The sequence below is a fragment of the Tinamus guttatus genome, unplaced genomic scaffold (assembly GCF_059628265.1).
Source record: "Tinamus guttatus ecotype Peru unplaced genomic scaffold, ASM5962826v1 Tinamus_guttatus_pri_ptg000423l, whole genome shotgun sequence".
NCBI classification, from domain to species: Eukaryota; Metazoa; Chordata; class Aves; order Tinamiformes; family Tinamidae; genus Tinamus; species Tinamus guttatus.
The window spans coordinates 1680493-1940681 of NW_028288957.1; the positions used below are offsets into that span (position 1 = coordinate 1680493).

Consider the following 260189-nt stretch of genomic DNA (forward strand, 5'->3'; position numbering starts at 1 on the left):
GAAGGATTTGCCTAGACTTTTTGCTTGAAAAGAGCTGAGACACAGCATGGCATTTAGAGTCTCCCTCCCTCTCAGTGTGGGTCAGGAAACCTGATCACAGATTAACTCAGCAGTCATAATTTGTCTCTATTTTCAACTGCTTCCCACTCCTGGGCAGCGTAATGTTCCCCTGAAAGCATCACCTCTACAAAACCCAACCTTAGCCCAGAAAGATGCTTTGGCTGTGCTATTTGTTAGAACTAAGTTGTTTCATATCCTAAATAATAAGACAACATGCACGTTTTGAGGAGCTTAAACTGTATGAACCTAACCACAAAATAACCAAAGGTAAAGCACTAAAACTTGATCGCATGAACCCAATTAAAACATGCTGTAATTTTTTGCCTTTATTTTAGGTCAATAAACTTTTGCCCCTTCCACCCAGACACAAGATGCTGTCAAAGCTTTGAAATTACTTCCTCTGCTCTGCAGCTTTGCCCAAACATCACAGCCATATAGAAGCTGTGCAGACCTGACCGGACAGCAGCCTTGAAAACTCGTGCTACGTAAGGTCATTCCTATCAGCCATCCAGCCCTCATCCCACCAGGCAGCGAGAGAAACCCATAGGGAAAACGGGATTTTGCCTCCCCAACCACTTGTTTTCGTTGAGCAGTGATAACTCAAATCTTGGTGAGCCATCTCCTTCCCAAAGGGCATGTCATCTCTTTCCTAAATAAACTTCATTTTTATCAAAACACAACTAACTGTCACCTGCCCAGTTCTGTAACTAGCACATGCTTCCTGTTTTCCCTGAAGTAGTTTCTTACTAGCTTTTTCACTTTGGATTTCTAGAGCTCTCCTTGGTGTCAAACAGGGTGAGAGCATTTGTCTGCCAAGAGCTTGGATAGGGAGAAAAGGAGAGGAGAGCAAAACCTGCAGCTGCAGTAATAAAAGGGCAGATGGATGTCTTCTCTGAATCAGCACGACAGGTTAGTCATCAGAGATGATGAAGGAACTTCACAAGAGTAGCCCTTTGCAGCTTGTTTTTGCAGTCTTGTTTTTTCAAGACTATGTGAAAGTTTTTGCACACACTGAGCCAAGAGGATCTGTGAAGGAAACGGAATCCCCCTGACTTGAAGGACAGTTTTGCAGCCACCTATTCCAAAGAGACTATGAGACAACTATTTTCCCCAGGTCCTCAAGTGTCTCAGCCAGTGATAGACTGACTTAAGCAATACCCTTGTTCCAGCCTGTGCCAGGCATGGATTTTCACCTGGCCAACCTCAGTTCCCAAGCTTTCCCACCCAAAGGTGGGCTCACAGGTTTCTCATGTACCCTCCTCAAGCCCACATAAGTGCTAAGATGTATCTTGGAACAAAGGCTCCTCATGTGGAGTTTGCTAAAATAGCCATCCACTAAATAGGATTTTTCCCCTCTTCAAAGTCCAGTGCATGCCAGATGACCTTCTGTAACGAATACTGCTGCTACAGCACTGACAAGCTGAAATATCTGCCCAAAGAAACTATGACCTGATGCGACACTGTCCAAACCTTTGGCACGTGCACAAAGCTGCAAAGCCGCCTTCACACCGAAGCTCACTTGGGTGTTCGTCTCGTGTCCACTGCACCAGTGCCTGCCGTGCTTCCGCAAGGGGAGCACCTCCAAACTGGACCACCAGATTTCCGCAGGAACTCATCATTGAACTTGCTAGAAAAATCAGCTCCTACCTCAGGCCTCTGATTTCCAAGCTGGAATCAGTGGAAGCAGGCCCAGAGCCAAACCATCTGCTCTGACTCGCAGCATTAGGTTGGCAAGAGGTGAACTTCCAGCTAAGCCTCTGCTTTCCCGATGCCCAAATTTTCACACCCACTCGCTGTGTCTTGCTGCGTCATTTCTGCCCTTGTCTTCCAGCCTGCACAGCCAGGGGCCAATCCATCTTTGCAGCTGGGATCTGTAAGGAAACAGCCAAGTTGGTTTTTGCTCCTAATATGAATTTGCCATCAAACAACAGGCATATTTCACACAGAACAAGTGTAGAACCAGGACCATTATATTCTGTTTATTTTGGAACCTACAAAGCAGATAAAATCAGTTTGATTTTAATATTTCCCTCTCCTCCTCCTTTTCTTTTTTAAACCTAGGCAACATAGGAGGCCTTTCACTCCACCATCCTCTTCCTCTTGCTAATGTACCTTGGGCAATGGCTTTCTGTCAACCTGGTAGTGCTACTCACTTTTTTTTAATCTTATATCTAGTTAAGACAAAAGAAAAAGCCCCCTACAAGTACCACAAGATATGTTTTGGTTATGTATGTGACTAAATTTAAACCATTCCATACATTCAACTATCATCAAGTTCGGAGGTTTTTTTGAAGAAAATTCTCCTAAGACCGGGGAGATTTAAGAGGAATAAGTGCATATTGGGAGTTAACTGCTGAAACCTTCACAACTGATCAGGAATATCCAGAAAAACTCCCAACTGAGCCCACCCCCACATTCCTCTGTCACCATTTCAGATTCCGTCTGGAAAAAACAACTCTGCTGGCTGTGATGCAGAGAGGGCAGCTCCTGCTCGGCCCTCCCAGGAGATCAAGGCTGCAAAGACACCACAGATCTACAGCAGGGCCGCGGAGGAAGCGAAGGAGGCCAAAGCGCCAAGCGAGAAATACAGCCTGCCCCTTCCTGCGCCCGTAACGCAGCCTTGCGGGGCGAGCGACTCCAACTACTCAGCAGCCTCCTCTGTGAAACTGGACCAACAAATGCATTTTATTTTCCAGCAGATGCACTGCAGCTGTAAAGGCCTGAGTTGTTCAAATCCCCTTCTAAGACTAAGTTAAAGCACCGGAGAGCTACGCTGAACAGAGCTTAAATACATAAGCTGGTTTGGTATTTATACACCTCTATATAATAAAACAACATTGTGCAGATAGCAAAGCACTCATTTGGAAGAATAAAAAAGCTCTTTAAAGCTTCACCTTGCAAGTGTGATGCTTGCTTTTCTGAAGAGGAATAAAGCAGTGATGCATCCCATTACCTCATCCAGAAAGCATAAGGATTTAGGTACAGATTTGGCACTGGGTGATATAGGCATTGCCAGCTGTTCCCAAAAACAACTGCCCCATTTTGCACCATCTTACCCATGTCAGAATTTGATACAGACTGAAGAAATACATGAACCATGAGAGTTTGGGTCCTGTAACTTCTCAAGCTTTTGCATTTGCCCACAGCCTGTGTTCTAGCTCTGACATGCTCAACTTTCCTGCCTCTCCCAAACAGTTGCTCATTGTTGCTTGTGTAAATAGTCCCATTAAAATATATATCAATGGGAACACTGCGCAGAGTGACCACGCACAAGACAGCACTGAATTGGTACTCACACCATACGGCTTGGCTTGCTTTTGCAACACAAGGTATCTGGGACAGCATCCTCAAGAGCAAGGTGCAATTTAGTGACCACAGCAGAAATAAAAGAAAAAAAAGAGCAGAGAATATTGACCTTAACCAAGCACTGTCATTTGGACAAGCAGCTAACTCTGCTCGTGCTCTATAAAACTGCTTCACAGATTTGACAGTGCTTGAATAGTTAGCTCTAAAGACAGCCCTAATAACTGGGCTTCATTACATGCAGAAAGAAAAGCAGATAAAATACACATTCTGTTCACATGACATCACGAGGAAGAGTAGGCTGCTACAATTTAAAATCCAAGGGGAAAACTGGTAAGCATGTAAATAACTTCTGGCTTCCCCACAACAACCACCTTGGCGTCTTCTGAGACTTCAATTGTATTTTGGTTCAAAACAGTCAGTACAACTCAATACATAAGCAAATACCTCTTCCAAACACAAGGCTAAATCCAATCCATCTATACGTGTCACCTGTTCTTGTGATAATTATGTTTTAAGAGCACCGCGTGAAGAAGGATCATATGAAAATGAAGTAAAAAAAGCATATAAAAAACAAACACACTTCCACTTAGCTGAAGTATTTATTCCCATGCCTGAAACATTTGTTCTGCTAATAAACTACTCTTTCTCTGCACATGGTAGGACAGGAAAGAGCTAAACAACAAAACACAATGATTAAGATAACTTGAAAACAGACAAAATAGCTTCTCCTATTCTACTACCACACACAATATTCCACCTCCATCTTCCTTTCCACTCAAATTCCTCTGGATCCCTGAAGGGACCCAGAATAGGGAATTCAATCTGTCCAGCCCCTTAGCAGCATCCTTGGCCAAGATTTTCTAAAGTGACTGATGCTCTTGTGTTCCTAAGCTTTTCGTAGTCACCGCCTCTCATCTTCAAAATGATGGTCACAAGTCCTTACCTTGTTTTCTCTTTAAACCTAATCCTCTCTTTGATGTTTCACAGCAAGCATCCCACACTTGAAGCAAGGATCAGATCACTTCTAAATATCCTGGCCATTTAATTTTAGGTTTGTCCTTTGACTGTCTTCAAGGTTTTTGAGCTTCAAAAGCAGTCTTCAGAAGAAAGGACCTTCAAAGATAGATTCTTCTCACTTCAGGCTTAGTACAGCTGTTTACACCCCAGCAAAGAGGCTGCCAAGTGCTGTGCAAATGGCTGCACTTAGCCTAGAGAAAACATCCGTCCCAGCCAAAGCAAGCTGAGAAGCAGGTCCCTGCATCACAAAGAGGGAGCCTCCACGAGCTGGCTGACGCCACCACCTCTGTTAGACTCTGTTCCTTTGGAGCTCATCCCAACACAGACTATGTTCATTTCCCACCATCACACTAAAGAAACCGCCACTAGTTTCAGCTTATATTTGGCCCCAAAATATCATGTTGAAAATGCAAGGGATTTCCCATCAGAGTACAGCATACTCTAATGATTATTAGTATCAGCGTAACAAGTCAATGTTTATTTCCTGAAGAAAGCATTTACTGACCTGTATACCCTACACATGTCCATGTAAGGCAAATGTACATGCCAAGGGCATAAGCCAGGCTTTTAAATTTTAAAGGAGGACTCTCCTCTGAAATTAATGGTGGAGCTGGATGAACTTCCATCCTCAGCTGGTGGCTTTGTGATTTGCCAAGCCACCCCAGACGACTCGGACACCAGTGACAGAGCCCTGTTAGTTGCAGAGCTCCCCGAGTGACGTTCTCGCTTTCCGCGCTCATTAATGGCAGCTGCTTTGAAAACTTCATCTCTGATCTCAGGCCATTTAGAGCAAACACAACAGAAAGGGACCTTCCTACCCAGTTCCTAAAGCTGTATTTCTGATACTACTTCCCTCCATTAGGGAGGCCAAAACAGCTGCAGTGTTGCAGGACGAGCAGGCCCCAGTTGGGATCAGTACTTGAGGAGATCCCTCTCCCAAATGCACCTGCAGTGAGTCCAAGCCAGCTCTGCCTGCCGTGGCTTTGGCCGTACGCTGTGTTTTGCCACCCCGTTCATACCCCCATGGCCTTCGCCATTCAGCAAGCAGCTCCAGCAGGAATGCTGGAGACCAGCACACGCAGGAGCAGTTTGGCCTCCTGGAGGCATAAATCAAGAGCCACAGGAAAACTCATCGCTTCCAGGAGCGCTGGCTCTAGCTTCCTTTTCTTGGTAGGTGCAGAAACCTGAGCTTTTTCTTCCTCTCCCTCTTAATTTCCAAGCAAAATTTTCAGTAAACAGGAAAAAAATACTAACTCATGCTGCTCTCTGGCCCACTATTTGCGAGGCTGCTGAACCCCAGCCACCCAAGACCAAATGGAGAGAAATCATTGTAACCAAATCAAAGCATGTATGTCCCACATCCCCTCCCAGGAGGGGTAAGTATGGAGTTTGGCATAAGGGGACAATTATAGCAGGGAACATAACACATCATCTTCATGTGACTAGTGATAGCAACTGTTTTCATTGAACCAGTAAGTGCATTCAGGCAGTGTCACTGCACCCAGCGTATTCTAAGAAAAACAGGTTTCAGGAGCCCGTTGCCTTCCAGCCCTGTAAGGCAGGAATACGCTTATGCTTAATTATCACCAGGAGATGAAAGATATATTTAGATTCCTTGTGTAAACAGAACCAGACATGGGGAAAGTTATTCTTGCAGCAGCACTTGCCAGCACATTTTGTGCCCTTGCAAGGGCTCAGCCTCTGATTTGTATCAACTCCAGATGATCTTTTTTTTTTTTCTTCCTCTTCTTCAACACAGCTCCCTGTAAATGCTAGGAAGTGCAAGCAAGCTCACCCTTCCACATGGGAAATGGCCACAGCTGTGACCCTGAGGATTCCTGCTGGCATGGACACACGTGCACCTGCACACACACTCTGACTGGGAAACGCAGGCTTATTCCGTGTACTGAACAAAAAATCAACAGGTACAAGGCTTTTCAAAGGCCACAAAGCCCTTACAAGTGGCAAACTTGGCCCCTGCAGCAGACAAACACCCAGTTCTATTGTTTTGGGTAGCTTCTGTGAAAATGTATATAAAACTCCAAACAAAGAATCATAAGGGTTGGAAGGGACCTCCAGAGGTCATCTAGTCCAACCCCCCTGCACACGCAGGGTCACCTAGAGCACGTGACACAGGACTGCGTCCAAGCGGGTTTTGAAGATCTCCAGAGAAGGAGACTCCACAACCTCTCTGGGCAGCCTGTTCCAGGGCTCTGTCACCCTCACTGTCAAGAAAATTTTCCTTAAGTTCCTGTGGAACTTTGATGCTTCAGTTTGTGGCCATTACCTCTAGTTCTGTGGGTGGCCACCACTGAAAAGAGGCCAGCACCATCCTCCTCACTGCCTCCCTTGAGGTACTTATAGACACTGCTCAGGTCCCCTCTCAGCCTTCTCTTCTCCAGGCTGAACAGGCCCAGCTCCCTCAGCCTCTCCTCATAGGGCAGATGTTCCAGGCCCCTGATCATCCTTGTAGCCCTGCGCTGGACTCTCTCCAGCAGCTCCACATCCCTCTTATACTGTGGAACCCAGAACTGGACACAATACTCCAGATGCGACCTCACCAGGGCTGAGTAGAGGGGCAGGATCACCTCCCTCGACCTGCTGGAGACGCTCTTCTTAACCCAGGATCCCATTGGCCTTCTTGGCCACGAGGGCACACTGCTGCCTCATGGTCAACTTGTCCACCATGACACCCAGGTCCCTCTCTGCAGAGCTGCTCTCCAGAAGGTCAGTCCCCAGCCTGTCCTGGTGTCTGGGGTTATTCCTCCCCAGGTGCGGGACCTTGTACTTGGCCTTGTTGAATTGCATGAGGTTTTTCACCACCCAGTTGTCCAGTCTGTCCAGGTCCCTCTGGATGGCAGCGCAGCCCTCTGGGGTATCAGCTACTCCTCCCAGTTTGGTATCATCAGCAAACTTGCTGAGGGAGCACTCTGTGCCTCCATCCATGTCATAACACAAGTAAGAAAGCTCTACATTGCCACCTGACTGAGCAACACACATCAGACAATGCTAGGAATACACAAGCCTGAAGAGGGGTGCTCAGGAAACGTACGTGGCTTTGGATCTGCACCCTTCCGGTGACTTCCAGACACGCAGAATCATGTTTTCATCCTTGGTCATAAGCTATACCCTGGAAGGGAATAACCATGACAACTTAAAAACAAGAAAAAAACGTACAGCCTTAGAGCATGTGGGTTCCTCCTCCTGCTCAGCCGTGGGAGCCGCAGCAGGGGAGCTCCTGCCCATCAAAGCTCTCTGCCAACTTTGGAGTATTTTCTGCTGCTCACAGAAGCAAACAGCCTTTTAAAACACTGGCAACTAAACATACATTTTCATTGGCTTGTTTGGATTCAAATCCCATGTCTTACCAGCTTCGGGCTTTCTAAAGATAGACATTCATCCCTTTGAGTTCTGATGCAACAAACAGTGTTCATTTAGCTACATGGCTTAGGGTCTAAGCTACAGACCCCAAGTGATAGATCTAGTTAGGCAGCTGTCAGCAGCATCACAACAAGCTGCAGCTTCAGACCCTCTTGAACCTTCGACACCAGAGCAGAGACCTGATGCCGATCGCCTTCGTCTTCCCAACAAACCGCAAGAATGCGACAGGGACCGCACTTTGCTTCGAGGGAGCCATAGTGCAATGTACCTGACTTTTGGCTTGCTGCCAGAAAACAGCTGAATCTTCCTTGAACGAGCCTTAAAATAAACCCATAAGCTACACCTGTTGTTTAATCTTTGGAGAGAAAATATTTCCCGTCATCTTCTTCCCTCTTGTATTCTTCTTCCCTTTCACAGAGGAAACAGTCGTGAAGGGCATTAGAAACCCATTGCTGGGGGCCAGAATGTACCTCCGCACTCCAATCCCTTGCAGCTAGGATAAAAATGGGAAAAGCAGATCCCTAGCCATGGGATGGGAAGTATAAACAAACTTCTTCTGGGCTTTTCATTAAACAATGTCTTTTTACAGGCTGATAGATTACCACCAGTTTGTTTTAAAATAATCATTGTGCTTGAAGTTGCTGGTAATTTAAGGCTAGATAAAACATCCATTTAAGAATGTTTATTTGTTCCAAACTGTTTACATTCAGGGAATGAATTAGTTCCTGCAGCAAGTGGGTAACGAGAGCCCGAGAGTCGTGGTGAGAGCATCGATACAGCCTTCTGAGCTGCTCTTCCAAGCAGGAAAACCTTTGCCCTTTCCAAAAACTTTCCAAGCATTTTAAGTACGCAACAACACCAAGAAATTATTGCCCCTAACAGACATAGCTAGCCTACAAATAGCCTGAAAAACCCTAGAAGTTCAAGTTATTCATAGGGATGAAGCAGAGCAAGAGCAGCAATGTCAGCACCCTGCCAGAGCTCTAAAGGAAATAGAAGAGACTCGAGCTGTTTCTGGGAGGATGCCACAACGTCACTCTGGCATGGATTAAAAACATAAATCAAAGCTATAAACTTAGTAGGAAGTCATACTCATTTCTATAAATGGAGAAAAAGAATATCTCTATATAACTGCTTGAAACACAACCTCAAGTGTACCCTGTATTACAGGGACATTCGTTTGCACCAGTTCCTTATGATCGTTTTTGAAGAACAAAGTGAAGTCCACAGGCTGTCAGGGCTAATCAAGAGCCACGTGCTAGATGAAGAAATATGGAGAGATCTCTCACAAGAGGAAAACATGCTCATCAACGGCTAGTTACAAAGCAGCGTGTGCTTTAATACAGCTAAGGCTCTAACTTGCCTACTCCAAGCTAAAGTTCACACTAAGCTTTGAAGCCAGTAGCAAACCAAATATTTATGAGTCAAAGTAGATCCTCCTCAGAGCCAGGCTTGTTTGTTGACATTGGAGCTGAGCAAAATAAGTCCAACAAAAAACCATGACAAAGCAAAACTCAGATGGGTTTGAATTCCTAACCCCAAGCCATAGCCAAGACCAAGTCCCTTAATTCCTAACTCCAAACCACAGTCCCCCAAGTCCCAGGCAGGACACGCATGTGACCATCCGTGACAACATGGCCATATCTAAATACACCCCTCTAGTTCTCCTGTTGGTGTTTTTAGTTAAACTGTGATTGGTTCAGTGTTTCACACATCCTGGATTTCATGATTTATGACTTTCTCTCAGTCAGTTTTCTGCAGCACTTGCAGAGAGACAAAAATAACTTCCTTACAACAGTCAACCTCAAAAGCAATCAATAGTATTCCTGGGTCCAACAGTGTCGAGGATCCAAGCAAATTACATCCAGCTTCCCAATAACAATTCTTAAGGAAACCTACTGAGTTCTGCAGCTGTTCTGCAACATACACACAAAAAATTCTTTAGTCTCTCCACTTCCTCATCCTGCTGTCATTGCTTCGACTTCCTCTCTATTTTCCTGAGCTTATTAAACCAGACTGAATTTTTCATCCTTGGGAAGCCCTGCTTTTATTTTAAGGATGTTTTGCGGTGTAGACGTGATTACATGGGCGGGCAATGATCAGACCTGCTTGCTGCCCTGCTGCCAGGGCACTGCTTTCCTTCCTCTGGGGTAGAATCAGCACCTGACTTGCCTCAGGTTGGTCCTGTCAAATGCCCCACATCATTAAGAAAAACTAGCTGAAGTTTTGTGCTAGCTAAACTAAAAAAACCCTAAAACTAGCTAAAATGCTGTGGGTAACATCCCTCTCCTGAAAGATCAGTACCCCAAGCCATTTGTAGGAGCACGATTAAGCCCTCGCATAACATACTCTTTATAAAAGGTTCAATATTTTCAGAACATCCAGGGGACTTTCTGATGCAAACACTGCAGAGTATGGGTGTAACCACAGGAAAAAGCAATTACAGGCGGAGGAAGCAATAACACAGCACATACTCCCTGCAATTTTATTCAGACAGATAAGATCTGATGGGTCGAGGTGAGTAAATGCACTAAGCTAAAGCGTACACCCTCCTCCCCTACACACAAAAAGTATTAGAATTGCTGTGTTGAAGCCATGAATCAAGAGCTGTGGATTCAACATGATATTTCTAGCTAGCACATGGAGTATGAGCAAACTGATAAGTAAATGGAGATGCTTAAGAATTGTAAGTGTCCATTTCCTTTCAGTACCAAGCGTGCATCAGTCATTCTGACACTAAAGCAGGTCTATAGTGTTGCAACTGTCCCTCTGGAAATAGTTGTTGCTTATTCTCCCAGGAACTGGGCCACATATTAGGAGAAGCCTAAGCTAAAAAAAGACCTTAACCAGTAAAAAAAAAAAAAAAAAAAAAAGAAAAGAAAAAAGGCCAGATCACTCCATAAACTCTCCTTTAAAGCTTAGCAGCATCAGGATCCATTACATATTACTGTCAATTCAATTTTACTAGGCCAGATCCTCAGCCACTGCCAAGTACAATTGCACCGACTTCAAAGAACGCTGACAGGCCGTCATCATGCGAGCATCTGTCTCAAAACATTTTGTTTTCTTGTTTGGGGGCAAAGGAGCATACATGGCACAAGGAATATACTGCTTCGTAGGCCTTGTGGGGAATTTGAACTGACATGCAAGTGAGAAGTCTGCATTAGGGCGCTAATTGCATGCTTAAAGCAGAAGGTAGCTCGCTCTCTAATTACGCAGAAAGCATCAATCAATTTTTTTCTGGGACAGTGGCCGTCGCCAAGTCCCTTTTTGCTCCTGCTGAATCATTACCTTTGAACACTCGGAAAGCTTCGCTGCATTTCGCTCGCAGGAATCACTTCTCCCAACAGTGCTGCCTGTGACCTGCACAAGAGCCTTGCAAGCTCATAAAGCAGTGAGCAAAGCCCTTCAAGCCACACTCAGCCCTCCGTATGTCACTCCGACCTGGCTCCCGCTGTTCATTAAATACCAGGCACTAAGACCTGCTGAGCACCTTCTGCTGAGTTGAACACAGGATTAGGACTTTTGTCAGCTCTCGGGATTTCGTTCTGAGCTAAACTCTATTTTGAGATCCTCATTAGCACAGAACTCTCTACTATGAAAGTGGCAATTCTTTTGTAAAGGATAAGCACGGAGATAGTAATACAAGCACTGATAAAAGCTTTTCCTGCTAGAAAAGGGAATTCTGCCAGAAGTGGCTTCTCTGAGGAAAATCATCTATTCACGCAGACCTGATTATCTGGAAAATCAAACAGGTATTTCTGCTGGCAAGGATCAGCCCCAGGGCTTATGCCTACCCAAGTCAATCACTTCTTCCATGGGATTTGTAGTTTTGGCCCCTTAAACTCAGTGTCTCCTTGGAATTCCTGCTTGGAATGCCTGCAACTCCACAGTTCTCCCAGCTGATCTATGGAGTATCACTGAAGAACACAGTAGTTGTTACCCTATAGACTGAACATACTAAGTCCTTTACGATCAGCTAAATTAATTCAGGATGTGGTATTCTGGGAGGCTATTCCTTTTTCTAAGCTAAAACGGGAAGAACAGAGATTAAATCTCACATGTTAGTCACATGCAAAATTTTCACAAGCCACAAGTAAAGTGTTTCTGCCCCCATGAGACAGATCGCAAACTAAAGGAAACAGGCCCCAGGTCTGTGGCACAGCAGTCACACAGAGCTGGATTACTAATGGATGCCCATTGTTATCTTGCAGAGCCTTGAACACTAGAGCTTAATTATCATGTTAAAACTCCACCAGGTGGACTTCATTAATGCCTTGGGCTAAGATATGACCATTTGCCTTCAGCTTATTGGGCCAGAGTGGTCAACATGAAGCTTTCCACTGACTGCTGTGGGATTTGGATGACCAGAAAGAGCCCTCTTGAACCTGGACAATGAAGAAAATCAACTCACTAAGTAACAGAGACTTGCTTCTATTCTTACAGAAATCACAGTTATTGTGCTGCCTGGCAAAGGTCATTTGTCACCTAAAAATTATGGACGTGCTTTGTCAGCATTTGCACTTCACCATTAGCATATCTCAAGGGTGGGAGGAAGAACACAGTGATGACTATGAAGTGTGACATACACAGAGGAAGGAATCCTTTGAGCTACTTCAAAATTGCACTTAGGTAACTCTGAAGTGTATTAAAATATAGTAATATGAAAATCTATTTTTAATATACAAAATGACAAGGGAATCAACTAAGTGTTACCCAGCTGAGATTACAGCTGTGCCTGATACTCAGCTAAGGCTGAGGGAGAGCCCATCACACTCTGCATAGGCAGAAAAAGAAAGTGCAACTTTATGTTGAGGTAGATATGGGTGTAGGATAAGCAGCCAGCCAGCAGTCTGGACAAGCAGCAGCCAGGGATAGGACAGGGACTATAGGACAGGGATTAGAGCTGAGCGGATTCTTTGTCTCCTCCTGGGTGGTCTGGTTATAGGGCTAGGGGTAAAAAACAGATCACTGCATGGGACATGAGGGAAAAGGGACACGAAGAATAAGGGTCTAAACAGAGTTCTAGATCCAACACTGAAGAGAGAACTAAAGGACAGGTTCAGACCTAAGGACCTCTAAAACTAGAGATTGGACAAAGTAAGCAAAGAAAAAAAAAAAAACAGATAAGGAAAGGAGAGCAAGGAGGAAAAATCATTTAGGAAAGAAAAATGCCCTGCTTAGGTTTGAGGAACTAACAAAAAGCAGCAGGAAAGTAAAATTGCTAGCTGGGATCTTAGACCGCAGCCGTCCCCTCACACAGAGGAAGGGCAAGGCTGCCCAGGGTGGGCCGTGTCAGCAGCACCAAGCTCCTGCTCCCACCCCGATTACGCTCTCCCAGACACATCCCCTGCCGATCCCTTCCACGTGTGCGACTCCCACACTGCCATGTGTCCCGCAGCCTCTGGGAACCGTGGGTTAGTTTATGCGAAAGCCTCAGGGAAGAGAGGAAAGCTCGAGCAGCAGCCCAGTGTGATAGAGGGAACATGAGGCTGTCTCCAGATGACCCACTCCACCCGCTCGCATTCCCTCATATCCAAGCAGCAGTATATCCATTACAGCGCCAATTAGCTGCTGCCGAGTGGCTCAGCAGATTAAGCACTAGCCTTTAAAGCTGAGAGGCCAAAACCACATAGGAAAAGCAGAGCCAGGAAGGTGGGGCTGCATCTGCCCTCTAACGCCCAGGCCTGCCCCCTTCCCACCTGGGGCCTGCCAGGAAGACGAGCCCCACGGAGCTGTGGCCTACAGACCTCCTTGAGATATGGTGGGGACCCAGGGGAGTTAAAGCATCAGGGAAAACGTCTGCCTCAGCTTTATTACAGGACAGTTCTCAGCCCCAGAACTCCTGGACTCCATTTAGAGTCATTCTTGAGTTCAAGGAGATACTTTCAAGTATGCACAGCAGCTGCTCTATATACAAACACACTTCCATTTTGCATTTGAATTTACATCATATGCCTCTATTGCAACAGTATCATAGAATCATAGAATGCTTAGGGTTGGAAGGGACCTCTAGAGATCATCTAGTCCAACCCCCCTGCACACGCAGGGTCACCTAGAGCACGTGGCACAGGACTGCGTCCAAGTGGGGTTTGAAGATCTCCAGAGAAGGAGACTCCACAACCTCTCTGGGCAGCCTGTTCCAGTGCTCTGTCACCCTCACTGTAAAGAAATTTTTCCTTAAGTTCCTATGGAATTTTTGATGTTTCAGTTTCCGGCCATTTCCTCTAGTCCTATCAGTGGCCACCACTGAAAAGAGACCATCCCCGTCCTCTGCACTCCCTCCCTTGAGGTATTTATATACACTGATTAGATCCCCTCTCAGCCTTCTCTTCTCCAGGCTGAACAGGCCCAGTTCCCTCAGCCTCTCCTAGTTATAATGGTGCTAATTTCCTTTAGCTATTAAAAAGATACCACAAGGTTAAGCACTCCACACCAAGCCAAACTTAACTAAAAGAGGCTTGAGATGGACTGGTTTAGTTATGACATCTGAACTTGAAAATTATGACTTGCATTGCCTTAGCATGGCCTACACCATAATTGACATGCCTATGGCCTGTGCCAACATGGTATAACTGAAACTATTGCCAAATAAACTTCTGGGGATAACTATGTTTAATATTTTGCTAAGCTTACGTAGATGAGAATAAATGCCAAGTAAACAAACAAAAAAATCCACTAATGAGAAACTTTTGTCAGTTCTTATACTTGAAGCTGCCACTGAGGTAATAAGATGCTAACATCAGTCCAAGGTTCTCGCCTGGCAGGTTTATCTCCAAAAGGTACATGGAAGCCTGAAGGCAGCCTTCAAAACGCCCCACAGAAGTTTCTACATGCATCTGCAGAAGAAGGTAAGGCTGGAGTTGGGCATTAGGGCTGAGACTCAACCAAGGAAATGAAAATTTAGCAGCCCTTCAATCACTGCCTCCTTCCTGTTGTGATCCCTGCGCCTGGTCTCTGACACACTTGGAAACAATCGGGTAAAGACCTGGTTTAAGCAGTAGTTTCATAAGCAGGCTTGTTATTCTCTCAAGAAATTGAGCTCACATGGAAAAAAAATATAAAAACCTTTTTAACTTGGAACATGCAGGAGCTCAGAGGTATATTCATGTGGCTTAAGTGTACTCCTTCCGCAGTTTTGCTTTTAATCCATGATAAGTCGAGAATAATTGGCAAAGCTGCAGCAGGAATGCTGGATGTGTCACCAAGTGTGCGCTGCCTCCCTGCCTCTCAATAAAACACTCAAGTTGTATGTGGTGACATGTGGTTACTCCTATAGACATCACTTCCTTGTGCAAGACTGCTGGCAGCACCGACTCAGGAGACTGGCACATGGCAACAGAGCAGGAGATGAGATGCTTTGGTCATGTCCTTCCTAACAACTGCTGAAGAGTCCAAAGAGGCTAAAACAAAAAGGAAGACTGAGCAAAGGTGTGAGGCTGCTTAGAGAAAGAGTTTGGGAAATCACACTGAGGAGAAAAACAGGTCTGCTGAGCAAAAATTAGAAAAAATGCACAGGGCCCAGTGCTAGCAAGGTCCTACTTCTGCTCCTGGAATTAGATAGGGTGCCTGAGAACAGCTTTGTTTTTTTGTCTCAGCAGGAACCACTGCAAGCCATAAGCACAAGGCATAAGGTTTGTGCGACTTTGAACTTTGATTACTGTCTCAAGGCTCCATGTCCAACTTCTGTGGGACAACCCATGGAAAATAGTCCCTTCCAAGACTGTTCTTTCACTCTGTGTACTGAGTATCCTAAAGGAAATCTACTTACCCATACTTGTTTTCCAGTTTTCTACTGTTTAATTCTCATCCTTGTTCCTGATCAGATAAATCATCCTTTATCCCTTCTTGCAAGGCACCAGTCTCACAAGGTTATAAAAACATCCCTGGAAATTCTAATAATTCTTCATTGAACCCACCAAACATGAGCCTATGACTCCAATTCGTGCTTGTGTATATTAGTTATCTGTTTAACACCTGATTATTCTGTACTTGAGCATTTCCCACTTCCAGGAAGCTTCTTGCACTCAATATCCCCCATCGACCTTCCATTCAGCATAGGGCACAATCTCACTGAAGTCAATTCAGGAACCTAATTCATTTGTCAAATTCTTGCTCTTCTGAATTCCAATACTTTCTTCAGGATCTTTTTTTAAAGTTTTTAAATCTTTAGATATTCAGGTGAAAGTCAAGGCACTGGCAGTTGTTTTTGAAAACAGATGAAAGCCTCACAGAAAATCAAAGAGCAAGGGGGGGAATGGCAGCACAGCAGCATTGGTTGTTTCTGGCAACTGCGAGATTTAGGCTTTGAAACAACATGTTCTGAAGTGGCTCTCCTGCGAAGACCAGTATTTACACAGCCTCTTAGCTGAGGAGATCTGAGCACCGGGAAGTTTCCTTTGATGCACATGAAAGCTGCCAGATGCACTGCACTTGCCAGAAACCCTTGCCCTGCTCTGTTGACCTCCGGTGCTCTTCTCAAGTGACTTACTTTCTTCAAAATGGTCACTGCAGAAATTCAGTTCCTTGGTGAGATTTTCAGCAGGAAGTCACAATACAGGACTACTGACTGTAAAAGGTAAAACACAAACCATTTCTCAGCAATTGCTGATGCTCAAAAGAGGAGCGACACCACACAGTAGCAGGTGACAGACTTGCTGAGTAATGGACTAACATGCTTGCATGGAGAAAGATCACCTCAGAAAGACACCTCCCTGGCTTTGGCCTATAATCCATGCCCATAGTATGCATTCTGCGTGTCCCAGCAGCTATTTCCTGGCCATACTGTTGTTGTCAACACTTCCTGACAGCCGGTGGAGATTCACAAACAGCAACAGAGTTGCTCTGTGGCAGGGCTTGCCATGGTACCACACGAGGCCGTGGTGACTGGAAAGGCGGGAAGAGGAGCATTGCCATGTTGCTGGGAAACACGCTACTCAAAGGCCAACTTCTGTGCACAGTTTCCTACTTTCCTGGGGGCACAGATACCAACCTGACAGGCAGTTTTCACAGCACATGAATAGCCTGCTGGACAGGCCTCAGCAGCCCCACCAGGACAGCTGTTATTTTGCTCACAAAAAAAGCATATTAGCAAGGCGCACATGGACTGTGGTAGTGCTCTGTCCTATCTGTTCTGTAGAAGATGAGAGCTGATCTACCACTGAAGTAGCTTTTTTTTTTTCCTCCTTTTCCTTTAGCTCAGCCATGTTCAGACATGTTGCTGCTCCTAAGGAGCATTTTGATAATTCACTCTTGACCCTCTGTGCTCAGAAACTTAAGTTTTTCTTGCACCACCTTAGGACATGGTCACAAGCACTGAGGACAGCACATCGGGCTGTTGTGGATGAAGATACAGGATTTGTCACCTCTACATCAGACTGCTGATTCTCCTCATCTGATCACTACATCCCCCTTAACAGGTGCTTCAGAGAAATAAGCTGTCCACCTTGAGAATCCACATCTGCATTCCCAGAAGCGATGACTGCAACCTTTTCCATTTGCATCCCATCCAGTTCATTTGCACCGGGGAGGGTCTCCTAAACTGCGTAAACATGCAGCCCTTTAACTCCTGCTGTGCAGTGAACATGTGCTTTCATTGAACTGTCAACATTAAAACCTTCCTGCTCTTCCTGCTGCTCACAATAAACAGACCACATCAGTTTTCAAATTCACATTTCCGGCACGCGCTCTCCGGCGCTGGTTTGCATTTCATCTAGTCTGCTATGACTCTTCAAACCTTTGCAGCTCTGTCAGGTCCTGCCAACGCACTGCAAAATTCTCTCTGATTAAATTGGATGCCGCTTCCAAACCTTGCACCCTTGCAGCTGACCCTTTCTGTCTATTAATTCAATGGCACAAGAAAAAGCTGTTTGGCTTCTGGCCCTAATGGCGATGCTTACGTCAAAGAAAAGGGGTTTTGAATTTGCACAGAGAGAGAGGAAATGCAAGATACACAGAAGGGCAAATCAGATGTGTGAAAAGGCATTACTTATAGGCAGGAAAACAATAACCAGGCTCAACAGTCTGCTCTCTCATTCCAAAAAAGGGCAATAAGCTTTTGCCCAAGAATATACAAGTGAATAAAGTGATTTTTAAGGGTTCTATTTTCAAGTTGCTATAACACTATCCTTTAGTTATAACACTAACACGATCCTTTAAAAAAAAAAAAGCATAAGATAGCTAAAGAGCTCAAATGAGTCTTTGTCTGATATAAACTTTATCAAATCTGAGCAAGGGCTCTCACATGATTCCCATAGGAAGTGCTCCAGACTTCCTAAGTGAAATCCAGAAAAATGACAGAAAACACATATGTAGGAACATAATATATTACAGTTCCTTGTCCATCTGTATGCCTTCCTTATACCTTGTGTCCCCCAAATTTGCTACTGTACTTGAGCAAAATACCTTCCTTTTCCATCCACTCCAGTGTTATCAGTTAATTTAAATGTTATACATGTTTCCACAGAACACCATTACATTTTTTTCATGATCCATTTTACTTTTTAATAGTCTTTCTTGCTCATCTGCTTATAAAATACCTAAAAATGCTCTCTCTTTCTACCCTTGCTTTTGCAGGGGTACATCTCAATTTTCTCTATATCAGTTTTGGAAATCTGATGGAATTTATCCAGAAATGATGCTACTGCATCAACCAGGCTATGCCAAAATTCTCACCAGCTCAGCTCCCTAATCTGGTAAAGAGAACTAAACCTAGCAACTTGGACAGCAACATTTGCCATAGCCTCAACCCATTCAAACCCAAGCACTATATCCGCAGCTGCTGCAATATCTGGTAAGATCAGATAAGTAAGATGAGGTCTTGATTTTTTTTTCAAGCTTTCATTCTATAACTTTCACAGATTTCTGCCTTTGAGTGGATTTCTCTACTACACAAGATATAGGAGATGTGACTAAACAAATCCTATGAGCAAGAGTGTGTATATTTATAGTACACAAGCACCAATAATTGCACTACTTCCTCCTCAATTGGAGAACCCACCCATAGGCTTTTATATAGCAAGAGCACACCACCCTTGTTAGCTCATATAAACCCTACTATACACCAATCATATGTTCAAGAGCTTGAAACAAGGAGTATTTCTCCAGTGTTAGGAAAACACCATAAGTTTTCAAATCACTTAAATGCTCATCCTGTGATTGACTGCTATATAAGTCAGACAAACATGTGGCTCCTCTGTTAGCTAACAGACAGCAGAAAAGCAGCTTTTTTCTATCACCAGCCTCCCAGGCACATCACAGCCAAGAAACTTTTCCAGTGAGTCACATTTTCGCAAGCATCACATTCCTTGTGTTGTGCTTGGAAATGAAGTCAAAACACTGATGACCTCTGGCAGACTCATGTCCCTCCCACCCACACCCTTTGAGCAGTCCAGGGAGCTGAGGCTAATCCAGGAACCAGCTGCAGAACTATTAAAGTTCTTCCACAGAGGGCAAGTATTGGCTTACATGTCCCACAGCTGCATTTTTGGCCTTGCCTCCCACTTAGAACACGTTCCTGACTCGGTAGAGGTTCTTTCCATCTCGCCTTCCTTGCCGTGAAGCGGCAGAATATTTAGAATCTCTGTGTCTTAAAGCAACCCAGGATATTTATTGCAGGCTGCTATGTAATTACCAGCGCTCTTTAATCTGGCCATGAGCAGCTCCACTCACAACTTGGAGATCCCGATTTGTTCTCTGACCACAGTGAGCCTCATGACCCTCAAGGTGTCCTGCACTAAGATGTGTTCTAGTTCTAATATTTCACTTCCAGCAACAGCCAGCAAGGCTGTTGGAGAGGAAAGCAATAGTTTAAAACCACTCAGAGGATAATGGACACTCTTGAAACGCCTCGAAACTGCAGCCTATACCCAAGTTACCTGCTCAAGTTGAGTACTCAAAGCACCAGCACTGAATATCCATCTCCTTCATCCCCTGGCAAGTTCTGAAGCAAGTTTTGAATATTTTTCATCTGCTTGGATTGGGACGTGAGAACCTTGAAAAGGAACCACACTTGCATTGAAACCTGAACAGGGTTAAGTGTTTTTAATTCACAAAGTTCTTTGTACTGATTTAAAATGCAAGTTAAATATAATTTGTTTAAGACTGTTAAGCTGCAATATTTTCCTAAGCATTTTGTCAAAAAAAAAAAAGTCAAATTTGGCAATTTAGTGCAGCTTCCCCTTTCCATAAGGAATTAATTCAGCTTTAAAAGATCATATCATAATAAACTTGGTTCATGGAACTAATTCAACAAGACCTAGCTGAGCTACCCAAAGCGCAGATGCAGAGGACTCATCTCCTTTTAGCCATCTGCAAGAGGCCTCTCTCGATTTTCTTCTTCATATTAAAACAAAACATCAGAGCTCCTGTTTGCTTCCAAGAAATTAGCGAGAATAAATGAGTGAAGGTTACAGAGCTTCCAGATCCAATGTTCTCTTTCCTCCAGAAAGCAGAAACGTGATTCCCGTGCCATTTTTCATCCTGCTAACAAAAGCAGGCTCCGGTACCTTCATGACTGCGACAAAAACTGCAAGCTGAATAACTGAGCTGAGGCTCGGCTGCCAGGATGTGCTGGGGAAGGGTCCAGATAAAGATGGAAAACTGCCCTTATTCCCAGGAAGATGCAACCGCTCTCTTGCCATTCCGGAAAGTTGAGAGTCAGTGATTCCTAGGCAAAAAGGAGGGGAAAAAAAGCAGCTTTTGCCAGAAAAGTGACAGACACAGGCTGTGGGAACATCCCCTCCTCCGCTGCACAGGCCTGTTATTTACGGTATGTTTTGGAGTCCTTGGTCCAGTCCAGATTTAAATGACTCACAACACGGAGGCTGCCGCTATTTTCCTTGGGGATTTGCACCACGCTGGTAGTTTTCTCCCTGTTAGAGGTTTTGATCCTGCCACGGGAACATCTTTCCTTGCTCAGGTTCATCTGAATGATTTTAATGCTTCCCACAATATCCACCAGCTCAGCTCTTGGCAGATCCTGCCCTTTTCCAAAGCCGTTCCACATGCCTCCCTACCCATCTTGTGGTCAGGTTTACTTTCTCCCCATCAGTTAAGTTCTTTGGAGGTGTCTTTATTCATCTCCACAAGGTTATTCCCTTCCTGCCCCCAGATAGTCCTTTCCTTTTACTGAGGTCACTTCCATCCCATCCAGTCACTTCTTGGGACACGGCAATGGAGTAATTTCAACCAGTTTTGCCCTAGTCTTGAGGGCGCCAGCTGAACTAAGATCCAGCTGAACTGTCGCACTTGGATTATTTGACTAGTTTTGATCCAATACTTTTTTCCTGGACAATTCCAGTATAATATTTCCCTGGCTCTCCTACATCAAATTCTCAGCTACCTTTTTTTTTTTTTTTTTTTTTTTTTTGCTTTTTTCCCCTGACAGCATCAAATACAAATTAACATTTGGATACACAGATGTGGTAGTTTCAGAAATAGAGCAGTAGTCATTTCTCATCAACTAGAAAGACGAGAGATGGACTGCTGGAATACATAGGAGTACAAAGCTGCAAGCATTTTCCTTTCCTTATTTTCCTAGTACATCTGGAAAGGACAGAACAGGACAGCATTTTCCTATTCCTGTACAAGTCCATGCTCTTCCTGCAGTTGTTCTGGCCACTGAATCGGTGGGCCTTTACCAGCAATCTGTTCTGCACATTACGCATAGTCTAAATACATTTGCACCTGCTCGAGGCAGATGGGCTGTTAACTGCTTAGCCTCTCCATTACTGCTGCACAACAGGTTGCATCCTGTTGAAACTGTATTAACTGATAAACACCCTCTCAACATACCTGGAACAAACTGGGAACACGGCCAGGGAGGTCTGCTCTGGGTTTCGCAGGAGATGGGTCTGAGAGGTCTCTCACCTTGCTGTGCCATTGCTGCCCTGGCTAACAAGAAGAAAAGTTCTTCTCCTTGTATCCCATAGGGCAAAGGACCCTTGGAAACACCAAGATCAACAAGAAAGGAGCCGCAAGTGTTGGGGTGTTATCTCTCCAGGAAGAAACACAGGTGATAGGGAAGCAAAGCATCCAAAACACTTTTAACCACGACAGAGACAGAAATGAGAGCCTCAAGCTTAGTCCTGAGCATTATATCATCTTATCAAGTTCCCCATTTCTCAAACCCTTCCTCCTGAGCTGCTGTCAGAGAGCAGATACAGGCTTGCCCCCAAAACAGCCAAGTTAATGACTTGTCCAGGGCTTTCCCGTATCTTGGGCTAGTTCACATCATCTTTCCTTTTGTTACGTTGATATTCTGACATCTAAAAAGCAGCCTCATTTCCTTAGGGGATAAAGTAGGAAACCAACGCCCCGGTGCCAGCAGCAGCAACTCCCTCCACAACCAAAGAGTGACGTCAAGCCAACTATTAATGTTTTTTAATATTATTTAGAGAAGCATTGACCCAAGACATGACTGTTTCCTGGCACAGCATTTACCTTGACATTTTCTATCATCTAGATCAACAGTGCATACAAAAAAAGGATCTCATTAAAACAGGATTTCTGACACTGAGCTCACCAATCCTAGGAGTTTAGCTCCCCACAAAGTCTGTACAGTGATCATTAATAGTTTTCTAGGGCACACGATCCCTATTCAACTCTTTCTGCTTTCAGTCCTCCAGGATTGACCGGCAGGCTGAAATAACCGCATGAAAAACTGCAGTTTTTACAACAGTAACATATAGTCTGTTTTGAACAACACCTATTGACCGAAGTGGAGAAATACCTGATATTTCTGGAACAAGTTAAGCAAAACAAGTCCCTCCACCCACCTCTTCACAGGCTAAAATAGGACACTTTATTGCATGGATTCCTCTTGCCCATACCTAGGAATACACCTTGATGCATTAACATGCATTAAGTGCTTGGGTCCAACAGCTCTTAGCTGAGCCCTCAGGAGATAGTCAAGGACAGGCTGCTGTCTACCAGCCTTGGGAGAATACCCTGAAATGCCTCTCCAGTGTCTTCACTGTGGATTCATTTATTCATCAGCACATACTTTGTAAAACTCGTTTGCATCAAGAGGAACTAAAGCCATTTCCAGCGACTCTCATTTAGCTCATCTGTGCATTTTAAGAACAAAAAGCTCAATGAAAACCTGTGCAGCAAATCCATCCCTAGAAATTCATAAGGATTCTCTAGGATTTTAGGATCTAGACATATAACATGCTTCCTTAGTGCATTGTTTATTCAACCACTAAGACTGTTTAAGAATTGTGAGCTGCTTGTATCATCCAGTTTACTGAACTAGCCAAGTCCTCTTGCTATAAAACCCTCTTCGTTTCCCAGGTACTTCTCAGACAACATGTCTGTGACTATTAAACTGCAGCAGATATTTAAGTTCTTTGCTACCATCCTCATCGAGACCAAAGACTCCTTTTCCATTGCATGTTTGGAAAACATGCCTGATGTCAGCCAGGATTAGTACACATTTATTGAAGTACAAAATATAAAATAACATTAGTAGAACAACAGTGACTGCTGAGAATTGTGATCTTGCCTCAGTAGTCTGTGGAACAAAAAGGTCTCTGCTTCACAGCCCCACATGGTAACAATGCAAGGGCTAAGGAGACAAATCTCTAATATCAATACAGTTTTGATTGTATACATGGTACAGTAGAAAAAAGAATAAAGAGTAATGTGCTTATTTTTCTTTCCTTTTTCCTAGCTGACGCAGTTAGGAAAGAGAAATAAATCTTATATGCAAGATACTTCCAGGGGAGAAATACTCTGCAAGTTATACAGCTAGATAAGCCAGCGCTTCACTTAAGAAAAGGACAAACAAATTTGCCCTCACATTACCAGCTGATTTACAGTTGTGCAGCAGCAGGGACTCATTTCTGAATCCCAGGTCAGATGGCCATCATTTCCCCTTCCTCCAACAGCATCATCTCTCATTTTTGTTTAATCAAATAACAAATAACCAGAATTCATCAAAATAAATGCACATCCCTAAGTATCACTGTTACTTGCTTACTAATATTAGACTGCTGACCTCACCCAAAGCAGCAAGTTTTGCATTGACAATTTACTCCCCCTACTGTAAGAAGAGGTTTCACATCTAAACTTCTTCAGGTCCCTTTGAAACTTTTGGAGAAATATAGAAGAAAAAAAGAAAAAAAATGCATGGAGTCAAAAACATTACTTTTACATTACAACACCAGAGAGATGAAGTTTGCTTCTTGCACTCACCCAGCTTGAGCTCAGCCTTCTGCACAGAGCAGCTTCCATTGTTATATCAAGAATATTTCTGTCAAGCTCTCAGCTGACACGTGGTTACGGTACACTGGGGTCTATCCTCCAATGATGATCATTTCCTAGGAATAAAAGGCCTTCGGTCCTTCATGTCCCTAGGTTAACTCTGCGAAGGAGTAAAAGTCTTTGGCCTCATGATAAAAATCTCGTCAAGCACAATCCCACCCCATCTTCCAGGATTTTGGTCTTTTTGTCCAAGTGACCAAATAATTTAACATATCCTGCTCTGCAAGAGTGTATTTTCTTTGAATAAAACTTCCTTCCTGTCCTTAGCTTGATTTTTCTGCTTCATTTTTAATGCTTGCAGGTATCCTGTGTGCTTCAGAGACATTCATCAGCCAAGACTAAGCTTTTGCTTTGAAACTGGTAGAACAAGTTCAGGAGCTGGATGTACATGCAGTCCAACTTGTCCCATAGCTTTCCATAATTTCCTGGTGAAGGGAGCTTTAAACCCCAGAACTTTTGAACCACAGTGAGTACAGTACTCATTGCTTTCACTCCTTTGCCTTTAACATTAAAAGGGCTTTCCTGCAAAGCAGAGCCCAAGAAGAATCATAAGGCACTACCAAAATAATTGAAAGAGTGCAATGAGGATTTCTTAAGGAGGGCATTTAGGAGCAACCTGATGCATTTCCTCTCAAATCGGTTCTTCCCAAGCAGCAGACAGCATCAGTTCCCTGCCGGCGCGAGGACGGAGCCGAGGAAGCCATCAGCAGCCTGGCCACATGACAGAGCCCAGGGCATCGACAGCCCCTGCGCGGAAGCGCCCGCCGTGGGAAGCCGGCAGGGAGCAGATGTTGCCGCAGGCTCGAGGCCCCCGGGCTGGCGCCGGAGGGTCCCGCCTGCTCCGCGGGGGAGCGGAACCGCGGGATAAACAGCAAGGCCCTGGTGACACGGCGTGGATCCCACTGAGACTCATGCCTTCCGTGCACGTGGGCTGCAGGACGCGGGACAGAACAGCACGGCGCCCCCGTGCCTTGCCACAGCCCGTCCTCCCCGTGCGTTTCTGTCACTCCCTGACTCTCATCTCCAGGCCAGGGTCACAAGAGCCGTGAAGCAAAGTCTTCCGACAAGGCCAAGCGCGTTGCTGTAAGCAAGGCCTCCAGCAGAGATGGGCAGCAGCAGTACCCTTGCCAGAGGGAGGCAGGCAGGAATCACCAAGGCAATTCCATGCCAAGCACCAGCTCTGCCTCCACACCTCTGCTATCCAGGCTTACAGCAGGGATGTGAAGCCTCCTGCAGCTTCTGACTTGCACAAGAGACTCAGTCAGAGCATTCCAATTCCCCCCCAACCCCTTATTTTTTCCATTCCTATCGAGTCAGATAGAAAGGAAGATGTCATTCATTTGTGAGTTAAGAGTATTGAATGAATGTGAGAGAAAAAGGCTTTGAATAATTTATCTTATGACCTGAGGATAGCAAAAAAAAAAAAAAAAATGCAAGGGGCAGGCTGTCATCTGCATGCTGACAAGAATTTTAATGCAAGTGGAAGTTTGACTGCTTTCAGCTAACTTATCTGGCTCATTCCTCACCCATCCTTTAGGGCTGCAACTAAGCGATGAAAACACTCAACCCCTAGGCCTTAGTTTGTGTGTTTTGGGCTTCACAAGAGCTGCTGTGGCACCTTAACAGTTTCCTTGCTGACAAGTTTTTGAACCACTGCTGGCTCACTGCATATAATACTCACTGTTCTGGCATAAACTGAAAATCAAAAGAATATTTCTAGTTATCTAATGAAAATATAAGGAGGCAGCTCAGCCCCCCTACTTGATCTCACTATAAAGAAATTCAGAGAAATAATACCTGATTGCTCCTTGAACACAACTAGCTCCGCTAAGACAACAGGTGCTTGACATCAAATTGCTACAGTGTCACTGTCACACCCTCTGCGAGCCATTTGGCTACCAGAAATAAAATTCAGAGCACTAAAAAAAAAAAAAAAAAAAAAAAAAAAAGAAGGAGTGAACTTAAGAGCCAAAAATTGCACTGGGGCCCCTTGTTGCAATTGTCTATAAATAAGCTGGACATCATCCTTGGCTCCTTGCTCTAGGAAAAGCAGATTGTGACAAGGATGGCAGTGGTGTGAGAATCATGGGGGAGGAGAGAGGTAACAGATGGGGCCCAAGACTGAGATTTAACTCTTGGTTGCAAACGAGGTTACAGTTTCAAGGCAGCTCTCTCTCTTCCCCTTCTAGACATATATGTGCATACAGACAGTATTTCAAAGCAAACAGCATTGCAGCTTGTGTTTGAAGGATACACACACAGTTGTTACAGGGAATAACATACTGCTTTCAAGCAGCTGTATCCTACCTTTTCTACTGAAGTTATTGAATAACCTCCGGCCGTGCAGCTGGATAAAGAAACTACATCTGCAAGCAGTGCCCTGAAGGAAGCAGTTTTCTAGTAAGCACAAAAGGTGTTGTGAGCAGGCGACTGCCCTCCTGCATAGCAGCTGCTTGAAATCCAGCACTGAGCTCCTTACGGACTCCCTTTGGCCACAGCCAAGTCAGACCCCTGCAGTATTCCTGGGCACTTGGTGCAATGAGATCCCACTGTGTGCCCAACACTAGGCAGCAACACTGAGCCCATCTCAGCAAGCTGTTTTATTCAACCTTCCCTCAGTTTCCCAGCTCCCTTCAAAATCTTCCACTGTGATAAGGCACCTGTGAACAATGCATTTTATGTGGGATAGTCAGGGTTTTCTGTGTTATTTTCATGTTCCATGCATCAGAAGCCCACTAGGTGTTCATCAACAAGAGAATAAAGTCTCCTTTACTAGACAGTTGTTTGGGATAAAAAGGTGGTAACAGCAGCCTTAGGCTTAAACTTGAACCGCAATGATTGCTTTTTCAAGAGGCTGTCCAAGCAAACAGTGCAAGCACTGTAGGTCAAAATGAAGTGTGCATTTTTCACAGCCATGTAGATAGGAAAAGGTCATGTTAAATTCAGCTGATTTAATGGCATTGGATATGTCAAAGTGCTGGCATTAGGAGAGGGTGCCTATCCATGAGACAAGGCCCTGCTTTTCTGGCTTTTCCCCTTCAGATTAGCATCTTACATTTCCAAGGCTGCTCTGTCAAGTTGCCTCCATTTAATCAAATACTGTTTCAAAGACAATTTCAGTTCAACCAGTGCCAAAACCCTGTGTTAAGGCTTCTGAATCGATTTAAAACAGCCACTTGCACTTACCTGGTCAGCCAGGAGAGCAGTTAAGTTCATGAGGGTCAACCAAGGCCTGGTCTCAAGATGAGTAACTCAAAAGTTCTGGGTAACTTCCAAAGCCTCCTGCATCAGAGCTTGAAAAGTGACAGGTAACATGATGAGAAGGACCAAGAAGCTTGGGCTAGGTCTTAGCAGCCCTTACAAACTAAGGAAGCACTAACCTCTCAGCTTGCTTTTATAGACAGAAGACAGAGGCAGTATCGTAGACACCTAGGTCACTCTGTGCATGTAAAGCAGTAGCAGAAATAGAGCCCAGATATCTATTTTCCCTTCCATATTCTAGACAAATGCATCCTAATTGCAATCATACTGCAATAAATGACTTGCTGCAGGTCATTCCCTGTCTTCCAGGGCTGCCTCATTATCACTCCAAAAATATAATATAGCTACAGGGACATGATTCCAAGCCTTAGATTTTCTTCTCTAGAAAAAGACTCTAGACTTCTCTATCTTCCCCAGCTAGTTATTTCCGTTACTCTCAGGCTTATGCTGTGGATTCTTCTCTTTAAAGATTTTTCCCTCTACTGAAGCTCCCCTTTCCATAGCTAGCACTCAGCTTCCCCTTTCTTCTGCTGCTTTTCTCATCCCAGGAAGACAGGTGACTTTGCATCACCTACTATTTCAACCAAACATTGGAAAAAAAACAATTTATGTGATCCAGGAGGGGTATCTAGCTTCCAGATTATGTTGTCTCCATTTCAGAAGCAGCCAAATACCTCACAGGAGGTGTTGCTGTGCATGGGGCTGTTCATCCATGCCCACTGCTCTGCACCGCTCAAAGGTCACTTTGTCTCTTCATGGTGGACACCGTTTTTTGTCACCCTTTGGTATTGCCCACCTGGCTGTCAGCCTCTCTTCTCTTCAATATCCTACTTTGCTGCAAAGCAGAGCCCACACTTCGACCTCTGCCAGAGGAATCTCTTTTTACCCCTGTGGCTAAACTATCAATTAAGGCATGTACCAACTAGGCAGAGATGAAGGAATTCCTACAAAACCAGCACAGCTGGGCAGCTACAACACTGCAGGTTCTTCCTCAAGAGAGGCATTTGGCCTCCCAGCTTTCATGTCCCAGCACGAGCAAGGAATCGTCAGGAACATATTCAAGGGTGCAAGCACAGCAAGCTGCAAGAAGGGAGTAAATCAAAGCAGGCTTAGTTGAATAATGAGAAAGTTCCTGCATGACAGTAAAATAAATGCTCTATCAACCTCAATTGATTCAGTACTTAAGTGTTTAAGAAACTGCCAAGCCAAGTTCAGCTTTGAAGTTCAGAATCATCTTTGAGACAACCTCTCTACCACAGCGCAAGGTGCTAAAATCCATCCAGGGACCTGAATGCATCACCCCACCTTTTGTTTTGCATTACCTTGCAATTAGCAGAGGCTATGGACTCAAGCTGTCAATGTAGCTTGCCAGCAAGCTTGCTTAGAACATGATGTTCTGATGTATAGAACATGATGATGAACACTTCCACAGCAACAGTATAGCTTAAAGAACAGGATTTGCACCTGATGATAGGAGCATTTACTTAGGCTTTCTATTCTGAAGAATTTCTCAACAGACCAAGGATAATAGGCCTCAACGCATCCATAAAAAGCAGACCTTAAAAACAGGACTTCAAGCTTAGACTCAGTTCTCTTTAATAATAAAAGTGAGAAAGGCAATAATTGAAATCACAACAGCAGTGTCAGTCTCCCTGACAAACAAATCCTGTGCTCTCTGCATTCACTTGTTTTAACACATTTTTCAAAAAGCCATAAATAGATGTCTGTAGCTGTAGAGAAGAGTGCTATTCATTTGATGACAGCAGGTTCCTAAACACAGTGAGACAGTTTTACCACCAGCAATATGGGTATGGACCTTCAAGGAATATCTTAATTACACAAGTCCTTCTGCACTTTTTGCAGGGCACAAGCACTTGAATACAAACAGTTCAAGAGTCAGGAAGGAGAAAAAAATCCAAAAAAAAAAATCCTTCTCTATTATCTAGTAGACACAAAACCCTGTCAATTCCGCTGACAGATGATTTGCTTGGAGGGAAATGGGGGGAGGAAGTCAGTGCTGCCACGAGGGTGACGCTGGAGAGGCAATCTCTGCTCCAGCCATCTACCCCTCAGGCAGCAAGGAGAGAGATTAGCAATTAATGAACACCCCAAGGCGACTGCCAGCCCCTTAGCTTGTTGTTGCAGGGGGCCTTTTCTCTGCAGGGCCAGGCATGCTGCAGTATGATTGAGCTCGTGCCTGTTCGAGTTATTTATTTTCCATTTAGACACAACACAAATGTCCCTTTCTTTGGCCAAGGGCCTGGAGCAGAAAAAAGAAGAAATCACAGGACTGGCTGGTGCAAGACCAAGGCAGCCTGACGTCTGTGTCACAGTAGGGGCTCAGTGCAGCCAGCAAACAGTTCAAGAAAAACAGCTAGGAAAGTCACAGCAGTAAATATAGTACTGCAGGGCCTGGCTTAGCCTGAGCAAGGATTTAAGATGAAGCTTTCTCTAAGAGAGTTATGTTCTGAAGTATAGAAGATAGAATGAAAAAAAAATGTCAAAGAAAATGAGTCAGGCAAGAAAAAATGTTTCTACAAATACATTAACAAGGAGGGCCAAGGAGAATCTCCATCTTTTACTGAATGCAGCAGGGAATATTGTCACCAAGGATAAGGACATGGCTGAGGTCCTTAATTCCTTCTTTGCTTCAGTCTTTAACACACAGATCAGTTATCCTGAAGGTACTTGCCCACCTGAGCTGGAAGACACCTATGGAGAGCAGGAGAGCTACTCCACTTGGACATCCACAAGTCTAGGGGGCCAGATGGGATCCACCCAAGGGTGCTGAGGGACCCAGCAGAAGTGCTGGCCAAGCCACACTCCATGTCAGCCATCCTGGTCAACAGGTCCCAGACAACTGGAAATTGGCCAACATGAACCCCATCTACAAGGGTCCAATGGAAGATCCTGGAAACTACAGGCCTGTCAGCCTGACCTTGGTATCAGGGAAAGCTATGAAGCAGATCAGCTTGAGGGCAATCACCCAGCATGTGTGACAACCTGGGATCAGGCCCAGCCAATATGGGATCATGAAAAGCAGGTCCTGCCAGACCAACCTGATCTCCTTCCATGACTAGGTGACTGCCTGGTGGATGAGGGAGAGGCCATGGCCAGGGTCTGCTTTGACATCAGTAAGGCCTTTGACAGTCTCCCACTGCTTCTCCCACAGAAGCTGGCAGCTCGTGGCTTAGACAGGTGGACTCTTCACTGGGTGAAGACCTAACTGGATGGCCAGGCCCAAAGAGTGGTGGTGAATGAGTTAAATCCACCTGGCAACCAATCACAAGCAGTGTTCCCCAGGGTCAGTGTTGGGCTGGCCCTCTTGAATATCTTTATCAAGGACCTGGATGAGGTGATTGACTGCACCCTCAGCAAACATTCAGTTGACACCAGGATAGAAGGAAGAGTAGATACGCTTGAGGATAGGAATGTGGTTAACATGAGCCAGAACATAGTTTGTCTTTAAGCTTCACCTATTACAGTCTAAACGTGCTTGTACAGAACATGATACAATTCTATGCATATATCTTTGACATAGGTTAGTTATGTCATTTGCCCTATTAAGGTTAGCTCTAAATTACACAGAATTCGCTCATGCTGCTCAGGAAAACGGTCAGTGGAAACTGCTTCCTGTAAGCCAGGTTTTTTACACAACATCTTTAAATAAAGTACTTCAAGATGGGGATGTCACTTTCTTTTAGAGGGGCAGCCTTTTGCTGCAGCTGGTAACTCCCCACTAGGATTTTTTCAAGGTTCCCATTTCTGACAGGTTGTTCATTGTAATACACTGCTCTTCTATGCGGTGTTTCCCACTTGAGCAGATGGATTTATTTCAGCCTAAAGGAGACACTCACCTTATTCACAGCAAAACAACTAGAGGAATTAAATAGCAATTTCAGTGCTGTTCAAAACACCTTTTTTTCTAGCTTCTTCTCGACCCATCAGATCACATTCGACATGACCCAACCATGATGCAGGGTCTCTGGCAAACTGAAGAATGGGCAAATATGACCAAAATGAACAGTCACAGTGAAAGGTCTACATGGCCATTGCTGTGGAGGCTTGATGCAAGCAGGATGCTATATAGTCTCTTCCCGGGTATTCCTTACAGGAATACAGGAGGAAAGGAAGTGGGACAAATCAATCACGGCTCCCTCAAAGAAGTCTCCAAAGCCTTTTCTGACACAGGAACACCATCCCTCTGCCTGGGGATTAGAAGAATTTCACAGGTGGTCCTGCAGAAGCCAAACATCCCTCGCACTGAGGGACTGGCCAGCCAGTAGCCACATGGTCTAATCATTTACGTGCTAGTCCAAAGGGATTCCAAGTGCAAACTTGCTATGGAGTTCTGATTTCAAGTACTAGTGTACCTACCTCATCACTACTGATTTAAGACTAGCTTTAACATCCAAAGGGGCCCAAAAAGGGATATAATGTAAACACACACATGGCTCGGCTCTTCTGCTAACACCTAACCCTTGTCCAAATATCAGCAGTATCAGTTAAGTAATGACAGACCTGCCACTCTTAAGGGGTCAGGATTTCAGCTCTGAAAAACAGGTCCCAAATCCAAATGCATGCATCATTTGACCTAGCCAGGGGTGTAAAAGATAACAGGCATTTGTCCTATGAGAAAGGTAATGAAATTCACAGGAGACACTCGCAGCAAGGATATGGGAATGAGAACTGAATTGGCAGAGTAATTCCTATTCCAACTAACACAAGAAATAAAAACAGCCCACCTTGTTTTGTTCCCCACAAAAAGCAGTCTCAGAGAGACACTTGACTTGCTTTACCACCTTGCATATTCTCCTTTTTTTACCCTAACTACTCCTAAAAAAAATTAGACTATAACAAGCAAAGCAAGTATTCCACAGTCCATCTTCTGCCACCAGGCAGCCCATCATCTGGCATTAATCTCAGTCCTCAGCCCAAGAAAACAAAGTGGCAGGCACAACAGCATCAGGACATCTCTTTCAGACTGACAGCTGGTGCTGTCAAGACGAATTACTGCCAAGGGTGTGGGGACCTTCTGGCAAACCCTTCTAAGCTGAGAGCTGCAGCATCACTGCCCACCTGCCAGCCTTCATGCAGGGAAAAGAAACCTGTCCCTGGTTGTGTCATCCTCTTTCCTCCCCATATCCATCTCTGCTGTCAGCAGGAAACAACGTGACACTATTTTGCAGCGCTTACCTGGGAGCCTGCTCCAAATCCTGCTCCAAACCTCTCCAGAAAACAGGTACTGCTTTCAATGGCTATTTTCATGACCTTGAGATTTTTTTTCTTTTCACCTAAGAGATAGAAAGATCAAAATTCCCTATAGCTCTCTTACTTAAAAGAAGCTACAAATTCATATATTCAGGAGCACCTGAAAGATAAGGATTAAGCATTGAAAGTTTGACTGTAGAAGTGCAAACCCAGGGCTGAGCAGGAAGCACAAGGTATGGAAAGCCACCACTGACCCTACTGCCTTGTTACTGAGGTCCTTCATCTCCCTCCAAGTAGCTGGCATGACTGCAGTGGGAATCTTTAGGAATCAAAATCTTGGAAAGGGACCTTACCTAAACAATTCTTGGGCTGTCAGCATCATCTTCAACATGAGCTCTGTCTCCAGTAAAGAGCAATCTAAATACACATATTCCAGCTGCCTTTTTCCCAAGGAACTCCTGGCTGATGTTTCCTCATGTCTAGTGCCCTTGGGGAATCCCTGCCCAAATGAACTGGCCCCTAACCAAGTTTCAACAGAAAGCAATCAAAATAGCCATCCCATTCCCAAGCTAGGCTGTGCTGACCACAAGATCATGCTGTTCTGCCAGCATAGCTGTCAGGCTACAGCATCAGCTCTGCTTTTTCCTAATTGACTTCCATATCATTTTTTCTTCCAAGACAGATGAAGCCCAAGGAAATATTTGCTAATTTTCCAAGCCTGCTAAGCAGCATACATAAATAACTACCAAGGCAGATAAATGCTCATGGACACAAACCCTTCATGGGCTAGTTCCTGTCCTACAAGCAGCCCCGTGTTACTGCACAAGCAGCTAAAATAGAAGTTTTAAGGGATATTGACCCATGATGGGGGTCTCTGCATTCCAGTACCTCAGGAATATGAAGACCTCCCTTGACCACCCAACACATCAGACAGCTCAAGATGTGGTTATGGGAACACACAATTTCAGTACTTCACCAATTAATAAAAGAATGGCTGGTGGGATCCTATAATACTATTAAGGGATTATATAGAATGATTCAAGTTGCACCTCATCATACACAGCTTTTAAAACTGAAAAGTATTTTTGGACAGCCCCCCTAGCTATCTGGTCAACTAAGTTATCCTTCTACCTACCTCCAGGGAGTGCATTTTAAGTAAGTTTTTGACATATACCCGTTTAAACAGATTCCAGGGCATAAAGGTCATTTTACAGATATCCCTCTGAGTGCAGGAAAAAAGTTAATGCCAGGTTCTGCATCAGGGAGGACAAACTTCCTACACTGCCAGGCATGTCCTGATGCTGCATTTTCATTCAAGGAATAAGGGGAGCATCCCAGTTCACTTGTCATTTCATAGCAGAGTAAAAAGTTTTCCAAGGCAAGAGCCACATCTGTACAGTTTTATCAAGCTCTGAAGTCACGATAGACCTCAGTGCAAGGCAAATGTTTGTAGAGCATATGGACCAATTAATGAATATACCAATTAGCTCAACTGTATCAATACCATGCATCTACATTGTGGGTAAGAAGCTAGAAAAGGAGGTTGTCAGCTGAAGATAGTCAATAAACAGTAACAAGAAAATGGCATCACAGCACATGTTAAGAGAAGAAAACTTAGGATCCCTGAGTACAAGGTGGAAGGAAAAGAAATGCAAATATCAAGGAAAGTTTGCCGATTGCACAAAGCGACAATGATGTAGAGCAATGGAGAGCTCTTGGCAGCAGGCACCTCTGGCCGAAGCAGCACCATCAGGAAGGCTCTCGCCGAAAGGCAGCTCAGCTCACTGTTGTGACCACACCATACTGAGGCCTTCATGCCATTTTTGCCTTCTCTTGCAGCAAAAATCCCGCTCTGGGACATTGCCATCTTGTGGGTGCTGCTGGTATGAAGCAGAAAGCAGAAGGATTCGTGACAATAGTTTAGGATTTCTCCTAAAGTGAGGGGCCTGGTTCACAAATTGCTGTTTACAGAGCTATTAAAAATCATGCCCCATGAGAGCCAAACCACAGATAAGAAAAATACCCAAAACAAATCAAGTCTGATTAACATACATCTTTAAAAAAAAGACTCAATTGAGAAGTTCAAACCCTGGGCTATCTTCACAAGGGAAAAAACAACCCCTCTTCTAAAGCACATGTGTATCCTGTGATGTGTGCCTAGTGAATAGGCCTTTTACTGCTCTGCAAGACCTTCTTCCATCTCTAAAACCAGTGCTTCTGACCAAGCGCCTGCAAATTTGTGCATAGCCTGGCAGTTCCAAGGGCAATAATTAGCCTTTTACTTGCTCAGTAGTATCAACTGCAGATTAATAAAACAAGATAATTGCCTTTATTACGTTTCAGGATTCAATAGCACTGAATTGACTGTCAAAGCAAGCAGTAAAGGAAAAAAAAAAATTCTAACCTCCAACAGAGCCTATTGATTCCTGGTGTTTGTCCTCCTTGGATTTTCAGTAGCAGAGTGTAACATGGGAAACCCTGATATACTTTACCTAGTTTTTCCCTTGTATAACAAGCTGAGCAAGAACAGGAACCTTTTTATCGGAACACAAGATAAATGCTTTGAACTGGCCAAATTGGTTCTAAGAAATATTCACATATTGTGTGCACCCACTGCTGAAGTTTATTCCAAAGTTAAACTTTAGAGAATCGTGTTTAAACTGAACTATTTCCTTAGTGGAGAGTATTGCCACTTCGCCAAAGGGTGGAGTATGGAAGACCTTACAAGACCTATTTACCATCAGAAATCTGTATTTGAAAATATTTCCATTCAATCTGTTTACTGAACAGTAATCACACACTGAGAAAAACTGCCAGTAAGACTCTGTATAGTAGCTATTTTCATCTAAAGTGTTAGTTATTTCTCATATTAGCCACACAGAGACTGAGCTTGACAAATAAGGGCTCTGGACAATGCTGGCTTACACCTTACTCTACATAGGTGGCAATTACTGACTTGCAGTTACTGCCAGAATTGATTAAGGGAATCTGTGGGAATATGGAAAACTGCACTAAGTTACTTTACTCTTTGGCTCCCCTGTAATTGTGCATTTAATAACAGCTCCATCTTTCATCACCTTATGAGTTACCGGTACAGTTCCCTGAGGACAAATTCTACAACAGATTTAACTGGATCACTGTATGTTACCAGCTTTTATTTACATTTATTATCACATCATTCATTTTCACCTTGCCTCTGCCGTCTTTCCCCCCAAGATTTCCAAGCATCAAGCTGCTGAGTAACCAAGGGCTGTCACGGTACCAAAATCAGACCAAAATATTAACCTGGCTCTGCAGCAGCAGGAGTGGCAGCCACCTCCAGGTTCAGGTCAGTTGTGCTTTAAGGAGAACTTAAAACCTGCCTGGGCTCTCCCAAACCTGCCAACGCTGCTTTAAGTCACTGGGCAAAGGTGAGGGAAAAGGGAAGGGTAAAGGCAGCCTGTCAGGATAATTCCCACCAAGCAGTTTTAGTTGAGAGCTCCCCAGCATGCTTCATGTATTCAACACTTTCCTAAAAGCTTGTATATATACTGTAAACTACCCTGTAAAAAGGAAAGTAGAACTGTGTGGACACTGATGGAATGCCTCCAAAGCCTCCAAGTCCACCCACAACCTAAAAAGTTCTTAAAGCTGCTATATTGTATCACGATTCAAAGCTAAGTCAGTGTAATCTCCCTCAGTTCAAATGTACAAGACTTTCTCCACAGCAATACAGGGGCAGCTGTGGGTACCCTGGGAGACCACAGACAACAGGCAGAGCATCACAGTCCAACTCCAAGTCACTGGTCCAAATTCAGAGCACATTAGAAGAGCAGGGAAAGCCCTACCAGCTGCCGTCTCCCCTGCACACTGTATTGAGGGCACTTGGTGATCTTCTGCCAGATCTGAGCAGACAACCGAAAACACCAGCATTGATCACATACGACCCAGGACATTCCTTAGCCCTTGCACATGGCTGCAAAGCTGTACCTCAGCAGCACGAGCAGGTGGCACCAGCTCCTTCTGGCACCTGCTTCTTCACCATCACATTCAGGCCTGAGCATCAGCCTGGCAAGAGCGGTCAGGTCTTTCCACCAGGCACCTAGAGCTGTCTTTCATGTAGAAGGGTCAGCAAGCTGCAACACTGGACTCGCTCTCCCAAGTAGGAGTCTAAGACTGGCCATGGACTAAATAGCTACTAAACACCTACATTTCTGCAGCCTGAAACGCCTATAAGTAAATATTTGTGCTCCATGGTTATTTGCAGATGTGTATATCCAATTGTACATTCAAGTGCACTGGGCACATAAGTCCAATAAAACATGCAGCTATTGGCAATACAAGAAGGCCAAGCCTCCACGTGCATGGATAGCTAAGGCACATACCTATTTCATATTCCAAAAAACAATGTACCCTTATGTGAGGCACCCTGATCACCTTCTATCCTGCACTAGCTTTTGTGACTGACAGCACTGAACTACACATCTGAAAACAGAAGTAGCAGCTTACACTGCAGTCATCCTTTTAACTGCTCAGCACATTCTATTCCATGCAGACTTGAATGTGTGAAAGGTCTTACACAAATTTAAGAACCAGAATTCTATTGCTACTTCTTAAGCTATCCAGAAGTGTACAGTGAAGACAGCAGGTCTCTTTCCCTCTTGGCCAGCTCTTGATAATGTAACTTTCTTAATCCATTAGGGTTCCTCCTGCCTTCCCCATCACATAAAGATATAGCAAGATGGCTTTCCTGATGCTTTCTCCTACTAAAAGCCTTCTCCCTTTTCCCTCAGTTAGCATTTACTTCAAGCCCACACTCAGCATCTCACATGCACTTCAACTGCTGCAAAACCCCCTTATACTTCCAGCTTCTGTGAAATTCTCCATCTTCTCAATTCTCACCCTCACTCACACTACAGGACATGGGCAGACCCATGAGATGCCCTCACTTTGAGCCCAAGCTCTTAAACTGAGCCTGGCTGCCAAAACACAACCCAGCTCAGCATTGTCTTCTCACCAACCTCCTCTCCCTGCAACAAAAGTAATTTTAAAATTCTTATGATATTTTACATTTTGTGACTACCACTCTGTCCACCCAATTTAAGAAAAGACAAAACATCTGCACACATCTCCTATATTTCATACCAGTGCTTGTCTGAAGTCATTTCATTACCATTTGCAAAACTCTTCAAATTACACCACTTGGAATTTATTCTATGATAGATTATCCTGCATCAAAGTTAACACAAATACACTGGAAGTTCTCAAACCTGTACTCATATAGCTTCTTCCCACTGCCAGGGTCAAAATAATAAAGTTAACAGTCACATCGCAACCATCCAAGCTCTGCTTCCACTTCCAGAGGTGGAACACACACAAAACACATCAGGACATTTAAGAATTCAAACAATACAGTCACCAACATTTAAGTTAAATCAAATGTCTTTAATAGGATACCAGCTGTCCCCATCACATTGCCATCAGTTCAAGACAGTAAAAGGCCTAGGAGACACCCAGACACAGGCAAGGGGAATGGCTATCCCAAGCTTCCCAGGAAATGTGTTGATTAAGGATCACTTCCCAAGTTAGCTGCCTCTCACACTGGAGCCACTTGCCATGGGAGGCCATCTGCCCTAACACATTTCTAACCACGGAGAAAAAGGGATGATACAGTAAGAAGAAACCACCACAGATTGTCAGCAGGAAATGATTCTAGCAGGAAAGCTTTCAAACAAAGTAGCTTCTAACTTCGGTTCTGTTTCACTTGGAGGAAAAAGTTTTCTATCATTATTTTCAGCTTTTTTTCTACCAGACAGAAACCCCTGTGTTTGGTATTAATGACCTATTTGGAAACTACAGTATCAGTGCCCAAAGGGACAGGACAGGAGACAGGGGCCAAGAGTCATCTAGAATGAGTCACCCATATAATCTATTTCCAGATTCAGTGGTGAATTAGATTTCCTTGATGTTAAATGAAACTCTGAAGTCCAAAAATATATTCCAAGCAACAATAAACATGCTTTAATCAGTTTTAACAAATTTCCTTTTCAAAATTACTTAATGCTCATAATATCAGCTTATACCAGCTACCACCCAATTAGGAAATGGACTATTAAATGCAGAACATCAGGGTTAGACAACCGATATCATGGCAGCACATCAACCATTAACTGATACCAAAACCTTCAGATACTGCATTGCAATTAATATTCAAGAGTGATTAAAGGCCACGGCACTCAAGAACTGGGCCAGCCGTGCCTTTTGCAGTACTCTGCATCAGCAGCTTTTACAGTGTTGAGGCAGACAAGACAGAGGCCTCACCTTGAAGAAATGGCTTTTCAACTACTGCCCATATGAAAGCATGGGCCAGAGACCACGCTTAGACAGGTCCTGCAAGGATTGATTTTAGGCACAGGACAGAAACATCAAAACACAGCCAGGAAGCAGCAGTTAGTAGGTTAAAACTAAAAATACATTTTGTTTTACTGATTCTTCTTAGTCCCTTAAAAGGCCTTAGCAAGAATATTCAACATGATGATCAAGGCATCTTCTGCTAATCTGCAAGTTTCTTTTCTATTACACTAGTTCTGTTCTACTGAAAATTTTAATTCTCAGCTCATTTTTTCTTAATATCATTACAGACTCGGTTACAGGTCACTAAACTTCCAGAGCTCTAGGAAAAGAACTCACTACTCAGCTTGCATCCTTCTGTTATCTCTGATTCTGAAGCAGAATCAATGCCTATTACAGTAACAGTATGATTTTAAAACACTAACGCAGATAATGATTAGGTCATTGCTGTACAGCCTCAAACAGTGTTAGCTGAGCTAAGCAGTTCCCCGAGTTGTTCTCCATAATGCTTGTTATATCCATTTTAAAGGGATTACTGCTCCACTTGGGGTGCATTTACATTTAAATAATACTTCTCTTGAAGATAGTAGGATGCAGCTGAATCATCAGCTGTAATGATGGAAATGCAGCAGAGGAATACAATCTAATAAAAGTGGATTTCCTTTATCCCAGAAAAGTTTTGAGAAAAAAAGCACCATCCCATCAGCAACATGACAGACCAAGTATTACTACTTTGAGCAGTTGCTGTAGACATGTGCAGCCCACCTGCAGAACCTTGAATTGTGTCATTTGAAGGAAATGACATATTTTATGTTCACTTCACCTTTACAAGCCAGTTATATGGTCTGCCAGAAAAAAAAGACTGGTAAAACATCTTTCAAAGCTCTTTTCAAAAGTCAAGATGACACCTAATGAGTGGTTGTCTGAAAGCAAACCACTTCCAAGTGTCTTATCATTAACCCAAACTAGTCCATACATCGTAGCTCCCAAGTGCAAAACAAGCATGCTCTTTTTCCTGCTAGGCACATATTCTGTGGCAAAACAGATATTTAGATGCTCATTAAACAGGAAAAAGGATACTTTTCCTTCTTTCTCCATCTTCTCTGTGGAAATGATATCATGAAGGTGATGTGACCTGAACACCTGCAAGCTGCAGCTTACTCTACTGGTAAAAAGAGCCAACTTACAAGCCTTGCTGTGACAAAAAAAAAAAAAAAAAAAAACACACACACACACACAACACCTTTCCCTTGTCCCCCTTCCCTCCCTCCCTCCGATATGAACCAGTCTCCCCTCACAGGTCTGAGATTCACATTCAGCTCCAATCGGAGCCATCTTATCTTCTCCATCCTTCTCCCCTAATACCCAGACAGAGGGGTTTGCTGTGGAAGAGGAGGATTGTGAAAAACTCATTTTAAGTAACATGCTCCAGAGACATCCCTGGGTGGGAGCTGATGAGTACATGACTACAGGCCATACAAGTCAGGCGTGCCTCTTAAAGGTTATAGTCCAGCTCAGCCCCTCCTGCCCTCCCTTCTCACAAGGCTGGATTTTTCCTCAGGTACAGGTCCAGTGCAGGGCCACAAGGATGATCAGGGGCCTGGAACATCTGCCCTATGAGGAGAGGCTGAGGGAGCTGGGCCTGTTCAGCCTGGAGAAGAGAAGGCTGAGAGGGGACCTGAGCAGTGTATATAAGTACCTCAAGGGAGGGAGTGCAGAGGACAGTGCTGGTCTCTTTTCAGCGGTGGCCACTGACAGAACCAGAGGTAATGGCCACGAACTGAAACACCAAAAGTTCCACAGGAACTTAAGGAAAAAATTCTTGACAGTGAAGGTGAGAGTGCTGGAACAAGCTGCCCAGGGAGGTTGTGGAGTCTCTGTCTCTGGAGATCTTCAAAACCCACCTGGATGCAGTCCTGTGCCACGTGCTCTAGGTGACCCTGCGTGTGCAGGGGGTTGGACTAGATGATCTCTAGAGGTCCCTTCCAACTTTAAGCAAGCTATGATTCTACAACACAGCTGGGAAGAAAGCCTGGACAACCGCAACTGCCAAAGGAATCCCAAGAGGTTCCACTCACCACTTGATGCCCTGTATGGTTTTGTTGAGTTTTTCTTTACATATTTAAGAATTACAACCTAAGATCTTTTAGAGGTACTGAACACAGAGGTCACCTGCATTTTGTGTCTATTTGACAAGTACAACAGCAAAAACTTACAGCTTATTCATTTCTTATTTGAGATTTGCACAGAACCATGGGGCTGGTCTAGTAATACTATTAGTAAAAATATGCCCTATCCTTTTCCAAATCTGAAGACACATATTGAAAATGTAAATAAAAATTTGGCATATTAGACTGCAAATCAGTCAAGATCAAACTTACATTGCAATAGCAGCAACAGTAAACAGTAATAGTGCATGTACAATCCTGCAAAACTCAGACATCAAATATATTTGTAACCCTTTGTGCTGGCTTTCTACAAGGATCAATATTTTTGTTCTTCACGTAGGCTGCAGTCAGGTTATAACAGGCTGAGCATCCCCAGGAAGCAGCATTTGAAAGGGCTGGTCAGATAGGGCACTTATATGACAAGCAGAGTGTGAGATGACCATGCACTAAGCCCCATTCTCTGACCACCAAAGGGCCAATAGGTTTCAGGAAGCAGTAAGTAGCCCTTAGGAGGCAGCTTGCAAGGAATCAGCTCCTCATTTGCTCTATCTCCTTGTTGAATATTAATGTTTTTCCAGTGCCTTATAGCAGAGTCAGGAACTATTTTAACAATGAAATAGAAGACCACCACAAATGTCATTTTTTCTAGGCCTAATAACAGTCTCAGTAACAAACCTGGAATTGAAGACCATGGCTATTTCCAAGCAGACCTATATCTTTAAAGGAAGATCACTAAGAGTAAACAAGAGGACCCACCAAAAATATTTTAGCCCCTTTCTATAATCATTATTCCTGCTCCAGCCATAGTTTCATTTACAGACCACTGGAAAAAAACTGGATCTTAAAAAATACCATTTCAAACCCCAGCCATGTTCAGCTGATGATTATCTGATCCTTTTCTGGGTTCTGGGAACACTTCAAGTTTCAATTAATCAAGTGAAAAGCTATTACCTGTGCCAGCAGGTTCTGTATTTGAGAGTAATGACCATAATCTGCATTCAATTTAGAAAACGAACATTAGCAGCACACTCAGGTAATGAGCAGAAAACCTGAAGGGATGAAATGCAAAACCAGAAGAGACTTTTTTCCCCCCTCGCTAAACATTTCTAATGAGTTAATAAAGGCATGATATTTGCTATAGTGAGACAAACAGAAACTGAAGTTAAAGAAAACATTAACCTCTGAAGCTGCAACCTACTGAAACATGATTTCTTTCAAAGACATGTTTAGCAACTCAACTGGGTAAACAGTCTTTCTTGAGGAGCTGGAAGAAATGACCACAAAAGATTTTTACCTTGCTGCTAAGAAGTGCATGGCTCACAGCTGATTCTTCACCATAGTACAGCTTATTCATTATAACAGCAGAACAGTAACATTTACAACCCTTTACATGTGATTTGAACTATCACACACACACTAGTTCTACTTGCATTTACCACTTACTGTCCATCCAAATAAGTTTTTTAGCCAGTTGATTGACCCCAAGAAAACATGAGCAGGATACAAAATAAATGGCAAGTGTTCTGTACCAAGGTACTTGTAGTTATTCCAATTATTACTTATGGCTTCCCTGTATCCATACTAATTTTCACATGGCCTGGGCCATCTGACCACTTTGCTTAAATCATTACAGGTTTCCTACAGATATTCAATCCTACAGAAATCTCCCCAGAAAATACACCTGAAGACTTTGACTGTTCTTGATTCTTCTACCAGAAAGCTTATAGACTTACCTTTCAGTGTCAGCTTCTGGGTCATCTGTTAGAAAATCAGCTCCAGACACCACAAACTGCAGATATCAGCATCAACACTTTACCCTCTATACACAAAGTTGCTCCATACTTTACCCAAGTCTGACAGGGGCTGCTGATTCAGCTGATTTTGATTTAGTAAAAGTTTTGAAAAATTCTTTTGGCTTTGCCTGCAATCCAAGCAACCTGTTCCCTCTCTCACCAAAACCCCACTGTCCAGCCTAGGAGTGGATACGGATTACCTGAGAATGAGGTTAGCTCAGGACTGCTTTTCACATAACTTAACCTGCAGAGGTTATCTAGGACTCCAATTGCACACAGGAATAAGCACTCACTGCACTAATCTGCCAACTGTTACAGTAATCCAAGGCAATTGTTACTTAGCACTTAAGTCATTTACTCACCAAGAAACCAAATGTTTTACATTTGTCCTGATGGTTAGAAGCCCAGTTCAATCTTCTATGTTCCTCCTTACCCACGAGGACAGCTGGCCTCTTAGTAGAGCATTTTGGTCAGATTTAGGAAACCAAATAATAAAAAATTTCTTAGCTGATCCAATTATCTTAACAGAGGACCTTGCACAAATTGAAGCCTCCTTTTGCAGGCCACAGATTGCTCAGTGTTTCAGCTACCTAACTTAACAGCACTGTTTTCCTGTCTTTCCAGATGCCTGACAACAGATCAACTGGTGGTTCTGATTTCAGTTTTCAGTATTAGCAACTGCAATTAGAAAAGCAACTGTAAGGGGGGGGCAGGGGAGAAAGGGGAGATGGATCCTGTAAGAGACAGGATACACTTATGAGCTCTCATTATAATTTTTAGACCTAAGATTCTAGCAAAAATTTGCATCAACTCTTTTCCCCCTGTAAGATCAGCAAAATTTTGCTGTCACCCTTAGATGGAATGAAGTGTTCTGACAGAAAGGGCTATGAAACAAAATCTTCACCTAAAAGAATTAGATCTCAGTATAGTTAACATTTATTTAAACCAGCTTCCATCTAGCCCCTTTCATTCAAAGGTGAGAAAAGGACAGGGAAAAGGAGATTACAGTGTCTTTGCTGTCGACAGCTCAGGGTGAGCTGCTATTCTAATTTCTTCAAGGGGATTCCTCATGCAGTTCTCCCTCACATATGCCTAGATGTTTTTAAGGTCTCCTCCCATCCCTTTAAGTCTCATCCCTTCCTTTCATCAGTTTATCCTCTGTAAGCAGCAGGTCAGGGCAATTTCTAGGCCTTTACACGCTCACTGCTAAGCACATTAATGTGTAATACACGCTGAAGAAATGAACACAAGGGGCAAACTCAGACATGAAAAAGTCATTTTCATAATCACCAGCTACTACACATCTTTTAAATGAAAGCACAACAGTAATGATAGCCTCAAGTAACTGCCTGATGGGTTCTTGAAAGCTCAGCTCTGATGTTGGTAGCTTATTTGCCATTATCGCAGCTGTTGTGACAATTTGACAAGAAGTATTTAAATTGCCAACAGGGCAAGAAAAGTAAATCTATTTTGCCTCAATGCATCAAATTCCTTCTATAACCAGGACAAAGATGAAGAGACCTTCCAACTACTTACCTTGACTGGCTTGAAAATGCTTTCATGTTGCAGCTCACCAGGAGCTTCCTATTTCAACTATAAAAACCAACAGCCTTTTCCATGCTTTTCTGTCCACTAGAGCATTTCAAAGACCATCCAGACCTACACATGGCTTATTCCAAGTCAGGGCTTATCACAAGCTCAAACTGAGAGAATTAACTATGAACTTCACAAACAAAACATGCCAGGAAGACACCCAGGGAATCATTACCATTGCTCCTTTGAAAACAGTTCTTTCTCAAGCTTCTTCACCTCAATTACAGCATTTCCACAAAGCAGATAACCAATCCTCTAAGTAAAGATAAGACAGCAACTGATCGTAGCTACCATAAACATGTCCATATCTGAATGGATGTATCATTTACATATATCATCAATATAATCCCTTTGACTAAGTTGGTATCAATGTCCACTTTCATGTTATGCATCCCAGCAGTCTGCACAAAAGTACTAGGTCACTTTTCTGTTCATTTTTTCTGCCTATTTTTCAGGATCCAGCTGCTCAGACAGGGCAGGTTACAAGGCATTTGGAAGAATGGCTGTTAATGTGTAAAAAGTTTTTCAGTTAAACAAACAGATCCAGACCTTCCTTTAACTATAACAAGGCTGCTCATTATAATATACTGAAATTTTAACACACTTGGTAAAATAGCTGAGGATGCAGTGACACCAAATACATCAATATTTTTAAAACTACAGTTCAATAAATGGCTACTCAGGATTTCACATCACAAATCCATGGCGGAAAAAAATCTTTTTTCTTGTATTCTTTACTGTTAGAGGTCTCCAATATCAGCTTCTCTCCAAAGCCATTAAAGTTATATGTACTCATTTTAAGCTATAAGTATAAGCATCTGGCTTAATGCTGCTCAGAAACTTGCTCATTTTCTACATGGTTTGGGGGGAAAAAGCGTTCTAGAAGCACCTATTTTACTTTCTTACTAGCAAGATCACTTACGAGAAAACGTAGAGCTGAATCATGTCCTTTGTATAGGGCAACTGGATAGAAGCAGCAGCAGCTGTGGAAACAAGCTGAAAGAAATGGAGGTATCTGCCCATTTAGAAAGCTTTTCTGAATTAGTTTCACATCCAGATCAGCTTCAAACTCTCCTCAGCTTTCCTGCCTGCCATTGACTTTTACTATGAAAAAAAGAAACAGAATAAAGTAGGAAAATTGTTACCATTCGCTTTTGAGTTTCATCCTCTTCGAAAGCTCTCAACTACATCCACATTTTGTGAATGCTTTCCACTTTTGGTTATAGCTCTCTCCCAGGGGTTACATTTGAGAGGCTTATTCACTTTCACCATATTCAAGCACAAGCATTTAGACGCTACTGAAAGGAGGTTGAAACAGATAAGCTCACTTCAGCCTACTGTGAACATGGAGAGTGTATTCCACAACACTGCATAGCAAATGCTCCACTCAGCAGGCCTAGATAAAGTAGGGCCTGTCAGGTATCTGACATTGCTAAGCCTGGAAGAACACTTCACTGAGCTATACAAGCAGTAATATTGTACTCCCTCAAATATAGTCAAGATTCTTCTTTGGAAGAACCAAATAACTTCATTATTTATGTGGAAATTAAGAAACCTTAGCAAGTTTGATTTCTCCACCATCTATGGTGAACTTGGACTTTTTGCCATTTCTGCCCTTGATATCACAGCGGAAACACATTGGGAGCTTTCCAGGCAAGACAGTCACTATCAGGCACTGCTCCAAGCAACTCAACTACAGCAGCACAACAGAGAGAGCTTCCCACACAGCAGGTTAAAACAGCACAAAGCAGCATCACATTCTATATTGCTTAAGTTCCAAAGATGGCAGCTAAGACAGCAAAATGCAAACCATTTACTTGATCTTCTCCAAACAAGGACACCATATAAAATACCAGTACAATGATTTAAATTTGTTACCTTCCTGTATGGCAATATCCTTATGCATTAGAGTATCACAAAAGAAAAAAGTGCTACACACAGATTCTGAAGGCAGGTGGGTCTGACACTAGAAAAAGGAGATGACCAAGTCCCACCCTCTCATTCCCTGAATATTTTTTTTTATATCCAGACTGTGTAAGCAATGCATGAGACACCTGTCTTCCCTCCCCACTTAAAGAGGCTTATCTACAGCAAGAGTGGTAAGGATACCCTTTAGCTGAACAATTTCATCCTCTCTAGACATGGAAAGGATGTAAACCTGTCCTCCAGAGTGTGCTTAGGGACATAATCATTTGAGAAGGTTGCTGAGACATCAAGGTCAAACTGCAAAGACATAACATATAACTTTATATTCATATATAACTATATATGAAAATAACTATATATATACACAAAAAAATTTAAGTGTGCAAGTACCTATATACAATATACAGTATACATGCACAAACAGCCTCCATTTCATAACAGAGGTAGTCATTTCTGCATAACCTTTACTTGGCCTTTTCTATTTGCTACACACCATTTTTCTGCTGAGTTGCCATCTAACCTGTTACTGCTCATTGTATAATAGCAGTTAAGCACACACTCCTACGTGAACAGGAGCCACCTGCACTTTATCCTATTAGCTTGCATTAGCTGTCTTAATCACTGGATATGATCTCCTGGCAGCTGGGCTGAAGTTATAACCCTCCTGTCTGATGGGGGATTAGTCCAAGCAGTGTCATACTCCCTTTAGCACAACAGGCACCAGGCCAGCAGACCACAGCTATGTCACAGGGGACAACAATACCACAGAAAATCTCATCTTGGACAACTCCCCTTTCTCTACCCGCCGCAGTGGAGAAGTGTCACCACCACTTACAAACCAAACAAGCCCATCTATACTCCTAGCATCTGTGCTTGTCCTCACAACTTCCCACGTGCCAGGAACAAAATTCTAAAACGCACAGAAAACATCCACCCAGGTATCACCTTGCTACAACTGAACTGATGCTCCAAGGACTCAAGTCAATCCTTTTGCTGGCAACAAGCCCGATACCCAAGTATTCAGAGCAGAAACTACTCCATCATTTAGCCTTCAACAACCTTTAAGTGAGCAAATACAACATTAATCTCCTATCGAACTGCAACCCCAAAATAGGACATCAATAACTTACAACTAATAAATACTCATCTCTCCTTCTAAGTTTGTATCCACTGAACAGACAGACAAGCTCATACTTTAAACAGAGCAAAAAAGTCTTGCACTAGGTGCCCAGACCAGATCCTCTGACCCTAATGTCTACCCCAGTTTCAAATAAGACTATTTGTGCAGACCACCTCTTCTCTCCTATCCTCCTATCCTCCAATCTTTTCTTTCCTAGAAGCATCAAGCTTTCTATCCACCTGAACAACGGAAAAGCCAATATCAGAGATTTTCTGCTCCACTCTCATGTGTTGTTCAAGAGAAAGTATTATAGCCTACAGGAAGAATTTAGTACAAGTCACCCAACCACAAAAAACACTACACAAGTCAAGGAACATATCTAACCAGAGGAAGAAAAAAAGAAAAAAAAAAAAAAAAAAAAAAAAAAAAAAGGAACCCACAGTATTAAGCTAATCACAGACAAAGTAGTAGCAAATTGATCAGTGCCAGGAGGCTATTCGGCAACCAAGAGACACCAAAATCTTCCCAGCTACCACGTGAAGCTTTTCATCCAAAACATGAAACTTAGGCCATTGACTTCAAAGGCCTTATTTGCTCCTTTGCCAGGTTTCATTTACCTGGGGAGGTAGTACAAAACTGTAAACTAACACAGTACACTTACACTTCAAGAATGACCCTCTGTAAAAGAGCAAAAAGAGCATCCCCTGCTCTTAAAAGCAATGACCTCGAACTCCTCTTGCTGCCCACGCAGGCAAGGAGACTGCCACAACAGGCAGCCCTTCAGGTTTGGAGACAAGCTCCTCAAACCAGGGAAGTCACTCTGACTACACTAAGGTCTGGGTAAAACTCTTGTGGGCCTTCAGACAAGACTTCTCAGAGACCCTTTGATGGGGACTAAGAGGGATACGAACCTTCCGAACACAGCGCTGGAAGGAAACTCCAACACTGGAACACTGGCTATTCCTTCTCACCCAAAAGGCAGCATGAGGTACTGTCATGTCTGTTAGCAATCCAGCTTTTCTCTCTGCCACTAGTAGGAATACCAGGCATATATGCTGCTACTTCGTATGTAAGCTTGAGGGGAAGTAAAGAGAATGTTTACAGGGGCTTTTATTTTAGTTTTATCAGCAAAGCATTGAAGCCAGCAGAAACCAGCAGCAGGCAATTAAACACCAATTAAACACCAATTCTTCATCCACAAAAACATGCAAAGGCCAACAACCCCACTGAGAGCCTCTACCAGATGTAGAAAGTATCCTGGGTTCCTTGAATACTTCCCACCCCTGGCCGTTACCTCAGAAGAGTCACACAAGCAGGGTGAAACTCATCCTTTTGGTGACATATCCAATGAATAAGTGGCACAGAGGTCAAACAACATCACTGCATGCACGCACACATAATGACCTACCTCAAACAGAGGTACAAGCCGAGAGCTCTGCAAGTAACTTCACTGTAGACAAGCAGCAAGCAAGGGGTCCTCATCACTGTGCAAGGTCTGTGTCCTTGGGCAACCACGGAGCTGAGCATAAATATGCCAGGAAGAAGCTAAGATGGTTTACAGAACAAAAACAGTCTTCTCATTCATTATCAGGAGGTCGGGGCGAGGGGGGGAACACCACACACACATCTCCAAGCTGTTTTTACACTGGTGAGTCCCCAGGTAATGTCAGAAAAAGACAAAGAAAATATGAACTTGCTCAGGAAGCTCCATGCTCAAGTTTTAGTGTCAGACCTGACAGTTATCCTGGTTATTAGTTGAAAACTTCATCTGGTACATTATTTTAGAACATAGTTCAGTAGTGCTCAATAAACTGGTCCTTGCCTGCCAGTACTTCCCATCTCTCTGCTGCTCATTTACTTGGACTGTGGAAATAACTCACCCCATCTGGAGCTACTCGGACTGGGTTCCTGCTCTCCTTCCAAGCCCCCTTCGCAACTGCTACCCAGAACAGTGGATCCCAAGTGCAACTTTCCAAACCCCTGGCTTCTCCCACAAAATTCTCTCAGTCCCAATACACTCAGAACACCCAGCTAAATTTACTAACAAAGGATAACCTTGAAACACTCTGTGCTTTGAAACACTCCCAGCTTTGGGAGCTGGGCCTGTTCAGCTTGGAGAAGCCTGTGAGGGGACGTGGTCAGTGTATACAAATACCTCAAGAGAGGGAGTGAAGAGGATGGGGCCGGCATCTTTTCAGTGGTGGCCACTGATAGGACTAGAGGTAATGGCCACAAACTGAAGCACCAAAAGTTTCACAGGAACTTAAGGAAAAATTTCTTAACAGTGAGGGTGACAGAGCACTGGAACAGGCTGCCCAGAGAGGTTGTGGAGTCTCCTTCTCTGGAGATCTTCAAAACCCGCTTGGACGCAGTCCTGTGCCACGTGCTCTAGGTGACCCTGCGTGTGCAGGGCGGTTGGGCTAGGTGACCTCTAGAGGTCCCTTCCAACCTTAAGCATTCTGTGATTCTAAACTCAGTAGTCTCATGAGGGGAAGCAGGGGAGCTGCCAGGGGCTACAGTATCACACACAGCTCAAGTTTCTGCGCACATTGCAGACTGAGGTGGTCACAGGGTCTGCTCACAGACACAATATTTCTAAGTAGCCTATGAAGCAGTCAAACTCTGCCTCTGGAAAACTGTAAAGCAACATGAGGCAGACAACCTGCAGACTCCATTTTTTAGCTTTTGGAGGCAGCCTTCATATTCAGCACCATCTGCCTTGCTGGAAGACTCCATCTTCTCAGGTTCTTGAGCTAAGGCTGTGTCTCAAGACTTACACTGCAGAAGTTGAATCAATGCTCTTGCACCCTGTCATTAGCTGCAGTACTTAGCAGGTCACAGACTTAAACACAGGGGCAACCCAGCCCTCAGGGCAGCACAAGCTCCCGCCTCCTCAGCTCAGGTCTCCAGCCAGGATGGCCCCTTGACCTCTGCCAATCAGCTGCAGCCTCAAAGCTTCCAGAAGCTTCTTGAAGGACAGAGCCAGAGCTGAGGGAAAGGACGAGGGGCAAAACTGTGGCTGACACCACAGTGAGGTGCTGGGATAGGGGTCACTGCTTGGAAGCCACAAGCACCTGTGTGAAGAGACTGAAAAAACTCTTTGAGCAGCTCCCAAGAAAAAGCCCCCAGACACTGCCCCAAAACAGCACAGAGAAAAAACATGAAATAAAATATGAAAATCAAAATCAGCCGGCAAAACCCTGGAAAGGGAAAACCCTCCCACAGCTTCGCAAATAGCCTAGAGCTGAAAGCAGACAGGCACCCTGAGCATTACCCTGCCACAGCCCCAAGCACCCACAGCTCAGCACAGGGCTGCCCGCCCAGAGACAGCTCTGCTGGCGCAACAGAGTCACCAGGCCTGGCCTCTTCTACCAGGGTGAAGGATCCAACAGTTCTTCCATCTTACAGGGAATAGGAGGGGAGTGCCAGGAGTCACTCTCATTTCTTTCTATCCTTCTGCTACAAGACTCAGGCAGCTTCAATCTGTGAGTCACCAAGAGCTCCAACCTGTTCCTTGGGGAAATTGAGATACACCAGGTTTCCCTAATACAGGGATAAGGGCTCAGGCCCCAGAGCTCGCTCCTTGCTTCCTTCCCACCACCAGCCCTCTGCATCAGTCTCAGAGAAAGGACAGGGCTGTGCTGGAGCTCTAAGGGGCTCCCCATGTTATGAGAAACCCTAGAAGAGAATGCACTCAAGGACATGTTTTCACTGCAGTTGCCATAAAATACAGACAAAACAGCAAATGTTCCTGGGACATCGTGAGAGGATATAGACAAAACAGCAAAAGCTCAGTTGAAGATGAAGATACTGTCCATGGAAAACTGTCTGGAACTGGGCAGTAGGACCAAAACAGGGCCTCTGAGCCAGAATGGGGCCATATATGGAAGCGAGTTCCAGGTTGTCATCAAGTAGACACAGCAAGACAACCGCCAGGGGTCTCAAAAGACCACAAGAAACCACCAAAGGGACAGAGGGCACACATGCATGAGGGTGGGGTATATTATAATTAGTTTTAGGAAATAAAAACTCTAGGACTGATCAAACATTCATTAATGCATATGTAGATAATTCAAAAATAAAAGCTTTAGTAAACACACCTTAGGGTGTGCACCATAGGTGAAGCTATCCCCCATGCACCCAGCACTGCAATAAAGCAAATGCCTGCTTCTTAATACTACATCAGTGTTAAGAGGTTTTTTCCTGCAGGTTTTTGGTGACACCCACAAGCAGGCCCCCAGCACCTTGTCTCCCCTAAGCCACCCTCACCCCCTTACTTGACTTTGAGGGGAAACCCAGGTTCCCACCTCCCCTTCTAAAGGGGCTCAGAAGGAATGGCCAGCTGCTCCCCAAGGGTGTGGGGGGCATCAGCAGCACTAGGCACTGAATGAAACCTTACCTTAAAGACTTGAAAGCACACCAAGCATCTCTTCAAGTAATCCTTTTTAACAACTTACAAGCTCTGTCAGAAGTGCCCCAAGTATGACAGCCAACTCTATTGGAGAGAGGGAAAAAAAACCCCACACACCACACAACACAGCTAAAGGGAGTTTAATGGTTCTAGAAGACCAGGTTGGATATGAATCCAAATGGCCCAATTTGAAGTATCACTCTAGCATTTATTAAATGCATCAAGCAAAAGGGATACAATCCAGCATCTGATAGTGAAACATTCAAGAGGATTTACTTGATGGTGCATGGGATTTTTTCCCCTCAGCAGAGGGATTCAGCAATCACCTGAACTCCTAATACAAGCATGCAGTTAATTTAACCATAGAACCTGCAGCATATGATGTACATGGACTCGGTATAATGAACTAGAGACCTTTATTAAGCTTCAGATAAAACTTACATACTGCACTGGATATAATTCCTTGTTTGCAAAAAGAACTTAATCATGCACCAGACATGCAGTTTTCTTCATTTTCTTGCTTTGTTCCTTATCTGTTAAGATGCTCTGTACTGCCATCCTCGAGGTTAATTAACAAGACACCTAGACTGCCATCCTTAAGGCTGATTACCTGCTAGCAAGGCATCCTATATTGCTGTTCTTGAGGCAGGCCTCCACACAAACCAATGCAGTTGCTATTACTGGCCTGTAATTTACTCACTAGAACAACCCTAGGTATCCACCATCCCTGTGAAGGAACAGGTGGGTTCAAGTCAGCTTAAACCCTTTAGCCTTCTTCAGAATCCCCTGTTAATGGTTCAGGTTTTAAACCATGTTGGGCTGAGCCACGTATGTACTCACCTCATGCTCATCTAACTAGTCTCTGCAAGGCATGGTCATTCTTCTCATGAACTCAGAAAGCAACATTGACATCCATTGATCCATTCCAATACATTTGCTCACCTACCCACCCCAAAAATCATCTTCTGGGGATCTCAGTGTTAAGATTACATCAGCCCTCTCTGCAACAGCTGTGATTAAGGAGTTGCACACTTCAAGGGCTGGGTTTCAGGGGTACCTCTGCCTTTGCTCATCTCCTCTGATCTTTATGGTATTGTAGAGGTTATTCAATCATTACCTTCCATACCTCAGCTCAGACAAATATTGTGTCATATTTAGTGCTGCAGAATTCATTAATAGTGCTTTAGCTACATGAAAGATCTATTACCTGTGCAGAGTGAGGGGAACAATGTATGAGAAACTAGCACAGAAATCAGATTCTCAAGCTTTGCAAACCACTACATTTTTCCCCACCTTATTTGTACTTTCTTCCATCATAAGGAATGTCGGTGGATCACATAAGCCCTCACAGGTCAGCTGACAAGTCACTGTTAACCCACAGCTAAGGGAATCAACTGCAGTACAAGACACCATAGAGGCCTCAAAGTCACCAGCCCCCTCAAAAATATTTTAAAAATATTTCAAAAATCTTTGCTATAAAAATACTCTAGTATACAGTTAATAACATAAAGAAGCCTTATAGCTTTTCTTTTCATCATGACATACACAGAAATATTATTCCACATAGACTTATTTCTTTTGATAAAAAAAGTTTTTAAAAAGTAAAAAACAAAAACAACAACAACAAAAAAAAACAGCTACTTACTAGAAGTGTAGAAAAAAAATACCACCACAGCCAGAAACAGTCTACTCACTTAAGGCATACCCAATAGCCTTAATAAAGATACAAAACAAAAACAAAAAACAAAACAAACAAAATTAATAAGCTACTAAAAATAAAGGCTTAGTCTAAAGCAAGCAAAGATTAAGAACTAAAACATACTACTGCATTTTCCAAACATAGTAGGCAAAGCTCATAACACCACAGCTCATTAGCCTGAAAAAAAATAAATAACTTAAGTTTAAAAAGCATCCCAAACAAAGCATACAAAAATTGCACAGAAAAAATAAAGCTTAAACTAAAGCTACCATAGCAACATAACAGACATGTAAGAGAAAAAGCAAGAACTAAACAGAGAGAAAATGAATTTTTAAACAAGACTCACACAATAAGAAAACAGACAACCATTAATGAATAACAATAAAACAAACAAAACAAGAAAGGCTTCAATACAATAAATTGAAAAAGAAAGCTAAAAGCCCTCACATCCACAGCACCACTGCACCCAGAAAACAGGCCTCTCCTCCCACCAAGGCTCAGCTTTTATACTACCCTAGAGGCAATGGGCAGAGCGGGGTGTGGGAGCAGGTTCCAGGTGCAGCCGCTCAAGGCAATTGAGGCCTCCTGGGGTGCTTGACAGGGCAGACAGGAGAGAAAAGCTTTGAAACACCTACTAAACAGCAGAATAGGTTTAGAGCATTCTGAAGAAACACCAAAATAATATGAAGGAAAAGAGAATGTATGAAGAACTTTGGGGTTTTTTTGTTTTGTTTTGTATTATGAGAACTAGAAACGCCACATCCTCCTTGAGCCGCTCCCGCCTCTTTCCCGCCCTTTGGCCCTTTTGGTAATAGTCGAAGTGGCCGCCAGGCGGCGCCGCCGTGCGCGGGCGGGCGGCGCTCAGGGGCGGCAGGAGCGCGCGGTGCCGGAACCGAAGCCGCGAGCGGAGCCGGGAGCAGAACCAGAAGGGGAGCAGGAGCAGCAGGAACGGGGTCGTGAGGGAACTGCGGCTCTGCCGGAAGGGAGCAGGCACGAAGGACTGGACGGATGGACGAGGGCGCCGAGCGGAGGCCGGAGGCAGCGCCGGAGCTGCCGGGAGTGGGAGTCACAGGAGTCGCGTCGGCGCCGGAGCTGCCGCCTGGTGCGGGGCCCTTCACGGCAGCGGCAGCCGGATCGAGGCGGGCAGGAGCAGCCGGTGCCCCCGGGTCCCGCCGGGGCGGCCCGAGCCCCGCGCGGGGACGGCGAGTGCAGCGGGGCCGGGGCTGGGGCCGGGCGGCGGCGGCCCAGGCCGGGCAGCGCTCGCGGCTCCGGGCAGCGGCACCGAGCGCGGTCCCGGCCGGGCCGGGGCTCAGCCCTGTCCCCGCTCGCGCCCCGCGGCCGTCGCGGAGCCCCGCGCAGCGCTGGAGCCTCCTGAGCGCTGGAGCCGGTGAGTAACGAGCGAGGGGGCTCGGGGCAGGGGGAACCGGGTGTGTGGGGGGCGCCGCGGGGCTCGTGTGCGTTGAGCCTGGCGTGTGGGGGATCCATGAGCGCTAATGAATGATTGAATATTGCTGCAGAACCTGTAAGAAATTGTTGAGCAGGGGTTGAAAACATTGAGCCTTATGTATGTAGAATCCATAGGTCTTAATGTTCCTTCAAAACTGTAAGCATTTTTTGTAACTGTAAGCTAATATTTTTTTTCTTATTTGATTAATCTGTCTAGATTGTCTTATAAATTGCATAAACCAAATTAGTTTATTGAAAGTATAATGTATTGGGTGATGGTTTCCCTGTGTCACCTCCCTGCTGCCTGCTTGTCCTGACTGAGCATTGTTGTGAATATTGAATGTATGATGACTAATGATTCAGTGGAAATATAGGCTGAACATTGAATAAACTGCTGCACTGACCAGATGCTGTCGTCTGCTGGTGTCTCTCTCCCACTCCACTGCTGTGCCTGCCATGTTCCCCCTTGCCAAGGCTGTAAATCAATCAATCACTGCCACAACTTGCATCTTACTGTCGTATTTAATTAGTTCATTTAATTTACTTCATTCACATTGAAATAATGAGCTCATTAACACTTAACCAATTAAGTGAATAATTGGTTCATTAACAGTCCCTCCCTTGTAACTAACGAGTCTGGTAGTTGCACAAACACTGGACAAGGGGCGCCCAAAGCGCCTTTCGCTGCATGTTCCAAGTCAGACATGAAGGTTCTGCCTGGTGCACGGGGCTTCCCTGCCCTCACGGTGCCCATGACGGGACCCTCCTCCCTTCTGGTGAGGGTCCACGTGCCCAACCAGCCCCCCATCTGGCGCAGGCACCCACCTGCCCCTCGCCCTCCCACCCCCACACTAAGGGAACTGCCCCTCACCCTGCTCATGTCTTACACCCCTGTTTAAGACCATCTAAGGATAAGCCTATCTCAGTCTATCTAAATGTAAGTCTAACCAAACCTTTCTAAGTCAGGCTTGTATTTAAGTCAACCTAAGCCTATGTCTGTGTAAACCTACACTTGCCTAAGTCTGTTTAAGTGTGTCTGAATCTAACTAGGCCTATCTAAGGATTGACCTGTCTAAGTCTGTCTAAGGATTGGCCTGTCTAAGTCTGTCTAAATCTAAGCCTAAAAAATCCTGTCTAAGGCTTTCTAAAATAAGCCTGTCTAAATGTAAATGTACCTAAGCCTGCCTTAGTCTCTCTAAGGCTAAGCCCATCTGTTTATGTAAATTTATGTTTAATTAAACCAACATCTGTCTAAGCCTAAACCTGTCTAAGTCAGGCTAAGGCTTAGACTGTCTTATTCCATCTAAGAGAGCCTAATTCTCTCTAAGGCTAAGCCTGTCTAATCCTGCCTAAGTCTGTCTAAGTCTAAACCTGTCTGAGTCTCTCTAAGGCTTAGCCTGTCTTATGTCAGTCTATGTCTAAGCCTGTCTAAGCCTCCCCACAGCTAAGCCTGTCTAAGTCTGTCTAAATTTAAGTCTCATTAAGCCTACATCAGTATTAGTCTAAGCTTGTCCAAGTCTGTCCAGATTTAAGTCTAATGAAGCCTACATCTCTGTAAAGCTAAGCCTGTCTAAGTCTGCCTAAATCCGTCTAAATCTTAGTCTAACTAGGTCAGTCAAAGTCTCTCTAAGGTTAAGCATGTCTAAGCCTGTCTAAAGCTTAGCATGTTAAATCTTAGCCTAACTAAGCTAAGTTGGCCTCAGGCTAAACCTGTCTAAGCCCGTCTAATGCTAAGCCTGTCTAAATCTGTTAAGTAGACTTAAATTTAGACAGACTTGGACAAGCTTAGACTTATACGAGCGTAGGTTTAATGAGACAAACTTAGTCAGACTTAGACAGGCTTAGCCTTTTATGAGACGCAGGCTTAGTTAGACTTACACCGTGACAAATTTAAAGTCTACTTAAGTCTACGTCTCTCTAGGGATATACTTGCCTAAGTCTGTCTAAGGCTAAGCCTGCCTAACTAATCCTACGTCTGTCTAATGCTAAGCCTAACTAAGTCTGTCTAAATGTAAGTATAACTAAGGCTGTCTGAGCCCATCTAAATCTAAGCCTGTGTAAGCCTGTCTAACACTAAGTTTAACGAAGTCTGTCTAATTGTGTCTAAGGCTAGGCCTGTCTAAGTCTAAGTTTGTCAAAATGTAAGTGTAACTAAGCCTATCTAAGTCTGTGTAAGTCTAAGCCTGTTGAAGTCTGTCTAAATTTAAGTCTAACTAAGACAATGTCTTTCTAAGGCCAAGCCTGTCTAAGTCGGTATCAGGCTAGGCCTCTCTAAGTGTGTCTAAGTCTGTCTAAATCTAACTTAGGCCCAAGTCTGTCGCAGGATTACCTAAGTTGATCTAAATCTAAGTCTAAAAAATCCTACGTAAGTCTTTCTAAGCCTAAGCCTGTCTGAACTCGTGTAAGGCTAGGCTTGTCTAAGTCCGTCGAAGGCTATGGCCTGTCTAAGACCATTGAAGGCTAGGCCTGCCTAAGCCTGTGTAAATTTAGACTCTTAACTAAACCTGTCTTAAGTCTGTCTAAGGATAAGCCTGTTTAAGTCTGTCTAAATTTAAGTTTAACTAAACCTACATCTATCTAAGGCTAAAATTGTCTCAGTCTGTCTGAATTTAGGTCTACTTAAGCCAATGTCTCTCTAAGGCTAAGTCAGTCTAGTCTACAACTGTCTATGTCTGTCTAACACTAAGCCTGTATAAGGCAGTCTAAATTTAAGTCTACCTAAGCCTGTGTCTGTTCAAGGCTTAGCCTGTCTAATTCTGTCTAGGCTAAGCCTGTGTCCGTCTGTCAAATGTAAGTCTTAACTAAGTCTGCCTAAGTCTGTGTAAAGGCTAAGTCTAAACCTGTCTAAGTCTGTCTAAGTGTGTCTAAATCTAACTAGACTTGTCTAAGTCTGTCTAAGGAGTAGCCTAAGTCTGTCTAAAGCTAAGTCTAAAAAATCCTGTCTAAGTCTTTCTCAGCCTAAGCCTATCTAAATTCGTGTAAGGCTAAGCCTGTCTAAACCCGTTTAAGGATAAGTCTAACTAAGCCTGTCTAAGGTTAAGCCTGTCTCAGGCTGTCTAAATCTAAGTCTAAGACTACATCTGTCCAAGGCTTAGCCCATCTAATTCTGTCTAAGGCTAAGCCTGACTGAGTTTTTCTAAATCTATGTCTGTCTAAATGTGTCTATATTTGAGTTTTAACTGAGCCTACGTCTGTCTAAGGCTACACGTCTCAGTCTAAGCCCATGCCTGTCTGTCTAAGGCTAGCCTAAGTATATCTAAGACTAAGCCTGTCTACATCTATGTAAATCTCAGTCTATCTACGCCTCTCTAAGTCTGCCTAAGGTTACACCTGTCTCTGTCTGTCTAAATCTAAGTCTAACTATGTCTGTCTAAGGCTAAGCCTCTGTAAGTCTATCTAAGTCTAGGCACGTCTGTGTCTGTCTAAATCTAAGTCTAAGGATAAACCTGTCTAAGGCTAAGCCTCCCTAAGACTGTCTAAGGCTATGTCTAACTAAGCCTAATTCTGCCTAAGACTGTGTAAGTGTGTCTAACATTGTCTAAATGTAAGCCTATCTAAGTCTTTGTAAGACTAAGCCTACTATATCTGTCTGAATTTAAGTATAACTAAATGTATTCTTGTCTAAAGCTAAGCCTGTTTAAATTTTTCAAAGGCTAAGCTTGTCTAAGTCTGTCTAAATTTAAGTTTAATTAAGCCAGTCTAAACTTAAGTATAACTAAGACTGTCTAAGTCTTTCTGGAACTAAGTCTGTCTAAGGCTAAGCCAGTCTAAGCATCTGCAGTGGGACTGGTGATGGCCGCATCGGGACAGGGCTAGGAGCCGGCAGCAGCACTCAGCCTCTCCTGGGGAAAGGCCACCTCATTCCTGCCACGACCCCGATGCTGGCGTGCCCGGGGCTGGCTCTAACTGCAGAGGGAAGGGCGACTGCACAGACCTGGCCACGGGCAGGCGCTCCTGGAGGAGGCTGTGGAGCACCAGCCCTTGGTGAGGGCAGCGCGGGGGAGACAGCGCCGGCAGCACAAAGCGCGCAGCGGCTCTGCCGAGCTCTCCACAGGCGGGACGAAAGGATGCTCAGCACTTGGGGCACTGGAAAGGAGGAAGGCAGGAACGAACACCACCGTCCCGCCAGAGAACAGCCAAAGCGAACAGAAAAAATGCCTCTCACCTCCTCCTGCAGCACTCGCTCTCCACACTCCCCCAGGAATGGGAGCATCCACTATCCAGCGGCCCTCACACACACGGGCTGGGCACACATCAAGCTCTCCACGATGGCGCTCATGAAGTCTGTGGCCTGGCCTGAGGGAAACGTTTGCAAGCACCCTGGGGAGAAACCAGGAACGCGAGGGACCATGTCGTAGGTTGCTCACGTCCTCACAGCAGCACTCGCAAACTCACACGCTCACACACACACACAGACACATCACAGCGTCCGCTCCTTTGGCCATGGACCCACAGATGTGTCTCCAGCCTCCTGTTCTGTGGTCCTGTTAAACGTCTCCATGTAACCGTTTGCTAAAGCACAAGTCCCTGCAGGGAGACGCGCTTGAGCCCCACACAGGGCTCCCACCCCACTTTTTGGTCCCAGTCACCTTTGCGATGTTGACAGGGTCTCCAGCAGAGACTTGATGTTATCAGCATCCAGCCACTCACACAGCTACCTGATAATCCCTGGACTGCCAAGATGGTGTCTGCTAGTGTCTTCTCTTTCCCAATCCATTGGGGGGCTGCAATGTTCCCATTTGACAATGTCATAAAACAATCACTGTCACAACTTGCATATTCACATCATATTTAATAGTGCATCCACAGTAAACAAGTAGTTCATCATCAGCCCATCCATAGCAACTGGAGCCCAAGAGCCCTACAAACACTGGACAAAGGGGGCCCCCAAAGCGCCTTTCACTGTGTATGCCAAGCCAGATGCAAAGGTTCAGCCTGGTGCACGGGGGCTTCCCTGCCATTGTGGCACCCATAAAGGGACCCCCACCTCCCATGAGGGTCCACGTGCCCAACCACCCCTCTCCCACCACCCAGCCCAGCCAATCACCCCCCCTCGCCCTCCCACCACCCACACTAAGGGGTCCACCCCATCCTCTGCTTTGGGGACTAAAGAGCAGAGCACTCTCCACTCCCAAGCTGCACAAACGCAGGACTTGGGTCTCTGGTCTCCAACCCCCAAATTCAGCGCTTAAACTCGTCTTTTGAGCACTGAAACGCAGGACTTGGTCTCCGTTTTTGAGCTCTGCAACCAGGCTCTGGGACCTCTTCCGGAGCACCAGAAATGCAGCACTTACAGCTTCCCTTTTGGAGATCAGAAAGGCAGGATTTAACCTCCGTTTCTGACCCTCCATCACAGCCACGTTTTGAGATTCCCAAAACACAGCCCTTGGGCACCATTTCTGAGCGCCAAAGATGCCCAAGGAGCATGCTGGGGAAAGCCCAGAGACACAAGGCTTTGAAGTGGAAGGGAGATCCTGTAATTTGGGGTCTGAAATAAGAGGACTGGGGGCTCTTACAGGTCAGATGGAACCGCTATCTTTCAACCTCAAAACGTGGCTGAATGGCTGTTTTCTGAGACCCCAAAGCAGCTCCCCGAGCCCATGTGACAGCCCCAGAAACGCAGCACACGGGCAGGGAGGCAAAGACACCCCCAGGCCGCTCCTTCAGCCCCTCTTCTCACCACCCAGCGGTGCCCCAGCCCTCCCCAAGCCCGTGCGTGCTGCGGGCAGGGGCGGGAAGGGGGTCGGGCCCCTTATTTCTCGGCGCCGGCAACGACCGTCCTGCAGCCCCGGGACGCCTCCCGCCCGGCTCCCGCCCCGCGAGCCGCCGCTCCCGGGCGGGCGGTCAGAGCCCCCTGGTTCGGTTCGGTTCGGCTCCGGCCGCTGCCCGCCGCTTACCCGGGCGGCAGGGCCAGAGCCCGGGCGGGAGCAGCCGCGCACGCGCCGCGAAGGGACCCCGGCCCCGCCCCGGCCCGCCCCCGGGGCTCCGCCCCTCGCGCCGCCATTGGCTGTGACTCGGCTCAGGCCACGCCCCCTATGCTCCGGCCACGCCCACGGCAGCCCTGAGCAGTGGTCTCATTAGCATCTCATTAGCATACTATTATTCTGCCGAGGGAATCCAAGTGCCTCCGGGGTCTCCAGACAACAAAATCAACAGCTCTGCCCTGCCGTTTGGTGCCGTCCTGGTTGTCCTTGACTCCAGCCCCACAGTCAGCCCTGCCCCTGCAGCCCCGAGCCCCGCCTCTCCACATGGACCAGTTTTAATCCCTCAGCCGTTTGCCAGGCACAAAACCAGGCTAAGAATGGATCTTCTGAATAGCTGGTTGCAGCCTCATCGGCATCTCATTAGCACCTCAGGCCTCGTGACAGGGAAATAGCAACTTGTCTCTTAACACTAAGGAGCTTCAGGACACCCTAAGGTGTCACCGTTGTTGTCCCGTCACCTCAACACTCGCAGCAGCTTGTGCTGTCCCTGGCCCCAGGGGACAGGGTTGAAAGAATGGGAGGAGTCAGGGAGGGGCAGGGCTGCTCCCTTAGATGATTGGCTGGAGCACAGCGGTGCTCTGTGATGCAACCAGGCCGCGGCCAATGGAACGGCTTATGCAAAACACCTCCATTCCTGCGGCAGCGATGTGGGGCAGCAGGGGGGGCGGGGGAGGAGCAAGCAGGGTGGGGCTAGGGACAGCAGGAGATGCCGGGAGGGCGGAGCTCTGGGGCAACAGGAGGCGTGGCCGACTGCGAGGGCGGGGCCCTGGAGGGCAGAGCAGAGGCGCCCCCTATCGGCACCCGCATGGTCCACCCTTGGCTCCAGCGTCAGGGTGTCGGGGCTCAGGACGGTTGTGTTGGGCGTGCTGGACCCTTGGGCAGCGCCAGCTTAGGCTGCCAGAGATCCTTAGAGATCCTGGCCGTGTTGGTGTTACCAGCCATGAATAATGAGATGCTAATGAGAGGATAATGAGATGCTAAGGAGACTACTGATCCCAACTGTTTGCTGTGACTAATAGCTCAAGTGCAAACCTGATGCGGAGGGGCAGAGGCATGGCCACGGAGTGTGGGGGCAGGGCTAAATGTGGGCGGGGCCAGGGCCAAACCAATGAGATCAGGGAGGGCCAGGGCCTGAGACAGGTCCCAGCCGGCGACGATGGGAGGGGAGGAGCCTCGGGGGGCGGGGCTTGTGCATTTCAGAGTTCAAGACCAGGCTCTGGGGGCTCAGAAAGAGAGGCTACATCCTGTGTATTTGCTGCTTAGAACCAGGTTCCATGCACTGGTTTCAGAGCTCAGAAACAGAGACCAAGTCATCTGTTTTTAGCCCCAAAAGAGAGGTCAGGGGGCTGGGTGTCCCCTTAGTGCAGGGAGTGGGGGGGGGGCAAGGGGCAGGCAGGTGGTAGGGCAGGTGGATCCTCAACCAGAGCGGGGAGAAAGTCCATTTGTGGACGCCGTGATGGCAGGGAAGCCCCCATGCACCAGGCTGAACCTTCACGTCTGACTCAGAACATGCAGCAAAAGGTGCTTTGGGGCCCCCTTGTCCAGTATTTTTGCAACTACCAGACTCATGAGTTACTAGGGAGGGACTGTTAATGAACCAGTTAACTGTTGAGGTAATCATTCAGTGTGAATGAACCCATTAAAGATGACAGTAAGGTGCAAGTTGTGGCAGTGATTGATTTCCAGCCTTGGCAAGGGGGAACATGGCAGGCACAGCAGTGGAGTGGGAGAGACACAACAGCCGTAGACGACAGCATCTGGTCAGTGCAGCAGTTTATTCAATGTTCAGCCAGCGCTTCCAGCTCAGGGCTATTGCAGCATTAGCCAACAGGCAGTCACCACACACTCCATATTCATAAGGCAAATGCTCTATCAGGACAAGCAGGCAGGAAACCCAGCAGTCACCATCACCAATACATTCAACTCCCAGTAACGAAGTTTTTGTTTAATCACATATACAGAATTAACAAGATGAACAGATAAGTCTCATCAATCAGATGATAAACAAGTCCTTGTAATCTTATCTTACAGTTACACACAAAAGTTATGCTACAGTTACACAAACACAGCGCTGGAATCACCATGAAGTCGCTCTGGATCCCCCACACACCAGGCTCAACGCACACGAGCCCCGCGGCGCCCCCCACACACCCGGTTCCCCCTGCCCCGACCCCCTCGCTCGTTACTCACCGGCTCCAGCGCTCAGGAGGCTCCAGCGCTGCGCGGGGCTCCGCGACGGCCGCGGGGCGCGAGCGGGGACAGGGCTGAGCCCCGGCCCGGCCGGGACCGCGCTCGGTGCCGCTGCCCGGAGCCGCGAGCGCTGCCCGGCCGGGGCCGCCGCCGCCCGGCCCCAGCCCCGGCCCCGCTGCACTCGCCGTCCCCGCGCGGGGCTCGGGCCGCCCCGGCGGGACCCGGGGGGCACCGGCTGCTCCCGACCGACTTGCTATCACTCTCGCGGCGGGCGGACCCACATCGGTGCCTCGGGCCGAACGGCAGCTCCAGCGTCCAGTGGCCCCGGCGCTGCCTCCGGTCCTGCTCAGCATCTCCGTCCGTGCCGATCCCGCAGCTCGCGGCTCCCCCTCGGCAAAGTCGCCCCTCTGTCACTACCGACTCCTGCTACCGCCCACCGCCCACATCTCGCACCGGCTCCTTTTGCCTCTGCGGCCCCGGTCCCGGTTCAGGCGCCGCCCGCACCTGCCGCCCCTGAGCGCCGCCCGCCCGCGCGCGGCGGCGCCGCCTGGCGGCCGCTGCGGCCACTGCCAGGAGGGGCAAAGGCGGGAAGGCAAGGGCCGAAGGGGGCAAAAAACAAGGAAAAACCTGGGAAAGGCAAAGGGCAGCAAGATAAAAAAAAAGGGGGGAACAGAAGGAGAGCACCAAAGGCCTCACGGAAGGAGATAAGTGCAGGAAAGAGAGACAGAGAGAGGAAGAAAGCAGATAGGGGCAGCCTGGGAGCAGCGCGATAACCTGACGTCACCTCTCACCCAGAAAGCTGACAGCTGCCATTTGCATTGCCCAGCACATCCCCCCCACAGCAGCTCCCACCACACTGAAGAGCTGCTCCACGTGCGGGGGGCAGTCTCAAGCCTAGGGCAGTGCAGGCACAGGCTCATCCCCAGCCACAAATGCTGCTCCGCTCACCCATGGCCATGCATCCAGATGGACCTGAGACACAGAAGCCATTGGGTGGCCAGCCACAGGGACACAGCCCCAGTGCAGAACTCACTCACTAGGTGACTGTAGACCTCATCCTGCTGCTCAGCCGCACTCAGCCCTTCGCTCGCGGCAACGCGCTGCTGCACCGACGCAAGGAACGGGGCACACCAATGCAGAGCCACCTCACACACCTGGAAAAGAGCATCAGGAAGACAGATGCTCGTAGGGCTGCTCAGGACACTAAGCTGGGGTTTCAGAGGACATAACACATCAGTGCAATCCAGCAGCAGGGAAGCTGCTGTCACATCTGCCAGCCAGCTAAAATGTGCTATGTTAATGTTAGTGCTAACTGGTCCGCTTCTGACACATAGGTAAAATTACTCGGTGTGTGAATGCTGAGTTTTACCAAGGCCAGGGCAGCATCTGGATTTCATTGCCACCGGAACTGACAGGAGGAGCACCTGAGAGACTTGGATGTGATGCGAAGTGGAGGTACTATCATGTAACATTCCAGTTTGATCCACAGCTCAGGATTCCCAATTAACATCACGGCAGGTAAAATTAGACTTTTGCTCCACAGCGCTTTCTAGTATTCATTGCTTGAAGGCTTTTTAACAGCAGTTACTCATGCAAAATACACTCCTCTCCTTCTCTTCATACTGAGTTATTAACATTGCTTTCAAATGCTAGGGAAAGGGCGCAGAATGCTCTTCATTTCTTTCAACGGACACACATTCAGCCACAGTAATCACACAGCCGCTATCCTCCTGGCTGCAGGCCAGGCTGCACAAGTCCCATCTTCCGCCCAAGTTAACAATTCCTGGAGCAACCTTTTGCCAGATTTACTATTAAACAGCACATGGAAGTGGCGGAAAGCTGTTCTGAAACGGTATCTGATAAAGCTCTAGCCTGCTGGGGATTTATAGTAGCATCTCAAGCATCTCACAGTTTCATATATGAACTGAGCAAAGGTTTATTAGGAGATAAGGGTGTATCCTACAGGAGGCGGAGCACAAGACAATAGCTTCAAAGGTCAACCTCCCTGATTAATCAGTTACGAATATTAGATGTTGTCACGACAAGGTCACAGGATTGCCTGCAATTTTGTCACAGGCAAGGTTTTATGGATGTCTGTCACGCATTCTCATCTGACAAACAAATAAATCTTGGCTTTTTAGGGCTCAGAAGGCATGGCCTGCAATGATAGTAAAGTAACAAAACTTTTATTGAGGTTGATGATCTCTTAGGAAGAAGATCAATAGATTTGCCCTGCAGTTCAGTGGGAGCTAGTGTCACGCCCCACACATGAGGTCTGGGTACATCTCTGTTGTGTTCCTGTTGTATCATTACAGCTACTCCTCCCAGTTTTGTGTCATCAGCAAACTTGCTGAGGCAGCACTCTGTGCCTTCATCCAGGTCATGGATGAATAAATTGAACAGGACTAGACCAAGGACTGACCCCTGGGGGACCCTGCTAGCTACAGGCCTCCAACTAGACTCTGCATCGCTGATCACCACCCTGTGAGCTCTGCCATCCAGCCAGTTCCTAATCCACCTCACTGTGCACTCAGCTAGCCCACACTTCCAGAGCTTGCAAAGGAGGATGTTGTGAGGAAAAAATAGTAATGCAAATAGTAATGCAAATATGAACAGTGGCTTTTTCTTTAGATAAGCTAAGTGTGCCATTTTGGCCAACAGGACTCAGTGTGCATTGACTCACTCAAAAATCATCTAGAGGATCATTTGTAGACCTGTGTGCAAAATTATATATATGTATCTATAAAGTCCTATCAGATTTCCAAGCTACTGCAAATATCTGTAAGAACAAAACAAAATAATTTGTAATCTCTGTTTTCTTTTGTGTTCTTTTTTTAGCATCAGAGTGCCACTGTTCTTGAAAGCTGACAGCCTTCTCTGAGTGAATCCTGTGCCAATGCTCCAGATTTTGCTAGCCAGCTTGCTTTGGACAAGCCCAGACCTGATACTAGAAAAGATCTGCTGAGGTTTCTGGAGATAAGCTTCCTGAACAAAATAACCCTCTTTTAGTACCTATTTGTGCAAATGAGCTCCTTGTCAAGCATTGCCAAGACTATGCTGTAATCTTCACTGGCCATTAGGATGCTGAAAACCCTTGTATAAACATACTACAGAACTAAGTACATTTCTATTAGCAATAAAAGAAGGACTAAGAGAGCCTAGAAGCCAAAAGCCTAGTAGGCTGGTTGCTGCTGCTGAGACACGTATCTATCCTATGTATGCACCTACCTCAGAAAGCCGGAATGCTGATGTTCTCAACCCCACTGCTCTTGCAGAGCAGTGCTCATTGAGCAATGAAAAGTCCTCCTAAGATAATGAGAGCATAGAACACATTCCTTTAATTGGAAAATGTCTGTAATGGGCTTTTCTGCATCCCTCTGCCAGCGAGAGGGATTTTGATTGCGTGGATTACTGTTCTTAGACTACTCCTCGGGACTTGGCAGAGTCCTTTGGCAGGGTGGTACCTTGGACGCCAGCAAAGTGACAGAAATCCAGTGGAACTAAGCCCAGGAGTTCCTCCAAGCTGTCCCAGAGCCCAGCAGACATTGTGGTTACTGGATGGCTACAGCCATCCTGCTAAATAAAACAAGCACACAGAACGCGCCAGTAGACTGCCCCACTGACCATCAGCGTGACTTAACGGCTAGCACAACCCCTGGAGGCTGTGGCCGTGTCCAGGCCCAACTGCATGTGCCAGAGACCAATTCTACTAGACAGTAGAGACAGGGCTGCATCAGGTTTGTCTCCCTTTGAGAAAGGGTTTTCTTAGCCCTTAAGTAACCCTGTAGACCCTCATAGCACACACCAGATCATAACTTACATGCCCTCAGCGTTATCCTATGAAAACACCACTGAGATGGGGGCCAGCTTTGCATCATTTCAGGTACTTTGAACTGAGAATAAAACATACAAAAATTGTAACTGACTCAGAGCCATGGCATGTTACACGGGTCCGGGAGGAGACCCTGGGCCAAGTGCTGCCTGGCAAAACCACAGCCAATCCTTTAACCCTGCCAGAGAGGGAGGCCTGTCAGAGCTGTGTTAGTTTTGAGAGCTTGGGGGTGACCACCTCAGGACAAGCTGCACCGTGCCCCGTACGTCATGCCCCATCCATCAGGTCCTGTTAGGCATACATATAGCTGCCCTCCGTGGTCACTGGGACCCTCAGGTAGTTTGGGATGCTATACCGTACACCCAAGTCACTCCAGGTGACACATTTTGCTTGGGTTGGACCCCGTGGAGGTGTTGCCCTGCTGCTCGTTTATAACATGTTCTGCTGAAAGAACAAAGAGGTGAAAGTGCTTGCCACGTGCTGGCCCTGCCTTCTCCGACGGAGCTGCATTCGGCACAGCAGAGCGGAGGTGGGAGGCTCCTCCCGGCCACAGGGAGGGAGCAAACCTGACCTCCTCACGCTCGGCTTCGCAGCATGGGCACCGACACCGACACCGCTGGGACAGCCTTTCTCCTCAGGCTCGCCGAGCGGCTGGGACTGCGCACGACGTCTTGCCGCGCAAGGGCCTTCTCCCCCTTCCAGCCCTGCCACCTCCTCGGCGCTGACCACGGCTTGCTGGTAAGTGCGGCAGCAGCGGCACGGCACGCTCGCTAGCGGGACACATTTAATAATTCTTTTCACAGGAGGCAGCTTACAAATCCATAGTAAATCGGCTGCCAATTAACATAGGAAATTGCCTGAGGGGCATTATCCTCATTTACTCAAACGCTTTTAATTTCCAAGAATGCTCCCACGAAAGAAGAACCTGTCGCCCTGGAACGACAGTACAAGGCTGTGCTGCCCACTCTGTACTCTCATGTGCCGTCGGTGGGCAGTATAAATCCCTTCAAAAGCATTGATTTTAAAAAAGAAAGGGAAAAAAAAAGGTATACTTAGTACAAAGCGCAATTTCCATTTGTGTAAAATGTATAACACTTATTTTACCATTTCAGCTAGCAGCAGATTTCAAGACTACGCTTTGTTTGTCACCAGCGTAAATAAGGAAATAGCATAAAAATAAATTTAAAATATAGCTTTAAAATAACTCAAAAAATAGTCTGGGTTTTTTTTTTTAAAGGTTTTGATCTGCTGCCCTTAGAAAACTTTGCTGAAATTTGCTCAGGATTTTAAAACACTTTCTCCCTAAGTAATTTCAACTCTCTCTTGAGATAAAATACTTAAAATAATTGGTTGGATTTTCAAAAATCAACTGAAATATACTGCTGATATTTTCCATTTGAAATTTTAGTACTGCTCTATAAGACATTTTTGTTGTTGTTTTTTTTCTTTTTGAAAGCAGCAAACTCTCTTCAGTGCCCAGAGCTTTGCAGGAAGATTGGCAGCAATATATATCATTTTCCTCTTTTATAGGTACAAAATACCTTAACTATTTTTTAGAAAACAAACAGGTTTACTAAAATAGCTAGAAAGATTCTAAATACGATATTGCTGTGGCTCAAGTAGACTTAGATCAGTGTGACTTTACTGCATCTTTTTTAAAACCATTGTGTATGAAGAGAAAATAAGACTTTGGACTTCCCCAGTCTGAATACACAGAATACACAGAAAAGTAAGCACCACAAGGATTTAGTACTCCTTGGATTGAAACAGTGGGCAAAGAGATTTGCTGGTATTTTATATTAAAGCATGTTTTGGTTAAATCTCGAGATTCAGTATTCTGAAGTTTTCCACATGCGCTATTTTGTCTTCTGGTGTGATATTATTATGAGAGATTACCGTTACTTAGCGTCTGCTTTGAAAGACGGTAAAGGAAAGGGCTCTTACTTCAAGAAAGTTTTAGTAAGAATAAAATGGTTACAACTTAAAGAGGAGTAAGGAACCACACTGAAAACTAAAGTACCATTCCCCTTTGCCTCTTAAGGGCCTGAAATGCCAACCATCGCAAACAGGATCACCACAGAAATGAGTCTGAATATTTGCAAGCTGTGTGCTTAATTTACAAGGTTCATGTTGGATCGCATCACCTGAAGCAAAATTATTCAGCATGTCCAGATTACAAAGTTTGAAAATGTTTCTTATTCGTTTATCCTATTGAGTCAGGAAATTAAGAAATTGAAATATTAAATTAAGGGATGCTAAGAAATTACTGAAGCAATTTATAAGACTGAACATCGCCGAAGAAAAGTTTTATTCTATTAGGCTTTAACTGAAATCAGTGCTGAAATCATTGGCAGTAAAAATACTTTAAGAAGATCTGGGAAAAAAATGCAGTGTGTAAAATTTCCAGAGTTCTTCAATTTTATATTCAAGCAATACAAAAATAAGATATTTTACTCATAGGTGATGTGATTTGAAACAGCTGGTTTATCACATTATCAAATACTTCTGAATCCTGCAAAGCATTCTGACTAGGTACCACATTCAAAACAGAAATTCTACACATTTTCACTGAATCTGCTGGCCATTTTCATTCTAAAGTCTAAATATACAATTTGCAATGAATTCTAGGCAATGAATTCTTCATTTCTGGAGTTTTTAATTTGCATACATATTGATTTGATTAACATTTCTCATGGTTCTTGCTCTGTCCTGCATATGTTGACTTACATATTTCATGACAATATCCAATATTAAACTGAATAAATAATTTTTAAACAAGAACTAGGGTAATATTAAGACAACAACAACATTTCAGGAACAGTGACAAACAGCTAACCATTTTACTGTCTTTAAAGGAGCATGCTCCCATCTTGCTATGAACAGACGGGCATACAGTCCACTGAAGATGAAGTTAATTTACCAATTAAGTTATGATTAGATTTTGCAACTGTCTGCACGGAGCATTTTAGAAGCTAGATACATAAATCTATACCACAGGATTAGACACCTCCATAGGAGGCAGGTCTCTCAGTGGCTAGTTAATACAGCAGTCTGAAAGAGATCTCAAGACCCTGATTGCACAAATCTGTGGGAGAAAAATACTGTTCTTTCAGATTGCCCATGTTTAAGGCACTCATTCCTGGAGGCATTTGCCTGAGAAAGCACATGGTGCTAGAAAGAGCATTTGCTGATCGTGACCCCCGGTAGGTTCAAAATTGTAAAGTCATCTGAACAAATGTTAGAGTGGAGGAACGCCAGGTCCTTTTGGCTTTTGCAGATTTTGACCTGACTTTTCAGTGAGTCACCTGTTATATCTGTGATTTCAAAAAAGCCTATAGAGTTTATTTACAAAACTTCTCTCTCCAAGGCAGCCCTCCAGAAAGAGGATGCTGTCAAGCTAAGACCCACTGCAAAAGGCACCCACTTGCTTGTAACTGGAGAACGGGGACCCTTCTAGCTCCCTAATATGACACGAACAAGAGAGCAGAGCCAGCTCTGCAGCCGCTCAAAGGCCTTTTAAGGTTTGAGCCCAAACAGCTTGTGTGAAAGAAGCCAAGAGGGACGCCTGCAAGGATGCCCACAGCATGGATACATGGCACAGATGAAGGGAGAGGACTCTGGAATGCTAGACTTCCTGTATGGCATTTACACAAATGTGGCCACACTGCACTTTGATAGGTCTTTCTCACCACTTTTTTTTTATCCCTATTTTCCATTTGCAGAGGAAAAATGGCAGAAGATCAGTCACACATAAGCATTCAGATGTCCGACTCCAGCACAAACGGTAACCCAGGCGGACAGCAGCCCCCTCCAGACTCAGCCAGCAAAGGAGGGAGCACATTAACTTTCCACAACATCTGCTACCACGTGAAGATGAAGAACGGCTTCCTGTGTTGTAGAAAAACAGTTGATAAGGAGGTTTTGAGAGATATCAAGTAGGTATTTATACTTCTCTTTAGAGTATACATGTTTTGTTTCTGTTCTTGACAAGTAAGACTACTGAAGTCAGTGAGCCACTCAGAACAACGTACAGAATTTGGTCAATTTTTAGAAAAAATATATACATATGGTTGCTGCAAATTAGCTGCCAGCTCCCTGATAGGCTCTTCTGGTGTGCACTGAAGGTTTCTGATGAGGTCCCCTGTGGTTGGTCCATAAAATGGCACTGAAGAGCACTAGGTGCTACAGTGAAAAATATACACAAATAAACGCGCTTCCTAAAGATCTGCAAAATCAAACTGACTGATGCTTTTTCTTGGCTAAAGAATATTATTGTACAGATCCTGTGAAACTTCTTACACGTGAATCAAGTTCAGAAAAAGTATTAAGGCCAGCTTCTTTAAATGCAGTCCATAGTATATTCTGCCTATAGTGAGCTGCTAAGAGAATAAAATTTTCCAATTGACTGTTTCACATCTAGAGATACTTTGGGGAAAAAGCCTGCACACAGGGCATCAGTCAGATTTACTACTTGCAAAAGGAATAGGATACAGCAGTTGGTTCTTCAAATAATCTTATCTAGGCTACCAGACGTAGCAGTAAGAGAAGATAGATAAATAAATAAATAAACTTTGTCTTACAGTGGCATTATGAGACCAGGACTGAACGCAATTTTGGGACCCACTGGCAGTGGGAAGTCTTCGTAAGTATTCTCTTTGCTCTGCAGACAAATTACGCCAAACAGGAGATGAACCTGTTCATATTCAGCAGGAATGAACAGGACCTTCAGGGCAAGAATGTGGTTTCACTTATATCTGTGCAAATCTTATTGATTTCTGCAAAATACATTCAAAAAGCAACTAACCTAAATGGCAAATGAGTTGTTTTGTTTTTAATAAATGGTGTTCTGATACGCTGACTTTATACATTGCTCTAGGTAAATCAGAAAGTGTGTGTTACTAAAAGAGTCCTGGAGTCACAGTCATTACTTCTTAACTGAGTTAGCAAAGGTTATGGAGCAAATACTCATAAAAAAAAGTTCATTAGTGACCTCGTCACAGGAAAAGCTTCAGACAGAATCAGTGCTTTACTGGATACTTAAAGCTGCATTTGCGAAAGGAACTTTACTCTTTCATGTCTAATAGCTGAGCTTATGCTGTGTCCATAAGGCATTAATGGCATCCCTCTCCTTTTCTCGGGATTTTTAACATGTAATGGTTGTATGTAGCTCCTTATTTCATGGACTGGGTTTGGTGTTCAGGGCCCTCAACTCTTACTGCCTAATTTTAGAAACTGATTGACTTTTCTTCTAGTCTACTTGATATTTTGGCTGCAAGAAAAGATCCTGATGGGCTTTCAGGAGACATTTTGATAAATGGAGCTCCTCAGCCTGCCAACTTTAAATGCACCTCTGGATACGTAGTACAGGTATGTAATTTGATGTCTTCATGGTTTTTATTATCCCTTGATAACTGCAGTTGTAGGAGATAACAACTACTGTCGTAGCATTACAAGTAACTTGCCTTTATCAAAGAACCAAGGCCTGTGCATCTCTACATACACCTACCTTCATAAGGAAAGAGATTCCCTTTTGTATTTGCACCTCTATCCTTACTATCCTACAATAAACTGGAGGGGACCCTATGGATCCCTCTTAGAGGGATCCCCTCTTAAGAGGGGATCCTATGGGCCCCTCTTAGCAAAACCATCTCCCTATTCTTCACCTGTGGGACCAGGGGTCGGCTATCAACGTGCACGGAGTATTTTCCAGGCGTGACGCTTTCTCGTCACATACAGCTCGTGTCAGCTTGCCTGGGCATCATGCCACTCACTCTTGCTCTGGAAAATCTTTTTCTTTTCAAAAAAGAAGGGAGGGGATAGAGGAGAGAGAAGCGTGAAGGATAAAAGAAGGGAAACAACATCCTTCTCAGTGGATGAACACCAAGTATCTCCTTTTTGCTTTGGAAGGACGACGTGGTGATGGGAACGTTGACTGTAAGAGAAAATTTGAAGTTCTCGGCAGCACTCCGCTTGCCAAAGTCAGTGAAGGAACAGGAGAAGAACGAGCGAGTTAACCGGATCATCAAGGAGCTGGGCTTGAGCAAAGTGGCAGATTCCAAGGTAACAGCATGTGAACCTGCTGCTTAGCATGTGAACAAACAGTAAATGGTGCATGTAAATGGCTCAATGTGGCATGTATATAATGCAGAATTAAAGAGACTTTCAGTAGTTCAGGGATACATAAAACCTATATCACTGTCTATCCTTATGGACTCTGCTGTTAGCTCCATCACTACATTTTACATTTAGGACTACTTTAGAAAGTCACCCGTGGTTGGAAAAAGGAGAACAACTCAGGTGATATTAATGCTAAGGAGTGACCTCTACACGTGACAGCGCCAACTGAGACTAACACCTCTAAGTGAATCTGAGAGTGGGGTCAGAATCTCTCAGAACTCTTCCTGTTGGTAGGATGCTGCTCACTGAAGTAGTTTTACATCAGATCAAATGGCACAAGTTTCTTGTTCTATGTCAGGTTGGTACCCAGTTCACCCGTGGCGTGTCTGGAGGAGAGAGGAAGAGGACAAATATTGGGATGGAGCTTATTACAGATCCTCCTATCTTGTTTTTGGATGAGCCAACTACCGGCCTCGATGCCAGTACCGCTAACGCTGTCCTGCTGCTCCTCAAAAGGTGTTTGCCTCCGAATCAGCTTCCTATTTTCACCATTCAACTCTGCTAAATTTCAGTGGCATTTTACTTAAATTACTGTTAGACTGAAAAAACACAGACCAATGAGCCAAGACTGCACAGGCAGTAGAAAAAAAGGCTTTATGAATCACTCACCTCAAAGCAGTTACTCACATTATTACACCTAGTGTCTTGCTGGAAGCAGAAGCACACCAGGACTGTAAGTGATAGCTGGGTTCTTGGTTACCTCCATTATTGTAGGTGGCTAAAAAGAGATTAAAATGCCTCTTGTACAGCCTGGTAAGGAGATGGATTCTAATACTGAGGGTAGTTAACACACAACTAGCTTTTCCCTCCATCACAAAATCTCAGGACTCTTTGGCATAACAAGTACAAACACTCTCTACTTGCAAGTTTTCTATCATTTTGCATTTCTTACAATCGAAGAGGGCTTAAATACCTCCCTCTCCGTGTCTGCCTTCTCTGCGTTTTCCAAGTTTTTGAATACAACCTTTTTCAAATTCCAACAAGATTCACAGCTAGAGTAAGCTTTCATGCAGACATTAAATATACAACTTAAATATTTGCTCTGCTTTTTTTTTTCTTTCTCCCTTCCCTCCATCTTACACTAGCCTGTGCAACATAAGGCTTAATTGAACTTGTAAATTCTCCACTAAACTCTGAAAGGATTTGCAAAGCTGACCTCTCTGTTATTCTTCACTTCTACATCCAGGATGGCCAAACAAGGAAGAACAATCATCTTTTCCATTCACCAGCCTCGATACTCCATATTCCGACTGTTTGATAACCTTACCCTGTTGGCAGCAGGGAGGATGCTGTATCACGGGCCAGCTCAGAATGCCATGGAGTACTTCAGATCCCTTGGTAAGTTTTCATGGGTAACACGGGTCACAGCAGTGACAAGAGAAAAGATGATGTTTGGTATGCAGTAATTTGAAACTGTGCCTACAGCACCTGATCAGAATTGAATATAGTGTTAGCAAAGCTGAGATTTTAACAAGCTAAGTCAATGCCATCGCTGCAGGGTACGAGTGCGAGGCGTACAACAACCCTGCTGATTTCTTTCTGGACGTCATTAATGGCGACTCAACTGCTCTGGCAATGAGCGAGACGGATAAAGCTAATGCAGGTATGAATCACCGCGAGGATGTAATTCTCACAACACGTGTTTTGCCAGAACATATCCAGTGCAACACAGGTATCCCCTACAGGTATCCCACACACCAAGTGGCTGTGTTGTATGTATGTGCATTAAACAGTTATCTGTATGCATGCAAGTAGTATCTAGTGCTGAGCCATGAAAAGTAAGTTACTGTTTGTACCATCTGCTTTACAAAAAAAAAAAAGTTATTTTAGGGATAAAATAAAATAAAATAAACCCTCCACCCTAAATCCTTGTTTTTTGTATATGGAAAAGTTATGGTAATCTGAAATTATTGCTGAATTTACATACATCATTACTACATAAAATATTCCTAAATATGCGGTAATAGTTTGTTCACATAATGAGCTGAGTAATTAATTATCGCTATCTCTTCATGAACTGATCCATATATTTTTCTATCATGGTCAGATTACTGGATGTTAAAGATTATTTTACTGACTTGAGTAAAGAACACTAGGGAATTTAAGGAACTGTTGTATTTTGACTCCTTTCATCCTTATTGCAAATCAACTAAACGCCAATGTAAGCACAAATGATACATCAGGACAATGATTTTGGTTAGAGACAAAATATGACTTAGCTGTGCTTTCTGTATTTTACATAAGGAAATGGCTCATCTACTATGAAATTAAGCCAGCTGTCTGCCAGTTTTAATTGTAATCGGCACACAAGTGTTTACCAGTTCAGCCTGTTGTGAAGCCACTGTCTATGGGCAGGTTGCACATACAAAGAATTTCTCTCTTGCTTTTTGCTCTTACTTATATAGTCTTTTGAATCACATGTTATGAGAGTGTAATGAACCACTTGAACTAAAGATGCATTATAATTCTTTTTATACATTAGTAACTCTGATGTAGCTCTTTCAGCATAACCCTTCAAGAATATTCCTGTGGACTCAGTGAAGTCAAACATTTATCTTTTCAGCAGACAACTCTGAAGAACGCATAGATTGTGGTAAATCTTTGGCAGAGAAGTTAGCAGAACAATACTCCAACTCCACCTACTACCAAGAAACAAAAGCGACACTAGAGAGTATTTCTTTGGGAAATCAGAAGAAAACCAAAGCAATTTTCAGGCAAATTACCTATGCCAATTCCTTCTGTCATCAGCTGAAATGGGTGACCAGGCGCGCATTTAAAAACCTGATTGGACACCCTGAAGCCTCCATAGCTCAGGTAACACGGTTTAGTCCATCAGTTTGTGATACACGGTGAGTTTACTCCACTCCTGTACCAGACAAGCCACTTGGGACAGTTTTGCCTCTTGGTATTTTAACTAAAACTAACATTTGAACTAAGAGAGTTAGAAACTATCCTCGATGGTCCCAGTCGAGCAGCACGATAACGGCTCTGTGATTTTTTACCACTTAGCTATATCAGGAGCCAAGGTCTTTTTCAGTGGTAGATTCTGCTCCTGTGTTCCTTCCTCCCCACTCACAAGCAGGAGATGATCATGCAAGAACTTGTACACGTTTGCCGAGGAACATCCTCCAGACTATCATTTCATTGTGCAGGCTTTGCAATGTGGCCTCAAAACTTTCCTGCGAAGGAAAGTTAACAGACTACACTTGCCCGTTTAACCTTCAGTACCCAATTAAGTGTGGCACTCGGCTCAAGTACATAGATATTTTCACAGTCTTGCAATGTGCCTGTTGTTTCTTCCCTTGGCTGTTCATAACGATTATGATATGTCTGGAAAATAGATGTCACACAAAACACCGCAGGTTCTACCCTATTTGCTAAGAAGATAAGCAGGTTATAAATGTTTGGCGCTGTTACTGCTGCTTTCTCAGAAAAATCAACAAAATGATTGTGACTTTCTTTAAAGTTTCATGTTGCCTTCAAAAATAAAGAAGGCCTGCCTGGCTTCTAAAGAATCACTAATCCCTACGAATCCCTGATTCATGGGCCAAATTCTGTTGTCTTAACAGCAGCAAAACTCCCACTGGAATTTTGAGCAACTCTGGGGAAGGCAACAAAAAGATAAGTGGTATAAATTTTCCACGTCGAGATTTATGTAGTAAATGAACAAAATGGTCCGCATGGAGAGGAAATGAGTGCAGAATCCCTCAAGTTCAAAGGCTTTGTGTAGATGTGTCTATATATTGGTATTATGGAGATCCATAATAATTGCTTTGTAAAAGCTTGACCTTGTGACAAGAATTATATTCTCAAGGATCTTACAATCCCCCAAGGTTAACGGTCCTGACTTTTTTCTCACAATCTTTTCTATCTGCTCGCCCTAATTACGGAGGGATTTTACAGGCATTCTTGAAGTGGCGCACAGTTCATTAAGCCTCGTTTGTTAATCTGCTCCAAATTGGTCTTGATAGGATCCTTGCTTTCCACTACAATTGGCTTAGGGGCGGAATTACCCCTGACACTTGGTCTTTTCGGCAAGATCTTAGTGATTTAGTACCATGGATCAAGTGGTTCGTGGTGTTAAGACTCGGGCTTAAACCTGACAGAACTGCCTGATACCATTGATTTTCTGAGGTTTTTGTCATTCATGCTTAGCCTTAGAAATTTGTGATGTACAGATTGCAGTCATTTAAATTATAAGCTCCAAGCTGCTGACATTTTTGCTATTTCAACTGTGATAGAGGCTGCAGCTATCAGTACACCTATTTTTTCATTCAGGTATCCTGGCTCATATTAAACACAATCCCATGGATACCACTTGCAATAGCATCCAGCACTCAGCATGATGACATGTGAAGATAACCCTTCACCACGCACTCAGGAAAGCTTGCTCTCATTTTTAGGTGCCAAGCTCAAAGTAGCATTTAGGCGGGTTCATAGTGAAACCCACAGCAAGAACTGCACTGAAGTTTCCCTCCTTTCTGAATTTCCTTCTGGTACCTTGCCTACGCTTGCTGCAGAACTTGCTGGCTGCTGCCATGGGCAAGAATCCTGAATATATTTCCTGTTAATCTGTACTCACCATATGAATATTTCAAAATAATTATTGAAGCTCTGAAATGTAAAAGCAATGAAGATGACTTTTTTTTTTCTTTTTTTTTTTAATTTAGCTCTGTATTGCAGTTTTCCTGGGACTTGTCATAGGTGCCATTTTCTTTGGAGTAAAAGATGACTACACTGGTATACAAAACAGGTTAGCCAGTTTAGGTACTTGATATCTAAAGATTTGATGAAATGTTCTCATTATGGTGATAAGACACTGAAAAAAATGCGAAAGCCAAGAAGAAACCATTAAGCTCTTTATCACTACCCCTTTAAAGCAAACGCCTCTCTTCAAATTAGGAAATATGGTCCAGCCAATTTAATGGTGAATATTTCATTGTACCTATTGGAACTTCTCTGCGGAGTTGAGATACCAGGATCCAGCCCTGACCTCTTATGTTTTAATTCAGACAAGCAGTCAAAGTGAAGTGAGCTGTGCTACATGTGTAGGATGGTATTTTTCAGTGCCCGTCAGATCACTAAAAATGTTGAACAGCACAAATCATACTCAAAATGCTTACTTCAGCATTGCATCATTTTCACTTAGTTTCTGCAAGTCTCCCCCAAGATAAAAAGATTAAAGATAAACATATATAAACCTGACTACTTAAACTTGGGTAGCTAAAGCTTTGATCTTGCAACTGCTTCTACAGTGGCCAAAAGGTAGTAAGCCCAAAGGTGTGTATAAAGCTGGAGTTTTAAGTGCTTCTGTACTAAATATGCTTTTGATGCCTTTTGAGTTCATAGCCTTACAAATGGGTTTGCAGCTAAGAAAGCTCCAGGTTCTCAAAGTTAAAACACTACGTAGTATTTAGTTAAAAATGAGCCAATTTTAAATTGGATATGGTTGGTTCAGTCAATAAATGCCATATTGTAAAAGCTACTGATTAAATCACATTTTTAATTCAGGTTACTGTTTTGGTTTTTGTAGAGTTGGTGCACTGTTCTTTCTGACCACCGACCAGTGTTTCACCAGCATTTCAGCTATTGAACTCTTCATTGTGGAAAAAAAGATATTTATGTAAGTAAAACATCCAAAAGGGTGAACATTATCCACTGTTAGATTTAATCTGGATGCTTGTCTTCTTCCTGCTGCATTTAAGTATGCCTAATGCAGAGCTTTCAAATTCTTTCATTGGTACTGCTCACTGCAAATGTATTATTTCAGCCTCTTAGTGGATTGTTTGCATATCCACTCAAAAATGGTATCTATGACTGAGAGTAGCTCAGAGCTTTGACTTATTAACATATATAGGAAAAAAAACCCTGAAAACACAATTAAGTATTGATTAGTAACTTTGCGACTTGACACTGAAGTTAGTTAATAGTGTCTAAATTGATTCTTTAAAGTGGTACAGATTACACTATATAGAAAACTAATTTAATAAATTAACTCTATTTTGATTATAAAAAAATTTACTGAAAATCATGTGCATGGCTATGTTCATTTGCACCTAAAAATACTACCGTATTATAGTATTTCAATGAATATTTCCATTACATCCTAGGCATAAAGGACCTCTCTATTTTTTCAAATTTAAGCTGGCTTGGTGACAGTAATTTTACTGATTTTTTTTAATGATTAAATTTGTAATATGCTGCATATATCTGTGTTCCAGACATGAATATATCAGTGGGTACTACAGAATATCTGTATATTTCCTCTCAAAGCTGATGGCTGATTTAATACCCATAAGGACATTACCAAGTATCATCTTCACCTGTATAACTTATTTCATGCTAGGTAAGTATTGTCTTCTTAAGTGCCATTAACCTTCCCCCATAAGAACAGTACTGAAATAAATCAAATCCCCAATGCGCTCACACATGTACAAATATGTGTGTGTATGTTTGTGTGCACGAATGGGATATATACATATATATATATATATATATATATATATGTATTTTCTCCACACTCCCTGATCAGTGTGGCAGTGGTTATTGTGCTTGCTGGGTGGGAGTCTCAGTTGCTTTTAACATATTATCCAAATCACAGAATAGATGCACTTTTGAAGTATGGGGGACAACTATAATTTCTCTTGGAACGAGTGTTCCAAGTCTCTCGGCACTCAGGGGTCTCGATGGCATAGCCTACGTTGCCCAAATGAACATGTATGCAGGATGCACCATTTATTTTTGGTTATGGTACAGTTTTTGCCAGGTCATACTGAAAACCTCCTTTTTTTCTCATCTTTAAGGTTTGAAACCAAAAGTAGAAGCCTTCTTTATAATGATGTTTACCCTTATGATGGTGTCCTATACAGCCACTTCTATGGCACTAGCCATTGCAACAGGACATAGCACGGTCTCTTTGGCAAACCTACTGATGACCATTACATTTGTTTTTATGATGGTGAGTAGCATTTTTTTTGCATTTTTTCTAATCAGAAATCCTAGCAGTTACAGAGTTCAGCTCCAATCTGAGGTCTGACTTCTGCCCAAAAGACCGTGGTGTTGAGTATGTTATACTCTGATTTGTTCCCCCAAAGAACTTGAACCTGGGTTTGCAGGCCTAGGTGTGATTGGGAAGGAGAATGACTTCTGTGCTGCGTTCTCAGTGAGTGGCAAACCTGAGAACTCCCCTTGAGCTTTACCAAAACCAAATTTGGGTAGCTGAGAATATGACCATGCTCCTGCATTCTGAGACCGTTACTTTACCCGTTCTCTTCAGACACAGACAACATCCTTAGCACTTAAGGGAGAGACTAACACAAGAGTTAGAGACTAATACATGTAACAGCATATATCTTTTTTTAATCTACCTCTTCTTACCTTGTTTTCACTGCCGCTAGCTTTTCTCTGGGTTGCTGGTGAATCTAACAAGCATCATGTCCTGGCTGTCCTGGCTCAAATATTTTAGCATTCCTCAATATGGAATGACAGTAAGTGCTCTATTTTCCTGTGTACTGAGTTGAAAAAGATTTGTTAGAAAGGAAAGTCTTCACTTACTTACATTAAACAAAAGTTTAGTGGATTAATGAGAAGGATAATTTAATTAGATATAGCAACCTTCAAATTTAGTGACATAGTTTGAAAGGAAAAAAAAGGCTTCTCATGAGTTAGCATCCACTGCTGATTAAAAAGCTAATTTCTGTAACATAAAAACAATTCATATGAGGGAGTCATGCCAAGGTAAATAACTAGTGTCTTCTTCTGCCCACCAAAACAAAAGTTGATAAAAATGCCTCAGAATAAGGAACAGTACCATCATACAAAAAAAGTGGTTTGTTTTCTTTGCCATCAATTGCACAAAAGCATATCACCTTACAATTTTTCTTGTATTTTTTGATAGTTCAAGTTATGATGATGTCTCATAGAACAATTTGGGCTTGAATGTTCCTGTATAGCATAATCTAATCTATTATAATCTAATCTACTGCTAAAGCATAAAGACACTCATGCATTGTGTGGACTGCATATATTCTCCTCTTAGAAGAAAATGAGCAATGCTTCTGCGTTAAAAAATGTGGATTTGTCCAAGATAATAAGTAGTAATGCCATCACATTTTTAGGATATATTTGGTTGGTATTATCTCATTTTATTGATTTATGATTCCTTTCCTACTAACGTCTGTTGCCACTGTTTATTTTATTTTAAAAGGCTTTACAAATTAATGAATTGACTGGTCTGAACTTTTGCAACAGCAGTAGCACCACAAATGTGAGTGCTAATTGTCCACAGATGAGCCAGACGTAAGTACTTTGGTCTATTAAAATGAATCCCTTCACAAATGACCTACCAAACCTTTGAGTATTAGTCTGTGAAATATTCACTGATCACCAGCAAATTCTGTTAAAAGTTTTTATATTTTAAAATAGTATTTTACTGGATCTTTGCATTCTGTCTGCAAAGAGCAGGTTACATAGTTATTATCAATTATTATTATTCATAACAATTTAGAAATATTTTTATTACATATTTCACATTTTTAACTGTTTTCTGAAACCTCCCCTGTTCGCCGCGGCAATCACAAAGCCTTGTAAAATTAATTTCAACTCACACTACAGCTTCTAGGGAACTTCCTAACTACCTAAAATGAATCACCTTTATAAATCTGTTTGCATTGCTCTGCAGGTGGTGTACAGGAGAGGAGTATTTGAAAAATCAAGGCATTGATGCAAGTACTTGGGGTCTGTGGCAGAATCATCTGGCTCTGGCATGCATGACAGTAATATTCCTTATAATTTCATACGTGAAATTACACTTGATGAAGAAGTTTTCGTAAAAACAGACCTAATAATGTAATTCACAGTGTTCGATAAACTGACTTATTTTGAGAGACTTTCCTTTGTACTTTTGTTTCTGATTTCATAATTCAAAATGTATGACTCTAGTATAGCATTAAATGCTTAGTACTAAGGTACTTTGCTGAAATATCCAGCATTCCTCAATTGGCTTGACTGCTATAAAAAGTGTACTACACTCTTGATTTCTTCAAGACTAATCATCATAGTCTTTCTGCATATTCTAGTTACAGATTTAAGAACCAAAACTGACACTTGATGGCTTAGCCTGGGAAAAAATGGTCCCATAATTTTATTAGCACCTACATTTACTAACAAGTGATTCATCCCAAGTAGGAGGAGATCAGCAGTGACACGGACAGTGCTGAGACCCCTAGACCTGCACCTAGGCAGTACAGAGCAGCACTGGCACAAGGAGGCATCAACAGGACCCAGTGGTGGCGTTCCTCCTCTCTGCCCTTCTGCTCTCTACTGTTGTCCTGCTCAGATGTCCATACAAGTCCATTTCAAGGACTCCAGTAATCTGGAGATCATCAAACAGCTAGTAGTTAGCCCCAAACCTAAATTATCTACAATGTGAAAATGCATAATAAAAGGTGCCTCTCAAGCGTTAGGTCTTCTTCCTACCTTTCTTCAGGAAGCTAGAGGTTTCCATGTTTGGATAGACTCCTACATTACTAAAGATGATAGACTACCTGCAAGAATAACTAGTATTGACAAGTCACAAACAAACCACAGCTCCTGTCCTGCAGTTGGCAGTGACAGAGATGTCCTCTGTTTCCCAGGTCCCGTCTTTTTTCTATTCAGGGAACTATAACTACTTTTAGGTGTGTTTGACTGATGTCACCAAGTTTTTCTTGCCAAGACAGAGTACTGGAAATACTGCCTGTTAAATAAAAGTCGCGTTGCACTTTTTTTCATCTGCCAATTTGTATAATCCATTGTATTTGTTCTTTCTTGAAGTTTTCACTTATTCTGAGTAATTGCAACTAATCTTTTTTTTTTTCTGGATGCTCTGTTATTGCCGCTATAGGGCATTATTGTTTTTTAAAGCTGACTGACCTTATATACAGATTTAATTGAGATGGTGTTATTTATAACAATTTATTCATTACAATAACTCTTTCATGATAGCCTAAATTTTCCCCTCTGAAGCTGAGATTAGCTGTCAATGAGTTACATCCCTCTTCACTTGTAACCCTTCACATATACCTTTGCACTTTTAGTATTTATCTAGCTGCCCTATTCAAGTCACAGCTCTATTTCCTGTATTAAAATTAGCTGGATTTTAAAGACGTGTTACTCCGTGACCTTCTCGGCAATTGCTGTATTCTAAAGCAAGTACTTAAGGGGGAATATTGCAGACCATCTGGCTGTTATTCACAAACTCAAAATACCATGCCACAAGAATATGGCTATAGTGCACGTTCAACGAGCCTCATGCCAAGTGCCAGAGAGACCTTCCTTAACAGTGTGTTGCTTTTCTTACCGTGCTGGACGCCTGCACATATTCCACCCCTTCTGGGTGCTGCTACTGCACCACGAAGACGAATCCTCTGCCATTTTTAATACCCCAAGCTCCGGCGATTGAGGCATGAGAGCAGGACAAAGCACAGCATCTGCACAACAGACGCGGTAAAGCCCCAACGGCGCAGCGAGCAGCACACCATGTGCTGAGAGACCTCCGCACTTTGTCACCGAGTCCCCTTACGCTTAGCAACTCACTTGGCTCTCCCTGGCTTACTGACTGCAGCAAAACGGTTTCTGGGGCACTTTGAGATTTAGTAAGTAACCAGCGACCCTCTCAGAGACCCTTCGTGGGGTCCCTGCCCTCCCGCGGCGCGAGGGGAGCCCTAAACGACAAACAGAAACGCGGCGCCACACGAGCACATTCCCACCCCGCCCGGCGGCCGTTAGCCAGGAGCGCCGTTAGCGCCGTTAGCGCCGCACGCACCGCCCACGGCCCCGGCAGCCAATCAACTGCCGCACTGCTCCCCGCGCCCCGCCCCCGACCGCCGCGTCGCCCGCCCTACCGCGACGGCCGTTGGCGGGGCGGGGCCAACAGAGGCGTCCGCAGGTGCCGGCGCTGTGAGGCGCGCGCAGGTGGAAACACCCCCCGCTGTTTTTAATCCATGTTTAATCATCATTCCCCAGATTTTCCTCCCTCCCATTCCCGAGTGAGTCTGCTAATTCATACCCTAATGTGCTGCATGTTAACAATCTTCTGCAGCGACACAGAAGCAGCTGTGCAGGTGTTGAGCTGCTGGAACCCAGCACAAGCACCTATGCCGCAAGTAAGACTATCTGGAAGCCATGGTGACTTCTCCCAAAATGTGCTACAGAATCAAAGTGAAGCGTGGCATTTTATGTTGATACAGGAGTTCTGATACAGATGAAAAAAACTGAGGCGCAATACCTTTTTGTGTAGCCTTGTCACAACCATACACCAACATTCTGCACAGTTCAAAAAAGCACTGGATGAACTAACACTGAAACACAAACACATAGCTAGAGCCTTGGGAAGTCACACAGATACAACAGCAAAGCCTCACTTAGATCTGTAATTTGCCTTTTTTACTAGTTATATGCATTTACAGTCTCTTGCCTTGAAAGGACAGGACACCATGCACAGGGCCCGACTTACAGCAAAGACTTATTTGTTGCTGTACATAGTCCCCAGCTTGAACTAAGGTTCACCAATTCCCATCTGCCCTGGTGGTAACTTAGGTCATGAAAGAATAAATTCAGGCAAGTAGGTACTTGGGATGGGAAGGAGAGCCGTGAGATGAGTGCCTAAACCAAGCACAAAATACTAAAAAGAAGGAAGCAAGGAATAGTTAAGAGTAGTTAATGGTCCTAGAGTTGGACCTATCAATAACCTCTTTGAAATAAGCACTCAACTCCAATACTAGGGACTATACCCTCCCTTTTGCACAGCTGGGATCCAAACCTGGTTATCGCCACTTTCCAGATGAATTCTTTTAATGTCAGGCTTTGGGGGATAAAAAAAAAAAAGAAATCCAGCATCATCCTGTTTTTCTGGACCATACTCCTTTAAGTCTTGCAAGACTGACCCTTGAAAATCTCACAGGTCAGATCTGAGACAGTCACCAAGAGCTTGACATGCTGCAAGGTCACTTGGCTCTCTCCAAGCTCAGCATCAGGGAAGGAGCCCAACTTGTTCTGGGTAGCGTCAGTCGCACTGGCAGTGCAAACCCTTCTTGTGGCAACACACATAGAGCTCCTAGCAGCACAGAGAGCACTCACCCTCTCAGCTGAATCCAAAAGAAGCACTGCTAGCATAATTTCAGATATCCATCAGGCACTTCCCAAGCATTGCTGAATTCGATTTTTTTCCTATGCTCCCAGTAACTGTGGCTGCAAGATTTCATAGCAAAAAAAAAAAAAAAAATCATAGCATGTATAACTGATCACATATTTGTGAATCTGAAGACTGGTTTAAAAATTCTAAATTTAAGGCCAACATATAAGATTTCAAAAAACCAATGACTGTCAAGTTTATGTACAGATATACAAGGTACATGTTCTTAGGTACAGTTCTACAGGTTTAAGTACAAATGTATAGGTGCTCTTATGAAGAAAAGTCTGAAGGGATTTTTAGGAAAAAAAATAACAAACATGAAACTTAAGGATTGCATACAGGAAGAGAATAACATAAAATATAGCCCTGAAATTGCAAAAATCCTTGAAAACTTGAGGAAATAATTGCTAGCCCATTTGTATTGCTGTAGTTATTTGAATACAGTAGGTTTTCATGAAATAGGTTATGACTCTGATAATTTGAATATCAGTATACCTGAATCTCCAATTACAATTATTTTCTGTTCATTTTTAATCAAATTTTGATAAAATAACTTAAGGTCCTGCAAAATACAAATTTATTGTTCTTATTAATTATCAGGAAATGGTTGCCTTAATTACAAAACCATACAGCCAGACATTCTCGACTAAAAACGAGAATCAAATAAAATCATAACTTTGTATTGCTCAAGCATTTTACTAGTTCTTGAAATATTCTGATTTTACTGTACACCAAAATGAAGAGACTTTCAAATTAACTAAATATACAAATAATGAATCTTGGTTATGTTTTACAGTGTGATTTTGAGAGCAGTTCTTAATGCAATCACGTGACAAATCTTCGAAAATGTTCAAGCAAGTGATTTGTTCTACATCCACTGTTTTTACTGTATGAAGACATCGCAGTAAGCAGCATATGACTAGAAGATTTTGTTAGGGATAGATTTAAGAACTCAAAGCATTCTAACTTGTTCCTATTCAAACCTGGAATCTGAGATAAACACAGTCACTCTTTATGGTACTTTCTGTGCTTAGATGAGGTGTTCTGCTGTTCAGTAGCATGATTGGTGGAGTAGAAATAGTACTTGTGATACCCATTTGAGGCTTTTGCCACATGAGACATAGAACAGATCAGCAAAATGAAAATCAAGTTTCTCAACATGACAGTTCCAGTTGTACTTCCTGGCTGAGCAAGTTTGAATTTAGAGAGAGTTGTTATTTATATATTTAACAGAGAGACTTTTATTTTATAAACTAGATTAACACCCCAATATATTTATCCTTTCTAAATTACTCCTCAAGATTCTTTTCAAAATGATTTTCTTTCTTTTTAGGTGCCTGGATATTTTGGCTGGAAGGGAAGATTCATATGGGCCCTGTGACAGACAGACCTCCCAAACCTGCCAGCTTTAAATGCATCTCTGCATATATGGGACAGATAAATACAGCCTTTGTTATTTAAATTCTATTCTAATGGACACATTCCAAAATAAAATTGAGACATTCCATGTGGATCCACGTTGAGATGTCCAAGACGAATTTTACTGTGATAAAACCCCTGTATGTTGGTTTCTATATTAACATGGATATGTTAATGATTGATATTAATTCCTGTCAGAAATTGCTGATCTATGGGAAGCCAATATGACTTCAGATTCTTGGCAACAATGAAATAAAAGGCACATCAAATAAAGGAGTTTCTTTAATTCTTCATGACCAAGAAAAACTTAAATTAGTTAATCTACCCTATGCGGACTTGCTACATGACTGACCTGGGAAGTTAATATAAATTAAAATGCAAGTCTGCAATTACAATGTAACACTTCACATTTTTTATTATGAAAAGGAAAATAAAGCGGATAAGAATGATGTTGTGATGAGGACACTTACAGCAAGAGTCAATTTAAAATACTCAGCAGCACTTTATTTAGAAAACTCTATGCTTACAGAGGAGAAAAAAATAACAATTATCATCTTGGAACAAGTTTGAAAGAGGCAGGTTCCAAGGTAATGATGTGACAAGACAGGTAACCTGCAAAAGCTCAATTACAATGAAGGTATAGGTGTAGACCTCAAACATCTGAGCGCAGTAACTCTTATTAGCATATATGAGACTCGAGGAAAAATCTTTAGAAGTGTTTCCACTTTGAAATATGACCTCAGAGTCAAATTGAGTGCATTCACTTGGTAATTTATATCTTTATTTTTCACTCCAGAGACTCAACAGAGAAACATACTGCAGTGCAGACTTGACTATCGAACAGTGACCTCTTCTCTTTTTATCCAGCCTTCTACGTACCTTGATAAAAAGCAGGTAAGACTCCAAGATTGCTTAAAGCTGATCATTTCCAAGACAGCACATTCTTTGGGAAGGTTCTGTGCAGTCCACCCAAACTGACAGAGGTTGCCAATGCCAAGCTTTCCACATTCAAAATAAAAGTGGAAATTCCAGGCCTGCTTGTGGAGGAGAGATGAGAATTCTTTCTTTCTTCATTCCCGTGGAGGGGCACACAGAGGTCAACTGTATCACTCAATGCAAACAAGGAGATAAAAATTTGTGTAAGTAATTGAATTTAGAGGTGACTAAAAACTCAAACTGAGAGCTTAAAAAAGACACAGCAATTATAAGCAGAAAGGAAACGAGCGTGGAATCCTTTCAGTTAAATGGCTTTGTATATTTGTGTGTTTCTGTATGTTGATATTATGGAGATCCGTAATAATTGCTTTGTAAAAGCTTGACCTTGTGACAAGAATTATATTCTCAAGGATCTTACAATCCCCCAAGGTTAACAGTCCTGACTTTTTTCTCACAATCTTTTCTATCTGCTCGCCCTCATTACAGAGGGATTTTACAGGCATTCTTGAAGTGGCGCACAGTTCATTAAGCCTCGTTTGTTAATCTGCTCCAAATTGGTCTTGATAGGATCCTTGCTTTCCACTACAATTGGCTTAGGGGTGGAATTATCCCTGACGCTTGGTCCTTTCGGCAAGATCTTAGTGATTTAGTACCATGGATCAAGTGGTTCGTGGTGTTAAGACTCGGGCATCGCTCGGGCTTAAACCTGACAGAACTGCCCGATACCACTGATTTTCTGAGATTTTTGTCATTCGTACTTAGCCTTAAAGATTTGTGATGTACCCAATTTAATCATTCTGATTAAATCACTAACTCCACTGGAAATGTGTTTGTGTGTATGGAAATTCTCATTTTTGTTTGCTTACATTTAACAATAATTGACTATATCAGGAATCTGGGAAACTTATTGTCTAACCAACTTTAAAACAATTAATAATCAACTGCAATACGGAGGTTGCTACTAATCAAAGAAATACTTTAATTTCAACACACTACTTTGAAGAAACTTTATGATTACAATATTTTTACAAACTACTCATTTCAATATATAAAAAAGCAATATTACAGTTCCCTGTAAGGTACACCTCACTGGATTTAATGTATCATTTTATAACTTTAATAGAATGTATTTCTTACTTATTTAGCTTTTTTGTTTGTTTTTTTTTTTTTTTAAAGGAATTCTCCTTTTATCCTATCTAGATTTGTCTCACTACTAGATATCAAAAAAATGGAAAAGATTTCTGAACATAACACAAATCCATCTCCCTCCCCAGATTCCTCCCCCTCTTGCTGCTTGCTGGGTATTAACTGATACACACCTAGTTAATTAGCTAAAAACCTTGCCATATTGGTTAGAAACAAAGCACATCTTTTCAGGAAACTGAATTCAGCATCACTGAACATGGGAAGAAAAGGCAATTTCTTACTGAGAAAACTACATGATTCCTTCGCTGCTTTCTTTGGGGCAGTCCAAAATGGAACTTCAATCATCAGGCTCTTACAGGCGACTTGCTCCTTAGCTGAAACAAAAAGGGGAGAAGCATCAGAAATTTTAGGCAAATTATCTCTCCTTGAGCTTCTAAAAACATGCCTAAATCAAGCCCACGTCAGCAGTGGCCTCTGGTGGCTAATGATTTCAGTGGTGTAGAAGGTTGTCTGTACAGTGCCCTGGTGTTTTCTTTTTCCTTGATCTCCAGGCTTGTCTCATCTTTCAACATACAACCACGTGTAATTCTGGGAATGGTGAACTCAGTATTCCAGGTGTAACTGTTTTTTTTTTTTTTCCTCGTTTGAATATTCCTAACACTAATTTGGGGGAGAAAGAGAAGAAAAGATTAGTGTGGCATTAAGGTGGACACAACTCTAAAAGCTTCTTCGGGAAATTTCAAAACAGTATAACTATGTGCTTACCAGCAGAAGAAACTCCTAATTTCGAGTTTAAACACTGCTGAAAGGAGCTTTTTGACATCTTCTCCTGGAGAAACACTTGGGGAATCTGAGGTTAAAGAGGGATTTCTCTATCTCCAATTGCTAAAGTTTTTGCTTGCACTGAACATTCCGCATAGGAGGGGAACCAACCTTTCCTCCCAGCACTGCCCAAATGACACAATCATTTTGCAGATTTTTTTTGCATAGGACTAAATTCTTTATTCTCCTTTCTTTTTTTCTTGTTTCAGATGTACTGACAAAGAATATGCAAGACATGCAAAGCGACTGCCTGGGCAATGTGGAAGAATAATGTGACTCATTTCCATGACACTCATTTTCCTTAAAATTGCCCATCTCAAACTGCGCTTCTTGAAGAAATCTTCCTAAGTCAACATCATTCAGATACCCACAGTATTAAATAAAACAAGAAAAAAAAAGCTTCCCACTACAAAATAAATTGTTAAAGCACTAGAGCTGCATTAGAGAAGACTCTTATTATCTCCCCAATTCACTGGTTGAGAAAACACAGTGAGGCCCCCCTAGACCTTTTCTCTTTGAACAGCGAAGCAGTAGCTCAGCCAGTCCTCTCTGCTCCTTCCCTTTTTGCATTATTATTTGCTTTTAGAGGAAGGTAAACTAAGATGGGAAGTACACATCTAAATAAAATGTGAGATTCTTAGTATTTTATGTTAAATAACTCAACTGCATTGCAAGATGTTGGTTTATACATTATGTAAAATGTTTATTAAGAAGTAAAGTGCTCGGTTTTACAGACCAATAAATTCTTGATCATTGTAGAAGACCTGCATAATAAACAGCTTCCTAAGAAGACCAAAGACTTTACATTCTTTCCTATACAGATAATCTTACCTTAATAATAAGTGACAAGAGATATTAGAAAATCCAGAAAAAAAAACCATAATAAAAAATATTCAAAACATTTGTCAAACTGCCATGCACTTACTGCAAGGCCCTTTGTCAGCACACACGGGTACCCCATGAAAACTTAATAGCACTTCAAGATGAAGTTTGTTATCAAGTAACGACACGTTACAGAAATACACCTGAACAGAGCTATACAAGCAAACAGTTTGGTTTTCATAATACACACATACTACAAAAGAAAAAGCAGCACTCTGATTGAGTTTACATGCCAAAAGATACATTTTTAAAGGAAATGCATTTTAAAACATAGTGCTAGATTTTGTTTTTTTCCAAGGCAGTCCTGCCTCACCAACAAATAACTGCTACAGCATTTGCTCTCCCAGTTCCAGCTGCCATAAACACCAGCAGCAGTTTTCCCACATGCTTGAGAAGCCACAGGCACAAAACACAGTTTCTTAGTGGCATTTCAGTTGAGTGCTAGAAAGCTCAGGCTGGCTTATCTGAACAAAGCTCCTGATCTTAACTACATGGTCTATTTAAATATTATGCTGGCATCTAGACTATTGCTGACCCTATAAGCCCAACATCCATTACATGCTACACGAGTATAATTTGTTAACAGGCATCAAAGTGTAAATTGTGACTCATGGTACCTACCAATATCTGGGATATGAATGCTAAGACAAGATTTTGTAAATTCATTTTGGCTATATTTGCTATTTTCCTGGCACACCAGGGGGCCCTGCATAGACCTAGTAATCTTCTATGTTTAAATCAGAAATGCTAGTTTAACAAAGCCAAGCTTTAGCCAAAGAGGCTTCTGGAGCCCCAAAATTTCTGTCAAGGCAGAAGACAGCTTAGTCTGAGTGCCTCTCATTTCACACACACCCCTAACTATTGCGTTGCTGGCTGCTCTGTGGTAGCAATGGGCCATTTTGTAAAAGTCTTTGAATTTTATCCTAATGCAGGATAGAGAAAAGAGGGAGGAGGGGGAAGAAAAACCTTTCCAAGAATCAGGGTTTGTTTTCTTGTTTGTCTCTGTTCTTGATCCACAGCCTACTAAGAGTCCAGTGTCCGCATCACACTTTCTTCTGCTCCATCTGGCGTTTAGAAGGTTTCTGAAAATTTGGGTCTTGCTAACTAGGAAAAAGCATTATGAAATCTATTCAATTTTATCAATTTCAAGAGCTCTAATTAGAAGGAAAGTATTCTGAGTTACCCTAGACACAGGCAATGCTGTTGTAAGACCATGGGCAACGTTGCCCAAGTAACCCCACCACAAGAGTAAGGCATGTTAACCTCTGGAAACAATTGCTGTGCTGAGCTAAGAGCACCAGTAGAAAATACTACTGCTAATACTAAACATGGGCAATTCTCTCTGTGTTTTCTACTAACAGCTAAAGTGTGTATTTGATGATGTAGCTTTCAATTTTTCTTTAAACCACTGACAAATATTTAACACAAGACTGCTATCTTCAAAGAAAAACACAATTGAGAACCTATCCCCCAAGCCAATCTGCCACTATCAAAACACGCTGCTACACTGAACTATAAACACTATGTCTTGATGCTTTCTGTAAAAATTATATGTGTTTTCAGGCTTACATCTCCCTACAAACACAAAAGATCTTCTGCAGTCTCAGAAAACACAGCACGTGAAATACTAAAACAAAATATCAGTGGTTACACTAAAAACACCTTGCCAAAGTGAATCAGTGTTGCACCCCAGGAAAAAAAGCATACGTAGAAATATATCTAATAATGTCACAAGCACATTTGTTCAAAGTAAACACAAGCTAAATATGCCAGAAAAATTATTAGTACTTGACAGAAAATATTTCAATATATTTTCCCAACTGTCAGCAACTTTTCCCTGTCCCTCTCCCTTCAAACTGAAGGAAGGCGTTTTTCAACCACACGTGCTTTTAAGGAATATATTTTCCGCAAAATGATTGTATTTATCTAATAAAATGTGAAATATTAATTCCAGGCATACTTAGATCATGAAAACACGGCATTAAAAAATAGGCATGGTGCAACAGAGTTGACAGTGATAACATTAGTTGGGCAAAGAGACTATTCTTGAATGTTACTTTTAAAAGACTAATGAAATAAAGAATATGTACCAGAAAAGTATCAGGTGTGCCCTTCTATTTTAGAGTTCAATTTTCCAGCGGAAGCATGAAACTCATGTTCCTTCCCTGGAGTGCTCTGAACATGGTAAGTACCTGTAAATTCTGCCTATAGTTTGGTGCCCTCAGGAAATTGTTCCCTGAAGCCTATGTAGAGAAACATAATTCTGTGCAGAGAGAATTTCAAACACCCCTAGTTTCCACTCCTTCCATTCTCCATGTTCATTTCCAAGGCTAACCAATCTCACCTATGGCAACTTTAACCTGAGATATGGCTTATGGAGCTTTGAAAATTCCTGAAAAAGAAAATACGAATTTTTATCCATCACTGACATTTTCCTTTAATAGTTAGATGAGGGTGATCACCTCACTCTGGGCAACAGCTAACTAGTGTATTTGCTGGCTTAATACTGACCTGGAGCACACAGAATAAACTACAAGATTCATCTTACGCATGGATGCTATTCCCTCCGTTTCCCCCGCCTCCATCAATACCATCTGACTGGGAGGAAGACGGCCGGGAGCTCCTCGAACGAGGCTGCCCGTTGAGTCCAAGTGGCGTTCCCAAACGATGGCTCATTTGGGAGGCTGTATCATCCGATTCCCAGCGCTCCAGCTCCTCTCGTACGAGCCGCTCCATTTGTTCCCTGTGGATTTCATTGTCTCGACCCAGTCTTTCATCCTATACAGGGAGGAGATGCAAGCTAGAAAGGCAGTTTCCAAACCTCTGGCTAATCAAAATATCTTATAAGTATGGAAACCCCTAATATCTCTCAGACTTTTCCACACGCTGCTGCAGAATCACAAATAGTGCAGTCAGCCCCAGTTCAAAGATCAAGCAGGAATGTTGCCTGCATATGGAATAAGGATGAGATACACCCTATCTGTGACAGGCCAGCTGACAGTCCAACCTAGGCATGTCACCTTATTCACCCTTGTCTGCCCTATGCTTGCTGTCCTTGCCCCATCAGAAGACTGATCGTCTGCTATAACAACTCCTCTCACTTATGGCCTCTTCCCAAAGGGTCCTCAGGAAAGAGATGTGGGAAGGGAAGTAAAAGAGGACAGATAACTCTGGTGACAGAAGAAACCCACTCCTACCTTGTCACATACAACCCTGGAAGCAATTCCAGAAAAGACAAGAGCTTAATTGTGAGTACATGCAAGAAGTTCTACATCAACTGGGAAGAGCCCACAGTGTACAGCTCTCTCGCATGAGCTCTCTTGGATCACACTTCTCCATTAACACAAAGGAGAAACTGCGTAGCCAAAGCACCCACCTCCTCCTGACCACAGCTCCACTCGATCCTTCCAAGCAAAGCAGCAGCAAAGCACTAACTATAGGCACGCCAGGCAGCTCGTTGCCAGCAAGTGATGAGTCAACAGCATATGGGTTTCTTACCTCTGTCACTCCATCCAAAAGTCTCCCCAACACATCTCTCCTTTTCAGTTTGGCTCTCTCCATTGCTTCAAGCTTTACAATAACAGCATCGATCTTGGAGACGATGCTGCCTATGGAATGCTCCATGCGATCGACCCGCCTCATGAGCCTGAGAACGAGCACAAGCTTCACTGTTTCTGACACTGCGAAGTCAACGTCACTCTAGTGCGTTAAGGTCAAGAAAAGGCGTGGGGGTGAGATGGCATTTTGACTCGGGCCTCTGACTTGATAAAATGACTTCTACTGGCCAGGAAGGGAAAAGGTAAGCAAGAACAAGAAAAGAACACTGGGACAAAGACAGAATGAAAAGTGCATGTGCTATTCTGTTTCCTCTGATTTGGGAGCCTCTCCAGAAGTTATTGGTTCTCCTTACCACTCTTCGTCATTCAGTATAATTATGGAGATTTCAAGTATGGATATCTACCACTTTAGCCAAAACACTCAATCATGAGTAATACCAATCAATTAAGAGCAGCAAGTGAAGTTCTCGCTGAACGTACAGTAAACTCAAGATCTTACTGATGAAAAAAGCAAAACAGTCTTCTGCCATTACTGCAACCCAACCATCTTCTCTGTCTTCTCAATGACTAGGTTTTAAAATCAGCAGACTTTTTGATTTCCTTACTGATTCTTTAGTTGAGCTTTTCTAGAGCATTTGAAATTTGGGTAGTAATCTTGACAGCTGTTAAAAACAGCAACCCGAGAATCTTAAAAATGTACATGTGCCTTTTCGAATAATTTGACAAATATTCAGAGTTCTAGGAGAGACTTCTAAACATCTGAAAGAAAAAGAGAACAGAAAAACCCACCATACAAATACACTCACCAACAAGGCAAAACTTACACTTGAAACTCTTCGTAGGAAACCCCGCTGGAGCTGCTGCCCCTCCTCCTAGAACTGTGTCCACTGTCTTCATCCTCATCCTCCTCAGAGTCGTCCAAGCTCCGGGGAAAGCTGCGGCTGCTCAGAGGACGTGGCAGAGAGCTCCTATCCAGATCGAGATCCTCCTTCATGAAAATATAAGCCACAGACAGGCAAGATATAAAAGACTCATTCGTACAGAGGGCACAGAGGGTACCAAGGCTGAAGACACCATGTCCTCCATGGTCTCCTCTTGCCTTTCTGCTCGGCTGGGGCTGAGAAAAGATATGAACTGGAGCAAGCAAACCAGCAGGGAGAACAGACAGGCGATGGGGCGGCTGGTACCCCATGCCTCATGGTGAGCTCACCCTCTCTTTCTCCAGGTCATCTCTCATCTGCTGATGTTCGTGCTCTGTCAATTCCTGGTCCCCATCCTGGTCATATTTGGTAAATATAGCTTCAATCTCTGCATCAGTGTGACCCTTTCTGAAAAGGCCATAAATATAGATCCCTTACTACTTCCAGTTTTTCAGCTGCTGAACAAACTTCAAGTATTAGAAAAACAATTCAGATTACATTTCATCCTCAAGCAAAAGAGGCAACTGAATGCACGACTGCCTATAAATTCTCACCACTGTGAATTCAAAACACTGACTGCAAGAAAAAGACCAGCCCTCACCTCTACTTTATCCTCCCTTCTTTTCTTTAGTTTTTCTTAACAGCATCGCTTTCTTCCGGACTGCACCCTGCTCCTTCCCAACACCCTCAATGTTTGCCTATAAACATCTCTTTGCTTACATGAGCCTCCCATCAAACACAAGAAAAGCAAATGCAGAAACAAAAAGCACTCCTCTGCATTGGCTTCACAGCCATTAGCATATACTTTTGCCCCACTAAAGAGGCCAGAGACACTTGAACCAAAGACTGCATCACAAGTCTCTGGAGGCACTATTCAAGATGAATACCAGCTCCCTTACCCTTTCAGGTCTTGTCGGAGTTCATCAAAATTTAATTTCCCACCACCTTGTCTCAGGCTTTCTGAGATGTCATCAACAGTAGTCTTCTTCAGTTTGAGTTTGATCATGGCTTTGTTGTAGCCCTGAAAGATAAAGTGAAACTCTAATGTTTTATTTTCATGAAATTTTGAACTTTATTTCTAATGACTGAAAGTTTTTTTTAAGAATAAAAAAACTAGTGCACACTTCCATTCAGTGTGTTCCAGAAGTTCTGCAAGAAACCACCTTTTCCTCCAGTTTATTTCAGTATTTAAATGAACAATGCAAATACCCTGGCAGCTAAAGTTAAGGTTTTTATTAGCCAATTTGCATTACTAATCAGTAGAAAAATGATGGTTGGTCCTACTAAGTCACTTTCAGCAGTTACTGACAGCAGTCAAGTGACAGCATTAAATACGTATTACAAGTTATTGTGGTCATTTTGCATATCTCCGATATTTCAGTTTGAGAAATGACTTTTTAATAAACTGATTTTAATTAAAGACTGGTTATTAAAACAGTTTAAGTTCTAAACACTGAATTACTGGTGATTTAGGTACTTCTGCACGTGGTACAGCACTGTACCCACGCCAGCAGGTGCACATCTGGTTCCTAAACTGGGAATCGGGTCAAGTTCTTCACTGTATTAGACAATCTTATGGGTAGCTGCCCTTGGAAGATCTCAGAGCAAGACTTGACTCATCTTGTTGCACAGAATGAGGTATGACTGAAATAAGAACTCGGAATTCCATCACTCAGTGTTGGTGCAGTTTCATCAGTTTGGTATTTCAGCATCAACCTGGATAGGAATATTCTGTCCTGTATTCAGTAGGTTGATCCTTTGGTGCAAAGCAAAGTTGCAATGCAAACTTTTCATGCTGTTAATCTGTGTTCAGCTCTGAATGTTATGGACTCATTTGGCAGCATTTATGGAGCATTCTATGGAGTAAGTTCGGATGTGAGGAACGAGACAAAGGAAGCATGACTTTCACCTTTCTGATAAGGTCAGACAGTTCCATTTCTGCCTTCTGGTGTGCCATATCTGATTTGACTTCGGAATATGCATCGTTGATAATGGCCAAAAACATGTTCTGTTCATAAGAGAAATAAATAGTTCACTTAAAGAAAAAAAATACATATATTTATCACCATAATTCTGAGTCCCACTACTCCCATGACGTTCATGAAGAGACCTGCACACACTTTTGCTTCTTAGAGAGGGCCAGGAGAAGATAGTGGTGTTTTTAGTTAGCAGTAACATCAAACAACAGAGATATTGAAAACATGAGGGCCTGCAGTACCAAAACTTTTCAAGACTACATGAACGTAACTGGGAGATTACACCCCAAAGAAAGTTCATGTTCACACAGCAGCTGCAACAAACTGTTCTACCTGTGAGGCCCAACTATTTCTATTTTGCAAGTGTGACCTCATCCAAGTAACACACCTGCATTATCCACAGAAATACCCGAGGATGCATGTTAATTATTTGTTCTGTAGTAACCAGCACACACACAAGATGCTTATCTGCCTACAGATCTGCTTGAGGTTCAGACTAGAGATGAAGAAAACAGATGAAAATAGGCTACTTGGCATCAGTGCCACAAATTCTGGCAGGTGCTTGCTTGTTCAGACAGAAAGAGGAAAAGAAATGAGCCTTACTGCTGCTGTTCCCAGTGTTTAATTCCTAGGCCTATACTGTCATTCCCAGGAGCGTCCTGCTGAACATGGAACAAACACCACCAGCAAGTCAGAGAGGAATTAGTTGAGGTGCTACCATATCTAACACACCCTTCTGTAGAAAGACTGTGTTAGTAGTGATTCACTATGAATTAAATATATATATTTATATGTATATGTATATTTATCTCCTTCTGGAAAACAAATCTGAACAGAAAAAAAAGAAAGAGATAACTTTATTAGCATCCATTATTTTGCTTTCAGCCACCCATGAGTGAATGCTGAGGACACTCCTTTCTGCCTGTCTTCTCTAGCTTTGTTTCAGCTATGTCTCAGATGGGTTTTAAGGAACCCACACCAACGTTTCAATCTGCACAGGTTTACAAGGACACAGCCTGTAGTGAGTATTTCAGAAAATCTGTTGTGTCTTTACAATCTAATTAGCAGTCTCCTGCTGCCTATCAGAAAGAAATACCTATACAAACACACAAATCTATTTTTATTTTTATTTCCTTTCACTGATCACTAGCCTCCACTTCTCTGGATTTTTTAAGTGATTCAGGGCAAGTTTAGAACTTGAAAACATGAAAAAAATGAAAATATGAATTCAATACCAGTATTAATAGAGGACACGCAAAAACTGCAGGTACCCAGGTACCAAAAAAAAAAAAAAAAAAAAAAAAAAAAAAAAAGAGAGATGCAAAAGTGGTAATTTGCCTAAAACTAATGTCCCGCCCGCATAAACAAAATAAACAAAGATGTACATACCAAAAGAATGAAGAACATAAAGAACACAAATGTAGTGAAATAAATTGGTCCCAAAATTCGATTAGCTTCTTCAACCTCTGTGAAGTTAAAGTCTCCCAAAATGATGCGGAACTGAGTAAATCTTAAAAAACAAAATACATCCAGAAGTTGAGAAAAATGCGTTTGGAGTTGTGCAGTTTTCAGACTGTTTTAGTTTTAACGGTCTGGCTGATGGGCAGCAGAGAGGTTTGCACTATTTTCATACTGATCAGGCATTGTGATTATTTTCTCTTTTTAGCCTGTCTTTGGAAACAGTTCTTAAACAAATGATTTATAAGAAGCCTCTCCAGAATTCATTGCTACTGCGCCATATCAACAGTGAGATCCCTGGAGCTTATCTGTTTAGAAAATTGTTACAGGATTTGTTTAGTCTCTCAATGAAGCAGCCAAATCCATTTATCAACGCCCTGAGATTTTTTTTTTGTATTTATTACTGTACTTACATGCAGTCCTGGAAAGTGCTAAAGTCATCAATTTGAGCGCCAAAGACGAGATAAGCCAACTGAGCATATGCTAAAAAAATAATAAAAAACATAATAGCAAAGCCAATGACATCTTTGACACAGCGAGACATGGTAGTGGACAACTGACTCATCGTTCTGTTGAAGTTCACAAATTTAAAAAGCTGTTAAAAGAAAAAAAAAAGGAAAGAAAAAGAGCAACTGTGAAAAGAAGGAAGACAACTATTTATTACAACAGCTTTGCACATGAAGTATCTTTCTGAATTTGATTGGAAACAACAAGTCAGTCAATCTATGTCTAGAAATATCACTTCCCAAATTCGCTGAGGCTTGTCATGGGAAGAAAATTCTGTCCATTCTCTTTATTACATAGCAATGTTACTCATATGCTACAAAAAGGCTATTTATTTATCTGAAGGGCAAAAGGAATTTTAAATTACATTAATTACATTATGTATGTACATCACATATTACAATTACATAAATTACAGATATTTTGAATACATAAAACGTGCACAGTTAAACCAGGCTGGGCAAACACAGCATCTAGTAAGTACTGACTTAACAACTCCATAATAATAAAGCTATTTCTTCATATATCTGCAATGACAAAGCACTACTGTTGATTCTATTTTCTAGATTTGAACAAAGACCATCCAAATCAGTGACAAAATAACCTCGTTTTTCATGTGCTCTGCTCTGACTTGCTCCCATAGCCAATTTTACAAGGAATGTGATAAACTCATGGAAATAAACACACGAAATTCAAAACAATTCAAAAGTTTCCATTCTAATGCGAGAGTAAGGATATATGCCTTGGAGTTACCTTAATCCAGACAAAAAACACAGTGACTGCAGCAATATTGTTGAACTGTATTTGCCAGTATGCCAAAGGTTCAAAATTTGGGAATGAGTTTTGCTCTTCCAGCAGCTTTTTCAGGAGCATATCTACAGTTGCTGTCCTATAGATGTTAATTCCTATAGCTACCACGGAGAGCTGTGTAAAAAAAAAAAAAAAAAAAAAAAAAAAAAAAAAAACACAAACACAAGACAGGAGATTTACAAGTACAGTTTTACTGGTTTTAGCCAGGTATGTAAGACAGATAAATACATAAATATGATACAGGACAGTTCTGACATTTGCTAGAACTCTACAATTACGAGACACTACTCTTCAAACTTGCTATTAACTAGTCAGTATTTTAACATCAAATAAAATTTGTTAGCTGTTCTTTGCAAGTATATTCAGAACTATGCCCCATGTCTCCAAATGCCAGCTACTTTATCAATGCCTGCTGCAATGGCTTATGTCACATACACAGAAAGAAAACATGTTGGGGGTTTGCTTATCTCCCATATAGACACTGCCTAGGAAACTAACTGGGAAAAAGTATACCGAACAAATACCGATAACATTTCATTTTCAAAAGGATAGACTGAACTTGCCCTACTCAAACTAAACAGTTCAATAGCCTTTAAGTATCCTCCCTGAAGTAATGACAAAAGGACAAACTAGGTGATGGGCCTATCATTTAAACCCACAATTTTATCTCTATTATAAACATTACCTACCACAATGATCAGGATATCAAGACAATTCCAGACACTCCTGAAGTAGTGCAGTTTATGAATGTGAATTTCTAAGATCTCTTCCACAATATAATAAAGAATAAAAACACAAAATGCCATTTCACAGGCTGCTAAGAAAAAATCAAAAGTGGAGATGTAGTGAATCAACTTCACTGGCTGAAACTGCCAAGATGTGACAAGGCCTCCAGTTGCCGGAAACTCCACTAACAACCTGTCAAAAACAAAAACAGAAAACCATTTCATTGAAAAAATGTCCTTGAAATGCACTACTGAACACACTTAAGACACTTTTTTTGATTTTGGAGACAAGAAAAAGCCCATATACGATTCAAGTTAGACATTATGCAAAAGAGTGCAAACTCACATCTTGCTCACTTAGAATTTGACTAAATCTAAGACATTTCAAGAACACTGAGAAAACAAAAGAAAGATCTGTCTACATCTCCATCTCTCACATGCTATCTAAATGAAAGACTGACGTTGCTACCTAGTGATTCAGGTCATTAGAGAAGTCACCTGCAAATGCTTGGGGCATCAGGAGAACCTCAACTGCCTCCAGATGGCAAGTGCAGCTACTATGTGGAGTCTCACCCCTTTGGCAAGGAAACCTGCCACAAAGCACCACCAGAAACACACCAGTGAGAAGACAGAAAGGAAAAAGTGCTATCCAGATCAGAGAGGATATAGTTCTACTCCCAGAGACATCCAAAACAGAGTGTAAAAGCCATGTGCAAGGCACTGAACTAGTTTGGCACAAGTTCTCCTTTAAGTAACGTATACACTTACCTATGCCCTCAAAACAAAGACTGTGCTGTTGCACACTGTCAATGGTTTGGCACGTACCTAACAACACAAAACAGGTTGATGTTCGCATTGTATACGGAGAAATCAATGAAAGCTGCTCTTGTACCCCTGTCCAGCCAGAGGTTCTTCTTAAGGCTAGCAATCTGCACAGCTGTCACTTCTCTGGTCCTTGAGAGGTCTTGGTAATAACCAGCTCCACTGTACGTTGCAATTAAGCCCCAGTGGCTGCTCCCGTTCAAATCCTTCTCATTGGTATATGTCCAACTAATGGAGTAGTGAGACAGAGCAAATTAGTCTTCCTGCTTTCTACTTATCATTAACCATGCCCCCGCCCTCAAACCGACATTTAGCACATGGTAATTACATCTTTCTGAAACAAAAATTCCATATATCCAGGGCAGGGAAACGCACACCAGCTTATGTATCTACAGGAGTACTACATACGCTGTTCCATTTCGAAGGCCAAAAGGAGCAGTGTCTTCATTAGCTACTGAATAGACATCATAGCAGTCTTTGATTTCATCCTTTAAGTCTTCAGGTATCGAACAGGAGCCATTTCTCACTTTCAGCTGCCGAATGCGAGGCACCCCTAGGAGCAGGTTCTCATAATAAATGAAGCTCTTGTTTTCAGCCATGGTCTTGTTGTTATACCACACCTCCCAGTAAAGACCATCCAGCAATGGTCCTTCGGTGTACTGGAAAGTAAGAGATAATTCGAGTTGTGTGTTGCCAGCACGAATTGAAATTGGTAATTCTTCTCATGTTAAGGTGGAGTATTTGCCTTAGCATTACCTACCCTTCAAAGACATTCACTAACCTTGCCCTACACTGCCCCAACTGGCATTATCTAGATCCTAAACTTGGATGTATTAAAGGCCGGTTTTACTCTAGTGCTTTGATATTGTCCACACACACAGAGATTTTTATGGAAAAGCCCACTGTTACAAAAAAAATATTGCAAATTTAAGTTCACAGATCCAGACAGGAAACATGACAACAGTGAAACATCATTTTCTTTACACAGTACCTTCCAGAAGTCATCCATGGTGGACAAAGTTTTGAAATCAGTTTTCTCCATTTTGGATACGGGTGTTTCCAGGAAGAGCTGCGACATTACCCTGGTATAATAGTACATACTGGAACTCACTGTCCCGTAAGTCACTGCACAAGGTTAGGTATAAGGTGAGAGGCAGGAGACAGTAAAAAAAAAAAAAAAAAAAAAAAAAAAATCACAGTAAGCAGTGTTTATTTTCAAGAAGTGATTATAACATAAAATCAACAAAGAATAGATCAATCAGTTCAAAACACCAAATTCTCCCTTCCCAAGTTCTAGCTGTTATTAATACTTCCACAATATTATTAATACTTCTACAAAAGTGAACTTCAAGAAACACAAAGGTGGGATGTAGCAGCCTAAACAGAGGAAGCCAGATCCATTTCAGCTGTCCTGTGATATCCAAGGCATGTGTACAGAGCCAGCATGGAAGATAAGAATCAGGCCCAACCTGAGCAGAAAATGATGGCCAAACAGGACATCCCAGGGCCTCAAAAATGACACTAGACACTTCAGTGGTTAGACAACTAAACTTCATTTGAGACATGCACTGCTTCTAACAGACTCTCTTCATAGAAAATAACAGCTACATATTACTTTTCATCTTCAAAGAGGGCCAAATATTTGGCTTATCCACAGAGGATGAAGTGATGTACAAAGCCAAGACGTCTTGAGAGAGCTTTTGGCACAGGTGCTTTTACTGCCTGTAATTACTTAAAAAAGCCTCAAGGCTGAAACTCTGAGAAGTCAGATTCTGTGATAACTCTGAAGATGACCAGTCATGTGTAGATTGTACCGTTTTTCATCACTTTCGACACTTTGATAAAAGTGTTTATTACAAGGAACAAAAAAAAAAGTTTTCTTTAGCAACCAAAGAACAAGAACGATCTGTAAAAAAAAATCTGCTGGGGCGCAGGCAATGTGTGACTTGACTGTGAAATATCTGGATTGTCTCTTAAATATGCTCTTTCAAAAATATATACACCCATTAAATTGTCTTGTTTCGACTATAAACATAAAAAAACCCAAGAGCTTATAAAGAAATCAAATTGCATAATGGCTTCAAGTTCCCAAGACCAGAGAAAGCTGAGGTTTGCAATCTGCTTCCCCTGTAACTCATCAGTAAACTCCTAAACTGGATGGAACTGTTGTCTCATGCGCTCATGGATATATGTAGCACCCAGAACTACAGTATTCCTATGCTTCCTATGGTACCATAGGCAACAGATGAAACAGTTAAATCACACAAATCCTCAGCCATAATTCATACCCAACAGTTTAGTGAGACTGTAGATGTGTTAAAAACATTCATTACCATGCAAACTCAGATTTGCAAATATTTCTACATAGCTAGTATTATCCTTGGTTTTCCAGCCACTAAAGAACTTGGACTTTCAATGCTCTGTACATAAACTCAGTGATACATTTGAAACCGGTGATTATGTTTAATTTTTTTGGTCCTAAATGGTTAACTCCTACTCTAACAAAACACACTTCCATTTAGTAATGTCATAATTTGCATTCTGATGCAAATTTAGTAATGTCATTTTTACATAAATCATGCTTCAACCCTAGGATCTTAAAATGCTCCCTAAAAAGCAAATAACAGGCATATTATTATCCCTCTTGAAGATTCAAAAAGTATTAAGGCACAGAAAGTTTAATATTTCCAATCTCAAGCAAGAGTGATTGGAACAGTAATTCCAAGTATTTGCCTCCATGCCTACCCATTATTTTTTCTCCTCCATCACTGAAGCAGCCTTAATTCTGAATTACACATGGCACAGAGGCAGTACAGAATTGTAAGAATCAACACTGAATGGTACTTACAGACACATAAGACTACAAGAAAAATCAGGTATGTGATCAGCTCCCGCAAAACGCTTTTCAGGTACCGCTCTCTGCTAGTGTTGTTTTCTTCCATGAGTCTTGTGCTCCACAGACCTTTCAAGAAAAACAGATAAAATGATATAAATACAGTGTCTGATAATAGACATGCTAGTTACATAATTAATCAAGAAATCTCTTGCTTGGGCAGCTAGTTGTCAACTCAAACCATGTCATGTCTCCTGTAGGATCTTCTACAGATTTTGAACTGATCTAAGTTACTGTAAAAACAGCTTCTTTGGCTTGTCTCTCTTAGAGGTCCCAAGAGGCTGCTGTCACCTCACGTATATCATTTTTATTTAGTAACAGCTCAGCAGAACTCTTGCAGAATTTGTTATATATTTGCCAAGAATGTTGTCATTTAAAAATCATATGGCAGGAAAATAAATCATATACACCAAGACACACTTTTGACAGCCAACCGTCAAGAAATGCAATGCAGTGAGTTTGAAAATATGCGTATGAAAGCATTCACTTTCTACCTGAAGGAAGGATAGGATGGTAAAACATAGTTTTAAAACAAGCACAGAAAACAAAAACATCACCCTCCTCTCCCCAAGAGGAGGAACATGTCCAAAAAAGAGACAGTAGGGAATCCTAGTGAGGTCTGCTACATCAATTTCTTTACCTACACACAAAGAATTATCATGGAAATGCTGGTAGTACTCTTAATAAGCAGCTGTCATGTAGCTGCCAAACTGGGCAACTGTATTAACTAAACTATTTGGGGATGTCACCAGCTTCATGGCATTATATTTGGTAGTCTCAAGATGTCCATGTAAGAAAACTTACTGAACTTGGGTTATCCTTCCCAAGAGGTTAGCAGTGAAGAAAAAGTGGTTTGTAAAAGGAGTCACCAAAAGAAACAACAATCTGAGAATAGAAAGCAGTTAGTAACCATCATACTCATTTCCTGTGTTTAATACAGGAGAGAGAAAAGCTGGGAACAGCTGCTGAACTTCAGTCCAGAACTGCTGCCTTCCAGCAACTACTCTTTATTTAAGAATAAATAAAGCAAGTCAATATAACCTTAGTTTACAGGGGTGGAAAGATGGCAGAAATATGCGCACGCATGTGGTATATGTGTGTGTGTAGTATATGTGTATACAAATTGTATTTACAACCGTGCATATGTAAATACCACTCTTGTAAATCATTGCCAAGCTTCCACCCTTTTCCTTTTCGAGTATTTTAAATGGCCAGCCCTTGAAAACATCCTTTATGTTGCCAGTGGATGGAAATGAAGTAACCTCAAAATCGCTAGGAAAAAGATCTTGGGTCCATCAAACGTACCACAGAAATTTGAAGTCAAATGGAAAAGCAACAAGGGATAGTCAAAACAGATTATGGGGCTGAGACTGCAGGGAAAGTTCAGTGCCAGCCATTGCTGCAAAGACTAAGAAAGACAGATGGCAAAGCTGCCTGCTGCAGAGCTTCATTAATGAAGAGGGAGGAATAAGTGAGGTCTTCCATCTACCTGTAAGCTGAAGTGCAAGAAAAGATTAACATGCCAGATAAATTATAAAGGTTTTTTAACTCCTGCAGTTCAAGATATGATCTAGCTGGACAGTCACCAAGGAAAGTTCTCCAGCATAAATACAGCAAATACTAAAAGTCTTTGCATTAATATTTGTCTGTTCATTCTCTTTTGTTAATTATACCTTTCACTAACCTCTATCATTAATATGTGATACCTGCTCCAAAAGAAAAAACAGCTTTGAAAAAATTCTCTTAAGATTAAGCCTGAAAACTCAGAGATAAAAGACTGCAGCTTTACAACAGGAGATGCCAAGTTCTCACCATTAGGTCATTCTAGAAGGCAGAAACACAAAAAACAAGACCATTTATACAGTCACTAGTAAAGAACTCACCAAGTCTAGCCTTTAATACAGCACGTTGCACTAGCAACATTCATAATAAAGGAAGGAAAACATTACAGCACAAAGACAAGGCTGGAAGGGCCAGTTAGCTGAGCTGGCACTAGAGCAGAGTCCCGGCTGTCAGCACATTACTCACCAAAAAGAAATGTAGAGAGCAGAAAGTTTGTAAGCTCAAATTCGGTCATATTAGAACATTATTACAAGTCAGCAAGGAATGGAAAGTTACATGTGGAAGGAAAAAATAGTAATAAAGCACCCGAGATCACACAATCGTCTTTGCATTAAAGGCACTTATCCAACCACTAGCTTGAAGCTTTCATTAGTGGCCACATTTCTAGAAGACACATACACATTTTATCCTTTTCGTCGTATTACAGTATAGTTTAAGATGCATTAATAGTGGTGGTACACAGTGCTGGATTTAAGTTGATATTTACTGTGAGTCACAAAAACACTTCATTTCTAGCTTTGATTCAACATTTTCAGTTCATGTCTTACATTAACTGTAGATTCATCATCCTTTTGAAGGATCTGTACACTCATTCACTTATTGAACATATCTACAGCTAATGCTTCACTCATACTCAAACACCTTACTTAAAGAATATATTCAATTCAGAAGAGAGAGGAGAAAAAAAAACAGCAATAGCTAATAAATTCTTTCAAAAAAAAATTACACTGGTTGGCATTGATGAAAACTATCATATTTGATTTCCAAATGACTACTCCCTCGTGTGTTTAATTCTGTCCAGTCAAACAGCATTTCATTAACAAAACCACGCTACTTTCCTCTGCTTATCTCCTATGGCTGCTACCACCTTCATTCCAACAATTCTACAAAAAGCTCAACTAAAGCCTGACCTGTTTTCTTTTCAGACTACAGTATGACATGTCTTTTTGAGCTCTGTTAGATCTAGAAATAAAGTACTAAGCTTGCCATTTTCCAGCCATCAGAGGTCTTTGCTGTTACACATGAAATGTCAAAAGCGCCATCAATCTCTCCTTCCAATAATACAATCTCAGTTCAACAGTCATCTTCCAAATACTCTATTTTGATTTCAGGCTTGAAATCACCCTTTCACTACACAGTCTGCGATGATTCCACTTTCATTACCAGGCAAGTATGGCACCCTGGGCAACAGCACCAAAGTCGCATCCAGCCATTTCCTGTGCCTATGAAATTCATGGCAACAACATTCTCTATTTAAGGAACTAAGATGGGACCTGCCCACTAAGGTAACTTCAGCTGTACTTGAGTATGGACACAAAATAAAACAGGTCAGAAAAATGAGAAACCGTGGATACTAAGCACATGAATAAATCTGTTCCCAATATTCACAGCACACAAACTCAAGGTCTTTTTATTTTACAGCTGAAAGTGGCACATTAGTAGTGCACAAGGACCATCTCAGATACCAAGCAGCAGCATGGTACATGGCAATAACTGAAAGTTTCCTTTTATTTTGTCCCATTTAAAGGTAAGCATTTACGTACCTCAGGAACAGACTAAGCTAAACACATAAAGACTGGACACAGCAATGCCAGTTGGCTTATAAGGCCTAACTATCACTGACATATTTTTCTGGACATTCAAGTCTATTGCTTTAAAGTTAGTCTTTTATTGAGCAGCCTCCCTATTAAATCTCCTGCAAAGACTACAAAGCCTATTCTATAATCTCTGAAACTTGGACTTGGACTTACATCCAAGTCAAATACTACAGTGATCAAGAGGGATTTATTTTCGGAGCAATATAGCTCGTCACAGAAATCATTATAGCCAACAACTTCTGATTGCACGTGAGAAACAAAATGAGCATATAAACAATACGCAACAGTTTAGTTCGCAAGTCCCTGCTCAAAACACTTCTCACGTGGTGACAGTCACTAACGGTGCTTTGCATCACTTCATAAAATTCGCATGTTATAAGAAGAAAGCTTATTTTGTAAACAAGCCCTACTTATGCAGTTCTCAGGTGCTGATGCTGAAATTTCATGCTTCCCTTAAGAAGACAGGCTGCTCCTCACATGCGTCCCCATAACCCTACGCGCGGGGAAGTCCCCAAGCACTGTTCGCTCTGCTTTGCCGAGGGGTAGCAGAGGAGGCAGAGGGGCGCAGAGACCCTGAAAACGGAAAACGAGGGGGAGGTGGGTGCGTATACATCTGGTGGGAGCAACAAACACGTCTGAGAGCAGGAGAGGGAGGTGTATCAACAGGCAGAGGGGCACAAGGGGACAGCGCATGGATAGACAGAGGTGAGACAGGAAGGCAGGCAGGTGGAGAAAGAACAGGTGGCAAAGAGGTGGGTGGAGATGAAAGCAAAAGCAATGATAATAAAGTTTAAACAGTTTCTAAGCGCTCCTCTCCACACAAGGCTTCGGAAGAAAGGCCAGCGAGGCACGAGGCCGCGCGGGAGCCGCGCGCGCGGACGAGCGCAGGGCCGGGCCCGGCGCCGCGGCCGCCCGGGCGCCTCTCACCTCGCAGGCGCCGCGCCAGGCGCTTGGCCCGGGCCGCTCGGCGCGGCGCGGCCCCGTCGGGCGGTACCGGGGGGCGGCCCGGCGCCTCCGTGCCGCCCGCCGCCCCGCCGCGCCCCGCGGGGAGCCGCCGCTGCCGCCGCGCGCTGCCGCTGCCGCTGCCCAAGGAGGACGAAGCGCCGGGGCTGCCCCACTCCACCTCCATCTCCAGCACCGGCCCCGCCGCCGCCTCCTCCTCGGGCTCAAAGCCCGGGTTGTCCCGGCTCCAGGCTTGCCGCGAGCAGGCGGAGAGCGGCGGCGACGGCGGGCAGGAGCCGGCCCGCGCCGCCTCTCCCAGCCGCTCCAGCTCCAGCTGCTCCCGCCCGCGGCGGCAGCCCCCGCGGCCCGCCATGAGCCCGCCGCCGCCGCCGCTGCCCGGGGCGGGACGCCGCCGCCCCCATCCCCTCCCCGCCCTCCTCCAACGCGGCCCGAGCCCGGCGCCAGCCCGGAAAGCCCAGAGCACGGAGGGAGATGTAGTCGTCCTGCCGCGCCGCCCTCCCCGCGGCCCCGCCGCCCTCCCGGCCGCCCTGACATGGCGGCGGCCGTTACAGCCGCGCGCGCGGCCCCTCACACCCTGCCCGCCAGGAGGCCGCTCATGGCCCCCCTCTCCCGCCCCGCAGCCCCCGGCCGTGTGAGCACGGGCGGCGGGACCGCGGCGGCCCCTTTCTTCCCAGCCCCCTAAGAGGCGGGTCATCCATTTCGGACCGGCCCCTTGTCCGTGTCGGGGTACAACCATCGCCCCGTGCCAGTCCCGTTGGCAGCACTGCCCCCTCCAACCGACCGCACCCGGCACACGGTAACACAGCACCTGGAGGGTTTTGTCGTTTTATTTAAACTCTGTTACAACAAAATATACAGTGGCATTACAGAGTACAGTATCCCAAGAAGGTAACATTCATTCTGTGCGTTAAAAAAAAAAAAAAAGAAGAAGAAACAGCGTTTGCCTGGCTCCTACCTACTTCATCACATTCGGGACAGAAGAGGAACAGATGCAGTAAGGAGGGCTTGCACTTGTGTGCTGGAAAGCAGAGCTAGTGTTGCCTATAAGGGACTGCCTGGGTAATAAAACTGCCTAGCTTCTGCCCCAAACTTGGCGGGGGGGAAATATCATCACGCGTTCTACATTTACAAACAGTTACTGAAATTCAACTACCCCGCTCCCTGCCAAGTGAAAATTACAATGAGGGAAAAGGTTTGTTTCCCTTTAGAAGATGACTTCATTATGTTTAATGCTGAGATGATCTTGAGCATCTTCAGCGCTCTCCAGGGTTTGATTGCTGTTGTCACCGTCGGGGACCTCAGCTGAAACGCGGGCCGGGCTCTCCTTGCTTTCCCTGGACAGGGGGCTGTCGCCTCTGGCCCCCCACTCGCCGCTGTCTCTCTCGGGGCTGTCGAATTTCTGGCGGCTGTCCTTCTCCAAGCTCCGGTCAGGCAGCTTGCGGCCCACCTCGTTGCTGTCGTGCCCGTGGCTCTTGTCTCCCCACTCCAGGCTGTCGGCGTACTTCTCGGCGGAGCGGCGCGCCCCAAAGGCTTCCCGGGAGAACCCCTCTTGGTGGCTGTCGGCAGCCAGGGTGCTCAGGTCCTCCTCGGTGACATCGTGTACCATCAGCTGCTTTAAATACACAGGAAAAGAAAAAAAAAATGGCCAAAGGGCCGTTGTCGATTTTGAGCATCACCAAGTATCCCGCTACCACACCAAGAAAGCTGTCCGGTTGGGTCCCAGGGATACACCTGGGCTCATGTTTCTGCGTTGATACCAGTTTTGCCAACTTTCCCCTCTCACAATCCTCTCACAACCAATTCCCACAAAAGCACTTGTCTATTTTGAGCTTTGCTACCCTTGTACAGTAACCTGGGCACCACTGCTCAGTGCTCTTTACCTTTCTTGCAGCTTTGTGGAGTTTGCTGGGCTTCATCACTGCAGGTTCTGCCTTAATTCTGTATGCGACGCTGTCGCCTCTGCCTGCGTTGTCTCCCCGGGTGAAAGGGTAGGGAGGGAAGGCTGCAGTTACCGGAGCATCGGTGGGAAAAACCGTGACAACCTCATCAGATTCATCCGTGTCATTGGAATCATTATCATCTACGTCATCATCTGGATCCTCGTGGCTCTTGCTGAACACGGCAGGAAAGCGCTGAAAAACATTTAGTGTGCATCATGCACGTGAGCATATACGGGATGGACAGTGCTCATGCACTGTTGCATATCTAAAAGAATGAAGCATTTATTTATGGGGAGCTGTTAGCACGAGAACTGCATTTCAGTAAGGAAATTGAATACTGCTATCCACTGTCTGCTACGTAGCCCTTATTTAGCTGTTGTTTAAAACTTACCTCCGGTACAAGGACATCAGCTCTTTCTTCTGAAGAATAGAGAGTCTGAAAGCAATAGAAAATTCATTACTAGCACACAGAGGCATATACAATAGCACTGATAAGAAAACGCTGGCAGCTTAAGGACTCAATCGTAATACTCTGTTTCGTCTTCCAAGTCACAGGTACCTTCTGAGGCGAAGGCAGGTCTTCTCGTGGAAGCAGCAGATTCTCTAGAGACTGAGAAGTCACATGGTGGTGTCTGTGTGATTGGTGGCCCCTGGCATCCTGCAAAAGAAAAACGGAGGTCTGAATCTGCAAAGGAGCATACGGGAGCAAGCAAATGTGTGTGCGTCACAAGATCTGGTTTTGGGCACCTGCAATGCACTCTCTTTTTTTATGACAAATGTCTTCAGCTATTCATTGCAAAAGGAAGAGAATTCAGACAGCCAAAATCCCAGATTAATTCTACGAACTAACAGTATAATACTGAAGAAGGGCTTCTCAGAGAGATGGTGGCAGGGCTTTGAGAATTTCCAATCAACTTTTCCAGCTCATTTTAATTTGATGAAATTTGGATTTGTCTCTAAGCATCATAACTTCTATTACTTTTCAGGTTCTCTTCTCAGCAATATTATACCTCCACATCATTGAAACTCTATAAGATAAATACAATAGCTGATTCTTGGAGTAAATAGATAAATCATTTTACTTTACTGGTAGCCTAATATGGAGTATAAATCAAAGAGCAATGCTAATAACCTTAATATGACAGTAATCTTGATCTTTGCATAGTATTACCTCATTTCTCTGCTAACTCGAAACAAGCAGGTGGCAGTTCGATAGAGAAGTTGTCTTCACTCTCACATAATCCAAAAATTAATGGAATTTGGACCGAAATGCTTTTCTGCTATCAACTATTACCTGAGTCTCAGTAATGAATGTGAATTATAAAACTATGCTGTACTGTAGTCTTTTTTTTTTTTTAACAGAGAAAACATTTACACGTTTTTAATTAAAAAAGAAAAACAGGTCTCCAGTGTTGGTCCAGAGACCTTATTCAAGTACAGGACCAAATACCAGGTTGCATAACATAGCATAAATCTACAGAAGTCACTAGAAATCCACTAATTTGTCTAGCTAAGAAACTGGCTCATAATATCTAGGTTCAGATATTCTTATCTACATTCTGCAAGCAGCTATAGCAGTTAAATGTGTATCACTGTGTGTATTAGCATAAATCAAAATGGCACTTTTAAAGAAAATAACTACAGTATAGGCAAGGCAGACAAAAGGGACTTACATATTTTTCTTCAGAGCTGGCAGAAACAGCATGCTGCTTGGATTTGCTCAACTTGAAGGGAGGAAAGAGGAAAGAGTTTGTCAGTAATAACTCTTTGCTAATGTGCAAAGTGAATATGTAAGTGATTGCTAATATACATCTACGATTTACTCACTGGCCATGCGATGGTGATGCTGATAAAGCACAAACAAAGCACTGCCACCTTCATGATGAGGTTCTCCCTACAAAATATTTTGGAACAGTGAGTCAACAAAATAAAATACTGTGGACGTGCCACAGGCTATTTCTTTCTGCTGTTGCACTTCACTGTGCTTTCTTGTGATTCAGGCTGCCTGTGCCAGATTTATTCCTCTCCCTCACACCATTCACCACCTCACATCCCACTGGAAGTCAGGAATACAAGATTCCCCTCAACTTAAGAGGAATTTTCAAAGGAGATACCAAAAAGTGCTGAGCAGGGTTGAGAGTCCCCTGCCCTGAGAAGATGAAGAGAAAATTACTGTTCTCTACCAGTCTGACTTGGTGAAGGGGAAAGCTTTGTGAAACAGAAAGAGCAAATAAGGGTTCCAGCTTAGGCTTATCAAAGCACTGCATCAAAAATAAGAGATCAGAACAAACTCTTCCTCTGTTTATTTTAAAACTAATTTTCAGAATTATTATCTGCAGTGGCTGTAAGTAACATCAGTTTATACAAACAGAAACTGCTTTTATTGATAGGCTCTTTTCCCCCCTCCAGAAATCAGAATAAGGCAACCTGTGTTTCCAGCAAGTGAAGTGAAATTTATCTGCTCACACGAGTTTTAGCAATTTATTAAATGAATGACTCCTGATAAAACTTTGGCAGTATTGAGCCAAATACTTTTACTGTAGTAAAGATTGGTGCTCATTAACCAGTCTCCAGCCTGGTAAACAACATGCCTGAGAAGTTAAGTGGATGCAGCGTTGAACAAGAAGCATTTAAAACATCAGTAAATCACAGCAGGAGAGAAAAATAAGGTACATTTAGAATGTGTGTACAAGCTGGCTCTGGAACAAGACATCACATTGGAAGCATTGTAATTTCACGAGTTAAATAAAGATGAATTGGCCCTGTCCATTCAGTAGTGCGCAGCACAACGCCTACCAGGAGAAAGTGAGATATTGCAAGGCAGTGGTTACAGGAGGGAAGAAGCTTTCTAAGGTCAAGTACCAGCTACAAGTTTCTAGCAGTTGATTCCGTGGCAGAGATTTCAGTGTCCTCCTCCCAACATCTGTCAGCAGTCAGGGATTTAAAATTACAGTCCTGAATAGTACTCTCCTGCCCAAGGCTTCCTCGACTGAAATCTATGGACATAAGCATGCATGTCAGGTAACAAAATGGAAAATTACCTGTTCCGATGCCGGAGGAGTCGGTTGCGACAGGAGCTCTGGTAGCGCTTCCAGCAGCAGCTGCAGCCAGTTGCCTCCGAGTAGCTTGGGCTTTCTCCCCGTGCCCCCTGGACTGCCTGACATCTCCAGCCTCGGGGAATTTAAACCCTGGCCCGGCGACCAGCTGCCAATCCCCGCGTGGCGGAAAAGGATGAGGTCATGAGGCTTCTTGCCACCGAACTGCCCACGTTCTCCTACACTTCCTCTTTGGCTTTGTGGCTTCTGAAGCAAACAAAGGCTACTCTATGGTTAAAACATTACTTATGTGCACGATCATTAACCAGCAGGTCTGCTGAAGGCACACAGCGTTTGGTATCGTGTAGGAGGACATCGGGGCACATCTATCTTGCTTCTGTGAAAGGGCAAAATCCAGGTTCCCAGAAATCTCTCATTCCTGGTTCTGTATGGGGGAAGAATATATAAAGTTTGTAGGAATAGAGAAACCTGATCATGAAACTTTCCCCTCAAAAGTACTAATGCTTCCATAAAGATTTAGAGTTGATCTCCAGGGTACCTGGAGTTCAATGGGAACTGCAAAGACAGGGTACAGATTATGGCATTCTGCCATTTCAAGCTACGCAGAGTAAAAATAATATTCATGTGTCTCAATAGGTGTTCTGCTTCCAGAACCTCAGTGGGAAAGATATAACAATACAACATTTGCTCCTGAGTGCTGCATCCCTGCTGCTGGTGAGCAACAAATCTATTCTAGTGATGCCTTGCTTCGATATCCATAACATTAGATAGATTCTGCTTTGTCTGTAATGTGTTCTAGGATTTGCAGACCCTCTTCCTGTTGCTGTTCCTTGCAAATAAGAATTGCTCATTCAAGCACAGAAAAATCTTATAACTAGCACTTTGAGAAGGCAAAACGTTCATGACTATTTTGAAGCTGATATCTTTCTCTCACACAGCTAATGCTTACTTATGTAGTTTATCAGTGAATATTTCAGTACTGTGACAGAACTGATATCTGTCCTTAGTTAAGAAGCAATGCAACAGGCACCTGCTTGTCACAACTCCCATAAATAGTTATTCAGTACCTAACATTTCTGTTGCACCATTGAGAAACACCATAAGAAACATTCCCAAGCTAGTTCTGCATCTGCCCATCACAGCAGCACACAGATCTATCTAATTATGTTTGTGAGTTGAGATCAACAACAACTAGAGGTCTAACTTGGTCTATTTTAATAGAGTATCTTAATATCCAGGAGGAGAGTTGGGAGCACACATACACTAGATCCCATCTTGAGTCTGTAAATACCTACTGGGCTGTGCCAACCACTAATCAAGAAGCAGGAGACTGAATAAAAATACAATATCAAAAAATGCCCTACGGCTCTTCTTTGACCAGAACAAAAACTGCAAGACCTTCCAGAGCATGCAATATGCAGAATGGTGTATTGCCCTCTGTCAGACTTTCAGCCTTAGTAAAACACATTTTATTTCAGTATCTGTGATTTTTGTGAATTTTTCTCACCAAATTCAGCAGCAGCAATCAGTCATGCTGACTGAGAAGTCCAGATGCATTAGAAATACAGTCTCTGTGCAGTTTGTTAAATACCCTACCATGCAAGAAAGTTAAAACTGTGTCTCAAAGCGAATGTTTTCTGAGCACCCGGAACACCTGTCTCCAGCAGAGGCATCCTGTGATCCCCAGGGCCTCGGTTCTGGTATAAACAACTGATATTTCCAAAGTACCGGAAGATGGCAGCGTTTCTGAGCACTGCTGCCAAAGCTGTATGGTTGATTTCGTAAGAACCAAGGAACACAATAGTGATGTTTTGCAGGAATCCAGAAGCAGGACGTGAAGTGACAGATACTAAATGGCTTCATTTTATGCAAGATCAGCCAATGCAGAACTGCAGTAAATTTAGCACTCGTCTCACGCCACATCATTATGCGGTTATTCACCCTGTAAATCATTGTCTAGCTGAGAAATTCCTCTGCCTGGGTAGAAGGTAGCCCTTGTCCTCTCGTACGTAAGGAACAAGCAGAGCAGAACGGGGGGCTTCCACTCCTCAAACTCAAACACTTAATTCTAGAGAGAGTGTTTGGCTGTACAAGCAGCTTGCTTGCATCTGTACAGACAAGATGCATTATTTTGGCCTTCAAAAACAGTCAGTGTCCATGCAGAAGGGGACCGTGGCAGACTGTATTTTTTTTTCACTTGCAGAGTAGAAAATCTCCCCTGTCTGGTTGAACACAGCTTTTGACCGCACTTTGTTCCATCTTGGGCTATATTAGGAGTGTGTGGTTAGACTGATGTTCTCTACTGTAGAGAAGCACTATCAGTGCTTCCCCGCACCACCTCCCATGCATACCTAAAATCCCGAGTCAAGACACCAGCACGGTGCCCAGGACTATCTCTGGCCCGCGTGGGAAATCCCAGCCTGCCTGCAATGATCAGCAATGGCCAGGCTTTCAAGAGAGTAATTCTGGTTGCTCTTTCTCATACTAGTCCTGTATATCTTCTCCAATATCACAGCAATTAATCCTTTGGGTACGGAGGAGCCTGTGTTTCTTACTTGATCCCTCCTGTTTGTTACACATCGGGTTGAAGAACAACGCTAGCTCCATTTTTTTGACCTCAGATGCATTTAGCCTCAACATTTTAAACCATGCTCATGTTCGCTAAGCTAGCTGACTGCTCTGGCTGCCTTAGTGTAGCGTGGCCATGCCCAGCGGGGCTTCCAAAGCCTCTCAAGACAAGGCTTGCACTGCCCCATCTGAGCACTGCACGGCTCTCCTAATGACCAGGCTTTTCCTGTTGACAAACCTGAACCTGCAAATGTGGAATACACGGCCATCATTTCTTGCTGTATTGGTTGCCACTATGGAGAAGAGTTTGCCTTCAGCATCCCAGTAAAGCCCTTCCCCAGGAGCCATAGGCTGCCAGGAGGTTGTCTCTTTGCCTCCTCTCAGCCAGGCAGACTAAGTCTCAACCTTCGCAGGCCATCTGCTTTAGGCTATCCTGGCAGCCTCCCATTCAACAACCTCCTCTTGAAGATGAAGGCCTCGGACCAGGCACAGCCTTGCTGCTACGTGTGGCCTCAGCAGCCCTAAGTCCAAGAGCAGTGCTAACTCCACTCGATCGGAGGTCTGCACCCCTGAATGTAGCCCCGAGTGCAGGATGGTTCTTTTGCAGGGAGAGCACACTGCAGGCACAGGTTCAAACTGGGGTGCACCATAACACTTGCATCCTTTTGGGCTGTGCTCCCCTGACTGCTGCTCACCTGGTACTCAGGGGTCCATCATAGAGCTTGCACCTGGAGCTACTTGCCGAGCCCATTACTATCAAGTAACCCACTGCTATGAAGTTAAAAAAAAAAACAAGAAACCCCAACTTGGCAAAGCTCCCATAAACAACTGCTCTGCTGCTAGACCGTCCCGGAGAAGAGTAGACTTTGTAGTAAATAGTGGTTTCTATGAAAAACAGATGAAACCCAAAACATTCTTGTATCATCACCATGAAATACGCCTGAAAAGTGCCTGAAAAAATTAGTATTTCAGGCAGATACAACATATCCCCAGATGCCCTCAAATCTCCCACTTAAAGCCTCAAAAGTGGGGAAGAATTTGCATGCATCTGTAGAGAGTCCCAAAAAAACTCCCTCCTTTTAAATAGACTACACAGACCACACGAACAATTCTGTCTAGGTCTGGGGGAGTACTCGGTACGCAGGAGAGAAATTGGTTGCAGACCAGTGTGATAAAAAAAAAAAATTACAACGGAGATTTGCTTCTTGAGTTTATGAGCACTGCAACAGAGCGTGAGATGCAACGCAACCGCTTTGCAGCACTTCCAAAACAGAGCCCTAGTCAAACAAGTAGCAGCTACCTTCTCCATGGTAAAAAGTCTTGTGAAGTTATAGAGAAATTCCTGAATGGCATGAGGGTCTTCATTTTCCGGTTGTTCTGCAATACAGATCAGACAACCAGCTGGCAAGGAGAGCTCTGTTTAATGCTTTTTCAGGCAATGAAGGGGATCGCAGTATCGTTATATTTTCCCAGAGTTGTCCTTAGCCATTCTGAGAGGGCTGCAATACTGGGCACAACGCCGACCTGGAGCTGTAATAGTGAATACCTGGGACAAAATATAGACTTTCTGGGACACAACTCAAATGGAAACAGCTAATTTATTAGAAAGAGCCCAAGTCTGATGGCTAGTGCAGGCTTTTTGCCTACCTCTGCCTACCTCTGCACAAATAGAGCCCACCTGTTTGTTTCTGGCTTCCAAGACTAATTGCGGCCTGCTCATATATTTAAATGCCTTTTTCAAAACTGTGTTGGAAACTGAAGAGAAAAAAAGATCTGAGAAGCTGCCACAGTGCTGTGGTCATGCAAATTTGAGAAGCTGTGAACAAAAGACAGATCACAACTTTGACAGAGCAGAGAGGCTGCCCTTACTATGGCATAAATACAGTCCAGCTGTCTGTAGTTTCCTAAAAATGGAGCCCTATTGAACTCTCCTCCCTTGACTTTCAAAGCCAACTGGAAAAAATATTTTTCCATTTATTTTTCCTGCTGAAATGAATGTATTTTAATACCAAGGTCAGTGGAGCAGCACTTAAACCAACATAGAAACATCTCATTATTTTCTAATCATCATAGAAACCAGTTTGAAGAACCAAACACGAGGTACTCTGGTATCCATTCTGTTGCTGTCTTTCAGCTACAAAACAATAGGGAGGAAAAAAAAAAAGAAAAAAATAAAGAATTACATTTGTCTCAACTAGGAAACTTCAATACATGAAAGAGTCTGAACTACTATTAGAAATAAGTACAACCACCGAAAGCATATGGGATACACCGTTTTTGTTTTGTTTTTGTTATTTTTTTTCTCGCGTAACCCTCAAAAGCAGTTGTCTAAGAACCAGAGGATGAAGCCTTAGGGTAACCCAACAGAGCTAAGGTGCATTGGGTCTCATGGCCTTAACACTGCTGCAGAGATAACGTTACAGAACCAAGGAGAACCTGCAGGATGTGTGCACTTAGATCACCTGTATGCACATAAAGGTAACTGTCTCCCTGACAGTTCTGGACGCATGGCCTGAATTCTGAAGTGGGATTTAATTGCAAATAACTTGACGGAAAATTCCTTTTGGATACATATTGCAAAAACGTTGTGATGACTTATTTCCCTTTTTCCACTCTCTGCTGCCATCTTATTTCCTTATTTTCTATCCTTACTGCAATATTCTCTTTCCAGCAAGAGAAGAGACTCATGGAAACTTCTGAAAATGCAGAATGGGTGTGGAAAGAATATCATCTTCTTGATACACATTGTGAAACTGTTGGAAAGTCACAAGATGCCTGTTCCACCTAGCACAGGGACTTTCAGCAGAGCACTGCAATGAAAATTCTGCACAGACTGCACCCGTCCACTCTCGTCTGCACTGGGCTGTGCATGAAGACCACCCTCTCACTGTCAGAAACCCAAGAAGGAGATCGCAACACAGTACTGCAGGGAAGAGGTGGATGGGGAGGCTGAGCCACATCTTCCTCCGCAGTCACCGGTGTAAACCAAAGGGAGCCCAGACTGCCCTCCCCTGTAGCACAGGGGCCTTGATCTTGCCCTCCACATGTACCATGTTAAGATGGAGCCATGTTTCCACAAAGAGCGCGAGGAGAAGCATGTCTACGCAAGCCTTGGCAGAGACGTGCTTTCCCAGCGTCTCCTGGAAAGGGCCAGCTGTGGGAGCACGGATGCCTATCCGTGGTTACGCGCACGCAAGCCCTCTTGCCTGCAGCCTGCTCTGATTCCTCTTTCTCCACAAACCCGGGGGAAGGTGAAGCACAAGCTTTACAAGTGGTGTAGCGCAGCCAGGATGGGCTGTGACCCCACCAATGAACCTGACCTCAGCCTCAGCCCGGGCTGCCACCAGAAGCCATTTGCATTTTGCGCGGTTTCAGGTTTTGCTGCGAACAGTTTTCATGACTCTGGGTCTAGACCTGCTGTGGTCTGAGGTGGACAGATGGAGAAGTGAGTCAGTGTGAAAGCAAACATCTCTCCTGGGCACTGCAAGCCTGGGTGTGGAATCCAGGCCGATGGGGTGGGAGAAAAACAAACAAACATTTGTGGGTCTGATGAAGGGAAATCTAGATTTGGAGAGGAAGTAATTTGGCCCAGGAGCTGATCCGATTTTGCGGGGGAACCAAAAACCATTAGACCAGGGTCAAGGCCTCTGCCATCCTGACTGAGTCACAGCAAGATTCTCCGCAGTTTTCTCGAGTGCAGAGGTGATGAGACTGTTCTTCCTGGAAGCACATCCAGGCTGATACTCGACAGGAACCAAGCCTTGCTCCTGCAAAGGAACACTTGGATTCCAGTTGGAAAATCAGGACAACTCATGCACCTCAATGTATTTCATTTTAATTGGCATCAGGGTAACAACCTCAGAGAAAACAAGCCATGTCCCAGTGGAGACCGTCACTCAGACCTAGCAATACTCATTGTTTTTTATTTTTGTAAAGTCTTGCTAAATGGTTACATTTTTAAAAACTGGTCTTTTTTGGAGTGGAAAATAGCAGCTCACACCTGAGTGATAATATTAACACAGAGCAAACATTCATTTTCTTAAGTGTATACTTTAAAAAATAATAGTGAAAGTTGAATAGTTCAGATCATGGGGAATAGAGGTAATATGTGCAGTGTGCTATGCATGTGAGCCCAGCAGTATGTTTGCTTTGGAGAAGACCATGTTCTCCTTTCCTGCTTACCAGTGTACTTCAGAGGGGAGGGATTTTTTTAGATATGCCCAGTTATGAGATGATCAAATCCAGATTTAGGAAATCACATTTTGCCTCTAATTCATACTGGCTACCTAGAAAGATTATTGGTTGAACATGTAGCTATAAATTTGGCAGAGTAAATGGCAAACTGTGGTTGACATATGGATGCGAAACAGGAAGCAGACTGTAGCTATACATTAACGAGAGGAAAAAAAAGCCCAAGAAACCCAGTAACCTCCAGGCTCCGAAGCAAACAGCAAGAAGGGGCAGCTGATGGGACAGCTAACTCCCAAGAAGCAGGAAACATCAGTGATCTTTGCATTAGGAGGAATATTACTGGTCAATAAATAAGGAGCCAGAAGTGCTGTTTGCTCACGGAGTCTTGTTTATCTCAAAGAAGTCAAATGACTTCTCCTCACCCATGGAAAATGTGAACAAAGCAGATGACAAGCAAGTTTGGGAAGCAACATCCGTTCTGTATGGAGAAACTTAATCTGCTATACCCAAAATAACTGATGTTGAAACACAGTCAAATTCATATCTAAGCAATTGATTAGACCAAATGAGGAAGAGTAACTTTTTTTTAGAGCATCTCGGCCAGCCAGGGACCGAGGCAGGTGGGGAATAACGCGTCTCACGTGGCTGGTTCGAGACTGATAGGGCAGCACCCTCAGCCCCGTGGGAGCAGCTTGCCGAATCGCGTGTCCCGTGGCGTCCGAGAGCTGAAGAAAGGCCTCAGAAAACCCAGCACCTGGTACAGGAGGGAAGGCCCTCACGGGCTGCGCTCGCCTGCACCTAGACCGCTCCCGAGGAGCAATCTGTCCTGCACCTACGTATTAAATCATCACCCAGGTTCCTGGATGTGCTGAAGAAAAAGAAGGTGACGTGGCTACAGCAAAAGTAACATCAGAGGAGTCTATATTTACCCAGGGTAGAATTTCACTGGTTTAAAATTTAAAAGTTGAGCAATTATTCAGAGAATTGAGTATCTTCCTAACCTCCACTCCAGGCAAAAAAAAGCTAGGCTAAGGCCCTAGGCATTTTTGGATAAACCTTTCCCAACTTTGAGACCTATCAATTCACTCAACCTACCTCGTTGTGAGTTCTCTGCTGTCACAGCAGGGCAGAAAGCAGCCGCAGTCCCATTTCACATAGATTCAGATACGAGGAGGTGCAGGCTAAAGTCTCAGGACCAAGTGTAAAAGGAGGTACTTGGTCCAGAGAAAACTCGCACCCAGGTTTTGGATCAGTGCTGTGAATTTCATTGCTGCATAAGTCTGAAGGAACATGGGAAACACATGCATTTTTCTGCTGCTTTACAGTCAAGTCTCCCCTTTCTAAAGGTTCACGGGCTAAGATAATAGGAATAACATGATTTTCCCCCACAAAGAAAGTATAATTCTGTAAAAAGTCACATGAAAACAACAAAAAATAAAAACCACCACAGTGAAGTCTTTCTGTAGTAGCCTTTCATTTAATTTAATATCTACCATTCCTCTCCTTCCCACCTTGATGTGATTGCACGTGCCTTAAATCATTTTTGGCATGATCAGTACTCATTATGGTTCTGTATGGGCCTGATCTCACATGCATTATCTGGCAACATTGCTATACAGCCACAAACTTTTCCCTGTTGATCATTTAATCTTCAGCTAAAGACTATTAAATAAACAGGTTTAAGGGAAAAAAGAGAAACTGTAAGGGTAATGCAACCATTTCCCTTTTGTTTACCAGCTCTTGGCTAAATACTACGTGCACAGCAGATGAGGTATAGATGTGTCTGCACGGTGCCAAAACCTCACTCTTACCTTGCAATTACAGTAGAGTTTCTCTTAACACACAGACTTCCCATCATGAAAGCAAAGAAGAATATGGAGGTGGAATAGATAAAAACCCAGCAAAGTAATTGCATTCTCTGGCTGTCAGCTTCCTTTGACTGGAAATCTTCCCATAGGCCTAAGTGGAAAAAAAATACATTTGCACATACGCTCAGATTGCCTGTTGGAGGCAGGCAAAGAGGGATTTTTTTTTTAATTGTGTGGCTTGTGCAAACGCTGTGAATTGCAGCTTCAGAGCGCCGGGTTGCTCCTGTTTTTGACCGCAATAAGGCCTGCTGACAATTAGCCTGTCTGCTCACCCTGCTTTGGGCTGATTTGCTTTCCTCTCCCACCTACCCGCAGCCGTTAACAGGAGAGATGAAGAGCTGGGCACTTGTACTACATGTCGGAGCAGCAGCCTGGGCTACCCAGAAGGTTCAAGTCAGGACTGAGGATATCTTTCCTGGAAAGCTCAAAGCGCTTCCAGGGCAGAATTTATGTGTGGACAAACCAAAAGAATAACCCACTGCAGTGTATAGATGATATGGACCAGATAGTGAGAATTATTGCATTTTAAAGAAAAAAAAAATGGAGACCTACTACTTGGTCTCCTGTGCAAAGCAGGCCAGCAGACTAAATCTTACTGAGGCTGACATCTGAATCGTGCCATCCACCTGATGTAGGGCTAGGTTTCTACTGGACAATTGCTCGTTTCTAAGATTATGCACCTTTATTTACTGTGCTTGCTTGATTTCAGCTCCCAGGTTGTTCTGTCTTTTCTCCTGACAAGCGGGATTTGTCTGCTGGCAAAGGAATCTAATCCTCACAAACATCTAACTTTTTTAATAGCATATTAAGCACCAACACGCATTTTTCCAGCACTCACTCAGGAAGCAGCCATCCATGCTGTATTTGAAAGCAATAAACTTTCTGATTTCTTTGCACTGTGCACCAGGCTTTCTTTATTTTTTATGGGCTGGAGATTACTCATCCTGCTTGCAGGATTCAGCAAGGCACAAACTCTGCAGCCCAGCTCACGGATCACAGCCATATGTCACCCTCAGGAGCACTGCTAGCCACAAGGCATGTTTGAATTTTAATGGAGACTTCCCTCTCATTGATGCTATCCTAACCTCTATATGTTTGCATAACGTCCCTCTTAGAATCAGTATGGTTGGAAAAGACCTTCGAGATCATCAAGCCCAGCTGTAAACCCATCACCACCATGATCGGTTCAAAGAAGTTTCTTGCAGGGCCAAAGCCCAGAAGTAGAAACTCTTTGTGCACCCAACTCAATCACTACTTCCCAAGAAATCTCTTCTGTGTAGGACCTGCACAAATGAGCAATAAGAGGGAAATGAAGCTCTCCAAGGAAAACAGGCCTTGGGCTATTTGCTTGGTTTCTCTATTTCAACATAGCAATCTCCCTACAGAACATCTAAGAAAGCACACAAGAAGTATGCAAAACGTAATTAACATCGTTTGCTTCCTGTTACCAAGCGTAATTGCAAATGTAGACTGAAGCACAAGAATGGGGTTTATTTTCAGTTATGGTTTGTGCATTTCAAAACACTGTGACGGATTTGGGTTGTCAAGCTGAAGCCAGGGCAGACGTCTCTCTCGCTTCCTGTTTAAGCCAGTGGTCTGGGAAGGGCTGCTGTTAACATATAATGACAGCTGGCTTGCTGAAAGCAGCTCGCTTCACCCAGGCTATAAATGATGTTTTTGAAAGATTCAACATATGCCACAACATGCATGTACTTCATTATCAGCAGCGCGACATGAACGCTCAGTTGAGATCAAGCAATTGTATAACTTAAAAATACTCAGTTCCTCATATATATATACACACACTTAGAATGCTTATACAGAGTCATATAAGCTCCCATAACTCTGTAGCGTATTCCTTCCAAGCCAAAGCTATCAGACACATTTTTCCCTGCAAAAATATTTTCTAGCTCCAAAGAACTAGAGCCGGGCAAAATATTTACAGGCAAACTTTGTTGATCAAATGGGAGCAGTCTCAAGTCATTGCTTATTTGCAGTGTCTCCTGGAATGGATAGTGCATTTAAACATGGGTATGACCAAGCTGGAGGAACTGTGGCTATAGGCGAGGTCAAGCAGAGCAATGGGTGGCTGCATAGTGGCAGCCAAGGACGTCAGTGGCTGGAGGTCATTTTGCCCAGGCGGGTAATTCCCTGCAACGTGGCCCTGCATGCAAAATATATCATTGAAGGCAGCAACAAGTGCGTGACTTGCCCCTGCTTGTCTAGCAAGCTCAATAATTAAACAGCAACTGGAAATTGGTATCTTGTGAGTGGAGAGCCTGGATGGTGCAAGGAAAAAGGCACTTAACTGAAGCTCTTCAGTGATGCACTGAATACTCTTTGCTATACACTTTGCTAAGCCACTATAGCTTAAAAAAAACTTTTAAAAATATCAACAATTTCCTCTCTAAAATCATGGTAGGGCCTTAAAAGTGAGTATCCCCTTACTTAACACATCACCACATCCATGCATCGCTGCGACATGTTCCGCAGCTTCCCTCACCTCCGCGCAGAGCCTGTCCAGCTCCTAGAGGACAGCATATGACTTGGGAAAAAAAAAATATATATATATCATGCTCCTACCCCACTTTTGCCTACAAGTTATTCTAGATATCTCAAGATATCAGTAAAAAAGGAAGTATAGCTTTTTCACTGAGCATATTGCACTAGTGGGGTGCAAATCCACTTGGGTGTTGGCTGCTGGAATCACTTGGGCACACAAAATTTGCAGCTCCTGGAATGGGCAAAACTTTCCTCCACTTCTTCCAGAAAACTCCCTAATCTATCGCAGGACATCCTAGTGGCTGTCTCTGGGAGAAGCTATGGCTACATATGCGTGCAGGGGGGCACTGGAAGTCAGGACTGTCTTTGCCTTTTGCTTTTGCCCCCTGCGTTTTGCTGCAGCCCAAGGAGCAGTAACACAAATGTCTAAAAGAAGCCCTAGGCAGCCAACAACCCTGAGGAGCTCTGGGGTTTGGGAAGCTCTTCTTAGGTTAGGATAGAGACCCTGTCCCCTTCTCTCCTCTTTCTGCTTGGGAAGAGTTTATTAAAACCTAAACTAGACTTTCCAAAAATAAGATCAACAAAACAGGAGGAAGAAGGAAAGGTGAAAATAAGAAGAAAGGTATTTGCATTCCCAAGATATTGCACAAGAATCCTTGGGCGAAACCTAGAGAGCTTCTAGAAACCTTAATTCTGGCTCAAGTTTAGCGAGAGTGCCTGAGGCATCGGGTCGATTTGGCACTCGCCTGCCCTCAGGGACCTCCAAGGAAAACCAAATCACAGCCACATCGCTCACTCCCTTCCTCTGCCGGATGCTCAAGGCACCAAGGCCCGCTGCCAGCCACGGCTTCAAGGCGGCAGCCGGCATTGCCTGGACTCATGCATGTGCCGGCCACAACTCCGTGCCTGGACCAAGGAGTGGCAGAAAGATCCCAAGACTGGCTAATTTTGGAGTAGACCATTGAGCCCAGCTGCGATGATGGTCATTTGTCAGCAGAGGAACTCGGCATTGCTCTGGGCAGAGCGGGAGTTGTAGCGGCTATCAAATATATATGGTATGACATCAAGTATCGCACACCTCCTTGGGCTGCTGCCCAACGCAACACCTTGTCAGGAGCAGCCAAGGGCAAAGCTTGCCCCTTTCTGTATAAAACCCAGGCAAGGAAACATGAATCATTTCTGAGCAATGCCTGAAGTGGGGCAGACCGCTGCTTTCAGTAGTGTTTAAATCCTTTACATTGGGATTTTCCAGCAGCCTTTCGCTGCCAGGCTCATGAATCATGCTTTGCCCCTGGCATCAGCAAGGTAAACGCTTCAGTTCCTGAGGGAAAGGGAATTAGAGCTACAGCAAGAAGGAGAAGGAAAAAAAAAAAAAAGGGTGCTCCATGCCACATACCTTGAGCAAAAGCTTCAGTGAGTGGCTGGCACCCTGGATGGGCCACCACTCCTTCCTGGTACCAGATACACCCCCTGTCTCCAGGTCTCTACCAGCTTAGAAAACAGGTCTCATGTGCAGCAGGAACTTGGGAAGAGGCAATAAAATCTGCGCCTTCCTTCTGACACAAATCAGACCAAGAACTGGTTAGAGACAGAGGAGACCCAGAGAAAGGGTGAGAGCCAAGGAAGCAGCTTTTATACAGGTGTTGCTTAGCAGATCACAGCAGCTGCTGGGGGCGCTTGGGCTGGCAGCTGCTCAGCGTTGCCTACAGCCTTTGGTCTTAATCCCGTGCTGGAGAAGGGAGTTTTCAGACTGTGCTCTTGCACCTTTCAGAGCTCTGAGCATTTAAGGGATCTTCACCGGAGCCCTGCCCGACATCCACTTACCCCGCTATTGATTTACTTTTGTAACACCTTGACCACGGTGTGTAAGAGCCATCTGTGAAAGCCAAGGGAGCCCGGGCAGTGAAACCCAATCCTCAAGGCTTCATTTCATCTGCTGTGCAAGTCACCTCCCAATCAGTGGAGACAGGTCCGGGCCAACTAACCCGAAGGTCTTCCACATGCCCCTTGGTACCCATCACCACTATCAGTTATTTACCTTTTACAGTCCATATGGTGTATAGGGCAACTGTCTCCTGGCAAGAGATCCTTCTGCCAGCCCACTGTGATCTTGGTCCAAACCCATTAGCAACAAACAGGAGTGAAAGCTGAGTTTGAGGCACAGCGAATGAGGCCCTGAGGGATGGAGGAGGTCTGACAGTCCCATGTAACTGTTAAGCAAATGCTGATTTCTGCAAGACAGAGCAAAGTGGAAGACGGGATGAAAATCCTAGGGCCAGGACAGCGTTGACAGAAGGACAGACCTGTGCAAAGAGGAGTGAAAAGCAGCCAGGTGGGAATTCATAGCCAGCGCTTAGCATGAGTTGCATGTTTGGCAACCAGGCCTAGCCCTATTCCCCTTCACATAGTGCTGAAAGCCGGGGAAGAGCGCCACGACTGGCAGAAATCAGGGAAACTTCTCAGCAAGGATGTGGGATTATGGCCTGACCAACTCCAACTGTGCTAGACACAGTCCCTTCCCGCTCTGGCAGACCCCTAGCCCTGCCAGACAATCATTACGTGGTTTCGTTAGGCTTCTATATATGCACCTTGCTGTAAGTTTAAAGAAGACCTTCCCTTCCAGTAAATTATAGCTTAGTTTTGGCTTTCAGGCAAGGCTGCAGCTCGAGTGTTTAGACAGTCTGACTTGCTCGGTTGGGGCTTTTCCTGAACACCGCGTGCAGGGGAGGTAAAGCAGTTCAGTGGTTCAGTCATGAGCACACAAACAAACCTACAGATTTCTGATTGCAAAACACATAAAAAAACATAAGAAAAACACCATGATGTAAAGAAGTAGCTCAGCTAGAGCCAAGTACACATGGGATAGCATTACACGTCCCCAGTGTTTATTTACAGTCAGCCAAGTAGGAGTGCCATCCAGCTCTCTTTCAACGTGCCCGGAAGTTTTCCTCGGATCATTTGTTCACGTAGGGCTGTAAACATCAGACTCCTCCAGTCCACGTATAGATAAGCAAAGTGCTACTGTGCATAGGAAGCCTGCAGATTCCCACTTCACGTCACGAAGGACACAGAATCCGAGAGCTTCACGGTGCCCGCAGCGCAAGCCTGAGCACTGTGGCACCACCTTGGCCTGGGTCACAACCCTCTGTGGGGAGGGTCCCCCATTCAGTGTCACCCCCTCAGTGGAGACATCGCTGAGTCTTGAACTGGACCTGCCCAAAGATTGTGAGCAATAGCAAGAGGAGGAAGCAAAGGTAAAACCACCCTGGAGCAGGTGGGTTTTATACCACAGGTTGGGGTATTTTGTGTCTATGCTTGGAGTCACGCTCTGAATCCTCTGCTGGCTCCTAGGCATTGCAGAAAACCCTGAATCTTTCTGTCCTTCATTCTGACTTCCTTAGGGAGGAAAACAAAACAAAACAAAACAAAACTATTTTTTTTTCCCAATAAAAGATACATTAATTATCACTTCAGCAGGGCTGTAAAAGCCAGAATGCAAAGCTAAAGAAATCTTTCTGTTTACAAATATTCCTTGAAACCTGCTAGGTGTTAACAACATTTTCCAGAACCCTCATGTCCCTACCCACCATTGCTTTGCTGTCGCAGAGGCGTTGAGGTTGGAAGGGGCTTCGGGAGATCATTTAGGCCAACCCTCCTGCTCAAGCAGGGTCACCTAGAGCGTGTTGCCCAGGATCGATGACGCCACCCAGGAAAGGCTCCGTGGGGGCTGAGATCGGCCAGGTTTCCACAATCGCGATGCTTGCGCCTCTTGGAGATGCCTGGTCCTTGTCCAGGGGCACGGGGCCACATCAGCAATTTCCATCGCTGTCTGGGGTGGGAAGGGTGGCTCATGCTGCCTGGATCTCACTCACATGATGTGCAGGAAAGCTGACTTCTCTTTTTCTGCCAAAGGTTACTGTGCCTTCTTTTTCCATTACCGCTTCATGAGCAGGCCCTCACTTTGAACCACACTTTACTGATAATCCACTTTTGCAAAATCTGGCCATTTTCCTCTGCCACGGCTGTGGCAGAAAACCCTCTTCACTCAGCACCCGGATACTAGAAATCAGTGATAATCTCCAATTAACACAGACATTTCTCCTATAAGCATGACATTCCCCTAAATGCACATATTCACTTGGCCATATCCCTCCAATTCTTACTTTTAATGCACAACTATGACTATGCCTGCAAGGGAAGCTAGGATTTTTAAGGACTTCGCTTTGTTTCAACATGCTCATTTACAACATGGAATAAGAAACCTTGAAACACTCGAGCAAAATACTCCCCTATGCCCATGCAAAGAGACTCCAGGCAGTAACTTCATCAGGTTCTTCCTTAGAAAAAAGCATGTGAACAGGTAACTACGTGCTTATATGTCGGAATGAACATTTCCCCAGAAACACAACACACTGCAGAGCTTAAGGCCTGAACCAAATGTGGCTTTGAAACCTTTGGGATGGTTTTTCATCATTTCCAGGCTCCTCCACATACAAGCTAAGCACTCACTCAGTTAAAACTGAGTTTTGGAAGAGTAAGAGCAGGTACTTCAGTGCAACCTTCCTTTAGCAGGAAGGAGAGCCTGCCAAAATTCAGTGATGTGCCCTGTTACACAGGCATGGAGTCATCTGAGAGAAACCTGAGCACCTTTAAAGCAAATATGCAAGGAAACAATGATGTATGGGTTGTCGCCTCTGTGCTGTACAAAGCTAGTGCCAATCTTCCGCATGGGAAGATTGACAAACACAAATATTCTGTAACGGGAAACAAAAATATTCTGTAACGAGCAGAAGTTATATGTGTAGGGTTGGACTATGCTGCTTTTTAAGGAAAGCACAGAAAAGTTTTTCAAGAATAGGAAAACCGCAGCACTCTCAGACCTGCACAAAAACCCTCACAGCAAAAGGCTTTTTTTTCCCACTAGATGGTGCCAAGACCTTGCTGATGGCCAGGTCCCTGCAGGGTGCAAATTCAGGAAGAGTCCCAGCCTGCCAGCCCTTTGGAGCAGTGCACTCAAGGACAGGAGGGGATCCCGGAGCCCACCAGAGTCGTGCCAGATGGTCCCATCCAGAGTCTGATGGAAATACACGGTGTTTCCATCCTCATCCTGACACTGGCAGCAGCATCAGTAACCCCTGCCTATTCCCCAAAAATCTGGGTATGTGCTTGGGAAGGGGAGCTGCCTCTCCAAGCTCTCCAAGCTGGCCTCTGCATGCGGGGCAGGGGGAACATGCATTTCCTCCTCTTTAGCCACATTATTTTAAGCAGGCCAGCTCCGTGAACCCCAGAAGTCCCCAGAGGGCAGCATTTCTCCACACAGCAGGCTACACCACTGCCGCCTCACTGTTCCCTCCGCCTCTGCCTCCCGCTCCAACTTGAGTAAAAACTGGAGAGCAAAACAACACACTGTTATATAAGTAACATTTTCTTTTGGACATGGCCACCATGCCATGGATGCACGCATGAACCCACTGTGTTCAAGCACACCCCAACTTTAATAGGTCCGGTGGAGGAAAAAGGGTCCCAAAGCCACAGCACTGTCTGGAGGGGCACCTCAGGACTCAGGTGATGGATGGGGAAAGCATTTGGCCACACTCCAAGCAAGGAGTAACAGGGGCCAGGGAGGGTGATTGCAATCGCGGAGAATGGGGGTCTGAAGTCCTGAGGGAGGGAAATGACAAGGATGGGTCATGGTGGGGCTGGGGCGAGCAGGGCACAAGAGCCACCCTGTGACACCGAATACCTTCCTCCCAAAGTGCAAGGACCACACGGACAGGCTTTTCTCACCGTTTATTTCCTCGCTTCAGACCAGGGGACGGCGAACAACGCTCTCGCGTGCTGCGCTATTGCGATTTACGGCATGGCCTCCTAGTGCGCGTTGCCTACAGCAGACCCAGACGCGGCTTTCCTAGCATGGCAGGCGCCCCCCACCCTCTCGAACTGATGGCATTGCAGGCTGGACCGGTGCTTTGGGGTGCCCAGCTGCCGAGCTGAAGCACGGCATCGAGGCGCAGCCACCGCTGTGGCCACGGCGGCGGGGCAAAGACTGGCACCCGCCGGCCCGTGGGGTGGCTGCCACCTCCTGGGGATGGTTTCCTCTGAGGGGGAGGCATCAGGGGAGCGAGGTGTCCCCAGGCAGCCATGGAGCAGCCCGGGGAGGGATGGGGGGCTTGGGTGCTTCAGTGGCGCCACCGGCCCTCCCGGCCCCAGGAGCCGTCACCCTCCTGGCGGCTGTCACTGCGGCTGCTTTGATCCGGCTCCGACGACTGGCTGCTGTCCTCAGTGCCGCGGTGTGCTGGTCCGGGCCAGGCGGCCTGGGCTCTGTAGGGGCCAAGGGGTGCCCTGTGCTGCTGGCGCTTCCCCCCCGGGGCGGCCCGTCCGAAGGTGTAGACAGAGCGCTCCTGCACGCGGAGCTCATCGGCTCGCCGCACCTGGTCCACCCGCCGGCTGCGGCCGTACGCCTCGTACACCCGGGCAACGCCGCCGGCCGGCCCCCGGCCAGAGGGGACTCCTGGCCTCCCCCTGCCACCACCATGACCCTTCACCTCCTTGCCCCTCAGCCCCGGGCTCCGGGGGGTGCCCCCACGGCGGGTGCTGGGTGCTGCAGTGTGAGCTGCGCCATAGCCAGGAGCTGCTCCGCGTCCCATCGTTCCGACGCTGAGAGGAGCCTGAGCGGGTGGACGGGGATGGGCCAGCTCCATCCTGTCACCATGGGATCTCTTGGTGGCCTCCGTTACCTGGGATTGTCCCACCACTGGCGCCTCCCCACCACTGTCATCTCTGCCCCGGCTACTGCTGCCTTTCTCTTTCCCCCGTGGGGATTTGGGGAGCCCAGCACCCTTCTGCTGGCGCCGTGGGCCGGTGGCTTGCGGCTTGACCTGGCGGCTCCCGCCTGGCCCGGGCTGGCGAGCTGCCTCCCCGCTGACTGTGGTGCAGTCCCCCTCATCCGGCCGGGGGGAAGTCATGGCACCACGGCCCTCCTGCTGCGCTGCTATGGACACCAGCCCCTGCTCCTCATCGGGGCCATCCCTGTCACCATGGCCCACTGTGGTGGATGCTCCTTCATCCTTGCCACCTTCTTGCCCGCTCCCGGGAGTGCGCTGGCCACTGTAACGCTCCTCAGTGGCAATCGGTGTGGGCAGTTGGCTGCCTGCCCCTGTCACGGTGGTGACGGCATCATGGCCATTGTCGTCTAGGTGCACTGTGGCAATCCCTTGCTCCCCGACATGGATGTTGGCCTTCCCAATGAAGATGTTGACTTCGTCGTCTGCCTTGGTAGGGATCTGGACGAGACCTGCCCTCTCTACCTGTGTTGCCCCTCGGGTAATGGTAACAGCGCCAGCATCTGGGATGTATGTGTATTCATCCACGCCGGCCGCGTCAACTTCCACATCCTCAGTGTTTTCAGTGATGGATGTTAAGGCAGCACCTCCTCCGACAGTGGTTTCACCATGGTCGCTTCCCCGAGCAGTGCCCAGCATGGTGACATGGCCACTGCCCTCTTCCTCGGCCGCCGTGGCAACATCTTCTGCTGGCCCATGTCCTGTCGTCACCACCTCCCAGGCCTGCTCAGCCTCGTGGCTGTCACTGACTGTTTCTCCAGCCTGGGATTTGTTCCTCTGCCTAGCTGCCTCCAGCTCCCTGAGGCCGTCTCCTTCCCTTCTAGCGCCATCGGCACCTTCCCGGGAGCCCTCGTGCTCTCGTGGGGCTGTGACCGCGTGTTGTGATAGGACCAAAATGCCACTTTCTGCCCTGTCCTGGAAATTGAAGTCACCGCTGCCCTCGGTACCAGGAGCCAGGCTAGGGTCACCGCTGTCAGCACCTGCCTCTGGGCCGGGCCAGCGTGCCTCCCCACTGCCCGCATTGACCACAGTGCTGGGCGGCCGCCCGTCCTCCACAGCGCTGCTGTTCTCGGGTCCAGCGCGCTCCGGCAGAGAGCTGTCGTTGTCCCCTCTGCGGCCAGCCCTACCATCCTCCACCAGCTTCCTTGCCACCTCCTCTTCCTCCCTGGGCTGGGGGTAGGAGATGTTGTTTTGAGCACTGGCCTCTTCCTTCTGCATGATGCAAAGATGAGAGGGTTAAATCAGGCTGAACACGTATTTTCTGCAATGTTACAAAGCGCCGACTCACAACATCCTCTCACCTGCACCTGCGTCTGATTTCGCCGTGTTGAAAATGAGTACACATATTTAAAGAATAAAAAGCCATGATTGAGATTGCAGCCTTTCATCAGTATCTAGAGAGAGAGAGAGAGAAAATAAATTTTAAAATATATATACATACATATATATACACATATAAATCTTTTCGTAAGAGCAATGGCAGGAGCTTTTTTTCTGGGGCCAAAGCTCAGGGTCCTCTCCCAGTTCAGCTCAGACCTGGGCACTGGTTAAACGTGGGAGCCCTGGGACAGGTATAGCAGCCCTTGCCTTGTGACCGATACAGCTGTTGGGGACCTCAGCAGAATCATGTTTATCAGGCCTCCTGCCTCTTGGATGTGGCTGCTCCTATTGACTGGTTTTCAGCTTCTGCTTTCTTTCAGAATTTATGGTTTCTTTGTAAGGTAGCTCATGGCTTGAACAAAAGATCTCATAAGCAACCTTGTTAAACATGATGGATGGGATCTAGAGCAACTCAAGTGCCAGAAGGCAAACAGCTGGTTTATAATAAAAAATTAAAACATTTTCTCTCATTTTATTTGGGAATATTCTGCTGAATTTTGTTACTGATTCATTTGAGAGTGATATATGTTTAAATAAAATGCAAAGTAGCTAAGACTTTTAAAGCCTCATCTGTGAGTGCAAAGAATATTTCTGCGTTGGGCATGAGAGCTTACAGATAAGATGTGCTGCCTGTATTTAGGAGCCTAACCACACCAGCATGGTCTCCTGCTGGGAAATGTTACAAAAAGAGGGAAAGGAAGACCAGCCCCCATTAGGGACCAAACCGACTGTTGAGCACAGAGAAGCTGCAGTGTTTGAAATGGCTACGTATTTCAGCATGTGCTTGCACTCCCCACCCTCTGCAGATCAACGGTTTTGCCCTGGGAAGGGCTGATTTACCTGGTGCTGGCCCATGCAGTTCTCGCTTGGCTTTCTGGAGAGTGGCGGAGGCACCTGGAGCAGGGACACGAAGGAGAGCAAAGGCATTACATATCACCTCTGTCATCTCGGCTGCTATAAATGCCCTGTACAGGTTACCTCTTCTGAAGAGGATGGTGCTGGCCTCTTTTCAGTGGTGGCCACCGACAGAACTAGAGGAAACGGCCAGAAACTGAAACACCAAAAGTTCCACGGGAATTTAAGGAAAATTTTTTTAACAGTGAGGGTGACAGAGCACTGGAACAGGCTGCCCAGAGAGGTTGTGGAGTCTCCTTCTCTGGAGAGCTCCAAAACCCGCTTGGACGCAGTCCTGTGCCATGTGCTCTAGACAACCCTGCGTGTGCAGGGGGGTTGGACTAGATGACCTCTAGAGGTCCCTTCCAGCCTTAAGCATTCTAAGAAAAGAAAAAAAGCCATTTACTGCTATCAGGTCCTTGCTCAATCTATAAACCATCCTGGTCATGCAGCCGGCAGCCCAGGGCCAGCCCCACTGCAGACCTGGCAAAACCTGCATGTGTCCATGAGCGTCCATGCAGGCGTTTGCCAGATGGGTGACAGGTTGCAGATTACGAATTATAAATTGTACGGCATGGATTGCAGGTCTGGCGAAATGGCAAGAGTATTTAACAAGTTCTCCTCTATGCCAGTATTAGAAAAATGAATCCACAGTGATTAATATCCTTACCCTTGCTGCCCTGCTACGGACTGTGTTGTGCGAGCTTTAATTTAGGGAGGAAATGACACACACCTGGTTTCTCACCTACTTAATCCCACATGAAAATGAATTATTGTAAGCGCTAGAATATAAAGACCTTTGAGTTCACAGGAAATGCAGTGCATCCAACTGCCCGCCCTACCTGTGTGGTTAACGCAGGTATGCTTTCCTGCAATCCCTTTTTGTGGAAATGCTAAGGGTGTTTCTCAGCCAAAAACCAGAAGAGCAGGAAGGAGTTTAAGGGGAAGAGCTACAGCGGTGCACAGTGGCTCTTGTGCCAAGGCCTAGCTAATTGTCCAGTTAAAGTGGCGCAGCGGATAGCTTTGGAAACCACGGGCAGAAATACTCACAGGCATTGAGAAGGCCGTGCTTGCAAGACACACGCACAAGAGGGCAACAAGCATCTTTGGTGATTCCTAGGGACACAAAGCAGGTGTTACTTGTGCCATATGTGACTGTAAAACATGTGTGTGGGAGCAGATGCAGCAGGGCCCGAGGGCTGCAAGGCTCTTGGGAAGCCTGGCCTGGGGGCAGAGCAGCCCAGGCCTGCTCACGTTTTATCCCCTGCTGCCTGCACCTAGCCTTGCTTTTCCATGGCTGGACGCTGAACCACAAGCACTATAAATAGAGGCAGTAGCTGAGTTACCTCTGCACAGATGTGACATTTGCTCTACGGAGCCTGTATGTCTCAGGCAGGACTGGGAATAAAAGGACCAAGAGCGCAAGCTCTGGTGACAGTTTTATAAAGGTCATTAAAGCTTCTTCAGCTCTGGCCCAGCAGTTCTGACACATGCTCTTTGGTCAAAGCTCTTCTCCGGGACTTCATAATGAACACAAATAAATAATGAACACAAAGGTCTGTCAAGTAAAGAAATACAGTGATACATGGAGTGATTCATGTAGCACAAGCTTCACTTTTGTTCTCCATCTCTGAATAAGAAACTTTACTGGATCCTGACTTTCCTATATGCTGTTTTCAGCAGCAGTAATAACTGGCAGGCAACACCTACCAGTTATGTCGAGTACTAAGTCTTATTTCTTTCATCCTTCCCAGCCACAGTTTGCAGATCAAGTTGTAAAACTAGCTAATATTGCTATAGAAAATATCCAAAGGGAATCTGTACGTTATGATCACTCCACAAAGCTTTGCCATGTATCATATCCTGCTTAGCCTATATCACATAGAAAATTATACATACTACATTGTTCTCCTGGTGGCCACTTCCATTTCTGCAGTGAACCCACTCTACTATCGGAGGAAAAATAGATTAAAAGATAAAGGGAGAGACAGGGTAAGGAAATTACCTTCTGTCGTCAGGAGGTGAGGTCCCTTGAGCGGAGTTTGGAGGCTCAGGGCCCGTTGCTGAAATTTAAAGTTGGCTATAACTCCCCAGAGCCAATCAGCTCCCGCACGCAGGCATTTGTCACACCTGGAAGTGCCCACAGATAACCAGGGGGAGTAATTTTCATCTAAAAATGTGCTTGTGGTAGAAGAGAGCTATCAAATGTTCCACCCCGTCGAATAAACAGAAAGTACAGTTTATAAATATCTGTTCTGAAGCTTAAATGGCGCGATAATTTAGCATTGATCCTAGCACGGCACACTGCCAGCTGTGTTGTTAATGAGGATGGGGGCGCAGCGAGGGGCAGGGTGTTTACTGTGATGGACGTGGGAAAAGGAAGGGCCATGGAAAGCAAACAGAGCCTGTGAAAAGGGAGAGAACAATGTATGGTGGCAAGCGCCTGTTCCAGCACCCACCACGACCTGCGCCCTGGGGCTAAACCCAGAGCTGGCTAGGCTACACGATGCCCCTTTCGAGCTGTAAATGCCTTGGGCAGCCAGCTTCCATCGCAGGTAGATTTCAAAGGAGCTAGAAAAAGAGAAAGGCCCAAATCAAAACTAATGGAGCTGCCAAAGGCTGCTGGGGCCGGGGCCCCGGCGCAGCGCTGGGGCTCGCTGCGCAGAGCAAGGCAGTGGCCTTGGCACGGCGCCCGGGCAGGGGAGGTTTTACGCAAGCCCTACGCAGGCAGGGCCTCGTGTGCCCCATGGGAGAGGGCTGCTGGGCCCCGGGAGGCCGAGCCCCGCTGCGGCCCAGCGGCCTCCTGGCCCCACCGTGGGCACCCCCTGGGCCATCCTGATACGACCACTGGCGCTGGGGGGAAGTGAACAATAGGGCTGCCCTTTCCTGCTGCCATGCTGGGCCCTTCCCAGCCTTGGCAACTTGCTGGTCCGTGGGAAGCACCCCTGGAGGGGACAAGTGAAGGGGGTCCACAACGCACACGTGTGCGGGACTACCTGGGGCGAGGGCAGCCAGAGCACGGCTGGGGTGGAATTGAAGCGGTTTTGTAACACAGCCAGCGCTTGGCAAAGGACGTGTGTGAGAATAGCAACTCATTTTCCAGCTGGGCCTATATTAGGAGTTGAACACAGGTTGCTTTTCTGGAAGCGTGAAGGCAGCGCGGTAACTTCCCTTAACCCATCGCAGGGCTCTGCACAGCACTCAGTGCCAGCAACCCGCTCACGAGGTTCTAGCTGTGGCCTTGCCTATAAGGCGCTACCTCCTACCTAATCCATGCCCTTGAGGAGGTCCTGGCCTCGTAGCCGCAGGCCACACAGAGCAGGGAGCTCCATAAAATGGAGTGGTGACAAGGTACCAGAAACAGCAGTGAAAAGGTAGCACCTGAATTGCAAACACACAAGTCACTTCTCCCCTCACTGCGAACCTATTCGCTTCATTTGCTTTATTTTGATTTGATTTGGGAGATATAAAACCAGACGAGAGACAGTGTTCAGCGAAACCCGCTTGGCAGCCCCCTCCGGCACGCAGTAACTCTTTGAACTGGACACAAAACCGATGGACACCAGCAGCAAATGTAAGGGACCAAGTTGAGCATGTGGGGTTCTCTAGCCCAAACTCCTGCCCAGAGAAGGGTGTTGGAGCGGCTGCTGGGGCGTGTGCCCCAGTGGATGCACCAAGACCAATCAAAGTGTGGTCAGCACATGGCCAAGCAGGGTGCAGGTTTCGCGTTTTGCAGGCACGGCCATATTGCTTGTTCCTGAGTGAAACCAGGGGAGGAGCAGGGTAAGGAGGGACGGGCGAGCGGAGCAGTAGCGCTGGAGGTGGGGGCTGCTGCCAGCTCCTCCCTCACTGGCTGTAGTAGTAATCTTGACCGTAAACATCATAGCCGTGCCCCTTGTAGTAGCTGTACTCATCCTCATAGGCCCGGTAGCTGTCCCCGCGGGCGTCCCCCCCTTCATGGCCATAGTTGTAGTCGCCAGTGTGGCGCTCTATGCCGCTGACCGTCATCTCATACTCCCACTGGTCATCAGCCGCTGTGGTGGTGTCTGGGGAGCTCGTGTCTCCCGGGGTGGTTGTGGCAGAAAGCCCCTCGTTAACGGTGGTGCTGATGGCGGTTGTCGCTTCGCTTTCTTCCTCTTCCTCCTCCTCTTCCTCCTCCTCCTCCTCTTCTTCTTCCTCCTCCTCACCAGCTGTGCCATTGCCTTCCTCTGCTGCGGCGGTGCCATTGCCATGAGTGCTGTCTCCTTCTGCAGTGGTGTTGGTGCTCGTGCCGTTAACTCCCTGCCCGTTCTCCTCTACCTCCTCCTCGTTCTCTTCCTCCTCCTCCTCTTCCTCTTCCTCGTTCTCATCACTGTCTTCGTCTTCAGAGTCCTCACCTTTACCACCCTTGCCAGAAGATTTGCTTGTGCTGGTTCCCACCTGGCCATTGCAGTCCTGTCCCAGAAGAAAATAATCTGGCATTAATGGTGCATGATGGCCTTACAGAAAATAATATGGTGTTAATGGTGCACGCTGGCCTTGTGGCTTGCCAAAACCCAAGGAGCAGAGCTGTGGCCCTGCCCTGCTCCAAATCAGCTCATCTGGCATCCAGCTGGGTGTGAGGAAGACCTGCATGGGCCTGCCAGGAGCTGTTACCCTCTTTGTCCCCCCAGAACAACACCCAAGGCTGGGAGCTGCTCCAGCGTCACCTTCTGTGGAGCGGCAGTGTCTCCCCCAGCTCCAGCAGCAGCGTCGGTGCCGGCCCCGTCACCCACTGCGTTCTGGCCCTCATAGGTCGCGCCCTGCTGAGAAATGACAGGCTCACGTCGCACGCTTCCAACAAGCGTGTGCTTAGTGCCAAAGGAAAGAAGGCTGTTTTTGCACCCACTGAGGGCCCACTGAATTGCACGGTGTGGGGAGCACCGCCACGACCCTCGGACAGTGACGGTCACAGCGGCACTGCCTGCACAGCAGTTGCTGAATACAGGGCCTTTCATCGTCTTTCCTCCCACCTCCCGCAAGGCAGAGCAAGCCGTGCCCCACGCTGCTAGCAGGATGAAACTGTGTCATTTGCCCCAATACACGGTCATGCCAGTGTGCCCTGACCCATGATTGTGCGATACGGCTTTTAAAGCTGGGCAGACTAGGGGTGCTTTTAACCCCTAAAGCTGCCTCTCTCACATTTGCCTTCCAAAAGGAAACAGGAAAAAAGAGAAAAGAAGAAAATGGGAAAAGGAAAGGAGCTGAATAAAAAAAATAAAAAAGAAAAACACAAAAGGGTTTCAAATCCCAAGTGGTATCTGTGGGCAGACAGTAGTGCTGACCACAAATTGAGAGGAGTGGAGGCTAAAAAACACAGCATGTCCCCAATTTCTGCGTTGGTTTTCCAAGCTGCTGCCGGGCAGTTTGCCATGACAATGGCCACATGAGTACTTACCTCCTCGTCCTCCTCCTCAGAGCCGTCCCCTTCTTCTTCTGATGAGTCACTGCCCTGTGGAAAGGCAAAGCGAAGGCAAAGCGCTTTTCCCTGTGCTTCCAAATAATGCAGATGGCCAAAAAACCCTGGGTGCGCACCCCGGCATCGCCTCGCTCCCTGGCACGTGCGTGGTGGCAGGGATGCTTGGCAGGGGCCAGTGCTCTCCAGGCCTGGCCATAGCTGTAGGGTGCCTTAGGCCGTCGGTGTCACAAGCATGAGAGCCTCAGCCCAAGAAGACTCGGCCAGGGCCTGGCCCAGCTTTGCAACCAAGAGGGTTGCGCCAGGGAGGGTGGTGCCTGTGACTGTTGAATTTAGGTGTCTCTGGAGTGGATGGGTACCCAACCACTTGGCACTTACCCGATACCGCCTCTGCGGAGGGTACGCATACGCGTACCTGTACAGATAGTACCGATGCCTGCTCTTCAAAACCTACCGGAAGAACGGGGCGAGGGGAAGAGAGAAAGAAAAATCTCTTCAGTTTTGCTTTTGAGGACAGATAAGAGAAAAACAAAAAAGAAAAGAAAAACTGTCCCACGGCTCCACCCTGGCAGATGGAGCTATCTGAAGCGGGCTGAACTCCTACCGCATTTTCCTCCGAGTCATTCGGCTTGACACGCCGCAGCCAGTTCTTGACCTGCAGGGGAAGGCGGGGGCTGAGCGCGTGTAACGTGGGCACGGGGGCCCCGGCGCGGTGCGGGGAGCGCGGCTACTCACCGAGAACGCGCAGGCCACCCCCACGAGGCACGCCAGGACGAGCAGCGTCCGCATGGCTGCGACCGGGAGCCGGGAGCTGAGCGAGGAGACCAGAGAGGGCTCTGTCACCCCCGGGAATTAAGTCACCCGGGAATTCGATGTCAGCAAGAGGAATAAAAGAGGGAACCTCTAAAGTCTGCTGTGGGCAAACAGAGCCACGGCCAGAGCACCCATGTCTCATTGAGTAGATACTGAGGGAAGCAAACTGCAGCTTCCCCGTTCGCCAAAGCGTCTCTTTCTGTCTTTGTGTCTCCAGCACAAACAATGACCAGCCCAGCCTTCCTCATGGGATGCAGCCCAAAATAAACTCTAGGCATCCATTGGAATCAGATATAGCTACCCCCTTGCAAGGCCAGGATATAAGCCTGGGGCTCGAAGCCTTGGCTGCACCACAGTTGTTATTATACCTATCCCCCTCATCTTCATGCAACTCAGAAAACAACCCGTATCAACAAGAAAACAACCCACATTCAGTAAGACTCTGGATGTATTTCCCCTGCTTCTGAGCACTGGTTCTTTCACCAGAGAGGCAGAAGAGAAGCCGTGGCGTGACACAGCCCCGCCGGCCTCCTCTCCAAGGAGGCTTCGCAGCAAGCCTCAAACCTCAACCCTTCACTCTCCTTCTGAAGCAGGAGTGGAAAAGCAGTGCAAATAGAAAAAGGCCGCCAGCTCAAAAACCACCCTCCCTAAACACAGCAACCTTACCTGTGTGCAGTCCTCAAAGCCAGTCCAAGGAGTGAGCGGACACAGATTTCCCCCAGCCTCTGCTTGCTCACTGCCACCCTCCTGGGATATAAACTCTATTTTTGCCCCCGGACAGCCAATCGCCGCCTCGCCTGGTGTGACGCCATCCGGCGGCCTCTCACCAGAAAACCCCCAAACTTCAACACTTCTCCAGGCCCAGATTTAGTATATAAACATAAAGCCCTGCCCCGCTGCCAAGAGGCTTGTACCATTCCGCTTAATTGAAGGGCTGGCTGAAGATGAACGGGTTGGGAGGTTGAAATGTATAATAAAAGCTCTGGATCGAAATTAAAATAAATATTGAGAAATCTGTTTTAAGGGATTTGTCTACCTGCCTTTTTGGGAAATTCTGACCCTTTTTTTTCCAATAAAATAATAAAGAATCCCCCTCCCCAACTCCCTTGTTATTCAGGCATAGACATTAACACAAAAAAGAACCAAAAAAAAGTATGCAAAAAAATATCGTAGCAAATGTCACTGTCTGCACTAAGGTCCATTTCATCTCTCTTTTGAAAGAAACAGGGATTTATCTCCAAATATCACCTTAAGACCCCTGAGTCCTGCTGGTCAGGGACACCCTGCAAAATGCCTGGCTATTTAGCTTCTCCCTGCGCCCAAATACACACCAAGTCAGGCCTAGGGACTCGTGCCCTCCGCTCACCAAATTCAGCTGTTTCTGCAGGCTGAAACGTGGCAACTTTCCATGAGTTCCCAGCAAAGCCAACTATAAGTGCTTGGGACAACATGCAAAAAATACCCTTGTGGCCACCCAAACTGCAAGGGCATGAGGACCTTCGAGGTGGAATAGAGTAGCTCTATTATAGGCTAGGTCCTCTCGCAGCTGTATGGGAATTTGGTCAGGCCACCGGGGTTCAAGTCTTGCCTCCGAGAACCGTTTGTGGGCACCTGCTCACAGCCAAGCAGGGCCTGGTCGGCGAGAGACCCTTCCACGTTTCTCCCAAGGCTGCCCGATATTCCCTGGGGGATCCCCAATTCCTAGGCCTTTCTTTCCAGGATTTCTGTTTTCTGGGGGTGGCTTTTTCGCTGAGGAAAGAGCCCATAAAAGCGGAGTGAAACTCAGCCAGGCTGTGCTCCCGTGCCCTTCTTCAAGCCGGACACAGTGCTGCTGCGTCCTCTTTCCCAGGCTTGCACTGAATTCATTCAAAAGGGTCCCTTGGATAATCCAACTTTTATTTTCTCGGCCTGTTGCTGACTGAAACAAAACGCTCAAAGGGAATTAATGGCCAAACTAATTTCGGCTCCTTTCCAGCCTCCAACCACTTCGCCAACTGGAAAAAAAAAAATCCTTAAAAATCCCCAAGTAAAAGGAGTCGGTGCAGGGGGAGGCTGCCCTGCTGGGGACGGTCACGTTTCAGCCCTGCCTTGTGCCTGGGGCAGATAGGGTTGTGCTGTAGGTCCATGCTGGCCTGGATGGTGCCAGCAGCGAGCAAACCAATGTGCCCCTCGGCAAACTCGAGGGCCGCGTTGCTGCGAGGCATCCTAATTACAAGGGACGTCCCGGGCTGGCTGCGGCATTCCCACCGGGGCCTCGGGCCAGGCAAAGCCACAAGAAGAAAGAAACAAATAAATAAATAAAAATCAAACGGCGGCTCCGCTGCCCCGGTGCCAGCGCAGCAGCCCACGGCACAGGCAGAAACTGCGGCCTCAGCACCAGCGGCTCTGCCGCCCCTGCCAGGCACCCAGCGCCCAAAACCCGCCCCGCGCGGGACCCCCTGCCCCGGCTTCTCGTGCCATGAGGGATGGGGTCCTGCAGGGAGCCGGAGCCCTCTTCCTGCTCCGCTTCAGCAAATATCATGGAGGCCGCTGGGGCTTCCTTGCTCTCTGCCTTCAGCCTGGGCTTCCCTGCATGGGAAAGCAGGGAAGCACTTGCTTAGGTTTAAGTTTACATTTAATTAGAGCTGGGCGACAGTGGGGGAGGCATTTTTTAATCTAATTAAAGGGCTGCTGCTCTAGGCTTTAAAAAAAGAACCCTGGCTCTAAAAATGCCCGTTTTGCCTGAGATCCCTAAAAAGCACTAGCTCGGCTGCGGCCTATGTTTAGCCTCTGGCCTGCGAAAGCAAGCGAAGGCGACCCAGGCAAGGGCCAAAAAGCACCCAGGTCCTATGGCCCCATGTGTCTTTAGACATGAATAAATGACGTGCCAAAGGCCCACGAGCATCGCCGAGGAGCTCAGCTCCAGAGGACGCCCGCGAGGGGCTGGCGCTGCCGAAGGAAAGGCCGGAGGCAGCAGCTCCCTGCTGTGAGCCGGGCTGCCAGCTGCCTCCCACGCGGGGATCCCAAAAGGACGCGGCGCCCGATTACATCGGCCCGACCGCTCTGCCTTAGCTAGGGCAGGAGGGAGCCCAGGGCAAAAATCCGAAACGATGGGAACCAAATCTGGCCAAATTCCGTCTTTCCTCTGCCAGTGGCACATGTCTAGTATGGGGACGGCGAGGGGTGACTTGGCCCTGGAGCCTGCAACAACACACAGCAATGGAGGCCTTTTTTTTTTTTTTTTTTTAGTATGAGCTGTTTTCCCCAGGGCCCGATGCCTGAAAGGTGGTTAAAACTGGTTGTCAGCACTAAAAATGGGTGGGTTTGTGCCCAGAATTACTAGCCTGGCCAGGGACAGTGTGACAGGGTACATTTTTATTTTAATTGCCCGAGTTTTCTACGACTTAACGGTCAGAGCGTCCCTTTTTGGCCCAGGTTGACCTGGTTGCTATGTTCAATTCTAATTATTATTTTTACAGGGCAGTAAATGAGAAGAGAAGCATCGCTGGCTGGGCCCAGGCTGTGGTCAGTGATGTGACAGCCTTCAGGCACCCTCTGCCTTCTGCCGCCCTATTTCCACGCCCTGGAGCTATTCTGGGAAGAAACCTCAGCTCCAAAAATAAGCAAAGAAAACAAAAACAGAAGCGTACCCGTGAACGGCAGGAGAGACCGGTGCGCTTGCTGCAAAGGTGCTTTTTCGGAGAGGCACCAGCCCCGTTTCTTCTGTTGGAGCTGGGGGCTTTGACGTTAGCCCCCGGCTCACTGCTGTACTTAAGCAAAACCCGACTTCCTCACTTGGACTGGGAAACTACCTGCTTGCAAAGACAGTTCAAGGGAGGAAACGCCATGAAAACCAAAGCGGAACGCTCCTGCACTGCAGGAGCCAAAGCCAGAATTGAGCTAACATGCGCCAGCGTAAGCGATTAGTGCCCGTTTTGGATATACGGGTCCACTGCAAATAGTTTCCAAGATCTTTGGCCTGTTTTGCAAACAGGTCACACAGCGATCGTAACCTCCTTATTTGCCCAATGCTTGTGTAAAGGAGGAGTAGATCAGCCATTCACCCTTTGGTGCATTTGTGTTGCTCACCAGAGACAAATTCCACGCGGAGCGCAGAAGAACGCAGGCATTTGTTTAACTTCTAGTTAAAACCCCCCTTTGCTAAAAGCTCCTGGCCAGGGGGGAAATGCAGCTTGTTCCCCCACATGCTGTTCTGAGCCGCATTCGGGCTTAAATCATTGTGACTCGCAGAGCAGACGAGGAGAAGCTGGAATTTATTTTGGAGAATTGGTTATTGTGTTTATATACACAGATGGACATAAGCAGATAACTAGATGTCTAAGGATGCAGTAAGTACTTTAAATTTCAAGTATTTGTCTTATCTTTGGGAAAAAAGGTAGGTTTTGAAAGTATTCAGACTATAATCTAATTTGCTTTGCAATCGAGTATTTCACCAAGATAAAAAGGCATTTCTTTCCAGCTTTGCATTTATGGGTGTTAAAACATAAAAAGCACAAATTTTGGACCACCTAGTCCTTCTGTAGCTTTCTATTCTTCCTTTTAAGTACAAGGTGCAGTAAATTTATCATGTTGATTATAAAGCTTTAGCTTCACTTTTAATGTGATGGTGCCCGATCACCCCAAGAACCGATGTGGGCTGGCAAACAGCAGGGCCAGCCCTGCGGCCGGCCCGGCCTCGCCGCAGCCCTCTTGGCATTGCTGCAGGGCTGCCCTGGCACGGTTCTTTCCAGGAGATTCCCAAGAGGAAAAGCCTTCCAGGCCCCATGCAATTCACTGCCTTGCAGCGTTCCCTTTGGTTACCTCGGGGCATCCACCCAGAGCGACGTCCATGCGGCGTCAGAGACACGGCCAGGAGATGAGCAGCAGCACCGCTTGCTGGACACGCGCGACTCCACAGCCCAGCGCCCTACCTGGAGGCACCATGCAGGAAAGAGGGCAAGAACATCAGTACCATCACGTTTAACTACAGCGGTGCTATGGGACGTAGCCCTTTCTGCACGTGGGGCATCCAAACAGCAGGGGCTGCCAAGCCCTCGCAGCGACGCGAGGCCACCACGTCCTGGCACCACGTCCCGGCAGGAGCCACCCACCCCTGCCAGGAAGGGGCACGATTGACAGAAATAGCAAAAGCTTCCCAGGCCAGGGAGAAAAAGGTTTTGCAGGGGTGGATCTGCGTCTGCAAATTAAATGCAGTTTTGCTATAAGCAGTAAAAAATTATTTAGCTTCTTTTCTGGGGCTTTAATTAGTAGCTGCGTTGCAACACCTAGCAATTGCACCACTGCCCCCAGAGGAACTTAGCACACACGGGTCCAGCCAGCACCTACCTGCTTAGCCCAATGACATCCACTAAGGAGCTTCAACTCCACATTGCAAACATGCACAGCTATATGTTCCTGAGTTTACACAGCCCTGCTTATTCTGAGCATTTTGTCACATAAAGAGGAAAAAAATAAGTCTAGATAGCATCTGTTTTTTTGTTGTTGTTTGTTTTTTTCTTAGGCAAATACTGTATTGTGCGCTTGTTGCCAGTAGGGGGGAAAACCAAAAATGCATGCAAAGAATAGGAGACTTTATCAGTGGATCTATTTGGCCACGATCCCCAGGACACCCTGAAGGTCTCTGTAATGATTTTGACAGAGCCTGATGGCAAAATGCGTTAGTCACCTGCCAAATACGTCCCAAAACGCACTTTCTTTGCGACAGCAACAGCTGGGGACGCCGCGTGGGCCCCTCGGAGCTCCCCGCGGAGCATCGCGTCCTCCGTCACAGCCAGCCTCTGCCAGAGCCCAAAACACAGCGCACAAAGGAAAAGGCATTTCCCCAAAAACCCCAAATAGCCCCCAAATACCTCTAATGTCCCTCACCAGTGCCCCTATCCCTACTCCTCCACAGGCTGCGAGAGCTACTGTGTCCTTTAACACTACCTGCCCCCGCTTCCCCACGTGCTCCTACTGCCCCCCAGCTCCCCACATCTCTGCCATCGGGGACGTGGCAGTGGGGACGAGTGGGGTGCCCCCGTGAGCAGCTCCCACGCAGCTTTCCTCCTCCCCATGCTGCCTGGACCCTCATCAGCACTGAAGCCCTGGGGTGAGGGGAACGCGAGCAGGAGGTGGACACCAGGGCTCCAGGTGGGATCTAGCATCAGACTGAGGTGCTGGGCTGTGATGTGAGTGTCTCTTCACCCAAGTGCACCAGGTCCTGGCACTTACCTGCTGCCCAGGGCACCTCATGGTGGCACCTCGGCCTTTTCCCTTGCCCCAGGGTCTACCCCGTGCATGGATTTTTGACATGAGCTACTGAAGAGCAGTGGTTGGGCCCCCTGCAGCTCCCCAGGCTCAAAGACTGGTCACAACCAGCATGTAGGGCGTCTCTGCAGAGAACTGCGGGCTCAAGGCAGCTCATGACAATTGTGGACTGCAAATAGGCAGTTCTCCACTTGGGAACAGCCTTGGAGTTTAGCTCCTGCTCACTGAAGTTTGAGCCCCAAATCAAATCCCTTGACTCTGCCAAGACAGAATAATAATGAAATTCCAAATCATGACTATTCAGTCTGATTTTTTTTAATATTAATTAAGGAAATAAACAGGATTATTTAATTTCAGCTTTGAAATACAAACGGTATCAATGCAAAAGGATACAATATAATGTTTTCTGTACATTTATTACAAAATATTAATTACATCTCATACTGAAGTGGTACTCGGTACACTGCGTAATGCAGGCTGAGCCAATGTGCAGTGGACACGTATTGGCTGTTTTATATGCACTACACAGAGTTAATTTAAAGCTCCCTTTAGGATCTACGCAAGGGATTTGAACAAAGTGGTAAATACAAGCAGTGACCATAGGGACCCATCCTCTCCTGTGTATTCAGGCACAGCTCTCAGCAACGCTCCCAGAAATGACAGAAGAGATGGAGACAGAAGCAACTCGCTGGCGTGCCATCCTCGCCGACCCTCCTCGCCGACCCTCAGCAGAGTTTGATTTCATTTGCACTGGCACCTGGATAGCTATAGTTCTGCTGTGTTCCTGGCACGCATTAACTCAGTGTGATGCTGTAAACCATCTTCTTTCCTAGTTTTAGCATTGTCATGTGTTAGGTGTTTCACTTCACCTCCAGCAAGCTTCAGTTGAAAGGGTCAGCCCCTACGAACCGTTGTGCATTTTGTCCATGGCATGTTCTCAGGAAGATTTCAACCTGCCTATGACGTAAATAAATTAAATTACTTCTCCCCCCTCTAGAAAAAAAGTCCAGGATAGATGAGTTTGTTGGAGTGTTTTAATACCCATCCTGGCAGTCATTATCATCGTAATCACCAATGTGCTGCTTGTGATAGACACGGAGCCTTCGTTTCCGCTTCTCGCTCTCCAGGCTCCTCGGTAAGCTGTCATCTCCATGGCTGGTGGATTCATTTGTGGCATCCTCCCTGGAGTGACTGTCCTCTTCTGCAGAGTGACTGTGCTCCTCCTCTTTGGAGTCACTGCTACGGCTCTCTGTGGATGTGCTGTCCTCATCCGTCACCTCTTCGCTCTCGTGGGAATCGGTGGTGGGATCCTCTTCGCTGCTGTCACCCTCGTGGGACGTGCTTTGGCTCTCAGTTGACTTGCTATGAGATGGTCCATCATCATCAGCAACGGAGTCAGTCCTGTCCTCTTCTGACTCCACACTGTCCTCACTGGATTTACTCTTCTCTCTGGATTCACTCTGATCCCCCTCACGTTCTGCAGATTCCCTGTCAAGTTCGGATGGTTTGCTGTTGTCCTCAGCTGATTCTCTGTCTTCCTGTCCCTCTTCAGACTTGCTGCCACTGCGTTCATCTAATTTGCTGAGCACTTCTCTGGAATTTTCTTCCTGTGATTCCCTACTCGCTTCATCTGACTGGCTGACAGGTTCCTCCCTGGATTTGCTGTCTACATCTTCCCTGGAGTGGCTCTCTACATCTTCCTCAGATCTGTCAGCACTGTTTTCCTTGGATTCACTGGTAATGTGCTCTTCAGACTCGCTCTTGTCTTCGGCAGCCTGGCTGTCTTCTCTGGAGTCAGCGTCCACAGACTCGCTGTCATCATGTTGCAGGCTGTCATCCTCTTCCGAGTTGTCGGGCCCATCCAGGAGCTCTTTGCTGCGGGACTCTTCCTCCGATTGATCACTGACCTTCAGGACGGCCTTCCCTGCCTCCCTGCTGCTTTCCTGGCTGCTCTCTTTGTAATGAAAGGCAGCACGAAGCCCTTTGGAGTTGCCCATGAAACCATCAAAGACAGATGGGTCATCACCCTGCATCTCTTCATTGTCAAAATCATACCTCTCCTCTTGGCTGCTGCTGTCACTGTCGCCTCCCCTTCTGTACGTTCCACCATACCTGCTGGCAATGTAGTTTCTGTACTCCCCGCGATCCAGGCTCCTGCTTTCACTGCTGCTGCTGCTGCTGTCATGCTGTCTTCCGCTCACCACAGTACCCCTGTGGTCACCGTTTTGGTCACTGTCACCAAATGTATCGCGTTCCCCTGCTCCGTTAGGGCCAATGGTGTAAGTAGCGTCTTGGCCATTCTCCTCTCCCTCATTGTTCTCATCAAAAGTATCATCTCCGCTGTCGTCCTCCTCATCTAACAAGTCACTTCTTTCCCTGTAGCCCCTTCTGGGGAAAAATCCAGTGGGTCTGTAGAGAAGCCCGTTGCCTCCAGCTTTGTAGCTGTCGGACACATGGCTTTCAGCACCATAGTGCTCCCCCTTGTCACCATTACCAGCATCGTGTGCATCCTCCTCCTCCTGTAGATGTGATAGACCAAAATTACTGTGAAGGTTTGTGTTTCACAGGCATGAAGGTTTGTATCCTTCACTACGCATGCTAAGCCTTAGTCTGACTTGTGCCAGTGCCCTTCAGAAAACCTGCCTCACTGAGGAAATGTTGCTTGGGAAATAATTTGACCCTGGATCCACTAAGCTGAAAACCTAACAGATAAAAGATGTTACCATCAAATAGACTGGTTGTGGACACATTATGCCTTTTGATCTCTCAGGAACCACGAAACATATTCCCTAAAAGCTCACTAATCTAACTGGATACATAACATGAGCTATGTTAAGTGTGAATGGAGGACTGGGTGTGCCACAAATCAATTCAAAGCAGGACAGGAATTCTATTCTTTTTGAATTGCCATTTAATTATCAAAATCCTCACTTTCAATCCAAAATCCAGATCAAGCTTTCAGTTCAAGAACTCCATTCACTGAAGCAGATGAGATTTAGGGTCAGATTCTTACTCTTCTGTATTTATAGTGAGTTAAATCTCACTGCAGATATTTATACTGAATGCAGTGGAATAATCTACTAACTAGGCTTAATATGATGCAAGTAAGCAAAATCTTGTTCCCTTCCTCACAGTCCTGAGCTGAAAATAGCATCTGATCCAGTAAGAAAACACTGTCTTAAAATGAAAGGTCTGTGTTATGTATGTAACGGAACTGCATATTTACTGGGTAAGACTTCTTCCTGGCAGGCATCTGGTAGAACAAGTGTTTTATCTTTCAAGCACGTGGTCTCAGTACAGAAGAATTCAGGACACTCACCAGGAAATGCTTCTCATCCAGGCGCTGGCCAAGGCTATTCTCATGTTGGTATTCTGCCTCATCCAGGTCACCAGTGTCCTCATGATCGACCCAGTTCTTATGCTGAGCCTCCCTAATTCTGCTTCTCTTAGCACCACTGTTGCGCTTGGCAACCTCGTCACCAAAATCATTTTCATCTGCAGGATCCTGATCCTCAGAGTCCCCCACAATGTCCATCTCTCCTCTTTCTCTGCTGCCATGAGGACTTCTGTCATCTCCATCATCCAAGCCAACAAGCTCATTCATATGTTCTTCACTTGCTGTGTCCTGGATGAAAAACATAAAATATTTTTGGTTAACTAAACATTAGTGCACATTTACTAATACTACTGTAAGACAACCTACAGCTTCTAAGTTGTGTGAGCACTGAAGACCTTTCTAATTGCTTGTGACTCAACACTTGAGTTGTTTTTGACGACATAATTAAAAAATCATTAACAAAAGCAACCCATTTTATTTTGTAGCCTTTACTAAATTGAACAGATACAGCCACAGATGCCTTTTCTGACTTCCAGCACACGCACTTGGAAACCATTCTATAAGTTTTTTCCACCGAAAAAAATAAAGGATTTTTAATACCCTCTGATGAATAAATTCAATTAAAAAGAACTATCATTCTTAATTGCAGCCAGATGTTACCTAGAACTGTTATCTTAAATGTCTCTGTAGAGATATGCAAAAGCATAGCATGGTTTTGAGCCCCAAAGAGCCCCCATTATGGTGGTTTGAAGCACAGAAGTTCCATTATTTAGGACTAATGCAGGGTAAGATGTCAGATGAATTGAGGATAGAGAGAGGGAGACCAGACTTCCTCCTGTTCAGGACCAGAAAGGTCTCATTGAGCCCTGCAGCTGGAAGAAATACCAGCCTGAAGGTTGCAACACTTCAAATACACAGAAGCAGCTGAATTGCTCTGAGCTTTGCATTGCTGCAACTGCAAGGGAGCACATTCTCTTCTGGCAGTAAAGGAGGGCCATTCAGCCAAACTGGCAGAGCTTTAAACCCAAGCAGGCTCAGGGTAAGTTCATCTCCTCAAGGAACAGGTTACTGGAGCAGCTGTGGCACACATTTATCATTTGGCAATCATCTTCCCTATTGGGGAGGTCTATGCATGCTTGCAAAATTAGCTGAAACCATTCTAAGTGCAAAAATCTCTAGATAAATGGGTGCAGCTCAGAGACCCACAGACGCCAGCAGCTCTTAAGTAACTCTTTTCTGGGTACCATTTACTGTGTCTGACACAGATGGCTTTGAAGGCTATTTCCAGTTGAAAGACTGCAGTTAACTGGCTTACCTCCTGCTCTGTGGAGCTCCTGGGATGAGCAGACAAGTGGTTGGGCACCTAAACACATTGAGGAAACAGAGTTCACGAATGAGCAGAAGTTGTATGAGGTGGCTCAATTATGTCAAAATGCTGAGGGATGGGGTTGAATATTTCTTTAATGGATACTTACAGGGTGAGCGTAGGCAAAAGTCCAGAGGAAGATTAGCAAGAAAACAGTCTTCATGTTGATTATATTTCCTGGAGCTGCAAAGAAGGGGGTACATTAGAGCAAAGTGTTTACACAGGCCCTCAGGCACATCTCAGCCTCACAAGGCATCCCAGCACCTGGAGCAGAGGGCAAAGCTTTTCCAGCCTATGTAACCTTGGCTATTGCAGCCCTCAGCGCCCAACTGGAAGCACCTTCAGAGCTGCTGAACATTTCTCCTTGTGTCATTAACTTGGCTGCCAGGATCTCCTAAACATTAATCTCCTAAACATTAATCTTAAACATTAATCCTAAACATTGAACTCTGATTAGGAGGAACTAACTTGACTGCTGCTGTCTGCAGTGGGCAGTATCTGCCACCCTGGCAGACACTGCGCCCCAGCAGGAATATTTGGCTCTCCAGGCTGGGTGACAGGACACTGACAGCCCCAGCCAGGACCATGGTGCCTGGGTTCAGAAGCACTAGAGATCTTCTCTTTTAATTAAGAGGCATTTCTCTCTCTCATTTTACAGAGGCCCACAAGCAAGCAGCCTAGCACCACAGGTGTTTTTTACCTTAGGAAGCAGTATCAAAATCCTGATTTACAAGAGTCTCTCCTACTCCCTTCCATAAATCACCAAGAAGCCCAACCCCCAAATAACCCAAGGCAATTAGAGTCCTTACCTCGAAGGGCAGCTGAAGGCAGCTTAGCCGGGGGCGCTCGGTGCTGGTGGCAGAGCCCAGTTGACCCCTGTGCCGGGTGCCTGGGGCTGTGTGTGCCCCAGGGCTGGCGGGCAGGCATTTAAACGCTGCCTCGCTGAGGCCCGGGCCGCAGGCAGCCAATGGCACAGGCGGGAAGCGCTGCCATGTGCGGAGGCGGCGCCGGGAACCCGGCCTCCCGCACTTCCGCTCGTCTCCGCCGGCGCGTTTGCCCTAAAAAAAGCAACTTGTGGTTCCAAAATGACCAGACAGGTTCGCATTTAATGAGGGATCCTGCTAGCTCTTTATTTGGATTGCTAAATTTATTCCATTCACACACCTCCCACTTTTTACACACACAGGCAGTCGCAGCGTCACCCGCGCCGGGGCCGGGGCCGGGTCGCAGCCCGGCTGGGGACGGCTTCCTGCTAGCAGGCGTTTGGGAGCAGACAGGCCCTAGGCTCACATTTTCCCCAGAACTGCAGGCAGGTGCTTGTGGGCACCTAAGAGCGTGTGCTCTGCTTGCCTCCCACCATAGGTGCTCTTGCTCTGTCCCCTAAAGCTGGCGATGGACAGTCCCATGCTGGCACCAACAGGGATTTGCCAGCAGCACAAGGGACCGGACCCGCAGGGACTGTCACCTTCCAAGTGTCTTCTAAAGGATGACACCTCTCCTCTGGAAAACACAGGCATCAACATATGCACATGCATGTGAACATTATGAACATGCATATAGAGATACAGGCAGGTATGCATGCCCACTTTTTACATATGTACTACTAGGTTCTTCTATGTGTTTTACTGTACAAATTATATATACTTGTATATACATATATGGGCACAGCACATGTATCCTTTCCCCAAGTAGCACCTGCATGCTCTTGATGTTGGGCAGACCATCTGAACAGCACTTCAGCACATGCTTGTAAAGAAAGTTAGTTTCACAGGGGGCTAACTGAAGATCATCTCTATACACCCGAAAACCACATATATGCAAACATGTATGTGCGCAGATGCACATTCCTATATATATGTGCATATACAGGCACACACGCTGATCAAGGACTCGAACACATCTCCACGTGCACTGATAAGACAGCATCAGCACACACCTGCCATACGCTCCGGTCCTTCTGTCTTTGATGACAAGGGCAGGGCTCTGAGGAAAGCAGCTCCCTCTGTGCGTGGCCTCAAGGAGGACGACTTCCTTGCCTTTATTTGGCCATTGCTAAATCTGCCATGTTGGCTAATTCTACTAATAACAGCACAGTGAACATGCAGGTGTTTTCTTTTCAAGTGGGCTACACGTCACCATTCTGCAAGTTTTTCTTTCTTTTTTTTTTTTTTTTTTTTTTAAAAAGGAGTCTTTCTGTACAGTCCCCCAAGACAACCTCCCCACGGCCACGCTGCAGGTGACGAATGTTGTCGGACCCCGAGGGGAAATCCTGCAGCAGGCCCAAGGTAAACAGCCCAGCCTGAGCTGCCGACCACAGCTTTGCCAGGCTTCCTTCATGAGCGGAAGAGGAAGGCAACTACGTGTGTTTTATCACGGGGAAACGTGTACACGGCCTGAGCAGTGGGCACCGGGCATTCCTGCTCTCGCACAAGTGTTTGCGCTTCCCCTTTACACCAGAAAAAGGTATTTTTGTTTCCCTGGGCAGAAGAAAGAGGCCTTTGCACCAGGGTTGTGGTGTTGCAGCCCTGGATGCCAGCCCTGCTCCAGGAGCTCTTTGGCAGGCTAGCAGCAGCACCAAGCGAAAACCCTTCCAGCACCGCTCGGGCACTGCAACCCAACAGCTCACAGGACTACAACATCATGCTGCAAAGCCCAAAGCAAATCAAAATCAAGTGCTGCTTAATGTCTTAAGCTATGGCTTAATCCTCACCTCTGCTTTTACCCAAGTTTCTGTAAGTCGCTCTGTATCTCAGTGCCAAGTGAGTTCTTCCATGCAGACGTTGGAGCCTGCCTTGAGTCCATGCAAACTTGTAGCACTCGCAACATCCCCTTAATGCAGGAATCTAGGTGCAAACACAAGTGCAAGATCAGCCAGAAAAGACAAGGAGCATGAAGGGGCAGACGTGTCCTGCCCTTTTCATTGCTCTAAGGCATTTTACTAAAGGAAAAGGCCTCTGAACAAGCAAGTACCTCCAAAGGGGCGTCATCTTTTTAGCCTTTCATGCTCATGCAAGGCAGAGCAGGACTTGGCAATACAAAATCCTTCTGGGATTTGGATGTTAGCAGTGTCTTTGGTCTCCATGCTCCGAAGAGCGAGTTCTTAAGGACCACCTCCATAAAGCAGCCTCCTTGCACCACATCAAAGGTTCCATAAAGGTGCTTGGAAAACCTTTCTGCTGATAAATATTGCCACCTACCCATATCAGTTCCCATACACAAAAAGCCTGGCGTCTTGCTGCCTCCCTCAGTCACTACATATTTTCTTTAATTCTGGTCTCTCAAATCCTTATTAATCCACATTAATCCTTCTTTTTGCATCTTCTTTCTGTCCTGTACCCCAATCTGATTCCTAGGTTCATTGCCTTCATTCTACCTCTTTTTTCCTTGCTGTCTTCTGCTTTCTCCCTTTTTTCCTCCTTCCTCTCTTTCTCTACCACCACCCAGAGTGGCACCAATATCTTTCTCTGCTATTCCAGTGGTCTCCCTAAAGCCCACTGTTGTGGGCAGAACAACCCCCTGTAGTTTGACAAGTCCTCTATCAAGCCATATACTGTCAAACACAGCTCTTGGGCAGTTACTTTCCCTCCTCTTCCTTATCTGTCTATTGCTGTAGATACCGTGGGATGTATTTTCCTCTCAACCCGAGACAAAATTATACCCCTGTCTTTTGCCAGATATGAGTTCATGTTACAAACCTTTTTTTAGGTGCCTTAAACAATAACAGTGTTTTTTTGTTTTAAATTGAACCTGCATTTAACTCAGCCTCCAAAGACCTGATGTTGCTTTTGTCAAAATGTTGCTCTTGGACAAAGGGAAAAACACGGAGTTTTGCCCATCACAAAATACACCACGTACCCATCCTTTTTATAACAGCCAGCTCGCCCCGAGTGCCTTCAGAAGGTCACTGACTGCAGTCGTATCAGATCGTGCAGCAGTTGCCACCTCCACCCTGCTCGAGGTTGGGGTGAAGGGTTCCAAACAGGCCTCCCTCACCCCGGACTGCCGGCAGCGCTCGGGCAACTGGGCCACCAAGCAGCACGTGCCCCTGGACCCTGCTTGAACGCAAAGCCAAGGGTAACACGTCGGTGAGCATCTAGAGTGTAAGAGCAGCTTACATGAGGTAAATCTTGCCAGAAATATAGTTTATATAGATGAGCTTCTAGGAAAGTGAATGGCTCCTTAAACATGGACTATTTTCACTCGTCCAGTTTTGCACTCCTACTGGAGATGACATGGAGAGCCCAACCAATACATTATAACTTTATATCAAACAACCAAAACAGGAATATTTAAGAGCAATTTAGTGTATAGTAAGGTTTGGGAACCTGGTCCAAAGCTACTCAAATCACTGGATTGCTGGTCGTGAGCCTTTAATTTTTAACTCACAGCATGAGGTTACTTGTGAATTTTTTTGACTGACCTCTAGTGGCAAAAAATGACCAGCAATTAAAAGGGCTTTCTAAAAATTAATGAGATGATTAAAATGGATGGCTCTGCTTTGTCATAATCAGAGATAAACCTGTCTTGACTGTTGAACTCAAGTCAGCACCAGTATTTGGTCTTGAACCCAAATCCACTGAAGGGATTTGGAAATATTCAATAGATTTCTTTGAGCTTATGGCCATCTCAAGGGGTTTTTATTTGCTGCCCTGCCAAGGATGCATTTTTAAGGTGCTTTTGGCAATATTTGGTAATAGTGCCAAAAAGGAGCAAATTTGCTTGAATCAGATCTGTGGATTTGTTGTTAGTCGGAGGAAAAAAGCATGTTACTGGTTGTGCCAGGCACTCATGGATAGAGGCACATGCTCTTTGCTCACCTTCGTGCTGTTGCTGTGTCCTCTGCACTGTGACCTGCCTCTCTGCTGCTCTCTGTTTCATCAATAATGTCTGTTACTCTCGACCCCACGGCTTTCCTCCTCTGTACCCCCAGCACCATCTTCTGCATTCTTGCTCTCAGGCACCATCGCCCTCTTTGCATCTCTTCCTTACTGTTGCTACCGGAGTTGTCTCGAGTGTGCCATCACTTCCACCACTGCTACAGGGTTGTATTGTTACCACTGCTCTTGCGCCCACTGTTGTCACTGGTATTGTCTTCTCTGGGAACATCCTGAAAAGTGCAAGGAGCCAAGAAGTGCTTTAGAAGTGAGGGAGCTGTCACTCATCTGCCATATGCAGCACTGCCAATGGAAAGTTTCAAGCTGTAAAATGTCTTGCTTAGCTAGTTTAGCTTGGGTATAAAAAAAGGCCCCGATGCCAGCGAAGCCCTAGGGGACATCTTTGCTGATATACAAGGGAAGAATCCTACCAATATCTTGAAGTACCTGAAGATTTTCATTTAAGCATGGCCTAACTGCTTTCCTCTGGGTGCAGGGGTACGTGAACAGTCATTGAACATGTGTAGAGAGCATTGTTGAAACACACCAAAAAAATAAATTCTACTTAAGCAGCGAAAATTCAGAAAGAATAAAAAAAAACTATTTTAACTGCACAGAATTCAACTGTTTTTACATGAATCATTCAAAACTTCCATGAAATAGTTAGAGCAGTCTATCAATTGCTGCTGTTTTTTCCTTCTATAGAAAGTTTCCTGGTAAGCTTTTCCATTACCTTCTCTAGCGCTGTATTTTCAGACCTAGACATTCCCGCTGCACCCTCAACCCCAGCCGTGTCCATTTGCTGCTCTGCCCTCACGTGGCAACGCAGCCTCGTGTCACCTACCTACTGCAAGTGTCAATCGCTACCTAAATCCCTCAATGTCTGACCACAATTTAAATGTAATGTGTGATTTGCGGGGAGCACCACCTACAATTAGAAAAATATCGATCTAAATCCGATTTAATCTAATATCACGTGCAATTCACAGAGTAACCCCAAAAACTATGCCCATAGAGTAACCTCAAAAACTATGCCCAGCATAACGCTGTAAGCAGTGATTTATCTAAGCTTTGTTTTCCTCTGACTGAATTCACTGATTCCCTGTTTATTAATGATTTTACTTATCTTATGTACCAAGGCAGTTCATTTCGTAAGTAGCATCAGGAGCACAAAAGAGGAGATAGTTGAATCAGAAGGAAAATGGCTGGCTGGACTGGTTCTAAAATGCAGAATTTTCTTCAATGCACAGTACTAAAAACCAATATTGTGTCACTGTGTTTGTCCTGTTAGAACACTTCTGATTCCAACTGATAGTTTTGACAGCAACACCAAAACCCAAAAGAGAAAGAGACAGGGAAAAATCAGAATCAGATCAAGACTCAACGCACAAGCCCTCCTTCTTTCAAGTACTACCAGCTCATGGTTTACGTGCAGATCTGAAACCATTTGCCAACTACGTACTAGCGACATTGATCGGCTTCTTTAAAACAGGTACTAAATCCTGCTAATTTCCTACGCCCATTAAATGGACGGAACTGCTCCAAGCAAGCAGTGCTGCCCTGCAGAAGTAGCTGTTGCACCTCCCACCCCACCAGTAAGAGGTGCGACTCCAGCACACAGGGTCTTCCAAGGCAAAATGTTTCTAAATAAATGAAGGACTGGAAGCTCGAGAGACACACAAGTGGTGATAATTGCAGGTGGATAAACCGCAACTAGCGGTTGTGGACACAGAAGGGGAGAAGCTGCTTGTTTTGTTTTGTTTTTGTCTCCAATGCACCTGGAAAGACTGTAAGCAGGGGTGTTTTTCTTGTTCTTTAAAGTCTTAGTAAATATTACCAGTACTTAACAGTGTTAATAGGACAGAAAAATGCAGTGGCTCATGATAACATTTTACATATTTAAAGAATAGCATTGATACCGATATTGGAAAACCACCCAGGTGTTTTTTCCTCGAAAACCACCAAGTTACAAGTGGTGCAATACCAGGATGTCACCATCCTGGTTCTGCAGTGGAGAATCATGTGCAAGTTGGACTTAAACTTGTTCTTTTAAACTCGCGTAAGCTTTCTGCTCACTGAAAGAAAAAACAAGAAAAAAACAAACGGTAGGAACCTCCTGCAGTCTTGGAGTCTTGAATTACAGATATACAGGGTCCCATAAAGGTACAGACATACGTTTTATCAGAAGAATAACTTGTTTACTTACAGCATCAGGACAGGATCATTAACTCACTTTTAGATGTCTATGATTAGGCTTCCTTTACAGTCAGAGAAAACAAGCAGCTTTTACAGCACAAATCATATGACCTACTTTAGATGTCTACTTTAGGATTAAATAAATTGCACCTGTAAAGTGTCTGTTTTTCTCTTCTGATATGTCAGCCACTCCGATGCAGATGGCCCATTGGATGGTGCCTTTAACACTTGTACAGAGAAATCCCTTCCATGGTGCCTGGTTAGTAGTTTCAGTGAACAACCTCATAATTAGTGTCAGGCAAGTTTTCTGACTTAAAAACCTCAAGTTTTTAACTGTTTAAGATGTTTAGCACCTCTAGGATAAAGGGTTTTGAGGGGAACAAAAAACTAATCCCTAAAAACTAGTCATGTTTAGGCACCTCAAAACAAATATACTCCAAATAAAGACTACTTACAGCAGTGCAACCTAATAACTGCCCAGGGTCAGGCCGAAAGTCAATTTTCTGTTTCTGTCTCCCTCTCTGCCAATCCCCTACCTCTCATATGTTCTGTCGTGCTAGAACCAGCATCCTATAATTACTATGCTTCACCTTACCTTCATTATTTGCTGTATTTGGCATGAATAGAGGAGTTTTCCTGAACATACATTCCTCTGCACTTGAAATTTCACATTTCCTTCAGCATTTACAACAAAACTCAACTATTTAAATGAAACTAATGCTGGAATCATTTTCAGCTCTTAGCTATTCAGTACAGTGAAAAGACGACTTTTGCAAGAAGGGAATCCTTTCATTCAGTAGCAGTAAGTGAAAATCTCCACCACTTCCAGAGAAAACAAATCACATTATTCATAATTTATCAGTGAGGTAAAATTCGTATCAGTGTAAAAAGGCCTTGCCAACTTTCTCTGGACATACCAGGAAAATACATGGCTTGCCACAGACAGCAACCATTGGCCTCATTGCTCCACAAGTCCTTACGCTGTTTCTCAAATTTTCTTTTGGTGAGTCACAAAGTTATGACCTGGACATTTGTACATTTTCCATGAAAAACCAAAGCAAACAACTCTGCCAGCAGCTGAGAGGAACCCTGAGCAGATACGAGCAGAGAGCCCAAGCTTTCAGCCTGCAGCCCTGAAAAGACGACCAAGTCTTTGCGGTTGCCCAGAGTTAGTCAGCTAATTGTCAAGTTCTAGCTAGCAAGAACTAGCTACATGGCTGAAACCAGAGGAATCCCTTGGGACCAGGGGAATATCCACCTTTTTCCTGTTGAAAGCACAGGATAAGGACCACCTTCTCCAGGGACAGAGGGTTCCCAGGGAGCAAGGATAAACCCGCTTGGGCTGGAATGACTTCTCCAACCACAAGGCTCCTGAAAGGCCAAGGAACTCGAGCAAACACTCCCAAACCCATGGGCCTAGCTTACAGCTTTGGGCAATACGCTCTGAGTTTTAGGTCTGAGATACGGCCAGCTGCATTCGCATGCCTGTGAGATGTCTACAGACATCTACAAACATCTCAACAACTTGTTGTAGGGGAAGAAATACACCGAAGGAAAGGAATGATCTAAGTGATTGCAGGAAACAGGAACTCCATGAGTGAAAATAAGTGGCACTGAAGCACGTGACTAACGGGAACAGCCAGTGAAGCCAGGAACATGGTGGGCTGCTTGAGGGAGGACCACAGCTATACGGACAGGCAGACTTTCCTCCTGGAGGGCAGCCAGTCCTCTCCTGGTTTGTATGCTGTAATTATGTCTCCCTTTTGGCTAAATTTACCACTGCTCAGCATGGCTGGACAGGAATTATTACCGCAGTCCTCCTGAAAGCCTGGAAAAGCTGTATGCATACGGTCAACATAGCCCTGACTAATAGATGGGCAGCAATTCGGCCTGCACTTTTTCTGGGCCATTTTTCAGAAGCTAGCAATATTTTCCCTGTTTGGAGCTGGATCCGGTGAAGACACTAAGCAAGTGCTTGAGTCACAGCTCCTGAAGAGGTCTAGTGTTGCACTTGTACATCAGCCTGTTCAATTCCTTTGGAGCAGGACAAAGACATCATTCGACACCACCAGCGTTTCTACTCCTTGAGTAGACATCTCGGGGTAGCTTACTGCAGTTTGAAAAATCAAAACTGTTTCATACACTGGTTGTTTTAAACCTCTTGGGTTGGATATTTTGGGTGCAGTGCTCATGAAATCCCTGCATAGCTTTCCTCAGGCTTGAACGAGTCCTGGATTCCATCTCTAACATTCTCAAAGAACCTCCTTGGAAAATCCCACCTATAACCAATGATCAGAACATAAATGATTATAACTCAATATGAGAGAGACTGAGACTTTTCTGAGTAGAAATAAAAAGGGTTCCAATCACATTCTGGGTTATCCACAAATACTCTTGGCAAAACGTGAAATCTCCAACTTCAAAGGAGAAAAGTGCAATAATTTTCTCTGCTCCTTTAGCCTCAAAAGGCAGAGATGAGAAGCACTTCTGGGTGGATTTATTGACAATACAGAGTCACTTCAAATACCAAAGGGAGTCAGAAATCCGTTCGGATTTTCTCTGAACATATTGTTATTTCACAGGTGTTTTTGGCATATGTTCCTCAGTTGATGATCTAATAGTTTATCAAATACTATTATTACTAAAGAAATGCTGTAGCAACATCTTTCATAATGATATCCCATACTACATGAGAGTCTATATAATCAAAACCCTACAGAAGTTATTCGGCATTACTCAGAGATCTGCATCCTAATTTTAAATTGCTGTCAGTAAGAAGAAAATACTTATTCATTTTTATCTCCTCATTTCAACTTTTAGCCCCTAAGAAGTTGTATAAACAAGGAGGAGGGAGGAATATTCTGTTATTGTAATTCCATACCAATCAAATTACCTGAGCACATTTTAAATGAAGGACTAAATTCTGCTGAACAAGTATAGTCTGATTCCATTAAATTTCCAATGAATTCTATGACACACATCAGAAAATCAATGTATATGTGATCACATGTGCTAGCAACAGCCTTTTGACTTGAACTATTTTCCATTCACTATTTCCAGTGTAAATCAGTATCATCACAATCCATTTTTCTGCATGCTGAACACACACAGGGATAGCAGAAATCCTTTAAAGAGGAAAAGAGTCACAAGAAATGCACTTGCAACCAGTCATTCACAATTCACTCAAACAGGAGGAGAGAGATGTTCAATAAACAAATAAGGAACACTGACGCAAACAAATATAGGAGACATTCTGGAGCAGAGATGCAAAGTCTTCCTTCAGTTTTTTTAGAGTAAGTTCAGGACTAAAACCATTGTTAAAACTTTCCTGAGCGCTTCTACTAGTTATGCTGCTTGAAATGTTTATGAGTTGCAGATATACATATTGTCAAACCTTCTCCCTGCTGCCTAAGTGGAGTGTACTTGAGTCACATACGTTAACAGTCAGGCCTGAGCTGCTGCAACAGCCTCACTGTACCTAGAAATAATTATACAGTATGCTCCGTGGTTCCTGTCTTTAAGGAAATTGCATAAGCCCCACTGTCTTCTGCAAGAAACCTCTCCTGAAACAACAGGAATGGAGAAGACAAAACCATAAAAGGACTTCCTTCATCAGCCTAGGCATCTGGATAGTGTGAGAGCGAAGGAAGGATCCCTCAGAAAAATAAAAAAAATCAGGACGCCAGGAAACTTTGAAAGCCTTTTTAGTGACTGTATCAGACAACTCTGCTTCTGGCACACATGGCAGTTCCAAAGAGTAAGCCAAAGAAAATCATCGAATCACAGAATGCTTAAGGTTGGAAGGGACCTCTAGAGGTCATCTAGTCCAACCCCCCTGCACACGCAGGGCCAAGGACTGTTATTTACAAAATAAAGATAAAAGAATAACTTGTAGGTTGTCACAAGACACCTTAGAGCCTCACCTTGATCGTTTTGGTGCTATACCTCAGTATTCAATCCCCAGTGTAAGCAATGAGTGGCCTAAAATCCTGAAGAGAGCAGCTTCTGTCAGAAGCAGTTCAACAGGACTTCACACCATCACTCAATGTACAGCAACTGTTACAAAAATCACCCCAGGACCCCAACTGTATTCAGATATCACACATCCGAACCCTCATCTGCAATAAGGCAACTAAGGACTTTCTCAAAAACAGCCAGTCCTTCCTTTCAGGAGATAAACTCCCTCTTCCTCGCAGGAAAAAGCTGTTGGCGCGCACGACTTGTTAATCGGATAAACACAGATGCAATATGGAGCTACAGCCCAATGAAGAAAACAAAGGTATAAAAGTCTGCTAGCAAACATAAAAATGAGCCCAAGCGCATGCTCAAATGAGGAAAAGGACACCAACCCCACGAACATCATAGTCCTCCTTGCTAAAATTGGAATTTGGGAGTACCACTCGCTGTTGCTACCAGAACGAGGGCCCGAAGGAGCAGGAGGATTGCACTGGAAAATGGAGAGAAACTCGGAAATGTGCATTTAACAGTATGAATCTGCTAAGACTTTTTCCTCTGTAAAAGTCTTCTAACAGCATTGCTCTTTATTTCTGTAACAATTCGGTCTGAACTAATAATGATTAGACTCTCCAGACTTCAGCTACTCCATTGACAGGCTCTTGACTAAATATACATCATGCTGCTTCTTTTCCCATTAAGAACATTTTGAATTTAGCAGCATTCATTTATGAGCATGAGCTCACCCTAATGTGACTATCTCAGAGATCTCAGTCTCAAATGTGTGGTCCTGATGACAGGTTTGTTGGTTTTTTTTCTGGCTGCAGATCTCAAATGTCAAATTCCTGGAGGAAGGAAGGTGACAGTCATAACTTCCTGCAACGTAGCACTTACACACTGTGTTCTTTTTGTTCTTTTTTGGTTCTTACTTCCTTCTAAGTATGCAGAGAAATAAATGCTTGCTTACACAGGGAGAAGCTGTTCTCCTATAGCATAGTTGTCCTTTCCCCCCCCACACACTTCCACAGTAAGATTATAATTTGATTCCAAGTTTTTTCCTCTACCCACATTTATTTTGGGATTTTCAGCATTGAAATTAGTACAAGTCATTCAGCACAGGAAGTCACAGCTTCTGCACTAGACAAGCGCACTTTGAAATAAATAACATATTTTGATTAAGAATTATATAATTTGCTCAAAGCAAATATGCCAAAGCAATAGACTGGATATAGGTGCCATATGCCTGGGCCATACACATTTACAGAATGATTTAGAATTTTACCTAATTCACATCCTTTTGGTGGGAGCTTCTACATTGGTTACTGAATATTTCTGAATTGTGTATATGCATAACCTAGACAAAGTTTTCCAAATAACTACCTAAATATCTAGCAATAACATTTCCCACCATGAAACCGGATCAAAAAGGATTAAGTGGAAGCCTGAGGTGTAAAGAAACACATAAAACCACACTGCACTTCATTAAATGGAAGCTGATACTCCGTCTTCAGTGCCACAGAGCTTGATATGAGAGTTAACCAGGCACTGTGTATAATGACTGGGATTCAAAATACTCTTTCTCCTGTCCTTTTTAAAATACATGGCTCACCTTTGTTCAGATTCCAGAACTAATTATGGACAAGAATCTCAAAAGATAAGTCTAGGCAAATAATTCAAGAAAACATTCATTTTTCTCTATTAGTCTGCTTTTGCAAAATCAATGCAAACATTTTACAGGCTTTAAACACTCTACAACTCACCAGAAAATTTCTGCAGAGGAGAGGAAATGACCTAATGAGAAGTTTTAATTAGAGGAAGCAATGCAACACTGAAAATAAATACAAAGCAAAGGTGTCCGAGACGCAGCTTTAACACCCCCAATAAACCCAAGGAAGACTGCAGCAGTCTGCGAAGTTCTCACTCAGCGATACGCGTCCTGCCCAAAAGAGATGAGACGTCTTCAATGGTCCTCTACAAGAGCATTACATTTCCCAAGTCTGCTTATCTGGTGATGCAAATAAACCCAGGATACTGCTCTAACCAGCACCCGGTACGTACAGCAAGAGCGAGTACTGTCTGGCACAGCACCTGTATTGGCCTAACTGTGCAGAAGGAGGAATTCACCTTGCACAGGTAACAGAACATCTGCTGTGGTCTGTACTTCACATAAAGCTCCATAGGCAGCTAGAGCATCTTTGCACTCGCTAATTGGCTGTGTTTGATCATCCCTTGTTCATTTTCCTCAGAAGTAGCCTGTCATTCTGCGGCCGGGGAAAAAAAAAGCTGCCTAGTTATTGCAAGGTAGCAAACGAGCCCCAGCTCATCCTATTTTACTCCTGCTTTGCTCCCAGTCTCCCCAAAACAAGGAATCAAAGCTACCCCGCAAAAAGCACCAGGGTTAGAAGGAAAAACAACCGCCATTGAAATGCTGATCCTGCCCCAAGTCTGCACAATATTTAGCTCCGCTCAACGCCCTGTTCCCTTCACACTTAGATAATCATGTTTTTAAATAGGCATCTCTTCAAATACCCTTTCCCGCTAGAGAACTAAAGTGTTTTGGGTGTGGACTGCCTTCTAAAACTGGTCCCATCAGGTAATTCAGAAGTCATATTTTTAACCTGACAGATCACCAAACACCGAGCGTGACACCCACCCACCTACCACTACTTGCTCTGTCTTGTGAGGGGGGCCATAAAAAAGTGAGACATCAAACGGGCCAGAAGACAGAGTTGATGAGATGACCCTCACAGCGTTACAAATGATACTCTTTTTGAGGAAGAGGCAATTGTACCAAATTACGGATGCCTGCAGCAAGGTGGGAAAAAAAAAAAAAAGATAAGAGCAATCCTATATGAAGCTTGCAGCCCAAGGTTGGGAAGAACACGTGGACCATTCTGTGCCCTGAAAACGTTTGGCAGCGACTAACTAGAGCCAAGGAATGCCTAGCTTCCTTCTGCAAAGACCTGCAGTTTATTCCAAGTAGTCTTAAAGCTGCTGGTAGCAAGGGAAGCTCACTCAAATTCTTCCTTGAAGTCAGGGCAAATAGGGCACCAGCCAGTCCTAGGGATTTTGACATGGTAGTGATGTAAAATGCTTCCTATTTGGGGGTGGACACTCACAGCCACAGCAGGCAGACACATGCAAGAAGGCATGAGCTGCTTGACCACACACTGCATTAGCCTGTTTGAAAAGGAGGCCTAAAATCCAGAGTAAATTAATGTCTGCGTTCACTGAAATTATGCATCTGTAATGTTATTCTTTACCACATGCTGCACAGAACCACAGAACTCTGTGCCCCATTGGTTCCTCTCCAGAGGGCAGTTAATACTACAAGAAGTGCCAGCTATAGAGGAAATAATTAACAAGATTAGAGAGTAATATATGTCATCAGGGCGTCATTTGCCAAGAGGTTGACCTTTTCTTTTTCCTCATATCAATGACTGCCTATCTTTACACAGCTTTGCTGTCACAAGAGCGATCGCAGGTATCGCTCTGCAATTTCTCAACACATGGCAGTCATCCAAAGAGCCTAGAGATCCTGCACAAACCTACCTGCGGCGACAGGCCCTGCTAAGTAGGGCCTCTCCCCAGTGCTAAGATTCAGGTCCTCTCCCCAGTGCTCATTTCCAACCTCACAGTTTGGACAAGCACAACATACAGCTTTGAGGATGTAGTCTTCTGAACGCAGTATCAATATACCCATTGGAAGGGTAAAACACACAGTTGCTTTTAGACGTTTCGCAATAACAGCTGTCAATAAGACGAATAACACTAGCAATCTTGAATGACTTTAAAAAGCAAAAAAAGAAAAGGAAGAAAAATAACAACTGCAATTGAAAATTCAGAAATAACAATACATTTTCCTGGTGATATTCTAACCCAGTTTATTAAATTCTGCAACACTGCGTCCTCTCACCATACTGTAAATAAGACAAAAACGGACACCCATCAGAGACATCTGTCTGTACAAAAAGGTCCCCACACACCTCACTGCTAATAGATACAACCAATTCTATAACAAATTGCTGCAGACAGCCCAGCAGGCAGCTGTGCAGTTCACACAGACCTCACTTGGCGTGGAGGGTGATGGGGACACGCTCATCTCAGCTTTCGGAGGGAGCTCCCTTCTGCTCGCCCTGTTCCTTCCGCAGCTCCCTGCTAGGAGAGGAGGTTAAGCTAAGTCAGTCTCAGTCTCTTCTCAGTACCTCATCTACTACTCAGCACAAGAGACTTTTGCAAAGTATGAGCTGCAAAAGGCTACGTATCTCCTAGCAATGCTCTGTATGACCCCATGCTGGCTCTCCTGAGCCTTTTTACCAAACGTTCTTAATATGCTGTGATTATACACGCCTAGAGACCCCCTCAAAGACTAGAAATTAGGAAACATTGCTCTGCACCCAGAATGTACCATCTGAGCAGGCAACACTGGAACACCACTTGCTGTGAGCATCTACATTTTTCTTTTTTAAAAAACAAAAATGAAAAATGGATACTTTTTTTTGCTCTTTCATTTCAAAACTTCCGTTTGTTTCACGCTATTGCCATAGAGCTGCACACTCACTTCCTATGACCATCAACTTCAATATTGAATGAAATTACTCTCATTTGTAATTTGAAATGTGTTTGAAAACCCTTGAGATTTAAAATCCATCTACAGAGGCAGAGTGATATGGAAGCACTCAGTGGAGCACCAGGAAAGATGCAGATCAGCCACAACAGCAGGTCTGATCCACACTGCACCTGCTGCTTTTGCATCAGGCTCATATGAAAGTTTCACCCTGCACTAGGTCTCCAAAATGTTTAAATGGAATAAACATAAACTCTTCAGGTAGATTTAGAGGTGGTGGGACTTGGGCAACTCAAGTGCTTTCAGTAGAATTGTACTTAAAAGCCCCAACTTGGCCTTGTTTTCTGTTTCTCTTTATCAAAGCAAATGAATACTTGAATAACATGGCAAGCCAAAGCACATTTCAATACCCTTGAATTACAGAGGGGTTCAGGTACAGATAAGACAGTTGCAATTCAAATTCACCTCTAACTAATGTTGGGTTAGGGATCTGTTTTCTTAGGTTGTTCTTTTCAATTCTTCTTTTAAGGATGTTGTTCAACAAAAAAGTCCATACAGCTTAGGTCTGTCTGCTGAATACAAAATAGCCATCCCTTGGTCTGAGCTTTAAAATTCCTCCTGAATGACAGTCAATGTTCCTAGGTTGTGAAAGCTGTGTATTTCTCTTAATTTCAGGATCTGTAGGCAATGTGGTCAAAGATGACACAGCCCAGTGCAGGAACTCACTGAGGGCAAGATTAGTCTCTTTAATACACCAACTGCACCATGTCTCAAAAGACTAAAAACTGGGTTAGCCTAAGTACCCGGCAGCCTAATCAGAACCTCTACCTTTTTCTGGAGTCATTTCCCATCCATTACATGTGCAAGTCACATCTTACACATTTGGATGACTTGAGTCCTCAGTAGAATTTTTTCCCATCTGTTATACGGGATGATGAAAATCATACATGGAAAACTTTCTGTAAAGCACTTAAAGTTGGATAAAGAAATTAAAGGAACAATATTAAAAAAAATCAAAACAGAACTCAATCTATCTCGCTAGGCAAGATTACACATTCACCTGATGAGTGCAGATGACTAGTCTGATTAAAAGCATTTGACCAGATATAACATTTACGCTAAGAAAAGCAAATTGTATCAATTCAACACTGATGTGCCTTTCCCTGAAAGCAATCACAAGTGACCTTTCATCAGGCAAGTATATTCCCACTGGAACTGCAATGGGACCAGTTCTTTGCCCCATGCAAACACTAATACACTGAACAGATCCATCTGCTATGGAATGGACTCACCAGCCTAGTTAACCTCTGCATGGTTTCTATCTGAGTATCAAACCACACATTTTCCATCTATCATCATATTTGCTTCCGTACCTGCAACACAAGCCCTAAAATCTAGGATTTCACTTGGTTTGGACTGCCTTTTTCAAGACATTGCTTCTAGATCTCCAGTACCTTGTTTTCCCTGGGACAAAAAAGCTTCCTGTACTTTATGCACAATCCTACAGATATATATGCAGAAACATTTTTAAAAGCCCCGAAGGCATTTAGGTGGTTCTGAAAATCCCATGCAGATATCACCATTCCCACAAAGGCAAATGTTATGGCATGAAGATTTGAAAAGAAAGCCATGAAAAGAAAGCCAGGTAGTTTCTCAGAGAATAAAAATTTCATTTCTTTTTCCATACAGTAACTCTCCAGAACACAATCCAATATTCATTCCTTCGAGATAAAGCGGAGTAATTTACTAATTTAACTTGATAGAGAGGACAAATATTAAACAGATATAATAATGATAAGCTATATAAACATTATAATTACTGTTAGTACTTCATTTCCAATAGACATTTACGCTTAGAAAGCAATGCATGCAAACTTCTTGGGAAAACATCCCTGTGAGAATACCTAAAGAGCCACAAATGTCCGCACACCAATATACCTAGATAATCCCCTAACTCCTCAAGGATAATGCATGAAAAAAAAAAAAAAACCACCACGCATTTTCGCTTTGGTACCTAAGCTTTAACAGAGATGATCAGAGGCACCAGCTCCTTACTTTCCCCAGCCTTGCCTCCTACCTATTCTCCTACCTAGCAGACTAAAATTTAACTCCACATTAAATGGTCCATGTTAATTAAAGTAATCATTCCCAACAGGAAAGGACAAGCAATATTTGTGAAAATTTGTTTTCCGTGGAAACCGCTACAGGCTGTGGGCTTCCTCAATGAGGCACTGAGCAACTTAAGGCATCAGGCTTCCTGCAATTCTGTGGGAATTTTAGGACGTATATTATGATATTGTAAAAACAGATGTTTTAAGAGTTATAATTCTGTAAGAACTAATTTTAGAACCATGATGAGCAAAATTTCACTGAATTCAACTCAGCAGATAATTATACACTTGATACAAAACCGTAAAGGGTGGCAGGAGGAAAAATAAAAAGAATTGCATTTATAATACCTATCTTTCATAGAAATCTGGCAAGGAAAATAGTTACATAACCCTAAGAGCGTCATCAATACAGGAGACCAGAAAAGTGGTTCACAGACTTCCAGTGCTCTTAACTAAGGCTCTCGGCAGTTCCAACGTATCCTCCTAGCAAATCTTTCCTTTCAATAGAGGCTTTTCTCCTGTAGCAGTGAAGTCCTACCAGGTTTTGGACCATGAGGCATCAGGCAGGTGTTCAGGTGCATCAGACATATCAATAATTCTGTGATCAACCACAGTTTACAACTACCGGTCATAGACATGTTTATAGTTCTGCAAGTATAATCTGGCAGATTATACTTAAAATGTTTAAGCATAATCACTACTGTAATGATTATATGATAATATTCGTAATCATTAACATGATAATAATAATGTTAAGTTTTAATGGGAGGCTCACATTTGACGAGCTTTAGCCATTGACCCAGTGGAGCAATGCTTGCACGTGGATACAGATTGGAGGTTGGGTCCAACAGTTGAGGCACGGCCCATTTCTCATCCTAACATGGGATGGACACAGTTTCGGTCACCAACAGACCGAGAGGGATTAGACTGGAAGTCTACAAACGAAGTGTGGTTGCACGGTTTCCTCATGTATTCTGAGAAAACACTTCTATTCCAAGTTATTCACAGTGTTTCAATGCAGCGTGAAGCACATTTGATAGCAAAGTCAACCTTGGTGCATGAGAACTGAACCTAGAATTCGCAGAACTGAGGAGGAAAGAAACTTGACAGTTAATGAAACTGTAAATCCAGCTCTTGGAGCTGGTGCATCGCAGCCCTGCACGGCTCAACACCACTCTCTTGTGGGCACAACTCCAAAGGCACACGGAGCCTCCGGAAGCGCAGGCAGCTCCACTGAAAAGGAAACTGTTCTTGTCAGTCCAACTGCCTCTCCCTTATGACAAATCATACCCACAAAACACCTTTTCTGCCAGGGAATGCATGCAAGATAGATATTAATCAGTCTACAGGGTTGGAGCTTTGTCTTGTCTTCCTTTGCTTCAAATGCCCATTTATAGTGACACTTTGGCATAAAGTAGATTTATCACATCCCTGTAATCTGCCTTCTTTCTCATGTTTAATCTTCCTGATATCAGTACCTCTCGTATAAGACCTGTATAAAATTAATTCATGCCCTTCTACTGTAGAGCCAAAACTGATGCAGTTAGTTATATACTCCCCTAAAAAGGTCTTCCAGCCATGATAAATACACTGGTACTCGACTCCATCCTCCTGAGTAAAACAAGGACCAGGTTAGGGGGTAATTATTCTATTTTCAAATGAAATCATCTAATGAGTCACAGCAATAATTTCTAGGTTGCAGTTTTCCAACACAAAAACTACTGCTTTTGTTTTTGTTTTTGTTTTTTTTTTTCCCATAATTTATCATGATGATAGAGCACCTCTTTCTGGTGATAAAGTTGCCAATTGCTCAACAAGAAAGTCCTAAAATTACACTCCATGGCACAGGAAGAATGGCTGCAAATCTCCCTGCTAGTGCTGATGGTGGTGAGAAGTTGCAGCCTGGCCCTCAGAAAACAACAAGCTTCTTTTACAGCCAAAGCATTTTGTCATCAGAAACAGAGGTTTTGATTTACTGAAACCTTTTGAAAACTTCTGATAGCTTTGTTGGGGCCTTAGCGCTTTTGCAAGAATGTGAGGAGCTGAAGCGATGAGAACCGAGGAGCTGAAGTGATGGGAACCAAGGTCACCCGGAGAAGATAACGCCTGTTAGCAACTTTTAATGAATTAGGCCAGGCATAGCCAGATAAGCGTCCGGGAGGCCCAGCAACAGAGCATCGAGAACACCAGTCAGCTGCAAGCTAGCTGTGCATGGACACTAGAGCCTAACCAATGGGAATGCTGTTGCTTAGCGCGTGTCTGCGTTTATGGGTGTTGGAATTGTATAAAGCTACATAGCAGACAATAGTAAAGCGAATCCAACCTGCTTCACATTGAAGTGTCGTTCATCCCGTCTCACGATGGTGGGCCTCGGCATCTGGTGACCCCGACGTGATTCTGGGTAGAGTGGAGCCGAAAACGCAAGGGATCCTGCAGCCAGCGGAGAAGTAGCTGGGCGCCCGAAGGAAAGCGGATCATGGCCACGGCTGACCGGTGAGTCAGGAAGCAAGATGGGAATTGCTGCATCAGGAAGCAGGATGGGAATTGCTGCATCAGCAACGGAGCGTGCAACTATAGAAAGTTTGTTAAAGCTCGCTCAAAAGACTGAGACTGAGATCTCAAAAGCCGATTTAATTGACTTACTGCTGTTCTGTAAGCAGAAAAGGCTCATGGAGGAAGCTTCTCAGGTATATAAGCTCGAGTCCTGGGAGCGAGTGGGAAAGGAACTGTGGCATGGTGTGCAAGTAGGTTCAAAGGAAGCTCGGCGACTTGCAAAAATATATCGTCCCGTGCGGCTAATGCTTGAACAATTGCACGGGGAGGCCCAAGTCGCTGCCGCTCTGCGGGAAGCACTCCGCGGAGGAAAAGGGGAGGAGAGTGGTTCGGGAGACTCCGAGTGGACTGAAGTTACCGAGCCGAGTCCATGCGAGGAAATGGATGATAAGGAAAAGGGGGCTCCATCTTGGCAGGCATGCCCAGTAACTTTAGCTGAACGTGAAGTATTCGGGGGAGCGGATGAGGATCTTCCCCCGTGGGAGGGGGAGGAACGACCACCCCCGGAACGACCACCCCCCACAGCGCCTGAGATGAACGTGGATCCAATTAAAGCACCGATCCCGGATGGGTCGGACGACGATGACACCGTTGTCCAAGGAATGCGACGAGAACTTCGGGAGCAAGCGGAGAGAATGACGGAGTTGTTGGAACAGATGCAGCGATTAGATGGCGGGTCCAGGGCAAGGGATGTGAAGGCAGCATATAAGGCTGCCCATAAGGCTATAGTAGAGGGGTTGGAGAATGTGGATAAACAACTGGGGCAGTGGGAGGCGCGAAAGGGCACTTCTAGCCTTAAGGCAGTGACTGAAGAGGCTTTGAGACAGAAAAATCAGTGGGTACTGCAGATGGTCAAAGACGGGAGTATGACACCTGATGAAGCACAAAATTATCTGCAGGCAATGTTTGGCCTGGAGGGCTGCCTGTTGGGCAGGGAGGTCGAGGAGTTATGGGAGATCCAAAAGAAAAGGGAAGCAGCTGGAGGAAGCGACCCGGCTGAGGAGGGGTTGTTGTCCTGGCTCCGAGCCACTGTAAAGGGAAGCGATGGCGGGGGGAAGTGTAAGGATGTGGCGCCACCTGTTGATCCAACTTTCAATGCGGGAGCGCGGTGTAAGGGGTTGATAGAGAACGCTCGGTTACAGGGGGACTTTGTATTAACTCCACTAGCTCAGGGCCCTTTAGATTGGAAATTGGTGCAAAGCTTACAAAAAACAGTGATGCAATATGGGCATGACAATAAGCTAGTCCGAAACCAAATCTCTGCCTTGTTTAAATATTCTAATATGGTTCCTGCGGACAGCAGGGCTATAATGGAACTTCTGCTTTCCTCCACTACCTATATGCTCTGGCTAGCGAAATGGCAAGAAAGGTTGGAAGAGAAGCAATTGGAAAATTTAAATTGTAGTATGGATGATCCATTAAGGATCGCCAGTCTCGACCAACTGATGGGAAATGGGCGTTATCAGGCACCCGAGGCCCAAGCAACGCTTCATCCTAGAATATTACAACAGTCAAAAAATGCAGCTTTAGCAACCTTTCTTGCCCTGCCGCAGATAGGAACGCCTCATTTACCATATGCCAAAATAGTACAAAAGCCAAACGAGCCTTTTTTCGGTTTTGTTGACCGGCTAAAGGATGCCCTGGATATGGCACCTAATGTGCCTCCAGAGATGAAAGCAATATTGGCTAAAGGATTGGCAGTCCAAAACGCGAACCTACCCTGTAAACAACTATTGGCTACTCTGCCACCAGGGGCCTCAATTGTCCAAATGATAGAAGTATGTTCCCGAGCACCAATGGTTGAGGAAGAGCAGAAGGCTAAAATACATGCTGCGGCTTTGGCCACAGCACTTAAGGAGGGGAGAATATCTAGAAAGGGGGATAAAGGATCTCACGGAGCGTGTTTTCAGTGTGGCCAACCAGGACATGTGAAAAGGAAGTGTCCTAACAAATTGAGGATTGAAGGCGCGGGCCCAAAAGGATTTAATGGGAACTGTGCAAAATGCCAAAAGTTTGGGCATAAGGCAGCGGAGTGTCGGTCCCGATTTTGTAAGGACGGTACACCGTTGCAGGGAAACGGGAGCTGCCACGTTATGAGGGACGCGGCGAACAAATATCCCCAAACGATGGCTGCCTCTGAGAACTCTCCTCCGCAACTTGCGGAAGCGCAGGAGTCCATCTGGCCGTGGCAAAATCCACAATAATTAGAGATTCTGATGTGCACATATTAGAGTCTACGTGCACTGGTCCCCTGGGGAGGGGCCTATCCGCTTTGGTGATTGGCCGTTCCTCAGCTGCAAAAATGGGCATTTTTGTTCTACCAGGGTGTATTGATGCTGATTACTCTGGAAATATTGGTATAATGATAAAAATTTTCAACCCTCCTATTACTATTCCAGCATTGAGCAGGATAGCCCAATTGATACCTTTCGAGCCATAGTTCCTAATCCTGGACAGGCCCAGGGTGGAAACAAGGGCTTTGGATCTTCTGGACCCCCCCAAGCCGCCTTTTGTGAAAAGATAACTGCTCAGCGTCCGACGAGACTCGTGAGTATGATGGGACCGGATGGTGTCCATCTTACTGATGTTGCCATGATGATTGATACAGGTTCAGATATCACTATCGTTCCCAAGTTTGCGTGGCCGCCACAGTGGGATCTGCAAGAGGTTGATGCTCCTGTGACAGGTATCGGAGGGCAATCTCCTATGCAGGTTAGTTGATGTTTTGTAACAGTTATGGATAAAGAGGGAAACAGAGCCATGATAAAGCCTTATGTGATGTGCACGGCATTGTGGCTGCTGGGAAGGGATGTTCTGGCCCAGTGGGGAGTCATCTTGCAGACACCTTTTCCCTAGTGGCCACTGGAGGCAGCTTGCGCCCTACCTTAAAGTTAACATGGATCACGAAGGACCCTGTGTGGGTGGACCAATGGCCGCTGCCAGAGGAAAAGCTGCGTCACCTAAAGGAACTAGTCAAAGGACAATTAGACCAAGGTCACATTAAGCCATCAACAAGTCCTTGGAACACCCCTATTTTCACCATTAGGAAAAAATCAGGAAAGTGGAGGTTGTTGCATGATCTCCGAGCTGTTAACGCATGCATGGAGAACATGGGAGCCCTACAACCAGGGTTGCCCTCACCTGTTATGGTCCCACAGGCATGGAGTTTGCTAATAAATGATCTAAAAGATTGTTTCTTTACAATACCCCTCAACCCGGAGGACGTACCACTATATGGACGATATCCTAGTAGCAAGCCCTGAAGTTTTACCAGCCGAGCAGGAAGAGGAATTAATTAACTGTTTAAAAGAATTTGGCTTGGCTGTTGCCCCTGAAAAAGTTCAAAGGCAAGCTCCTTGGAATTATTTGGGCATGGTTATCACAGAGGCCAGAATTACACCCCAGAAGCTTAAATTGCAGACAAAAATTGACACTGTTAACTGTGTGCAAAAATTAGTGGGAGACATCCAGTGGATCAGGAATTTTTGCGGGATTACGAATGAGGAAATGGAGCCGTCGTTTCAACTGCTCAGGGGAGCTAAAGAGCCTGCGGAAAAGCGGAGCTTAACCCCAAAGGCTGCCGCAGCCCTAGAACGGATTGAGGAAAAGATAGCCGAAACAGCTGCCTACAGATTCTAGGAAAGATTGCCAATATCTCTGGTGGTCTACAACCGAGAAAGGGAAGTGGCAATAATCATCACCCAGATAGACGAGAAGGGGATCCTGTTTGTACTCGAATGGGTTTTTCTCCCGAGTCACCTATGACGCACCTTAACTCAGAGGCATGAGGCAATTGGGTTGGGAATTTTGAAAGCCCAGCAACGTTTACGAACAATTGCCGGCAGAGAGCCTGATAGTATTATACTGCCTCTAAAGGCTCTGGAGCTAGTCGAAGAATGGTGCTTGAAAAGTGCAGAATTTGCCTTAGCCATTCAGGGAATTAGAGTGGACAATCACTATCCTAAGCATCCCCTCTTCCACAACTCTTTGGAGTTGGAAGAACGAGAAATCCAGAGCTCAAGACCATTGTCAAATGTGATTACTGTGTTCACGGATGCTAGTAGCAAAACTGGAAAATATGGGTACGCTTTCCGGGAGTTAAATCTTTGGAAAACTCAAATCCGGAGGGAGACTGCATCCATGCAGGTCCTAGAACTAAAAGCCGTAGTATGGGCATTTCTAACCTTTCACGATCGACCCATGAATATAGTTATCGATTCCCTGTATGTGGTAGGCATTGTTCAACGAATTCATGGGGCAATTATAGGGCATGTAAACAACCATAGTCTCCAAACATAGTCTCCTTGTTTGTTCAGCTTTGGAACATCATCCAACAAAGGAAGCATGCTTTTTGGGTATCACATATCCGTAGCCATACTGCACTTCCTGGCCCTTTAACAGAAGGTAATGCAGTCATAGATAGTGCCGTGTCGGCAGCAGGTGTTCCCTGTTCGATGGAACAGCAGGCATCAACTTCTCACTCATTTTTCCATCAGTCTGCTCGAGCGTTACAGCGCAAATTTAAAATTTCCCGAGCAGCAGCTCGCGCTATTATTGCTGCCTGTCCTGATTGTGCAAGACTGACCCCTTTACAGGAAACGGGTACTAACCCGAGAGGGTTACAACCAAGGCAGATATGGCAGACAGATGTTACAGAATTTGCACCCTTTGGGCGACTAAAGTATTTACATGTTACTGTGGATACCTGCTCGAAGGCTCTCTGGGCGACCCCAGCCACTTCCACAAACGCCAAGTCGGCCTGTAAACGTTGGGCTCAGGCAATTGCCGTCCTAGGAAAGCCTGACATCATAAAGTCAGATAACGCACCCGCGTATAAGAGTAACACCTGTAAAACTTTTTTCCAGCAATGGGGAATAACCCATCAGAGGGGTATCCCTTATAATTCTGGTGGTCAGGCCATTATCGAGCGTCACCATTGAAATTTAAAACAACTATTGTTAGCTTTGAAAAAAGAGGGGGAAAAGGGCCCCTATGAATTAATCACTAAAGCATGCTATGTCTTAAATTGGCCTAACCCTCGAAATGATGATAACACACCTATTTTCGCCCATTTTTCTAAAAACTCAGCTGATTTTTCAGGAAAAAAAGGTGCAAATAGAAGTTTTCTGGCCGCAGAAACAGATCTGGGAAGGTCCAGTTGAGTTAGTTACGTGAGGACGGGGTTATGCTTGTGTACTTGCAGGAGACTGAGCAACCCGGGTACCGGCCAAGCGGGTACGACCGTGGTTGCGGAAGAGACAGGAACAGTTGATGGACCAGGATGTCAGAACGGACCAGGCTCAGCTGGTTGGTGATCATCTTGGTAATGGTGACAGGGATAGCGCAGGGGAAATGGCAGACAGAAATTCAGCAGAGGGAGAACATTTGGGTCACCATAGCTAATCAGACAGGCCAAAATGCCTTCTGTCTTAGCTTGCAACGTCCAGGAGACCCTTTCTGCACTTGTTTGATAGGTGTTCCTGTTTGGCAACCTCAGGAATTCAATGGGTACATAGCTGATTGTGCTGTGCTTAATGATACTCTATTAAGTACCACTGTGTGCCCTTACCGATTAGAGCAAACAACAGAACAGTTAGACGGGTGCTGGCAGTGTGAGATCATCAAAAGTCTGAATGGCACTCTGACTTCCCCGCCGGAGGAATGAGACTTGTTGGGAAGTCTGAATGCCACAAATCCCACCCGAAACGGTGGATGGGTTAGTTTTGAACCGCATAGCGAAGGCGCACTTGAAGAGAGTACATCGCAATGGGCGATGGTTAACTCGGGGCTGAAAATTAACAATGTTTATCTTCACACATATACCCAATGTAAGTTAACGAGCTTCTCTGCAAAACGGCTACTGCCAGGAATGTTTTTAATATGCGGAGATCGGGCATGGAATGGAGTACCGTCCAATCCACAAGGAGGTCCATGTTACCTGGGGAAACTGAGCTTGTTTCATCCTAATATATCCCAAGTGATGACCTTTGTATCCAAAAGGAAAAAACGATTGATACATGAGTTAGATTGTACAGAAGTCGGAGATCCAAAGTTTTGGCCAAGGGTTAAAACTACCTTTGTGTCCCTGCTTCTCCCAGGGGGCATCGCCGCCCAAACAATGACTTCCTTAAAGCAGTTAGCATGCTGGACAAGGAATGAGTTAAATTTAACATCAGACATTTTAGACCAGCTATCGCAAGATGTAGCTAGCGTAAATCATGCAGTTCTGCAGAATAGAGCCGCAATAGATTTTCTGCTATTAGCACATGGGCATGGGTGTGAGGATTTTGAGGGTATGTGTTGTTTAAACTTGTCCGATCGTTCAGAGTCCATCCATAAAAAGATTGTGCTCTTGAGGGAAGGGCTGCATAAGTTAAAGGAAGAAAGTTGGGGAGTAGAAGATTGGCTCAGATCACTAGGCTTAGGACCATGGATTACAAAAATCTTGTACCACTTGTGCATGATCGGGATGGTTATACTCGTGCTTCTGACTATGTTGCCTTGCTTTTGCCAATGCTTGCAACGCTTGATGCATAATATCGCTAATTCTGTTTTTGAAAAAAGAGGGGGAAATGTTGGGGCCTTAGCGCTTTTGCAAGAATATGAGGAGCTGAAGCGATGGGAACCAAGGTCACCCGGAGAAGATAATGCCTGTTAGCAACTTTTTAATGAATTAAGCCAGCCATAGCCAGATGAGCATCCGGGAGGCCCAGCAACAGAGCATCGAGAAGAACACCAGTCAGCTGCAAGCTAGCTGTGCATGGACACTATAGCCTAACCAATGGGAATGCTGGTGCTTAGCGCGTGCCTGCGTTTACGGGTGTTGGAATTGTATAAAGCTACATAGCAGACAATAGTAAAGCGAATCCAACCTGCTTCACATTGAAGTGTCGTTCGTTCCGTATCGCGATGGTGGGCCTCGGCACAGCTTTGATAAACTATATCAGTCAATGAAAAACACATTATATTTCAACAGCTTCAAAACAGAACTATTTCTTTCCCTACCCCAGGAAGCCTGTTTAAACATAGAAATACATAGGAGACTAAAATCAAATGTGTTAAACAACAGTATTAAATTCCCTATCGATTTCAGCTTTACATTTCAGGACAGTTCTTCATTCACCAATCTAAACCACGATCTGATGCAAACTCTTTACATGTGACTCCACGCTAAAGGTGTAAGTTATTTCAGATACATTGCTCTACTGGAGATATAGCATTGTTTGGCATGAAATAATTTCAAATTCATGTTAATGGGCATGATTATGGACGTCTTATAAGAAAACAAGCTAAATTATTAGCTAGCATAAGTTCAGCATAGGCACGTGTCCCGACTTCTGAGGAGCTGCATCTTAGTCGAGCATCGGTACCATATTTAGTATATTTAAAAGGTCACAGAAATATACAATTCAACCCCCCTGATATTACAAATGGAGATATTCATGACACATGAATAAAATAATTATCATCTTTCATTAATGCAGAACGAAAGAGGGAAAAAAAGAAGGCAAAACACCAGGCTCTGAAATCTCATCTACCCCTTCGGACACCGACTGGTTGACAGACCAGCAGAATTTCAACTCCAATAGGCATGAATTAGTTTCCAGGCAAAGAAGCAGAGATAAAGGGGAAGGGATTTTAATAGTTCCTCATGGGCTTTAGTCAAAGTTCTATTTACTGCTTGGTCTACAGACAGAAAGCTCAGCTGTGATTTCAGCCTCTGGAAGTTTTGGATTTACCAGCAACAAGCTTTACAGTTGGCCATATCAAACAAGGTAAATTTTCATAAATTACTATATTGTCTGACTATATGCCTTTTGAGAAGTACAGAACAGAATCTAGTAGAACAGTAATCTGAATAAAAAACATGTTTAAGAGATTATCTACGATAAACTCATTGATGGAATTTGCATAACAATTTGCACCATGCATGTACTTTAGTTTTTCATTTTGGACCATCCTTACACCTAGGCCAGCACAGTGTGCAAAACATCCTGGCTGTTACAGAATAACACTAAAAGAACATTAAATACGGATGCCAAATTGCTGAACTTACAGCATACACCACTGGAACCGTCTCTGTTCCTACAGGGCATGTGAGACCGGGATCCACTCCAGTATTCCTAATTCGAGAACCACTCTGGAAGGGTTTCAGTTCAGGTGTGTTTTATGGAATAATTAAAAGAAAAATTTGTTAAAAATAAAAAACAGAAGTTACAAAGCCTCTGTTGCACACAGATGCCACCTGCAGAGGTTTTCACACCCCCGCACATGGCTCGCTCAGCCCCTCTTACAGGCTCAGGGCATGGTCTCCAAAACAGAGAACTCTCCAGAGTGACATGAGAAACTCCATCCGATCTCAATTTTTTTAGATTTTTAATTCAGTGCTTCACTCTTCGCTCCTTTTCCACCTTTCTTATTACTGACTGACACACTTCGTGCCCAGAACACTGCAACGGCATCGCGAAGCTTCACGGCAGCAGAAAGCAAGGTGAGGCCGTGTGCGTGCGCGCATTGCCGTTACTGCCGCTCCGGCGCGGTGCTCCAGCACCCTCCAGGCCTGCACTGGGGCTGCCCTGGTTCATCTCTCCGGGCACCCGTTCCCTTTTGCTGCCCTCCCCCAGGAGACTAAATATGTCCTTTCCACAGGATAACCAAGCTCCACTGGCCCAGAGCCTGTGAGCATTGAATGCTCACACTGATCCAATTAATTCAGCGGAATTACACTAATTCATCCCCCCAATACACACACACTGATCTTGCAGAAGCAGAGGGTATTTCGCATAGTTTTACCGGGATCCACAGCAGAAGACACTCGCTAGGAGAGTCCATCTAAGATAGCAAAATACATCACAGAAAAGCAACAGGAATTTGCGAGGCTCAAGAGTTTCCAACTCATCACTGGCTAACCAAGTACGAGCACCTCTTCTACTACTATGGTACTGTTACTTTTTTTTTTTTCCTTCCTTTCTTTGTTTATTAAAACCTTAGAGTGTCTTTTATCTAATTCTCTGCAAGCCTTCATATTCATTTCCTTATATCTGGGGCAGGAAAAAGCGTGTTTTACAGGACAAAAGGCAACAGAGAGCTATTGTGTCAGGAAGATGAACTCTGTCTAATTGCTAGAGACCACTTTTTCCCCCCTAAGATGCTCTGCAACACTAAAGCACTATGAGATGGCCAACGAGAGCTAAGCAAAAGCCTCCTGAAAAAGTGCCAGATTGTCCAGTTCAAAGTCACCGTGCAACCTGGCTTCCCAATCCCTGCCAAAAGGCTGCTGTGGTATCGGTACAGGAATCTCATCCTTCAGAAAGGATGCCCATAAGGTGTATGTAGAACTGGGGAAAACATGTAGCAAAAGGGTGAAGAAAATGCAACTTTGAGGGAATGGCAGTACCAATCAGTTCACATCAAATATGGAAAATGATCTGGCTACTAAGATCACATTTTGGCCAAAAAATTCACATTAAATATTTTGACTTTTATTTCAAAAAAGCTTTAAAATTTGAATTTGAATTAATTTTGTTTTGGGAACAACAACAAAAACAGAATTCAATAACCGGAAAACATAATTAAAAACTTCTAGCATTTGTTTCTCTTCTACAAACAATTATGTTAAAAAATGTGAATGGTTAATTTTAAAAAAATGCTTCAAGCTGTTCTGAAATACCTTTCTCTTATTGATTCAGCCAGCAAGAAGTTATGACAAAGAGCTTTACAGATATCAAACTGGTAGCATCAGAAACATGGATTCTGATTAGCAGATGGTTCAGGAAAAATAGGTAGAACAATTTTATGTTTTGCAACTTGTTTTCATATTAGAGCTGCTGCTTTTACTTGGTTCACTCTTCTACCTCTAGCTCTCTGCCTCTATTTTCTATGGATGCACACATACATCAATCAAATCTATACAAATATATGTGCAGATACACTCACTCTGTCATTAACACAGATACAAGAGCTTTTGAAACAGGCAGATATGTATAAATGTACTAGAGCAGCAGCACTTCTGTGAATTACCCATTTATATCTTGGCTATAGGATCTTCTGATCTGGTTTCTGAAAAGTTTGTGGGTATGCATTGCTGTTCAGGAATCACTCCTTTCTACTTAGAGTATTTATGCTGTGATCATGGTTTGATGATGAAAACTAAACTCTGAAGCTTCCCTGTCATTTCAACAGGAATAACTAAGAAAATCCTAGTGTCTTACTGCATTTCACCTGCCTTACAGAAGGGAGCAAGCCTCATCCTTGGGAGATGAGCTTCTTTCACATCGAGGACCTGAGCAACAGAGGGTCAAAGCTGACCTATCCTTCAACTATCTTCTCTAAATGCTGGATAACCCTATTGGCTCAGTGACTTTAATATCAATTTAGGTAACTGCACTTTTTAAGACAAGCCTAATGATGGAAGCCTATGCAGAGTTTTCTGCTCATGCCAGAACTAAATCTAGGTCAGTCAGCATGCCTCATTTTTGTTGGTCACAGGGGAACTGGTGGCTCTGGCTGTGGCTTTTGCAAATTAATCATTTCTGGGTGGCATTTCAAAAAGCGAGAGCCTGCTAGAGCCCAGCTTTGCAATTTCAGCAGCTGCCAACAATACCACACCAGAAACAAAACACCCAGTGGCTGCAGGAAAGAATGTGGATTCTCCCTCCCCTTTTCCCACAGGCCATTTGCTCTAATTTGTCATTGAAGATGCAGACTTGCTGCTAGGAGCAGCAAGAAGAAACGAGCACTGGGGAAATGCAGCACAGCGTAGCCGAGAAACGCAGGCACCGCTGACAGGCATTTATATTATCTAAAGCCCTCAAGTCAAATCTAAACTCAGCAGTGAGTACTTCAGGTGGCTGCTGGCACACATTTGGTGAGAGTGGCTGCCCTACTCCTTTCTAAATCCCCAAAATGGCATAACTACCATGAGGGAACTAAGTCCCCACGGAGCTACATTTGAAGAATATGAACAAAATTTGCAGGTAATACTTTGGTTATAACCTTTGAGTTTCCAAACAGAACGCACAGCTGTGAACCTTTATATGGTATCCTTTCTATTTAATACGCTTACTCTAGGGGCATAATATATATATTTTAAGGATATAAGAAAATATGCTCCCTCAAAGCCAAGCAGCTACTTGTTTTTATCAGAAAAAGCTATTCACGCTGGCATTCAGTTGGCAGCCCATTTGTCCAGCTCTCCTTAACAGACCAATTTCTCGGTCCAAACACGTCAGCCACTTCCTCTGCTGCGCTGTATACAGAGAAAGGCCTGTGCCAGCTCCGTAAGGCCACTTGTAGCCTGTAATTCACACCAGGGGACAAAGCCTGCTCTTCCCTATTTTTCCTGGCATGGGAAGCGCAAAGCTTGACGAAGCGCAGAAATCCCATTCACGTGAGGCACGACCTTCACAGCGAAAGGGCAGCGCGCCGGCACGGATTGTTCCTTGGGGCTTTTTCCCTTCTCCAAGGGCTTTACTCTCCAAGCGGCAAATCCCTTTGCTCCCGCTCCAACAACCCAACGGCCTTCACAGGGATTACTTGGGCCGCATAAAGAAGCTCTCTTGGGTTGTGGCAAAAGCTCTTGGCACTAAATCCCCAGTGCCTAAGTGAACACTGGGTCACGCCAACAGCAACACCCCTTTGGTCCTGACGGGACTGCAGGCACCGCAAGCTGTTGTGCAGAGACTGCTGGTTTGCTTTGTTGAAGCAGCCGCTGCGGCGATTAGGGACTTGGCGGCTACTAGGACAGTAATCCCCAGCTTCAAACTGCGCTCCCATCTCTGTTAGTACTGACAGCATCAGAAAAAAAAAATATCTGTGTTATCGTCACTTCTGAACTTGTCAGGTGGGGGCTGCGCATTGGAATTGCTGTCACAGAAAGGAGGCAAGGAAGGAAATAGCTTAAAAGCAAATCAGGTTCAGTACGAGGCCGCATCAGAACCCAGACCAACAGTGGTGCATAAGTACTGCACAGAAACTGATAATCCAAAAGGCCAAATAATAATTAGCAACAGCAATACTGCAATCTGAGAGAGTGCTTACCTCTGAGCAACACGACTTCATGCTGCAGGCTTGTCATGCTATTGGAGGCGATTTTACTATTGCTTGCAACTCACTTGGTGCTGCCATCTGTAGAAAAAAAAAAAGATATTCAACAAGACTATGATCCTATATTCCCCAGATAAACGGGGGTTAAAGGTTTATCTTTCCTTTAGGCAACTGCAGGCTGTTTATTAACAAAAAAAATCTTACAAAAAAGTTATGCCCCTGCATTTCTGGCAAGATGGTCTTATATCAGCAGGATAACAAAACTTGTCTTGATCTAGAGGGACTGACCATGCACTGTACAGTTGGGAATTTCACACAGAGTCACTGATGGTTTTTAGCCTGTATTTCTCTGTAAGAACATCTTCAACAACTATCCCCAAATGCCAGCAATGAATCATGTTGTACACCCTGCTGTATATGGGGACCAAATAAAGTAACTGCAGCAAAGATGGTTCATGTACAGGATATACCTCACTAAAGAAGATATGTTCTGTATCAGTTAAGAGAAAAGAGACAAGCTACTGTAAGGAATAACATTTTAAAATCTCAGGTTGTGCACTAGATGCCTTTGAAAATGGTTGACCTAACTGCCTGAAACCACTGCCAATTTCTCCACACGCCGGGCAGTTCTTCCAGCAAAAATCTGAGAGGCCACAAGATGCAACACGGCATGGAAATTTTATGGAACTTCAGACTGACAAGTCACAGTGACCACCAGATTCCCCGCATCAATTATTTTCAAACCAATAGACCCAAATCCTAATTCTGTTTCTTTGATACTGTTTGCAGAAAGGAAACTGCCAAACCCCATCACTGCACCATTAATTATTTTCCTGAAGAACTAAGAAGCATGAGGACTGCAGTTCTCTTCGTTTGTCTTGTAGGATCCACTTTTGCCATTCCAGTAAGTCCTCAAGGTTTTATTATTACTATGCATTTGAACATCCACATACTGGGAATACTTTAATGTTAACTCCCTTAGTTGTACAAGATTTTTTTTTTGATATGGAGATTTTTAATTCAATTGTCTATTCTAGACCTATCCCTTAATCTACAAGCTTGGAATCCATGGACAAAAAACTGCAGAAAAGGTACCTGTGTTGTTCTTTTCATGTTACAAGACAAATGATAATCATGATTACAAACATAAAAAACATTCTAGCACAGATGCATTGGCTTGAAAATCAATTTAGGTTAAAAAAATAATATAAAAAGTGCCTCTCTCTCTCATGGGAATTACCAAGGGTCTCATACCTCACACAGCACAGCCAGCAGAAAACCAGCACAGAATGTAAACTCTGCAACAGAAAACTCTATTTATTTCAAGAAATTCCCCTAAATGAATTCCCAAATTCATTTTTCAGAGGCCAGTTGTCCCCAGCAGTAAGGGTAACCAATGGCATTTACGTTGACCAAGTCCTGAAACGTTTCTGCCATCTTGGGGATAAAGGTATATCAAAAAACAGAGGCTAGGAACCGCATTCCAGCACACCTAATAGGAAAGTGCAGTGCACAGTGAATGTTCATATCCAGACAGAAGCCAAAGCATCTTTCTAAAATGAATAAAAAATGTAATGCTCCATCATCAGAGGCAACCAGAACACATCATATTAAGGAACATTCAGCCTTGTGTTTTAAAACACCACTGAACTAAAAGCCCCTCACAAATCTTGTTTTCAATACACTATATCTTTTTTGTTGTTTGTTTGTTTTAGGCAGCAGGGCACAAAATCACAGAAAAAAATAAAACAAAATGATTTTTAATTCACCTTGAAATTTGGAGTGTGGATATTTCACTTTTTACTATCTTCAAAAAAGTCACATCCCATCTGGTAAAAACATTTAACTGAAATTCCCTTAGATGAACATATTCTTTTCATTAAAAGTCCATTAAAGAGTTAGGGCTGTTTATTACTTAGGGACTTGCTTAGTAACATTACTACTTCAGGAAGTACTCTATGTAGAAGACAAGCATTCATTAAAAAAAACATAAATACCACCTTGACAATAAGGAATTGTGTAAGTTGAGCTGCAAAAGAGCCAGATAGACCCATTTTTTACCCTACAGCGCTTAGGCTTTGTTTCAGAGGAATCTGACCCTGCTCACACTAGAGACAGTGCTTTCCTAGCAGTTTAGGCATTTACAAAAACTTCCATCTTCATGAATAATCCTCCTGAAAATTTTAAGGAGAAATAGTGTCAGGCACTATTTGTAATATGTAAGAAGCAATACGGATAGTCCAGAGGTTTAGTACAGAAAAATATCAGATGTTCCTACTGCTGTAAAGAAGACCCAAAGGCCTGTACTCACCCAGCAGCCACGCTGACTCGGGTCTAATAGCAACAAAAAGGCAATCCCTACTACAAGGTGTAATGTTCATTTTAGAATTTCCTTCCTGCTCAAGGGTTTAAGCCTTTTCCACTTAAGATAGTAGCCTGCAAAAAAGTACTATGCAAAAAAGCCACACAACAAACACCTGTGACTCGTGCTAATGAGCTTACGATACAGTAGTGATGCTGCCACCACATACTGCTTAATCCCTTTTGGAATAATCATGCACCCTTCCCTGCATGTCTCAAGAACTATTGCCATGACATTGCCCTATCAAGGCAGCTCCTTCTCTCTCCTGTTTTCACAGGCCCTCTTATTTACCTGTGTAGGGAGATAATTATCTCATTTCCTAAGATAAGAGGTAATAAATGCAGCCTAAGGAGGATGTCTGAAGTTAAGGCTCTAGATTACTAATCAAGAAATTGGACAGAAACTTCACAAGACCCCCATACGCATCATCCTTCTACCAGATCTTAAAAAAAAATTGCGTGGACTTTTTTCCAGAAACATCAAGTGTCCAAAACAAACAAACAGGACTAACGAACATAACTGCTGAGAACTCAAAAATGATATTGACTGTGAATTTCAAGGAAGTACTTAGGATGAAAAAGCATAAAGAGTGGTGTCATACCGTGCTTTTTTTCAATATAAAGCCAACTTACATTACATTGGCTTGGGATTGATTAGAATAAATTCTATTATCTTTTTAAATCCTCGTTTTCTTTGTTTTGGAAGGCTCAAGACATTCAATCTGACATTTCAGCAGAAGAGAACCCAGAGTATGTAAACAATGGTGATTTGCTGTCAAGTTTCAGAAACAAAAATGAAGAGGTGCCACTAACAGATACTGAGCCCAGGCCTGCTCAAACATGGAGAAACAGCAGCAGGGAGCAGGAAGCCAAAAATAGCCCCAAGAATATTAATTTCCTTTCGCTGCACATTAAACCAGGTTTGGCCCCTGGCAAGCAGGATGGTGACTCTGGAAGCAGCATCGGAGAACAGTTCAGCTCTGAATATCACCAGCTCAGGAGACGTGAGACACACAACAACGACCGAGTTAAGGTTGATGAAGAAAGTCCAGGGGATGCTCGCAGTGAGCAAAACACCTGGGCGTACAACAAAAATACAGTTGACCTATCTGAAAACAAGAGTGATGGTGATGACGAGAACGTGGAGGAGGAGGAGGAAGAGGAATGGGGTGAAGAAACTGTCTACAGAGATATGAAGCACAAAACCCAATTGACAAATCATAACAGTCAATACAAAAGAGAGCAAAATGAAGAGAGTGAACAACCTCATGAAATCACAAGAGATTCCAGTCAGCCACTCCAGATAACCAAGAGGCATGGTGAGAAATTTGATGGAGAGGAGAATGAGAGGGATGAGACCCAAAAAAAGCCCCATGAAGCAGAAAAAATCCCTCTTTCTCAAAAAAGCAGTAACAAACATCAGGATGACAAACAGCAAAGCCAACAAGGCAAAACCAGTTCTCATGTAAACAAACACAGCAGTCATGAAACAGTGCTGAAAAGACAGTATAAGGAGGATAGCAATGTTGATGATGATGACCACGATAGTGGTGATGTTGATGGTGAGGAAGATCTCAGCAATGTCTGGAAAGAAAACTATGATGAAGGTGAAAGAATCCAGAGTAACAATCCTGGAAGCATCAGCATGGAGTCAGAAGGGGAAGGAAACAGTGAAGATGACAGCGCACATAGAGACAATGGTGATTATCAAGATGCCACAGTTAAAGACTTTGCTCATGTTGAGGAAGATGACCATCATGAGCCACATAATTCTGAGAGCAAGGAACAAAAGGAAACAGGCAATTCTGCTCAGAATGCGAATTTAGTGGAACCTGAAGATAAGGTAATGACCTTAAAAAAAAATCGTAAATTGTCCTAAAGTTCCTGATGGTTGAAAGAATATTTTGGAAAGAGAACAGGTCCAAAACTATCTTAAAGTTTTGGAGAAGTCTCATCTCCTTTTACTCACTATTCATCCAGTTCACACTGTGTCACTTCATATAAAAGATTTAGATGAACTGGACCAGAGACTGAGCATAACTCCTGTAATGTCTCCAGGCCAATGTACAGCATAATGAAACATACACATAAATACATACACATGCATATGAAATGTCTACACATATGAAACAACTGCAACCCAGTCTCATACTGACTAGAAAGGCCAGTTCACATTCCTTTCCCAAAGGATTTTAAACCCTTTCATCCAAAATTGAACAGCTTCAAAAGGAAGGGTTAGAGTTCCCAGAATCATTAGTAGCCTGGTGCTTAGGACACCCTTCCACAAGATGAAGGACCTGGGCCTCCTCTTTCAGATAATGAGGACCTTGCACCCAGATCTCCCTTATCTGGTCAGATACTAGATAAAAAGGCCAAGTGCTTTGTTTTGAAAAAGGGAGTGATGTTTCCTAAAATTATTCAAGAAAAATCTTACGCTTTAGAAGGGGATTGGAGCTGTTTTATCTGCAGCAGGATAGGGAACTCCCCCTAGCACAAAAGGAGCGCTATACTACGTGGTTGCATATCAGACTTACCACAATTTCTGCTTTTATCTCTCTGACTTGAAGGTTAAAACTACAAGCAGCTCACACAGTGAGGGGGAAAGTGCAAGCAACAGCAGTGGGAAGGCTTTGCTGGGTGAGTAAACTGCACACGGAGCCCTTGCGTAACGGCTAACTCGCTCCAGCGGGGGAATCTGCTGGTCTGCATTTCTTTTGTGTGTTCAGCAGGATGCAATTTCACATGACTGAACCATGCTTGTGCATAATCCTTCAGAGCACATACAGTCCCAGAGAAGAATCCCTTCCGCATACCCTTGGATTTATTCATTTATTTCTGAAAAAAATCATATACAGCACAATTTTTTTTTTTTGTCAATTTTACAAAAATGAGAGTCATCTTCTATTGAAAGCCCTCAGCAGAAGAACACTACCTTGAACTAAACTATGAAGGAGTAACATCTTGGATTCATCAAGGACAGATAAGAATTCACAGCAAACATTATCCTGAAAGGGAATATCAGCCTTTATAACCAACCAGCTACTCAAACTTGCACAAAGTGCTTGACTTCTGGGCTAATACTTGGCTATCTTTTGTATTTCCTGTCAGGAATACTTGCCAGGAAGGCTGGTTTTGTCCCCTTCTCTCTAATAAACCCTCCCTTTCCAATCTTATTGCTAGATCCATGTAGGAACTTCCATTGCAAAAGAGGAAGAGTCTGTCATGCGGACGAACAAGAGCAGCCTAGCTGCATTTGCCAAGACCCTGCTGCTTGCCCTTCAACTAAAGATTATGAGCGTGTAAGTACTTCATTCATTACACAGCATGGGAGAAAACCAACTACAACACTTACAGGATACTATGTTCCCCAAGCATTAGAGTAATTCTAGCCAAAAAGAGAGCATGAAAGTGGGCTTCAGTGATTTTAGTAATTGTAACTCCAGGTACAGAATACCAAAACCTATGGATTCTTGCTTGACAGGAATATAAAAGCATACAGCTACAAAATACTTACTGTGAGTTGCCTCTATTACAGTCATGCAGTGAATACTAATTTTTCTGTCACTAAAAGTAAAATTGATTCATTTTATGTCTCAGAGTATATACCAAATACACACCAACACAATATATAGTCCAAGAATACTGTAGCAATTCAGAGATAGAGACAATACCACAGAAATTAAGATGGCTTCAAAATAGGTTTCTGTGGGTATTCATAACTGGTGCACTGTATGGCAATGTTTATTTTATTATTATGTCTAAAACTGATAATTATTCTGAACATGGTAGAGGAGGGTGGTTTGATTTTTACCCCATTTCAGGTTTGTGGCACTGATAATAAGACCTACAATGGCCTATGTCAACTCTTTGGCACAAAATGCCAACTTGAAGGGACGAAAATGGGACGCCAGCTGCACCTGGACTATATGGGATCCTGCAAATGTAAGGCTTAGGCTTTTGTGTATTGAATTTATCTAGCTATAAAGATTCACTAAATTGAATAACTACGCACTAATCCTAATATATTTGCTTCCTTCTTTTCTTTTGCCCCAGTCTGCATCAGTTATCTGCTAAGCCTGTTTAAGCTTCCAAACCTTAAATGTGTCAGACCAGTGAGTTTGCCCTATAAATAAGAGCATCAAGTGGCCTAATGCAAAGACAATTGCAGCAATTTCCTGTCAGCACTGCTCTCCCCACTACTCTTATACATTATTTTGGTTCCTATTGCAAATAGCATCTCAGCATTACAGATTCTAATGTATTTATTCTCACCGGGATAATATTAACACATCCATTTTACAGAGGAAAATGTGAACTGGTCCCACTGCCTAGGCCATGCTATCTTTTTCAGCTGCCAGAGGTACCCAAAAGGAGTTCCAAGACAGCTCAGAAATGTCCACCTGAATTGTAGTCATGTGTGAAGAATAAAGAGATTGGCCTAAGCCGTGGTACAAGATCACCCAGAGACTCTATGCAAGTCCTCAGTTCAAATGTCTTGCTTGTGATGACCATTTTAACTACATAGCTTCTGGCTTGCATGACTTGTTAAGAATGTCAAACTTACCACAAACCATTTAAAATGTATAATTCAACCCATTACTTGCTTTGTTAATTTTTAAACTCGGTCAATTTAAAGCTGACCTGGAAATGTGTTCATGACAACTCAATCCAACTTAGCCTAGAAATGCTTCAATGTCAGTTTTACATATCTCTTGCTAATGAGAGTTTTGTGGTTTGGAGCAGACATCCCTCACTGTACTGACTATGAAGTGGATCAGTTCCCTCTCCGGATGAGAGACTGGCTCAAAAACATCCTTATGCAGTATTACGAACGCGATGTGGATACATCTGCATTTCTAACTGAAAAACAAAGGAGTAAAGTAAGCAATCCTTCTTGCATTAAACCACTCAATTACACTGTTAGAGATGCATGAGCCATCTGTAACAATTTATGTTATTCAAGTTCTCCCTTTTCTTATTGGCATTCTTGTTCAGGTTCTAGACTGAATTATACCTAAGGAAGTCAGTCAGCTGTGCTGTTCAGTATCAATTAGATACACAGATTGCAAAATACACTTAGGTTTCCCACACCTATCATTACTATGAATGTTCTTTTGTCCAAGTGAACATAAGACAAATTTTTAAATGAATGCTCACCAACAAGGAGCAGACTTTAATACAAGAGAATTGGCACACACACCTAGATAAACATAAAATGCTTGAGAAGAATCAACACAGTTGCTGTTCAGGGAAGTACTTTGTGACAAATTATCTGGAAAGATTAATGTGTGGAGCAGAATTGTGCAATTTGAACTTTCTGCAAGGCTTATGAAAGCTGAGTAGATAGAGCATAAAGTAGACAGTGTGGGTATGGATAGAACGATTTATGTAAAGACAGAAAACTGGAAAGAAACTGCCAAGAGAGGTGATTTGTTGAGTTCCACAGATTGAAAGAACTTGTGCAATTCAGCATTTGAACATTACCTGGAAGAGAACAGTGGGTAAAAAAAAAAGAAATGCTGACGAGATATTCAAGGAATTAAAGACTTGATCTCACTGACAAATTGTTGAAGGACGCTATGATTGAACAGTAGAGCAAACAAGATCCAGTCCAAATTTGCCATATGCAATATGAATGATGGAGGTGTCAAAAGGGGATCCTTGCCTTGGATTGAGTTTAAAAAAATTCTTGGTTCTTGGGACAGCAAGTATGTTTCTGAAAACTGAGTGAACAGTTATTGGTAAGTTTTGCAGTTTTTTCCTCCAGCTTCAGACTTGATCAATCTGAAGATAAAAGTTACACTGATAAAGACATACAAAGTTATAGGGGTTTGGAGCTCAGTTTTTAAAGACAGAAAAGCTACCTAATTATCCAATAACCCACCTGCAGCATCACTTAGAGCAAGAATCTGCTTCAAACACAGCAGCCTCTTTTATATCACTGGGCCTTTTATTTGAGAAATTATTTATTTATGCCAAGTGAGCTGGTGACAGCAATTTTTCTCAAGTTACAGACATCAAAACTGCCCCAAACCCTCTAACTAAGCAAATAATGCCAGTTAAATCAAGTCCCTGGGCTGCTCTGACTTTGGAACAGGAGGGACACACAGTCGATCACACTAGGTTTATACAGAATTTCCCTAAGGAACAGGGAAAACTATGTGCACAATTCCAGGGCACAGTAGACTACTGGAAACTTTTCACACCAAGTGGTTTGAATTACGTGACTGTTGAGATTATTCATTTCGCACTGAAATGCAGGCTTGCCCCAGCATTCAAGTTACACTAATCCTGTAGCCATCTATCTTCCATCTCCTACCAGTCCAAGGCTATGGTCCTGCTTAGCCAGGTCTCAACATCCATCACGGAAATTTCACCTCCTGTCCAGTTACTATCATATTTTGTATGGGCACCAATAAAAATACACTGGCACACTTGAGATAAGGCTTTTGTGCATCATACCGTCACAAACAATGCAAAACTGATTTCCTCAAGAGAATTTTATTGTCAACTTCATATTTCTTTAATTATCTGCTTTTTGGGGGGTTCTTTTCTAGACAGATCTTTGCCGCTAAAGAAAAATGTTATTTTCTTGGGTTCAGGTCAAAAAAATCTATCAGAATGAAAAACGTCTCATGGCCGGTGACCACCCGGTTGAGCTTCTCCTGTATGACTTTCAGAAAAATTATCACTTGTATGTGTATCCTGTGCACTGGCAGTTTTACCACCTTGATCAGCACCCTGCTGACAGGTAAGAGCTATTTTAATATTAGTTTTCCCTGGCTGCTTAGGCTAAAGCTCTTCTACTTTTCTAAGCCTGTCAAAAGATAATCTATAGACAAGGCCAGTCTCTCAGCCTATACAAGCTAGCATCTCCTATAAGAAAAGCCGCTTGTCTCATAAGCACAAAAACTTGTCTGATTTTTGTTGGAGAAAGTCTGAAGTCAAAGCCTTCTATCCTCTTGCCTGGCAGAATCAGGTATTACTACATTTGAAGCTGTATGATTTTTAATAGCTAATAAGGGCCTAATCCTGGGACAAGACCTGGCTCATGACTTCAGGTTATTAATGAAGGAAGAGCAACAGGCCAAACTATAAAGAGCACAAGCTATCAGCACGAATAGTGAGGTACCCATAGTTTTAAGTTTAACCAGAAAGAACCCTCTCATTTTTAAGGAGCAGCTGAGGTAAAATACTACCAGCATCAGCATTAGAGAAACTCTCCTCTTCATACTACTCTAAGAAAACTTCACCCAAATGTCAGGCTGTCAGCAGGAGCAGCTTCAAGACTGGAGGCCCTGAAGGCCTAACAGCAGAATTGATCTGTCTGTCAAAGCCCCTGTTGCCATGTTCTAGCAGCTTAAATCACCTTCAATCACCCTGATAATATACCAGCACTAAACAGCTTTACCTGCCTGCTCTTTCTTGCAGATTATTGACCCACTCGGAGCTGGCTCCCTTGAGAGCTTCTCTTGTTCCCATGGAACACTGCATAACCCGGTTCTTCCAGGAGTGCGATGGAGACCAAGATAAACGTGTCTCTTTGAAGGAGTGGTGCCACTGCTTTGGGATTAAGAGAGGTAAACCCAATAGAACAGCAAGATACACAGGACAAAGTGTTCCTGTTAAGACTAGGCAAAATGTCAGATTCCACTGTAAGAGGGAATTTCCACGCAGAAGCTACTAACTGCTGTGCACTACAGTAAATGGAACAGGGAGTGGGACTAAGACCGCAAGAGATGCAGGGTTCTGGTTGGTTTATCTGGACATCAGCAACAACACTGAAACTATGTTGTACTAAATACCAAATTATTCCCTTCTGTGGTGTCTGACCCTGTATGTTCCGCCTGCCTTCTTCACTCCAGAAATAATGGGTTTTTTTATTCAGTGCCTTCAAGGGTAAAGAAAGGCAGGTCTACACATAAATTAGTGCTCAGAACATGCTCCTGAGAAGAGAGATTTTAAAACTTCAGCTCAGGATGAGCACACACCCAACCTATAAGAAATCAAATAGACATACTTAGATTTTTGCAATAGAAAAAGGCTACAGTACCTGAGCCCTTTGAAATATATGTCTTCACGACAATACAACATAAAGATGTTCCTTTGCAAAGATGAAAATGCCTCAGTAACACTTTCTTCTTCTCTGTTGCAGAGGACATAGATGAAAACCTCCTGTTCTGAGCACGAGTGAACAGAATCCCAGTGCTTTGTTAATACCGGGTAAATGCACAAACCCACTTTGATTCTTGTATCATTAGCAGCTTAATAATTCTGAGAAAAAATGAATTAAGGATGTTTGAATAAAAGTTTTGATAGGTCAACAGTTTTTGTCCAATAACAAATGCATAGAAACTCTACATTTGTTAACAGTAGAAGCATTAAGCAACTCCCAAGGAATGCACCTAAATAGCATTTTCTTCTGCATCAGTCCATAATATCTCTGAACCAAGAAACTGTCCTAGTCACAGGAACTGCTCCCAGATTTCTCCAGTAGGTTCATGGGATCCAGACTGCATCGTACACTGAAGAAAATTACCTTGTAAAAGGATACATCTTATTTACTGTCTTGTTAGCTTCTTAACATTCTACATTGATGCATAAAAAATAAAGTATAACTAGATACATGAATTTAACATTTGTTTGAAGAATAGGTATGTGAAGAATAGGCAATGATTAAATGGAAATTTCCTTTTCACTTCATGCAAGCAAACCACAACATAGGTAAAAGTCACCAACTTTTATGTCACAATCCCTAAGTAAAAAAAAAAAAAAAAAAAAAAAAAAAAAAAAAAAAAGTTTTCATGAAAAACATCATTCTGATTCTTGAAACAGTAATAACAGTACCAGTGCCAGAGAGCAGAATTACTATTTAGAAATTGTATAACCAACTATTTATAGGAGCAACAGGGGGTGCATGTTTGTGCGCACACCCCATGGCATGAAGACGATTAAACAGGTCCATGAGCACGGCACTTGGAGGATGCAACAGCCCCAGCACATTTTCCTCAGTGATTTGCCAAAATAGACTTGCCTTCTATCCACAAAAGTACCTGCTACTGCCACTGTCTTCCTTAAGAAACAATAACTTTTGCTTATCTGAAGACAGGTACTATTCACACATGAAGAAACGATAGCAAGAACCTTCTTGAATGTCACTAACTCTGTGATGTAAAGCTAAGCACTTCACTGAAAACTCTCCTTATGTGCTATGGTGTAAGAAGTGGTCCTGAGTGCTACTTCTGCAAAGGAAAATTGGAAAATCAGAAAACACTTAACCTGAAGAATGCCACCTTTCCAATGAAAACTGTGATTCAGATACCCACCTGCTTCCTGCTCATTTTGCTCTTCCATGAGCAGGACTCCCAATCATAATGCAGCTCCAATGCGGGAAGGAGACAAAGAATCAAGCCATGAATATTTTCAATAAAGGAATTTTTCATAAACAGGCTTTTGCCATCAAAACCCATCTGACTTTTCATTTCTGTTATAAACATCACCACACACCTCATTCTGCAATGTCACACAATTTAATTTGACATGGTTTAGATGCACAAAAGAACATCCTCTGTGCCAATTCCATACAAAAAGGTGCCCTGTGAGAGTCTGAAATCTCTTAGGGAGGAGACACTAAATCAGCAATGTCCTATATCAGACATTTTTAGCTGAGCTTTTACGGTCTGGGAAGAAGTCTTGTTTTTCAGTATATAACCAATAAATTAGAAATAAGAATTCTAAGTGAAAATTATCGTAACTGTGTTTTAGATATCTTGTTACAATTTTAGTTTAAGTTACATTTAAGGGTTTACCAACACTTCATGTTTTAAAAATGTTGTATAGGTGCAAGTAAAATGTTATCACTTATGACCTTTTGCAAGTTTGATTACATTCACTTTCTTTTAATAAACCAATACATATATATGCACACATACATATAGCTATAGGCATATATGTATCATACACAACAAATGTAGCCATAGTACATACAGAGCATGGCACCATTCAATCTGATTCTCCCTGCAATTTACTTAAAACATCAAGTCAGTGTTCAATGAGAAGCAAAAAAAAAAAAAATCAGCAACCAAAATTCTTAGACAGGCCCATTCAGGAACAGAGATGTCAACATAACCTTCAAACCAAATTTAACCTGGACATATTTGGGATATTCCAGGAGAAATAACCATCTGCACCTCATCTGCTGTCATATTTTAACCCCAACCATCCGCTGCTAGAAATACAACACCTGACCAGACAGTCCTTTGCTCTGATGCTCTACAACCAACGCAAAGTCCTTTGTAGATCAAGTCTATCCTCAATTTCTACAACTGTATACAATAGCATTGAGGTTGGGACTTCCTTTCAGTTGAGTCAATAAGTAACTGCCCAAACACAAAAGCTACACGCTATCACAGAAAAATGCTTTACAAACAAAGTTTCCTGTTTGTTTCACATCCATTCCTGTTTTCTGCTAGTAAATGTATCTACTATGCCACATCCAAGGCAGTAAAACAGGATGATTAGTAATAAACTTTGGACCTCATCTGGCATCCTTCTTGGTTCCAGTCGAAGTCAAGTAAGGATCAACAAGATGCTATCAACACCCTCAAAAATATTAAGAAAAAAAGAGACAACCTAGAAAAGATTCAATATTATCTAACTCTACCCTGCAAGATTTTCTCAGGTAAATGATTAATCTTTTAAATTACCAATTAAGTAATTTCTATGAAAATATCACAGAAGGACAAAGGAAAAACAGAAAATGCATTCCTCAGACTTTGACTGCTAAAAGACTTTTGTTAAACCCAAATATATTCAAATATAAGAAAATACAGCTCAAACTGCAAATACACTGCTGACATACTGTTTGCCTCACAAATTAATGACTAATTCACAATATCAGATTTGTTTATTCAAACTGAGCTTTTATTTTAAGTTTTATCTCTCCAGGTTAGCAATTTCAGTATTCCAACCTCTCTTATCACAGAAATATTTGCAAAGCAACACCGAAGCACAGAATCTTAGCATCTATATCTATATGGAAAGTATATTGAAAGGTAAAATAAACATTCCTTTCATAATACACAAGTCTTTTCACTGTCCATCCTGCAAGGATTAGTACAAGTCAAAAAAATAATCTCGCTGCTTTATCAGAAAAGTAATTAAACTAAATTGCCAGATGGTCTTAAGAACCTATTAGGCGTGACATCTTGCGGTTTTCTGATGTAAGCCACTATCCTGAAACCCTATATATACACACACACATATCCATGGTCATTCACACAGGATCACAGGAAGCAGCTCATTTCTGGTCTGATCCACTGCCCAGCTGTTCAACATGCCAACCAAAGGTAACAGGAATGTGTTTCTTATTATCTGGGGTATATGTCAAAAATTCAAATTTTTTTTGGCATGCCTGTATGCTGAATGCATGTGAAGGGGGAGCACATGAGAATGATGAAAAAATCTAGGTATCTTGTTTTATTCCCAGTTTAAAAGAAAAATGCAAATGGCTTCAACAGGTATTGTTAGTAAAGTGTAAAATCTAAGATTTAAGAAAATAACAAGGGGAAATGCAGGCAGTATCTCAATGAAAGCACAGGCAGAACTGAAAGCAGAAGCACAGACACTTTATCCTATAACGAGTTATTCTGACTGTGCATTTCAGCTAATAAGGAACAGAGATGACAATTAAGGTCACATCAAAAGCCACATACAGAACCAGGAATACAGCTCCTGCTGGCTGATTTTCCATTCTCTCGAACACTCAAGAGCACCATATTCCTTTCAATTTCTCCTTTTGCCAAAAATAGCTGTAACTGTTTTCTACTTACTTCACAGGTGTCTCAATCAAAATGCAATTCCTGTTGCTTTTTTGTCTTCTGAGTATTGCCTTTGCTCAGCCCAAAACAGTAAGTGCTGAACAAGAAACTCAATAGTGAGAAGCCAAGGCAAAGAAGTGGAAAGTGGGATCTCTAAATTGGAAATGGCATTATTTTAAGCTGACAGGCTGTCCTTAAGGATATTGTTTGGTATAAGATGAAATGTGCTCATGCTATTCCTATTCTAAATTCATAATTTAAGATTAAACACTCAACCTTCCATGAAAAAAAAAGAAATAAGCACCTGTAACAAGATCATACCTAAGTTATCAACAGGGTCTGAATCTTTTTCACTATTCATTTTGGCTTACAATTTTCAAGGCACAGAAGAAAATTAAGATCCCTTTTCTGACAACTTGTTTCCAACACCACAAAAGAAACCAAGTAACAAAATCACAGTAGAGTACCTGATAACATTTTTACAAGCAGGATGATACACACCTTACCCTAAAGAAAATGAATTCTCTTTTCTATAGCAAAACAGCAATGAAGAAGGTTCTGGTTCGGACAGTGAAGAGGTAAGCCTCTTGTTTATTATTCCACTAGTAATAAAAATTATGTTAGTTTATTTTGGGTATTTGGAAAAAGCTGGCATGAAACTTGGAGCCTACAGAAAGCCAAAATTACTCCCTAAGTCCCACCAAATCTTTGTGTCCTCCAGGATACACTGAAGCAAAAACCAGAGCATCTTGAACCGATTTTACCACAGTTACCTTTTCGACCTGGAATTCGCCCTTGGCTTCCTCTGCGATGGTGTAAGTCACAGCTAATATATGGTGCAAAGGGACAAAAAACTATAGTAAACTTTATTTAGTCAGGCAGCACTCCAACCATGTTACTGTGAAAGCATCCTCTGAATGACAAATTAGCATTTAAGAGAATTAGGGGGGGACTACATTTTAAAAGTTAGGGAGCCTTTACAAATGCAGTCTGTTTATAAAATAGAACAGCATCTTAATTCTCCTTTTTTGTCTATATTACAACAGTAGCTAAGAAAATCATGTTCAGAATTTTCACTTCTTTTCAGATCCACTTTAGATTGACAGCTATAGAATACTGAAAAAACTACTCTTTGCATTAAAAGTATTTTCTGTTTTTGGTAACTGGGGTTAAGAAGCCCGAAACCTTAACAGTCACGCAGTTTTTTTTTGTTTGTGTCCAAGACAGGTCACCATCATACCCAGATAAGGTAACTAACCTGCAAAGCAGCAGTGAAATCAGGACTCTTAGTATAGACAGCACTTCTGGAACTGAGTGTTAAAACATTTAGTGTATAAACCTGATTCTCAGCTAATATGCACTTATTTATATATATACACTTACATCTTATAAATAGATTTATGTCTTTATACTTACTTAACAGAAAAGGCTAACATCATCCATAAGAAAAAAAGTCATATTGCAGAGAACTTAGCTAAACAAATGCAGCTGCCTTTACAACTTACTGCCTTTACAACTTACCATTTTACAATAACGCAATAAGCTTCAGGACCCAAATATGTGTCAAGGCCAGATTTTTGTAGGCACTGCAATTTGTAGTAAGAAATAGCATTCTGTAAAGCATACCATCTAAGCAGACAATTTGATTTGCAGTTGAAAGTCTAACTAGCAAGGCTGTTAGAACTTGTTAGTTTTATTTAAAACAGAGAACAAAACCATGGGCATGCAAGTGCACTTATCCTTTTAAAAAACAGTTTAACAAACAACTTGCAAGTTAAATATTTTTTTCCAGAAAAAAAAATGGACTGGCCTTGGAAAGAGTGCAGTTTTTCCATCTCAGTGAGTATGCTACTTCCAGTATTTATGTTTCATTTTCCTCTCATATTTTCATCCTTATTATTGCACATCATATAAAGCGCTTCCCTGGGAGCAGTAATGTGGAAAGAAACAACTCATTCTGTCTTGGCATACCACAGTACAGTCCTTACATTCATCCATCATTAACAGCAAATTCATCCTCCATCAAGATAGTCTGTGTGGTCATATTTTCAATAGCCAGTTATGTTGCTAGTGGCATATTTTATATAATGCGTGAATTATACATTAAATAACACCTAATAATTCTAAACTGCAATTCTTTTCTTGTTCTGCAGATACTTACAAAGTTCATGACGTCTCCTACAGAACACTGCTCCTTCTAGATAATCTGCAACTTTCTACAACTCATTTGCACTTTTAGTGTCACTCCTGCCAGTGCACTGAAAGCTGCAGATAAATAACTGCTGTTTGACACATGTGCTTCTCAAATCTGTGTTGCACAGCTCCTTCAATCCTTGCTTCACTCCTTTTAAGCTTAAATAAATACCGAGCATTAAATTACTTCTCCTAAACTTTTTTTTTTTTTTTTTTTTTTTTTTTTTTTTTTTAAGAAGAGTGTTATGTCAAAGGTCCTGTTTCCAAAGAACAGGAATAGAAAAAAAGGCAAATTCAAGTTGAAAAATGAAGGTAAATTCTTATACAATTTATCCTTTCTGAATTGCATACAGTCTCTCAGCTCCTTATCTTGTCCTACCAGACACGCTTTGGTCTCCATTCTGTGTTTCTGAGGGCTGAGGTGGCTTAAGCAGCCATCAAATCTTGTCTGTGAAGCTGAAGTTGTTAATTTAAGGAATGCCTATGGAAGCTCATACAGCAACAGGTTCATGCTGTTTTAGTAAGACCTGACCTAGATGAAACTGAATGTGGAAGAAAAGATCAGGAAAGAACGAAAGGAAAATTTAAGTGTCCTAACACTTATTTTTCTTTGCACCTAGCTAGCCATTAAGTTTATAACATTCCCAGGACACTCTTGTCTACTATCATCCTCTTTACTTATATTTTATCATGTAACTGGAAGGGGGAAATGACAGTGAATAGCAGCAAGCCTTAAAATCATTATTTAAGTAGAATGTGTCCAGCAATCTCAGCCATGCTTTGGAACTCACAGGATTGTGTTACACAAAATGACTCAAGGCAACAAGTTTTCAGAATGATAACATTATTGCCTTGCTTAAAATTCAGTAAGCTGCCCTCTGCCCCACGTTTTCAATCACTTCTCATTTATATTGCAATCAACTCTCATACTCTGTAGAAGATAATACATAAGTTCATCATTGCACTGCAAATTAGCAGCAATTAAACACAGGGAAAAGTGTTGTGCAACCTTTGTCAGAATAAATGCTTAAAAACATTGATGAATCAAGAAATAGCATCATACTCAATTAACAAGTTGGTAAGGTCAATATATTTTGAGATCAGTATTGGTAAACAAGAGAGCTGCCCCTCACCAAAACAGAATATATTTCATATATGGCTTCTTGCAGTCCTAAGTAAAATACCTAGTCACTTTCAGCCAATTTTACTTTCCAATTTAAAAGCACAACAGCATTAACACAGCTGAGATGATGAATGATAATTACAGTGATCTCTTCTCTCCATACACTAAAAGACCCTAATCCAAGCAAGGGCACTTGTACTTAACCAAGCAAAAACCAAGTGCAAGGAAGATATCCAGCCATGGGTGCATGTTTTAGTCCAATGCGTGTGCCTACATAAACTGCATGCACAGTTAAGATGCAAGTTTGAAGACTGATTATTACTGTAGTAACTCACATTCAAAGATTTAAACAGAAAAAAGTCTCACTTTCACTGAAAGGTAGCATGCTTTGAATCTTTTCTCTCCCAGTTTATGCACTGGGAAATGTGTCCTACTATACAGTGGGACAAAGAAGATAATATAAGATAGCTATAGGACAGCAACCACCAAGACCTCCTGTTTCAGGTTCTCTCCTCTTAAAATTCACCACAGGACACTTAGATCTGAATATCATTTAGACTATAAACTGGAACACAATTAAATGTGAAAACTAACCTCTATAATTAGAAAGCCACTCAGGTCTTGGGAAATGAATTGCAAGAAACACTTGAATGAAACACTTAAATCCAAGTAGACACCAAAACGATCTTCCTAGAAGCCACACGTGCCTGAATAACTCATGCTCCTGACAAGCGATCAGTGTAGAGAGTTGAAGTGGCTGGCCTTCAAACTAGAGCAGCTGAGAATCCAAACAGTCATGCAAATCTGTGGATGTTAACAACCAGCTATATACTTATAAAAGAGAACAAGATAGCAGTTCAACATGGGTCTCATTTCATTCTAGCTAAAAATCAAAATAAGAGACTTCAGTTCTTCTAAAAATTTCCATTAGATCATGTCTCAATTCAGCCAGCTCTGCTAGATATCTGGAATATAAGCCCACAGCTGTACAGCATACACATTTTCAACAAACACAAAACCACTTGCAGCACTGCCTCTTGAGTGACTGAAGAGATTTTGCTAGTTGATTTTAGCATCACAGAAGGAAGACACGCTGGGTTAAATAAAAAAAACTGCTATTTGCCTCATAAGTCTGTTTCTAGTTTAATACTTGGATTGCAGAAACATCAGTCACGGCACTCAGAAGCAGGATCTTCACTCCAATGGGCTCCCCGCTTCTCAGTCACAAGCTTTATGAAGTGGCTATGATTTGCATACAGCTTGAGTTTTTCACTGATGTCAACCCATTTGACTTTCCCAGCATCATCACCTGCTTCCAGGGGTAAATTATCCATTGTCTCACCTGATCACAAAACAAGAGAATTAGGACACACTATTACATCTTGTCCTGCTTTCCATTCTCACATTTGAACAGTTCCTCCTTTCCGCTCTTTCACAGCGGACCTTCAACTACTTCACATGTGAAAACTAGTTGTTTTTCACTGAATCTGTCCCAGAAACCTCTCACTTGCCTGCAATAGCTATTCTAGAGCTATCTTCAAAGCAGAGCCACAGCTCCTTGTCACCACACTTGCGGTGACATAAGTAGCCAGGTAAGTTACTAGAAAGCGACACAGCAACGTCCGGTCAATACCACAATCAGTTTAATCAATCCCTCCAACTCTGATTTCATTTACTTTAAAACTAATAGCTGAGTGCTTCCTTTCTCGGGAAAAGTATTTCATTCTGAATCTAAAATATGTTTATGCAAATCCATAAATTAAAGATCTAGCAGTAGAGCCCCAAAAGTTCAAATAACACTTAAAGGATGCAGCAAAGTTTCTGAATTGCTCCAAGGTTTCAAACTTTGGTTTACCAAGACAGTCCAAGACTTGAAAAGGCACTAAAGAAATGCTTTTTAAAAAATAAAAAGTTCAAATCTTCATTAAAAATGGCAATTCAACCAACTTGAGTAAAATACAGTAATAAGAAATCAAGTTAGTCAAATCTTTTATCTCCATAAAAAGGCACATGATTAATGATTTACAGGTACCTTGTAGAAAAATAAATCACGCCAATTCTCCAATGGATAATTCTCATGCGAGTGTTTACCCTATTTCAGGGCAGGGAAAAGGAATGGTAACAAGCACCTGTCAGGATCGTGTATCTCAGCAGAAGAGTTCCTCACACCCATTTTCCTTCCTCAAATTCACCTTTAACTTGCCCATTACTCCTCTTTCACTGGCAATCCCAGGCTAACATAGGTTGCAGTTTCAAAACGAAATTTACATGAGAGCAATTAAATGTATACTTGAAAATACTCACCAGATTCATCATGATAGTTCACAGCTTCTGTCTCCATCCAAGCATTATCAGTGTTACGAGGGTCATCCACGTATCCTCTGTACACCTAGATAGTAAACAAACACAACCACCTCAACATCACAACATCAAGTGAGGAAGGAGAATTAAGATGCTTTTTCCCCAGAGCAGCCCAAATAAAACTTTCAGTATTCCCTTCCGTTTTCCATATCAAAACTTGAGCATCACAGCTTATTCTTTTAGCTAGAGCCATATTTTTTCCAACCTATTAACAGCAGAAGGTCACATGGATAGCTCCCAATGCAATCACAAGAGACAAAAAGCTTACCACAAAGGGTTCCTGGCTGAATAGTCTGTGTAGTTGCTTTTCTAGCTCTTCTTTTTCTTTAGGTGATTTCCGTAAGGAATTCAGGGCCTCTTCTCCAAATTCTCGCTTAAGTGTAGCGCTAATCTTCTCTCCTGGATCTACCATTCCCTTAAAAGAAAGGGTAAAGAAGAGTGCATCTATCACTCCTTTTGACTTGCATTTCATATATTACAGCCAAGAATCAAAACTTATTGGTCAAGAACAAGCACGTACATGACTCAAACTGCAATGGATGAGACCATACCGACCTTAAACAAAATATGGCAAAAACAGGCAAAAAACAGGTGATCAAGGAATACTAAGAAATGTAATGGATGCTTTTGCTAAGTATGAGAGTTTACACAATATTTCCAATCATTTCTGTAACATGATGTCCTTCATAAAAGACTATGTTATCACATACAGACCAATTACATTCTCATAGCTTATAAGAGAAGTCTACGGTTCCAGTGTTTTTGTCCTTACCCCTGGAATGGCCCATTCCCCACAATCTCTCCTCTTGATAGCTACAAATTGCAGCACATTTTTTCCAGTAACTGGGTGAGCTATTTTATTGCCACTGCTATCCCTCTTCCACCTGCCAAGGATGACAAACAAGACAATTATTTTCTATTTCTTGAAACTGATGTCAAATTGTGATCTGAAATGCTAACTGCAGGACTGGTGCACTAGTTGTTATATGGCAAATGAAGCCAAGAACTAAGACAAAGGTGAAGACAGATAATAGGTGTCTCAGAAGATCTAATTCAGAGCAAAACTACCACACATTGAGATTTTTACTACCATGGTTGCATCTTCAAGTATGTTTTCTAACTTGCGCCTTTGCTACCTAAGCCATTTCAACTGCATTTTGTGTTGTATTTATAGCGTGTGCATGTGTGTCCACATACACAAAGACTGAAGGCAAAAGCACCAAAAATTACATGCATTTCAACATAAATAGAAATAACCCATCCAAAGCCAGCCTCCCCCTCTATCCTAAGCCAAGTAGCATTCGCAACTGTGCAAGGCACGCTATTTTGAAACTGAAACACTAATAAATACAAAGCTTAACTCTTATAATGTTAGAGAAAGTTGATACCCTGTATAGGACCTCTTGGCATTTAACACATACACTGTAAAAAAATCATGCAACTCTGGCAAAGTTTATATTAATTACTAAAGATTGTTTGTATAGCACATTTCTGTCAAAGTATAATTTCTGATTTTTTTAATCAGCTTCCTCAACACATCAGAGGTGATGGCTTGGCATGAATCAAGTTCTTACTCTTTTTCGGGGTCAAAAATTAAAACTTATTATTTTCCATCTGTCTATATACACATGGGCTTCTGCATAAACACACAAAAAGCCTGTTCCAAGTACAAGCCTGTTCACAAATGTGTTGAGAAAAAGGCGTGTGAATTCCTGTTCTGCTTCCTACGACCTTTCAGTCCTCTTACCTAGTTATAATGGGATCAGCAGCATGATTTGGTCCCCAACGCCCTAACAATCCTCTGCCTGTGAGACCAGTCCTTCCTGCAGGATTTCTGAAATAGAAAGTGCCATGGTGTTAAAGACCCTATTTTCCCATAGACATTTCCAAACATTAAAAACAGTAGTTTTTCTAAAGCACAAACTGAAGCATCAAATGGATCTCAAGATAAATGCAGTATCAACATACACTTTAAAAAGCAAAACAACATGAGAGCACGAGCAATCAAGAAAGACAAAGCATTTTCCCCTGCTCTAGCAACCTCTGTATCTTACAGGACCATGAAAAAAGTGCAAAATAGCTTCATTAACTCCCATGTCTGTCTTGTGATGCGTCTGTTCATGCATTATGCCCATTGCTCATATAAAGCCTTACATAAGAACTAATGTGAAGTAATCTTCAGGTCACAAGGCTACAGATATTACTTACAAATGAGAGAAAAAATTCCAAATTATATAAGGGCAGATAAATAATAGTTCTACTGCACTCTGGTGTAGCAGGAATGGTATAAGGGCTGGGCCCAACAGGAAGTCAGGTTGGCAAAGCGCAACTTAACCAACATATCCTACTATCAACAGGCTTATGTCTCTCCTCCTTGGGAGTTAAACCACAAACCACTGCCAAAGTTGTATTACCCTGAAACCTTTAAATGCCTCTCTGCTGCAGGCTTCTTCCAGAAAGATTTTTCAGAAAATGAAGTATCATTTTCCCTACTTCTATGGGAGACGATTTTGATTTTATTCTAGCAGGTAGCATCTACCCAAGCCAATACAGACCAGCAACAGACAGGCAACTCTAGAACTACATCACTGACATGAACATGCAAGTGATATCACTTACCGGGGCCGCCCGTTTTCAACCACATACAGGCCGTTCAAGCTCTTCCTCTCCACTTCTCCATCTCTCTCATTAAACTGGGGAGAAAAATTTTTATCACTGTGGAAGAGAACAATTTAGTAAAGATAAGTTATTAAATGCAACACCCCTGTGCTCCCCAAAGGCCCATCAAATCTTCAACAACAACCATCTAGCAAATGCCAATTATTTTTTTCCCCAAAGGTGAAGCATTGGTCCCTCTTTTGCTTTGGCTATAAGGTCTCAGCATTTGCTGACTACGCTCTCTCTCAAGAACTAAATCTGCAGACATATAAACTTGCCCACTCTAAAGTCCTTAACACATATTTGCCTTAAATTTTCATTCATACAAGTGTTTGAAAGGTGTTATTCTTAAGGTTAGAGAATATAAAAGGATTTCATCCATCATACAAAGCTAACAATCTCACTTATGGAGAAAAATCTCTTTTCCTCAAAAACATACCAAGAAAAAAGGTCGAGGATAAGGAAAAATTTATTAATACAATTCTATTGAGCAGATTGGTATTATTAGGCATGATTTATGCAAGGTACAAGCTGAAACAGAGTGCTATCATCTTTGCTTTTCTTATATAGCTGAAATTATACCACTTAATATAATCACAAGACGCATTTGACACATCTATCCTTCTAGAAAGAAGGATATAGCATTCCCTGAGAAACATAAAACATACACATAATAAGCAGAAGTGGACACACATTTGCAGCTTCTGTATTTCTTGAATCAGGTTGCTTATACAGTTCTGCACTACTACTGTTTCTTTTTACACTCAATCTGTGAAAAAAAACATCTACATGAGGAAAGTTTTCTCCCAACCTAAATGCCACAGCATTATTCTAGCTCTCATGTCAAACACTGGGGAAAAAAAAGAAACCATAAAGAACTATGAGAATTTTATTTATCTTGTAACAAAGAAAAAATATAAATAGGATAAGTAACTATACAATATTACAAAAAGACTGCTGTCTTTTACATAATTCATGACAACTTCCCCAAGACTTCCAGAGCTGAGCCAAACCATCCATTCTGGCAAGCCTTCTGGGCCTTTACTTTCAGAAGTCACTGTAAAGGGACGTGTTAATTCAAGCTGATAATTTTAGGACCTTAGTTTTATTTCCTTCTTCCCTTTATACACAGAAAGGAGACAGCATTTCTGCTTACCTGAGCTGGGGATCTGCCCACTTGGGTCCAGCCAAGACAGCAACTGAAGTGTATTCCACAGGACTATAATCTCTCCACTCAGTCAACCAGCCCACTTTATCCTGAGGAACTTGGCTACGCTCAACATTCGATCCTGGATATGGGGAGGTGAGAGCTTTGCTGTGGTAGAACTTATTTATACCACAACTGTTAGACATTTTAAGAGGTTGAAGGTGGGACCAATGGGCTAGAGACAAATTACTGAAAGAAAAAACGGAAAAGAAGGAAAAAAAATGTACCTTAAGTATTAACTATGATACTTAATTCAAGAATTGGAATATTATGTTAGGAAAAACAGTACATACTGCTCCATGTAAGCACCTTATCAACACACTGACAGAACTCCATGCTCTCGAAGGGAAAGGTAGTCCAGGAAAGGGCATATTTGAAGAATCCAGGAAAGCCCAGGCAGCTGAACTGCAGATTGATATAAGCACTGAACCGTAATTTTGTGCTATGCCAGGTACTACAGCACCATACAGCACAACTACACCCCAATTACTTAAATAAACGCTAAAATAGCGCTTCAATGAAAAGGAAAAAACCTTTGGCACATCCCATAATTTTACCATGCCCTGAGAGATCAAATACCCATTGATAATACATGAGAAAAAAAAGAGGATGTTCAGGTTACAGCAGCTGACATCCCAGCTTTCTAAGAATTCTATGAAGATTCCCTTCAGCACAGAAACTGGTCTTTATATGCTTGGGATAAGATTTGGCTATTCCAAAATTAAAGGACATCACACTACATAAGAAACCTACAGTTCAGTATGGGGCTATACACTTAAAAAAAAAAAAAAAAAAAAACACTTTGAAACAAAGCATTTGAGACATCTTAGGGGGAAGGCATTCCTTTTAAATCACTAAGTAGCAACTTCCAGGATAAGGAAAACTTTTAATTTCTGCAAAACACACCAGAATTTCAACAGTTGGCAGCAGCATCCACATGCCACCAGGCTCTGAGCGCAGCAGGGAGGCACTGAAGAACCCGGCACAGCTCGGGAACTGCACTGCGCTCATGAGACCCTCCTTTCTGTAGGGGAACTAGGAGAGGGAAAGGGATACTTCATATATACATATTAGATATGGGAGCAAGCTCACCGGGCACAACAGCAGTTGCTACACGACTTTTTTTCCCCCCAACACTTTCTAAAACGCTGCGCTCGCCTATGTCCAAAGGAGGGATTGCCTCGCTTTCCGCCAGGCCAGGAGGAGAGCCTGGCCTGCCCAGCACCTCGCCTGCACCTCACGGGTCGGACTGGTCAGCGGCCTGCGGCGCACTGGACCAGGCCAGGCCGGGCCGGGCCCCGGAGCTCGCCCCCCCAGGCTGCAGTACCTGAGGGGCGGGCGGAGCCGGCTACCGCAGCGGGCGCCCAGGGAGGAGAGCGTGACCGCGAAGGAGACCACGGTGAGGGCCCGAGCGAAACGCGGGGACACCGGCACCGCGCGCAGGGCCCCGCCGAGCAGCCGCATCCCCGCCGCGCACGCGCCTAACGGCAGCCGCTCCGCGGCCGCGCCCCTTTTGACAAGCTCGCCCCTCATAGGCTCAATCACGCGCCGCTCACGCCCATTGGCTCTCCCTTCCCTTGGCCCCGCCTCAGCCCCTCCTCGCCCCGCCCTCCCGAGTTCTGCCCTCTGATTGGCCCGCTGGCCTGTCCGTCAATGCCCGTGGCGCCGCGCGCCCCGCGGGGGCTCCCTCTCGGTGACCGTGTCTTCCCCCGCCGCCATTTCCTGGGTCCCCAGAAGCGAGGGGCGGCCGTGGACGGGGCCAGGGAGCCCCGCGACAGGCAGATCCGAAGGGGCGGGAAACGGCACGGGGCCGCGGGCGTCCTCATGCCGGGCGCGAGCGCCCCCTGGCGACCGTTACGGCCGTTGAGGCGGGGGGCGGTGGCGGGTGTCGCCTCACGGGGCGGCGGCAGCCGCCCGCCCAGCGGGGTCGGGCGGAGCGGGCCCGCACAGCCCGCCCGTGTAATGCGTTGCCAAACACCCGCCGCGAGGCTCGCTCCTCCGCCGCCTTGTCACTGCTCTGCCGCGAGAAGGGGATCGGCATCGCTGCCGAATGGCTTCTTAGACCTTTAAACCTGAGCTGCTTTGGTTGCCTTTTTTTTTTTTTTTTGACTCTTGTCAAAACCTACTCATCCCGACATTTTCAGTGGAGGACTGCTGGCTGCTGGTGAATTATAAGCCACATCCTTAGCAAGAGGGGTTAAAGTTCCTGCCAGGCAATACAAAAGTCTTTTTTGGGGGGAAAGAAAAAAAAATGAATCTGTTTCTGGAATTCCTGCTGTTTTTAGCAGTACTAATCTACTCCTACTTAGAAGCGTTTTTCAAGCTTTTTATTCCCGTGAAGAGAAAATCAGTCTCTGGAGAGCTTGTGCTGATTACAGGTGCTGGCCATGGAATAGGGAGAGCGACTGCCTGTGAGTTTGCCAAGCGACAGAGCCGATTGATTCTGTGGGACATCAACAAGGTAACGTTCAACTTCATGTCTTGATTCACTAATCCTGGAAGCAGCTACGGCCAAACTGACAGGAAAGTTTTCCATCTGTGCATATACAAGCCTCCACCTCCTCTATGCACTTGCCTCTGCCTGGAGTTGGGTCACTAACAAGTGGGTTTGCTGCATGAGCAAAGCTTCACCTCAGCTGCCCCGAAGGATATAGGCACCCCATTCCCATGGTTTAAGCCAGAGCCCAGTGTTAGTCAGTGCTGGTTCCACATGCAATGGTCACAGGATACCCACAACTGGGGCACAGTGATTAGGAAGGCGTCGGGTGAAAGGGCTGCTTAAGCTCGCCTGAGAATCGTGTTGCTACAGGAAAGTAGGACACGCTCTGCCTGCTGTTCTCTAATCCCGTCTGCTTTGCACATGCTGCTGGAAGAAGTGTCTGTTTATTGGTATCAGTGGCCAGAAATGTAGCTACACGGAAACAGTATCTTCGTATTTTGCTAATCTTCTGTCCTTGCAACAAGTTATCACAATTCCGTAGCAGTGCTGAAGTTGCTAACTTCAGCCAAAATGAAGAGCAATCACAAAGAGAAAACTCTGCTTTAATATGTTAATATTAATATTTTAATATGATGAATAATTGATGTTATATCTTCTTACACCTGAACTGCTCAATTATGTCTTAAGAGCTCTCTTCCAAGAAGATCTGACTTGGGTAATAACTTTGGAGTATTAACTTCTGCTTCACCAAAGTTTCTTCTTACTTATAGTCATGGGAGAGACATGTATAGCAACAAGAATAGCTTCACCTTGGGTCAATAAGAAAGCTATATAGGTGAAAATACCTCTGAGAAATATTGCAACACCTAACTCTCAAGTGCCCTTTACCTCCGTGTGAGGTGTTATTATTGAGGTAAGTTATTGAGGTAGGCAAAGCTTCTTGACCAAGCAAATTGGGAAGCAAGAAACTAAACATAGTCTAACATTGTAAAAGTGTGTTACTTGCACTGAAAGAATTCAAGACCAAAATATGCGCTGCCCCAAACCTAATTCTGTGAATAAACTTCTGCTCCAGCTTGTGAACCAGCCCAGAATTAAGCAAGAGTGGTTCTAATGGCATAATATTATTTATTCCAGTAGCCTAGAGTATAACCGAGTTCATGTTTACCATCTGAGACACTTTCAGTGGCAGCACAAAAATAAATAAATAAATAAATAAATAAATAAATAAATAAATAAATAAAATCCCACAGCTCCAAGCAGAAAAGACCTTAAATGTAGTGGTGGACTGAGCAGAAGTTTTATGGTATTTCTGAGAATTAATGTGTATGTTATCCTGACCGTAAGGACTGCTGAGAAAACTCTTTACAATAGTTTGCTGTGTTCATAAGCGTCCAAGTACAAGTTCATCCCTCCTCTGCCACAGCAGTAGGGGTAGCCTGCTCCATGTGCAGCATAACAAATTCTCCCAATAAAAACCTGTAAAAGCACCGTGTCCTAAGAATGTGGAAGTTTTGTCATTTCTTTGAAAAAGGCAGAACAGTTTTCTCATCTAATGGGTAAAATGTATTTATATGAATGTGCTTTTTAAATTCACAGTCTTGCACCTAAACCTGCAGTTCCCAGTTTTATAGGTGTTTCTTAAAGAAACACGACTCCACAAAAATAAAACGCAGTGAAGTATGTCATTCATGTTTCACACCTGTCTTTTGATCTGTTAGGATTTAGCTCCATAGTTCTTGGATAAATTCCTACTAGCTGCAGAGGAGCTAAAGTCTGCAAGTCATGGCAGGACTGCAACTATGCCAGTGCTGTGAAACTATGTATAATGATGGCCAACTTAAGAACATGTTATTTTCAGCCACATCCTCTTCTAATTTGTTTTTTATGCAATACCTTTATATCACTGAGGCTGTACAGTTGCAAAGAGGTTATGGCAGGTGTGGATGATTGTATACCTGAAGCAATTTAATTAAAAACCATGAACAAATACTCCTAGGACTGGAATTTCTCACATTTTCCATGCTGCAGAGAACAGTTGTTTTCTGGAGTGATCTAGGATAAGAGCTATGGTGTGAATGCTCATGTGCAGAAGGGACACTTGGAAGAGAAAGCCAAATCTCTCAGGTCCCTGTAAGCAATGGCTCTGTTTGCAGTGGATTTACTTAAGCTGCATGCTCTGCTTATAGAAATTCATATGTCATCAAGCATAATTTTCCCCTAAAATAGTAACGATCTTTTTCCAACTTTTTTTTTAATTATTATTTTTGTAGTAAAATGAGTTTTTGACTGAGAGCATTTGATCCTAAATTCTGTTTTTCTAAAGCAGAAGTTCTCTTTTCTAGGGCAGGACTACAGAGAACATCCATTTAGAACGTGAGAAAGGAAAGGGAAGGACAAGGCTTAAAACAAAATAATGAAAAAGAACCGAGACAGACATTTTATACTTTCTTATTCATATCAGGAAAAAAAACATTCTTGTTTCCAGGGAGTAGTCCTTGGGGTCTGATCCTCCACTGGAAACACACTTTGAGTCCTTCGTTCTGGGTAGGCAGTGTCCACAAACTCATCTTAAGAGATCTGTCACATATTTGTCAAATACTGTTCTCGTAACAAATGTCCATCTACAATTGTAGACATGAAATGCTCCTCTCTTCTCACAATCAGCCAATTAATATTTAAAATTGTAGGCCCACTTTTTTATATCCCCAAGCTGTAATTGGATTTATGTTTTAAAAGCACTGCTTAGAGTTGGACTGTCTGCTTGCTGTGCTTTAAAAGTCATTGCCCCCTTTCTATAGTCTGGATAAATGTGCTTTGCCAAGGCCAAGTCAGTCGTATCACCATATTCCCTTTCTAGCAGACAGTCTATGTCCTAAATGTAAGGCCAGATACTGATTCTCTTAGAAATCCTGAGTACATTCCTTTCTCTTTGTAACCCTGAACGCTAAAAGAGGATTAAAAACAATTGCACAGTGTGGATACACCTTTAGCCTTTAGCTTATCTGTAGTGATGTCCAAAGGACAAAACGTGGTCAAGGTCCAGTTGAGCACATTTTTCTTTTTTCCTCTTGCAGCATGGCATTGAGAGCACAGCAGAGGAATGCAGAAGGCTGGGTGCCACTGTTCACACTTTTGTGGTGGACTGCAGTAAAAAGGAAGAAATCTACAGTACTGCAGAAAAGGTATAAGGAAGAGTTGCTTGTTGTAAATTGACACAGACACACTTGATTTGAAGAAATATAGAAAACAAAACATGAGGTCTCTCTCCCCCTCCTTCTGTTTCTCTCTCATCTTTCAAGTCCTTGAAATGTTACCCTTTTTCTGCTGCTTTCTGTACAGAGTGACAACACTTCACATACTGCAGCCACGTTCATCCTCTTTTGTAAGTCTCCTAAGTATCGTGCCTTTTTCAGAGTTCATTCTTCAGACTTTAAAAACCATGAAAGAACTTTTTGCCTGCATTATCCTGTACAACATATAGAGAGTACCAAGGACCTTTGAATACTTCTATAGCTGAGAATATGACTCATATGGCTCAAATCATTCTGGGTGTCCATAGTACCAAATGTGACCTCACAGAGCACACTTTGTGGGAATGTGTTTAGAAGAATATTGGGATTAATTAATAGCAGAACATCAAATGTACAAAGACTGTTTTATACTGTGTAAGTCCTATAAAATATGGATATTTAGTATGATCTTTCTCTCCCTTAAAAAGCAATTCTAAATCTAAAACTAGTTACAGTGTTACTTTTGTAATGTATTTTTTTGACAGTGAGTGAACAGCATCTTTACATTCTCTCTATTAAGGTGAAAAAGGACATTGGAGATGTCTCCATCTTGGTGAATAATGCTGGTGTGATTACAACTGCAGACCTGCTCTCAACTCGGGATGGAGAAATTGAAAAAATGTTTGAAGTGAACATTCTCGCTCATTTCTGGGTAAGGGTCTCTCATGTTTTTTGTGTGTATATTAGTAAGGACATAAGTTTAGAACATCGATTGTCTTAAAATAGACATGTTTTGAAATCATGTTTCCTTTTTAACATAGCACAGGTAAAGTACTAAACAGAAAAGCAAGCTGCTAAGTGTGATATAAATGAGAAGCACGGAAGAGCTATATTTTACACTTAAAGGGACGTGCAGTTCAATCACACGCCCTTGTCATACAACACCACAGTGCCTGTGTTAGGTAAAACATTAACAGACTTAAAATTCTTCAGCATGTGCCTTCATGCATGAGCCTTACAATCTTGCGCTACTTGATCAGTTATTCCCTAACATCTTATTATTTATAGCTGTTGCCACATTTAATTGTGCACAGCTGCCTATGCCTCTGAAAGGCATGGTCATGGCTTATCCGTATAATTACAAGCTCAGCTCCCCAGCACTGCTGAGCTCTATGTTCCTTGCTCCAATGACACCTGTGGTTCTGGCAGCTTGACCTCTTGGATTCACCCTCATGGTGCCCACCAGGCCAACTAATGGCCCTGAGCTGTACGCCTGTAGGATTTTATATCTTCCTGTGACACTCTTTTACCTAGTGGATCCTTGAATGGATACATGCTTATCAGTCCTCCCTCTGTTACTTTTAGCTTTCTTACCTCTTTACAGATCTTTTCACTGTTCTTTCTGAGTAGTCTGAGTCAAGGTTATGTATTTTTGGACCTAGGGCAACTTGAATCCTTGGTACAACAGCTACAGGTACTAGGTACAACAGCTGGGGTGGGAGATTTTAGCAGGGGTTATAAAAAAGAGAATTACAGGTAGTAAAGAGTTTTTGTTTGCAATGAAATAAAAGACATGCTACATATTGAGAAATTTTATTGTACACTCTGTCAACTGAAACCTAAGGAAGCGCATGGGAAAAAATACTTATCCAAAACACCCTTTAAAAAAAAAAAAAAAAAAAAAGGTTGAAAATATTACCAGTGAAATTGGAAAAAAAGTAGTATCTGTCTACTTCAAAATCTTACATGATGCCAAACTTAAGTGCTTATATTGGGATACAGCAGCTGAAAAATCTAGTTGCTTGTTTGTGAAATTCTAAATGAATACACAACAATTTTAGTCATTTATATACAAATAATTGGTATGGAATATGCATAAGACAACATTGTTCTCTCTCCCTCCCATTTCTGCCTTTTTTTATCCTTTTAAGACAACAAAAGCTTTTCTGCCAGCAATGATGGACAACAATTATGGTCATATCGTCACAGTGGCTTCTGCAGCAGGTCATGGTGTAACTTCTTTCATGCTGGCTTACTGGTGAGTGACTTAAAATATTCACACCTCTTCATTTTTTTTTTTTTCAAATGTGGCTTCCCCATCAACAAACACAGCATAACAGAGAGCCTTCCAATTTAAAAATGTGCTTCCAAAAGATGATGCTAAGAAAAAAACAAACCACATGTTACCACGCACAGAGGGACCAAATGCTTTGCTGATTCAATCAAGGAACAATATTTCCATGAAGGAACAATGATGTGGCAAATCATCTTAGTGAAATTTATATTAGTTTTTCAGTAAGTAGCAAGCGGACATGTCTGAGAAGGCAGACTGCACCTTTCTGTTTTATCATACAGCTTTTGTCCTTGCAACATAAAGTTCTAAGTTCCTTTCTTATAAAGCCTTCTCTTAAAAAAAAATGAAAATAACATTTAAAGCACGAAATATGCTAACATTTAGTGCTGTTAACAACCTACCTGACAACTCAGACATTCAGGTACCCACTAGAAGCACATGAAACAATCAAGAAAATTGTGCTATATGAATATAAAAATGTACATCCTGAATCAGATTAAAAACCCTCTGTGACAGTGGTTCAGGATGAAGCAACCTTTCCTGTGATATGTTCCATCTCCTGCAGCCATTGACGGCAACTTGATAACTCCTGAGTTAGGGGTTTCACCTGGATTGTAAAGACAGGTTTAATGGTACTAAACACCTCTCATTTGACTGTAGTTAGGAACTGATTTATCCTGTTGGCCCACACAAATTTCTGTGGCAATAATTTCCTGCATGCTGTATGCATAATGGTTCTTTATTTTAAGGCCTGCGTGTGAATGTCACATGATGTTTCCTTGTGTTACAACAAACAGTGGATGATTGTTCTCTGTTTCTATTGTCTGCATCCTTCTTAATTTTAGACTGATGTTGAATTCCATCACCAGATTTTATTCCATAGTGAGACCTTTTTCCATTTATAGACACCTCAGGCTTTGTAAAATGGAAACTGCTCCTTTTAAATGCACCTGACATTTGAGAAAGGCAAACTCCATAGACTTACACACAGTATTTTTATTTTCTAAGAATTTTGAACATTCATCAGACTGTTTACCACTAAGCTGACTTTTTGAGAAAGGTATCCACTCCATTTCCATAATTTCTTCTCTAGGTAGCAATATTTAACTCAGAAATCTACTGTGGTATAGGTAAAGTTAGAATTAGACCTGTCCTTGTCTCTCTGGTAAATTATTTTTTTTTTCCCCAATACAGTATTGCCATAATTTTTCAGTCAGTTTTAATTGGTTTAAAATTTGAAAAGGAATACTGCCTTCACATTCATGCCTTTTTTTTTCTTCCCCCCCGCACCCAGTTCCAGCAAGTTTGCTGCAGTTGGATTTCATAAAGCTCTAACAGAAGAGCTGTCTACATTGGGAAAGGATGGAATAAAAACATCTTGTCTTTGTCCAGTTTTTGTAAACACTGGCTTCGTGAAAAATCCAAGCTCAAGGTAAAGTAACAGGAAAAGAAAAATATCAAATCTCTATTTTTCCTTCTTTGCATGTATACATTAAATATTTATTCCTCTTACAGCTCTGGTAATCAAGCATATAAAAAGTGAGATAAATTTGTATATACAAATATATCTTGACTGAAGAAAATGTGCAGTGTCACTTAATCCATATAAAATAGTTGTATTTGAGCTACCCGTGTTCATGACAAGCCTTTGACTCACCCTGCTTCATGCTCAACAGCACCCCTCTTCCCTTATACCATGTTTTACTCATGTCACAAATCTGTGTTTCCCTTTCATTTTAGGCTTGGAAAGATTTTGGAAATTGAAGAAGTTGTAAACACACTGATGGAGGGAATACTGACCAATCAGAAAATGATTTTTGTTCCTCCAAATCTAAATATTGCATTATTCTGTGGAAAGTGAGTATCAAAAGAAAAAAACTAAAAACATATCCAATATAATTAACTTCAAGGCTACAGACATCAAACTTCTAAATTTTTAATTCAAGCTTTGTTGTAGGAGATGGTACATTTTGCTCTCACAGTAGTAAAAGACAGGTTTGGCAGCACAGCAATCCCCTTCTAGAGGATTTATCTTCAGGCCCCAGAAATATATATTCACTTGAGTTTGATTTATTTTCCATTATTATACTCATATCATCTTTGACATCAGTATGCTTGTCTTGACCTGACCATGTATATCTGTAGGAGAGATTTTAATTTTTTTTAAACATATCAAATTCTGCAGTATACAAAAAGGCCAAGTTCCAAGGCAATGAAGTAGGAGAGGGCATGTTTCCAATGACAGCAGTAGATTTTATACACAGAAAGATTTTTGAGTCTCATCTTAATTCCTGACAGTTCACTTTTTCCTAAGTAACTAAATAATAATGAACAACACAGCTGAGGGTCTGACAGGGAAAGAAAAGGAGAAGAATGCATTTCACTTAATAAATAGGTGTTTTCCATCCACATTTCTCTAAACCAGCAGAAGTTTCAGAATGAGCTATGGAACTCCTGCTTATTAGTTCTCCTTTCTTCTTTTTAACCACAGAAGATATAGGTCACAGAGGCTGAGGCAATATCTTAGAAGGACTTCCAACATTTCTCTGATCCATGTGAAGCAAGATGTCACTGGAGTTCATGACCAAAACCTAGAATTCACATCAGAACAACTGACATAACTTTTCAGTTAACTTCTATAGTGTCTGAAGAAACATTTCATAATAACCTGATGAACCTGGGTCTAACTTAACAAAAAATACCACACAGTCTCAGTATAATACCATTTATTTTGTTGAGGAGAAAAAATTAAAGGTATCACAAAATAAATTTCAAAATATGTATGTTTATTTAGGACATGGGGAATAAACAGGCAAAATTCAGGACAAAAGGAAGAGAAATCCTCAGAAAAGAAACTATATCTCATGTCGTTCTTATATTTAATATCAGATCATTTCATCAGCTTGCTCCTTGTCAAATGAGGAAAACACTCCTTATGTACATGTGTCTGTTTAGTATTAAACCACATTTGATCCTTCAGCAGTATTGCAGCCAAAATCCTACCTTGAAATCTTAACAAAAGAAGAAAAGTTAAATCTAGAGTCAAATCAGAATTAAATCTAGAAAAAGACTTGAGGTGTATGTATATATATACTTTGGAAATATTCCTAGTTTCAGGTCTGAAGTTGACCAATACGTGTGCATATATTCTGCTCCTAGACCAGCTCTTCTCTCACTCATCCTGCAGTTTTTTCCATAATTTCCTATTTTATCATAGATTTAAATTTTTCATGTTGTTATCTCTTTCAGGTTGATTCCAGAACGTGCTTTGAAAGTTCTGAAAAAAATGGATTCTCTAACATTTGATACGGTTATTAGAAACAAATACTGAGAAGGGAATCGGTTCCACTTTTACAATTTCATGAGTGAAAACAGAACAAGTGCTGATTCTAGTTGGGTTGTTTTGATTTAGGGCAAAACATAACACAAACACTTCCCAGCCACCATCTTCCTAAAGATGGTCTGCCTAAAGCTGTAGCAGCATCTGCAGTAGGAACATACCTGTCTGATGTTAACAAAGCAGAGATGTAGCTCAAGTGGTCCAAAGCACAGTTGTGTCAGCACTTTACATCACCTTGGTCTCCAAGCATTCATACAGGTTATAAATCCCAGCAAAGCTCATTTTCAATGAGCACAGCTCCTCAGGGTGAGGGGATTAGCTGCCTATATATTAATCAGGACTCATCAGCAAGCAAAAGCATGCCATTTCACCCGAATTTATCAATTTTCCAAATGGTCTAATTCACATTCACAATTGCACTGCACTTGAAGTAATGTAGCCTTTCAATCAGATGTTATCAAATTATATTGATTATCAATTATGCATTAGTGCAGTTGGCACAATTTAGGCAAAATAAAGAGTTCTTGACCTTGATGGTTTCCCTTATCAGTTAAGCTCCTACCCATGTTTTAGAAGTACATTTCAGTAGAATTCTAGGTATACCAAAAGGGGTGATCTCACATAACACACTTTTTTTTTTTTTCCCCAAAATGAAGACAATCGATCCAGTCAAAACAAAATACACTCGAATTTGTCTAGATCGGAGCTGAAACTGACACTAGAAAACTGTGTAACTTTGCCAGACAGAAGCTGTGGCAATTTGGCTGCTTGCAGTTGAGGTGGCTCTGCTAGCAGGAGCGCTGGGCTGTGAATCTGAGCGAAGATTCAGCAGGATATGAATTTCAACAAGAAACAAAATGCAGATGCTGTGATCAAATATTAAGAGAAAAAAAACAGATATTTGCTTAGCAGCTACAGCACTTTAACCTTTTCCCCATTTGTTTAAGCTTGAGAACAAAAAGTAGACACCAGAGGAAGGCAGGAAAATAAAGACGGACACTATTTCTCCCTCCATAGGAAAAAAGTTCCTTAAAACTTAGATGAAAATGTTCTCTGTTCACTTTATATTTACAGGCAGTAGGAAGATGGCTGGCTGCTCAGAATATCTGTCCAAAAACTCTTTCCTCTGGTAACGCACCAGAAATTGTTCAACTACAAAACTGCTTTTTTTTTTAACCATATTTTTGAAGTATCCTATTAGTTGATTTCAGGTGATTTCAAATCCCAACTTAGCTTAACTTTAGTTATATTTTGTTGGAACATTTTATACAAATACTTGTCTCAACTCCCAGAAATCTTTAAAACACCTTCCTGTAAAATCAGTGTAGTATTTCTCTGCAAATCACTGGGTGCCTTACCTCTTTTCATACATGCTAGAAAAATGACTCATTTTATAAGAATGCTGAAAAAACAGTTGGGATATTATTATTTTTATTTTACAAGACAAATAATTCAACCTAATAAATCTGTAATGTATCTGCTAAAGTACTCAGACTCATGTGTTAAAGAAAATGGCAAGGATATACTTAGACCAGACAGACTTCACACACATGCAGTGGGTGTGTTTGCAGCAGGTGGGGGGATGATCCCTTCAGTATTATAAAAACTGGCACCTAAAAACAAACATAGTCCTTTTTAGAGAGGAAAATAACACCACTGAAGCCCATAGAGCTTCTACATCCACAGAGAATATAACACAAATCCTCGACTGGCAAATTAGAAACTCTCAAGTAAGTCTAAACTAATTAATGCATTCACTGCACCACAAAATTAAACCAATACAGACTACCTAACATACATAATTAACTCATTCCCAAACCCATTTTAAATGCACCTTAAGTACTTAAGAGCTCATCACAGTGACAGTCAGTGAGAATTAAGTTCTGAAATTACTCGTGGTCAGAGAGCACAGGCTCTAAGTCATTTGTCTTTGCTCAAATAATTAGATAATAATCTACGGAAGACATTATTATCCTTTAAGGGGAAAAACAAATTGCCAGTAAACACAGGCACACTTGGACCGAATCCTGCAGCTCTGCCAGAGGAAAGCTACAAATAGGGCCAATTTATCACAGCTGTGATTAGCCTAATCTTTGATTCTATGTGTTTTGTATTCCTGAAATGTGTATGAAATGTATTCCTGGAGGAGTAATCTCAATTCACAGACTTTTTGCAGCAGGCTTGCTTAAGTTTTCCATAATTAATACCAAGCCTAATTAAGAAGCTCTAGGTGTTTTGTCCTAGTGTTTTAAATGCTAAGTTCTTTGTTTTGCCTGCTTAATGAGGACAAGTGCTGCCTCTGCTTCAGGAAGCCATACTCCTCCTCCAAAACTAATGGGAAAATGACAGAACAGTACTATGCACCGTATTTTAGCTATTACACAACAGTGGAGCAAGCTCTTTCTTGCTGGGAGACCATACCATGTTGTAAATATGGTAGCTCAAAGCTCAGTGTGGGCTTGGGTTTGTATCAAAGGGGCAGTGCATGACCACGTATTGTTGTTCACAATTAGTAGTTTGGTTTCTTTAGAGCATAAATACTTACTTCGTTCTTTTGCTAATGCTAAAAATACATATATATATAAAAGGCATCCTTCTGTCTCTGCAAACAAGCATACACCAGACTGAAGGTATTCTACCCTGAAAAGCCGCACCCATTCATTTGTGCTTGGAGAAGACAGAAAGAAACAAGATGATCTTCAAGATGCCTTACCAATAACATTTTTTGTACGATTCCAGTCCTCATCTTCCCATACTTGCTCTTCCCCTTGCAGGTGCCAGGGAGCAGCTGGTCTGGAGACACGCTGCACAAGAGAGCAAGCCGAGAGCTCAGGGTTACGGCACAGCAGGCACCTCACCGACAGGGCACTGCCCCACAGTTCCCAAAACAAGGACAGCAGAGCAGGTCCTGCGGCGGTAACCAAAGTCAGCCACTGCACCCATCGCCAGAGCAGTCCTTAGTGCCAAGGTCCAGCTGGGGAGCTGTGTCAACAAGGCGTGCACACGGGCAGCAAGGTACAAGGCTGGTCACAGGCATTTCTGCAGCACAGCACAGCCCAGGGCTAGGGCTGGAGCTGAATGCAGGCACCATGCCAACTGCCAGAGGCTGCGGGTGTGAACACCCCTGAGGAGGCCCTTTGTCACAACCTAACTGCCCTGAGCTACCTGCTGTAACAGGATCTGCTCTGAGCAGGGGGTTGAACTTCCATAGGTCTCTTCTAGCATATACAATTCTGATTCCTTGTTCCCAGCAGGCTGATCCAAGCTGAATTACAACTGAAGAGTTGCCTTTGAACACTGGCAGCCAAACCTGGCAGGGTGGGGAGGGATAGTTCTTGCAATTACAGGCCATTGCAGGCTCCTTAGGGCAATTAGAGCCTCTGCACAAACCCAAGGCCCCCACACCAGCTGCAATTTGTGCTATTGATTCAGAAGTGCTGGTAAAGAGTATATTTTAACAGCTGCCAGGTCATATGTACAGTTTCTTTATAAACTCCCTTTAGGCATATGGTACATAAGAACAACATGTGATGAAACATTTGTCAAATAACTCTGAGTACATTATGTTTTCATCTACTTGTGCAATCCCTGACTTGGCAGGCATTTACTGGCTAGCCTTACTATTGAGTATACTCCATTTACTGTTAGGTGGTAACAGGTAAAAGTGTGTGGTAACAGTATTTATTTTTTTTGGTGCCAGTTAGATTATCAGTCTACCTGGCACAGGCACACAGAAAAGGGCTTCTCTTCTGGCTGCCTCACTTCCATGTAATAAGACACTCAGTTCCCAAATTAGGATTTTTCCCTTCATAAACACAAGTGCTGTAATTAAGAAAGAAAAAGTAGGACTTATACACTCAGGGCTGATCAGCATCTTGGTCCCTGGTCATCCCAAACTCTGTGATACCAGTGTAATGGATTGTTAACAGGAACAAATGCAAGGCTTGGGCTCTGAGGCAGCAAATTAAGACTGCATCTTTCTGTCTTTTTTATTATGTTAACTGGCATCTATTCTTTTAGTGAAGATCAGATGATATAAAAGTAGAGATGCTTTAATAGCGCAGCCAGAGAGCAGCACATGGGCAAAAACATGTGCCTGAGATGTGAGAGCCCAGAGGCTTCATTTGTACTGCTGGAAAACCTTCTTACCTCTTATCCCAGCCTTGCTTCTCCTGCCACTTCCCCTCCAACTGACAGAACAGAAACTGGACTGCTTTTATATTAAGCTGGATATAGCCAAAAGTGTGTAACGTGCACCAAGCACTAGGCTCATCTGCTAGAGATGCTGGCATATAATATAAATGAGATCTACTTACCATATCCAAGGGAACTCAGCATGATCTTGGCTAGCTCTGTAGGTGATCTTGGTATATTTGGCCAGAGCAGTCTGCATGTCTTTTTCCTTTCGTGCCACCTGTGTCCTATCTTCCTCCCGAGTTTTCCACGTTGGATCAGGTAAGGCTGTTACTTCAGGGTCTTCAGAAGCACAGGCCCATGGAGAAATACACCTGATGCAAGTAGTAACTTTTAACCATTGCAGAAGCATGAGCAGAATTCAGACTTAAAATACGAGGGGAATGTGGGCCCTGTACTGAAAAGTCTCATGCATTCAAGCAGAAAACAGCTGTCACTTGGTCAGGACTATATTTAAAGTTTCTATCTGGCTGCAGTGGTGGGTTGTGGATTCTAGGCAGCAAGGGAACACACGCTCGGTCTTGGGTGCGGTATGACACGATTTATATTGCACAGAAAACCAAGGACTTCCAGGGGTTAGAGAAAAATGAGGAAACAAGTAAACTAAGCTACAAAGTGCCCTACTGACTAACCCAAGCACAGTAACATACCTCAATCACCACGGAGGAGAGAGCATGAGCATTGGTGACAGGAGGCAGCTGCCTGGGTCCCCACTCAGCAGGTGTCTCGGTTGGGCGTCCCCAATGCCAAGGTGGCTCCTTCTCCCCGCTCACCACTGCCTGCACCTCACTATTATAGGCTGTGATAAAAATATGCCTACACAGCAGTAATTGCACTTGGGGTTGTCCCATTCGAAAAAAGGAAGCTCGCTTGGCCAGAGCAGCTCCCCAGTTTCAAATGTCAAGTTCCCTAATCTACTATTTTCACCCATCTACTCCAGATGGGATGACTTTGCACATTGCTAAATTAGTTATGTCCCAAAAACCACAGGTGCAAGGCAAGGACCCGTGATACCTGATCCACACTCGTCTGATACACTGGCATCCACAAGTTTTAAAACCAGGACAGTTTAATGTATAATCATAGCCTTTCTCAGGTGCTTCTATTATTACTCTGTGCCCCAGAGGAGAATAGAAGCAATTTAATCTGCTAAATAAATGCCTAAAACAGCTGGCAGGTATGACCACATCATCAAATTACTAGGATGCAAATCTAGGCCTTCCAGCAAAGTGCATATTGTGCTGTAACTGCCCTTCTGCTCCTTCAGACTGGGCCACCCTGCACACAGCGATAGCCTCCACGAAAGACATCTAAGCTGCCTGGCCTAGCAACAAGAGAGGAACCAACATAGAGCTCTGATGCTGTATGCTGGAGCATATTGTGTATGTAGTGTCAGACACCAACTCACCCTCCTTTACCACAACATTTTTTTCATGTGCCCATTTCCGTAGGGTTTATCCTTCCTATTTTCAGTCCTCCCCAAACCCTCAAACTCAGAACAAGCTCTGTGATATAGCCCAGTCCCAGGCACCACATAGCAATGTGGAAGTCACCACGTACAGGAAGCAAGAGCAGCTACAGTGCTCTTGCACAGTGGTTCTGCGGACCTGCTACAAACCAAAGAGAGTAGAACTGGGCTTCCACACTTTCTGCTAACACTCCCATACAAGTCAGAGATTGTTTTGGCAAACAGGTACAACATGAAATACAGGAGATTTCATTCAAACATTCACAGTAAGGGTGGTTTAACAGTGGAATGGGTCACCCAGGGAGGTTGTGGAATCACCATCCTTGGAAATATTCAAAGATTCATAGCCCATGCATATCCCAGGCCTATATATGAGAAAGCAACAAAACAGATTATTCAGGAAATTCTTTTCAAAGCTTAAGTCTTAAATAGGTGGGCTGGCCAGATTGTAAAACACAGTCCTCAAAACTTCTCTAATTATCTAAAAGGCAGTCTTACATGACATCTGCACTGGGCCGCAGATGATACCTGAGCTGTCTCAGTAGCAGCTCAAATGCCTACGGAAAGAGCTGTTTTGTGTACATAAGCCAATGGCTGCCTGTAGGTTATGGTTGGGAAAAAGATTGTTTTTATTCTGCAACTTGCAAACAGAGGGTGCTGTACAACACAGTGCAAATCTGGCCCCTGCGTGTGACACTTTCTTGCCAAGATAGAACCATTGGACATTAGCTCTCAAGCTGAAGTCACCTCAAGGTAGGCATTTTTTCTCCTGCACCATCTAATCCAGTAGGCACATATGATAGATACTGATTCAGCTGAGCATGGAACACAATACAGAAGTCACTCAACACCCAAAGATCCTTTCCACTCAGCCTCATGTCCTGAGTCAGAGAACATTCTGTTATTCTGAGGATGTCCCTGCTTTCCAAGTACTCCTGTTTGGTTAAGGGTGTTTATCTCTGCCTAACTAGGCACAGCTGAAAACTATTTCTTAGCTTATTATCATTAACTATGGATACAGGTCTAAAAATAGACAGCAGAAAGACACATGATTTCTGTTTTAATTTGTTTTCTCTCTCAGTTTGAAATAGTTAGTGTTTACAGCACAGAGATAAAGGGTGAAAGGCCTATGTATTCCTTAAAAGAAACCAGCAAAGCAAGTAGCTGCTCAGCTAAACAACCATCCTACCATTATTCTTTTGCTGTAGATTATGTTAAATTGTTATTAATCCAGCCAGCAAGCTTCCCATGTTGCTTTATGTTGCCTAACTTGAGAAACAATCTGAAGCTCAGAACTGTGAAGTCTCTTTTTCTTCATAAATGTACTGTGTGTACCATTGCAAACAAAGAGTGGCTTTCTGTGTTCATAAATTATTGTTGCAGAGTTAAGGAGACTGCTCAATATGCTTAATTTAATATGTAAGGAGACTAGTCAGATTTCCATTTCCTAAATTATTATTCCTTCCCAGTGTACTTTTATAAATGTTATCTGCATTTATTATAGAAAGTTTTATGATTCTACAATTCCTAACCCAATGAGCCAGTATAATTCTAAAATTCAGTCTTTCACAAACGCCAGTCAATCAGTTATTTTATATTCCCTAACAGAGCAGAGCAAAAGTTCTTACCAAAAGTACCAAAAAACTTACTGAAATAGACTGCAGCCAAAGGGGATTGCCAGGAGTTCAGCCTCAAGGTCTCTCCAGATAAAGGTTGCTTCAGTGTCCAGAAAAGGAAAATGACACAGGGTAACCTTGTAAATTGCACTTGTAAATCGTTACTTTTAAGGACTCAATTGCCATCTGTGTTTGCAAGCAGGAGTGGAGCACTACACTACATCCCAAACCCTCTTGACAGTGAAACTAAGCAGTAGCAACATTGTGGGCTGCTCTAACCACCCCTGAAATCCATGGGAGTTTTCCCGGTGCTTTCCAGATATGACAAGTGACAGTCAGCCTGCATTAGCAGCAGTTGCACCAATATCCTAAACAAGCAGAAAAATAGTATGAGAACATAACTGTCTTATCTGAGATAGCAGACTGCACACTGATTCCTGCTGCCTCCTTACAGATCACAGTAGTGAGTTACCCTTATCTTTTTCACCAGCCTGTGGCCAGCTCTCTCCCTGCTATAGATGCGAAAGTTAGCATCTTTAGACTGACATTTTGGTGATTACTTCAGAAAATAGTCATTTAAAGCATTGCTGTGGAGGAATTTTCTAAGATAGTTTAAACAAAACATGACATTATTGGATCACTCAGATGCCACCGCACTCTGGCTTGTTTTGCACATAATGTAGTCATTTCAGTTGTTTGGCTACTACCGAATTTTCACAACCTCTTACTTATTTAAAATACATAAGAGGAACAAAACAAAAATCAAAACTACCACATGGTTATATTTTCAATTGTAATGACTATTCTAGTATCCTTTGAAGAATATTCTAGTTTCCTCTGAAATATGCCAGCTGAAGTACCAGTGCTATTTAGTTGGACATTTTTGCCTTTTACAGCTCTAAAATAAACACAGGCCTCCTCCTCCGTGCAGGACACACATTTTTCACTGGGAACACATAAACTTCCAACCAGTCATTTTGTGATAAACTTAGAACTGTAAAACACCTTCCTGCTTCTCAGCTAACTCTGCTGTCACCAGGAGAAGAAAAGAAAAAAGAAAAAGAAAAAAAAGCCTAACATTGTTATGCTTATTTGTAGAGCAGAACATGTCCTGCAGCAAATACATTCCAACTTTTTACTTTACAGAACTCAACTGCAAAGACTGTTTAGTTATTTAGCTGGAAGAAAAGGATTTTTAGCTGGTTGTCCACACAATGCCACTACCTGAAAAAAGGTTCTTCTGTACTTAAAGGAGCAGGCGTTTGCTTACAAAGACCAGCATACTTTCCCTCTTTCTTTGATGCCATCAACCTATAATCCATTCCTAGCTAAGGCTTTTCAGATTCATAAGGCAAGCCTTATGCTTATTTCCCCATGCGCAGAGGCAATCCAAAATAAACCTGAGGAAAAGCGTGCAAGGGGAAACTTGTCTTCCCTTCTTGTTCAGCACGTTATTTCACATCAGCAAAAGGCTGATGTGCAAGCAATCCTTTTCACAGCACTTCATCAGCAATTCTTAAAATATTTCATTGCCCGGCTTGCCCCGCAGGTTGCAGCCTCAACCTTACCACAAGCTGATATTCTTGACTGCTCAACCGCCCCCCATCCTGTTAAAAGGGATGCGCCTCCTGGAACTCGCATTTATCTAGTGCCCTTCCTTCTTCCAAAGCGATCCCTGCTGCCTCGGTAATGGCCTCATGACACACACCTGCCGGAGTGGCCAGCTCTGCCTTCATAGCTCCCCTTCCAAACGCCCCACGTTACAGCCAGCTGGTCCAGAAAACTGGAGACCCTGCCTGAGGGAGCACTTGGAAGCAGCACCTTCTCCTCAGCACAGGCACCGCATTCCTACTGCGCTACTCCTTACTGGGGTAGGATGCGTTCCAGCAGCTCTCATTAAGCTGCTCCGTTTATGGTGGTCTTTCCGCAGGGTTCTGCCCTACCCTGGGGACCCTCCAGCCGCCCCCGACCGCCGCGCCTGCGCGCCGCGCCGCCCTCGCGCCGCCTCCCCCGACCGCCTCGGCGCATGCGTAGCACGCCGCCGCGCCGGCTCCCTCCCCCGCCCGGCAGCGCGCGCGGGCGCGAGTGACCGTTGTGGCGGTTGGCCCCGCGGTTGGCGGCGGCAGGTGAGCGGGGCCGGGGCAGCCGTTGGGGGGCGGAGGGCGCCCGCCAGCAGCAGCAGCGCCGGAGCGGCCGGCCGTGTTGCCGGTGGCGGCAGGGGACGGGACGGCGCGGCGCGGGAGGGACGCGTGTGGGGTGGCAGTGGTGGACGGGACAGAGGGACGGGCGGCGCAAGCCCCGTGGGGCTTCCCCTCCTGCCCCGCTATCGCCTCACCGCCTCCTCTTGCCCCGGCAGCTCCTGCGGCGGCGGCACCCCGAGCAGCTGGGCTTCAGGGACTGCCCCCGGAGTCCCCTGCGCCCGCACCCTTTCCCCTGAGCTTTTGTATTTCTTTGCCGTGTTTATAACCTGTGAACGTATAGGGGAGAAGCCGCCACGATCGCCTGGGGAGGCTCGCATTATCGTCATGCCTTGCTTGCAAGCCGGTGCCCGATGAGCGCTTGGCTGCTCAAGCAGGCAGTGCATTGCATGCGGTTTTGGGCTCTGCGTGTGTTTATATAACTTAATCTTCTGCCTCCCCCGCCGCCCCCACTAAGCATTTAGCCGGGAGAGTGTTCAGGATTTTTGCCTTGAACTTCATATGCTACCAAGTTGCTTCCTCCCCCACCCGCCTTGCTTCCCTCCCACCAGCTCTTTTCTTATCCTCAAATGAAACATAGAAGGTAGGTGTCTGTCTTAAAATAAGCTCCGAGTACACCCCACTTAGCCCTTAAAATAGGGAAGATGATGGTCTATACATTCCTGTTTGGCCATAGTTGGCCAGCCTGGGGAATCTGGAAAGGTTACCAGTCTGATTAGCCTCGCTTAAGTTGTAAACATTTCATAACTCCTCAAAAAGAAGCTGTCTCAGGGAGCTCTGATCTGAGACTTGTAGAGAGAAAACAGACTCTGAACTTGGATTTATTTTATTTAGGCTAAAAACAATTCATGCAGCACGGAACTGTTCCACTAACAGGAGCAGAATTACTGAGCGAAAGGGAATTAGGATGTACTAGTCTCTTGTCAGAACATGGAGATTCCTTTCTGGGAGATACTGTACCAGAGCCCTGTAGTTGCAGTAACATAACTTGCTGTGTGATTCAAGCACAGTTACATGAGGACATAAATGAACTTAGTTGTCAGGCTGTAAATGATGAACTGCTCTGTAACAGCAACTCAATTTTGTGGAGAGTGTAGCCTGAGCAGTTAGTGCTGTTGACTCTTGACATCTCTTGACAATCACTTCAGTTACCCCAAGACAATACTTACTTTATTAGAAAACAGTGCAAGATACTATCTGCAAAGGGGAAAGCATTAGGAATTCCTAGCCTTCACTTCCTTCTCTCATAAATGAGAATTTTAAACGCCACCACTCTACCAGTTCTTTTCTTTCTATTGCCTGCTTGAGCTTTCTTCCTGCTTTGACAGGTTCTACCTTTTCATCTCCACTCAACCCAGTTTCTTACTGGCGTGTGGGATGAGTCAGTTAAAATCAAGTTCTTATTTGCAAAGCAAAATTCCTATGTTTCACAAGCCACATAGGGCTTCCTTGCTTATAAAACTGTATTTCCCTTTTTTTGTCTGGTAATTTTATGCCTTCTGTGATAATGAAAAATTATCATGGATTATTTGTGAGGAGATAAAGCTGTGTTAAGGTTCACATGAAGCAATTGGGCTGAGGCTTCTGAATCAGTTTCCCCTGTAAGCTGTGTACAAACTCTTTATGTTGGAAGCAACTCTGTTTTTCTTTCTATGCTAGAGTAACACTTGTGATAGTTTGCAAGCAGGTTATCTGCATTGCACTCATGACCTAGCTTGTTTTATAAATTGCTAGTGGTACCATATGGAGTTGAGTAGCCTGGCATATGTCTTTTTAGCTGGCCATTGATCTGCTAAGTCTAATCACTAACAGAAGACATGAATATTGTGTTATTGCTGCCAGTAATGTGCAGCACTCATGTCAGCCAGTATTTCAGTTAGCCAGCCCTCTGTGGGCAAATAGATGTTACAGTGATAATTCCCCTAATCAATAGATATACGTTCCTGGGCTCAGAAGCCTTTTTATTTTGTTCTTTTTTTTTCCTTTCCTGCTTTCAAGTAGATTTTACATGAGAAACAATAAACCATTCAGCTGTGGGACAAAAGGAAGAAAGTGTCACCATACAGTGTGAGCAGTTTGATTTAGAGTGCTTCTTGAGGCTACAGCCTTCGTCTGGGTGGACTAGGGCTCTATTTGGTACTGTACTTGGAGTCAGAGGCTCAGGGTAGCTTAGAAATTTGTTCCTCCTCAATTTACACTTAGGAGGAAGGGATAGTCTAGACATAGCTGTAGAGACCATCTGACTACTCTTACTTTAATCTGACCATCCGGGAGAAAGCAGTGACAACAGTTCGGCAAGGGACTGTGATGTGTTCTCACCAGTGCAAAATACTGGTGCAAAATCATGTAGTATTTATTGCATCTATTGCTGCATTAGTGTTCAGTTTTTCTTCTATGTTCTCCTTATCCAATATTCCCAAGACTTCCTTGGATAACTAAATAATTTAAAAAACATTCTGTAGTTCTGCAAATCACTCTCCTAGCTATTCTGGATTTGGTTTTGAACAAAAGTAAATCAAGCATAGATCAGTACTTGCATGTTAGGGATTTTTTAAATGCAAGATTAAATAAAATTTTCAAGAAGTTATTTGTAAATCTAGCAAATAGTTGTTCTGCCTGATGTTGGCTGGAAGCTGGGGCTCACCCTCAGCAGAATGTTGTTGATCTTATTTATATCTTAAATCAAAGAAAATAAAAGAAGTCTCAGAATAGGATTAAGGTGTTTTGATGCAGAGTTACTTCCAAAATGAGATTTTGTCTGATGATACCTGCTGTGCTCTAGAAAAGACCTTTTCCTTCCCTTTGCTTCTTCTTGAAGTACAACAAAAATCTTTATACACTGTGTGTCTACAGCAGTGATGTAAGTTTAGTTATCTAAGTAGATGGAAGACTTTTGATGGTGCCGAAGGGAAGGCACCAGCCTTTGTTCCTACCCATGCTGCTGTTTTTAACTTACCCATGGGATATATAGCACAAAAATAGCATGTCAGCTTTTGCTACAAAGAGCCTGTAAATCTTGAAAGAATCTAGACATTTTTTAACAGTATTCTGCAAGCTGTATTTTTTACTTAAAAAAAAAAAAAAAAAAAAAAAAAACAGATTGCTTACTGAACATGAAGCTTCCTTAACTCCAGGGATGGAATTGGTGAATAAAGCAGAGAAAAGCACTGAGTTTTTGCTTGAGAACTTTGGTCATCAATCCCACCTTTTGTTGTGGTTTTCCTCCTTCCTGATGCAGTTTGAATCAGAATAAATAGTGACCAGCTGCTTGTACAGTCATTGCCAAAGCTGCTGCTTGGCCGCAGTTTGCATTGCAGCTGTCTTCTGCTCTTCCTGCTTTTCCCACTTTGTCACTTGAGCTCTGCCAACTGCTCTGCTTCAAATGCTATTTTTTATCAGAACATCAGACAAAAAGCAGACTTGCTTTGTTAGCTACATTTAACTGGAAGGGTCCTGCCTAATCTTGGAGTCAGCTGCACCACATAACTCCATGCAGAGACTCATCATACCCCCCACCAATTAGATTAATTTTGCAGATGTAAACAAGCATATTTTTATATACATACCTTCCATTTGCATTGGAGCCACTTGCAAAATCTTCCTGATCTTATGGCTAGAACTTTCTTAATAGTGGAAACTCATGTTGATAGCTCTGTTAAACAAAAACATAACAAGAAGTTACACTGAGCAGTTGATAGCTGCTTCTTGCTAACGCTAAGGAGAATCAGTGCAATAGCTGTTCCCGCTCTTAGGCTTAGATAGGGTAATTCTGTCCTCCTTCAGGCCTTGTTTTGCTAAATTGCAGAAGACCAACTTTGAGTCTCCTTGATTTAACAGGCCCTTTTGTTTTCCTGGCCAGCTGAACCATCCTTTTTTGCACAGATTATAATGTTAGTTTTGTCTTTCTCATATGTGGGTAATTAAAGCCATGCATAGTATTTCAGGCTTCACCTATGTCTTAGTATTTTGCCTTCTTCTTTGGGGACTTTCTTACAGTGGCTCATAATAATCAGCATTGAATCTACTAGTACTATGAAAGTGCTCTTCATCAGAACATTTCCTTGTTCAGATGGTAATGCAAGTCATTGGTTTTGTTTCCCTTTGTATCTGAAATATACCCCCCTTAGTTGTCTGAAATATACCCCCCCTTGTCTCCCAAGTTATGTGACACAGAGGACTGTATCCTCAAACTTTTAGGCTGCCTGCCAGTCAAGATAACTGTTTTTTGAATTTCATAATAAGATGAACAGAGTGATGTTCATGTCCAGCTGTCTAATATCTGTCTAATTGCTTAAAAATTATTGGGAAATTATAAGGAGCATAATTACTTAAAGAGATTCAAATCTTCAGAAATTTTATGTTTCAATTGGAGATAATTTGGCTGACATCTGAATCAAAATCTGTTAATCAAAGATATCACTGCTACCTGAATGGAAGCAGATTTAATATAACATACCTGTGGTCTGACCTATAACCCATGCTTAATTTTTTTTTTTTTTTTTTTTAGCTAGGACAGGATAACTCAATCCCTTTTGGGGGGAGGGGAACCAGAATGGAGAACTGAAATCAAAATTCCAGCAGTTTAGCTAGCTGCAGCCTGGTAAGGCTGAAGTCATAAATACTTCTAAATGTTTCTGGCTTGAACAGCAGAATTGCTGACTGTTAAACAAATGATGGCAACCCGTAAACAGAGGTATTTTTCATAATCCAGTTATTCCTTTATATAACATGTTAAGCAGCTGTCTATAAAGAATAATAGCAGATTATCTTATGAATGGGGAACTTAGTTCCCCTAGTTTATTTGAAATAGTATTTCAACTGCATTAGGACATGACATTGAGACACATTAGGATTGTGCCCAGGCTTGAGTACTTAACTGAAAAGATGAAAAGGGAACAAATCTTGACGACAGTCCTTCATTCTAGAAATGAGAGCTACTAATTCATAGATCATGCTAATATTTAGGCTAGTTGGCCATTATTACCTTGTCGATAGGAGGAATACTTGCAAGTGGATTTTATCATAATATAGACACTAATCCCCCTGCAGTGGTTTAGGAACAGGTGAACGACTATTTCTATGTAACTGAAAAGCATCAAGCTTGAACTTCTGGCCCTTTCCCTTTACTTTACTTTGAAAGCTGTGCAATGACTAGGTCATTCCACTTCAACTCCTTCTCCTAGTTTGATGGAGCATATTGACTGACTTAAAATATGGATGCCTCTCAGGTGTTTATAGTTTAGTAACCTGATTAAAATACTCAAATCTGTTTAAAAATTGAGAAAAATAAAGGTCTATAGCCAGGCATTCAAATCAACCAAAACCTGTATTTTCTGCAAATAAAGCAAATGTTCTGTCCATGTGCCTGGGTCCTGATAAGCTGTGTCATACAATTCTAATATATATTCTTAATATTGTGTATTACATCTTGCAATATAACTTCTGTTCACGCTTAACGCTACTGGCGCATCATTTTGATATGACATACACTTTATAGAAAGGTAAGTGCAATTGTTGCTCTTGATGGACTTAATTACAAGAGCAAAATCAGTATATGCAGTAATCCAGATGTCCTTAAAAGTTAACTTTGCATCTGCTGTTTTCCATAGCAGATGGTGATTTGTTTAAAGACTAAAAATGTGAGCTGCTGTAATTAGAAGTGGAGGATTTTTGGTGAGAATATGCAAATGAACTGGAGGAGCAAGATGCGTTACAGCAATAAGATGCTCCTCAGTTGGTTACTTAATCAGAGGGGATGTGCAGTTCAGTATCTACTGTAGCTAAAATTGTATCAGCCTGTTATCAGGTGAGCTACCTAACATAGTGTAGCTTTGGAAAGTGGTGCGTGCAGTTGCAATTAAAGCATTAGTATAAATTTAGAATATATGCTAGGTGGAAAGGTCTCATGACTACCTTTGGTAGTCAGTGCGCTGCCAAAACAATGGTAAAAACCCCGTAAGTGCGCCTGGTTAAGGGGCAGTGAAGTGAGTGCCAGTCAAAAAGACCAAAATAAGAAAGAGTTCCCTAGAGATGCTCTGTTTTACCTCTGAATGAATCATACATGGTGGTTTTCAAAACCACTGTACAGTATATTTTGATGTTTCTCTCTTCAACCTCTTACTTGTCTCTGAAGCAGTATTGGCTACCTATCTCCCAAGTAGTGATTTTGTTGAAGGATGCCGTAATCAAAGGTGATGAGTACTAGTTGTGAACAATTCATTTGAAGATGTGGCAAGAGAACACTCAATTACCTATTTTTTCTTCTAAAACTAATAAAAATATCACTGTAAAGTTATTTGTCAAGTGTGTTGTATAATCAGTTTTCAGCAAAGAAGGTAGTCCTTCAATAACCTCTGTAAATATCATTTAATCTGTAATATTTTGAAGTTAATTTTTGGAAGAAATTACTTTAGGAAATATCCGTTAAAATGTTAAGACACTTATTTTACTTACATAAACATTTGTAAAGAGTCCAGACACATCTCAGCTCATTTAACCTGCTTGGCTCAGTGTAACCAGCTGTCTTGGAACCACACAGGATTTGGAGCTGACAACCATGTTCTGAGCTGCAGCAGGAGCAAATATGACCTCTAGAAATGGCTTCTTGCTTTCCATGTTTCCAGTGTTGTAAATCTCAATAAAAGGAAGGGGTGTGGATTCTTGAAAATATTACAGAAGAAAATCAATTCTGTTTCCAAACAAATACTTGCTTATCTGTTTTAGAAGAATTTTTTATTATGTCAATCACTCTACTGCCTCTAACATCACAGTCTGTAAGCAGAAATAATTGAATTACAGGCATGATCAGCTCTTGGGGCAGAATGATAAACAGCTGCATAGTAAATTAACCAGAAACAATAAAACAAAGCTAGCCACTAAAACAAGGAAACATACTAGCTATTTTTTTTTGCTTTGAAGAAGCTTTTCCAGTTTTAAAGCCTTACAAATGTTTGCTCCTCTACCCTTATCTAACACAACACCAGCTTGTAAATTGAATTAGTAACTCTAAGCATTCAAACAGTATTTCAGTTTTTCTTGTGGGCTCCCAAAGAGTGCCTACATTTGCTATCATTTTAAGAAATACTGTCTTCAGTAGTATTCCACAAAAAAGTGGATGTTCAGCCCAAATTTCATTGACTTGATACAATAAATATTTTGAAGGGTTTTAGGCGCATAGAGCTGAAATCACAAATGCACTACTGCACTTGGATAATACTACTCTTCCTCTGCTGCCTAACTTCTATTTGTAAATTGAAGGTGAACTTTAGACTTAAACTAAGTGAAATGCTGAACAGCAGCATAAGGAGTGAAAAACATGACAATGACAAGGGGAAAAAGCCCTTGCTGCAGCTACGTGGTATCCCTGATGTGCCTTTCAACCCTGGATAAGATATGGTATCAGTAAGTGAGACTTCTGTAATCAGAACTATATACATTGTAGATGCCTTAAATACCAATCAGTTCAATTAAGAAGCTGTTTGTGTAAAAGGAGGAAGGACATCATTCTCCTTTCAAAGCTTTTTCTGTTAATACAAATTCCTGTACTCTCTTAGTTTTTGTTTAAAAGCTTTAGAATATATTTGAGGAGTATGCATATGATTCTTAATCATGGGTGTCTTTTCCCCTTCCACCTCCTGTTCCCGAGAGTAAGATTAGTGGTAGCATTTAGAGTTTGTAATCTTAAATTAGGAACTAGTACCACCTAATATGTCTAAGCTGCATTTAATATTATAAACAGGAAAATGAAAAGAACTGCATTTTTGGATTGACCCCTGATGGGCTGGATTTTGTCTCATCAGGAGTATTTGAAGATTCATGCTGTGAAAGAAGAAACAGCCAATGGCTTCAGAATCCATGGTCCCTGAGCAGGCAAAACAGCATCCGATAAAAGGAAAAAGGCGGCAGCAGCAGCAGCAAACTAAGTCTTCTAACAATGATGGTGAAGATGAAATATTCGTATTTGAAGCAAATGAGGCTTGGAAGGATTTTCACAGCTCTCTTCTTCACTTCTTTGAAGCTGGAGAGCTCTGCGATGTTACACTGAAGGTGACATAAATTGTCTTGTTCTCATCATCCAAACTATTGTGTTTTACAAACAGGTGTGCTGGTAGTAGCTGTGATTAGGCGGGAGGGGGAATTCATAGCAATTGAATCAGATGCACTTCTAGGTGTGATCTCTACACTTTTTTTTTTTTCCTCATTTAGAAAGCTCACAAATTAAATGTAAACATTCCAAGATATTGACAATCCAAAAAAGGAGGGACTTGGCTTTGACTCCCCCAAATTGCTTCTATTAAGCAAACTTTTAGAGTTGTTCGGTATATTATTGTCAGAACTCTGTGTACGTCCAGCTCTTCATACCCTCTTTCTTCTCATATATTTTCATCCCAAATTTATCCCTATTTCTGTATTCTGGGCTTCTCTGCCATACCCTTCTGAGACACAGAATTCTCAAAATTGAAGACACCTCCCCCACCAACAGTTACATTCTACAGCTAATGAAAGAGTAAAGGAAAAAGAGGAAACCTGCCCATGGTACTTCATTGTCGGTGTGCCTTAATGCATTCTTTGTAATTTAGCTGTATACTATTCTTATATCTTACATATTCTGATATATTCTTATTATATCCTGATCAGAAGAAACTTACGTAACAGTGCCTAGAAATACTAAGTATGCTTTGCTACTCATGCTACAGGAGATGGTTATGAGAAAGGTGGTAAGAGAAAAAGGTCAAGGGTAGCTCCAGTACAGCAAAGAGAGGACAAAGGCCCTTGGAAGAAATTGCTTCCTTGCAACCTCACTGTTAGATACCAAACAAGAGAAACCCTTCACAGAAGTGAGAGGCACATCTTGTCCTAAGGCTTCCTAAGGAAGTCAGTGTTTTTCAGAAACTGGTAAAAATACATTGAACTTGAATTTTCTGGGGGGCTTGCTTCTCCTTTTGCAGCATTCAGACATTTTGAATGTTTTGAGAATAATTCCTTCTGGACTGAACTTCTCGCCTTAGTGCCTGAACTATGATATTGAGCAATTTTGACAGGGCCCTTGTCAGAACTGATTATTCCTTTGTCTGTTGGGTTTCAAAACAGGATCGTATATTCAGTGACAGTAAAAACCTAGAGGAGAATTCTGATATCAAGATACCAATAAACTAGATACTTTAAAATAAGCAGACGTAGGGAAAATAGCATAGCCATTTAATTCAAAAGAAAGATTTGATTTGAGAGGGGCATGACAGGCTCAATAGAAATCTGTAAATGTCAAGAATGGCAGAGTAGCTCCATCTTACATAGCAGACCAACTGCTAACAGCTGTACAGATGAGTACTATTAATAATTGCAGGATTAACACTGTGACAATAATAAACCCTGAGAGCGCAGGAGGAAAACTAACTGTGCTCTGCAGAATCCAGATTGGAAATTTCACCTGCTGCACTGCTCCTAAGGAGGGAGGAGAGGGGCAGATGCATTCCAACTATCCTTTTCTTCTCCATTTTTTTTTCCTAGTTTGTTTCGGCTAATAATTGTTCTTTCTTGAGTAATCTAACAACTTCACAATAAAACCGGTATCTTCTTTCTTTTAATCTGTACATTCTTGCTTTCTGTACTGAACTTGCTATTCACAAAGCAGGTTACACTTGGGTTGATAATACAATATATCAAGGGTAAGAGTCATTTGATTGGCATTTCTGTAAATTCAATCAGAGCTTAGAAAATAGCCCCCCCTACTTATCCTATATAATATATTTTCTTTTGTAATCGCAAGTCAGCCCACTACAACATTTTGATCTAAGAAGGAACATGTAATTTCAATCTGTCAAAGCAATTCATCTCATAGTTGTCCTTTATGTTGCTGAAGACTGAAAAATGATGGAGGCCAAAAGAAAGCATTGTTATAACAAAAATGAGTATTAGTGACAGGAACATGCCTTAAAAAGGAGACTGGAAGACTAGAACTGACTGCTTTTAATATTATGAAAGACTTAATTTATGCATTAGGAATTTCCTCTAATTTTTTCTTTTTGCATTTTATTTTGTGGCATATTCCTTTGGTAGCAGAATTGCTCAGAGAGAAGCTTTTATAAGTTAATATTTTGGAGGATTTTTGCTCAACAGAAAGCAAGTGGACATGTAAGGCAAAAAGCTAATTATGCAATGTTGCTTACCTTTTTTATTGTGACTCAGTGGTGAATTTAATTCTGGCTGATTATAAACCCTTGCATAAAGGAGAAACTATGTCCTGACATCTAGTGACATATGTCACGCCAAGGCTCAGTTTTAAGCCTTGCTTTGCTATTTCTTAATCTCAGTACAAACTTTGCCTCTTCACTGTAATTAGTTCCTTACATCTGATAGGACACTTCCTAAGCAGTTAAGTTGCAGGCACTATTGTAAGATGATTTCTGAGCAAGAAAACTGGAGGTTTTACAACTTCTTTAGGTGAATAAGCCAACTAATAGCTTTCTGATATTAGATGTACATTCATTGAGCAGTCCCCTCTGCCCTGTCCCCTACCTTACAAATCTTTAACAAAATATATTCTCTTTGTAGTGGCTCTGTAGTATATCTCAAAGGTCTCTGTGGATACTTCTTACATCTAGGTGAAGTAAGGTCATAATTAACTTCTGCCTTAAACAACACTCACTGAAAAAAGGTCTAGGCTGCAAAAACAGATTGATTCACTGTTGCTATTGAATGTCAATAAATACAGAAGATAAAGCTCAGGCAATTACAGATAATATAGCTACTCTTTTTTGAAAAAAAAATAATTTGAAAGTGTGCAAGAAGCTACTTCTTAATTCCAGAGCACAGTCTCTTGCATGGCTACCCTTAACTGAATCCTCCTTGGTAGAAAGGATTTTATGTAGAAACATACACTGTAATGTTTCAAGGTGAGAAAGAAGGATTAACAATGCAATGTGACTGTAAAGTGAACAATACAGATCTGTAAGGCAGAATCCTCTTAGATGCTGTTTAAGCTTGTGATACCAGTATGAGAGGCTGGCCAAAGTACACATATCTAAAGAAATACTTAATCCAGCAACTTCTGTCTAGGGGGAAAAAGAAAAATTTCAGTTTGACAAGATAAAAGTTAAGCTGTATCTGTCCTAGATTCATTTATTGTCACCGTTAGTCAAACCTCACTTAAAAGCATTTGTCAAAATTATTTTAATTTGTCTTGACACAGTTATCCTCTGGCTTAGCCCTGCAGCTCTGTCTTGTATAATGTCTCAGCTTCTAACCCTTGCAAGTCTCTCAATGTCATGCACAAGCCCCCTCCGCCTCTTTCTGCTTTGCACTGAAGTGTCTCTAGGTAAGGTTTGGAAACAGTCATGCAGTTGCTGTGAGAAACAGCAGTTTTGCCTAATAATCTATAACAGAGCAGAAAAGTGACACATCTTGTGTGCACTAGCCAGGCTTGAGAGAAAGATGCAGGGATGGTGCCGTGACCTTCAGAACAGACAACACACTTCAGTTTTAGAACTGCACTAAAATAACCTGGGTATCTCTCTCTCTCTTCTGTGTTTTCTGAGGCAAAGCTCAAGAGGATTGCTGCGGGATTCTGCTCATTCAAAGGCTTTAGCATTAGATTCCAGTTACCTTCAGGGATGCATTTTTAAAGCCTCCTTGTGGTTATTCCTTTTAGCTACAGATGAAAAGCAGGAGCTACGTGTTCACCTTCCAACACCACATTGTTATTTGCTGTTAGCCTTTATGTATAAAGTGTTTACCCCTCAACTGATGCTCAAGAGCAGGGCTCAGGCAGTAGTGGGAACGTCCTGCTCTGCCTGTTCGCTTGTGATACGGCTACTGCACTAACATTGAGCCCTAATGAGATGCTTAAAATGCTGAGGAGACTCTTAAATTCACATCTCTGTTTATTTGAGTTTCGAGATTATGGTAAGGAAGTGAAAACCCATCAGAACAAGACTACAGAGAACATGACTGGTTACACCAGTGATGCATTCTCAGACCAAGATGCTGTTAAAGCGTGGTGCAGCTAAACCCTTCCGCTGTGTACTTACCAGTAAACCAAAACACTTCACATGGGAACGCAAAAGAGTTGAAACGGCATGGCAGACTGAGCAGGAACCTTTCTAATAGGTTTTAAAATACTTTGAGAAGCTTCCTTTAAATATATTCTGCATTTTTAAATTATGTCTGTTTACATCAAATAATATGCTGGTCAGACATCATTGAAGCTAATATGACCACAACTCTTACTGCAGAGAAGTTATCCTTTACTGAATTTAAAGCAACAGAAGTTTTAAATGCTAATGGGTAAACAACCTGTTCAGAGCGCAGTTTTTCCATTACTTCTTGTAGGTACTGTATGATTCTTAGTATTTAAAGTCCCTTCTAAAATATGATTGACCCAGCCATTCTGCCAAAGGAGTATAAATAGATCACACAAGAATCTGCTCCATGATAGAGATACCATTTGTTAATTTTTAAAATATATGGTATTTCTAGCTCTCTAGAGAGAGCTACTAGAAAGACCATATATTTTAGAGAGAGAGAGAGAGACAGACAGACTTAGCTGGATTCTTCCATGTTATGTTTTTTTTTGTCTTTTTGGGAAAATTTGATTTTTTCTTCTATGAATTCCAATAAGGACTGCCTTATAAGCATTGATGAATCATATCCTGACAATTTTTGGCAGTCCTTTAAGTGAATTTATATGGAACTTTTGCTGGCATTTATGCTACGTATTTGGTGAATCAAAGAGTCTCTAACAGGGTATTTTTTTTTCATATATTGCCTGACATTTAGCAAATTAATCTGCATGTTCTGAGTCTAAGACATTACCTATGGCCTTGTATAACTTGCAGCAATGGTAGACTGTGCTGCAGAACACAAATATTGGCTTGGGAGATCAAGTCCATTTTTAAGAAGTAATTCAAGTCTGTGAAATAAAAACCATACAAAAAAGGAATCCTTTACATAGTTTTTGTAATAATCTGACTAACGTAGATCTCCTGTGCTAGTGCAGTATTATGTGTGAAAATGTTTAGAAAGCAAGACAGGCCAATTAGCTGAGAGTGTCAATCATGAACTCCCATATAATTTTTTTTTTCTTGGTAAATATTGTATCTTACAGCAGTGATGACCTGGTAAGGCTCTCAAGTGTAATGTTAACAGCACTGCTTATTTAAGTGAATTAATTCCTCATTCTCTTTAGAGAATGTGTTAAAAGCATTCAGTGCATCCAGTAACTTTGTTTAGAGGGTAAATGCCTTTGTAATGGTTTATTAATGGTTTATTAATGGTTTAAAAGGATGGAGTTCCTTGATTTAAGGAGACAGTGTGCCAAGATATTCCCTATCTTGCTATCTTGCAGTAAGAATATTCAATTCAAATAAAACAGTATGTTTTTTCTTTGCCCTGGAATTATGATGTGCAGTGAAAAATGCTGAAAAGACATTCTGCTTTTGGCTCAAGAGATTCATTCTTTGCAGCCAAAGTGCAAATTCTTTCCATTGAATAACTGAATAAGCTGTTGTGTACTGTTGCGTTGGCTGTATGCAACATTGCATTTCTGCAACAGAGCATTGCATTTCTGATGGACTTGATTTCTCTTTAAGAACAATTCCTTGCTTATATTGGTGGAACATTTTCAGTGTCAGATCGTTTCTTCAGCTTAGCTGCTCCAGATTGCAGATGAACTTTAATACTGAAGAATCACTGTATTCTTTGCTTAAGCCATCATGTTTAATTCAGTCAGTGGAAAAAATTCAGGTAATACCTGTTTAAAAGATTTAGAGGTTTAAATGTTTTAGAGTAAGTCAGTGTGTGTTTGCATGCATAAAAAGTCCAAAATATTGTTAGCAAGGACAGCTGACTTGGGTTTGTTACTGTGGTTTCGAAGAAATACATTAGTCAGCTTAAGCTGACTGACATTTTACCACAGGTTACTTGAGTCCTACTGAAAATCATGCAACTATTAGATGTCTTACCTGCATGTGAGGCTTGGTGGTACCATTTCTTCTCTTGCACATCAGGGGAAGATCTGAGACAAGACTCTAATTAATAAATTTGTCACTAATCTTCTTTTAAAAAAATTGCTTCTATTAAAAGAAAGAAGCAAAAAAAAAAAAAAAAAAACTCACCAACCAAGAAACCACAGTAAGATTTGTCTCCTGTTACAGCTGCACATTTTGCATGGAAATCCCTTTCTTGACTTTCTGAAAGAAAGAAAAAACCCTCAACACTGTTTTGTTTTCCACATGCTTTTAGCATGACTGTAGTTTATTTAGGAATAAAGATGGATATTTTAACATAGGCATGCTATAAGGAAATGGAACAAGTTTTACCTCCTCAGTATGCATATCAGCAGTAATTCTAATTCCATGGACTATATGGAGACACAGACACAGCACTAACTGAAAAAGGAGCTGATCTCAGGGTAAATAGACGCTTCTGGTAAAGCTGTGCCTGAAGGCTAATATTTAGTAATCTCTGTGCTTTTGTATAAAGGCTTTTATTGCTGTGCTTTTACAGCATTTTGCTTTAGTTAACGGAATTACCAGTTCCTAAAACAACAGTGAAAATGCAGAGGTTTAAATTAAACAGTCTAATAGCCATTTTAGATTCCCCTCCCCTTAAAATCTCTTTAGAAGGGTAAAACAAATGATTGCCTAGCAGTCTTCTGTCTTCTAAAGCATCCATCAAAGGTTCTTTAGAAAATTTCTTTTAAAAAATGGCAACATACTCTTAGGGGGAAGAATGAGTCAGTTAAAGATAAGGACTTTTCGCTTTACAGCCTTCCCTGACTCTAACAGACAAATTAAAACTGAAATTGGCCTGGGGGTACACTGATCTAATGGCAGAAATATGGGGCAAATGGAGTTCATTTGTTGCAATAAAGCAGCCCTCTGCCTATTAAGTCTAAAAATTCCCACTTTAGGTTGACTGTCTTTTGTTTTATAGCTTAAAGAAAATATCTAAAACCAACATTTCAGTAAAACAGTCTTTTTTGTTTTTCAGGTTGGTTCAAAGCTTATCTCCTGTCATAAACTGGTGCTAGCTTGTGTTATACCTTATTTCAGAGCCATGTTCCTTTCAGAAATGGCTGAAGCCAAGCAGACCTTGATTGAGATCAAGGACTTCGATGGTGACGCGATAGAAGATCTGGTGAAGTTTGTCTACTCCTCCCGACTTACGCTGACTGTCGATAACGTCCAGCCTCTCTTGTATGCTGCTTGCATTCTTCAGGTGGAGCTGGTGGCAAAAGCTTGCTGTGAGTACATGAAGCTCCACTTCCATCCTTCCAACTGCCTGGCGGTCAGGGCGTTCGCTGAGAGTCACAACCGCATCGACTTGATGGACATGGCTGATCAGTACGCGTGCGAGCATTTTGCCGAAGTGGTGGAGTGCGAAGACTTTGTGAGCGTGTCACCGCAGCACCTCCATAAACTCTTGTCCTCCAGTGATCTGAACATAGAAAACGAAAAGCAAGTTTACAATGCTGCTATCAAGTGGCTTCTGGCCAACCCACAGCACCATGCTATATGGCTGGATGAAATACTTGCTCAGGTAGGGTAGGCTGAGGCATGGTGCATGGCCCATCTCTGCTCTGATTCCTTGTTTGAGTTAAGTTGCTTTTATGAAGGAAGATGTTCGTACCAGTTGGTGCCTCCCGTGTTATACACAGCAGTTAATTGAGAGTGGAAGCAGGTTTAACCTGAATATCAGAACAAAATCATGTTCTCCAGGCTCTCTAATAAAGAGTGCTCACTCTATGCTAATGTGAGGGGAGAAGGCGGGAGGGTTAGGAGCCAACAAAAAACCTTACTATGCCAGAGCAGAAACTTCCTAGCTGTATACACAGGGAAGTGGAGAACAAAGCCGTTACTTCACACGTCTGGATACTGCTGCAGCTTAAAATGCTAACTTCCTCTGCTGGTAAGTATTTATACTTAGCAAAGCATAGCTTTTGAGGAGTTCTGTTACACAGCTAGGAAAGTGAAGCATAGGAATGCAAAGATAGATCACCCAGTTGTGCTGCTTCTAGAATACTTGGTGCGTATGTATAATTAGCAGGAGACCAGGACTTCGTACCTGACTCAACAGACTAAGCCAAGTGACACATACCTCTTAGTGCTCACTAGACAAGTGATGACCTGCAGGATCCACAAAATGAAGATTCAGTTTAAACTCAGAGGCTCATTAAGAGTCTGATGCTTCTGAGAGCAATTCATAAATGAATCAAAAGGGTCCTTCAGCTGGCACTATTTAAACATCCTTCAGAACATTCTCCTGTCAAAATACTCCCCTTCAGTTACTCAAGTTCCTCACATACTGTTAATGGAAGCTTAAAAAAACAGTATGTAAAGTTTAATATGCAGTATATAAAGTTTATATAAAGTATACAAAGTTTATATAGGCTTATATAAAGCTTAAAATATGCACCAAGGAGCAGGTCCCATGCAATATAACAGGCAATATAAATCTTAGCAGGAAGGAACACCCATGCTGTTTCAGTTGGCACTACATGACAGATTTTGCTTCACAAAGTTCTGCACTTGAGCACAATTCCCAACGTTTGCATTTTGTAAACATTAAGAAGCCCACTAACCTGATTTCATTGTCATTTCTTGTATCAATTTTCACTTTTCCTGAAAGCTCACGACTCTTCATTAACTGCCTCCCAAAAAGCTTCCATTTCCTCTAGATCAGCATGAATTTGTTGTATACTTGCACATATTGTTTATATACAACTAATAAAATTTAAGGGCAGTGTTCATTTAAGCTTTTTTTTTTTTTTTTTTTTTTAAAGTAAGATTGATTGTTATTGTCCCATTATGTTTGGAGATAAAGATAACCAATTTATCCTATTCATGGAAATTAAGTCTGGAACAAAGCAATGAGGAAGTAAACCCTCGCACTAACTGTGGATTATTTGCCAGACAGGATATGGGGCTTCTACTGGCATTGGACATTGTTGCAGCTTGAAAACAAGATTAGGATTCAGCTGTTAAAAGTCTAAGCTACCCACAGTATAATCAGACTTACAGGTTAACTTTGTCTAAAATGACTATGGGCCTAAGTAAAGAAAGAAACAGATTTGGAGTAAGTGGGTAAGAAGGAACTGAAAGAGTCTCCCGCTGACTGCAGGTAGGGACTCCATCCTACTGCCTAGGGAAACTACTTTTTTCAGTATTTCTACTTATCTAACTGGACACTCCTTGACAGTGTTGGCCCAAGCCAACTATTATCAAATCAAGCAGTCCCACATTTTGGTCTTCCTTTTGTCACCTCAGTCCATTTATACTTCATATCCTTCATGCTTTTTTTTTCATGAAGGCAAGTGAAAGATGTGCAAAAAGTTTTTCAGAGACCTACCTCATTTCAGATGTGCCTTGTCACTGCATGTGTCTGGGTACAAGTGTCTCACACTGTGTAGAAGCTCCCCGGGTCTTCTGAGGAAAGGGTTTGGGAAAGAAACACCTTAGAGACAAAAAGTCAGTAGAAAAACTGAAGGCTGTTAGCACAGTTGAAAAAAAAAAAAAAAAAAAAAAAAAAAAAACCACAGTACCCACAGACCTCTCCCCGTGCACTTATGTCCATTAGCTGTGGCTGTGCCTCAGGAGAATATAAATGTTGATCTGTTTAATGATCTTGGACCTGCTCTTGTTGTTATAGTCTGATGTCCAATCTGACAAGATTTCAAAGTGTAAGTTGAGCAAACTACACTGCACCTTTGCAGTGTATCCTACCAGGCTGTCAGGCCAAATCCGCACTAGAGAATGGTGTTACTGCCCTATCAATACTTCCTTCATAAGTACTTAACACATCAGTTTTTACTTGCCACTCAAATAAAATTAATTGTTGTAACAGGAATCCTCTTACGCTGGCATAATCTTTTTATGCCAGCATTACTCTTGAAGAAAAAGCTGAGAGGCACCAGGAAGATAGTTATTCTTTTTACTGAAGAGTGTGGGGTTGATGCGTATACATCTTTGTTAATAGTTAGACGCAGTCAGTTTAGCCAGTCACTCCAACTGTGTTCATTTCTGTCAGGTCCGACTGCCTCTGTTGCCCATTTGTTTCCTTATGGGTGTTGTGGCAAAGGAAGAGATTGTCAAGCAGAATCTAAAATGTAGGGATTTGCTGGATGAAGCAAGAAACTACCACCTTCACCTGAGCAGCAGGGCAGTGCCAGATTTTGAATACTCCATTCGCACAACACCAAGGAAGCAGACTGCTGGTAATTAAAATTAAATGTGTGTCTGATTATCCAGTATTGAGTGGTGTGGAGAAAAAGGGCATCTCCTCTGTTTAGGGTCAGTTAGCTCCGAATAAATGGTTGTTAATGACTTCTTGCACAATTGGATGAGCCATTGTGGACCTCTGGCCATTAGGCTGTGCGCTGCATTTTCTTAGCAGAACTTTGAAGTCTTTGTTTAGAACAATACTTCTTATCCTCATCAGCTGTATCTGTGTATTCAAGCTAGAACTTCTAAGTATTTTAAAATTATGTGCAGGTAGTAAGCTTGAAATTATGTGTTTGAATTTTGCAGAAAATGGTGAACACTTGTTTTTTTCCTCCTATGAGAGAGTTGATCTATCTTTTCAATTTTCTGGCTAACCAAAACCAAAAGCAAGTGATGTGCTTAGGAGAGCAAATAAATATGTATATATATATGTATATACACATATATACATACTTTTTTTAAAAAATTGTTATATATAACAAACAGTATATATCTCTCCCTAAGAAAATAACAAAGAAGTACTTAATATATATATTATTTTTGCCAGGATAGGGCTAGTTAATTGCCAGAATAAAATGCAAAACAAAGGGCCAAAACCCAGAGTCCAAAATACAGGACAAGGGATACACCCCTTGAAGGGGAACATGACATATCTCAAACCTTACAGGTTTTCATCCACTCTGATATACAAATTGAATGCCTTGTTTTCCTACTAGTTATCTAGAAGCCTCTTTTGTCTCCTCCTCAGGTGTGTTATTCTGTGTCGGTGGGAGAGGTGGCTCCGGTGACCCGTTTCGCAGCATTGAGTGTTACTCTATAAGTAAGAACAACTGGTTCTTCGGCCCCGAGATGAACAGCAGAAGACGACACGTGGGGGTGATCTCTGTGGGAGGTCAGTGACAAAGCAGTCGTAGGCACTTTTTTCTCCTTTTGCTGAAATTGGTGCTTTTAAAAATATAATCTGTGTTATAATGGCTTAACTGGTGGATATCCTTCAATTTTGTACAGCCCCTGTGAAGGGGTTGTTACTTTCTCAACGATATGAAAAAATGGTTATTGAAAAGATATCAATGCTCTATATAAGCCTGCTGTGAGCTGATTAGGCGATTTTAACATATATCTTTCCATCTTTAAAGAAATGTGAGTATATAGGATAGTTAACCACAGCCTCTTAATAGTTTCTTTCAGAGTTAAACACATAGGGGCTTTTTTCTCCATTAGGCAAATCACTAAGACCTTAATTCTTCTAAGAGGAGAGAACTACCTTTAATTCTGGGGACTCCATCTTCTGAAACCAGGTCCGTGCAGTCGGTAGCAGCTTAGCATCCATGACTCATCTCCTCCTCATACATGATGACCTATGTTCTACAGCAGTACAAACCTTCCCTGCCCTGCGCCCCCTTAGAAAATCTGGAGAGACTGGTATATCCATGTAAATGTCCCAAACTGACCTGAGCTGCACTAGCTAATAATTTATGTGAAGATTTCCTTTATATATATTTTAACTCTTTTGCTGAGTACAGCACGTAGAAATTAAGAAGCCAAACTTCTCAGATCTTGATACTGAAATATTTAAAACATTAATATTTACTTGAGCTTATTTCTTTAGGTAGGCAGGGATATTATATACATGAAAACTGAAATGTTACCAAGCAATCTCTGTATCTAAATCTGTGTGTGCATTTCAGGTAAAGTCTATGCAGTAGGTGGGCACGACGGAAACGAACACTTGGGAAGCATGGAGGTATTTGATCCTCTCACAGACAAATGGATGATGAAGGCCTCAATGAACACAAAGAGGTTTGTGTGCCAGGATCCAACATGGAGCAAAAAACCTTGATACATCATCTATTGTTGTTGCTGGAAAACATCCTCATGCCTATCTTGGGCCCTATTTGAGTTCCCAAATGCAGCTATTATTAGGTTTTTTTTTTCTATTTCGCAGTTTAATTGCTAGCACACTCTTACTAGCTGCAGAGCAAACAAATCTGCATCACCTATTTGCACCAACACTGAATTTTGAGTAACATACTAGGAATTTCTTTGAAAAACTGCAGATTCTCCCTCTCTAGGGCAACTCATCTGCCTGGTAACATGGCTTATATTTGTTCTTTGACCTTTTTTTTTTTTTTTTTGGTCTCTGTTAATCTTATTTTTTGTTAAGCCAGAATCTGAAACTGCTTTTGGGGGTTCTTTTAAGAATGACCAAGGTCATTACCAGCAGCACATGCATAATAAAATATTTGAGAAGGAAAGGAACAGGATCACTTGAGCATCAGTTTACATTATAACATGCTGCGAGTGTCAGCTGCCATGTCAAACAGTATCATTAGATGCGATGTCTTTAAATCAATCTAAGGTAAACTTTGTTTTCTTGCTCAATAGACAGATCTAGCTCAATGTGGCTGCTATCACAACTGACCACAAAAGTGAAGGTAAAACCCTGTTTTGACTAATAGGACAAAGTATACTCCATCTGTTGAGGCAGTTTAAGATATCTTGGGATCTTGTCACAGTGTTGATTTCTGGAGAAACACTCCACCACCTTCCAGCCTAAATATCTGCAAAGTCACTCTAGGTAATAAGACCAGAACATTTTCCCTAAATTGTTAAATTATGCAGTGTTGTAATTTAGGTAGAAACTTAACACTTACCTTCTCGACCATCTTTTACATTCAGTTCTCTAATGGCATACAGCTCATTTTAGAGAACTGATAGTATTCTCATCCTGATAGATTTCATATATTAAATGTCAGCTATCACAACACAAACTTAATAATAATAATAATAAATAAATACAGAACAAAAGGACCTGCAATTAAATCTGCTTAGAGATCAGGCTTCTAATATTCCACATACATTCATGGTTTTTAGTGCATACTAAGATCACACATAAAAGCCAATTCCCCACTGATAATACCACATAAGTTAATGCAGTTAAAATCAGCACGTTTATCTTCAACAGATACAACAGACAGGAGGTATGAAATTCAGGACTGGGGTAGAGGAATCTAATGCTCAAATAATAGTCTTTGATCCCCTACAGCCAAAACAGTATCACATGGCATTTTACAAGCCCCTTACCTTTTTTTGCAGTCTAGAAAAGTTCTAGCTGCAGCAGCCTTCTCTGCTAGTTTTGGACATCAAGATGAGCACAAAAGCAGCTGGAAAAGCTGAGGTGATGTGAAGGTAACGCGAGAGCCCACCAAGAGTGTGTAAGAGAATCCGCATAATGCTGCTGGACTGGGAGCCATGCAGAGAGCCAGCAATGGCTGAGCTCCTGTCCTCTTAACAGGCTTTGATCACTTTTTAGCCTAAACTTCATATGCTTTTAGGTTTTTGTTATTTTTTTCTCATACTTTGAAGCTGTTGCCAGTCAGATAAAATTGCACTTCATGCATCTTTCCCAATCCCCTTAAGGATTTCCACTGATGTACTCATCCTCTGATTTTATTAGGAGAGGAATTGCCCTTGCCTCCCTCGGTGGCCCGATTTATGCAATAGGAGGTTTGGATGACAACACGTGCTTCAGCGACGTGGAACGATACGACATTGAATCCGATCGCTGGAGTGGCATAGCCCCTATGAACACTCCCCGAGGAGGAGTTGGGTCTGTAGCCCTCATGGTAAGTTACTGTCTTCTCCTAAGCCAGGAATGAACTGTGAGGGACCTACCTCTAGGAGGACTATTTAAACTCATCTTACAAGGCAAGAGAGCAAGTTTTTGAATCCAATGCAACTGGTGGGTCTGATAACTTCTGGCCATCACAGTCCTATGAAACTGTACAAAAGATACAGGTATTTAGAGCTCATATCACTTTGAACTCTGCTCCCCACTTTAACCGTATTTCAGATACTGGGAACAAACTTGTCATCAAAGATGCCTTTAATTATACTACTCTAACAGGGGAGAGGGAAGCTAATACTCCTGGTCCCATCCGAATGACTGGTTCATTATAGTTACTATTTTTAATATACTCTGTCCATCGCTAAGTTAATCCTTGTGTTGTCATGTATGCTCTGCAAAGTATCTGGACCAGTATAGAACTTTTCTACTTGCTTTACTGGAGACAGCAATGACAAGCTGTTAAAATTGGTCTATTGTCAGAACATTTAAAAATAAACAGAACAGTCTGGATACACCGGGCAAGCGTTTCTCTAATTTTAACATCCCCTATAAAAACTAGATCCATATATACATTATTTACATAGAAATCTTTCTCTAAATGCCTTTTTATTTTCAGAGCCATGTTTATGCTGTGGGTGGTAATGATGGGGTAGCATCTCTTTCCAGCGTGGAAAAATATGATCCTCACTTAGATAAGTGGATAGAAGTGAAAGAGATGGGCCAGCGAAGAGCTGGCAATGGTGTCAGCGAGCTCCATGGCTGCTTGTACGTCGTGGGTGAGTAAAAGCGTGGCCTTTTGTAGGCCATTTCTGATGAGCACTGCCGTTTGAAATAGATTGTTGTCACTAAGGCAAACAGAGAGAGACCCAATCTACACTTCATGTCCTTGGGTGGTAGAAGAAAGGAAGCACAACCAGGGCACACCTACAGGTATAATAGTAAGGAAATTAAAAATAATTTTGTATTTTGTAATTTCGGGAGGGCTATGCTGTCCAGAACAAGATGTCTACATGGAAAATCCTCAGGAGACTACTCACTAATCGGTAGCTTCCTTATTATGAAAGTTCTTCATAAATCCATATACTTTTAAAGCATTCGGCTCTATTTTTTGCGTAGACATTGTTAGCTTTCTGGCAGAGTGATTACATAATTAAACTCTCTGTTAATCAAAATCCACTCTGTTTTACTCCAACTGTGCACTGCATTTACCACTTCGGGCCACCCAGTGAAGCACAGACTTCTTTGCTACTGAGTTTGATATTTGACTGTATTAAATATCAGAACTCAGAAAAAAAAAAAAACCTATAGAAACATAGGCCTGGACACCAGCCCACTGAATGGAGGCAATACCCAAATAATATTCATCCTGGCTAGCAGCACCACTGCAAGTGCCTAAATACCAATATGTGATGATTTTTTGCAGGTGGTTTTGATGACAACTCTCCGCTGAGCTCGGTGGAGCGGTTTGACCCTCGCAGTAACAGATGGGAGTACGTGGCAGAGCTCACGACGCCCAGGGGCGGAGTTGGCATAGCTACACTGATGGGTAAAATTTTTGCCGTTGGAGGCCATAATGGCAACGCGTACCTGAACACGGTGGAAGCATTTGATCCCATAGTGAACAGGTGATTTCACTTTTTTCATTTGGCGTAAAACAGGGGTATTTGCCTATTTGAAGACACAATGTTTTGGTGTGCAGGAGGAGCCTGGTTGTTGTTTCCTGGTGATAATCCACCAATACTCATGACTCTAGGGATGTGGGAGTGCTGCTCATGCCACTGGCTTTTTCTTGTAGATATTGAAGCATGGCATAAGTATAATTTTAAAAGATGAATGCCTTATCATCTGTATTTCCTCCCCGTTTTTAAGCATTCACTTACTTTTTGTCCTTCATTTCCTGTCCATCCCGTGTTCTCCTTGCCTTCCTTCGATGAGAACACAAGTTCTTGGGGTTGTTGTTTCGATCTAATTTTGCACTAAACTATCAACTTACCAGAGTGAGGGAGAATAAACTAGCGGGGTATATTAGTGTTTGTACAGTAGTGTGTCAGCTGTGAGAAAAGAAATACTTCAAGCTATTCATAAAGGACAAGAACTTACCTTTCTCTTTTTCCTTCACTGTCGTCTTCAGGTGGGAACTTGTTGGCTCCGTGTCACACTGCAGGGCAGGGGCAGGAGTGGCCGTGTGCTCCTGTCTCAGCAGCCAGGTCCGTGATGTGGGCCAGGGATCCAGCAACGTCGTTGACTGCATGTGACCGCTGCCATCTCCTCCAGAATCCAGAGGAGCAGCAGTGCGGAGGCATGGCACAGCTTTTTAAACACAGTGTTTTGTATGGTAGGTTATGAGATAAACACAAAGCATTTTCTTTGGGAAAATGTTACTTACTGCAACAGTAGTTTGGTGGATTTCTGATAAATGTGAGACAGAAAAGCCTTGGGAAAATGGAGTAGAAGTCCGTCTTGCAGGAGAAGACCCACCACAGCTGTACGTGCTCCATTTTTAAGTAGCTGGAATTTCAAAGTCATTTCAAGCAGCTGTTGCAGGGACTCATTGCTGAATTGTAAACTGGGGCAGAAGAGAGCAGCAGTTGGAACTGCTTAGCCTTACCCAGCAGCCCTGCTAAGTGTTTACTGAAGGACTGGTGTGCCACGTACATGTAATTTATTTTTCAGAAATGCGGTCTTCAACATTTTCTAGTTCTAGAAGAGCCTTTCTTGTTTTAGAAGGTAAAACCATCCCTGTTTCATACTAAGGTAACCAGAGCAGAGAGATTAGCTGCTTACCTCCAGGGGACTGAGAGTCCCCGGCTGCTGCTGGCTGCAGTACAAACATTCTTCAGACTGAAGACAGTCCCAAGCTGTCGTTTAAGTACTTTGTCACTTGTGGCAAAGCTGGAAAGACACTTGACCTTTTTGTGGCACTTACCTGCTAGAATACTGGAATTCTTGTCTTCAATAAAATGTATAGTAAAGACTCCAAAAGGTAAGTTTCTGTCACGATACCTTTCCCTAAGTATAATTTGTAATACAGTGCCATATGCCCTACTTTTAGATAATAATGTGACAAAGTATGGAGGTTAGCAGTCTCCGTATGAAGTAGCAACATATCAAAGAAGTTGCAGTATTCTGACCAAACAAAATACACCTTTAAATGCAACTCTTAAGAGCTTCCATGTCCAGTTTGAGTGTTTAGCAGCAATGCAATGACAACAGGAGGGCAAAGGTCTCCTCTCCTCTTCTCTCTCTCAAGCTAGAACACATGCCCAAAACAATTAAACCTAAAACAAAACACTGCAAACAAAACCATACTTACTTCTTATAAAATTAAACCCAAACTCAACATGAAACCCTGAACTCAAGAGCAAGCTAAAAAGACAAGAGATAACTATTCCTGCATCACCTTGAACAAACCAAGACCCATCTGTGACCCGTTTCACACGAAAGTGTTTTTCAAGTGGCCAGAAAGAGCACAGAAAACTACTTTGCATTCAGTACCAGGGCAGAGCTGTGCCTGAACCAGCATGAAGGCACAGCAGTGTCTTCCTATTGCATTACCATCATTGAGCTTTTCTGTTTCCTATTGCTTGCATGCTGGTGCCACCCAGGGACAAAATGAATGAAGGGGACTGTAAATCATTAAACACAGCAATAAAACATTTGTACATCGAGGCCCCTTGTGTGACTGGAGCGTGCTCTTACTGCACGCAGCATTAAACAGGACAAACATTAACAAGACTACAGGACAGCAAGACAAGCCCATGCTGTTTCAAACCCCTAGACAGTCCCAGCACAGGGCATTGGTCACTCCATGGTACTTGTGGCTAGGAGGGGTGAAAGAAGAGGTGTAGATTCCCTCTCTAAAACAAAGCAAGTTCTCTTCTACAGCTCTCCTCATTCTAACTCTGGAGTATGAATACCACTGCACAAATGCATGGCCCAAACACGAGAATAAATACAAGGATATTTCAATCCCGTCCCCAAACAAGGTTTGTGTTGGGCTTTCTGGAGCCTCACAGCTAATAGGGAGACTGAAAAAAAGTAAGGTGAGGAAGAGACCTGTTCCTGATGAAGTGGTGCCTGCACTCTGAACTGTAGCTGGTCCTGGAGTTACAGCTGTTTTGTGCAGAACTAGTTTTAGAAATTTTGCTGAAAATGAGAAAGCAGCCAGAAATTGACACTTCTTTTAAATGGGACTATTGGACTACTGCAGTAACAAAATGCAGTAACTACCTGCATCCAAAGCTGTGATGACCAAAAACTTCAGTTTTCTTTTTTCCAGTATTGACAAAGGGGACAAGAACAAAACCCATCAAGGAAATAAAATCCAAGTCTAAAACAGCAACGTAGGTGCACTGTGGCTTTTAGTATGAGGTGGCCCACTCCTGGTAGTAGTCCTGAGTTCCACCTATTCCATTTTAAAACAAGACTTTTGATTGGCAGTAGCAATTCTCAAGGAAACATCTGGAGTGGTGAATTCAATACGTTTAAACTGCAAGCATGATTTTTGTCAAGTCTCAATTTGGAATTTTTGCTACTTTTGCTATGTCCTCGCCCATAAAAATTATAAATCCAAAAATGTCTAGAGCATTTACCTTTTACTAAACGTAGGACAATGATCTTCTGGGAAAAATAAAGGAAATGCATGGTTAGAGTCACTCACATTACAGCCAAGGCCTGGAAGCTTTGAACAGTGCCCTGAATTTTTGGAACCAGCAAAACCAGAGCATGACACTGCCCTTCACCAGACCCCTGGGCTGTACTGCCAGCGTGCCCTCCTTTTAAGTTAGCTTTAGGCAGGTGGCATGTTATAAGTAAATTGCAACTCCTGCTTTTACTTAGGTCTTTCCAGGACACTGCATAGCTGCATGAAACCTAAAAACCTAAAAACCTTGCCTTGTTGATTTCCAACTGCTCAGCGATACCCTTTCAAGAGCTGCAGCTTTTATTAATAAAACACTCTAAGGTTTTTTTCAAATGGGGGGAAAAAATCCAATGCTGTCAAAAGAAAAGAAGAAAAGAAAAAAAGATGCAGAGTAACTTTCCTTGTCCTTGAAAAGCAGCAGAGAGGAGCTTCCACCCACACCACTGACCAGCAGATGGAGGTGCCGTCCTGCAGCTGCCCATGTCCTGGGGAACCAGTCGCCCACACACCACATGGAAGCAGCTCAAGCAACACGCCAGCAGTCAAATGTCACAGGGTCAGGCCTGCTGGCACTGTGTGACGCCCTCAGACCCTCCCCCAAATGCGCAAGAGACAACCATCAGCAATAGACAGGGCGGGCGGACTGAGCATCCCCACCAAATCTGTATTTTTCAGGTGCAGTTGGGATTTTTGAGGCAGTTATTCCAGCAGCGGTATGTTAGCCCCAGCAAGTGTGGGTGGTCAGGGCACAAAACGTGCCATTTTTCTAAAGCAGGCTGAATGCCATTACCTGCAGTGTTACCAGCAGGTTATGAGCCCACTTTGCTATTGACAACTTCTGGATGCGCTTACCTATCATCAGGTTGCTCTCCTGTGTCCTGGCTGTGTGAGCTCAAGCTTCCTATACTACCACTACCTGCACCCAAAGGGTCCTTCTAGGGCGATTTGACCTGTTCTGGGATTTTGAAGTGAGCTGCTTGAGAAAAATCATGTCAACAAGCAATCATGTTTACAGATGACAAGCACAGCAGAAAAATGAGACAGTCCTTCACTTACTCCTTCGCTTCACTCAAATGTGGAATAACTAAAGGTGGGTTTCAGATAAAACTCAAAGTGGAGACGCAATAATCATCATGCAGCTTTCCAGAAAGCTCCAAACCGACCCAACGGCCCCGAGCTGAGTTTACCTTGCCCTGCGAGCGCCTGCTCTCTGCTGAGACTGCTCCTGAGTCAGCACCACCAACACCTGTGACCACGGTTGCAGCACAAAGTGACCCCCAGGCACCTTGGGCAAACAAGTCGCAATCAGGCAACAAAAACTCAGCCAATTAACCTGTCCAAGCTTAATAAGACCAGTGCCTGGAAGGCAACTCCAGGCTACTCTCACAGTTAGACACTACTTTCTACCTCAGTTTAGGCTGAAATTCCTCTTAAAGCTATTTCAATCCCTCTTGCTGGCATGCAGTTTTGCAAAGCTAAGGACTTGCTTCCAGATGGTCGGCTTGATTTTTTTTTTTTTTTTTCTGCTTGGTGCTTTTGCCACATCTGTGTTTTGTTTTCCAAACCTTTGCATGTTCCCTCGGCTGGAACTGGCAGAAAATGAGCACTAAGAGATTCAACTGGTATTTGTAATTCTTTCCTGGCCCCATCAGTGCGCTTGAGGCTGCTGTCACTCGATGGCATTTTAAAGCAATTCTTTGCCTTCCAGACAGTTTCGTTTTCAAGCTGCTTGCACACAAAAGAAAGTCAACAGGCAGCTCTGTCATTTCTGTCACCCACCTTGCCTGGCCAAAAGGGTCCCCGGGGTTGTCATTGTCCAGGGCTTGCAGCAAAGAGCCCAAACAGCAAATAAGCACCTACTGCTTCCATCCCCATGTCATGCCTTCTCCTTCACTACCAAGTCAACCACCCTCAGCCAGTTTTAGATTATTGTTTTTCCCCTCAAAGCAGGGGCTTGAGCTGTCGCTCCCACACACAACGTGCGTCAAGGCAGCTTCCTGAGGAAGCTAATGCAGCAGGCGCACGTTGGGCCATGACGAAGAGGGCACACGTGCGCCTCTGGCCGCCTGCCTTGCCTTCAAGTGCCCCTGCTACCTGGCAGCAGCCACCAGATTGCAAACCCTGACACTCGTTAAGTTAATAGTCCTGAAAATGAGTGCGCTAAGCGGGAAACTATGCAGTTAGAGCCGTTCTTGGGAGTGGCGGCAAGGCTTGGCTCTGCTCACGTAGCCAGAGAGAAAACTTTGCGTGTCTTCATTTGCTTGGTGGGTAAGATGTAGCCGGCCAAGAGCCACACATAAATCATTATCCCCTACTCACATTTTCCAAAAATCAAGCAGGCCTGTGCGAATCAGCACACCGAACCCAGCGCGAGCCCCATGCTGACCAAAGCTGAGTCAGATTTACCCCAGACAACGGCCAGGGGGAAACAAGCAGCCCAACGCAGCCACCAATACGTTCGTGTTAAGCGGTCAAATAAATTGTCCTCGCACATTGCTTCATGAAGCAGTGCTCTGCTCCCTTCTTGCTAGCATGTTGTGCAAGTGTTTGTCAACTCCCGAGCCAAAATCATGGTTAACACAGGACAGAGAGGACAGGAATGAAAGGAGAGAGCTAAAGACCCTTTCTGTCTTCCAGCTTGCAAGGGGCACGCTAGCTATTCTTGCTGTATTTCTGCTTTGTACCCTGCGCCTTCCTATACAAAATGACCAAACCTACAAAAAACTCTCATGCCCCTTTCTCCTCCCTCCTCCTTTTCCCAGCCTGCCAGCCCAGCTCTGCCTCATCCTCGCCAGTTTCCGTGCTCTTCCTCACTCCCCCCAGTCAGAGCTGCTGGACCACTGCGGCATCTGCAATGACTTACGTGACCTCCGACAGCGTAATTTGGCACTCTTCATCTTTACCCAAGATGCAGGACTGCAGGTTTTCCTTGCAAGATGCCCCACGCATGTGCTTTTCCTGCTTATAACATCCACGTGCATCTGGGCTTTCAGACTAAGCGCTTCAGAGTGGGAACTCATTCAGTTTTGGGACCAACATGCTCCGATACGTGCAGCATGACCTCGGCCAGAAGGGAGGAAGGCAGGCAGCCCAACAGGGACATTCCTGCCCCGTTCCGCATTGCCCATGGCCGCCTGGAGCAGTGGGGCTGTCCTGAAGGAGCAGACTTGGCGGTGCCTCACCTCGGGAGCCGGTGTTGTTGCTAGCTCCAAGCCTCTGTGGGATCCGTCCGCTTCTGTGCATGCTACCAGGGGTTTCCTCTGCACCTCCACGGGAGCGATTCTCACCCGGAATGGCTGTTTTCTAACAGAAAGTTTGTTATCACCCCATAATTACAATTTTTCTCATTCAAAGAAGGTCAAAGTTGTCAGACAAATTGAACTGTAAAATGGACACCTATTTTTGTCCTCTCTTTTTTTTAATACTGTCTACCAAAAACAGCAGCATTGGACCACGATGTGTGAGGTCATTACGAGTTAGAAAACAGGAAACAAAAACAATTCCCTCTCCCCCAACAGCTTATTTCTTGTTTCATCTTTTACAGGTTTTATCAATATCCTTTTCACCTGAAGAATTTGAAGACAAGTCAGTCAAAATTCACTTCTTTAATTTATATATATATAAATATATATATATATATACACACACACACATGCAATTCATCCTCAAATGCAGAAGACAAACAAACAGATCTGTGGCACAATTTCTTTGGAGAATGGTGGGTTTTTGCTTTGCTTCTTTTAAAAGCTGCATCTCAGATCAGATTTTTGTCTTTTTCAAGGACTGTAAAAGGCCACTAATGCTTATTCACAGACACCTCAGAGTGCAGAGTCAGTGCTCAAGTACTTACACACATCCATCCCCTCCCCTAGGTTGTTTTTTTCCCACGGAGATTCCATTTGGGGACATGATGATTCCTATTGTGGGTGAGGAACTGCTGAGGGAGCCAGAACCGGCACGTTATTCCGCAGGAGAGAAGGACTACAGATTTTGGACCCAAAGAAAACCTCAGCAACACCGAGCAACAGAGCAAAACCTTCCGGGGAACACCAGGAACCAGGCACATTTAAAGAGCACATGGCCAAACCCAACAGCACGGTGTGGGTGTAACGCATATATCACCTTATTTCAGGAAACACAGGGAGTTTAGTAGACACATTCAGCAATGCTGGTGGTGGCCTAAGAATACTGCTGATGTCGGGTAGTGACAGCGGTTCCTAATAGTGCAGGTAAAGGAAAGAAAGCAGAGGCTGCCAAAGAGAGATTGTGGGGTTTGCAGACCAGCACAGGACTGAGCAGCTGCAATCACCTGTAAGGCAGCTGCTTGCCTGGAAATAATATTTGTCATTGAAAAAGATTAGCAAAGTCCAAGTGAGAAAGAAAACTAATGGATAACAAAAGCCTCAAACTCAATTAGAGGTCATTTCAAAATTAGGTTTGGTCAATAATACAGGTCATCAACAAACATTAATGGAAAACCACCCCAAAATATTTACCCGATGTTGGCTGCCACCCCCAGGCCCTCCGACGCTGCCCGCACCCCTGTGTGGCAGTGGGGCCGTTTCCCTACCCATGCGCTGTGTCTCCATCCAGCCTGATGTGGAGTGTGGAAAGGAAACCTTTGGGAGGCTACGGTGGAAGCCGGGAGGGCAGGAAATGGTGCAACAGGGGATGCCAAGGAGCTCTGAAGAAAAAGCTTCCCGTAGGAAGCCCGTTTCAGCTGCCCGGCTCACTCCACGAAAACAAGAACCAAACTCCTGGCGTGTTTAACCCACGCACCCTGGGCGTGCAGAGTTGCAGGTGGGAGCAGTATTCACACGGTCTTACTCGTTCCCTCTGTGAATCTCCCAGCTAGCCTCGTCCTGCTCTTTGAAACAATAAGCCATCTTCAGTGGGGTTAGTCCCAGGTCCACCTGGCAGGAGTAAATGCACCAGCTGACTCCGCAGGTCTTTTTGGTACCTAAAATCACACCAGCTGCTCACCTGGGGCTGTTTCCCATTTCCCTTTAGAAAAACTACATTTTCTTTCCTTTATTCTTCCCTCCATGCCAATATTGTCATTAGGATTTTAAGCATGCAGTGAAAAAGTGCATTGACCTAAAAAGAGTGTATGTTTTTATACATGTCTGTAACAGCAACATATTGAGTATTAAAACAGGTTTCAATATCCTCTACAATTTACTCACTATATAAAAACAAAAGATGCAGCCCTTGTTAGCAAATAGTCGTAGGTGCAAGGCACGTGGCAAAAAGGACCCGAGTTATACACATGAGTTTTATCACAACAGTGCACAGAGAGGGGCAAAATCATCCTATGAAGGAACAGCTACAGTTGTTGACACACAAGTAGAAAAACACCCCAATGAGAAGCATAAGGCTATTGCCAAGAGACCACCTCAAATGGCCCAGGAGAGGCAGAGCCATTACAGGAAAGAAACGCCCCCCTCTCAGGAGACCTCGAGACCGTCAGTCCTCTCCTCCTCACTAGGACTGGAGCAACCAGCTCTAGGGCGAGCAGGTCCTCCTCCTCCAAGCACGTCTTGCAATGCCTTCGTGGCACGGACATAGCCTTCAATCACAGTTTCTGCCTTGTATTCCTATTTCTTTAACTTGTTAAGATTACGTGAAACTAAATTGTAAATTTTTTTTTCCGACAAAAAAAAAAAAGCGCCCAAAGCTTTGCCAGTTGGAGGAAAACATCCCACCACAGCCCTTTCCCTAGGATACAAGGCAGACACCTGCATGGTGTGACTCTCCTGCCACGATGGGCGTCCAGATTCACACCCCTCCTCACTCCTAAACAAAAGCACAAGAAGCGACAAACACCAAGGGGAAACATAAAAGCCAACAAGCGACTCCTTGAACAGAGGTTTATACTGGAGCCTGAGTCAGAAATGAAACACTGAGACCATTGAGAGAGAACAGGCCATTTCCATTTCTCCCCGCGAGGCTGAGAACACGAGGACTCTCGCAACGACTTGTGATGCACAGGCGACTTCATTTATTGTTTATTACCCCATATGCATGAACCAATCAGTTTGGAAATCATCACACACAGGGCAG

The 260189-nt window shown here is 43.5% G+C and overlaps 10 protein-coding genes across 12 annotated transcripts; 5 read left to right on the forward strand and 5 right to left on the reverse strand.

Moving 5' to 3' along the window:
* The first annotated feature begins 70723 nt into the window (after positions 1-70723).
* Positions 70724-82096, forward strand: ABCG2 (ATP binding cassette subfamily G member 2 (JR blood group)). The gene is made up of 15 exons (XM_088531617.1): positions 70724-70929; positions 71577-71636; positions 72247-72361; positions 72902-73054; positions 73470-73627; positions 74358-74509; positions 74670-74774; positions 75735-75985; positions 77842-77924; positions 78705-78794; positions 79393-79517; positions 79975-80129; positions 80569-80658; positions 81378-81469; positions 81852-82096. Exons 1-15 carry the CDS (start codon positions 70724-70726, stop codon positions 82000-82002), a joined length of 1986 nt encoding a protein of 661 aa, XP_088387743.1. The 3' UTR covers positions 82003-82096.
* Positions 82097-92959: 10863 nt separating this feature from the next.
* PKD2 (polycystin 2, transient receptor potential cation channel) lies at positions 92960-108968 on the reverse strand. 2 transcript variants are annotated; one of them, XM_088531618.1, is made up of 15 exons: positions 108581-108968; positions 104169-104282; positions 102312-102445; positions 101729-101979; positions 101324-101548; positions 100463-100691; positions 99717-99887; positions 98873-99054; positions 98391-98511; positions 96935-97033; positions 95925-96046; positions 95316-95433; positions 94930-95093; positions 94047-94194; positions 92960-93326 (listed from the first exon to the last, which is right to left on the reverse strand). In XM_088531618.1, the coding sequence occupies exons 1-15, from the start codon at positions 108966-108968 to the stop codon at positions 93093-93095; spliced, it is 2700 nt and encodes an 899-aa protein (XP_088387744.1). In that variant the 3' UTR covers positions 92960-93092. The 2 variants fall into 2 exon arrangements, with proteins under 2 accessions (XP_088387744.1, XP_088387745.1); XM_088531619.1 differs by lacking the exon at positions 108581-108968 and adding an exon at positions 106242-106371.
* Positions 108969-109770: 802 nt separating this feature from the next.
* On the reverse strand, positions 109771-190684 carry SPP1 (secreted phosphoprotein 1). 2 transcript variants are annotated; one of them, XM_088531631.1, is made up of 7 exons: positions 190675-190684; positions 112384-112441; positions 112230-112280; positions 111116-111214; positions 110948-110992; positions 110497-110748; positions 109771-110225 (listed from the first exon to the last, which is right to left on the reverse strand). In XM_088531631.1, the coding sequence occupies exons 2-7, from the start codon at positions 112435-112437 to the stop codon at positions 109821-109823; spliced, it is 906 nt and encodes a 301-aa protein (XP_088387757.1). In that variant the 5' UTR covers positions 112438-112441; positions 190675-190684; the 3' UTR covers positions 109771-109820. The 2 variants fall into 2 exon arrangements, with proteins under 2 accessions (XP_088387757.1, XP_088387756.1); XM_088531630.1 differs by lacking the exon at positions 190675-190684 and adding an exon at positions 113598-113823 and having other exon boundaries at positions 112384-112450.
* Positions 137704-140080, reverse strand: IBSP (integrin binding sialoprotein). Its single transcript, XM_088531538.1, has 6 exons — positions 140027-140080; positions 139896-139946; positions 139670-139741; positions 139274-139327; positions 138546-138641; positions 137704-138291 (listed from the first exon to the last, which is right to left on the reverse strand). Exons 1-6 carry the CDS (start codon positions 140078-140080, stop codon positions 137704-137706), a joined length of 915 nt encoding a protein of 304 aa, XP_088387664.1.
* DMP1 (dentin matrix acidic phosphoprotein 1) lies at positions 147257-151216 on the reverse strand. Its single transcript, XM_010218702.2, has 4 exons — positions 151163-151216; positions 151003-151050; positions 149670-149975; positions 147257-148869 (listed from the first exon to the last, which is right to left on the reverse strand). Exons 1-4 carry the CDS (start codon positions 151214-151216, stop codon positions 147385-147387), a joined length of 1893 nt encoding a protein of 630 aa, XP_010217004.2. The 3' UTR covers positions 147257-147384.
* On the forward strand, positions 177082-178482 carry LOC148593264 (syncytin-A-like). Its single transcript, XM_088531501.1, has 2 exons — positions 177082-177882; positions 178402-178482. Exons 1-2 carry the CDS (start codon positions 177082-177084, stop codon positions 178480-178482), a joined length of 882 nt encoding a protein of 293 aa, XP_088387627.1.
* SPARCL1 (SPARC like 1) lies at positions 184204-193949 on the forward strand. Its single transcript, XM_088531627.1, has 10 exons — positions 184204-184257; positions 184391-184444; positions 186421-187557; positions 188282-188351; positions 188895-189013; positions 189536-189656; positions 190458-190594; positions 192317-192465; positions 193146-193294; positions 193870-193949. Exons 1-10 carry the CDS (start codon positions 184204-184206, stop codon positions 193896-193898), a joined length of 2019 nt encoding a protein of 672 aa, XP_088387753.1. The 3' UTR covers positions 193899-193949.
* An 8012-nt stretch (positions 193950-201961) lies between these two features.
* On the reverse strand, positions 201962-208539 carry NUDT9 (nudix hydrolase 9). Its single transcript, XM_088531629.1, has 8 exons — positions 208403-208539; positions 207025-207264; positions 205830-205925; positions 204958-205044; positions 203983-204094; positions 203479-203625; positions 203154-203238; positions 201962-202191 (listed from the first exon to the last, which is right to left on the reverse strand). The coding sequence occupies exons 1-8, from the start codon at positions 208537-208539 to the stop codon at positions 202016-202018; spliced, it is 1080 nt and encodes a 359-aa protein (XP_088387755.1). The 3' UTR covers positions 201962-202015.
* A 769-nt stretch (positions 208540-209308) lies between these two features.
* Positions 209309-218288, forward strand: HSD17B11 (hydroxysteroid 17-beta dehydrogenase 11). Its single transcript, XM_010228504.2, has 7 exons — positions 209309-209536; positions 212593-212700; positions 213329-213460; positions 214680-214786; positions 216117-216254; positions 216563-216679; positions 218072-218288. The coding sequence occupies exons 1-7, from the start codon at positions 209327-209329 to the stop codon at positions 218151-218153; spliced, it is 894 nt and encodes a 297-aa protein (XP_010226806.2). The 5' UTR covers positions 209309-209326; the 3' UTR covers positions 218154-218288.
* A 17098-nt stretch (positions 218289-235386) lies between these two features.
* Positions 235387-252456, forward strand: KLHL8 (kelch like family member 8). Its single transcript, XM_010228502.2, has 9 exons — positions 235387-235684; positions 242627-243175; positions 245663-245849; positions 246605-246748; positions 247545-247656; positions 249314-249482; positions 250101-250260; positions 250908-251109; positions 251616-252456. Exons 1-9 carry the CDS (start codon positions 235478-235480, stop codon positions 251737-251739), a joined length of 1854 nt encoding a protein of 617 aa, XP_010226804.1. The 5' UTR covers positions 235387-235477; the 3' UTR covers positions 251740-252456.
* The last annotated feature ends 7733 nt before the right edge of the window (positions 252457-260189 follow it).

Coding starts and splice junctions, on each gene's coding strand:
- KLHL8 (XM_010228502.2), top strand. CDS start 235,478: ATGGCTTCAGAATCCATGGTCCCTGAGCAGGCAAAACAGCATCCGATA. Junction 247,657..249,313: donor GCCTCAATGAACACAAAGAG/GTTTGTGTGCCA, acceptor TGATTTTATTAG/GAGAGGAATTGCCCTTGCCT. Junction 250,261..250,907: donor TGGCTGCTTGTACGTCGTGG/GTGAGTAAAAGC, acceptor GATTTTTTGCAG/GTGGTTTTGATGACAACTCT.
- LOC148593264 (XM_088531501.1), top strand. CDS start 177,082: ATGGTTAACTCGGGGCTGAAAATTAACAATGTTTATCTTCACACATAT. Junction 177,883..178,401: donor TTGAAAAAAGAGGGGGAAAT/GTTGGGGCCTTA, acceptor TATCGATTTCAG/CTTTACATTTCAGGACAGTT.
- HSD17B11 (XM_010228504.2), top strand. CDS start 209,327: ATGAATCTGTTTCTGGAATTCCTGCTGTTTTTAGCAGTACTAATCTAC. Junction 209,537..212,592: donor TTCTGTGGGACATCAACAAG/GTAACGTTCAAC, acceptor TTCCTCTTGCAG/CATGGCATTGAGAGCACAGC. Junction 216,680..218,071: donor ATTGCATTATTCTGTGGAAA/GTGAGTATCAAA, acceptor TATCTCTTTCAG/GTTGATTCCAGAACGTGCTT.
- SPP1 (XM_088531631.1), bottom strand. CDS start 112,437: ATGAAGGTGGCAGTGCTTTGTTTGTGCTTTATCAGCATCACCATCGCA. Junction 110,749..110,947: donor CTGATGTCCTTGTACCGGAG/GTAAGTTTTAAA, acceptor AATGTTTTTCAG/CGCTTTCCTGCCGTGTTCAG. Junction 110,226..110,496: donor TCCACAAAGCTGCAAGAAAG/GTAAAGAGCACT, acceptor TATTTAAAGCAG/CTGATGGTACACGATGTCAC.
- DMP1 (XM_010218702.2), bottom strand. CDS start 151,216: ATGAAGACTGTTTTCTTGCTAATCTTCCTCTGGACTTTTGCCTACGCT. Junction 151,051..151,162: donor CTTTTGCCTACGCTCACCCT/GTAAGTATCCAT, acceptor CAATGTGTTTAG/GTGCCCAACCACTTGTCTGC. Junction 149,976..151,002: donor GGAGCTCCACAGAGCAGGAG/GTAAGCCAGTTA, acceptor TTTTTCATCCAG/GACACAGCAAGTGAAGAACA.
- SPARCL1 (XM_088531627.1), top strand. CDS start 184,204: ATGAGGACTGCAGTTCTCTTCGTTTGTCTTGTAGGATCCACTTTTGCC. Junction 189,657..190,457: donor CTATATGGGATCCTGCAAAT/GTAAGGCTTAGG, acceptor GGTTTGGAGCAG/ACATCCCTCACTGTACTGAC. Junction 190,595..192,316: donor CTGAAAAACAAAGGAGTAAA/GTAAGCAATCCT, acceptor TCTTGGGTTCAG/GTCAAAAAAATCTATCAGAA.
- PKD2 (XM_088531618.1), bottom strand. CDS start 108,968: ATGGCGGGCCGCGGGGGCTGCCGCCGCGGGCGGGAGCAGCTGGAGCTG. Junction 104,283..108,580: donor CCTGGCGCGGCGCCTGCGAG/GTGAGAGGCGCC, acceptor TTTTCTTGAAAG/GTCTGTGGAGCACAAGACTC. Junction 97,034..98,390: donor TTATGTTCTTCATTCTTTTG/GTATGTACATCT, acceptor TCTTATGAACAG/AACATGTTTTTGGCCATTAT.
- IBSP (XM_088531538.1), bottom strand. CDS start 140,080: ATGCGGACGCTGCTCGTCCTGGCGTGCCTCGTGGGGGTGGCCTGCGCG. Junction 139,947..140,026: donor GGGTGGCCTGCGCGTTCTCG/GTGAGTAGCCGC, acceptor CTTCCCCTGCAG/GTCAAGAACTGGCTGCGGCG. Junction 139,328..139,669: donor CTCCGCAGAGGCGGTATCGG/GTAAGTGCCAAG, acceptor GCCTTTCCACAG/GGCAGTGACTCATCAGAAGA.
- NUDT9 (XM_088531629.1), bottom strand. CDS start 208,539: ATGCGGCTGCTCGGCGGGGCCCTGCGCGCGGTGCCGGTGTCCCCGCGT. Junction 203,239..203,478: donor TCAGCCAGGAACCCTTTGTG/GTAAGCTTTTTG, acceptor TTTACTATCTAG/GTGTACAGAGGATACGTGGA. Junction 202,192..203,153: donor GAACTATCATGATGAATCTG/GTGAGTATTTTC, acceptor TTTTGTGATCAG/GTGAGACAATGGATAATTTA.
- ABCG2 (XM_088531617.1), top strand. CDS start 70,724: ATGGCAGAAGATCAGTCACACATAAGCATTCAGATGTCCGACTCCAGC. Junction 74,775..75,734: donor GACGGATAAAGCTAATGCAG/GTATGAATCACC, acceptor TTATCTTTTCAG/CAGACAACTCTGAAGAACGC. Junction 75,986..77,841: donor CTGAAGCCTCCATAGCTCAG/GTAACACGGTTT, acceptor TTTTTAATTTAG/CTCTGTATTGCAGTTTTCCT.